The following is a 274,230-nucleotide window of genomic DNA, read 5'->3' as shown; positions in this document are numbered from 1 at the left end:
GAAGAGCACACTGGGGTGGTGGAAGGCTTTTGAAAACTTAAGCCCACCCACAGTGACACAACTCCTCCAACAAGGCTATACCTCTAATCCTCCCCAAACAGCCAAATGGGGACCAAGTATTCAAATACCTGAGATCTATGGGGGCATTCTCATTCAAACTACTGTCCTCTTCTAACTTATTCTTGGTCAGAGTGTTCTATCACAGTGACAGATTGCAACCAGGTTAGAGAGTGACTGTCTTGGTGGGCCCATAACTAAGAAGGTCCCCCTCAAGAAACCAGGATAAAACAGTCACCTTAGTTTAGAAAGCAAAGCAACAGAGTCCCCAAAGCCCATTCATTACCTAACTGGATGTAGTTCAGGGATAGAGAGTATGTTTCCCATGTTTGAGGACTTGGGTTGGGTCCCCAGAACTGAACACTGCCTTCACCATCAGCAGATATACACAAAACAATCCCCAAACCCCAAATCTACTATCTGGAAAGAAAGAATCATAAAAGGATTTCCCAATGATAAAAATGTTCTGGACTGAGTGGTGACAATTGTACATAGTATAATTTTGTGAATATGCTAAAAGCCATTGAATGTGACACTGTAGAGGGATAGATTTTATCATATGCCATTAAAAAATGACTCCAATGAGGATGGACATATAGATCAATGGAACAGAACTGGGAATCCAGAAATGAAGTCATACCTTTATGACCAATTGATTTTTGATACATATCATTGGATTTAGGATCTAATTGATAATCTAGGATGAGCTCATCCTAAGCCCATTAGCCTAATTACATCTGTGAAGACCTCTAATAAAATACTGTTATATTCATAGAGGTTTCTGAGAATTAGCACAAGTTTATATCTTTTGGGAGGCCACCAATCAATCCATTATACCTGTCATTTTATAGATGAGCAAACTGAGTGACTTGCTGAAGCAATAAAGATAATAATAGGAGGTCAGAGGTATGAATCCAAGCAATCTGTCTCCAAAACCATGTTCTTAACCACCAGGAAATGAAGTGATAAGTCTAGATAAGATCTTTCCAGTTGTTTAGTGAGAGATAAGCAGGAATAGAAGAGATATGTGACACACAGACAATCCAGAAGTTTCTAAGAAGGTATTGGAAAGACACTGAGGAAGTGTTGGTCCATGAAGGTCTGGATTACACAGTGACAGGATGAATGGAGAAACAGGTAACACATCTTTCATCCCATGTCAGCCATTTATTCTTGCCCTATCTTCTGTTGGGTTGACCAGATGGTCCTTTCAGACTTTAGCTGACAAAACTTATTCACTTGGGTGCTGGATCATGCCTGTCCAGTCCACCATGATGGATTGAGATATGTCATTAGAGATGCAGCTTGGAAATCTCTTATTCCCTACTATTTCCCTGTACATGTATTTAAGAAAAACTGGTAAAAACAAAGCAAAATATATAGCCGTGATCTGGTTTTCAGTACGTGTCTTAGCTGTGGATGCTATAACAAAATACCACAACAGAATGGCTTAAAGACAACAAAGGTTTATTTCTGACTGTTATGAAGGCTGCAATCAGGATAGCTAGTGATGTAGGCTGTTGTTCAATCTGAGTTCAAAAGCAGGAGACTAATGTCTGCTGAAGACATTAGGAGGAAAGAGTTTCTTCTTACTTGTCCTTTTATTCTTTTTAGACCTTCAGTAGACTGGGTGAACCAACCACACTGGGAGGGAACTTTGTCTTACTTAATCTGCCTATTCAAATGCTACTCACACCCCTTATGTACCCCTCAGAAGAAATAGTATGCAACCATTCTGGGCACCCTGTTGCCCAGGCAAGTTGACACATAAAATTAAGCATACCAAGTCAAAATGCATCTTAGTTGGCTTTAGTTGTCCTAGAAAAACATCTTAGACTGTCTGGTTTACACAAATGAAACTCATTTTTTTTTCACAGATCTGGAAGCTGAAAATCTGTTATCAGGGAGGTGGTATGGTCCGGTTCTGATGAGAGCTCTATTCTAGGCCACATATGGCTACCTTCTCACTGGATGGCAGAGAGAGCACTTTGATGCCACTCTCTCTTTTATTTTCTTTCTTTCCTTTGCTGTACTGGGGATTGACTCTAGTTAACTTATTTGAGACAGGAATGAATTTGAGTAAACACAGGTACTAAAGTGGCATGGATTCCAACAGATTTAAGTTCACGTTGTGGCTTTGCTACTTACTAGCTGTGATACTTTGGCATGTCATTAACCCAGTGAACCCCTGTGTTGTCATCTGTGAAAAGAATTATGAGACATTAAGGGATGAGTTTTTTGGCTTCCTGAGTTCTAGAAACCCCCCTCATCCCTCCAGGAGGAAATTCTTCAATTTGTAGAAAATAGCTTATAGCATAGGTAAAAAAGCTAGACTCAGAATAACTATTGCATGTTTTCTTCATATGTGGAATCTAGGCTAAGGAGTGGGGGAAGGAAATTAATGTCTCAGTGGGTAAAAACAAGCATGCAAACATGAATTCAGAGAAGAATGCCAGGGAAGAGGAGACTCATTGGTGGAGTTGCCTGCAAGTGAGGTAGCATATGTAGATTTCATGAATTGTTGGGGTGTGATGCAGTTGCCAGGCTCCTGTAAACAACCTTGTTGTGATTTGAATGAAAATGGCCCCCATAGACTCATAGGAAGTGGCACTATTAGGAAGTGTGACCTTGTTGGAGGAAGTGTGTCACTGGGGGTGGACTTGGTGCTCAAGCCAGGCCCAGTGTCTCTCTCTTCTTGTTGCCTGCCAATCCAGATGTGGTACTCCCAGCTATCTCTCCTGTACCATGCCTGCCTGCACGCCACCATGCTTACTGCCATGATGATAATGAATTAAACTTCTGAACTGTCAGCCAGCCCCAATTAAATATTTTCCTTTATAATAGTTGCTGTGGTCATGGTATCTCTTCATAGCAATAAAAATTCTAAGACACACACTTTGCTATTCTATATAGTTTTTTTTTTTGTATGTGATCTGTATTGAATAGTGAGAACTGAAATTGTCACAAACAATTGAGCTGCCAGAATATAACATTTTTTTCCAAGATGGCTTAATAAAATGTGATACTTTTTCTTCTTGTTAATTTAAGAATTAATTGTATTATAATGCTGACCAGGTGTGACACACTGATTTCTCTTTAAAAATACTTTCAGGGGAGCTGATTATGAAAACATGAAGAGCATAATTTGCTTCTTTTAATATTCAAACTCAATTAATTTCAGTGACTCAAACATACTGGGGTGAAAAGTTAGAATATTAAAGCTCCATTTGTTTAAGAAAGAAATCTTTTTTCTTCTCATCAGACTTCCCAATTGTTTTGGACATAAAAGTCTCTCTGAGTAGGTTAGATAACCTGGCAAATGAAAGTTTCTTCCCCAAACTTCTCTGCCAAAGTATTACCTATTAGGTGACAGGCTGCTGCCTGGCAAACAGCAGGCCACCCTGAGGCAGGAGGCAGTGGTTATAGCCAGGACTGACTGAACCTTTCCATGCACCGATATCGTGTAAGTTTCTTCAATACTGTGAGGTAGGCATTTATATTTCCTATGATTACAGGTGTAATATGAGGTTTAAAGGGTTGCTGTTAAGGCTTGAATCTGAATTCAATTACCATGTGAAGGAGGCACCACTGGACACTACAATGTTAAGATTATGAGGCACAACATCCAATGCCATGAGCAAAACAAGTACAGATGATTACTGCTCCAGATTGATTCTTGACGGTGATATGATTCATAACGCACCTAGGTGGGTGCTGTTGGAACACAGGACTTTCTCAGACATGCTTTCCCTATGACATGATTGCTGAGGTTGTACTACTAAATAAATATTCATGTCCCAAACACAGGCCACTCTTATCTCCTTGTTAAAATCCAAGGGCTCAATAGTTGTAACGTGGTTACGCATGTCTTCCCAGAAAGCAGGTTTTCAGTGGAGAGAGGACAGGGGCAGGGTAAAATGAGTCTCAATGCCAGAGGAAGAGGCAAAAGGCAAGAGTAGAAAAATGGGGGCTCTGAGTACCTGCTTGACAAATTACCTCTTATCTACCTTGCTGAAGAATTGATTGAGACTAAAATTAGTCCGGCTTTTAAGGTTAATGAAAAGTTTGAATTTAATAGAGAAAATTCCAACATTAAAAGACCAGGTTTTTCCCATAAGATAATCTCCAAAGGACTGGAGAGATGGCTCAGTGGATAAGAGCACTGGTTGCTTTTCCAGTGGACCCAGGTTCAATTCCCAGCACCCACATGACAACTCAAAGCCACTTGTAACTCCATTTCCAGAGGATTCAATGTCATCTTCTGGTCTCTCCAGGCATCAGGCACACAAGTGGTGCGCAGACATGCATGCCGGCAAAATGAAATAAAATGTTAAAAATACTCTACAAATACAAGCCATAAATAACTTGAAGGATAAGACCCAATGCTGTTACTTCCTTGTTTCATGATCCTCATTAAGGTCACACGCACACCATTTGGCTTTAATGTTTGGTCAGATATGACAGGAAAGGCCGAGAGTGAGAGTTAGCTAGGCTGCTGGGCTGATGATATTTTTGAAATGTTTTGAATCTCCTTGGATGATGTCTTCCGGGAGCTTATCTGTGCTGGACATGCTTCAAAGGAGGTTGACATGAAACATCCTTCCAGAGACTCCAACGCCTACCAGTGTCTTTGTTCCTTATCACTTGCTTATGAGTTATTGTAAGATGATGGCTAGTGGAACGGTCTCTGTCCTTCTTAGCGCTTGTGCTCTGCCAGAGAGGTCTGTACAGGCTCCTTCTTCTACCAGGTCCTTCTCACCTCTGGGTGAAGCAGAAGGGGAAGGAAACAGTTTACATAATGGTGTGATCGCACCGATGCCTCAAGCTTATTTTTTCTCCAATTACCACATTTCTTGACAGCTAGTTTAGAAATTGTTACTGTGTTTTTCCCACTGCTTGAGAGCTTTCTGTTATAGATCCAAGTTCATCAGAGCATTGCTTTAAAGGCCACATTTCCACAGGATGCCTCACTACAAAACAGGGTGCCTTTCCACTGGTGACACAGACTCAAAAGACAGAGATGCCTTCTTTGTGAAAGTCAATGTTAGATACTATTGTGTTGGGAAGGTCTCCCAAAACTGGAGGGGCAAAAACCCTTCTTACAGCAGTCAATTTACACTGTGGCTCAGCTTGTGGAACTACAGCAGGCCTATCTGCACAGCTGACCACAGAGGAACACCTAACCACGTGATGACTCAACACTACCCATCAGACCATGGAGACGGCCAACCATCTTGGCAAAGGAAAGCAGAATGGTTCATTGCCAGAGAAAACCATTTTTTTTATTTGAACAGAACATGACTTCAAGGACTAGAAATGCTTGGGTTATACTCCTCACCTTCCTAGTCACTAGCTAAATGAACTTGAGTACAATCGTAGGCTTTTCTGAACTTCCAGGATCACTGTGCAGCTGGTGTACTGGTGATTGGACAAGATGAAATGGAAGGGCTGAAGCAGGGTCTGGTGTAGTGGGGAAGTGGGTTTTAAGATCAATTTCTGACACAGCATGGCGATATAGCACTAGGGAGGCAGAGGCAGACAGATTTCTGTGAGTTCCAGGCTAGCTTGGTCTACATAGTAAGTTCCAGGCCACCCAGGGCTATGTAGCATCTTTAAAAAGTAGGTTATTTCCTTCCTTTCATCTTCCCCATTCTCATCTAGTTCTTGATGGACTTGGTGTCCCCATGCAATGCTACCATGTCATTCAGTCACTTTTTAGTCCATGTATTTTTTTTTTATTTATATTTTCTGAGACAGATTCTCATCAGGCTCAGGTTGGCTATGAACTTGCTATCTAACCAAGGCTAGCTTTGAATATCTAATCCTCCTGCCTCTGCCTCTTGAGTGTTGAGATTGTTATAGGTGTGTGCCACCATGTTTTGTGTGCTACCAGTTTTTTTTTTGTTTTGTTTTGTTTTGTTTTGTTTTACGAGACAGGGTTTCTCTGTGTAGCTTTGGAGCATGTTCTGGAACTCACTCTATAGACCAGGCTGGTCTTGAACTCACAGAAATCCACCTGCATCTGCTTCCGAGTTCTGGGATTAAAGGCGTGCACCACCAAGGCCCAGCATGTGTCACCAGTTTTATATGGTGCTGAGAACAGAACCCAAGACCTTGTTGTGCATGATAGGCAAGCACGCTACCAACTGAGCTACATCTCCAGCCTGTTACTACTTATTTTATTATTTCAAACTAGTTATCACTAGCTGGTTCTAACTTATTTGTTCTTATCTCTCTCCATGCCCCCCATCATACTTTGGCTACTTTGAAATATTATTTCCAAAAGGGTATGAAGTACTCACCGTGTTCTAAGCCTTTACTAAACATTGGATAACCACTAAGGAGCAAGACTGTTTAGGAGACATAGAAGTTTATGGCTCAGCTAATTTCTATTTGCTTATTCCAAAATCCTCACACGTTTATGCTACCATAGCTTTGCCGATGCTTCCCATTGCTTAATGTGACTGGTAATTCATGGGTCCCGAAGGGGACTAAGCCTGAAAATAAATGGGCGAGAAAGAAAGAGCAAGACCAAGCAATGTTTTTGTCAAGGTCTGTTTATTGAATTTAAGCAAGGAGTTTTTAAAGAGAAAGGAGGGAGTAAAGAAAGAGGAAGTAAGGGAGGGGGAGGAATGGGTGTTAAATGCCCTCAGGCCTGGGTAAATGTCCCGGAACTTTCCTGTGGTTTATCTCGGAACACTATCCTAAGGGGTGGGGTGCTTGACTAAATTGGTGGCTTAGCATGGAGGTCGCCAAGCCTCTTGTAAAGGAGACTTTTATATCTGACCAGGGCTGGCTCCTGACATTCTCTTACTAGCACAGTCTTATTTACCTCTTATAGTCCAGCTCAGTTGTGGACTACTTCTTCCTGTGTGTCTATGTGTGCAGTACATACACATGATTGTGAGGGTGTGTGTGCCCACATGTAGTAGGGGCCAGCAAAGGATGTCAGGTATCTTCATCTATGGCTTCCCACCTTATTGCCTTTGAGACAAGGTTTTTCACTAAAACAAAAGTTCACATGTTAGCTAAGCTGGCTGGCCAGCAAGCTACCTACCAATGCTGGAGTCATAGGCATGCTCAGCCATGCCTGGCTTTTTATGTGGGTCCTGGGACTTGAACTCAGGCCCTCATACTTGCACCCAAATCGCTCTTACCCAGAGCTACCTCTTCTGCCGTGGTGTAATATTCGTTGATCTTTTCAGGCATAGTTCAGTGTTCCTCTTTTTGGATTTTTATAGTAGCTTTATATAATTCTACTGTGGCTCTTGCTGCGTTGGGATGTCTGTGTCTATTTCCCTCTAGATTGTGAGCTATGGTCAGGGGAAGAGGAGAGACGCCATCTCATTTGCTCAACTTGTTGAGATTTGTGTTCTGGGAACTGCAACACATGCTGAAGCAATGAGAGCTACAGTGCATGGTGCTGACTCAAAGAATTTATAGTTCTACAGAAATCCAATGCAAACACACCGCTGTTGTGGCAAATACCCACATCATTTCTCATTTGTCTATGTATTCCTACTTTCTAAGGACTTGTTATTTGACTTGATTTTAATTCTCTAACCAAAAATATCTCTCCTAACAGCTGACCACAAATGCCCAGATTTCACCATTCAAGTTAGTTTTCTTTCAGTCTGTATTAATCAAGATTCCTTTGGTTGCAATTCAGCTCAGTGTCAGCAAAAAGAGAACTTTATCAGCTCAGCAAGGCAATTTTGAACAGTGTCATTTTTTTTTTGAAGGCAGAGAAAGCTGGATTTCAGGAAGAAATGGCATCAGGCACTTATGCAGGATTCTTCTTCTCAGTGTAGTGATGTCATGAGTACAGCCAGCTACCTTTCTTTGTATATTTCTTCTGGAATACACCACTCAGATTTCCTTGAGATGTGAGAATGTTCCCAGGAATTGCAGCTTCAGAGAGCTTTGTGCACAATGCTACATAGGTTCATCACCTGTCTTTTTCCTTAGACTGTCTCCTATGTGCTTTGCAAGCCAGTAACCAGTGGGGCCAGGGGTACTAAGGCAAGAACAGTCCTGGAAAGCCTAGCAGGCTCTGATGATTGACGTTGACCTGAAACACCCCAACAGCCTGCCAAACCTTCCTTGTGTCATAGGGTAGCCATTGATGCTACTACTTGCTGTCTTTCACCTGTAATCAGATTTGAATTGTTGTCTAATGATTTCCCCATCTTTCCATGACTCCCTTCCCTACTTTCTTGCACAGGTGATTCATATAATAAAACTTTTCATATCTAGTCCTTAGTGTCTACTTCCTGGAGGACTAGATTGTTAGATACCTCCAAGAGAGATTGTTGGAGGGAGTAGAATGGACTGAAGAGCCTCTGACCCCTCTGAATCCACAATAGTGCTTTGCTGAGGTCAAACTATCCTCATATTGCTTCGATCCAATAAGTTAATATTAATATGTGATTATGTCCATTGCTAGCTCAGTCTTTTAATGGGCATCTTTGATTTGGCAATTACCTGTAGACCTGGTCAACACTTTCTTAGGACTGTGCTGCAGGCTGAGATTCCTCCTGGTCAACCCTCTTTCCTTTGCCCTCCTCTTTCAGAGGTGCCAGTGCTAGACCTTAGCATGAGGCTTTTTCTCTCTGCTCCTCCTCAGTTACCTCTTCATCCTCCTAGGGTGTTTTCCTTAGAAAACTACCTTGTAATCTACACTTCAAAAGACCTAAACTGACAAAGGTGATAAGTATGGTTGTGAATAAGTCTTGGACTCTTTCTTGCATTATAGTTTCTAGCAAGGTATAAAGAAACCTCCCAGGGAAAGCCTGGCTTGACCAAGGCATTAACTAATCATCATCAAGAGAGAGAGTCATTCCCATGACATGTGTGGTACTATTGTATCAGTGGGTGTGTCTTTCTAGGCCAGATGTTATTGTAGTTCTCCGGGTTCAGATCTGGTTAAGACCGATGATTACTTTTCTCCTCTAGTAGAAAGTATAGCATCTTGAATATTTGGGCAGCATTGATTGGTCTTGAAGGGAAATCAGGACACAAAGTTGGGTGGATGGGGAATGAAGGAGGGCTGACTCTGGGAAGAGTTTGGGAGGAGGGTAAATATTATCAAAAACATTGCGCAAAATTCACAAAGAAGAAAGAGAGAGGTGTCCACACAGCAGTCTGCAGTTGACAAAAGATTTTAAATGTTTGCAAATATCTAGCAAAGAGGATTTAGTTTGTTTAGCTGTGTTTTTGTTTGGTTTGGGTACTGGGATTGGCCTCAGGGTATCTTGCATGCTAAATATGAAGTCTACCACTGAGCCATAAGCAGGCTGAAGGGAATTTCTGAGTTTTCTAATCACAAAGAAATAATAAGTTTGTGCACACACATAAAGGTGGCCATAGGAAGATGGACATCTACAAGCTGAGAAGATCAGTGGAAGAAGCCAATTTCACTGATACTTTAATCTCACAGTCTCCAGAGCTGTGAGAAAATAAATTCTTGTCATCTAATCCTTAAATAAGAAAACATGGTAGCTATGTGGATACATTATGAGAGAAACTAACCTAGAAAAGGTTAGAAAAGAAATTGCAAGGTAGGTAATGGAATTAAAAATCTGACAGGGTATGGTTATACACACTTACAACCTCAGTGTGAGTATGGATGTCAAAGGATATTGCCAGTCCTTGCTTTCCACTTTGAGACAGGGTCTCTCCTGTTCATTGTTGTCTTTGTTGGGTTAGCTGGTCTGTGAGCTCCTAGTGATCCTCCTGCCTCCACTCATTATCTTCTTCCTGGCTATAGATTGAGGCACATTACAGATGCTTGCTTGTTCTACTGCATCTGGCTTTTACATTCTCTGAGGAGCTGAACCATAACCATCAGGCTTGTGTTGCAATTGCCTTAAGTACTGATCCATCTCCCCATCCCAAAGACTGTCTATTGAAAACAGGAGCAATGATCATCATTGCCATCATCATCACCCAAAGGGGGCCAGAGCTAGCAAACAAAGAACAGAAAGCCAGGATCTATGAGATAGGATAGACTCAGGTAGCAAAACGAAACCACTAGTCTTGAGGATTGCCCAGGGTATCAGCTACTATTTATAGCTTGCTTTTAAGGTCTGGCAGGAATTCAATGAGTGGGTGGGATGGCTTTGTTGACAGGTCTAGGGGTGAATCAGTCAAGGCAGGGTGCAAAATGTGTATACTGAGCTTTCTAAATGCAAACCAAATTGAGCCACAATTATAGATTAGTATATTTAGAACCGTAACGGAATTTTCCAGAAGCAGTCAGCCTGAGAGCTGTTCAAACCAACAAAAATCTGTTAATTCTTGGGTATCAGAGGCTTTGAGAGAAATAAAGAAAATAATAGCAAAAGGGGATCTGAGGTTTTTCTTTATTACATATCTTCTGAGATAAAGGAGTGGCTTTGTGAGCACAAGGAAGTGCAGATGCAGCCTTACAATGAAGTTGGGAAAGTCAGAGGCCTAGCTCTTTGCTTGCAGGGGGATACAGCTCACTGGCTGAGCGTTTGCCTATGGTTGATAGCCACTAAGCTGTCCCATCTGATTTTTGAGAAGATGCAAGGTATCTTCATGTTCTTGCTTATGCCAGAGATTGCACTAAACACTTTTTTCTGCATCGTCTCTTTTGTGTGTGAGAGCATGAAGAGGCCACTGGTCAATGTTGGGTATCTTCCTTGACTGCTCTCCAAGACCAAAGCAACTCTCTTACAAAAGGAAGCATTTAATTGAGGGCTTACTTACAGTTTCAGAGGCTTAGTCCATTAGCATCACAGTTGGGGGAGTATGGTAGCTCGCAGACAGGAGTTGGAGCAGTATCGGAGCATTTTATATCCTGATCCACAGGCAGAGAGAGGAGGGAGAGGAGGGGAGGAGAAGGAGAGAAGGAGAGATTGGGCAGGGTGTGGACTTTTGAAACCTCTAGACCTACCCCCAGTGACACACTTCCTCCAACAAGGCCACACTTCCTAATCCTCAAATGGTGCCACTACCTGATGACTAGTATTAAAATATATGGACCCCAGACTGATGGCTGGGAAACCATCATAGGACTGATCCAGACCTCCTGAACGTGGGTGTCAGCGAGGAGGCCTCTGCAATCTATGGGGTCTCTGGTAGTGGATCAGTATCTTTGGGAGCCCATTCCACTTGGAGGGATGCTCTCTCAGCCCGGACACATGGAGTAGGGCCTAGGCCCTGCCCCGGATGATATGACCGGACATTGGGGATCCCCCATGGAGGGCCTCACCCTCCCTGGGGAGCAGAGAGGGGATGGAGTGGGGGGTTTGTGGGGGGTGTGGGAGGAGGGGAGGGAGAGGGATCTAGGATTGACATGTGAAGAAGGCTTGTTTCTAATTTAAATAAAAATAAATTAAAAAAAGAAAAAAAATATGAGCCTATAAGGCCATTCTTAATCAAATTACCACAGTGAGCTCTGGTTTATAGTCATGTGCCATACTGCCTGGGTTATATGTGGCTTCTGAGGATCCAAACTCAAGTCTTCATGCTTGCACAACATACGCTTTACCCTCTAGGATTAGGTCCGCTGGCTCTACCCCTCACCTCTTTAATCTCAGAAAAAAAAATAACAATTTCTGAGTTATCATTATGACTATTTTCATTTCACAGATGAATGCAGTGGATGTCACACAAGTGAAGTTAACTCTGATACCTAGTCTAAAATGGACTCTCGGTCTTGAAAAATCAAAGACTACATAATTGCTCACTCCATATATAGGTCCACATTCTGGTTTTCATTCTGAACTCTCTCAGCTACCAACCTTTATTGCTTGTTTTTCCATGTATGTCTTGGGTTCCTCACAGTTGCTTCAACTGGGGCCTTGGATTGAACTATTATTAAAAACTGTCTTTTGTTTCTTTTTGGTTAATAAACTAGGCAATACAGGTAAAGGGTACAAAATTTAGAATTTCACAAAAGAACGCAGACATTTCCTCCAAATATTCAGCAGAACAGTCTGTTCTCTGTTGCTATTAACAAAAGGCCAGAGGCTGGGTATTTATAAAGAAAGGTTTATTTGGCTCAGTTATGGTGGTGGAATGTTCCAGATTGGGCTATCCCACCTGTTTAACTCCTGGTGAGGATCTCATGGTAGATGGGGTCAAGACAAGGCCCTTGGAGAGGTATATTAATCTCTTCTGAAGGTTGAGCTCCATCCATCACCTGAACAGTGTCACACTGGAGACTGAGAGCCACCACAGTGACCTTTGTGGGGGGAGGGAGGGAGGCAAACCACAGCATCTATTTCTCTTATTATGCTGAGGTTTAACAGCCCTTTGTACTCACTTCGTTTCATGTCCATTACCTATTTTGCCTTAGCATTGTTGTTTTTTTCTTAAAATTCTTAAGCAGTTTTATTTTATTATCATCATCATTATTAATATTTATGATGTGTAAGATGTGTTTGGGAGACTTGTATATGCCACAGAGCATGTGTGGAAAGGAGAGGACAACTTTGTGGAGTCTTTCCTCTACTTTTACATTTACATGGTATTCTACTTAGTTCTGCTGTTGTTGACTTAACACAGGCTAGGATCCCCTGAGAAGAGGGAACATAAACTGAGAAAATACCTCTCTAAGATTGGCCCGTAGGCAAGCTTGTGGCATTTTCTTGATTAATGATTGATGCAGGAGGGCCTACTCCACTATGGGTGGTACCATTTCTAACCTGGTAGTCCTGGGGTGCATAAGAATGAGGCTGAACCAACCATGAAGAGCAAGCCAGGAAACAGTACCCCTCCATGGCCTCTGCTTCAGTTCCTGCCTCCAGGTTCCTGCCTTGAGTTCCTGCCTTGACTTTCCTCAGTGATAAGTAAGATCTGAGCCTTATAAGGTGAAATAAACACTTTCCTCTCTAAGTTGTTTTTCATCATGCTGCTTATCTCAGCAATAGAAACCATAATCAAGACATGTGGATTCTGGGAATCAAACCCAGATCCAAAGGCTTGTCGAGCAAGTGCGTTTACCCACTGAGGCATCTCACAGATCCTTTTTCTTTTTATTGAATGTAGAAACCTGTATTAAGAAAATTTGTCCTGTGCCTTTAATGTGGATTAGAAGTATTTTTCCAAACTTGCCTTCTGCTTTTTGTACTTTTGTTTTGTGAGACAGGGCTACACCCTACAGCCCAAGCTGGCCTAGAACTCACAACATAGTCCAAGCTGTCTTCAGACTTGGGGCAACTTTCCCATTTCAGCCTCCTGAGTTCTAGGATCACCAGCATGAGCCATCATGACTGACTGCCTTTTGAATTTATGAACGTTTTTGTTTCCAGGGAGAAATACAATCAGTCAAATTTATCAAATTTTGAATTTATGACTTTTGCAATTTATCACTCTTAAGCAGCTATTTTTTATTCTAAGATTATAAAATAAAATTTCTTATTTTCTTCTGCTATTTTGGTTTTAATCCATCTGGAAATATTCTGGCATAATATGTGAGAAACGGATCTAAGTGTCGTTCTTTCCAAGGAAACTGGCTTCTGAGATAACTATCCACTTATTCCAGTATTTCTTGTTTTTATCATTTTGGCCTCATTGATTTGAAATGCCATGTTTATTTCATACTAGATATCTGGATACACTTGGGCTTGTTTATGAGTTTTCTATTTATTGTTCTGTCTCTTGATATGTAAGCACCACAGTTTGTATTACTACAGCTTAATATCCATTCTAGCTGTGTAGGGACCACCTCTCTTTACTGCCTTTTTTCAGGAACCTTCTTATTCTTATGTCTTATTTCTTTTGTATATGTATTTCAGAGCCGCTTCCCAAGTTATCCCCTCCCCCAACCTGTTGGTTTATTTTATGTTTCACTGATTACATTTCCAAACTGATTTAGACAGGAAGACATCTTTATGATGCTGTCTTCCTACCTAAGACCATGATATACTTTTTGCTATTGTTCAAAGGGTTCTTTGCTGTCCTTTTGTCATATTATTTTTTTCCAAATGGATTAGCAGACATTTTGTTAACTTCACTGGTGGATAATCTATCTTTTAAGCTGCCATTATAAATAATTCTTCTTTCCTTCATATTTCATGAATGAATTTTGTTTTGGCAATGATTTAAAAATTCCTCATTCTGGCTATGTTGTCTTAGGCTGCCTTGGGAGACATCACAACTGATTTGACTTGGGTTTTATTTCCTGTCCCTAGCTTGTTGACAAAGTCCAGATTCCTGAGCCTATCCATACACCAACACATCTGTGAGGTGGATGCCATCTACACTAATACACATGGGTGAATCTCAGGCCTTTTAATCCACTGCAAGGTAATCACAGCAAGGCAGAAAATGTCAACATAAAACTTGTGCTTCAGTCTGAGACTCTGTGGCTAGACTTATCTTTGGTGTTCAGACAATTAGTCACCTTCAGAAAACTGAGGTAGCATTCAGTATAGTACATAAATACAAGGCACTATTTTCTTCTCAAATCACAAAAGCTAAAAAGATGCCTATTGTCCTCCTCCAAGTAGAAGCTGAGCTCTTAGGAAAACCCTTCTAATTGTTCTGTAGCTGGTATTAGGATTAATAAATGTAAGCATGAGAATACATTGCTGATATATAATTCTCTAAATGTTATTAAGATGAAAATTCTTCTTCATATTGAAGAAGTTCAATAAACTTCAAATAGAACACACACAGTAAGACCACACAAAATTAATCACTCTACTTTTCAGGGATAAATACAAGCATGACAAAAACAATAAATAGCAGAAGCAGGTGTCCTGATTAGTTTGTTTTAAAATTATTTATTTGTATTTTATGTACATTGGTGTTTTGCTTGCATATGTCTGTGTGAGGGTGTTGGATCCCCTGGAATAGGAGTTACAGACAGTTGTGAGCTGCCATGTGGGTGCTGGGAATTGAACCCAGGTCCTTTGGAAGAGCAGCCAGTACTCTTAACCATTGAGCCATCTCTCCAGCCCCTCTCCCCTGTTAGTTTTTTGTCAACTCAACACAAGCTAGAGTCAAATGAGAAAAAGAAAAAAAATGAATTGAAAATTGAAAAAAAAAGTCTTCTATTAGTTTGCCTGTAGGGGCATTTTATTGATTGCTAACTGACAGAGAAGGGCCCAGTCTACTGTGGGTGGTGCTACCCCTGGACAGGTGGTCCTGGAGCAACCCAGAGGAGAATTTTCCCATGGGCTCTGCTTCAGTTCCTGCCTTAAGTTCCTTCTCTGATTTCCTTTAGGATGATCTGTGTCATGGAATTGTAAGTCAAATAAACACTCCCCCCACAAAGTTGGTTTTGGTCTGGGTGTTTATCACAGCACTAGAAAGCAAACTAAGATAGCAGGAGGACTTACTAAAATTCTGGAGAGTGGTTACCTCTGGGGAGGACAGAAGACAGTGCTTCAAATGCATTAGCAAGTTCTTAACCAAGTGACCTGGAAAGTGGCTAAGTATTATTCTTTAACTTGTATGTGTACATCATAATAAGTGGAAAATTAATTAAGCTTATCCATTTCTCTGTTATTTGAGACAAAACAGCTATTTCTTTTCAAAGTTACAACCTTTCTGCTTCTACCTCCTGAGTGTAGGGATTACAGGTGTGTGCTAGCATTTTTAGCTAACGCTAGCCATTTCTTTTCTTTTCCTTAAAAATTATTTTTATTTTTAGTTATGTGTATACATGTATGTGTGTCTGTGTGGGATATGTGCACATGGTGCAGGTGTCCACAGAGCCCAGAACATGTTGTCAAATAACTCTGAAGCGGGAGTTACAGGTAGCTGTAAGCTTCCTGATATGGATGCTGGGTTCAGAACTCAGATCCTCTGTAAGAGTAGAATGTGCTCTTAACTTCTGAGTCATCTCTGCAGCCCCAAACAAACCATTCTAATAACATTCCTCCTCTACTAGATTGTGACTTCTACAAGTGGAGGGTCTTGTTTTAGCCACCATTGTCCACTTAGTTTCTCCCCACATCCACTCCTTGGCAAGTGAAGTGTCATCAACCAAACCTCTTGTTTTGTATTCCAACAATGATTTGCTCAACTTCCCCATCTCATACAGTTGTGTTTTAAGATGGAGATCAGAACCTGTCCCAGTGTACCCAAATGCTAATTTTATAAAAATAAAAACAAACAAACAAACAAACAAAAACAAGTTCTTAGCTGGGAATTAAAGAAAATTCTAGCATCCAGACCTCAGTTCCCTGGAGCCAGTGACTGAGTCACATAGGAATCTCTTGGCATTAAAAAATTTTATTTTTCTCTAGCCAGACGTTGGTAGCGCACGCCTTTAATCCCAGCACTTGGGAGGCAGAGGCAGGCGGATCTCTGTGAGTTCGAGGCCAGCCTGGTCTCCAGAGCTAGTGCCAGGATAGGCTCCAAAGCTACACAGAGAAACCCTGTCTCAAAAAACCAAAAAAAAAAAAAAATTTTTTTTAATTTTTCTTCTGTGTGGAGTATTTTGCCTGCAGGTATGCATGTACTCCATGTGTGTGCAGTGCCTGTTAAGGCCTGAAAAGGGCATCAGATTCCTTGAAACTGGAGTTAAAGATAGTTACCAGCTGCTACGTCAGTGCTGGGAACTGAAACCTGGACCTTACGAAGAGCAGCCAGTACTCTTACCATAGAGCCATCTCTCCAGCTCCATTCCCTTTAATTATAATGTTCCCTCAAGAGGGCTTGAGGATACCCACTCCAGTTACCCTGGGGCAATTAGAGCCATGGTCACACAGCCAAGCAGAATTAGGCCAGCATATTCAAGGCTGTGGAGCTTATCCAGAAACCTGTAGTAAGTGAGTCTATAGAGGTCTGGCTCTTCTCCTCGATGGCACCGAGCACATTCAGAACCTTTGTCTACAGCCCTCTGCTCTGGAATGGTTAAGGTGGCTTCACGTGCCTCTGAATTCTAGTGCCCAGAAACAGTTATTTACTGAGCACCTCTTGCAGAGCTGGGAGGTAAGACACAGAAATGAAATCTCTTTCTGTTTTAGAGGAGTCCATGGTCCAGAGAGGAGATATACATACAGAAAGGCACTCCAACACGTTAGGAAAAATACGCTGTAGGAATGTGTTCAGCTTGCTCTGGCAATGCAGAGAACGGAGTTGTGAGATTTGTTTAAGATTGATCTGGGCCTTGAACAATGTGAAGTTGTTAGCGAGACTGGCAAGGACAGCAGATTGTGCCAGTACTCTGCAATTTCCTAGTTCAGTTCTTGCTCTAGTTTGAGGATGTGCCTGGCTGTTCAGGTTAGAGTTGATGATGCCAGGAGTGGCACTTAACCATCTTCAATAGAGTCTGGTGAATATATGACAGATTTTCAAAATCACTTTAGTGAGCTCTCCCCCCAGTGTGTCCTACCATGTCTACCAGGGTCCCTGAGTGGAACTGGTTGCCAGTTGCCCATAGTTGCTCATAATCACACCTTTTCTGTTTCCTTCCATACCCATGTATTTATGAACTCAACTGGGGCTTCTTTGAATGGCACATTTAAGAAATTATCTGCTCTCAAACCGTAGTCTTGGGATCTGCTTCAGGGAAACTGGCCCAGTCACAATGCCTAGAGGATATCTCAAACATAGGGAAACAGCATCAACAAAGGGGCATGACAGACAGGGAGGCCAGACGGTGAGCTAGAAAGGTAGAAGGAGAATCATGAGTTCATTGCTAAGAAGTGGCTTTGCCCTCTATGGAGGAAGGATGGTGGAATTAAAATGGAATTTTAAAAAGCCCCTTAAATGTTTGGTGGCGGGTACAGTCGGTGTCTGGAAGTCTCCTCCTCATCCCTGGCACTTCTGCCTAAGGCTCAGGTCTTCAAGTGCTGGCTCTGTACTGCCTCAGCCAGCCACCTGCCTTCCTTCTGAGTCTGTAGCTGCCTTCATCACCTGCCAGGCTAAGCTGTTGCTGGGGCTGCAGCCACAGTTGCTGGAGGTGGGAGGAGCTCAAGTACCGACAGCCACACGCACACACTGTTACCAGGCCTGGGGCTGCAGTCTGTCCCCATTGGCTAACAGACGGAATTTTCCTCTCTGCAGCTGTGCCTTGCCACTCATCACTTGCCTGTCTGCACTCTGGGTGCAGGACTCCTCTGAGACTTCCTATTCAGGCAGTCATTGGTATTCCTGTCTTGTGGGCTCTTGTCAATGGGGGAATTGGAAAGCATTTGCAAAAGAGACTGGGAGGTGCTTCTCCTGTTTGCCTGGATACAGAGATAGCGTGCATATTTTTGCTGCAGTATTTCATAAACAGTCTTGTGTCTTGTTTTCATTTTCGTTTTCTTCCCTTCCTTTTCCTCCATTCCTTCCTCCCACGTGGCTAAGGGCTAGGCATTATAGAGATAGGCAGAATCTCTGACCTTGGAAATATCCTAGACTAAGGAGGGTAGGAGAGTGGAGAGAACATGACCCATTTATAATAGTGTTGTGTGATGAGTTCTAGGATGACTTATTTATAGATTTTAGATTTTAAATATTAGTCAATTAACATTAAAAATGTCAGGGCATAGGGGAGGTAAGCATAGTCAGGAAGAGACCCCAGAACTGGTGGTAGGTGAACAACAGTTGTTAGGGCTAGTCATAATAGTAAATGCCTATTAGCTGTTAGGGACCACAGACGACCTTTGAACTTGAATCCTCAGTGTAGCACTGTGAGGTAGATACTGAGGATGCTCAAAGGGTCTGGATAAATCACCTGAGATCAGAAATATGCAAGTGACACAGTGAAGATTTCAAAATGTCTGTATCTACCACAACACCTGTGGCTGTTCAACTGTGGCATGCTTCAAGGTGAGGGGAATGGTGTCTTAAGCAAAGACAGCAGCTTGGGCAAAGAATTAGAGACACAGTACAGATTACATGGGGTAGATGCCCTGGACAGCCATGTTCTCTAGTCCACGGAACTTCCAAGCATTCATTATGGCCCATAGGAAAATCAAGGGGTCAGTGAATGTTCAACTCTTCCTTCTGAAGATGGGAATTTGGGCCTGGTACATGGCTTAGAGGGTAAGGTGCTTACCCTCGAAAGCTTGATGACCTGAATTTGATTCCCAGAACCCATGTAAAGGTGGAAGGAGAGAACTGACTCATGCTACCCCCTTTATCATACACACAGAATAAAAAATGATGTTTTACAAGTTTATAAATTTGTAATTTAAATATGAATCTCAGTTTCTTTGTGACAGGCAGAGTGACCTTGGGGAAATCTCTTCCTGAGCCTCCAGTTCTTCATTTGTTTAAGTGAGAATGAGACTCCTACCTTGTAGAACCCATACAAGAATTAAGTTCAGATTAAAACACTCATCACTATTGATCTGCTCAAGGTGACTTTAGGCTACCCAGGTCCAGCTCATGATGAAGAGGTTGGCTGAATCATCAGTCGAGGAGACTTTTAGATAATTGGATGGGGAATGCCTTCTATCCGCCAAGAAATGAGGGTGCTGGCAGACAGCCTATTGCTAGCCTGCTTCAAATGGACCAGATGCTATTTTAGAGATGAGAAAAGACATTCTTTTGACACCAGCAGTGCTGGGAGAAGAGACAAACCAGTAAATAAGAATATTGACTTATTCCTAATTAGGAATAGGGGGCAGGTAAGCCGGTTGGATGTCTTGAGCCCTCTGTTACTTATGCTTGCTGGCAGATAATGTGCAGAGCAAAGGGGAAGAGGTGGGAGAGGAATTGTTGGGCATCATCCTACTCACAAAGACAGCAGTCAAGTGTGAGATCTTGGGATATGACTGTTGTCTCAGATCCCTGGAGCTGGATGTTTTTCAATGAAAGAAATGGGGCCATCTGCTTCAAGATGGTCCTGGCACCAAGGAGTCTTTCTTTCAGGACAGCCTTGTAGGTACTCCTATAATGTGGTGCCATGGCTTGACACTGGAGAAAAAATTCTTTTCAATGTACAGATACAGTAAGGACAAAATTAGAAGTTATTCACGTTTATTGTGCAACTTACTAATAGGTTACCCATATCTTTATATTGCTCATTTGCAAAAATGATGCCTACTTCATAACTGCTATGCCTGGATTAAATGAGATATCTAATGTATAGATAGTATGTCATGCTCAGTACATAGATGGTGCTCAATAAAAGTGGAATTAGCATGAGATGCCATTTCTCCAGTTGCAGGGAGGGTACCTTTTTCTTTTCCTTTTAGTTCAAACTCTTACGTTGCCATCATAGAGACTGTACCATGCCTCCAAACCAAGATCTTCACAGAATCTCATGTTGCTCCCAGGGCTTCAAAAATTGACTGCCTCAAAGTTAGAATATATGGCTCATTAAGTTATTTTCTTTAAAATAATTTCTAAGAATTTCTTTTTTTGGTCAGGGACAGGGTCTCATGTATTCCAGGGAGTCCTTGAACTCAGAATGTCTTGATGGATGACCTTGAACTTTTGATGCTCCTGCTTTATCTTCTGAATATTGGGATTATAGACATTTGCCACCAGGTTTATGTGTGATTTAACCTATGTTTCACACATGTGAGGCAAGCACTCTACTGACTGAGCCACACCCATAGACTTTCTTTAAAATAATTTCTATCATGAATATGTTCTTGCCATCTGCCAGACTTGATATTGGATACTACTTATGTGAAATCTCATTTCATTATTTAACAGTTTTGCAAGTAATAATTAGCTCTATAGATAGAGAGTTTTATTAAAGGAATGGTATTATATTACTTGCTAATAAGTGATTGAAGCAGGTGATAAACCCACATGGGTCTGACTCTGGAGCTCTAATTAGCGTGAAACTGGTGTTAACCAAGACAGTTTAGGAAGCTTGTTGACTCTGTAAACAGCTCGCTCACTCCTTTTCCTACCTGGAAGGTACCTCCATTAAGCAGGAACTGTCCTAGCAGTGGGGGGAGGAGGTTGCTTTAGGCACAGATTAGTCTTGCTTCTGGTGTGGGCTGAATGCTAAATAGAAGGGATGCGCTTTCACTCATCCTTGAAGCAGTGTGAAGATGCCGCTGGAAAGCAACTGCTGATATACCCTCTGAGTTTTCCAGGCAGAGGAAAACCCACTCTGTGCTGCTCGTGTGTGACAGGATGAGATGCTCCTCCGTCACCATGGCAACAGCCAACATACCAGCATCCAGGCAAGGGGCCAGCCAGAGCTGCTCTTTGGGGAGCTGTGGTCTTAGCTGGGTGAAAATAAGAGTGGGGTGTGCTGGGGGAGGGGGAGAAGGAGGGGAGGGGCGTCTCATCAGCTAGAATTTTTGCTTGAATCTAGCTGTTTTCATGGCAATGGTGTTTACATGGGGTCCTTGCTACACTAAACCTCTTATGTTTCCAAGATGCTGGGTAACCAGAGGTGTCAGGGAAGCTTACAAGGAGAGTCCAGGAGGGCATGTTATTTCAGCTCTGGTTTCCAATAAGCACATTTATTTGGAAAGCTGCTGATGGATGGCAGCTTTCTTAGGGGCCTGTCAGAATATCCTAATGGAGAATCTCACGGGCTTTGCATTCAGTCAGACCTGCTGCATTTTAGTTCTAAGAGCTAACATTAGCTGATGTAACCTCTCTGATTCTCAATTGCTTTATCAGCAAAAAGGGGAAATTTAACATTTCCCTTGTGGGGGATGAAATGAGATAGTACATGGGCAGTTTCTGGCATGAAGTCAGTATCTAATCATAGTTATTATTGGGTCCCCAATAAACAGAGACTTGGCAAAGGGACCATCTCTGACTCCTTAAAATCAGAACCAACTGGAAACCAGAACCCATGTCACCTGTGCTTTCTCTTGCTCTCTAAAGCCATCTGTACTGTTTAGTGTTTGCTTCCCAGGCCCCACCCTTGCCTGTATTCCCTGGCTCAGCCTGCTGACATCAGGTTTTGTTTGCCTGGTGAGACTCCACCCAGAGAATCTCACATCATACCTTGGGGATCACCGCACAGCTCCCTCAACCTTATTTTCCACACTAGAGAACAGAAGAGCGTGCAAGAGAGTAAAGAGCCTTGTTCAAGGTCACCCAGAAAGGTAGAAATGATTAGTTGAAGTGGTTGCTGCATTTATTTTAGCAGGTATGACTAAGCCTGAGAGTCACGGATAGAGGGACACCCTCACACCCCACACCTGCCTGAGTTCTCTTGAGTGTTTAACACTGGGATAATTACGTGTGGGAAGAATTTTTTTCTTCCTTTTTTTTTTTTTTTTTGGTAATTTACTTGTGCTGGTAAGCTCTGTGTGATCCACTAGAGTTAGAAATATCAATAGCTAACATTTGCACAGTGCTTTACAGCTTATAAAATGCACTCACTTAATCTTGAACTTCTCAATAGTTGTAACAGTTGTCACATTCTTTCACAGCTGAGGAAACTGAGGCGATTGGTGAATTGGACAGAGATATGCAGTTAACAGAATTTAGGACTTGACTTAGATTTCGGTGGTTCCTAATAATGGCACACTGGCCTAGCTGATGTGGCCACCTTGATTGGATTCTGGGGCATAGCTGTTCTCTGCTGACTATTCAGAAGTAGAAAAGGAGGAAATCCACAGGGCCCAGGGTAGTAGTGGAGATGATGGATCTTTTTCTTCTTTGTTTATTTTTGGTTTTTCTAGACAGGGTTTCCTTGTGTAGCTTTGGAGTCTTCCCTGGAACTCACTCTGTAGATGAAGATGGCCTCCAACTCACAGAGATCCACCTGCCTCTGCCTCCCAAGTGCTGGGATTAAAGGTGTGTGTCACCACCACCCAGCTGAGATGATGGATTCTTAGGAGGTACCCCCAAACACCACAAGACAGTTTGGAAAAAACCCGAACAAAACCATGTCTCTTCTGGTAGAGTTTTGCCATTTTCAAAGTTTCTCTTAGGACATGTCATGAGCGGTACCAGTCAGGTAGATACTACCACTTCTTGTTTGCATAGTAACCAAGAGATCTCAGCAGCCTGTGGAGGACTGCAAAGTCAATAAGTTAGTGAGTGACATGTTAGGACAAGGGTGCCCAACTTCTGAACCCCAAACATTTTCATTTCTCTTTAGAGCAGATTTGTGTGAATGGGCTTCCTGAACTTGGGGAGTGGGCAAGAGCTACAAGTGGTGGTTCAGAAATCAGACAACATTTTGCTCAGTAGCCACTGTAACAGGTCTTCCTTCAAACTAGGTTTCTGTCCTCCCCCTCCCTTCTTACCTTTCTCTTCCATTAAAAAAGTAATAATTTACTGAGGGGGGAGGAAAGGGAGTGAGAGAGGGAGGGAGTGAGGGAGGGAGAGAAGGAAGGAGGAAGGGGGAGAGAGAAGTCAGAGCATGAGCTGGTTTTCTCTTACCTTCATGTAGGTTCTGGGAATTGAACTCAGGTTGCCAGACTTGCACTTTTACCTGCTGGGCTATTTTCCCCACCAACACCCCTTTCTGTTCTTGAAACAGAACAGCACTTGGGAGGCACTTTAATCCCAGCACTTGGGAGGCAGAGGCAGACTGGACTTGAACTTGCAGCCACCTCCTGTCTCTGCTTCCTGAGAGCTGGGATTACAGGTGCTAGCTACTATCTATCCTAAACTAGGCTTTTGAGTTCTGCATATCCAAAGTATTCCCACCGCTGCTCTGATGGGGAGTGTCTTTCTGTATATATGTTTCTCTTATTGGTTGATGAATAAAACATTCATTGGCCAGTAGCCAGGCAGGGGAGAGGAAGGCAGAGAGGAGTGACCAGAGAGAAGCCATGCAGTGGAGGAAGGAGTAGCAGGTCTGGACCCTTCTCTGGTAAGATAAGACCACGTGGAGATGCTTAGAAATGGGTTATAATAAATATATAAATGGGAAATAATACAAGTATGTTAATATTTAAGAAAGAGACAGCCAATAAGAAGCCTAAGCCATCGGCCAAACAGTTTAATAATTAGCATGTCTCAGTGTGCTTATTTGGGGCTAATTGGCAGCGGGACCAGGTGGGAGAGAAGCCTCCATCTTCACTGCTCAGTTACATCCCCAGCTCTTACCCCTCTGAGCTTTCTCCATTGCATTACTGCTCAAAGGAAGAGATATCAGAGAGGTGAGAAAACACTATATATATTTAATTTTAGCAGGATTATTTGATCCACAGTTGCCAGATTACTTGTGCTTACAATTCAGTGAGAAGATAAAGATTACACATGGAAGGAATGCAAGGAATCCTGGGCTTTGACAGGAATACACCTCTGAGACTCTGACAGTTGGCTCAATTGGTCACTGAGGGATTAAGGGAGGCAGGAGGGACACCTCTGCTGATTGCAGATACCTTTTAACAGGAGGTGGGGATGAGGAAGGCTGATTGGTTTCAGAGACAGACAGGAACAAAAGTCCTTAATGTTGCCAGGCTTTTATATTTTGTAGAGTTTCCTAAATCCAAACTCAGCCATCTCTTCAATTCTAAGTAAAAGGTAAGATAGAGTGATAGTGTGGCATTCCACCTGCCCCTCTGGAACCTAGACCCACAGGCAGGGATAAGGGAAGGCTTCCATTACAACAGGGTAGAACCCCAGCTTAGACCAATGCACAGGATGAAAAGGATCCTGGCGAGTACCTCTGGATTATGGAGGACATGGCTTAAACACAAGTGATTCACAGTAGTACCCACTGATGAACCCTTCTGATCACAGGCAACTGGTTAATGGCCACCTACACACAAATATGAGAAAATAGTCTGTTGTTTCTCCATTAGAACATATTTGTCTTAGGGTTTTTATTACTGTGAAGAGATACCATGACCATGGCAATTCTTATAAAGAAAACATTTAATTGGGAAGGCTCGCTTACAGTTTTAGAGGTTCAGTTCATTATCACCATGGTGGGCGCCTGGTGGCAGGCAGGCAGGCATGGTGCTGGAGCGAGAGTACTTACATTTTGGTAGACAGGCAACAGGAAGTCAAGTGACTGTCAATACTGAATGAAGCTTGAGAAAAAGACCTCAAAGCCCACCCCCACAGTGACACATTTCCTCCAACAAGACCACACTTCTTCCAATAAGACCATACCTCCTAATAGTGCCACTCCTTTTTTGGGGGGGGATTTTCTTTCAAACCACCAAAATATTCTTTTTTTCTCTCTCTTGGTTTTTGAAACAGGGTTTCTCTGCGTAGTCCTGGCTGTCTTGGAACTCACTCTGTAGACCAGGCTGACCCAGAATTCAGAAATCTGCCTGCCTCTGCCTTCTGAGTGCTGGGATTAAAGATGTGTGCCACCACCAACCAGTTGGTAAACATATTCTAATTAAAACATACCTTAAGATAAGGAATGAGTTAGTAGAATATTTAATAAACTTTTTTTCAACCAGCCTTGTAAAATGTCTAATTTTTAGACATAATTTTTAATTGATTCTTTAGGAATTTCACATCATGTACCCCCAATCCCATTCATTTCCCAGTCCTTCCATATCCTACCCTCTACCCTTGTAACCTCCACTCCAAAAGAAAATAAAAAATAAGATTTTAAAAAAGCATATCTCACTGACTTCTTTGGGCAACAACCTGTTCCTCTATTAGTCCCAGCTTTCTCTCATACCAATGATAGCTGTGGCTGGAGTTGTACCACCCTGCTCTTCCATCTTGGCTGTCTCTCCATCACATATCCATTTGCTTTAGTGGCATTGAGTGCTGTAGTGTGTCACATAGTATACCCTTTTGTAAAGGGGTCTTTCTCCATCTATCTTAAACCCACTGAACTGGTTTCTCTCCACCCACCGGTCTCAGCAGCTGCTTATGAAATAAACACTCTGAGGTCAACAATTACAATTGTTTGGCCATTGGCTTAGGCTTCTTCTTGGCTAGCTCTCTCTTAATTATTCACCCATTTCTATTAATCTGTGTATCACCGTGTGGCCTTGGCTTACCTAGGTGATGCCTTGGCATCCTGCCTCCCTGGCGGCTACATGGCATCTGTCTCTGTTTTCCTTCTCCCCGCCTCTTTGTTGGGAATTCCTGCCTAGCTAAATTTTGCCTGTCTATTGGTCAAAACAGTTTTATTCATCAACCAATAAGAGAAAAACCTAGTCACAGCATACAGAGGACATCACCCATCATCCTTTTGCTCAAACAGCTATCATTGCAATGAGTTGTTGGCCTGGTTCAGAGCCTCTGGCTTCTGCTACACCATGGATACTGGACCCTAACCAAGTTTCCTCTTAGATATCTTGCTGTTGCCCAGAGTCATGCTGATCCTGTGGCCATGGTTCTGCAGGATTGGCTCCTTCATGTGCTCTAGCAGCTCATTGAGGGTGTAGGAGTTGGGATGGGCCAACTCAGGGCCCTGAATCTGGGCCTGAGTGGTAGCTGAGTTGGTTTCTGATGGGTCTCTCCTACCCGCATGCAGTGGCCAGTGAGGCGTGAGGTCAGCTCTCCCATCTTAGGCAAGGGGCAGGGCAAATTCAGCATGGTACTTGGACATTAACATGGCCTCAGGCTGCAGCCAAGACTATGGACATCCAAATGGCTTTCGTTGGCAATATGGGCCATGGACATCAACACAGACCCCAGCTGCTATAGAGCTCCATGAATGGCCCTTGGTGAAAGCCTGGACTGGGATATCACCATGGTCTCGTGTAGTTGCTCAGGCTCCATATATCCACCTGTTCCTCACCTCTGAGTCTCTAGTCCCACCTCTCTCCACAGTGTACTAACAGCTCTGTTTCACCAAGTACTCCATCTTTCCCTCTCTCCATCACATACTTGCTCATGGTAGTGGCACCCACCATGGACCCAGGGCTTTAATAAACATTTTTGATCTAATAGAAGACTCTAAAGTCAAGTAGTTTTCTGAGAATAGTAGTTCTAACCTTGGTGACAATTATGTCCAATAGCTATTTTACCGGCCTGTGTAGATCACCCTGAAAGAGGCAGAACCAGTTCGTAACCTTGAGGTGGGAAGAATACAATGACATAAGCACATAGAGAAGTGTCCGTTACCTGGGTTGAATACATTCCAAAACCCCCAGTGGCCAGAAACCTCCTATATACACTGATGCATTCTCCTATATAGAAATGTCTATAACAAAGCTTAATTTATAAATTCAACACAGTAAGAAATTAAGAATAATAACTAATAATAAAATGGGATAATTACAATATACTATCATAAAAATTATGGGAATGTGGTCTGTACCCTTATACCTTACTGTACTATAAATGTTAGCAACTAGGCGTATATTTTTTTTCTTTCCATATTAAACTGAGAACTTTTATCTTTTCTTTTAGGGGCACTTTATGGCTTGTCTTTGGCATTTTCTCTCTGGTTAGAACCAGTATTCTTGTGCTTTGAAGTCATTAAGTAGAATTTGGTTTACTTGAACATGGGCACTGAGATACTACTCTGGACGTGATATCAGAGGTAATAACTAAATGACATAATGGGTTAGTAGTGTCCACAACATCGATGTGTTGGCAAAGGAGTGATTCAGATCCCAGAGGTTCCATAACAATCCACAGAGGCATGCAATTTCAAGCTTTAAAAAATTGTATTTTTTTCTATTTTCTGGAATTTTCTTAATCAGGGTGTGTGTATGTGTGTATGTAGTAGTCAAAGGATAACTTGTGGGAGTGGTTTTCTCTTCCACCATGTAAGTCCCAGGAGTTGAACTATGTTTTTAGGATTGGTGGCAATTGCCTTTACCTACTGAGCCATCTCAGTGGCCTCCCTGGAATCTTCTACTTAATGTTTCTGGATCACAGCTGACTTCAGGTAACTGAACTGTGGCAGGCAGAACTGTAGATAATAGGAGAATACTGTGCATGGGAACAGTCTCTCTAAGCCTCCCCTGTAAATACTGCAGGGCACATCACATACTACACAAAGGTCCAGGGGTTAAAATAACATAGCCAGCCGTAGAGCTACACAACCCTCACACTCACCAGCTCACCCTCTCTGACCAACTTCCTGCTCTCCCCTCTATCTCAGTTGCCTTCTCCACTTTTTCTTGTCTATGGGAATTTCCTTAGCACCCTATAAAATCTCCCATCCCTGAAACCGCTTCTTCCTCTGGCTCCTCTAATACTCATCTCCTGCTCCACTTTCTGGTTACTCACAGATAGTTCTGCTACTGCTAATTATGCGCTCACATGTTTATAAACTGTCTTCTTAAGGTGTGGATTTTGGGCCTTATTCATACTTGAATCTCCTTTATCATCAGTAGCATACAATGCCTTATGTGTTTTACATACTCAAAACGTGTTTTTAATAGGCCCGTTTAAAAAACACTATACACATACTACAAACCCGATATTTAAGGGGAACTCCTTAGTGAAATGTATTAGAAAAATAACAAAATCGCCCAAAAAATGGAAGTTACCTTGTGCTGGACAGTTTCATGTCAACTTGATACAAGCTAGAGTTATTTGGACAGAGGAAACCTCAATTGATAAAATGCCTCCCTAAGATCAAATTGTAGGGAATTTTCTCAATTAGTGATTGATGGGGGAGGACCTAGCCTGTTGTGGTGCTATCTCTAGGCTGTTGGTCTTATGTTCTATAAGAAAGCAGACTGAGCAAACCATGAGAAGCAAGCCAGTAAGAGGAGTCTCTCCATGGCCTTTGCATCAGTTGCTGCCTCTAGGTTCCTGCCCTGCTTGAGTTCCTGCCCTGACCTCCACTGATGGTGAACTGTGATGTGGAAGCATAAGCTGAATAAACCCTTTCCTCCCTGAATTGCTTTGATCATGGTGTTTCATCACAGTAATAGTAGCTCTAACTAAGACATACATAGTCTCTGACTTGCTCCCAACAGAGAAACGTGTTCGGGAAAGATTTCTTTGATTTTCTAAACAAACAAACAAAAAACTTTTAGGAAGGAAAATATGTTAAATATGTTTATCTGATTATCAGTGACATCAGTTTTATTCTTTAGTAGAGAAGAACTGAGTTATGTAAGAATATAGTTCAGTTCTAAAACAACTGAGTCCTTACTATATGGCTGATAACATACTTGATATTGGGAAAGATGACTAAGACACAGTTCTACACTTGAAAATCTCATATCCTAGTCCCCAGGAAATTTGACAGTCAGTATAGAAATAGCCCATTCTGGAGGAGCCACGAGCTCACAGACATCCATTTCTTCTCCACTTGAATGCTTCCTTTACTTCTCTATGGATGCACTCTTTAAAAAATTATTTCTATTTATGTGGATGTATGTGTGCATGGTAGTTTGAATGAGAATGGATCTCAATGGCTCATGTGTTTGAATGCCTGGTCTCCAGTTAGTGGAACTGTTTGGAAAAGACTAGGAGATATGGCCTTGTTGGAGGAGGTATGACATTGGGAGTAGGCTTTGAAGTTTCAAAAGCCCATGCTGGGTTCTCTCTCTCTCTCTCTCTCTCTCTCTCTCTCTCTCTCTCTCTCTCTCTCTCTCTCTCTCCTCTTCCTCTCCCTGTCCCTCTCCCTCCCTCCCCTTTTCCCTCTCCTCCCCCTCTCTTCTCTCCCTCTCTCCCTCCTTCCTCCACCTTCCTGCCTGCATGTCTGTATTAAATCAGGATGCAATGTCTCAGCCCCGTGTCCACATGCCTGCCTGCTACCATGATTTCTACCAAGATGATAATGAACTAATCTTGTAAAACTGTAAGTAAGCTCCAAATTAAACGTTTTCTTCTATAAGTTGTCTTGGTCATGATGTCTCTTCACAGCAACAGAACAGTAACTAAGACAGTGTGTCTGTGTGAATGTTATATGCGTGTGTGTGTGTGTGTGTGTGTGTGTGTGTGTACCCTTGGAGGCCAGAAGAAGGTGTCAGATCCCCTGGAGCTGCAGCTACAGGTGGTTATGGGTCACTTGATCTGGGTGTTGGGAACCAAACTTGGTCCTTTGGAGGAGGAACAAATGCTCCAATCTGTGGAGCCATCTTTCCAGTCCTGTTAACTTTTACCAAATGCTTCAAGACCTATCTTAAATATTACTCCCCCCCCCAGAAGCCTTTCATAAGCCTCAGAAGCAAATGATTCCTGTTTCTAAGCCACCTTATTCAGTTGTATTACAGAATTTCTCATATCTCAGCATGGTTAATTGTCCCATTTCTGTATGTCATCCTCCTTGATCTCCTAGCTCTTAGTTTTGAGTTTGCCAGAGACAAGGGGTTGCTTTCCAGTCCTATTGGCTATTTATCTACTTTCAAAATTGGCTGCAGACCTCTGTGATACCATCCGCTCAGAGCTGAGTACCAGCTGGGATGTACAAAGCAAGAACATCCTGCTAACATTAGTGACAAGACACTCACTGATTCCATTCAGCCCAGTTAATACTTCATTGAGAACCAATTCAAATACTAAGGATTGAGGCACTACTACTGAAATATCTACTGTGTACCAGATGCTTTACTGACATGTTATCATTTACTCTAACAGCTTTGAAAAGTGCTATCTCTTTTTATTAGCTGTGGGGAAAAAAAGGTTCAGAGGAGTAATTTGTCCAAAGTCATACATCACTCCAGGTGGCCTGCCTGTCAAGTGTATCTGCTGTATTTTGCCCCAGTGCAGCATAGGGAACGAATGTACTTGAAGAGAGATCAAAACAAAGGTCTGAAGGGCACACAAAATTTAGAGAGTACACGGAGAAGTTGGCAATCAGGTAAACCTTCATGGAGATGGTCAGTTAGAGGACTACATCTCCCTACAGCACTGGAAAACAAAAAACAAAACAAAACAAAAAACCAATGCACATCAGGGAAGCAAAGTGAGGGGTAGTCAGAGGGATCCTGTGGAGACCTTCCCAGCCTTCAAGTGGCATCCTCTCTCTGGTCAGTGAGGTGAGAGAACTGTGAGTGGTTAGGTGGGCCACAGAAATTGCCTCCAAATGCTGTTTCTGGGCAATGTGGAGAGGTCCTGCTTACGTCCCTTCCTCCTCAAGGAAGATGAGAGGGCCCTCTCTTCACTGTGGTCTGGACTCACTCCACCTGGGTTAGGGGAAGGTCTTTCCTACTCAGCACCAAGGGGTAAACAGCCACTCACTCACTCTCACTCTCACTCACTCACTCATTCTGGTCTCAGCATGTGTGTTAGCAGGGACCGATTAGCCTGTTCTTCCACACCTGGGGGTTGGGGCCACTGGCATCTTTCTCCTGAGCTTCAGCAAAGGAGATGCTTCGTTTTGCTCACTGAATGATATGCCTGGGTGTGCGCGCGCGCGTGCACACGCGCCCGAAAAAGAGGGTTGGCTCTTTTCTGTCACCTCAGGCTAGGGAAGCTGACACCTCTCTTCTATCCTGAGGACGTGAGGATGGTGTCTTCGCCTCCAACTGGGACACGACTCTCCTCTCCAAACCACGAAGGTGGTGGTGGTGGTGGTGGTGGTGGTGGGGGACTCTCGGCTTCCCTCCCTTCCACTTGGCGAGGGCGTCTGGTTCCCACACAGTCACGCTCCGGCGGCGGGAGGCGAGGCTCTCCCCTCTCCTCCCCACGCCAGCGCCTGCAGGCGGGGGGCGCGCGCGCGAGTAGGCGGGGGCGGAGCGGGCTCTGCGGCGAGGGGCGGGGACAGCAGTAGCCACGCCCTCAGCGCCGCCCACCGCTTTCTCGTTTTGCAGCCTGACTCCCCAGACCCAGAGCGCCGCGGCTGTCTGCTGGGCTCGCGAGCCGCGCGCGGACCAGCTTCGGTCGCCCCGCGCTGTCCTCCCCGCGCCGCCTGGCCCGCCGTCTCGAGCGCCCTCAGCCCCTCAAGCCAGATGATGAACTTCCTGAGGCGCCGGCTGTCGGACAGCAGCTTCATCGCCAACCTGCCCAATGGCTACATGACTGACCTTCAGCGCCCGGAGCCGCAGCAGCCCCCCGCCCGCCCCTGGCCCGGTGCCGCTTCGGCATCGGCGGCCACCTCAGCCGCCTCGCCCGGCCCCGAGCGCAGGCCGCCGCCGCGCCAGGCGCCCGCGCCGCAGCCGCGCCGCAGCCCGCCCGCCGTCGGTGGGCAGCAGCTTCTTCAGCTCGCTGTCGCAAGCCGTGAAGCAGACGGCCGCCTCCGCCGGCCTGGTGGACGCGCCCGCGCCGGCCGCTGCCAGGAAGGCCAAGGTGCTGCTGGTGGTCGACGAGCCGCACACCGACTGGTAGGCCCCTGCGGGGTCCGCCGGGGGCAGGGTGTGAAGATGGACCCTCGAGGTCACCCGGGAGAACACCCGGGACGAGCAGGTGGCCGTGTGTGGGAGGGGCGAGGGCAGTCACCAACCTCCCAGAGACCCGGGTCCTGAGGTGAATGAAGGACTCGGGCGGGCGGCCTCTGGGCTGGTTGGTGGCAGATCGAGCTACTTCATTAAGCAACGATGGGGCTTAAGAAATAGTGTTAAGTCCACCACGCTCCAGGGGAAGGCCGCACAGCCAAGAATATTTGGGCAGCACAAATTGGCCTTGATGGTGGTGGTGGTGGTGGTGGACACACCACAAAGTTGGGAGGGAAGGGAAGGGGAGGGTAGGGGGGATGGATCTGAGAAGAGTTGGGGGAGGCAGGGTGAGGTGTACAACATTCTCAAAGAAGTAATAAAAAAACAAAAAACACAAAACAAAAAAGAAATACACGAGGAGGGGGCAGACACAACAGTTCAGACACATAAAAGCTAAGGTGAAAACGGCCCCAGATGGCCATTCAAATAAAGCCCCCCCCCCCAAAGATTCTGGTCTGCAAAGCCTGGAGTGAATGGAGAGTGGATATTAGTATTTAAGGTGATATAGTGATAGTGATTTTTTTTTTTTAAACCAGTACCTTTGAAAGCTGGTGTCCTGTATTGACATCAGGGTGGGTTAAATCACAGATGTGCTACCTCAGAGTGTGATTGACATCTGTTTAAAAATAACGAGATTATTGCATATGTGCAGTTGGAAGGGGATATATGTTTTTGAAATTTTGTTCTGTCTCTCTGTCTTTTTCGTGTGTGTGTGTGTGTGTGTGTGTGTGTGTGTGTGTGTGTGTGTGTGTGTGTTTGTGCGTGATGGTGGTTTTTTCCAATGAATGATGAAGACCTAAGTAAAATATTACAGATTGTTTAAGGGCACAAATAAAATGATCACCTGTAATGCAGTAAAGGGAAAACTTCAAGAATGCTTTTGTTGTAAAAGAGATATAGGTTTTTAAATTCATTTATTTATTTTTTATGTAACTTAGAGTGGGGGAAGAATGGGGAAGGTGTTAGGTTCAACGGAGAAAATCATGGATGAGGTCCTCTGAACACTAATTAATAAGGGCTTAAAAATGGTTCCTTTGATGCAGCAGGAAGCTGATGGTGGGCTGACTGGTGGGTCTGGAGACATGAAAGGCCAGGATTCTGGGGTGTTTTTTCTTTAGAAACGTGAGGAAGGGTTTTTATTTGTTTGTTTTCCCTAAGGGTTTGAGGTTGATTGGTGCCTGGACCTGAGGGTTCTTGCCAAGAGGAAGACACAGGGATCCCAGAGCTGTTTATTTCTTTTAGCTGCTTCACTGTTTCCCTTTCTCTGCCATTCCTTCATTGAGAGACTTTGGAGAGGAGAGAGAGGTTGCTGGTATGAGCTTGTAGGAGTGAGATGTATATCTGGAGATGTATGTCCTGCTGGCTGTGGTTATCATGAGGGAATCATTTCCTTTGGGTGATTTATGTGGCTGGCCTTTATTTTTTCAAGATAGCGGAGCAGCAAACACCTTTATCAGGAAATAACAAAGGTACCACCAAGAGGTTAATGGGGGAAAGTATGACAATTGTGTCACTGGTAGTCTCCTAGAAGAATTACTCTCAGTTCAAATCAACAAGTGTTTATTCAGGAGGAAGAGAGGGTAACTAAGCCCTATTTAAGCACATTGTATGTCAGACTCTCCTGTAAGGACTCTTAATGTGATATTCCATTGGGCTGTCACCATGAAACTGAGGCTTAGAAAAGGTAAGTGCTGAGCTTACAGCCATACAGCTTACAAATGGTACAGTAACATTGACTTTAGGACTTTTTGGCTTCACGGCTGCCATCCTGCCGTATTACCTCATTATTAGAATGCTAATATGATCAATAGTAATAATACACTTCCTTTTAGGGGTTGGACAATATTGGGGGCCTTTTGGAAAAATCTTTCATTTGGGTGACAGAACAGGCACATTTAAGAAAGGAATCTAGAGTTATTGGGTAAGATTATTTCAGGAATTAGTGAGGTTGAATTATTGTTATCTTGGTTATTTGTGAACTCATAAAAATGAATCGTAAAGAAATGCTAGTAAACAGGAAGGGATAAGACTGACATCTATGTTTCATTTTTCTGTGCAAGAATCTGATTCTTGTGAGCTTTGTCCTGGTCTCTCTCTTACCCCACTGAAGCTATTTATTGGTTCTAATTGCTAGTTAGATACCCACAGATAGGTAGATCAATGTTTGTATGTGTATGCTGAGGCTCACTGTGAGTATGTTTGGTTAGAAATGGGAGGTTTGAGATTTGAAATTCTCCGTAGATAGGATTATTTTCTAAGAAGAGTGCCTGGTATAAACCAGAGACTCTGCTTTGCCCTAGAGACTAGACTTCTGACGGAAATAATAGGATTCATTTTCCTGTGGGCTGACTCTCAACGACTTTGTGTTTTTCTCCAAACTAATAACATTGATTTATTAAAACTCTTAAGCCCAGTTTGAGTCTGGGACTTGATGGTTGTTCTGGGCATCTGTGTTTTTTGTAGTTAATAACAATTTCCAGAATTTTGTCATCCTCTAACATGCCTAAATTTGTTTAAAACACAAATATCATGTTAATATTAGTTAAATATTGATGAGTGGCTTTATTGAAAGGTCTCTGTGAATTAAGGAGCAGGTGGCTGCATTTGACAAACACAGTAGCTTACAGGGGTGCTTTTTGCTCTAAATGTTAATTTAAATAATTTGTCTCACAGTTTAAGCTACATAACAGACTTGAGTAAGTAGTATTATGTATACCCAATGTCATTTTTATGGTGCTTGAATAGGCAGAATGCAGTATTCCAGCAGAACTTAAGAATATTGGTCCCATCTGAATTAAGAATGCTAACATAAAGAGGGTTTTTAACAAGCATCTATATTATTTTAGCTTTTAAAGAAAGGCTTAAAATAGGTAGCTTCTGAGATCATTGTTAATATACAGAAGATTCCTTTGAATTTCTTATCAGTGTAATTGTGGGCAGTGTAATTTGCAGTCCTGATTTCTGACTTGGAAGGTGTTTCTTTCTTTTTCTTGAAATTCCATTATAGCCTGAGAGCTTTAGATTAATTGCATGCAAAAAGTTTGTTGAAAAATATGTATGTCCTCTAAAAAATGAAATCAAGCTCATTATATACTATTTTAATTATTATTGGCTTTTGTATTGTCCCCAGTACATATATTTCTTAAGGTTCATAGTTAAATTTGAAATGCAATTAAGATTGCACTTTAATGATTTTGTTTTGTTTTGTTTTTGTTTTTCGAGACAGGGTTTCTCTGTGTAGCTTTGGAGCCTATCCTGGTACTCACTCTGGAGACTAGGCTGGCCTCGAACTCAGAGAGAGCCGCCTGCTTCTGCCTCCTGAGTCTGGGATTAAAGGAGTGTGCCACCAACGCCCGGCTAACACTTTAATGATTTTTATGTTTTATCATAGAGCAGGTGACCTTTTGTCACATTATTGCCTCTTCTATTATATTCTCACTGGTGAAGAGGTTAAGTTTTCTACCAGATTTTCCTTTACCTTCATGCAAGCAAGCAACTGTGACTCCAATCATCAAGTAAGCGTTTCATATTGGCATACCTGAGCATTTGATTTGAAAATCAGTATGGCACAGGCATTCTTAATCATCTAGAATATGATGATCACCACAGATATGATTAATCAACAGGTGTTTATTAAGCATGTTTATATGGTACTAAAGGAAATGATAAATAATCTTTGTCCTCTAAGAGCTTACTATCCAGCTGAGCAGATAAGTATACATTTTTAAAAAGCTTACTAAAATCTGCTTCTTGCGTTCAAAGTATGGTCCTTGGATCAACAGCATTGGCATCAACCAGAAACATTTTGAATAACAGAAACTCAGGTCCTACTTTCCACCCACTAACATGTATTTTGCATTTGAACAAGATCTTCATAATCAAATCTGAGACACATTGAACTGAAGGGTATGTGACTGGTACTTTTAGTGGGGCAACATGACAACTACTATCATTTATTGGGCAATTACTATATATGTTATACTAAGCTGTATAAATCTCATTTGTTTTTTGTGATCACAGTGTGATTTAAAAGAATGAGAGGTGGAATTGGGCCATGGCTCATACCTGTCACTCAGCATTCAAGAGGCTGAGGCAAGATGATTGTGCTGAGTTCAAGCCAACAAGATTCTGTGTAAAGAGAGAAAGGAAGGAAGGAAGGAAGGAAGGAAGGAAGGAAGGAAGGAAGGAAGGAAGGAAGGAAGGGACAGACAGACTATAGTGGGAATGAAAGGAAGAAACGAGGCTTGAACTGAGCTTCAAAGAAACTGGATTTAAGAGAAACAGGTTTGGCTTAGTCCATTAACAAAGTAAAAACAATGGGAATAAAGGAGGCCACAAAGAGACTGGATTGATGTGCTATACAGATTTTCCATTTTTAATGGTTAACTTTTGAGAATTTTATTAAGAATAGGGGAATGAAAGATATGAAGTCTGTTTGGATCCCTGTTTGTGAGTGGCTCTAGGGAAATATTGGATTGGAATTTGGGAGGTGAGGAATTCAAAGGAGGTTTAGGGTTTCTTTCTGACAGATATTATGTTTCCTATTCCTAATTAGCAGAAACGTAAAGTTTCCATAAAATTTCATTGTTTATAGCAATAATACTTTACACTTTAAACTTCTAGGATATTGTAGCTGAAATATGGTCATGTGATAGTTATGAACGGAAAAATTTGGTTTGAAGAAGGTAAGTGATTTCCTCAAGATTATTAGGCTAGTACTGACATAACCAGAACCAAAATTTGTAATTTCAGCCTCTAACCTTTCTTATCCTTTCATTTATATTTTCAGTTCTCTCAACTGTTGGTAGAGGCTTTTGATCTTATAACTATAGCACTGAAACTTGAAGGAAACTAGATAATCATTTAGCCTAGAGAAATGAAACAATCTGTTGAAGGTCAGATGAAGGGCTAGAGAGATGGCTCAGCAGTTAAGAGCACCTGCTGCTCTTGTGGAGAGACCTGAGTTAAGATCCCAGCATGTACATCAGGTAGCTCACAACCAACTCCAGGGGATCCAATGCCCTTTTCTGGCCTCCACAGGCACTCCTCCCCAGACACACACACACACACACACACACACACACAAAAAAAAAAAAAAAAAAGATGTTAGCAACAAATCGGGGAATAGAACTCACATCTCTCAAACCCCAATTTTTTTCTTCTAAGGAAATCCTACAATTTAGACTCTTCTTAAAAATACTTAATTTTTTGCATATAAATTGTGTGTCAGAGTGAGGGAGAGAGAGAGAGATTGTGTACTTGCTGTGGTACACACTGGAAGGCCAGAGAACAAATTGTTGGAGTCAGTTCTTGCCATGTGTACTCTGGGGATTGGACTCAGATTGTCAGGCTTGGTGGCAAGTATCTTGACCTGATGAGTTATCTCACCTTCCCTGAAAAATATTTTTTTTGTGTCTCCTTCAGTTCTTTTAAACTTTATTTTTATATTTACTTGATGGCAGATGTCCTTCTGTATATATTTTTCTCTTATTGGTTGATGAATAAAACACTGACCAGTAGAGGCAGGAAGATAGGTGGGACTAAGAGATGAGGAGAATTCTGGGAAAGGTAGGCAGAGAGGCACCAGGGGAGATGCAATGTAGCTGCCAAAGGAATAACAGGTCCGGGCATTCTCCAGTAAGCCAAGACCACGTGGAAATACATAGATTTATAGAAATGGGTTAATAATTAAGACAGTGCTAGCTAATAAGGACTAGCCATTGACCAACAGTTTTATAATGAATATAGCATCTGTGTGTTTATTTTGGGGCTGAAAGGCAGCTGCAGGACCAGGCTGGAAAGAAAACCTCTAGCAAAATTTATTTGCATGTATTTATATATATGTACACACACACACACACACACACACACACATACACACACACACACACACACACACACACACACACACACACACCATATTTGTACATGTGACGGAGGAGGACAGAATGGGGCATCTGATTCTTTGAATCTGGAGTTAAAGGCTTTTGTGAGCTGTAGGGACCTGGCCTTGGGCCTTCTGCAAGAGCAGGAAGTGCTCGAAACAGCTGAACCATCTCTCCAGCCCCCACTTATCTCTCTTTTAAAGAGTCATTGAGTTTTTATGAGAACTTGAGCATATCACATAATACCGGGGGCAGAAATCATACTGTTAGTGGATTGTTGATATTTCAGCATAGGTCATCCTAAAATTATTGAAAGATAATCTTGAAGACCTAGTCATAAAAAATCCAAAATATCTGCTAATATTCTTAGGACTTGTGCTATAAAGATGACCCTCTTTTCAGAAACCCTTTCCAATAGCTTACTGTTTTTGTCTATCCAAGATTAGTTACTGACTTTCTGTACTCAAATTCAATTCTGTAGCAGCATTAGCCTTTTAAAATATTTTGCCAAAATATTTTGCTGGTTAAACAGGAAGATTTCCAGAAGTGTATACTTTTCTCTAAATGTACAAAACAATTTTAACTGGAATATGGTTCATTGCAGTTGATTATCTACATGAACCAAGTGCTGTGACTATAGGATGAATTGGGTATATGTATCTATTGGGATCTTCCAGCACATGAAGAAAGGATAGCACTGAAACAACTTTTTAATATATTATGATAATTAGTATGCATGAGGTGCTACAGCACCATAGGACTAGGTTATTGGGATGATGATACTGTGAGGAAATGTTGCATAAAAATGTACACTATGCATTCTTAGGTAACACTTTGCATCTTTGGACTTTGATTTTCTAAAATCTGTCAACTACAAGAATTGTTAACACACATTCTGTAAGATCCCTCCCATTGCTACGTCATATCTATGGTATAGTTAATTACTAGTTTTCTATCAGACTTTAGCTCTATAACTTTTCAGTGTTGGTAAGACCTGTAAATCTTTGTCAATAAATGGTTAAACATTTCTTTGAATAAAAAATACATTTTTGAGTACTCTATATTTAGTACCTACTTAGAGTTTCTCAAATACATGGTTTCCTAGGGGAAAAAGACCCAATGCTCTAACATTGATTGGTGTGTTTCCTCATTAAGGATAGGACTTTTTAGCTGAATTCTCTCCCCTCAATAGACCAAAAACTTTTTTTATACATGTTAAATTGTTGTTGAACAGAATTTATTTCTTGGTTACTATCATGTATTCTGTGCTTCACAGTTTCCTCAACACATCTGTATTCCTTTTCACATTGTATCTTCACAAAGATCCTGAACAGTAGGTAGAAAATCCATTTGATACATAAACAGACTCAGAAAAATAGCTGGTTGCCAAAGACTGACTAGCTTATACTGAAGAGTTGAGATCTGAACTAGATTTGATGCAAAATTACCAAATTTTCCATCACAAGTTTGTTTTGTTTTGTTTTTGAGACAGACCTTCTATTCTGTTTCTTGGGCTGGCCTGGAACTCACAGTAGTTCTTCTGCTTCAGCCTCCTGAGTTCTAGGATTACAAATGAGAACTACTATACCCCACTTAAATGTTTTTCATATATAAAGATAGTTTATTTTGCAATAACACTTAATAATGAAGATAATTCATCTTTAGTAGTAACTACCCACTAGTTTTGATATGACTGCATTTACAGAAATGTTGGTATACACAGGGCTTTTAGGACCATGCCTACTTTGTGGAGTGAGGACATGTTTAAACACAGTGGTCTCAGGTTGGAGGGTTTTCTATTTATCTCTATCGCCATCTGTTTCACAGCACTCCCACCTCATGTGAATGTCTTTAAATACTGTAAGTGAGGTCCACATGTGTACAGTGGGTTGCATTGTATTTCTTTGTTCTTTCCATATAGTTGCTATTAAGGACCAAAAGGCTATATATAATACTACCACTTTAGAAGACATGATAATCTAGCAGACATTCCTCATGGTATTGCTTTAGTACAGCAGGAAGATGTAGCTGAGAACAGGGCAAGTTATCTATGGAGAGAATAAAATGAATAAATAACACAATCTCCAAACTCTAGGCATTCTATGTGTTTAAGAATAGGTCATACCAATTTTGACATACCAACTCTTATAATCTCTCAACAAGAGACATTTTAACCATTTTACAGATTTTTATAAAATAAATTTATATTATGTTCAGTCCTCCTACCTTCTTTTCTTCATCAGTTTGAGGCAGTGTGAAGATACAGGACAAAGGACCAGAAGACCCAGAATTGAGCACTGACTGTACTATTAGTAAAAAGACTTTATCAGAGTTATATAATCTCTTCAGCTTTTCCTCATTTGACAACTTTTCAGTGTGGGGCTACTGTATGCCAGACACTCTTCTGGGTTCTAGAATAAAACAGACAAAACTAGTCTCTTCATCAGAAGGATGGACACAGCAATGTATATATTTCAAAATGCTGTTGTAAGAAATCATGTCCTAAAAGAGCATTTTGTAAAAGATGAAGAGCCCTACAAAGCAAGTTCCAGAGCAGGCAGAGCTGTTACACAGAGGAAACCTATCTCAAAAAACCCCCCAAAAAAAGGAAAGAAAGAAAGAAAGAAAGACAGAAAAAGAAGAAAGGTGAAGAGCCATCTATGCTATTGCTTCATACACCCCTGTTTTCAGTTGTAAGTATCCAACCTGTTTGGGTACCACTACCCCCTTATTCCCCATTTATATGTGTGTATAGTATATGCCTGTATACATGCTCACACATATATCATGTATGTGCACATGCACCTGAGTGGTAGATGCCTATATACATGTTTAAACATGTTTACGTGTGTGTGTGTGTGTGTGTGTGTGTGTGTGTGTGTGTGTGTGTGTGTGTGTGTGTGTGTGTGTGTGTGTTGGCTGTCTCACCCTATGACTCTTGTTGTTTGAGACAGGGTCTCTCACCGAACCTGGAACTCTCAGATTTTACCAAGACTGTCTGGCCAGGGAGCTCCAGGGTTGCACCTGTTTTTCCTTTCCTAGTGCTGCTGGGTTTACACAAAGCAGATTTGTTTGAATTTAGGAATTTGAGGCCAGCCTGGGCAACACAGCAAGACTTCAGCTAAAATTTTTTTTTTTTTTTATGATTAGTGTTTTTTTTTTTTTTTTTAAGGTGCAGTTTTTCTGGGTAGCCCAGCTTGGGTTTGAATCACTGCTGTAGTTCAGGCAGGCTCAAACTCCTGGTTCTCCTGTCGTAGCCTCTGCACACTGGGGTGATAGGCATATGCCACTGAGCCTGACTAGTTGTTTTAAAAAGTTTGTTTGTTTACTGTGTGTATGTGTGTATGTGTATGTGCTCATGCCATGATAAGCATGTGGAAGTTAGAGAACAATTGTGAGAGTTTTTCCTCCTATGACATTGGTTGCTGGAGATTTAACTCCATTGATCATGCTTGGAGCAAGAGTTGTTTTTACCCAAAGAGTCATTTCACTGGCTGAGCTGTTGTATTTATGTATGTATATATGTATCCATTTATTTAAATTTTAGAAAGAAGTATTACTTATTTGATTCAGTTGTCTTTAACAATTTAGGGAAAGTACTACCTGAATTCTTATTTTAATAACATAAATGCTAAAGTAGCTTCCATTTCACTTGTGACTAATTAAGGCAGGGGTTAAGAGGGATATGAAGGGAGAAGCATGGAGGTGTATTTAAGAGATGTTGCTTATATTCTTCCCCTTATCCAGTCCATTGTTCATACTGCTTTCCAAGTTTTTATGAGCAAAACAACTAAAACCATCCTCAGATCTTGTAATTTACCTCCTTCTCAATGTTCTTCTCTACCACAATGCTAATTATGAATACTTTCTTACTTTATAATCCAGATGTAGTATATATCTTCAGGCTCCTTTTGGTGCTCTCTTGGTCACTTTACCATTCTCTGGATTACCTTCTCCCTGCACTTGTGCTAGACTTGAAGTGTTCTATGATGTTATTGCTCAGTTGCCTTTGTTTGGAATGTTCTTGGTTTGTGTATTTGTGTTCTCAGAGAATGAATGCACTGCTGATTTAAAAAGCTCTATTCCCTTGCTGTAGATTTCTTTCTTTTTTTTTCACTCTCTTCATACTTTCATTTTGTACTGATTGCTTCTTTTATTGGTTGTAAAGAAACAAGAAAAAAACAAAACTGTTCTTTGCCCTTTTAATCAACTCTTTTGGAAGTGAGACTCTCTTGTTTCTAATTCCTTATCCCATAATCATCCTTCTCTACAGATCTTGGGTGTCTGCTTTCTCTGTAATACTGACATTTATTTTTGCTCAGGTACTGAGCTGCTAAAACCTAATGAGAGTGCCATTCATTGATGTTTGACAGTGTTTATCTTCCTTTCAACAGTCCCCTGGCCTCTGAACACTGCATTCTTTGTTGTTTTCTTGAAGTTTCTTTGCTTTTTTCATTAGATGGAGTTGTTCCTTGGGGGACTATTTTCTGGTCCATTTCTTTTTCCATTGGTATTGTTTTACTGGTCCATCTATTCTCAAGATGCCACTTCCTAAATATAATCAGTTCCTCCTGTTCCCCCTTTTAACCTTTTACCAGAAATTTGTCCTAATCTTCATTGGTTTTGTGGGCTGCTTGACATTTCTATCTGGGTGGTTAAAGACTGCTCAAGGTAATTTGATCCAATATTGAATTTCTTTTTTTTTTTCTATCTCAGTTCTTCTCATATTCTGTTTCACTTGGAGATACACAATGATTTATTTTCTTTTCTATTGCTGTAGTGAGATACCATGATAAAGGCAACTTATAAAAGAGATTGTTTCAGAGTGTTAGACTCTATGAGACTCTATGATGATGGAGCAAAGATGTGATGGCAGGATAGCTGAGAGCTCATATCTTTGTTGTTGTTGTTTGTTTGTTTTGAGACAGGGTCTCCTTATGTAGTCCTGGCTGTTCTGGAACTCACTATATAGTTCCAGCACTTAATGCCTTCTAAGTGCTGGCATTAAAGGTATACACCACTACATTCACTTATATCTTGATCCATAAGCAGGAGGTAGAAAGACATACTGGGAATGGTACAGGTCTTTTGAACCACCAAAGCCTGCTTCCTCCAGCAAGGCCACATCTCTTAATCCTTCCCAAAGGGTTCTCTCAACTGGGGGTCAAGTATTCAAACATATGAGCCTATGGGAACCATTGTCATTCAAACCATTGTAACAATGATTACTTACTTCAAGTACTTAACTTTCACTTAGAACTTCTGCAAGTCTCTTCATGATTTCTACTTAATAACTTGAAGAGCTATTTGAATGTAAATTTGACATTTTTAGTCCTTTGCTTAAAGCTTTCAGTAGCTTCTTTTATCTTATAGGTAAAGTTCATGGTCCTCCTGTGTTTTGACCTCTTTGTTCCCCAGCCTCCTCCTAACCATTTCCAAACTTCATTTTCTAGTAATTCTAAAATGTTTGCAAATCTTTACAGAGATTGTGATATTCCTTCTTATTTTTGCTTATCTGTTAACTCCTTTGTAATTGCCTTTTTTCTTTTTTCCTTTTGTCTATTAACCAAATTAACATTTCTGTTCTGAGATTGAGACAGTAACTGCTTTTCTAAACACTCTTTTCCAATTACCTAGACTGTGTTGGGTGTTGGGCATCTTCACATCCTCTTTAAAGCTTGTGGATCTCTCTCTCTTTTCACATTTTCTTTATTTAGAGTGTATATATGCCATAGTTTATATGTGGAGGCCAGAGGACAACTGCTAGAGTTGATTCTCCCCTTCTAACATGTAGGTTCTAAGGATCAAATTCAGGTTGTCAGCATTGGTGGCAAATGCCTCTGTAGCAGGCTTTCTTGGACCACCAGCCCCCAAATCATGACATGGAGACTTATTATTAATTATGAATGCTTGGCCTTATCTTAGGCTTGTTTCTAGCCAGCTTTTTTTAAAAAAAAACTTAATTAATTTATATTATTCTATGTGTGCCCTCAGACTCATTTACCTCATCTATGTACTGTCCATCCTGCTTTCCTGCTTCCTCCATGTCTGTTTGTTTGGCCCCTGGCTGCCTGGCCTTCAGATGTCTGGCTGGCTACCCTTTTCTCTCTGCCCACCAACCCCACCTATCCCTCCTCTGCCTAGTTATTGGTCATTCAGCTTTTTATTAAACCAATCAGGTGCCTTAGGCAAGCAACACATCTTTACATAGTTAAACAAATGCAGCATAAACAAATGCACACAACTTTACATAGTTAAACAATTACTCTGCAACACAAACAAATGCAACACATCTTTCCATATAACTATGGAAAGTTAACAAATATTCCATTACACAACATTTCCCCCATTTTGTCTAAATAAAAGCAAAGGTTTTAACTTTAATCTAGTAAAACTATATACAATAAGAACAATTATCAAGTAAGAATTGCATTTACAATATCCATTCTTTTTGTATTTGGCAAATTCAGAGGAAATACACCATTATTTATCCTACCTTGGTGAGTCCAAAGTTTTATACCCAATTTACCTTCTGTCATAACTGTAACTATAACTGTCTAGTCTTCACCTCCATCAAAGACCCCAGAAGGATAAAATATTACCTGAGTAAATAGGAGTTGTAGTGCAAGTCACTTCCAAACTATAGAAATCACAGAGAGAACTGGCTGCCTGGTCAGTCACCCAAGGTTCCTCTTCAACATTGGGGCATCCATCTTCAGATAGTAGGCATAGACTATCTGGTAGACTTTTTATGAAGCAAGGATTTTGAAGGACTGTCATACCTTGCTTGGCAAAGTTTGGCAATCACTTTCCTTTGTGTCCTGCAGAATATCTGGCAGACTTTTCTATGGAGCAGGAATTTTGAAGAACTATCCCATCTTGTCTGGGCAAAGTTTGTCAGTCACTTTCCTTTGTGTCCTGCATGTCCAGTTTGGATAGTATACTATCAGCTGTTGAGGCAAGGACAGTTGTGTGACCAAATGGTGAGCTTTGCCACAATGAAAGCAAACTCCATATGGAGGTTCTTTGGTGCCCATTATCCTTTTATGAAGTAGATTGGTACCGCCAGGAGCAGACATGTCTCACTGTCATGAAAAGCCTTAGGTTATTAAACATCTTAAATGCCACATTCTGAAGGTCTCTGAAGCACTTGAAGATCACCTATCTTTCTAAAAATATCTGGTTAGCTTTGAAGACATACCTAATATGACTATAAGTTTGATTATTATAGATGACTATCAACCTGCATTTCTTCCTTCCTTCCTTCCTTCTTTTCTTTTCTTTTTTTTTTTTTTTTTGAGACAAGATTTCTCTGTATAGCTTTGAAGCCTGTTCTGGAACTAGCTATTGAAGACCAGGCTTGTCTCAAATTCACAGATAACCACCTGCCTCTGCCTCCCAAGTGCTGTGATTAAAGGCACATGCCACCATCACCCAGCTCAACCTGCATTTCTTTCCTTTTTTTGTTCATTTTGTTTCTTTGTTTTCCAAGACAGGGTTTCTCTTTGTAGCTTTGTAGTCCAGGCTGGCTTCGAACTCACAGAGATATGCATGCCTCTGCCTCCTGAGTTCTGGAACTAAAGGCATGCACCACCATTGCCTGGCCTCCTGCATTTCTAAATTATACATTTTTATTTTTCAGAAATTTTAGATAATGTATTTATTTTTATTAGAAACAAGCTTCTTTTACATGTTAATCCCTGTTCCCTCTCCCTCCCCTCCTGCCCTGCCCCCCATCCCAATCCCTTACTGCTCCCCACAGAGGGTAAGGTTCCATGGAGGATCTTCAAAGTCTGTCATATCATTTGGCCTCCCCTGTATGTCTAAGCTGAGAGAGTATCCCTCCATGTGAAGAAGGCTCCCAAAGTCCATTCATATACTAGGGATAAATACTGATCCACTACCAGAGGCCCCATAGATTGCCCAGACCTCAAAACTAACATCCTTTCTCAGGGGGTCTGGAACAGTTCTATGCTGGTTTCCCAGCTATCAGTCTGGGGTCCATGAGCAATCCCTTGTTCAGGTCAGCTGTTTCTATGGGTTTCTCCAGTCTGGTATTGACCACTTTGCTCACCACTCCTCCCTCTCTGCAACTGGATTCCAGAGTTCATCTTAGTGTTTAGCTATGGGTGTCTGCCTCTGCTTCTATCAGCTACTGGATGAAGGATCTAGGATCTAAGGTAGTTATCAATCTCATTATCAGAGAAGGGCATTTAAGGTTGCCTCTCAACCATTGCTTAGATTGTTAGTTGGGGTCAAACTAGTAGATCTATGGACATTTCCCTACTGCCAGAATTCTCTTTAAACCTATTGTGGCTCCGTCTATTGTGGTATCTCTTTTCTTGCTCTCCTCAGTTCTTCCCCTGACTAAATCTTCCTGCTTTCTCAGTCCTCCTCTCCCCTCCTGTTCTCCCCCTCCTTTTCTTCTAACTCCCTCTCCCCTCCTCCTATGCTCCCAATTAGCTCAGGAGATCTTGTCCCTTTCCCCTTCTCCAGGGGACCATGCATGTCTCTCTTAGGGTCCTCCTTGTTTCCTAGCTTATCTGGAGGTATGGATTGTAGGCTGGTACTCCTTTGCTCTATGTCTAAAATCCATATATGTGTTAGTACATACCATGTTTGTCTTTTTATTGACCAGGTTACCTCACTCAGGATGGTTTCTTCTAGTTCCATCCATTTGCCTGCAAATTTCAAGATTCTATTGTTTTTTTCTGCTGTGTAGCACTCCATTGTGTAAATGTACACATTTTCCCCATCCATTCTTCGGTTGAGTGGCATCTAGGTTGCTTCCAGGTTCTGGCTATTACAAATAATGCTGCTATGAACATGGTTGAGCAGATGTCCTTGTTGTATGAATGTGCATCTTTTGGGTATATGCCTAAGAGTGGAATTGCTGGATCTTGTGGTAGACTGATTCCCATTTTCCTGAGAAACAACCATACTGATTTCCAAAGAACTTTGAGTCTTTAAAGAAAGAAATTAAAGAAGATACCAGAAAATGGAAAGATCTCCCATGTTCTTGGATAGGTAGGACAAGCATAGTAAAAATGGCAATCTTGCCAAAAGCAATCTACAGATTCAATGCAATCCCCATCAAAATCCCAGTACAATTCTTCACAGACCTTGAAAGAACAATTCTCAACTTTATATGGAAAAACAAAAGACCTAGGATAGCCAAAACAACCCTATACAATAAAGAAACTTCCAGAGGCATCACCATCCCTGACTTCAAGCTCTATTATAGAGCTGTAGTCCTGAAAACAGCTTGGTATTGGCACAAAAATAGACAAGAAGACCATGGAATTGAATTGAAAACCCTGATATTAACCCACACACCTATGAACACCTGATTTTTGACAAAGAAGCTAAAATTATACAATGGAAAAAAGGAAGCATCTTCAACAAATGGAGCTGGCATAACTGCATGCTGGCATGTAGAAGACTGAAGATAGATCCATTTCTCTCACTATGCACAAAACTTAAGTCCAAATGGATCAAAGACCTCAACATAAATCCAGTCACACTGAGCCTCTTAGAAGAGAAAGTAGGTGGTACCCTCAAACAAACTGGTACAGGAGACCACTTCCTGAGCATCACACCAGTAGCACAGACACTGAGATCGACAATTAATAAATGGGACCTCCTGAAACTGAGAAGCTTTTGTAAGGCAACGGAGCCAGTCAACAAAACAAAATGGCAGCCCAGAGAATGGGAAAAGATATTCACTATCCTCACATCTGACAGAGGGCTGATCTCCAAAATATACAAAGAACTCAAGAAGCTAGTCACCAAAACACCAACTAATCCAATTAAAAAGTGGGGTACAGAACTAAATAGAGAATTCTTAATGGAGGAATCTAAAATGGCTGAAAGACACATAAGAAAGTGCTCAACATTCTTAGCCATCAGGGAAATGCAAGTCAAAACAACTCTGAGATACCATCTTACTCCTGTCAGATGGCTAAAATAAAAAACCCAATGATATCTTATGCTGGAGAGGATGTAGAGAAAGGAGAAAACTCCTCTACTGCTGGTGGATGTGCCAACTCGTGCAGCCACTTTGAATTATACATTTTAAAATGAGTTACACAATACTCCCAAAAGTGTAGAAATACACATATAGCATAACAAAAATAAATTTGTATCAATATACCAAAATCCATACCAATGTAAAATATTTGAGATTAATAATTGTCTTTTTATCTTATATTCCCAGATCTCCCATAAACAATGACAAACATCCATAACCCACCAAATGACCAAAAATCACCCACTCCATCTCTTAGGAATGTGGGCATTGTGTTCTCTAGACTGCTTCCTGTTGTCTGGGAGTGATGGCATCTTTAGGGGACCCTGAAAAAATTAAGATAATGGCCAAGTCCTGGGAAAACTAGTTGTAACATTTATTGTTATATGTCACACATCTTGTAGTTTTTTCTTGGTTTATTTATGTCTGTAGTCAAAATTTTCAGGGGGTCTCTCACAATCAAACTCGGTCTTTATTAACCTTGAAGAAATCCACAGCTTTTTGTTTCCATAGGAAACATAACCTTTTTCCCAATGCAACACATTTTCTGAATTCCATTTTAAAGTTAAGACATCCATAACGTATCTAGGCTGGTTTAATTCAGCAGTTCTTTTACAATCCTTTGTCTCTCAGCAGCTGTTATTTACTCATCAGCGTTCAAAAAAAATTCATCAAAGTCAGCAAAGCACCATACAGAATCCAGACTCCCTGTGTATTTCCCAGCTTTACTTGGCTTATTCTTTTTACTACTTTACTCTTTCTTTAAAGACTTTATTTAATTATTTTTAAACATTTATATTTTCTTTTCTTTTTTTTTTTTTTTTTTTTTTTTTGGAGACAGGGTTTCTCTGTGGCTTTGGAGGCTGTCCTGGAACTAGCTCTTGTAGACCAGGCTGGTCTCAAACTCACAGAGATCCACTTGCCTCTGCCTCCTGAGTGCTGGGATTAAAGGCGTGAGCCACCAACGCCCGGCTGTCTGACTGCTCTATACCCATTTCCTTTTCTTTCTTAAGTGCCTATGCACATTTTTAAACACACTGTAAACCTGTTTAGGGTTTTGTTTTTGTTTTTGTTTTTTCCTGGTCTGGACCTGCTTTACTGTGCACCTATTCTCTGACTGCTTGAGCCAAACCTTAAATGCACTGCCAGCTGACTTTGTCCTGCTGAAGTCTATGAGATCTGAGCTTTACACCCCTCGGGCCTGGCCAAGATCTATGTTTAACAGGGATCTACATTTAACTGGGAATTGCCTTTAACTTCCCTAGCTCTAGGAATTTGGTGCCTGCACTGTGGAAGGTGTTTTGTACTTACCTTGCTGTTTCTACTTAGTGTGTCAGCTGCTCAAGTGTTCTGCTGCACAGCAGTGCCTCTTAAAGCAGCCATATCTGTTTTTTGTTTGTTTTGTTTTGTTGTTTTTTGCTTTTCAGCTTTCTCCTCTGTGGAAATTCAGGCCTCATGTTGGGTGCCAAACGTAGTAGGCTTTCTTGGACCACCAGCCCCCAAATCATGACATGGAGACATATTAACTATGAACGCTCAGTCTTATTTTAGGATTGTTTCTAGCTAGATTTATAAAAAACTTAATTTAACTAATTTCTGTTAATCTATGTATAACCCCAGGGCTCATTTACCTCATCTATATACTGTTCATCCTGCTTTCCTGCTTCCTGTGTCTGTCTGTCTGACCCTGGCTGCCTGTCCTCTAGGTGGCTGTCTGACTCTCTTTTCTCTCTGACCACCAGTCCCAGTCCCACCTATCCCTTCTCTACCTAGCTATTGGTTGTTCAGCTTTTTATTAGACCAATCAGGTGCTGAGGCAGGCAAGGTAAAACAGCAACACATTTTTACATAGTTAAACAAATGCAGCACAAACAAATATAACACATTTTTGCACAGTTAAGCAATTATTCTGTAACACAAACAAATGCAACAAATGGTTAAATGAATAATCTATTCCACAACATGCCTTCATCTGCTGAGTCATCTGGCTGGCTCAAGTCTGGACATATCTTTATCTCTAGATGCAATATAATGATCTGTTTGTCTGCTTCCACTTGTAGACTGAGTTCTTTTGAGAGTAGGCTTAGTATTTTATTAATTTCTATAACATTACTATAAAACATAATGGCTGCACATAGTTTGAAGTAAATAAGTTGTTGCAATATTGAGTTGAGCAGAAAAATATTGAGAAATTGGAAAAGGGATGGAAGGGAACATTGTCAATAAAGAATTACTCTAGGACTAGACATTGTGTTAGTCACTGTTACAGTGCTGTGAAGAGATACTATGACCATGGCAACTCTTATGAAGGAAGTCACTTAATTGGGGCTTGCTAACAGTTTCAGAGCTTTAGTCCATGTGTCATGACAGAGAGCATTGTGGCCTGCAGGCAGACATGGTGTGGAGAAATAGCTGAGAGTTCTACATCTGGATTTGCAGGCAGAAGGAAGAGAGACACTCTGGGTTTGGAATGGACTTTTTAAAACCTTAAAACCCATCCACAGTGACATAATTTCTCCCATAAAGCCTCACCTCCTAATCATCTCAAATAGTGCCACTCTCTGTTGAATATTGCCATTCAAACCTGTGGACCTATGGGGGGCATTCTCATTCTATCCACCACAGACATATACACTATTATATTGGAAGCCAACCATGTTTTTCCTCTTCAAATATAAGCTTTAGATTGCTTATATGAAAGATAAATGAATTAGCAGTTTTCAAACTCCAGTTTTCAAACTTTAGAAATTTAGCTCTGACTGTGAAAACTATGCCATTCCATGCCAGTGGGACACATTATTTGGTCCATAGCAGTTCTAATTGAGTGAAGGCAAATGGAAGAAAATATAGGATTGATTTTTTCTAACTATGTTGTCACTTGACTTTCGAGGAACTGTTTTATTTATTTTTTTTAATTCTTTCAGAAACCTTTCCCTGAGTTTAAAACTCCAGTCTTGAGCCAGCTTAGCTGCCTATTTTCTTTCTCCAGAGAAGTAGTTATCATGTGTTATTGCTTTGCCTATATTCTTACAAAAGCTTTGTGTGCCTTCTCCAAATAGCTCTTATGAGCTTCCTGCTTACTGGGAGTGTGGGAATGTGTAGAAGACTTTTTCATCAGCTGTCAGCTCACAGCTCACAAGTAATGACATGGAAAATTATTATTAATTATGAAAGTCTGGCCTTTAGCTTAGGCTTGTCTAACCAGCTCTTATAACTTAAATTAACCCATCTATGTTAATCTATGTTCTGCCATGTGGGGTTACCTCTCTTCCATCTTGCACCTCCTATTTTCTCTCCATACCTGGCTGGCGACTCTGCCTTTCTTCCTCCCAGAGTTATCTCTCTGCCCAGAAGTTCTGCCTATACCTCCTGTCTAGCTATTGACCATTTAGCTTTTTATCACACCAATCATAGCAATACATCTTCACACAGTGTACAAATATCCTACAACAGGAATGGTTTAATTTGCTGATCTATAAGGACTCTTCAAAACTACCACAAACAATATGTTTATTTTACCCAAAAGAAACAACGCAGTCATAAACTATATACTGACATATTGCTGGGTCCTAACAGCTCCCTCAGGGGAGGGGGTGAGAAGGAGTGGTATCAACAGCAGAGACACTAGGAGTCAGGTAAAAGGCTAACAGGAATGGGGAGAGCCTTATATACCCTCCTCCCACACCCAGGCTGTGTTCTGATCTTTTGATATTGCATGGTCGCCTCTCATTGGCTGGGCATAATCAGGACCTCTGACAGCGCCTGTTGCTAGGCTCTTAGGCACACTCCAGGTTGGCTCTTCTCTTGGTCTTGTAGGCCTTATCTTCCTACACTGATAGAATAGCATTTTGGAGAACCAAAATATCATTGTTTTTGGCAAATAATAATAATGAAAAAAGATGTCACAGAAAGCCTTCATGCTCTGATTTGACTTTGCTTGTTTCTTCAGTCTTACTTTATTTCTTATCCATTTGATGTAGCATTTCTTACTATGGGTCTTGTCTTTGCTTCTTCTGAAAAAAAAAATGGTATGGGACCATTCTCCCATTCCAGCTATTCCAGAAACAACTGAAATTAATTTAGGATATAACCTCTTATCTGCTTCTCTCTTTAATTGGCCAAAGCATTTTTTACAATAATTGGCCAAAGCATTTTCTACAATAACTCTAGCTTGATTTAATCCTGTATAAAGAGGCTTGGACCTTTTTGGAGGAAATAGAGATCCCCTTTGCTATTATGGACTTAGTCTTTGGAGGACCCCAATAACAAAAACTGTTCTTTTATACTTTATTAGGTTTCGGTGACGTAGTATGAGTCCTTTCTTATTTGGATCTTGTGATGTGACTCTAGAGACACCTATCAATACTGTGGTTTTTAGTCCTATATCCTCCCGATGAATAAATGTTGTTGAGAATCTAATTTATGATGTGCTGTATTCTCCATAATTTTAATTGTTAGAAAAGGAAAAGAGGGTTCCACCAAAAGAGAATGAACAAATAGCTCTTAAATCAAGTGTATTAGGTGCTAGGGAAGCAATAAACTAGTAAAATACTTGGTAAAAATGTGGTGCGTGCGTGCGTGCGTGCGTGCGTGCGAGTGTGTGTGTGTGTGTGTGTGTGTGTGTGTGTGTGTGTGTGTGTGTGTGCTTTCAGTTCTGAGAACTTCTGTGGATTTCAAGGAAAACAAAACCAGTACAGTACAGAGGAAACAGTGTTCAAACATTTGTATGTCTGTGCTGCCAAGTATTTGTGTCACCACCATAGGCAATTGTGGGGCCTCAGTTTCTTTTTAAAAATTAGAAATTTAAGCTCTTCTGTCTTCCAAGGCCCTCGTAAATTAATTTCTAGAAACTGAGTGATTTCTAAAATTTGAATCACTTGGCAGTATGAAGAGTTGTTCATAGAAGAAGAAGACGAAGACGACTGTGGACTGGAGTTTGTAAGATTTTTACAGAAGGGACAGATTTGATCTGAAATTTGAAGGGTGAGTAGGATTTAGATTAGTGAGAAGAGAAGTATTTCAGTTAAAAGAAAGGCAAGAACAAAAGCAAAAGCAAAAGCATATATGATGAGTCTGGTATGTAAAGATTTAGTCTAGTTACCATGAAGGTTTTGTGCAGAGAAAAAAAGGTATGTACATGATAATAATAAATCGTGTATTAGCCATATACAATGTTTTGGGCAGAAACTGCTTTGTAATAGAAGTATTAACTTATTATGTTATAAAATAGATTACTGTTATTAACCTAATTTTACAAACAGAGAAATCCTATGCCATGCTCCTAGCCGTCATACTTCATTCAATACTGTTCCATATTTCTCCTTATGTAGACATGCCCATGTCTGTGGTACAAAAACATGACTGAGGTGGGACAATTTCTCTTTCCATTTCTTTATTTTGTTATTTTTTTATGGTTCTGGGGCCTTGTAAATGTTAGTTAATTCTACCAGATGCCTTGATATTGGATGATATTTTATTCCTTCTCTTTATTCATCTTTTTAAAGAGGAGATAGAATCTATCTCAGAGAGTTCTTAAGAGAATAAGTTGGAATAAACTTTGAAAATGCCTGCCACCATTACTGGTACATGAAAGATTTCAATAACTATTTCGCCATGGCAGGCAGATTTTTATAGCACTCTTAAGAAATAGCTCAGTGTACCAGTGTTTATGGGAGTCTTCAACTCAAGTCACATTGTTTGTAGACAGGTTTGTGTGACACCAAAAACAATTTTGAAAAATGGGACAAACCCAGGTGAATATTTTATTTCTCTTTCAGATCCTTATAAAGAGGAGATACAATATATTTCATAGGGTTCTTATAAGAATCAGTTGATATAAACTTCCTTTTGGTTGATATAGTTTGTTGTGTGTAGTTTGGAAAATACCAACTATGGGTGTTTTAAAACAGTGTCCAAGGAGGATGCTTTTAAATTGGCTAATTTTTAGAATCTTTATACTTATGTTTGAATGCTGTCACATCCATTTATTTAATCCTTTTATTTTCTCTGAGGAGGTTAAGATCATTATCTGATGCCACATAGCTGGGAAGTTATGGCATCAGGTCTAAAATCTAGGTCTTTGATTTTGATTCGGTATGTTTCTACCTTAGGGCTAAGTGATTGGCTACTCCGGTTGGAAACACATGTTATCTAGGCAAAAGTTCAATTCTTCAAGTCACTTCATGGACTTCTTTATTTTCCAAATAATTTAGTTGAATAATTTGGTGTTAACTGAGAATTTTCTTGTAGAATTGCTATATTCTGATATAAAAAATTAGCAAGAAGCTACTTTATTTTCTTTTGGAAGGTGACAATTACAAAGTCCAGAGCAGTTTAAGTTGGGCCATTACAAGGTACTATTCCTACTCTAAACATCCATTTCCTTGCACTTAAACTTCCAGTTATGATACCCAAAGTACTTCTTCATATGATGTCTCAGAGAGCTTTGCATGCTATAGCACACTCAATGGGTTTCAGTATATTATATGGGTGGAGACTGTAGCAACTGGGGAATGTAGAGTAGATATGTAAAAGCATTTTCCACTTAATTTCTTTTTAACCATTATTGCAGGCAGTTTTCCTAGTGATAAGGAGTAAGATTTTTCCCACAATATCAGGGCTACTGATTCTAGTTAGAGCTGTAGGAAATAGTAAATTTTGTTTTTTTAGTTTTGCCTTCTGTCCCCATTGGCCCCTCTCATTCTTTGCCCATGGACATATGTCATAGGAACAGGACCTTATTCCCAAGATGAATATATTTTCTGAGGCAAAATTGATATATGAAGTCTTATTTTCCAGTTTAAGAAATAGTGTGGAATATTTTTCTCCCCAGACATTTTCTTTCACATTAAAAGTACAAAACAAAACACACACTATGCACTTCTCCCTCGTGATATGGACTGTGAAAAGTACCTGATTTTTCAGTCACTGGTGAATTTGGTGCTGGTCCCACAAACCTTGATCTAGCAAAGCAAAAGCCCATCTTTGTCTGCTAGTCATTGTAGTTTTTGGTAGTTTGGACTCCAGAGTTTCATGACAACTTTTTTGGCAATGTTAAGGGCGTGTAGAGTATAAGAAGGGATGACTTTACTGTGAATCCACAAAGCTTTGAAAAGGTTGAATGGGTTTATGGAGACACAGATACAGTTAGAGTGTCCCCAGTGCGTGATAGTAGGAATGTAGCTGGTTGCTCAGTGTGGTTAGGGGATGTTGAAGAAGTTGGGTTCTCACTTCACAGGTAGCAGAAAAAGCTGGATGATTTTCTACTTAACTGTTAGTTACCCTCCTATTCCTCAGGTAATGCTGTGAGGAACACATTACTACTGAAGGTGTCTCATAGCCAGTAAGCTTTTTTTTTTTTCAATGCAACTGAGACTATCATGTTTACAACAGCCGAGACAACCTCCTCAGTGTTGTTAGGCAGCCCAGGCTGATAGGTGGAGCCCATCATTTTGGCTTCAGGCGTTATGTGAGGATAAAAATTCATGTCATCATCTTGGAGCTCATTTGCCACCAACTGCTGAGCTCCAGAATGGGGTCTTGAAACTAGGATCTATGATCAGATTCCCAGGGAACAAAAGACGGGTAGTGTTGTTTTGCCCCTGAGCTTCCCAAGTTTGCCTGCAGAACCCCTCTCAAGGGCAGACATGCCCCCACTAGTGTATAACCTAAAATCTAAAACACTGAGAATAGCCAGGAGGAAATCATTCTGGAAATGGATATCTTCCTGTGAGGAAGTCTAAGCTTTGAGATGAAACTCCTTTCTACTGAATCCCAACTTGAAGTTTACCCAGTATTGTTTCACATTGTTGTCCACCCCTCACTCAAACACTTCCTCTAGCTCACCCGAAAAGACCTCCAATGCACCATGAGGCTTAGGGTTACTGCCACTGGAGTTAGCAACTGGAAAACAACTCTGGAAGATTTTGGGCTGCTAAAGTTTGGAGAAATTTTGGTGATTGGAAATGATGAAATTGAAAACTTGAATTATCAGCTTCTTGGGAAATGTAGGCTAAATTGCTGTTGGTATTTTTATTTTCTATCACTTAATTTCCAGGAGGTGGAGTTAAGCTGAGCTCAACTATGAGTTGTATTGGTTATTGACAATATTCTTTTTTGCATTTCTATAAAAGAGCTATAAAAACAAAAACTTCTGTAAATGGAAATTATGAAAACCAGGAATCATTCTTCCTTGCTAATTTAATAAATGGAAAGTCAACTTTTTGAAAGCAGAAATTATTATTTGATTTGGCAAAGTAGAATGTGAGTGATTTCTTGCAGCATGTAAACTGTGCAGTTGTGGTTGAAAAAATACACTCAGCTGACCCTGAGAGGACATTGTGGTCTGTACTACACATGTGAGTAGAATTTTACAATTTCCTGTATACATTGACTTTTCATACTGTTTTAATTGTCACCCAACCTTGAGAAAAATGAGTATAGTTTCCTTTCTAGGAAGCCAAAGCTCAGAAAGTTTGTGACTTTCTTAATGTTGCTATAATCAAATAGATAATTTGAAATTTAGACCCTGCTTTGTACCCTTTCTCCTTCAACTCCCCTCTTCTCTGCAGCTTAACGCCATGCTGATTTCTGCATCAGTCAATTGATGATGTTCTTGCATGGAAACACCAAGTTAAGATAAAAATTGCTCAAGCTGTAAAGAGCCTGTATGGTTTGTGACAGGTGTTGCGTAGGTTGATTGAAAAATAACTTAAGGACCGTCTCTTTTCCTTGTGTTTTTGTTAATTCTTGTAATACTTTTTAAACTTAGATCTCCTTCTGTTGCCTCTGATATATTTCAGACTGATTTTAAGTAACCAGAGAAGAAATTTTCACTCAAAAATTCAGTTCTTTTAAAGCCTTTTATTTTTCTTATATCATAAATTTACATCTTAGTGTCCAGGGTGGTGTCAGACTTAAGCTTCCACTAACAAGACTATTTTCTGTTGATGTATTTTTTTTCTGCCCTCTTTTTACCCCACATAGTCCCTCTCAATACAGCCTTGTCTCTCTAGTTAATTCCAGCTATGGTTATATGGAAAGTTCTGGGAACCAAAGATGAGTTTTGGAGGAAGGGAAAAGATTTATGAAGCTCCTGCTTCTGCTTTGGAGTCTTCCTTGAAAACCCCAGGGACTCCCTACCATCCTAGACATCTCCCAGACATCACGTTTTTACTTTAGACCTTAGGGACAAAAAACTGGCCAGGAGCTCTGAAAGAAGAAAGAGCCTCCAGACACTCTTTACGTGAGTTGATTTAGTTTTTCTTGTAGTTAAACCTTAGAAACAGACATAAAGAGCCTTTTGTTTGTTTTAACAGGTCCAACTCCTCTCCTCTTCTTAGGGTTGTTTAAGGTTTCCCCTGTATTTTATTCATTCTTCCATAGGAACTGGTGCCATAAGGCTGAGCACAGAAGACATTGCCTTGTCTTCACAAAGCTTATGGTTCAACAGTGGAGACAGAATTAAACAAGCAGTTCAATAAAGTGTTTTTATTGCTGTGCCAACATGATCAGAGGAGCTTTAAATATAAAGTATTTCTCTATATTTTTACCATAGCAAGAGAGTAGAAAGCATTGGCTCTTGCCATAATCTTTGTCAATGTTTATCCAATATAAATTACTTCACATATCTGTGGCAGGAGTTAGGCTATTATTTATTTTTAGCTTGATATTTTAAACATTCTACTATTATACTATTTGTTTATATTTGCTTAAAATATATGAACTGTACAATTTTAAATGATATGTTCATTGTCAATGAAGAGGAATGGATGGTGCTATAGTAACTTTTTGGGTATTTGTTTTAACTTGGTAAAAATAATCTGTGATTTTGAAGTTAAGAAAGGGATTTTGGGGGACATGTTTTGAAATAGGGTCTCACTATGTAGCTCTGGCTGGCCTGGAACTTGCTATGCAGACTAGGCTTGACTCAAACTCATAGAGTTCCAGCTGCCTCCATCTTCCAAGGGCTGGCATTAAAGTGTAGCCCTAGAAAGGGATTCTTTAAGATAAAGTTAATGCTTCGGGTAGGACTGAAATCTATGGAGTATGCTTTGAGTTTTACTGGGTCAAAGGGCTGTTTTTATTTTTAATATTTATTTTATCAATATATTTTATTTATCTATTTTATTGCTATTATTTTTTTGAGACAGGGTTTCTCTGTGAAACACTCTTGGCTGTCCTGGAACTTACTCTGTAGATTAGGCTGGTCTCAGACTCACAGAGATCACCTGCCTCTGCCTCCTGAGTGCTTGGATCAAAGGTGTGTGCCACTACTGCCCAGCTATTTATTTATTTTATATCTTGACCACAGTTTCACCTACTGCCTTTCCTCTCAGTCTCCCCCATACCCTCCTTGTTCCCACCCCCCAATCCACTTCTCTCTATTTCTATTTAGAAAATGGCAGGTCTCCTATGGGTGTCAACAAAACATGGCATATCAAGTAGCAGTAAGACTAAGCACCTCCTCATGTATTAAGGCTGGGCAAGGCAACCCAGTATGAGAAGTAGGGTCTCAAAAGCCAGTAAAAGAGTCAGAGACAGCCCCTGCTCCCTCTGTTAGGAGTCCCACAAGATGACCTGTGGTAATATTTTGTTTGTGCTCTAACAAATAAAGCTTGCCTGGAGATCAGAATATGGAGCTAACCACTAGTTAACCATAGAGGCCAGGCAGTGGTGGCACACATCTTTAATCCTAGCACTTGGGATCTCATGCCTTTGATCCCAGTACGTGGGAGGCACACATCTTTAATCCCAGCACTAGGGAGGAGGAAACAGGAAATGATATGGCTGGGCAGAGAGAGGAATATAAGGTGGACAAAGGATATGGCTGGCCTCCTTTTCAGGCTGAGTAGTTGGTGAGGTAAGAATTGGCTGTGGTTTGATCCTTTCATCTTTCAGCATTTACACCTATAGCTGACTCTGGGTTTTTATTATTAAGACCAATTAGAATTTGAGCTACAAGGACCAAGCTACACAGCCATAATATATATGCAGAGTGCCTAGGCCAGTCCCATACAGGCTCTCTGGTTGTCAGTTCAGTCCCTGCGAGCCCTTGTGAGGCAAGGTTAGTTGATTCTGTGGATTTTCTTGTGGTTTGACAAAGGGCTGTTTTAATATTTCCTTAACATCTTGCAGCTTGGCTAATAGTAAACTTCAAGTAACCGCTGAAGCAATATGAAGTTAGAGCACTGACTAGTTATTTTCTAATATCACTTGTACATCGTCTTATATTGCATACAAAATATTGTATTCTGATATTTGGGGTCTCAGAAATTAATATGTATAGAAGAAGTATAGTACTTCCTTACAGCTTATTGGATATTATAATTACAGTAGGAGAGCAATACCCATGCAGGGGTGGAATAGACACATAATAATAATGAGGTGGAGGTTGGTGGGAAACATGCTCATAAGAGTTGTAAGAGCCTGTCAGGGGCTAGAGAGGTGGCTCAGTAGAGAAAGTGTTTGCTACGTAAGAATTAGATTAGCTCACATGTAAGTGCTGGGTGGGATAGTGTGCATCTGTAACCCCAGCACTAGGTAGGGAGGAGGCAGGAAGAGTCCCAGCACTCACTAGTCTGCCAGTCTGTGAGCTTCGGGTTCCATGAAAAGATCCTGCCTTAAAAAATAAAATGGATATTGATAGAGAATACACTTGATGTTGACCTTCAGCCTCCATATGCATTCGTACACACATGCACACACACGAACATATACATACTTAAATACCATACCCCCACCTACAAAGAACATGTCAGAAATAAACTTACTCTATTGCAGAGAATCCCAGGAATATGAAACTGAAATATACCTTTTTCTTTTTTTAAATCTTAATGTCTTTGTCTGTAAATGTGCATGAGCATGCCATATTCTAAGATTCTCTTAAGATTTAATTGAAATAAAGAAGGTTATGAAAGTGTTCTATATACTCTAAAGTCTACATCAATAAAAAATTACAGTCACTATCACTGTGGTGTAGGGAGCCTGAGAATAGAAGATTAAAATTGCCATTACTTTTTGCTAGGAGGTTGAGTTACTCTTTATGACCCTAACCCTATTTATTTCATTTTATTGAAGCCATTGGTCAAAATGAATTGATCCTAAAGTGAGGCTGGGACTTGGTAGGGATTGCTATTTGTGCTTTATCCTATGGTTAGTGCAAAGCAGTGATGGTTTTGCCAGAGGTTGACTTGAACAGTGCAGTGCTTAGTACAGTATACAAAGTATGGAGATGAAGAATGTGCACACCCATGATGCATTGGAAGCTTGGAATAAACAGAATATGAGCAGTGGAGAAGTGGGGATGGGTTTGTGCTTTCAGGATGCAGTCCTGGTTAAACGAGCTCGTGGACTTCATGATCCTCATTCTTATACTTCTCCAAGAGGTTCTTTTATGAGCTTTAAAAAGATTGTATTATCAAATGACATTTATAAAATACACAAGTAATGATTATATAGCTACATAACTTTTATGAAGTATTCTGATAATTCTGATATTATATGTTACTAGCTCCTACTCAGTCTCTATAATACCAACGCTCACCATTTCTTCTTTAATAGATGGCTACCAATTTTACTTCCTTCACTGCATATTAATTTTGCCTATTTTATAAAAACAGAGTCATACAGTATAACCTCCTTTTTATCTGGTTGTGGTGGTTTGAATAGGAATAGCCTCCATAGATTCATGTGTTTGAATGCTTGGCCCATTGGGAGTGGTACTATTAGGAGTTTGGCCTTGTTGGAGTGGGTGTGGCCTTGCTGAAGGAAGTGTGCCATTGTGGAGGCAGGCTTTGAGGTTTCATATATGCTCAAGCCACATCCATTGTGACAGTTTACTTCCTGTTATCAGTAGATCAAGATGTAGAACTCTTAGCTCTTTCTCCAGCATTATGTCTGCTTGCATGCTGCCATGTCCCACCATGATGATAACGGAGTAAACCTCTGAAACTATAAGCCAGCCCCAATTAAATTTTTTCATTTATCAGAGATGCCATACTTATACTGTGTCTCTTATAAAACCTAACTAAGACACTGGTCTTGTTAATTTGACCATATCTTCATGAGAGTCATCTGTTTTCTTTAGCATTAGTTTATTTCTTTCACTGCTGATTTGTATTGTTATGTGACTACATCACAATTTATCAGTCTATCCTGTTATTGTTGTATATCTAAATTTTACCCAAGAGACTTCACTACTAAATTGTTGATCACCCTGTCTGCACATGTCTTAATTTGTAAATAGAATATGTTGATTAGGTCATTCTTGGGCTCTTTTTAGAGCCTATGGTGAGAAGACCCACATGGGGAATATGTAGTGTCATTCACATTTTATTTTAGCCAGAACAGCTCTTGTTTTGTTGTTACATGTTTTGCTGAGCTTCTTCCTGAGGTTTCAGTTAAAGCAAAGTATTGTGTGCCAAATAATGTGCTTGATTCTCTCTACTAGAAGATAGAAGTTCTCTACTATGAGTCTTGTCACCTTCGTGATAGATTATGAATGGTAATATTGAAATAAGTAACATGTTTGCTCTTAACTTTTTTTTACATATGCACAAAGCCTCATATTGCCCTTTGACTGTCATAGAGGAATAGAGAGGAAATTGATTAATTTTCCAGGAATAGATGCTTAGAAAATGAAACATTTGGGCTGGATTTAAAGGAAGAGAAGTTGACTGAGTGGATTGGGAGACTAAAGGAATCCTGCATTTCAGGGAGAGGAATGAGTCAGGAAAGCATAGAAAGACATTACTATTTTGGAATACTGTGTTTAATGTGGATACTGTTTATTATGGGAAGAACATGACTGAAGAACACTAGGAGTGCTCCTGGGTTCCTTTATAAAATGTCTTGAATATTATAGTGATTATAGCTAATAAAGAATTACAAATATCCTTTGGATGAATATTGAGCTCTACTAAATGAAACCAACTTAGTTTCATATCTTGATGAGTACAAAGTCACAAGGCACAATGAGGAAATAAAAGTGAAGAATGAGTCTGCTTGTAGCAAGTGGAGTGCACTAGGGTTGTTTACAAGGTAATCACTCAACTAAGAAAACATGGATTCATATAGGGAAGCAAAGGTAGGGGTGAGCACATTCCTGAGCATGCTTATTTTTGAGGCAGGCTTTGGGGTACATGCCTTTAATCCCATCACTCGCATGTGGGTATTTGTGAATCCAAGGCCAACCTGGTCTGCATTGAGAATTCCAGAACATCCAGGCCTACATAGAATGATCTTGTCTCAGACAAGCAAACAAAGATAAACATTTCTGAGCATAATTAGTTCAAAATCATAGAGCACATGTTTACAAAAGAAAGATGATAGACTCATTCTGAGCATGTTCAGCTTAAGGTCACAGAGCACATATTCCAAATCGAAAGATGGCACGTACCATGCTAGACAGAGAATGTAATACTGTAATGAGCAAAGTGTACTCTAGATCACAGAAAGAATGAGTTCAGGGTAACTTGATAATCTTAGCTGATTCCTTTTGTGTCTCGAAAGAGGGTTAGCTGAATAAAATGGAAAACTTTGAAGGTACATTTAAAGGGGCAGCAGCTTCCTCACTGTAAGGTTAGAAGAATAGGCACCTGCCTCACTTAGCAGCTAACAGACATAGGACCCTCACACACACAGTATTTGGATGTTAACTCAGGCAGGGGCAGTGTTACACTCAGAAGTGATGCCGATTATAGAAAGGCTTGATGATATAAGGTCTACATTTATTTCTTCTTAGCTCAAGGGTATTGGAAACATGTTTACCACTTGTATCAAACAAAGGGATAAGGAGTTGAAGGCTGTGCTGAGGAGCAGCAAGTCTCACACTGGTAAATTAGCAGTGCCCTGGCTTTTTAAACTCATCAGTAGAGCTGGAGAATTATAATTTAACTTCCTATGTAAAAAATTAAAGTAGGCCTCCTGGCTCATTTTCTAGCTCCTCTCTATAAGGGATAGTTTCATTAATTCCCAAGAAAAATATGTGTATTGTAATGCACTTCATTTGTAGTAATTGGAGCATGCCTTTCCATTTTCCTGTCAAATACTCATGTCCCCTGTCTCTTGATTTTCAGAGCCTCATATAATGAGCCTATGAATTACATTAGGTTGGAAATCAGATCTTTAATTAGATACATATGAAGGATATTTCACTCATTATCTTTTTAAATTTTTTTTAACCATTTGTGGTTTTCAAGTCTCTGGGTCCTTGCAAAGAACTTCAAATTAGGGGACAGTATCTTGCTGGATGGGAGGAAATGCCATTTCATTCACTTACTAATCACCATAGTAAATTGGTAGTTGTTGAGATGTCACTGTTAACAGGCACTGTACATTACCCCTCCGAAAGCTTGCATTTTCAGAGGGATCGGATCGTCTTCACTTTACACACAAGCAGTAAACTAACTTCCCAAAGTACAGCTACAAAGTGGTGAACAAGAAATTGTGTTTAGGTATAAATTCATAATTTGTGTTTGAACTTCATTACTGTGACAGCAGAATAGTTATATTGTTAAGCAAAACTTTCATAGCTCAGTAGAGAAAGTTTGGGAGGAGAACATTAGGTATCAGAAAAGGGTTTTTGAGAATGAGCACTTCCTGAGAATTGCAGCCTTTGTGAAGTATACAGAGTAGAGTTAGGAGCAGTTCCAGTACTTTCTTTACCTTGGGAATGAAGCATCAAGCCAGAACTTCTGTAAGGTAGGTAAGTTCCAGATTCGATGCAGAGCAGGACATAAGAAACTGTGATCTGAAGCTTGGGCATTTTAAAATTGGGACATTATTTACATATTTATAAAATTCTCTACTTACACGTATAATTGATTGGTTGTAGTACATTCATAATGTTGTGTAACTGTCAGCACTATCTAATTCCAAAATCCATTCCTCACCTTTAAAAGAAACTGCATACTTCTGGCAATCATCCCTCAATTCTCCTTACCTAGTCTTAGGCAAACACTAAGTTTGTTTTCTCTCTCTGTAGATTTCTCTCTTCTAGACATTTCACAAAAAATGAATATATATATATATATATATATATATATATATATATATATATATATAGTGGCCTTTTGTGTCTGGATTTTTAAATTTTAGCCTAACATTTCAAGGTTCTTCTACCTTTTAGTATTTCAACCTTTTTTCTCTTTTTTGGATTTTTTAAAAAAATGAGGTAGGGTCTCTCTGCATTGTTTTGGTTGTTCTGGAGCTCTTTATGTAGACCAGCCTGGCCTAGAACTCTGCCTCCTGAGGCATATGCCACTATGTCTGGCTGGAATGTTATTTCTTTTTACACAGTATCCTCTTGTGTACAACATATACAAAATTTACCACATTTTAAAAAGCTAGACATCACTTAATGTACATTTGATTTTATTGTACATTATAACATGATTATTCATGTTATAAATAATGCTACTATGAGCATTTGTTCATAAGTGGACATCTCCTTCCCTTATTCCTTCTTCTCTTCCTTTTCCTCCTCCCCTCTTCATTTTCTACCCCTTTTTTCTTCTTTCTTCTCTCTGTCCCTCCTCTCTTGCCTCCTTTCTTCCTCACTGCCCCCACCCCAACCGATGTACGTGTAAGTGTAAGTGTAAGTAATGTGTAAAGGAATAGAGGTGCTGGGTCTGTGTTTAACACTTTGAGGAACTGCCACACTGTTTTCCAATAATAACTGTATCATTTACATTTTATATGGGTCCCCACCATCAATTTGTTAATCCTTGACACTAGTTATTATCTTTTAAAAACAAATACTGTCATAGACATCCTCATGTGTATGAATTGATGTCTCTGTGACTTGGGTTTACATTTCCTTAATTAGGAATGGTGTTGAACATCTTTTGAAGTGTTTACTGGATATTTATGTATTTTCTTTTTAAAAAATTTTTTGTATTTGAATTAGAAACATTGTTTTGCATGACAATCCCAGTTCCCTTCTCCCTCCCTCCCCCCACAACTAAAACCCTACCTATCACATATCCTTTCTGCTCCTGCTGGATGGTGAGGCCTTCCACAGGGTGTCATCAGAGTCTATTGTATCCTTTGGGATGGGGCATAGGCCCACCCCTGTGTGTCTTGGCTCAAGGAGTATTCCTCTATATGGAATGGGCTCCCAAAGTCCACACCTATGCTAGGGATAAGTACTGAACTACTACAGGAGGTCCCGTAGATGTCCAGGGTTTCCTCATAGAAACCCATGTTCCTGGGGTCTGGATCAGTCCCATGCTATCAGTCTGGGGAGCAAGAGTTCCCTTCAGGGATGTTCAGGTCAGCTGTTTCTTCTTTACTAGCTTCTTTGACAGTGTGGATTGTAGGCTGGTAATCCTTACACTATGTCTAAAATTCGAATATGAATGAGTACATATCATGTTTGTCTTTTTGTTGACTGGGTTATCTCGCTCAGAATGGTTTCTTCTAGATCCATCCATTTTCCTGCAAATTTCAAGATTCCATTGTTTTTTTCCACTGAGTAGTACTCCATTGTGTAAATGTACCACATTTTCTCTATCCATTCTTCGGTTGAGGGGCATCTAGGCTGCTTTCAGTGTCTGGCTATACAAATAGTGCTGCTATGAACATCGTTGAACAGATGTCCTTGTTGTAGGAATGTGCTTCTTTTGGGTATATGCCTAAGAGTGGAATTGCTGGATCTTGTGGTAGACTGATTCCCATTTTTTTTTTTTTAGAGTCACCATATTGATTTCCAAAGTGGCTGCACAAGTTGGCACTCCCACCAGCAGTGGAGAAGTGTTCCCCTTTCTCCACATCCTCTCCAACATGAACTGTCATTGGTGTTTTTGATTTTTGCCATTCTGACAGGAGTAAGATGGTATCTCAGAGCTGTTTTGATTTGCATTTCCCTGATAGCTAGGGATGTTGAACACTTTCTTATGTGTCTTTCAGCCGTTTTAGATTCCTCTATTGAGAATTGTCTATTTAGTTCTATACTAAATAGAACCCACTTTTTAATTGGGTTGTTTGGTGTTTTGGAGACGAGCTTCTTGAGTTCTTTGTATATTTTGGAGATCAGCCCTCTGTCAGATGTGGGGTTGGTGAATATCTTTTCCCAGTCTGTCGGCTGCCGTTTTGTCTTGCTGACTGTAATTTCTTTTCATAGAGTTATATCTATACAGTTCCTATTCTCTAATTTAACCAGGCTATTTGGTTGGTTTAATTAGGTGGATTTTTTATTTCTTTGTAAGAGATTTTTATATGTTATAGGTACAAATTCCTTGCTATATACATGATTTTTGCTGATATTTTCTACCTTTCTTTGAATTGTCCTGGTACTTTTGGTAGGCCTGAAGCACAAATTTATAATTCAATTTGTCATTTTTTAAAAATTATTTTATTGCTTGTTTTGTGTATGTATAGGAAACTATTGTTGGGGCTGGAGAGATGACTCCATGGTTAGGAGTAAGTACTGCTTTGGAAGAGGGCGAAGGGTGAGTCATGTCATAACCACCTGAATTCCAGTTCCAGGATCCAGTGCCCTCTTCTGTTCTTCTCTGGCACTGCACGCACATGCACATACACACACACACACACACACACACACACACACACACACACCACAATCCCCCCACACAATTAAAAGTAAAAATGAAATATTTAAAAAAGAAACTATTATTAAGTGAAAATTCATGTTGATTTATACCTGTATGTTTTTCATGCCCTGAGGGATTCAACCCAAGATCTTGCACAAGTTAGGCAAGTGCTTTACTGATGGGCTACACCTCTGGACCTAACAACTACACTTCAATGCTTTCACGGCTTTATCTCTTCCATTTGGGCCCTGGAATCATCTTACCTAAAGTTTTGTTATAGAGTGAGTTATGAGTTTAGCTTTATTTTAGCTTTGGAGCCTATCCTAGCACTCACCCTGGAGACCAGGCTGGCCTCGAACTCACAGAGATCTGCCTGCCTCTGCCTCCCAAGTGCTGGATTAAAGGTGTGTGCCACCAATGCCCGGCTAGCTTTATTCTTTAAAATGTAAAAGTGTGTGTGTGTGTGTGTGTGTGTGTGTGTGTGTGTGTGTGTGTGTGTGTGTGTGTGTGTTTTCTTGGACCTTTTATATTTCACTCAAAAAAGGGGTGGGGAAAGAAAGATAGATAAAGGAAAAAGATGTTATTGATAGAAAAGCCAGGCATAATTTATCCACTGGGAGATACTAGGGTAACATGTGCTTCTCTGTCTCTTCCATATCCTGCAACCTGGAGGTAATTTCTTAGAACTGGAACACAGGGAAGAGAAAAAAAGATGAAGATCTGAAACAGATTTTGTTTCTGCTCAGAAGAGAAAGGGATGGGTGTGGGTGTGGGAGCTCATGTGTCCAGGCATCAAAACTTGGCAGAGAACTTACTAAGAGCAGATGGAGTGAGGATTTCATTGCCTGTCAGACTGACTCAGACTTGCCTCCCTGCAACCAGCCACCACTGGGGATGGCTTGCAACTCTGGCAAGAGCTATAGGATCATGCTATTACTCCTCCTGCTCTAGTAGTGGGGAACTCACTAGAGAAGATCTGGCCCAGTGTTCTTTAAGGAGCTGATGTGTTTGAACTTGGTCCTGAGTGATGATGACTGGTACAATGGGCATTTCTTTTTTTTAAAATTTTTATTTATTTATTTATTTATTTATTTATTTATTTATTTTTGCAATGGGCATTTCTTAATCTAACATGTGTAAACAGTCTAAAGTGGATCCTACAATCCATATTGCTTTAGAGAGGACTTCTAATTTTATTGGAGCTTGTCTATGCATTCTCCCATCTCTTTCTCTGCCATGCAATTATGAGAAATAGGAAATGGAAGCTTTTGTACAGTCTAGTGATTGGTACAGTCTAGTGGAGTCAGCATAGGACATGCTGTAGGTGGGTGGGGGGACTAGGAAAGGCTTAGAATTATTGTCTAAGAAGTAAGCAGCTTTTTAGAAATTACAGATCTTGCTACCAGTCACGATTTTAGAAACTTGTGAAGATGAGCATGCCTTGGATTAGTTTGTGTCCTTGCTTTTAGCTTCTCCCTTGCTAATCTAGGCTGGAAATGCTGCCAAGCTCCCTCTAACAAATCCTTGCTTTCATCATGGCACACTGTATTCAGGTGCCCCAGTGCCGGCTGATCTGCACCAAGTCCATCATACTGCCTTGCTTTGAAATTTATGTCTAGTCATGTTTCTTATCTTCTTTCCCAGCATTTGTCACTTGCTCCTGGCAGGCTTATCTCCTCTCTGTCCCCCAAGACTCTGTATTAATCTCTTCCTGTACTTCTTTCTCATGACAGTTCTTTCTTCTCTAGCTAAATCCTGTCTGTCCTGTAAGATTTAGCTTAACTTCATCCTCCTTCAAGCTATCATAGATTAATATCTTCTCTACTTATCAGACATATATAGTAATTTCCAAATAATTTAATGGCAAATGGTGCCATATTTTAAAAGTATTAGTGCTGACTATGAACCCTCTGAAGTCACAGAATATGCTTCCTTTTGTTACCTCTGCTGATATGGTTGGAGAGATGGCTCAGCAGTTAAGCTCTGCTCCCACAGAGATCTGAGTTTCTGGTGTCCATATTCCAAGGAACCAGGCACTCTCTTTTGGCCTCCATGGGTACTGCACTCATGTGCTCAAACCCACACACAGATATCATCATTTGAAAAATGAAAGTCTTTAAAAAGATAGTAGGAGTCTAGAGAGACTCAGTGGTTAGGGATGTGTGCTACTCTTCAGAGTAGTTTGTTCCCCAGTGAGACTCCATACCTTGGAGAAAACTAAATTTTCATTTGCAAGTGGTTGTCAATTGGAGCTAACTTCTGGGTTAGGGATGGGGGCATGTGTCCACTTCTTTCAGCTCTAGGTCACCATCTGATGCAGACCCATGCAGGCCCTCCCTCTGCATGCTGCCTTAGTCTTTGTGAGTTCATATGTACACCAGTCCTCTTATATTTAGAAGGTCTTGTTTCTTACCCAGTAGTAGATGGCCAACAGAAAATGAACTTAATATCTTTGAAGGTTCTCTGGTTCATAATTTTGGACGAGGGCCTTTTTTAATTTTAAAATTTCCCTGTCTCAATCTCTCTCTCTCTCTCTCTCTCTCTCTCTCTCTCTCTCTCTCTCTCTCTCTCTCTCTCTCTCTCTTCCTATTAGTCCTTTGCATATATATTATAGTTTCTGGTTTTGTGTTTTTATGGGATTCCTGAGTGTGACCTTTGCATCAATATATGTTTCATTGTACCTTTTTTGGGCTCTTTTCCTTCTTTTTGTTTTGTTTTGTTCTCATGTGTTTTTGTTTTAGCTTATTTTATTTTATTATTATTCCTTAGAAGACTGTCTTCCAATGAGAGACAGGGGGTGGATACAGATGGGAATGAGATGGGAGGATCTAGGAGGAGTGGAGAGAGGAGAGACCATAACCAGGATATATTATATGAAAAAAACCTATTTTCAATAAAAAAAGTTCAATAAAAGAAAAAACAAAAATGAGTGCGTACTACTCTTGCAGAGGACCAGAGTTTGGTTCCCGGATATATCTGGCAACTCATGACTAATTATAATTCTAGTTACAGGTGATCCAGTACTTTTGGACTTCTCAGACACTTCTATACACATACACATACCCCCCCACACACACACAGTATGAAACAAATATTTTTTTAAATATAGTGCCTGACAGCATCAGTACTTTTACTGTTATCCAATTATAAATAATAACCAGTATTTACATAGTATTTTAGAGTTCAGAAATGCCTTTTCATTTATCATCTTTTAATTCTCTTCCAAAATTATATGACACTTTGACTCAAAGATGAAAAAAATGGAATCTTGCAGATTTGAAATAATTTGTTCAATGACTCACAGTTGGTCATTGGTGTAGACAGGACTGAAATCCAAGGTTTGAGTCTATTGGAAATGTTACTTTGCTTTGAAACTTCTAAAAAAAACCCTTAGTTTTCCTTAAGATATCATCTGATGCTTTGGAAATACTCTTGTAGCTCAATGAAGGGTAGCATTTTGTAGACTGGATAGCGCTGAGTATGCAGACAAGAGTGGATCTAAATTGAGGAATGTGCAGACTCTAGAGTGGCAGCAGTGGTTCTCAACCTTCCTAATGCTGTAATTCTTTAATACATTTCCTCATGCTGTAGTTTCCCTAACCATAAAATTAATTTCTTTGCTACGTCATAATGGTACTTTTGCTATTGCTATGAATTGTAATTCAAATATCTGATATGCAGGATATCTGATAGTCAACTCATGTAAAAGGGTTGTTAGATGGAGTTTTGACCCACAGGTTGAGAACTGCTGCTGTAGAGAATTGAATAATTCTCCCCACCCCCAGTTTATGCCCATGCTTACCCAGAACCTCAGAATGTGGCCTTATGTTGAAATAAAGTATTTTCAGAAATAATTGTCTAAGGATCTTGAGATTATCTCATGCTACCTTCAAAATGGAGCATAAATCCAATGGTGTATCCTTGCTAGAGAGGACACAGAAAGGTTGTTTTTCACAGGGAGAGAAGGTCATGTGTTGCATCCTAATCAGGTTGGGTCCTGGTACTCTGACTAGGGTGGCAAAAGAATAAAGAAACGACAGACATTTTTTATGTGAACATAGAAAAGCTGGGATTGGGTGGGATGGATTCTCTGACGAAGAAGCTGCAGCACCTCAGAAGTTCAGTGTGTTTATTTATACAGTTGAAAGGGGAGTAGTTATTGCACATAGATGAACAAGGAGGAAGGATTATTGAATACAGGTGAACAGGGAGGCAGGGTTAGCTCTTTGAAGGGGAACAGTTTCAGTCCGTAAACATGGTGCGTGGGGGGAGCTAAAGTGGAACATTTTCTGTACACATTGTCAACAATCACACTCAGACCAGTGGAAATCTTTGCTGTCTTTCTGAACTTACTCCTGAGAAGACCTATTTCCCATGGTTCTAAGGAATTGGGGTTCTTGACATGGCCACCCCCATGTTAGCAACACATCCACTAAGGACTTTACTCTATTGTGTTAGTCATGCAAAGATGGAGGCTTCACATAGGCAGCTACAAGCCAGGGACCAGCAAGGATTGCTGGCAGTCACCAGAATCTTGAAGGAACAAGTCACAGCTGGTCCCTTATAGCTTTCACAAGTAAAGTGGCATGGACAGAACCTTTATCTCATGTTTCTGGTCTCTGAGACTGTAAGGAGAACAGATTTTTCACATTTCATATTTTGTAATTTACTGAATTGAGATGTTCTGTCAATGCTGGATTGGCTAAAATTGTAAAAGGTGGATTAGCCAAGAAGGGCCAGAGGTCTCATGCACCCCTTTGTTCTTGAGATTGTTCCAGTCTTGTCTCTCCTAGCTCCACCTCCCACAGAGTGACACCTCTTTCGTAGGTCCCTCTTCACCTGTTCTCCTTACCTCTTTGTTGTGATTTCCCTCTCATATGAAAGAAAGAAATTTTTCTCTCATATAGCAGCTTATCTGCTTCACTTCTTTTGCAGTGTGTCTGTTATAGTGTGAATCCTGTCTTGTCTTATTTGCACAGGCATGCTACAGTTGTCTTGGGGTTGGAACTTGTCTTTCCATTCTTGTATCTCCATATCACCTACCATGAACCTCACTCATGAGGCCTGCTACTTGTTGAATCTCTCTTCCTGATTCCACACCTAGAGGTTTTTTTCTAGCCTCTAATTAACTAAACAGTGCTCAATACCCTTCTCTTTATTTTTCTTTTTGAGAGAGTATCTTGTTAAATTGTCTGGGCTGCTCTTGAGTGTGTTCTGTAGCTGAAATCCGTTTTGATCTTGCCATTTTCCTTGACTTAGCCTCCAGCAGGCATCTCCATACCCTGTAAGTTTTCCTTTTAGTAGTGAGGATTAAATCCAGGTCCCAGTGAATTATGGGTAAGCCCTCTGCCTATAAGATGCACCCCTAGACAAAGTATTTTTTGCTTTGACAATTTAACATTGAAAGTTGATTGAAGCCCTCTTTTAATAGTGTGTTCTCCTAGGGAAGGAGAGGTAATAGAACTACCCCTGAAATGGCGGTCCGATGTGAGCTCTGGCCCCGGATCTGACTTATTATTTGTGTGTCTGAGTGTCCTTTCCCCTCTTAGTACTGGGATCAAGGTTTCTCTGGTGAGTAGCACCTCTCTGGCACTCAGGCTTTGGACAGAACCCATTTTATCTCTGACTTCAGGGATGAGCAGGTAAGTCATAATTTGCTAATAAAAACACCAAACTCTCTGGCTACAGAGAGTTTGAATCTGTCATCTGATTTTTGATCCAAATTTTTAAAGCAGAGATTTATCCTTTTTGCACTGGACATGAATCTGGAAGGGTATAAGGCCTTGGGTCAACAAGAAAAGCCAAAATAAACATGATAAGAAACCAGGTCTTTTGAGTTCCTAAAAAACTATTCATCTCAAAATCTATACTTTCAAATATGTGCATTAGTGAATTTTTTCCTCACTTATACTAGTAGGTGTAATTTAGATAAATTTCAGTGAGCTTCTGATTCCTCATCTTTAAAATGAGTACACTGGGTTCTTAAGCAATAGATTTACTTTTTCCGTAATATCTATTTGAAATCATGGGATCTTTTTCTGTTAGAATAATCCAGATTGGTAGTCTAGGTGTTCTTGGTCTCATTGTCCTTAGAGGTTACGTGGGCCAGGAACATGGGTTAGGAACTTTGTAGGATTTATTCCAGGAATCAGAAGCCTGAATATTCAACCCAGCGTTATTTCACTGTTTTACCACCAGGGGGCTGTATGAGTGCTCTATTGTGAAAACGATGTTCATTGTATTGAGTTTATTTTAGTATTTTTATTTTTTAAGTGACAGCAATGACTGAGATGTGATTATAATTTATAATAAGTGAGAACTTTAGACAGATATCTGATGCAGTAAAGGAAGTGGATAAAAGTAAGACTCAAATTCATTGATCTTTTGCTACAGGCAGAAATTTGGTATCTAAAATAAAAAAATCAGTAATGATGAATGTACTTCAGGTTTTCATGTGTTACATAAATGGCTTGATTGCTTCAATTTGAATGATTACTTCTGTCCTTGGGTGATTCTGTTGCTTAGAGAGACCACCACTGTGATTACCATACACATACATGGAGTGTTTTGCATTTTCCAGTTCCAGGACTGTGTCATACCCCAGACAAAATTAAACTCTTGTTTCTTTTACTTACATAGTTCTCAGCATGTTTGCTCATGTTAGGTCAAATCCCTGCCTCACTATGGTCTCCTAAGACAGCAATTCTAAGAAACTGATTTGTGGGCCCTGTGGAGCTGGATTTTTACCGTGTTCAAAGGTACAGAACTCCAGAAGGCCTCCTGGAAGCACGGGGAGAATGTGATGGAATTGCACTGTGGAGAAGTTAAGAAGAAAAGAAGCTAAATTCAGTTATGCTTAGAAAAGAAAAGAAAAGCTTTAGTTTGCACCATATTCCAAGTCTTGGGGTTTGGAGTGGCAGAACAGACACAGGTTTTAATTAGTTCCTTCCTTTTTTCTTTTTCTTTTTTTTTTAAATTCAGACAATCGTTTGTTCTCAGAGTGCTTTACACTTTCACTTTACAGTATTTATTACAACTAAAATTAACTAATTATTTCTTCAGTGATTATTCTATGCTGTAAGTTTCTATGGGGTACAATCAATAAATGTAATATATTTTTCAAAACTGGGAAGCTGGCTCAGTTACTTAAATGCTTGTCTTCCAAGCACAAGGAAGATCCCCAGAACCCATGTTAAAAAAATTTTTAAAAACTGTGTGTGGTGGCATGTGTGTGCAGTCCTGGTGCCAAGAGACAGAGACATATCACTGAGGCTTTCAGGGCAGCTAGCTTTGCGATTTGGTAAGCTCCAACCCAGTGGAGACCTTGTTTAAAAATGAGATTTACCAAAAGAAAACCCACAGAATCAACTAACCTATGCTCATAGCAGAGACTGAACCAACAATTAGGAACCCTGCACGGGTCTGACGTAGGCCTTCTGTATATATAATTGTATACCTTGGTCTTCTTGTGAGACTCCTAACAATTAGAGTGGGGCCTGTCTCTGACTATTTTGACTGCTTTTGGGACCCTTTTCTTCCTATTGGTTGCCTTGTCCAGCCTTAATACAAGGGGTGATGCCTAGCATTACTGCAACTCAATAAGCCATGTTTGACTGATTTCCATGGAAGTCCTGCCCTTTTCTGAAGAGAAATGGAAGAGGAGTGAATGGGGGCTGGGGAAAGGCGGGGGGGGGGGGGATAGAGGGGGAGAATGGAGAGTGGAGAGGTTGGGATGTAATGTATGAGAGAAGAATAAATTTTTAAAAATCTTGAGATTTAAAGTGCCTGAGGAATGATATTGAAGTTATTCTTTGATTTCCACATACGTGTGCACAAATGTATCTGCATACATGTATGCACATATACTCCGATTGTACTGTTGACAGCTATAGTCTCTGCACCTAGAACAGCAACAAGATATGTTGAATGAATAAATGGAAATCGGGTAAGTTGTATGGGTGAGTTAAAATCAGCTCAAGTGACTTTACTAAGGATTTCATACATTCTAAGTGGAATGGGAAGCTGTCCAAGAGTTTGGATAGAAGAGAACCTTTGCCACCCTGGCCCAGTCTACTAGAGAATGGACTCAGAGAGGGAGAGACTAGATGCTGGGAGGTGATTACGAAGGGACTGCAGAAGCTCAGGAGGGGTTGTGCTGTCACACGAAAGTGGAGCTAGAGAGAAGTAACACAGTATAAAAAATAGTTAATAGATAAGGTTGCCAGGGCTTGAGTGATTAAATAAGAGATGAAGCAAAGGAAGATACCAAAGGATGTTAACTGAGGTTCTGGCTGCACAGCTGAGGGTATAGAGGTGATCCTTTCTGAGAGGAGGAGTCTGAAAAGGCAGGTTTTAGGGGGCGATGAGGAGTGGATTAAGCATATGTTTGAATTTCAGGTGAACATACTGTATTCCATGACTGGCCCATATCAGTTTTTTTTTTTTTTGAAAAAAACTACTTCATTATTTTTCTCATGAAGGAGTGATCTTTTATTTAATATACTAAGGCACCAATTATATATCACAGTAAACTTATGGAAAAGGTAAATTTCGTGGAAAAAGAACATTATGATACTGTGAACTTCTTTAGAAGGAAAACGAATGAGGTCTAGATCACAGGTGGTTTTGATATTGAGTAAGAGGAGAGCACCTGGTTTATTATTTTAACAGGAGTGGTGGGAAAAACTGGGTAAAGCTACAGAAAGTTGTGTAGATTGGATGGTGGGAAGTTAAGGGTGCATCCATCTGGTGACTTCTATTTTTCTCTGTTTAGTAGGCGGGTAGGTCAATGCAGAGACGGAGAAGGATGATGGAGGGGAGCTATTTGAAGGAAAAGAAAAATTTGAAATGATTGTCTTTTGACCAGACAAACATGACTTGTCATGTGTTGGGAACTTTCGTGATGTGACGGTCTGTTCTGTTGCACTACATTTTTTTTTCCTGGCATTTTAACAACTTGGAGATACAGAAGGTGAATGAATATGTGAGCTGACCAACATTCATTTTAGGTTTCTAACAGATGAAGAAAGAGAATGAAAATAAATCTAGATTATTGAAATCCTAGATCACAGAGTTTTAAATTGAATATAGAGGCAGGTGAGGTGCTGAGGCAGTGATTATCAAATATCCAAACACATCAGGTTTATTTGATGTTTGCTTTAATTTTTTTTCCAAGACAGGATTTCTCTGTATAGCTTTGTAGACCAGACTGACCTCTAACTCACAGAGATCCATCTGCCTTTGCCTCCTGAGTGCTGGGATTAAAGGTGTGCGCTACCACCACCCAGCATACTTTAATTTTTAAAATTAAAAAAATTATGCCTTTCTCATGTGATTGCTGTCAATATTATGGCAACAGCATATGACTGTTGTTTATTTTGAAGGAAACACTTAACATTCTTTTTACTCTACAGCATTGAGGACTAAAGTATTTAGTAAACACAAGAATCTAGGAACCAAGGAAACCATGCCTTTTTGGAATAAGCCAGTCTTGTGTGCTACATTTTACTTTCCTGAGGATATTTGAGAGTTTTACCTGTTTCCTAAAAGTGTAGCTTTCTTACAATGATACTTGCCACCTATAAAGTCTTAGTTGCAGTTGTAGGACCCTGTGAATTTAAAAAATACAGACCATGGTGGCTGCTAACACTTATTCTGTCACTTACTGTGTACTTTTCATCATGCTAGGGATGTAGTGCTGAAGACAATCTAAGCAGTTCTCAATACTGAGTATATTAGTGTGTTATTCCATCCTCTCATCAGTCTTTTGAAGTTATATGCCATGCCTCTCTTATTTAAAAACACGTGAAGTGAAGTTTTGGAAGGTAAGTAACATGTTCAGGTTGTACAGCTAGTATATAATACATTCCAGTTCTCTACTAGAATTGCAGCACTTAACAGAGTATTGTGCTTTTTGGTCTTTGTATCATTACATCATCTTGTGTGGGAATTTTGCACTCACATGCATATCTAAATCCTGAGAATTCCTGTCAGTCTTTTGGGATCAGAATGATATAAGATTGTCGTAGCTTGTGAATTTGCAGCTTGGGGAGTATATATAGAAAATGACCTGTTGTTTTGCAATCTTTTGATGTTTTCTTCTGTAACAGTCGTCTCTTTTATTCCTTCATATACCCATTGGCAAATACATTATGTTTAGTGTCACATCTTTGCCTAGGTGGTTGATATATTTGGAAACATGCCTGTGTCCAGAGGCATCTAAGGGCAGGCAGAAACCAGTTAGAGCTGGAATCAGATAGAGCTGGAATCAGTACCCTGGAGAGCTCCAAGTATACATGTGAACCTGGCAGTTCTTGGATTGTCAGTGCACATCTTTGCAACGATTTTTACAATCCTATGATATTAAGGTTTATCAGAATAGATTCTTCTTTTTATTTTTTAATTTTTGTTTTTCAAGACAGGGGTTCTCTGTATAGTCCTGGCTGTTCTGGAACTCACTCTATAGACCAGGCTGGTCTCAAACTCAGAGAGCCATCTGTCTCTGCCTTCCAAGTGCTGGGATTAAAGGTGTGTGCTACCACTGCCCAGCAATTCTTCTTTTTAAAAGACAGGATCTCAGTTCATAGTCATGGCTGACTGGGACTTGCTATGTAGACCATTCTGGCTTCTAACTCACAGAGATCTGCCTGCCTCTGCCTTTCCGGTGCTGGGTTTAAAGCTTGGCCTGAGTTCTTTATTTTATATATAGAGGATAAAGACATCCAAAAGAAAAATATCAAGAGATAGATGTCTTGGCAAAAGGAGCATGGTAAGCTATGAGAAAAGAACAGGATCAAAGTCTTTATGTACAATTCAGTATGAGATTATGACAATAGAGCTATTTTTGATTCTGTAATTGTCTCTCAATAAAGGTAGTTTAGACAATGTGTTTTTTTAAAAGTGAAGATTCTTTATAATTTTTTTAATGCTAAAAAATAATTGATTTTTTGTGGGGCTGGAATTGGATTCAGGGCCTCACTCTACGACTGAGCTCCATTCCAGCTTGTGTTGTAGATTAATGGAATTTTAAGATGATAACTGCAGCAAGGGGATGGTGCCTTTTCTTCAGATTCCCATGGTGGCTTTTGGTGGGGGTTCTTCTTTGTTACTGAAACAGAAGCCATTGTTCTCAGTGACAAGCTGCCACATTCTGTATTTCTTGCATAGGCTCAAGAGAATACTTTCATGAGCAGAGGCATGGTAGCACTCTAGTCTTCAAATTTCTGCTACTCCAGTAGATTTTACAGTATAGAAAGATTCCTAAATGTCAGAAATAAAGGTCTTGGGAGTTCCATGGACCTCCTGCTTTGTTTTCTGTGCTGCATGTTCTGAGCTACTTTGCTACCACTCAGTGGCTCCGCATTCTCCGAAACAGGGCACCCAGGCTTGGCCCTGCATCATCCCACTTGGAAATGGATTACTAAGCATCTTTTCTGGACCAGAGGAAATAGTCTTTAAGTAGTACAATTATAAAGACCATCCTTTGGCATATACTCTGGACCTGTATCTACTTTGTGTGTTCTGGAGGTATCAGGATCCTCCCCCTTCAGGCAGCATTTCCTCAGGCATTCATTCAGCTCCTCTAAGAAAGAAGCTTTTCAGAGTTGGCTTCCTGCTTGTTTGTTCTTCATTTTGTTCCTTTGTTTTGTACTTTTCAATGATAATTATGCACCTGTCAAATGCTTCCATTGCTAATATGCTGACACATCCTTATTTAATCCTCACACCAGTCATATGGGATTCGTAGTATTCACAGTTTAGCTTGGAGAGTCAGCAAGCATTTATTGAATGTTGTTTATATGCTGAGCATTGTGCTTGAATCTCTCATTTATACACATTTGTGCAAATGTGGGCACTCGTGTGTGTGCACACATGTAATTTTTAAGGACTCAGTTTTTCTGAAAGGTTATTACCCACATTTTATAGAAAAGAAACTAGAAATTTAAAGAGGTTAAATAGTGTGTGTTCCATTTATGTCTGTTTTTTACCACTTACTACCTCATTAGAACTGTGCTTATCAGTAGAAGGAATGTTTAATGCACACACCACAGTTCATGCAGTTCCTGAGGGAGGCATACTTTTAAAAGGTGGAATAGAACTTAAGCAGCTGTTAAGCTTTCATTCTTGGTTATCTTCTCAGGGCAAGAGTTAAGTTGCAAGAGAGCAAAAAGATGCAAATTGTAATGTGGCTGAAAAGTTAACAGATCTGTAGAGGGGTTGAACCTGAATTGAGGAACCTGGAGCTAGCTGCTGGTCCTATGGCTAGCATAGTAGAGTTGGGTTAAATGGCCTAGGCAAGTAGCTGATCTGTAGGAGGGCAGAGTAGTGGCAGGAAAACAAGTTTAAAGGCTGTTTTAATCAAGATCACCTGTAGCTGCCAGGTCTTTGGAAAAAGATTAATTTTATTCCAAAAAGTTGTAACATATCCCCAATTATTAGTATTGAACTGTAGTTTAGCCTTCCAATAAGTGGTAGGTTAGGGATTTAAACACAACAGCCAGTACACTTACTTTCCTTTGACCCCCAAAGGCAGCTTTGGATTTATTGCTGTTAGATTATGAGCCTGACCCTTTTAGATGCTGGCCATTTCAAAGACCAGAATCCCATATCCCAAAGAACTCAGGCAATAGCTCCCCATCCTCACTCCTAGTCTGTGCAGCTCTCTCTGAGATAGTTTTGGGTCTTAATAGTTGGCCCTAAACTAGATCTCACCACTGAGATGGACCAAAAAGCTATGCTGTGCTGCGATTTTGACAGTTCCCAGTTTATGGTCCTCCACAGTACCTGGATCCTTCATTCTCCTTTGTCATTCAAGCTATTCCAGACTAATTCATGTGGTGTAAAACTTCCCACAAGTCTCCAAAAACTTACTGAAGTCACATATCCCCTTTATTCATGGGGTTTCCCTGAAAGCTGTCCTCTCTGCCTCCTCCATCAGTGTTATCCTATCCATGACAGCTCTTCCTTTCTTACTGTTACTTTATGCTTTTAATAAAGCTCCTCTCTAGGTTTTAAAGGGAGTGCCTCTTTTCCCTTAAGGTCCTTGTATGCTATTTTTTAACACCGTGTTCTATTCTTTTCTAATGTTTTTCCACTGCAAGGCTGGATCATGGTCTTCAAGTGATTTCTCCTAATAAAGCTAATTCCTGAAGGGCAGTTATGTGTCAGCTCCTCTCAGGAACCAACAACGAGGCTTCTTCTTTTTCTTTAACATATGCTCTTTTGAAGATGACTTTTCTGTGTTCAGCAAACTACATGAGTGGTTTCCATCATACTCTACAACAGTCATATATCATTTACATTAGATATATGAAGAGACTGACACAAAGGTAAACAACCATACATGGTTAGACATTGGCTTACATTAGATCTGGGAATTGGGTTCTGGTTGAGCCTTCTTTCTTATTTACTTAGGAAATAGATGACTAAAAACAGAACCAGAGTTCAGATTCCCCAGAGTGAATGTCAGCTCTTCCAGTTATTAACCTTTATGTGTCTGTGGTATAAGATGATAGTAATTTTCTTCTTTTCCTGACAGTGATTGTTCCATCTCAAGAAAACTATTCCTTCCAATGCTGGACAATTTGCCTCATTTAGTCCCACTTAACACCACTCTTAGCCCTTCTGATAACACTGAGCATTATCATGCCAACACCCACTGAATAAATCAAGATAAAAGCACCAGGGAGGGTGGGTGTAAGGACAGTGCTGGGATAGGGGAAGAAAGTTTAAAACTCAGAAAGGAATGGTAGTGCTGGAGACCTCTTTGGCATGGCTATTACCACCTACCCGACTTTCTGAGAGGAGGCTTCTTGTTCCAGTTCACAGTACTTCTGACTACTTTCTCATGTTTCAGAATAACTTAATATTTGGCTCCAAACTAGATCCTGCCATTGAGACAGACCAAAATCTACCTCTTTGGTTACATGTAACACAAAAGTATGTTGCCAAAGTCATTCCTCAAGAGAACTGTGATTAAACCTGAGAGTGAAATACAGGTAACAACTACCAACTCCAACTAAGTAGTTAGAAGCTGTTATTTCTAGTCTTGTGCTATAAACAGTTGAACAACATGAAAATCATTTATTTTTCTTGTACTCATCTAAGAACTGAGATTCCAGGACTAATTGTGATGGCTGACCTTGGTTGTCTACTTGACAAACCCAGGAAGAGATAACCTCAGCTGAAGAGTTGCCTTCATCAGATTGGCCTGTAGGTATGTCTGTGGGGCATTGTCTTGATTGCTAATTGATATAGGAGAGTCCAGCCCACTGTAGGCACTGCCATCCCTAGGCTGATGGGCGTGGGCTATGTAAGAAAGGTAGCTGACCATGAGCCTGGAAGCAAGCCAGTAAATAGCATTCTTCCATGGTCTCTGCTAGTCATAAGCTCAAAGGAACACCTGAATGGACATTTTGGTGAACTGCTGGAGTGTCAGGGTATGGCCAGGGTGAGAAACTCTTGGGGTTGTTGTCTTCAGAAGAGCTTCAAGTTTCATAAGTATTACTCCTGGAAACCCAATCAAAATTAAAAATATGTGTTTCAAGGGTTAACATTAATAAAATAAATATGACTGAGCATACAAGGAACTTGTCGAACTCATCAGCAAACAGCAGCCCAGTCTTTAAAAATGCAGAGGAACTGAATAACCATTTCTCCCCAAGAACATGTAGAAATGATTAGCCATACATAACAAGTTGCTGAACAGTCATAAGGGACCAAAGTTGTGATATACAACTTGGTGGTCACTAGGACAAATGTGATCAAATAGACAATTACAGATAGCTCAGTTTGTAAAGTTCTTGTAGCACAAGGACCTGAGTTTGATCTTCAGTACTGTGTTAAAGAAAAACAGCAGCAATAACAAAACAAACCATCCCCCCAAACCAGAGCATTGTGGCATGATCTTGTAATCCCAGTGCTGGGCAGTAAAGACAGGAGGATCTCTGGTGCTTGTAGAGAAGCTGGTGAACGAGCAAGTTCCAGGTCCTAGTGAGGGACTCTGGAATGACAGTTGAAGTTCACCTCTGGCCTCTACATGCATGTGTATTTGTGAAGGCACACATGCAAACACACAAAAGCCATTAAGAGTGCTGTCAGGGATGTGGGGGATTTGGAACCCTTTATATTTCTGTGGGAAATATACAATAGTGTACTTGGGACCTCTTATGCAACTATGGGGAATATAGAATAGTGTACTTAAGGCCTTTTATTTTACTGTTGAGAATATAAAATAGTGTGCTTGGAAAAATGACAGTTCCTTGAAAGATTGATTATACACAAAATTACTATATTAGTTGACAATTCTACTATTAACTCTACCCAAGAAAATTTAAAACACCTGTTCAAACATAGCTTACAAATGTTCAAAGCAGCATTCTTCTCTTAGCCAAAAAGTAGAAGCAATCCAAATGTCTGTCTAGTGATGAATGGATAAACAGAATTTGATGTAGCTGACATTTTGGTGTCAGTCATCAATAAAAGGGAATGAAATGCTGATACAGGCTATGATGTAAAATCATTAAACTAAGTAAAAGAAGCAAGTAACTAGAAGCCATCTATTACATAAAATTAAATGTCCAAAAGGTAACTCTGTGGTTGCCTATGGCTGGAGGTGGGAATTGGGGGACCTGGAGTGACTATCAGTAGGTACATGTTTTATGTTTTAGGAAGCAAAATTATATAATGATGAATATAGCAAAACCTCCATATTATGTTTACATACTAAGGTCTGTAAACCATATCTCAGTAAAAACAAGAAAACTAAAACAATCTGAATAAACCATGCACTTTAGTTCATAATAAATAAGTATTAGTCATTAATTTGTGACAAATTTACTTAACAGGAATCTGGGTTTAAGGATAATAGAAGCTGTTTGCTATGTTTACATTTTTTCTGTAAATCTAAAACTGTCTTAAATAATAAAATTTAGTTTTCCATTATGAAAGTAGTTGTTTCAATACCAGAAGTAAAAAACAAAATGTTTCTGGGGAAAACATGGAATTAGAGTGTTTTGTTCTAGAAAAATAAAAGGTTAGAATAAAAAATATCTAATCAGATTGTAAAGGATGGACTTAATGTTCACTGAAATCTCTTGGAAGTATTGCTAGGAAATCTAGCCATATCTTATGCCTTCTGGTCTCCTATCATCAGAGAGGTGGCAAGTGTACAGTATGTTGTAACTGATGAGAGGCAAGGTAGAGAGCATTGAATTTGGACTGCTAAGTTCCAGTTCTGATTTTGCCTAAGAATCACCTATTCCCATTCCTCACCCATCTTATTGAGGATTGAATCCAGGGCCTCATACATACTAGATGAATGCTGTATTATTGAGCTACATTCTTGGGCCCTGTTTGCTTTTTGTTTGTTTGTTTGTTTTTGTTTTTTGAGACAGGGTTTCTCTGTGTAGCTTTGGAGCCTATCCTGGCACTTGCTCTGGAGACCAGGCTGGCCTCAAACTCACAGAGATCCTCCTGCTTCTGCCTCCCAAGTGCTGGGATTAAAGGTGTGCACCACCAATGCCCGGCCCCTTTTTGCTTTTTAAATAGCAAAAGAATTGTTATTTTAATCATATTACAATATTATTGGCTTCAAACTATTTTTAATCCTTTAACTTTAGGAAAATCACTGCATCTCAGGTCCTTAGATTCTTCAGTGAGTTTGTTGGACTAAATGATCACTGCAGACCTTCCACAGTTAACATTTGAAGTCTTATGTGGTGTATTAAGTTGAGGCTGATAAACTTTACACAGAGCTCCAGATATATAATAGAAGCATCAAGAATTATAACCATATTCATAGCTTGATCCTAGAGCCCAGAAAAATCAATATTTTCTCCTAGGCAACACTTCTGTGGTGATTGCCTCTTCTCTTAGCTCTTCACACATGGACAGATAGAGTCTTAATCTCCTAGATAGATTCAAGTTATGGTCTTTGAAGCTTTAGACCATCAAAGCTGATATTAAGGCATACAGATGCAACATGAGGAGCTACTGCATTTGTTGCTGGTGGTGTTCTAAAAGTTGTTAGAAATCCAGCAAGTATCTGCTTGGCCTTCATGGTGTTATACATGAAATTCCACAAAGCTAATAGAAGGGATGCTTCTCTACAGCATTTATATTTTATAAGTCCCACTCCTGTGAGAGAGAGAGAGAGAGAGAGAGAGAGAGAGAGAGAGAGAGAGAGAGAGAGGGAAAGGGGGGAGAGAGAGAGGAGGGATAGGGAAAAGATGAATGAATGATTTTTTGACTTCTATTCTTCTGTGTCAAACTCCATCTCTTTATCATACCTGCAACTGTAAAGTTGTCTTTAAATGTTTTGAATGATATATTTGGTTGTACTTAGCATATCCCGTGTGTGTGTGTGTGTGTGTGTGTGTGTGTGTGTGTGTGTGTGTGTGTGTGTGTGTGTGGTTTATGTATGGTGTGTGCTCTTGAGTGTATGGTGCACATGCAGGGGCCTTGAGATAGCATCTCCTATTGCACCATGTTGGCCAGGCTGTGTTGGTCCCTTTGCAAGCTCTTGGGATTAGCCTGTTTTGGGTTCCCAATGCCTAGTTTCCCACTTCAGTGCTAGGGATTTGAACTGCAGTCCTCATGTGCTGAGCAACCTCTTTTATTCACCAAGCCATCTTCCCAGCTTCATGTGTCATATTTATAGGAATGTTTGAAGATCTACCTTTCCTGTCTGAAAGTGTTCTTGTGCCATTCTGGAACTTAACTGACAGGTTTCTGGCAGCACATTTTTAAGCTGGAAATCGTTTTTTCTTAGAACATTGATAGCATAGCTCTGTTTCCTTTTGACATCCAGCTACATTTTATATGCTGTCTGCTATCAAGGCATTATTTTCTTTTGCATTTGGCCAGTGATTTAAACTTTGTTCATTATTTTCATTTCTTAAATTTCATTTGAGCTAAATACAAGCTTTAAAACTATTGGGAGAAGATGATAATGCTATGCCACAAGTAAGCTTTTAAAACAATGTATTAATCACTGATTTTAAAGAACATGTAACTGTAATGTGACCATCCAACCTTCACTGAGTACTTAGTACATACCAGGTTCTATTGTAGCTACTTTAGAGAAAGCATTACTAGTTATCAGACCACGTGTACTAATTTTGATTAGGATAATATAATGACCATTGGAAGTGGAAAAAAATCAGTTTTTAAAGATAAATGCTACTAGGTGCCAACACTATTCCAGATATTTTTATGTGTTTTAATCCTTATAGCAACCCCTTAGGTAAGTATCATTATTCATCTAAGTTAAGAAAGATTAAGTAACTTGTCCAGTATCACGTGGCTGTGTGTTTTGAACACAAGCCTGTGTCTTTGCAAAGCTCTTGAGCTCCCAAACCACTGCTTCTAGAAATGAGTGTGCCTGTAACACCCAGGGATGCTAATTATTGCATGTCAAATACCTCTGAAGTGATGGGTAATCTGAAATAACATTCTTTCCAAGTTAACCTCCACCTGGGAAATTGTATAGTTGTAGATGGTAAGGCAGAGGAGAAAAGAATGCTGAAGGAATTCTGAACCAGCTGCTAGCTGATGGGACAGAACGTGATAAAGCGAGACATGTTATGGAGGAAGGGCTGCAGTTCCCGTCCTGATTTTTTTCTACATTATTTTACCGTTAAGTGAAGTTTGCAAACAGGAGACAGTGGCCATGGTATCTCCTCCTTAATCTAGTCTCCATAGCTAGTTAGGTTAGTAGATACAATTTAGCACTGAACTTCATGCCAGTAATCCAATTAAGGTAGATCCATTGTTAGGAAAATTCATGTAAGAGTAATTTAAGCCTGACAATAGATTTCAACTCAGCTTTGTGTAAGATCTTTAAGGTGACATGTGGTTCTAGTGCTGGTGGAAGATAGGAAAGTTTTAAGAATTTGAGGCCTGAGAATGTAGTTCAAGAGTGAGATACCAGCTTACCATGTAGGTTTGATTCCCAGCATCTGGCTGGAGGATGAGGGTTTGAAGAATGAAGAACAGGGTCCCAGGAAGGCATGACAGGTACCATGTCCACTTGCATAAATGGCAAGGAATAGACTAAGGAGCTGTCCAAGGAAGACAAGACTCCCAAGTAGACACAAAAGGAGGTATAGAAGGGTCCAGGCACAGTGGCAGACACCTTTAATTCTAGTATTTAGGAGGCAGAAACAGGTTAGAGACCAGCCTGCTCTACATATCAAGTTCCAGACCAGCCAGGGCTGTATAACGAGATCCTATCTAAAACAAAACAAAACAAAACAAAACAAAAAGCATGGTGGGGGTGGGACACACACACACACACACACACACACACACACACACACACACACACAAAGAACTAAAAGCAATTAAGTCTCAGAGGAAGCAAGTTTGGAAACTGAGTTACATACACATATAAGAATAAGCATTTGTTAACACAAACAAAAAACACCACCCCCTACCCCCACAAAACAGGACTATCAAGATACTTTAGCTGGCAGCTGCCAAGCCTGACAACCTGAGTTCAAACCCTACAACTCACATAATGGAAGGAGAGAACAGACTCCCACAGATTGTTCTCTGATCTCTGTGCCACTGGTGAGCCCCTCCTGTAAATAATTAACTAAATGGAGGGGGGAAATCTGCCCTTTTGTATGCAAATGCAGTTTCTCCTCAAATACAATGTAAGTGGGTCTATACTATAAAGTCACAGGAGGAGCCACTTTAAAGAACGTGGCATATGTAATAGTTCCTTTTGTTGGTTTCAGAAGAAACGAACTATTGTTCCCAGATATTTTGCATTTCTCCAATAAAAGGGTTGAAAGGATTTGCTTTTTAGAATTCCTTATTTTAGTGCATATTATCATTAGGTTGTTAATTTTAGATGGTTGAGCTTTTAGTTCCTTGTTGTATTTTCTGCTGTTAATGCTAATCATGTGTCTTCTAAAAGAGTGCTCAAAAGGCTATTCAATTGATCAGCCTTGTATTAGATTCGGAGATGGTGTTCTCTGCCTTTCTGCTATGGTTCATTTGGTTCAGCTGAGTTTTTTCTAACTGTGCTTGAAAATCAGAGAATCAGAATCCCAAAAGTATTTTTCTCATAGCCATCTAATCCATCCTCCCACCACCATGTATGTCTCTTCTCCACTATGCCTAGTCATTGTGTTCAGATCTCATCCTCAAGTCTCTAAATGGATTTACTTGTAAATTCTTTCCTACTCGTCTGTGTCATTCTTTTTTTCAAGGCCCTACTCAAGTATTACTTTCTTTCAAGAGCTTTCCTGTATTGTTTATATTGTACGTTCTTCCTGTGTGCATTGGTTTTTCATTGACTTTAGTATCTGTTCTAAATCTGCAGGCATGTTCAACTGGTGGCCTCTGGGCCACGTGTGGTTAATAATAGCTGTGAAAGTTGTCTAACAAAAATATCATAATCTTACTTAGAACATTATGAGTTTGTGTGTGTGATTTCAAAAAATGATTATATAGTTCCTGAGCCCAAATTTTGTAGTTAACAGTATTGTGTCTGAGTTTCTAAAGGTTGGCACTAAAGGTTTACAGGCAGAGACTAATGAAGACTGAATTTGACTCACTGTGCATCCTTACAACCACCCCAGGTTTGGTAACTCAGGTGGACAACAGGCCTCAGGATATGGTCACCAGAACTGAATTCATGACAGTGAAGGAATAAAAAGCAAAGACATCATAAAGAAGAGGCACATGGACAAGGTATAGAGAAAACCACATGCAAGGAGCCACTTATTTCCCCTAAAACTAGTTTAGATGTCAGCTTGAAATGCTATGTGTCAGGGAAGCTCATTAGAGACCCAGTGTGCCAAGTTTTTGCTGTGGCTGGTCATCTAGGTAACTTGTCTCATGTATACCAACATTTCAGACCTTCAGAGAGTAAAGCACATGTTTAGTATCAAATATGTTGTATAAACATCACAGTCAAAGTAAACCACTCTTGTGAATTCTGAGAATGACCTCAACACTCATGAAATCTAAGTTACCACTTGCCAGCCAAGGCCAGCCTTGTTAAGGGTTAGCAATGTCATTCTTGCTAACTCTTTTCTGCAAAGTGTGATGTTATGAAGGTCTTTCTGAAATGCTGTCAAAAGCTGAAATTGATTGACTTAGGAAGTGAATATTACCTTGTTACTAAGAGATAAAAACCCATATGAGAAGTTTAAAATAACTTAAAATGTGCATTGTTGATGTCTGATCTTGTGACTTTCAGAATCTCATGATATAATTTATACTGTATGCCATTTTATGTTTGTTTTTCTCATGTGTTGGTCCTTTATTATATATGAGAAAGTAACTGGGTTAGAAGTTAGATTATGAGTTTTGACTGGGTGATACCACTCTTCACTGCTCTCCTTAGTAGTTCTCATGTGTTTATAAGGATTTGGATTTGTGTATCTCAGAGATTATTTTGTGTGTGTGTGTGGGGGGGGCGGTTTGAGGCAGGGTTTCTCTATTGCTTTTTTTGGAGGCTGTCCTGAAACTAGCTATTGTAGACCAGGCTGGTCTCGAACTCACAGAGATCCGCCTGCCTCTGCCTCCTGAATGCTGGGATTAAAGGCATGTGCCACCACCGCCTGGCATCTCAGGGGTTCTTATCTCTGATATTTCTGTCTCTCAAGAAAGTCTGTTGGCTTACTTTGTTTAAAATTTCACTACTGTGTTTAATGACTCTTACTCTCATTAGTTATATCTTTTGGACAAATCCCCATTTTTGGAGGCAATGCCTTCTAGGATTACTGTCACTAATCCCCCATCACTTAGATTAAAGTTGGAACTCTGCTGTTTTCTGGAGGCTGGTGGAACAAGTCACTGAAGATAGGAAAGGTCAAGGGCAGAACTGAGGGCAGTAATGAGTGTTTTCTCTTTCCTCTCAGAACTTCCCTGGGATTTGGAAAGCCTGTGTGGTTAAGATAATATGTAGAAAAATCCAAAAGTGATCAAATATTTCTAAGTCTTGTATTGTTGTAATGACCATCTTTGTGTGCCGTCATGGTTTAACATAGAAAGCCTAAATAAAGAAAGGCTGCTGCTTTCACTGAATAGCCCTTCATAATCATGTCTACCTTGTGTTTTCAGGTAAGGATGTCTTGTTTAAACTTTCAAGAGAAAGTAATATAATCAAACTCATTTTATGAAGATAGCAAGACTCTAATGTTGCCAAAGCAAGAACAGTTACAAGAAAAGAAAATTATAGGACAATATCTCTACTGAACATAGATAGAAAAATCCTCCCCCCCCCCCCCGCCAAATCCTAGAAGGCCAAATTCAACAGTGTATCAGAATATTTATCCCTTGGATACAAGGAAGTTTTAACATATATAACACAATGAATGTGATACAACATGAAAGCCAAAAACTATAGGGTAATCTCAGTAGGGAAAGCATTTTACGAAATTCAACATTTCCCCATGATACAAACTGTCAGCAATTAAGTTTAGTGTGAAAATATCTCAACACAATCAAGCTTTGTAGGACAAGGTCACTGCTAATATGTTGTAAAATCAGTGATAAAAATTGAAAAATTTTCAGTGTACCTGCCTTTAATCCTAGCACTTGGGAGCCAGAAACAGGTAGATCTCTGTGAGTTTGAGGCCAGCCTGGTCTACAGAGTGAGTTCTAGGACAGCCAGGGTTACACAGAGAAACCCTGTCTTGAAAAACCAAAAAAAAAAAAAAATTGCAAATTTTCATCTAAGATCAGGAATAAGACAAGGATGATTGGTCTTAAAACTTCTGTTCAGCATAGGACTAGAAGTCTTGCTAGGAGCAATTAGGCAAAAATAAGAAATAAATGTATCTAAATAGGAAAGGGAAAAGGGAAATTGTCTCTACTCATGATACCTTCTTATATATTAAAAAGCTTTAATAATTCTACCAAAATGAAAAAAATAGACCTGGTAGACAAATTCAGTAAAGTGTAGGCTGCAAAACCAATAAGGTTTCTATACTCTCTCAGCAAACTACACGCATAAAGAAGATCTTTAAGTAAACAATTCCATATACACTAATATTTATAAAAGCCTATCAGGAAGTTGACAAAGTATGGCAAAGAGGTAAAAGACCTATATAACGAAAACTTGAAAATATTTAAGAAGAGATGACTGAAGGTGGCTTTCTAGGTTCAGGTAGAAACCAGATGCAAGGGAAATTCCCAGGAATCTACAAGGATGACCTCAGCTAAGACTCTGAGTGGATATATAGCCTGAACTGGCTGTTTCCTGTGATCTGGTTGATGACTGCTCCGATTGTCGTCAAAGGCCTTCATCCTGTAATTGATAGAAAGAGATAGAAAGACCCACAGCCAAACATTAGGCTGAGCTTGGGGAATCCTGCTGAAGAGAGGGAGGAAGGATTGTAGGAGCCAGAGGGGTCAAGGACATCACAAGAAAACTCACCGAAATAACTAACCTGGCTCATAGGCGCTCACAGAGACTGAACCAACAACCAGGGGGTCTGCATGGGACTGACCTAAGCCTTCTACATATATGTGACAGTTGTGTAGCTTGGTCTGTTTGTGGGACTCCTAACAATGGGAGCAGGGGCTGTCCCTAAAGCTTTTCCTGACTCTTGGGATTCTATTCCTCATACTGGATTACCTTGCCCATCCTAAATTAGTACAAGGGGAAGTGCTTGATATGCCATGCTTTGCTGATATCCATGGAAGGTCTGCCCCTTTCTGAATAGAAAGACAGTGGATTGAGGGCAGCGGGGGTGGGGGACACAGAGAGGAAGTGGGAGAAGGGAATGGGAGGAAAGGAGGGAGGGGAAACTGGTCAGGATGTAAAATAAATAAAATAAAAAAGAATTTCAAGGTAACAAAAATATTTGAATGTATGTTGTACTCATGGATCAAAAGGATGCTGTTGTATTTTATGCTACCCATAGCAACTTACTGATCTAAATTGAATCCCTTTTAAAATTCCAGTGTCATTGTTCCCAGAAATAAGAAGTTCTATAATAATTACAGATCCACAAAAAGCCTCTGAACAGTCAGTTTTGAGGATAAAAGAACAGATCTGGAGCTATCTTAACTTCTTAACTTCAAAATATAAAAGCTATTGTGATCAAAATAGTATGATACTGACATAAAACATATAGAAACCAAAGGAATAAGACAGAAAATCCAGAAATAAGGCATACATTTATCGTTAATTGGTTTTCCTTGGAGGCACCAAGAACACATGAGGAAAGAACAGTCTCTTCAGCGAATAGGGGATGGGAGAAGTGTATATTCCACAATTCAGGACTGAAGTTGGATGTTTATTGAAGACCATGTACAAAAAGCAACTCAGATTGTATTAAAGACCTAAATGTAAGACCTGAAACTAAAACTTCTAGAATAAAACGTAAGTGGTTATTCTATGATGTTGAGCTGAATGATGAGAGAATCTTGAATAGCTTTGAAGGATAAATAACTTTTCCCTAGACTGACAATGGACTATAATGGTATACACAAGAGATTAATTATTCCAGAATAAGAGAGTAACGTAAAACAGAAAAAGCAGGACGTGTGTTTATAAAGGTAGATGTTATGGTGTGATGATGTGATTATATGCTGTATGGAAAGGAGTCAGCAAAGAATAAATTCAGAAAGTCAGGCAGGGTCAAAGGTGAAAAGGTCCTTGAGAGCCAATCACACCATAAGTTGGTTTTATTTTTGTTTTTATTGTTTTATCAAAAGAGTAACATGATCAGGAGTTTTTAGAAAATTAAGTAATATGACTATGTATCCCCAAACTCCCTGAGTCTTTGAATCCCTGAATTTTAAATATAATACTTCAGACACTCAGATCTTTGTTTGCTGAGAGTAAGAAATCCTTAGGAGTGAAAGGGATCTTAATTGTTATCCAGTCCCCCAGTTATCACATCTGCCTGAGCATAAATAATCCAGGCAGTGTTGTTTACAATAAGGATTTGCAGTTTCTATCTCACATCTCTGTTGAGCCTGATTTTTCTTTTAAGTTTACAGGAAGTTCTTATGAACCAGGTAGAGATAACTACTGGGTATATCAACCCTCTTTCTGTCCAGGTCCTACAAATGCTTCAATCTTTTCTTCAAATATGAAAAATTTTTCTTCCAGTTCTAAGTTTATTATCCTATTTATGCTTTGAACTTAATTCACCTAATTATCATTTCTCCAATTTCTTGACCTAGGACTTTTTTCTTCATACACCTAATTTCAAACAAAAACCAAAACTGTATTAACAGCAAAAATACCCAAGCTATGTGTTGTCCCATCTGCTCTACTGCAGGTCTAAATTTCCTTTAGAATTCTTATAGTAGCCCTGTGTGAGAGAGGTTACAGTTTTCTTTTCAATAGAGTAAATACTTACTGATTGACCATTTAGAACCTTCAGGAGATGGGAGAAGTGTTTATTAAGTCAGAGTTTGAGAGTACTGGAGTGATTCTGCTGTGGAATATTTCTTTAACTATGTAAAGGTGTGTTGTATTTGTTTATGCTGCATTTGTTTAACTATGTAAAGATGTGTTGCATTTGTTTCACCTTGCCTGCCTAAGGCACCTGATTGGTCTAAGTAAAAGCTGAACAGCCAATAGCTAGGCAGGAGAGGGATAGGTAGGACTTGTGGCCAGAGGGAATAAATAGGAGGAGGACTCTAGGCTTGAGAGAGAACACGGGAGAAAGAGAGGGAGATGCCAGCCAGGTAGCCATCAACCAGACAAGGAGGAAGCAGGAAAGTAGGACATACAGAATGAAAGAAAGTTAAATAGCCCCAAGCAAAATGTAGATGAAGAGAAACAGCTTAAATTAAGTTATAAGAGCTAGGGAGACAAGCATAAGATAAAGCCAAGCATTCATAACTAATAATAAGTCTCCGTGCCAGGATTTGGGGGCTGGTGGTGAAACAAAGCCTGCTACATAATTCTCTCTCTCTCTCTCTCTCTCTCTCTCTCTCTCATTGCTTTTTTGACATGGGGTTCTCACTATATAGCTCTGGCTATCCTGAAATTCACTTTGTAGATCAGGCTGGTTTAATTCACTTTGTAGATCAGGCTGGTTTCTGTCTCCCCAGTGTTAGAATTAAAGGCATGTGCCATCACACCCAGCTCGGAATAATTTTTTTTCTCTCTTTAGGTCTTTTTTCTCCCTTTTTAAATTTAAATTAGAAACATGATTGTTTCACATATCAATCCCAGTTCCCTCTCCCTTCCTGCTTGCCACTAAGGCTCTACCTATCCCATACCATTTCTGCTCTCCAGGGAGAGTGAGATCTTCCATGGGGGGTCTTCAGAATCTGTCATATCCTTTGGGATAGGGCCTAGGCCCTCCACTGTGTGTCTAGGCTGAGGGAGTAATCCTCTATGTGAAATGGGCTCCCAAAGTTCATTCCTATGCTAGGGATAAGTACTACTATGCTAGGGATGATCTACTACAAGAAGCCCCATAGATTTCTGAGGCCTTCTCACTGACACCCACAGTCATTGGGGTCTGGCTTCCCAGTGATCAGTCTGGGGGCCAAGAGCTCCCCCTTGTTCAGGTCAGCTGTTTCTGTGGGTTTCACCAGTCTGGTCTTGACCCCTTTGCTCATCACTCCTCCTTCTCTGCAGCTGGATTCCAGTTCAGTTCAGTGTTTAGCTTGGGTATCTGATTCTACTTCCATCAGCTGCTGGATGAAGGCTCTAGGATGGCATATAAGTCAGTCATCAATCTCATTATCAGGGAATCAGTCTACCACAAGATCCAACAATTCCACTCTTAGGCATATACCCAAAAGAAGCACATTCATACAATAGGACATCTGTTCAACTATGTTAATAGCAGCATTATTTGTTAATAGCCAGAACCTGGAAGCAACCTAGATGCCCCTCAACTGAAGAATGGATACAGAAAATGTGGTACATTTACACAATGGAATACTACTCAGCAGAAAAAAAAAATTGAATCTTGAAATTCGAAGGCAAATGAATGGTACTAGAAGAAACCATTCTGAGCCAGGCAACCCAGTCACAAAAAGACAAACATGGTATGCACTCACTCATATATGGATTTTACACATAGAGCAAAAAATTACCAGCCTACAATCCACACCACTAGAGAAGTTAGGCAACAAGGAGGACTCTAAAGAGACATACATGGTCCCCCAGAGAAGGGGAAAGGGACAAGATCTCCTGAGCAAATTGGGAGCATGGTGGGAGGGGAGAGGGAGATAGGAGAATGAGAAGGGGAGAAAAAGAGGGGCAAGGAGGACATAAGGGAGCAGGAAGGTTGTGTAGGGGGAAGAATAGAGGAGAGCAAAATAAGAGATACCATCAGAGAGGGAGCCAGTATAGGTTTGAAGAGAAATCAGGTACTATGGAAATGTCCAGAGATCTACAAGGACACCAACTAAGCATCTAAGCAACAGTGGAGAGGCTACCTTAAATGCCCTCCCCTGATAATGAGATTGATGACTACCTTATATGCCATCCTGGAGTAATTCTTTAAGTTTCCTGAAAGATCATGGTGCCAAAGTGTGTTGGTGACATGAAAGTATCTCTATAAACCTTTTCCCATTTTTCTGACCATCCTCACCAGGAGTATGACAAAATTCTTCCTTTCCAAGGTCTGTTAGCCATCCTTATGACCTTTCCTGTCTTTTGGGATCTCATTGGCCTTGATCACTTCCTTTCTTTTGGTTTCTGTGTCTTCATTAGTAAGTTAACACTAAAATGATCTTGAAGTATATTTTTCCAGCTTGGGTATTCTGTTAGTCTGTTGTCCAGGCTCTACTGACATTTAGGGGCAATGGTATAGCTGGACTCTTTGACATGAAAGCCAACTTCTGGAGAATAACACTTTCACTTAAGCTCCTGACTCAGTGGCATATTGGTATTGGTATTTCCTGTGGGATTTAATCAAAGGAAACTCTGGATATAGGAATGGTTTCATTTTAAGCCTTAGCAGCTGCAGCTGAGAATGTGAGATAGGAAAAGATGATTGATGTCACTGGACCCATTTTGACAACTGGACAGTTTCAAAGCACACCATGGCATCTGAGTTATTTTTGAATCCTGTGGGTCAGAGTGTGTTTAGTTCCCTTTCCTGGGAAGGTAGAGAATCATTAAAGAACATTTGGTCTTCGTAATGGGCTGAATTTTCCTTTGTTCTGTTAGGACCTTCAACTATAACAAGGAAACTAAGTAGTAAGAGTACTTTGATATGGGATAACTAAACACTTTCTGTTGAAATCAGCTTGCTTTTATCATTGACTCTGGATACAGCTTTCTTTTCCACACTGTCTCTTTTTTCCTGATGATCTTAACTGTTCTAACTAGCCATTTTCAAAAGTCCTTTACTTTACCATGTCTGTCAATAACCACCTTTTTACCTTTCTCTAAAATTCTAAGAGGAACCTGCCATGAAATTTAATACGTATTTCTCAGTCTTGCATGATCATCTTATTATTTTATGTGTGTACATTATTTGTTGTTTCAGATACAGGGTCTTGCTATTATCCCAGGCTGGCATTGAGTTTCCTATGGAACCCAGGTTAGCCACAAACTTGCAAGCTTTGAACACCCAGCTGTCTGTTTAGTTGGTTTGTTTCTTTTTTAAAAAAAAATTGTGTTTATTTATTTTTTATGTATGAGTGTTCTGCATGCATACCTGCATGCCAGAAGAGGGCATCAGATCCTGTTATAGATGGTTGTGAGGCACCATGTGGGTGCTGGGAATTGAACTTAAAGACTTTTGGAAGAGTATCCACTGCTCTTAACCAATGAATCATCTCAAAAGCCCCAGGTTTGTTTCTGTAAGTAGACTTATTTGCTTCTAGAAGGCAATAACAGTCTTTGCTCACCCCTATAACACTAATGCAGGGTGTTAAAGGGCTATCACCTCCATTTGGATGTATTTGGTTCTCATTTTTCCATCACCAAACTTGTTCTCTCAGCAACATTCAGCACTGTTAGACATCCCATCCTTCTTTTTCACTGTCTTACTGGTGGCTCTCTTTTAATACCCTTCCCTAGTCAGTCACTCTACCTGATCTCTAAATTTTGAAATTCCTCTGGGTTCAGATCTGAGCCCTGTTTCTTCTTATTCATGAAGGCTTTTCTCAAGTAAAATCTATAACTGGCACAGATTTCTTACCATTTTGATTTTATTTTTTTCTGTTTCTCTCCATTAGGGCTTATCTTATGAATTTCTGTTATCTACTCAACACTTTCTTCTTATATTTCTTTTTTTTTCTTTTTCTCCCTCTATCTTTCTCTTCATCCCTTTTTGGTGTAGTTCTAGGGATGGTGCCCAGGGCCTTGCACATGCAAGATAGACAGTAGGTCTTTGAGTTACATATCTAATGCCCCTTTCTGTTTTATTTTAGAGAAATTCTCACTAGTTGCTCAGGCTGGCCTTGAATTTACTTAGTAGCTCTGACAGGCCTAGATCTTGTGATCCTCCTTCTGTTCCAGTCCTCTTCCCACAAGTAAAGGCTTCACTTAACATTTCTTATATACATGTCACCCAAATTTTCCTTCCTTCAAATTGGGCTCATTCCTACCTGTGATGTTAAGTTCTAATTGTCAATCTAGCACAATCTGGAGACTCCCGGGAAGGAGTCTCAATGAGGGACGTCTAGTTCAAACTGGCCTGTGGAGGTTGTCTTGAATGTGGTAATTGAGGTGGGAAAACTTGCTTACTGTGTATGGCAACATTCTCTGGGTAGAGGGTCCTGGGTTGTTTAAGAGTGGAAAAAGCAAGCTGAACACTAGTATACATGCATTAATTCATTGCTCTCAGATCTTGACTATGAACGCAATGTGACTAGCTGCTTCAAGTTCCTGCCATCTTAACTGCCCCACAACGATGAATGGTTACCCATTCTCCCTTAAGTTGCTTCATCAGAATATTTTATTACAATGACAGAAAAGAAATGAAGACAGAAATTGTAATGGTTGGTTTTAGTTGTCAACTTGACACAATCTAGAGTCGCCTGAGAAGGTCTCTGAGAGTGTCAGTGAGGAATTGTTTCAGTGGCATTGATTGATATGAGAATACCTGCCCACTGTGGATGGCACAATTCCATAGGCAGAGATTTCTGAATTGTATATAATAGAGACAATAAGCTGAGTACTAGCATGCCTGTATTGAGTCATTTCTTTCTGATTTTAAAAACATTTGCTAGTTATGTAATGTATTTACACGTGTACTACAGTGTGTATATGTGTGTGTGCAGGTCAGAGAACAACTAGTAGGAATTGATTCTTTCCTTCCACCACGTGAGTCCCAGGGATTGAACTCAGATGATCAGGCTTGGTGGCAAGAGCTTTGACCAGCCAAGCCATCTTACCTCTCATGATCACGCTCCCGACTGTGGATGTAATATGACAGGCTGCTTCAAATTCCTGCTGCCTTGAGCTCCCTACAGTAATGGATTGTAACCTGAAATTATGAGTTAAATATACTTTTTCTTCCTTAAGTTGCTTTTGTCAAGTATTTTATCACTACAACAGCAAGGAAAACTAAGATAGTAACACCTTTTCTCCATCTTAATTTACAGTATCACCATCCATTCAGCCATAATAGAATTCAGAGGTCAGTTTTTACCCTCATTCTGGCTCATTTCAGCTAGTTTAACATGAACTAAATCTTTTATATTCCTGTATTTGTCCTTCCATTTTCTCTACCCCAAGTCATCATCAATTTTCACATACTTTCTTTTCTTCTTGTTTTCACACTTACCATCCTATAACTCTCCATAAGAGAGAAAAAGAAACCAAAAATGGATTTAAACCCACACAAATGGGTTAAAGATGCAGTTAAGTGTTTTTGTGGTAAAGGACTGACTCTTGTTGACTGTTTTCATAATCCCACAGCAGGTCAGGGGGTGGCTCAGAAGAGCACACAGGTGTCTGAGACCAGTCCAGGGCTGCAGAGGAACATTTTCAGCAATCTGATTCCAAGTGACATTTTCTCAAAATTGAAAGCACATGGATTTCCATTTACTCTGCTAGTTACAAAACTTCTGCTCCTAAATGTACTCTAAGGTTTGTGATCATCACCTTCTGCTGTTTGTGACTTAAACCAGTTATTTAAAATATGTTCTAGTAACTGAATGAATAAAGCAAAATATGAGAATGATTTCCCTTAAGTAGAGACTATCAATGGAAAAATAGAAAGAATATAATTGTGCACATACATGATATATGTAACTGTGTGATTATTAATTATAAATACTTATAATACATATATATATATAAAGTAAAAAATCTGCAGTCTAAAAGTATAATAACTGAAACAAATTTAAGCAAGCCAAAGGAATGAGTAGACCTTAAGATTGGTTAGTTGAGATTATATAGTAGGGGTCAAAATAAATAAAAGCAGAACTACATGGAGCCTCAAGTACCTGTAAGACACCAGCAAGTGTTCCAATAGGAGACACTGTGAGAAAGAAAAGAGAAAAAAGAACATTTGAATACATAATAATACTTCCCTATTTAATAAAATGTATGAACTTATATAGCCATGAAACTTCACAAGGTTCATGTAGGACAGTGGTTCTCAACCTTCCTAATGCTGTGACCCTTTGTGCTGTAGTGACCTCACAAGAAGATTAATTTTATTGGTATTTCAGAAACATAATTTTGATACTGTTATGAATCATAATGTAAATATTTGTATTTTCTGATGGTCTTAGGAGACCTCTGTATAAGGGTTGTTGAATGTCAAACTTAAAGAGCAGAAAAGAGAAAGAATGATTCACCATATACAAGAGAGCCTCAGAGAGAGTAACAGCTTATGTCTCATTAGAACCATATCGGCACAAGGCAATGAATCGACACATTCAAAATACTGGGAAAAAGTAGAATCTCTGCCAAGAATACATATTTATTTTTAATCTGACATTTTTCTTCAAAGGTAGAGGATGGGGACTGGAAAGATGGCTTAATAGATAAATGCCAACCAAGTGTGAGGACTGGAGTTCTCACATAAACCCAGAACCTGCATAAAAGTTGAAGAGCAGGGATCTTCAGGGCAAGCAGACTACCTGGAAGTGGTAAGCTTTGTATTCATCAAGAAACCAACCCTGCCTCAATAAATAATGTGAAGAGTAACTGAGGAAGAAACCTGATGCCAGCTTCTGGCCTCCACATGTACATTCACACATGATCTTTCTCACACATTTGCACACACATACATATTTGCACCCACATACATGTGAACAGGCTTATGTACATGCATGCACACCAAATGCATAGACATGCAAAAAAAAGTATAGCTCATGTGGTAGGTCACAAACTTCTAAATTTTTAAAAATATATATTTTTGTTATTTTTAGGAGTATGTATGTATATATGTATGTATGTATGTGTGTGTGTCTTGGCAAGAGGGTATGTTCATGTGAGTGGAAGTATCCTTGGAAGTCAGAGGCATTGAATTCTCTGAAGCTGTAGTTACAGGTAGTTGTGAACTACCTGACATGGGTGCTGGGAACCAAACTCAGGTTCTCTGGAAGTTAATTCTCTTAACTACTGAGCCATCTCTCCAGTTCCAAGTCTAAATGTTTTTAAAATAGAAATCATACCAAGTATCTTTTCTAATCACAGTGCTATAAAACCGGAAGTCCACTACCACCAAAAATAACAAAAAATCATGAAAATTGAACAGATTAAGAAAAGAGATGACAGAAATTAAAATATTGTTTCCTTAACTATGCAATTCATAAAAAGCAGTATAAAGAATGAAGTATAATTTATAGTGGTCAATACTACTATATTGTATTGTAAGGAAATGTGAAGATTTCAATTAGCACATCTTAAGTAGTTAGAAAAATAAACACAACCAAAGGAAAGAAGCAGTAAATAGCAGAGTGATATAAATGAAATGCAGACTAAAAAAAATGAACAAGAAAAAGAGTTGGACCTTCAAAGGGAAAAAATTGTAAGTCTTTGCTTAGACTAAGGAGAGTGGCTACAAATAAGTCAAATCAGAAATGAAAAAGGAGACATCACAGTTGACACTGTAGAAATACAAAGGATTGTTAGAAATTACAATAAAGTTGATAGTCTGGAAGAAATGGATAAATTCCCAGACATGTGTCCTATCAGGACTGAGTTATGAAGAAATAGAAAACCTGAACAAGTTGATAAGCTATAATAAGATTGAATTCATAAACAATAGCCTGTTAAAGAAAAGTCTAGGACCAGATGGCTTCACTGTTGGGAATTACTAAACATTTAAAGAATTAGCAATCCTAAGTGATTCCAAAAACTTCTTAAGAGAAAGGAATCTCAAAATTCACTTTTTAAGGTCAACATTACTCTGATACCAAACTGAAGAAGGACAAAAAGAAATCCCCCAATGAACAGAGATGTAGTAGACATTCTCATAACTACTACGGAACATAATTCCTTTTTAAGGACACATGAAACACTTTTCAAAAGCAAAGTAAGAAAATGTAAATGAGAAAGGTTGTGGTGCTGTGCCTAAGAATGAACTTGATTCTCCTTTAAAAGCATTTCTTGATTTTGAGTATTACTAGGCAGCAGTGTGCACAGAGTAGGCACCGGCTGTTTCTGAAGCCTGGTCATCCCTTTGAAATGCATCTATTTTGTCCCATTTCCAGACAGTGCCACAATTTGAGAAGTAACTGCTTGTGTCTCTGACAGCATAATTGAATTGTCTGAGCAATCTGGCTTCAGCTATTCAATCTAACCTGAAAATGCTAGCTCATGCAGTGGCTGTCTTATTAGACCAGGAGTTTGCATTCTGTTTTGCAAGAGAAATAAGGATTTTGGTATTCTGAGGCAGAATCTTTCTTTCAGTGTTACTAATCTGAAATGTAGACCTTTCTGTGTGTCCAAAAAGCTGAAGAAAAATTTTCCAAATACTTTTTACTAATATGCCTCACCCCTACCCCTATGTAGTCTGAGTAACTTCCACTTCCTGAGCCACTGCAGTCCTTTATTTATACAACAGTGTTTGGAGTGGTGGACAACTAACAAATGTTTCAGTGATAGATAAGAAGGCCAAGAACAACAAGTAAAGTGTTTTCCAGAGGTGTTTGTCTCTACAAGTCTGGGAATATGAAGGAAAAACAAAACAAAACCTGGCAACAGTAAGATGATTTCCTCTTACCTAGGAAAACAAAACAAAAAACAAACAAACAAACAAACAAAAAACAAGCTAACACAAACTATAATGTGGAAGTTCTTTGCTGCATAATTGGCATAGCTGCATTAGAAAGTTTTCTCTCCTAAGATTTTTGGGAGAATGTAAGGTTTCTCTTGGACTCCTAGGAAAATTCTAGCATGGCTTGAAAGGAGTCCCTAACCTATCCCAGACCAATCTAGCCACCTTGATAAATGCTACAGTTCCTATGGTTTCCAATGTGGACATGGTTCATGTAGTTCTTTTGGTGTGTGACACCTATTTACTAGTAAGTTCACAGCTCTGCAGGTCTGTAGTCAGACATAATGCATGTAGGTTTTGTTTTTAGAGTTGCACAAAGTAAAAATTGAGATGTCAACTGGGTGAGTTCTTTTCTGAAGGTGATAGGAAAATCCGTTTTCTAAGCTCATTCTTATTGGCAGATTCATTTCTTGTGGTTATAGACTGAGATTAACCAGCAACCACATTGGCATCTGGAGGCCACCTACATTTCTTCACATGTGGTCATTTCCATCTTACATCATCTTGTGCTTCAGATCTCTGAGTCTCCTCCCAAGCAGATAAAAACTTCTGTTTTAAAGAGCGTGTTAATTATGGTAGGCCTTCCTGGCTCAGCTTCCTATCTTACCATTGACTTTGTCATATAATAGCCTGCTCATGGGTGTAAAATCCATCACATTTGCTAACCTAGGGTTTGAGCAGGACACCTGGAACTGTTTTAGAATTCTGTCTGCCACATCTGTATTCTGTTTCAATTCTTTTTTTTTTTTTTTTTGATCTATGGGTTTTGAGGCAAGCTAATGGCTAGCACAATATTTCAACTAGTAAGTAAATACCTACATTTTCATCGACTAAAATTTTTTTAAAATTAATTATCAGTGACTAAAATTAATGTTGGGAGTTATATATGAGAATAATGATAGTAAGTGTTTAGGAAGCAAATTTAAAAATGAATAATTATTCATTTTGTAATTCAGGGATGTGGCCACTATTCTGATGCTTATATACAATGACATATTTAAAAATAAACAATTTGTAATTTCTAATTTTAATAAAATGGAATAGTTCAGATGGTAAGATCTTCTAGTGTTTTTTTTTTAAGATTTTATTTATTATGTATACAACATTCTGCTTCCATGTATATATGCACACCAGAAGAGGGCACCAGATCTCATAACGGATGGTTGTGAGCCACCATGTGGTTGCTGGGAATTGAACTCAGGACCTCTGGAAGAGCAGCCAGTGCTCTTAACCTCTGAGCCATCTCTCCAGCCCCTTCTAGTGTTTTTATTGTTGTTTAAAAGCAAAATTCCACTGTTTATTCAAACAAGTGTCCTCTTTACTTTTTTTCTGGCATAAAAAGGTGAACTTTAATAGGTGATAAATATTGGATTCAGGTCTTGGTCTTATCATTACTTTGTGAGGGGTGTGTGTGTGTGTGTGTGTGTGTGTGCATGCGTCTTATGGGGTTAAGTTAGATTAGAGAAGATAAATAGATAAGACAATCATTTACATTTACATTTACATTTTAATATCCTGTGTAACTATTTCAAATACAAGTCAGCTGGTCAAGAGTCCTATGTTATGAACATATGCCTTGCATGTTTGATTCCATGTATCTCATAAAAGCCTTCTTATTTAAAGGAAGTATTAACTATTTCTTAGTGCCCTCATTCTAATAGATATGGACATTAGCTTCTAAGATAAATTAATCTTTGGGATTGAAATGCCATTACCTTGGTATTATCTAATGTCAAATGGTTTTCTTCCTGCTTGAATGTTTTCCTTCTTACAGCTTATTAAACCTGTAGTTTTCTATAATGGATGTTTTTGCAGTATAATGACATTTACTCCACTCTTATTGACAATCTGCTGAAAAAGTAGATTAGCAGATATCTTAACAGAAAGCTTGTCAGTATAATGATGTCACTGTAATCAGGCTGGATAATGTAATTCTCTACTTACTTCAGTTGTGAATGGTCATCCAGAAAGGCCATTCTCATTTGAGATGACTCATGTGGGGTTTCTGGAATATGGCACTGTATATTAAAGGAAGCCATGTAAGAGGAAGCAATTTCTTTTATTCTTCATCTTTGTCCTTTCTGTAGAGTGTGGGCTTTAATTCAACATTTCTTAAAGTGACCTGACTATAGGAACCCTACCATAGAATGCTAAACAAACCATTGAACACAGCGTGGGAAGCACTAGTATCTTTGAAAGTAAGGAAGTCAAATCAACTCATAGGGAGCATCCCTGTGTTTTTATTGCAAGTAGTTTAGTTATCACTCATCATCTGGCTAAATTACCTGCATAACAACTGGAGAATCTGAGACCCCCTCAAGTCTGAAGAGACTTGTCCAAGATATTGTTAGTGGCAGAGTCTGGTTAAGAAGATATCTAGTCTCTCAATTTTAAGTCTTTCCTTATTATAGTTCAGGTCTTAATACAACTAAGAAAAGGACATAGCTATGAGCCTCACCACCCCCCAAAGATGGCAATGTCTTTAGTTTTGGCTAAAGTTACCCTTTGGAAGTAGGGATAGAAGGACCTCCTATTCTAGGGGATCTGGCGCTTCTTCTGGCAACTCAGAGTAATGCACAAATATGGTTTATAGACATACAGGCAAGGCAATCATCCATAGTCATAAATTAAAAAAATGAAGTACTTATTTAAAAAGGGCATCTGATACTTTCATACATATTTCTTTCTAATGTTTATACTTATAAGAATGAGCATTATGAGTGAGGTTCTGCATATTTAGCAATTGAGACTTTCTTTTTTTGCTTGTTTGTTTAAGATACCAATCAATTTAAGAGCCAATTTTCTCAGAATTTCTTGCTTGTCTGCTTAAAAGACAGAGATGGGGGAAATAGAAACTTTGAAGAATGTAAAAAAATATGGTTATAAAGATTAAAGATTAAGTTCAGAATGTCGCTGATAACCTGTACTCCAGACTTGCTTCATCCAACTGGGAAGTATCAGAATTCTTTTTTTTTCTTTTTGTTTTTTGAGACTGGGTTTCTCTGTGTAGCCTTGGATGTCCTGTAATTAGTTCTGTAGACCAGGCTGGCCTCAAATTACAGAGATCCACCCGCCTCTGCATCCCGAGTGTTGGGATTAAAGGCTTGTGCCACAACCACCCAGCCAGAATTCTTTCTGTGGAAGTATCTTGTATCTTACAGGAAATGTAAGTGGCTGGACGTGGGAAATGATCGGGAGTGGGGGGACAGCGAGGTATAAGGTAGGAGACAGGCAGAAAACACAGCAACCAACAGCATGGATTGAGAAAAGCTGCATTTTCATTCTCCTGGTGTCTGCTGGTTTTGAAATTTGTCATCACAGACAAGACCTTAATGTTTCTGGGCTTGTTATCTGATCTCTAAAATAAAAAAATAATATCACTTTTTCCAAGATTATGAAGATTGCATAAATCAAAGTACGGTTGATTTTTATAGGGGTACACCATGTAGTGCAGGTTGGTTGAAGAAAGGCGGCACTCCAAGATGAAATTTTAAGATCTATGTGGCAGCAGGAAGGTCCAACTTCTTCTGATGGACTGAACCCTGAGCAGCCATACAAAGGTGTATTTATTGGTTGTTACACAAAGTATTTCCTCATACCAAGGTCCCTAATCTAATTTACACGTCTTACTAAAGGAGAGCATAACATGCTCTCATGCCCACATGCTTTTATTATGTATCATTTGCAATACACAATAATACAAGAACCTCAGGTGTGCCTGAGGCATCTTGTGACCAAAGTCATGGAGTGGCTACAATGACCCTTCAGCAAAATAATTCCACAGACCTCAGGAAACAATCACTGTTTTCCTCAAGGATTTTTCAAGGTCAAAATATTTCTTTAAAAAATGGTTGTTTATTCTAATATCTACCCCAGTGCTGAATGAATATCTGCTAAATCCCTACAATAAATTTTTATATTACTATGTTGTATTTGTTAAACCAATTATAGTATGCTTTTGAGGAAGCCAATAAATAGTTTTGCTATAATATAAAAATGAAATCTGTGAGACTCCTGATCCTTAGTAAGTGTTCTTTAAAATTTTGGTTCTCTTTTATTTTACCTTCCTTCCCAAACACACCCCATCTTAAAACTTGCTTCTCTCCTCTCGTACTAGCTCTTGCCTCTGTAAGGAAATGAAAAACGGTGGTCTATACAGAAAGCTCTTCTGAATTTGGAGTAAGGCACAAGAGGAAAGAACTCTACCTGTTTAGGCTCTTTGTAACAGACATAGATTAAATACTCCAAATTTGTATCATGATTCGTACTATATATTACATGGCTGGAGAAGGAACTTTGTGACTGGCAAAGTGAATTGGAATCTGAGTCATAACATCATGTTGTCAGGAAGGCTTCTAGGAAGGAAATGTTCAGAAACCACTTAGGACATTGGGAGAGATCCCTGTAGAAGAGCCCAGGGGTGGCTGCTGGTAGAGCTGCTGTAGTATCTCTAAGGCATGTAGAAGCAGTGTCTTAATGTTGAAAAGCATGAGGTTAGTGAGAGTTAACTGGAAGGGAGAGACTTTCCAGGGGGTACTCTGAGCCTAGAATGGTACCTAGCCCTCCTTGAAATCTGAAAACACAGCCACACCCACCTCACTTTCCAGATCAACTCTGCTTTATCTCTGAGGACATTCCCAGGAACTCTGTAGTCAGATCTGATTAATTCATTTCCTCATTCAGCATTGTTTAATTGCCCCTGTCAGCTAAATTGTGGCATGGGCTACTAATATTTGTTTTAATCCTATTCATGATGTTTGTCCTTGTGGCAAATATTCTGTGTCTTCAAAAGGTTTATAGCACAGTTACAAGGCTGTTTATTTCTTTTTTTAAAGATTCACGTGTGTGTGTGTGTGTGTGTGTGTGTGTGTGTGTGTGTGTGTGTGTGTGTGTGAATGCTACTTGTATGGGGGTCTGCATAGGCCAGAAAAGGGCATCAGATGCCTTTGAGCTAGAGTTAGAGATGGTTGTGAGCTGCCTTGACATGGGTGGGTGCTGGGAACTAAACTTGGCTTCTTTGGTAGAGCCACAAGTGCTCTTAACCACTGAGTCATTTCTCCAGCCCCTATTAATCCATTAGTTGATTCAAGATTTTTGCTCATCTTTAAAATGCTTTTTGTTATTATATAAGAAGGGCTTTTAAAATTCTGGATACTAAAGTATTACCAGATATATGATTTGCAAATCTTTTCTCCATTCTCAAGTAACTTGTCCTTTTACTTTCATATGTCAAAGTTTCCTCTTGATGAAGTCCTGGGTTTTTCTTTCCTGTACTTTCTGTGTGTGCCTAAGCATACATGGTCTATTTAAGGTTTCTTTTAAGTTTTATACTTTTTACCTGTAAATGTCAGATCCATTTTGAGTTAATTTTTATATAGTGTTAAAATGTCAATAGTACAATCAATTAAGTTACACTTATGTGGTAAATACTCCATAAAATTCCTTCAGCTCAACTTGATAGATGCTGGGAATTTTCTATAGCAAAATGTTTAAGGAAAAAGAAACTTAAGTTTAGAAAGTTCCTTTTTGGGTACCATCTCCTAGCCACCATAATCATAGCTTTACAATGTGGGTATAGAGCTAATGAAGGCAAGATAAATGTGGCAGACCCCAAGCCATGTGGTGACTTCCTATTTCAGATAGCCAGATATTTCTTCTATAGCATGCCCCAAAGAAACCTGCCTCTCAGCCCTATTTTTTCCCTTGATTACTGTTGTTGGAGATATGCCTTTTGCTCTGAAATGATTTCTTGTTTTTCATTCCAAAGAATGATCTAATTTTAATATGAAAAAAGACATTTTTACAGAAAGAAAACTCAATTGAGAGACAAAATATCTACATTCTAGAAGAAATGGTACAAGATCAAACTGATGATCACTGTAGAATTTGGACCTGGAGCACTTTAATCCAACTTATCAGACAAATGACATTTAAAGATCAATTTTTAAGCATCAAGTTTTGTTTTTATTCATTTATTGTATGTGTATTCATGTTTCGTCTGTGTATGTATTAGTGTACCACACACATGAGCTACAGACAGTTGTGAGACACAATCTGGTGCTGGGAATCAAACCTGGGTCATCTGGAAGAACAGTGCTCTTAACTTCCAAGTCACCGCTCCAATCCCCTCAAGACCAATTCTTTAGAATAACTGGGGTGGGGGGGGAGAAACCCAACAACTATCTATCTCCAATCCAACTCTGCTGCATGGACAGTGACATGCTTTGGAACCTAACCCCAAAAGTAAAATCGACCTTTCTTAGACAAGAGTGCATAGCCCATTTTCAGTGGGAACATGAAACATCAACCTTTGCAGCTGGGGACTATTTTCTGCTTTATCTACAACAAACACCAAGAAAAATTGGATGTTAATAATATGAATTTTTGAGCCACATAGCAGATGAATCATTACAGGTTTCAGGTGTCCCCTTAACCTTTTATTCATCTCATATATTTCATTTATTTATTTATTTACTTACTTACTTTTGGTAACCTATTCTAATATCTTTGTTAAAAATAAAAACAATTCCTGGGAAAATGTGTATAAAGGACATGGTATTGTAATTTATATAGCTGCCTTAGTCCCTAGGGCCCTCACTGGAATTTTTTCCTCTTTAATTTTATAGCAGGCTAAGAGATTTTACTTTTGCAGTGTTGTCTTCTCCTAACCCTCAATATAGTTGATAGCACATAGTAGGCATTCTATGAACTCTTAATGGGTATTAGGTCATTATTGTCCTCCAAAGAGCAGAGGTTTGCCCAGCTCTATATACCCATCTCCTGGAGTACAATATTGATAGCTATATGATAGGCATTCAATAACTGTTTAAAAGAATTCTTTGAATTTGGATTTTTACTACACTTTTAAATGACTGCTTATTTAACAAGGTATTTCTCAGCAGAGAGAGTTAGAACCCTGAATGAGTCACTAAATCAGGATCAGAGGGTTAATGATAGCCAGAAAAGAGACTGCCTATTAGCTGATTCATAGGGCTATAAATCAGCTCTTTTGAGAGAAATGACCTAGATAAATCAAAGACTGGCAATAATGGACTCACAGCCTCCAGGCAGTAAAAAATTGTGGATGTTGTTGAATTCCTGAGAAAAGGCAATGAAAACTCTTTCTTAATCGAATTTCTGAACTTAAAATTGGTGATTTTTTTTTGAGGTTGCTGAGTTTCAGACTGCTAATTAAAAGGGAGCGCATGATCAGAGAAAGGTTGGGAGAGGACAGGAAGAGTTGGGAGAGGGAAGGGAGAAAGGTAACAAATGGACAGGGAGATAGCTCAGCTTGTAAACACTAGCCTTGGGTTCAAATTCCAAGAACCCATGAAATAGGTATGGTGGCAAACACTTGTAATTCCAGCAATGGGAAAATGGAAGACACATTCAGGTGGATCCCTGGAAGTTTGCCAGCCACCTAGCCTGGCCTATGTGCAGAGTTCCCTGTCTCAAACAAAAAGTTGTCCTTGGCCTTCACATTCTGTGTTTGTCCACTTCCACCCTCAATGAACCCATACCCAAATTCATAATAAAGGGAGGGAGGAAGGGATAGAGGAAGAGAGAGACAGAATGGGGAGACACATACACAAGGGGGGCGGGGGATGGATGAGACCATCTGAAAGAACAGTGGCTGTGGCCTCGAATGGTTTTGTGAATGGCAGGTATCTGGTGGCAAATGGACTTTCCCCGCCCTGAGATCCATATCTTTGGAAGTGGAAGAACCACTGTCTCAGATGTGGTGTCCATTGCTTCCATTCTTCCATGGGACCATGGAGCCCAACATGAGCTCTATATGTTTGGTTGGGAAGGAAGGGAAGAGACTTTCAGTAGTTACCTTCCTCTATAGCCATGAGAGGCTTCCTGTTTGTTGATTGCAAATGTTGCTTTAGGCTAGATTCTAGAGCATTCTTGGCAGGAATTTAACCTTGGGGCTAAGCAAAGGACACTTCAGTGTCCATGTTACCCAGCAATTTTCTATAGACACACTGGATGGAATGTATATAAGACCAGTCTTTCTCCACTGTTGCAGATATGTAAGAGACTCACTTAAGTGGCACCATAATTGTGATTTCTCCCTACTCACAACAGCTTAAATGTAAGGCCACTGGACCCAGTTCTTCCTAGAGAAAACTTACCAGTCAGTGTCTCCTAGTGAGATCTGTGGAGTCATTTAGAACATGTTTACTGAGTGACAACTTTGCCAGGTACCTTGGGTTAGATACTGAGCTAGGTAATTTGTTCCCTATGATTGCACCAGAAGCATTATTAGGAAAAGAAGTCTTTTGTTTAAATCTATTCTTAAAATCTCATGGGGATGACTTATTACATCATTCTAGATTTGGGCCCATATAAGATATAACTCATTGCTTAAAAGACCAGAGAGGCAGAGGGCTTACTCAGTACCAGCCTACCATCCTTAATAACATGTGGAAATGTATCCAAGAAAAGTCTGGAACACAGGAGTTGTGGATAAATGTTTCTGTCCTGCCTGGTCTTGTAGCCATTTAGTCCCAAATAAGCACACAGAGGCTTAAATTAATTATAAACTGTTTGACGGATGGCTCAGGCTTCTTATTGGTTAGTTATCTCTTAATTATTAACCTATTTCTATTAAACTATGTATTGCCATGAGGCAATGTTACTCCTTCGGCGGTTACATGATGTCTCTCTTGGTACTCTCTGTGTTTTTTCTTCTTAGCATTCTCCTAGGCTGGTAGCCCGGGCCTATGCTTCCTGCCTGGCTACTGGCAAATCTGCATTTATTCATCAACCGATAAGAGAAACTTACATTCATAGTATACAAAAGGACATCCCCCATCAAGGAGTTCAATGCCAGCATCTATTATATAACCCGTTAAAACATTTGCCTTGAGGCTACACTATAAATTGTCAGGCTCCAAGCCTTCTCTCCTGTGACCATATTTTCTGTTTTTGTGCTGGTCCTACCTTGAGGTTTGTGGCAGCATTTCCAGAAACAGGAGTTAGATCATCTGGAATGAGTTGGAAATTTGCAATTCCTGTACCTTCTTATGTGTCCTCCTGTGCTACTGTCTTGATTCTGAGTTTTGACAACATGAAGAGTGTTAGGCGATATGTTGGCCACTGAGGTGAACATGATGTGTATTGTACTCACAGAGCTTGGTCTGGTTAGGGAGATGGATTGTTTGCAGAAGAAACAAAATAGCAAGATGGCTTCAAATAAGTGATATTTGTGCATAAGAGGTAGCATGAAGTGAGGTAAGAGCAGTGAACCTGCACTTAGAGCAACAGGTTCAAAGGCTCACTTGTGAATGAATCTATTTTTCTTTAGCTCAGTTACCCAAAAAGAAGAAAGAAAAGAAAAAAAAGGTAATGATATTGTAAAGTTCTTAACTTGCCTAAACCCCTAGGTTCAAGTGAGAGACTATATGAGGAGCTTTGAAAAACACAAATTAAAATACAAATAGATGGGAAGTGACAATGTCCCATTTTAACGTGGGGAAGCAAATACAGAAAGATGAACACCTGTGGAATGTTCTCATGCTTATGATCAACAGCTGTTTGTTGTTCAGCCACAGAATTGTAACACAAAAAATAAAAGACCCAGAGACTGCTATTGGTGTTCAAGCTTCAAGCTGAAGATCAGAAAAGCAAAACAGCCAGCCACTAGCTTCCTACCTCTAGCTCAGGCTGAATGGACTGATCATGAGCTCTTCACCAAGCCTCAAACTGCTGCCTCTCTTCAGTGTGGCTGGAGAGAATCCAGAGACTATCTCAGAATGCCCCCCTATCCTCTGTGTGGCTGGAGAATGAATGCCAGCTCCGAGACCCTGTTCCTGTCTTAAATCCTCTCACAAGTCCTGGGATTAAAGGCGTATGATCCCATGTGCTGAGTTCATCTTTGTGTGAGCTGTTTCCTTTTGGATCTGGGTCAATTTTGTGTAGCTTGGTGTGGCCTTGAACTAACAGAGATCCATCTACCTCAGCCTCCCAAGTGGTGGGATTAAAGATATGTACCACCACTGCCTGGCTTCTATAGCTTGTAGCTGAATTTGCTTTCTGAATCCTCAGGCAAACTTTAATAAATCATAAATAATATAACACTACACAGAATAACAGATTTCTCTTGTCCTTTATCACCCTTTAATGTGCTTTGCTTTCCATAGACTGTTAATATAATGGATATATTGTTGGCCCCATATAATTGTATTTTTGCAGAATGTGAGGAAGATTGGGGCTTTTTAATTGCTTATTTATTTTTTTGGCAGGGTTTGCTAAGTAGCACAAGATGGCCACAAATTCACAATCCTCTTGTATTGACCTCTCAAGTATTGGGTTTACAGCCATGTCCTACCACATACAGTTTGTGGATTCATATTTCATATACTATCTTATTTGTTGGGATTGGCAAAGATTTAATGAGGCATCCTCAAATAAAAATTTAATACAAATTGCAAACATAAAATTTTAAATTTTCTAATAACCACAGTAAAAAGAAAACAAGGCAAAATTAATAATATATTTAATGCATTATGTTCAGTTTTTTTACTCTTCTTTCATATAATACATCCCAACTGCACCCTTCCTTCCCTTCCTTCCTCCCAACTCATCTCTGTCCCCTCTCCCTGAGATCCACTGTTCCTCTGTTTCCTTCAGAAAAGAGCAGGCTTCCCAGAGATACCAGCTGAACTAGGCATAACAAGATGCAATAAGATTAGGCACAGACCCTTATATCAAGGCTGGATGAGGCAACCCTGTAAGAGGAAATAGGTCCCATGATCAGGCCAAGAGACAGTCAGAGATAATCCCACTTCCATTGTTAGGAGTTCAACAAAAGCCCCAAGCTAAAGAACCACAGCATGCATGCAGAGGGCCTGATGCAGACCCATGAAAACTTCATGGTTGTCTCTTCCAAGTATTTCTTAACATTTAATTAATACAAAACTTTTTGTACCCCAAACTGGGCTCAAATTCACAATCCTCCTGCTCTGTCTCTTGAATAGTAGTAGTAAGGTTGCAGTCTTCTGCTTTTGTGATGGTTATCAACCTGGCAGGTTTTAGAATCACTATGGAAACAAACTTCTAGGCAAGTCTGTACGGGATTTCTAGATGAGGTTGATTGAGGTGGGTGGCACCATTTCATGGGCTGGAGGTCCAGGGTTGAATAAAAAGGAGAGGGAGCAAAGCATTGGTCTGTGTGGCTGCATTAAGCTCTTCCTGCCATGAAGGACTACCTTGAACTGTGAGCCAAAATAAATCCTTACTTACATTGCTTTCCTCAGGTATTTGTCACAGCAACAAAACAAGTAAAGAACACAGCCACCACATCAGGCTAAGACAGGTTTCTAATGAAATGTTTTACATTCCTTTTGCATGCTCATTCTCCAGAACTGGGCATATGTATTCCTCATTGCACATCATTTACAGTAGCCAACTACATGGTGCTAAGTAGCCACCATGGCTGAAAACTGTTTTGTTAGAGAGTGGAGCCCTCCAGGCTCCATTTACCCCTCTCCAGTTCTGTCTTTCTAACCTTTATTCCTGTCCTCATTATTTTCCTTCAGTGGGTTTGCTTGTTTCCTGTCTTTCTGCCCTAGAAACAGTCTTTTCTTCCCTTTAGTTCAGTCTATGCATGTATGTATTGCTTATCTTCTCTTCCAGCTGTTTGAAATCAGCTGTTGTTCCCTGTGTGCCTCTGTAAGCATTCAGCTCATCTGAACTGAACTCCCATGGCACCTTACTTATACACACACTCTGAAAGGACAGTTTTCTCATTTCTGCAACCTCACTCACTTAGCCTTGGGTCTGACCTCCCACTGAAACCTTAGTAAGTTTTAACAATTGAACAAATGAGTAAGTTATTTTTGAAGACCTCACTGGCTTTGTTTGCCCACCTCTATTTCTCTCTGATGGTGGAATCAGGCAACTTTCATTATTTTTGTTTTCTTTTCATTATTTTCAGTGTGTGTGTGTCGGGGGATTTTGGGCAGAATTTTAAACCTATTATACAGTTTTTCTTTCTTTTTTTCTTTTTTCTTTTTTTCCAGCAGTGCTTCCTTTCTGCAGTGACCTTTCAGGTTGTCTGACTTCACTGACCTTGTGTCCGGAAAGCCTGTGGGATCCTTTTAAAGGCTTGGCTACTCCACTGCCTGATTTGTGCTATCTGGTGTTTTGTCCAAGTGTGTTGCTTCTCTTCTTACCTCATGCCTGCTTCTGTTGTCTGAGCTCCTGTATAGTCAGTCAGGTCTGTTGATCTCACCACAGCCACAAATGACTGATGCTTCGAAGGGTTTCACATTTAAAACAATGTTTTTGTTGTTGCTGTTGCCATTCCCTCAAAGAAACAACCCTGTATATAAAAATGGGACTGCTATGGTTGGAACATGTTATAGATACTCCAGGGCACCATAGAACATGGCTTAAGAGCAACCAGTCTTGTTAACTCCTTCTTAGTCCAAATGGGAAACAGGCCTAGGAAAGTGAGACGGTGTACCCAGTGCAAACATCATGCTAGCGCCATGCAGGATCTGGATCAGAACCCAGGTTTCCTTTCCAGGTCAGTGCTCTCCTAACCACAATTTACTGCTTGGAGCTTCATTTCCCAAGGGGAGGAAGCAGGAACAATGAGTCTTTTATTGTATTCTCCTTGATGAAATCTGACAGGGTCTACCGCTCCTTCCCTTGTAGAAGATCAGGTTGGCCCCCTCTTGTTATTGTTTTTCTCTGGGACCCAGGCCGGGGCTTGCCTCAGCCTTTGTTCTGCTCCCAGTTTTTGTGGTGCCAAGAAGGATAGGGAGAGAGCGGATTCAGGCAGGTCAAGGTGGCACAGATGTTTCCTGTCCCTTGGCCAGTCTGGCTGTGTCTTTCAGAGCAAGCTGAATGCCATGGCCAGGTGTGTTTTTCGGGATCTTCCAAGCCCTTGGAGGTAGTAGGTGTTTATAACCGCAATTTCCTCATTGCCTTCTGTTTTTCATAGGCCCCTAGCCACTCCCTGAGGGAAATAGATTCCAGCCTCTATTCTGAGAATCGGCCATCATTCAGAGCTCTCTGTGGTCTCATTGTTTTTATCCCTAGTGTCTAAGTCCTGCACCCCATGCATCTCCCAGGCACTCTGTACTCTGCCCTTTCCTCCTCATTCCTGCCCATCAAAATCATACACATCTTTCCAGATTATGCTTATATTCCATTTTTTCAGAAAAATCTCAATTTCCAAACTTAAGCAATAAGCCTGTGTTGTTTGGTTAACTTTGTAGCCTTTGTCTTCTACTGTTTCCCTCCTTGTGTTTTATGCACAGCATCTTTATTCATGTCTTCTTGCTTAGTATTTCTAGGCTGTTGGCCCAGAATGTCTCTCTCTACTCTTTTCCTTTACTTTTGTCTGGCTCAGTCCTATTTAAATTTAGGATGGCTTAGGCATCACTTTTCAAATTGTCCTCCCCTACCCAAACTTGGCTAGATTCTTCTTATGATCCAATGTACACCCTGCGTTTTATCTGTGTACCAAACTATTCAGTGCTCCCAGAGAGATAACCTCTGCCTTGTCTTTCAGTTTATACCACCCAGAAACATCTTACTCATAGCTAGTGCTGAGGATATATGTAAGGGATGAATGAATAATTTTTATTACTGCGTTTTGAGTTGTATTCTACATTTTAATAGTTATTTATTTACTAGTAGATTAAAATCCATGTGAGCATAGGGATGTGAAAGATAATGATCTGTTTGTTCCCCTTAAGGAATTGTTCATTGTTAAGTGCTTTAGGATTCCCCACACAGACAGATACAATAGGATGGATGGATAGATAGATAGATAGATAGATAGATAGATAGATAGATAGATAGATATACAAACTGACTGACTCTCTTGGTTGTGGAGGCTGGCAAATCCAATCCTCTGAAGAAAGCTGCAGACTAGAAACTCAAACTTGTGAGGTAGACCAGAAGTCTGGTAATTCAGGTGGGGATTTGTGTTACAGACATACAGTAGAGGTCTCCCTTTCTCTGGGAAACCTGATTTTTTTTTTCAGTAATACCTTCAACTAATTAGATGATCTGTAGCCATGTTTACCAGTTAACTCCTCTACTTACTGTCACCTGATTGTAGATGCTAATCATATCTACAAAATACCTCACCACAACATCTAATGTTTAACAAAGTAATTGTGAACCATAACCTAGACAAATTGAGACATAAAATTTTTATCATCACAGTAAGTGACCAACCAATAAAAACTTCTTGAATTAACCTTATCTGCAGTTCAGAAATTTTTCTATTGCTGACAATCATTTAAACTCAGTAACCTGAAAATCCTCTACTACTGAATTCTAACAACTTAAAATAAAAAAAATATTGTTCTTTGAAATCCATGAATGAGTTTGCAAGAAAGTTAGAGCATATCCAGGGGGCTGGAAATGAAGACAGACTGAGTGGTAAGATTAGACAAAGATATTCTACTTTAGTAACCTCAGGGCTTAGCTTTTAATACTAATTCAAGACATAGGAAATAATGACCTGAGTTGTCACAAGATGGGAGTCTTGGAAACTGAGCCTTTGGAAAAACTGAGACCTTTAATAAAATGGTGGCTCTCATTTATACATGTACATGAGAAACTTGTCTGTATAAGCTCGTGCTCTTAATAGAAATTCATATGCCCAAGTCTATTTTCATTTTTATTTATACAGAATGGGTGATTGGAGGTCCCACAAGTTCAACACTTTTTAACTTAAAATATGCTAAGCCAGTGATAGCTTAGCAGAAAGTTTGGATCCCCAGAACCCACATAAATGTGGAGTGAGCAGGCAGTTTACTTGTAATCCCAGCCTCAGAAGGTAGAGATGAGATCCCCAGAGCAAGCTGGCTATCAAGTAAAGCCATATAGGCAAGCTCTGAGAATGACTGAGAGACCATGCCTCAGGGAATAAGATAGAAAAGCAGACAAGGAAGACTCCCAAAGTAAACCTGGGGCCTCCACATACATCTGTATGATTCATGTGTGCCTTAGCATTTATATACATATACACACCATATACACATGAAAAGAAAAACAGAACTGTAGAGGCTGCCTAAACAAGATTTTTCCTGCTTGTTTTTCTCCTTTGTTGTGATTTTTTGCTGCTTTGGGGACTGAGTCTTGGACCTTGTGGATGCTAGGGTATAGCTCCTATCACTGAGCTATACCCCAGCTCTTCAAAGAGTGAAGTCTAGTGAAGACAAAATTGGTGACCAAGAAGCTAAAGCTAAAATTGTGATGAAATGAAGAGAAAAATAGGAAATCAAGATTAATAAGACATGGAAGATGAATTAGGACTCTCAATGTATGTCCAGTAATAAAAGGAAGGAAAGAGACAGTATTCAGAAGTAAAGGCTCAAGTTTTTCCAAAACCAATAAAAGGCATTAGGATGTACATCTGGTTTCAAGGATTCAACAAGGCCACATTTTGACAAGACACACTGAAACCACAGAATATCAATCATGTAAGTAGGCATTAAGAACATCCAAAGACAGAAGAAACCCCAAATGAAGAATAACAATTAGACTGTGATACAAGGCCAAAATATTGAGAGCAAAAAAATTAGTCAGTCTAAGGCTGTGTGGTGGTGGCGCATGCCTTTAATCCCAGAACTCAGGAGACAGAAGCAGTTGGATCTCTGTGAGTTTGAGGCCAGCCTGGTCTACAAAGCTACACAGAGAAACCCTGTGTTGAAAAGCCAAAATAAAAAAAAATTAGTCAGTCTAGAACTTTCATTCTAGCCCCATTAACTTCGTTCAAAAATGAGAATATAACAGAGACAGGTAAGGATTTCATACTGACATTTCATAGTTAATTTCTGAAATTAATATACAAAAATAATTATCATCAGGAAGTAAATACAAAAGGAAGTAATAGCATGAAATAGCAATAGTTAACATAGAAATTATTAAATATGCATAGATCTAAAACAACAAAACTTAGAAAAATCTTGACTATATAAAGCAATAAAAACAATGAATCTGCAGAGTATAAAAAGATTAAAATGTCAAGCAATAATAGTATGTGACAGAGAAGAAAGAGAAGCAAAGAAGAGTGACTAATCTTATTCTAAGACTAGGGAGGAAAGGAGAACTGCTTAAAGACACCTAGGTAAGCAAGGTATGCATGTATTAGAACTAACGGATAACCATAAAAAATAGAAATAAAATGGTGTAATTGCTAAATCATTAAAAAAAAGCGGAGAAAGATGAACTTAGCATTACTTACCAAAACAAGCTAAGGAGCCTCAATATCTTTCATTGGGAGGAGAGATTGGAATATGCTTAAAACATTAAAAAGAAATGAATCAGGACTTTATGTAATAACATGGATACATCATGTCAGAAAATGTAGCACTAGTGGGAAAGGTAGATACAGAATAACAAATACCACTTATACAAAGTTCCCTAACAAGCAACATACAGTTTGTAGGTTCAGATACTTTTATATAAACACATGTAGGTGAATGACTGCCATTGATTCCTGTGTGAGGAATCCCAACAGTGGGCTTTAATGGTGTATTTCTTTTATAAAAATCTGAAAAGAAAATAAAGAAAAATAGTAAGACTGATAAAGCTGGGTTGTGAATAAACAGGTATGTGTTCCATCATTCTTTAAAAATTTCTCTATGCTTGAAAAACGTACTAGCTTTTGGCAAGTAATGGACTTAAATTTGAAGGAAACTGTGTACCTGGTTGAAAATTCTGTACTAATTAGTTAACTTTCACTCCCCCAACCTTAAGGCCTGCTATAAAATGGTCTCATAAATTTAAAAAGCTTCTGCTGAGTCTGGTTACAATTCAGGACTTCAAAGAAATAAACAGACTTGCATTTCTCCAAGGCCATATTTCCCTAAGTGATAATTTGCCCAGAGGAAGCTACACTGAATAAGAACTCAGGTTTATCCAGCTTCTAATAATTTCTGCCCTATTCAAGTCTGTCCTAACCATCCAGGAAAGTTTCATTAAATTCTAATTATGGTCTGAGAACTTGGCCTAGCATTTCTGAAAAGGAGACTTCAAGCTTAGACCGAAGAACCTTACCATATGAGGAATGTTTGAGAGGAGAACAATAGTATAGCCTAAAGACATGAAGAAGTCTCAAAGGGGCCTGTTTGCTGTTCCCAAATGGTGAGTGTGGATAAGAAAAAAGCTGACAAGTCTTATGTAGATAGGTCCAGAACCAAACAAGTTTCATGTTGGGAAATTTTAGCCCAGTCTGAAAGTGAAACTAGAAACCCCCAGTCCCGTAACTCTCGTGATGGCCATTTTTATGACTGTTGTACAGCAGATTTGATGAGCTGGCTTTAAGTTTCCCACAGAGGAATGTTAGAGATAATTCATTGAGTCCTTTAGATCGTCAAGTGAAGTTGGCCACATGCAAGGATTGATGATATAAAGAACAAACCTACTTTTGACCTCATGTATGTTTTAGGAAAACTTTCAAAGAACAGAATCTGGAGCCTAGGGAATAAATGATATTTTAGAAGATAACTACCTTAATGAGAGTACTGTCAAGATTTCTACTTCACTGTCACCCAAATTTCAACTAACTCACTTTACAATCTATAGACTAACTTACTTTCTAGTCTATAGAAACACATCCTTCGGTCATTGGCAAGTCAAGAAGCGAAGACCTGGCTCCATCTTGCAACTCCCTCTTGGTCTACTGCCCTGCTGCTTCACTGCCACATGCCTGTCCTGCATGCCACCATAACCATACCTGTTTATCAGGGCTTTGAGAATTACACTTTCATATTGCAGTACTTTGTCAATGACACTAAGATGCCTTTTCTGTATCACATATTGAACTATTTTCATTTTGGAAAACTGGATCTATTTATCTATTAAGCAACAGCTCCCCAATGAACATAAGGAGTTTGAAATATTTACCTAAGAAGATTGATAAAATAAAGAAAAAATTAAAGTACTTAATATAGCTGGACATGGTGACATACACCTACGATCCTAGTACTCAAGGCAGAGGAGAAAGATCAGAAGTTCTAGGCTAGCCTAGTATATATACTGAGCACCAGTCCATTCAGGGATGTTAGTGAGACATTTTCATTTTGGAAAAGAAAAATATACATGTGTATGTATGCCTGAGCTATAAAGAAACTGAAAAGTTTAATTTCAAGAGTTTGAGAGTTGTTTATGAGCCTGGTAAAGGAAAGATCTTAAAGCCAGGTGTAGTGACACACACCTATAATCTCAGATTCCCCAATGGTCAAGATGGGAGGATTGAAGGCTTGAGACCAGCCTGGGATACAAAGTGAGATACTCTGCCTTAGAAATAAAGGAAAAAGAGAAAAAGTTTTAAACAACAACCAATACTGGTGAGGATGTGGTGAGGGTCAAGGAAAGAGAGGGAGGATCTCTCTGTACACTCTTGGTGGTAATGTGAAGTAGTCAGCCACTGTGAAAGTCAATAGGCAGGTTCTTCAGGAAAATTGAAAACAGGACTACTATATGATCCAGCTATATCACTCCCGAGTATGCTTGAAGGAAACTAAGTTGTATAATAGAGATATTTCTATATCCAGGTTGATGGCTGTCTTAGTTAGGGTTTCTGTTGCTGTGAAGAGACACCATGACCATGGCAACTCTTATAAAGGAAAACATTTAACTGGGGCTGGCTTACAGGTTCAGCTGTTTAGTCCATTGTCATCATGATGGGAGCATGGGGATGCACAGACAAGGTGCTGGAGAGGTAACTGAGGGTTCTACATTCAGTCCAGCAGGCAGCAGGAAGAGATACACTCGGCCTGGCTTGAGCACTTGAAACCTCAAAGCCCACCCCAGTGACATACTTCCTCAAACAAGGCCACAACTATACCAACCATGCCACACCTCCTAATAATGCCACACCCTGTGAGCCTATAGGGGTCATTTTCATTCAAAACAACACAGTGGCAGTACTATTCACAATAATCAGATCAGCCTAGATGCCCACCAATGGATAAAGAAAATGCCATGTTATATACATAGTGGCATATACAAGTAAGTGTGAAAATGCCATAATGAATCCACTGCTTTGGTCAATTAATATACACTAACGAAAATCTAAAGCTTGGGATATTTTTTTCTATTGAAAGACACTGTAAGAGGAAAAAGAAGATTAATGGTTTTAAAAGTTCCTGTTGGTCAGAAAGGCATCAGACCATACCTAAAGGTGTTGATTCTCTCTACTAGCATGCCTAAGTAACCCTTCATCACGTTTCCTTAGAAATATCTGTTCAAATATTAATGGGAGTTCTTATGCACAATTCTTTATTCTAAAATATTGAATAAATGGAAACATGCATAAACATGAATATTTTAGAAAACACTAGTAAGTTCTGTGACTTTTTAATGGATACCCTTTAAAGGTTCTATTTGTTGATGTTATTGTTGGTTTTATTTATTTATTTTTGGCACAGTCTCCCTACATAGACCAGGCTAGCCTTCCACTAACAGAGATGGTATATGCCACTACACTTGGCTAAAAGTTTTTCTTTTTGAAGCAATGACTTGGGAGGTGCTGCTCTCTCCCCATAAGTTCTCACAGAAAAATTGAGTAAGGTGAATAAAGTACTTAGCATTGAAACCAGCACTAACTACATCATAAATACTATCCATTGTTTGATTTCATTGTGCTTAATGTACTCTACTCTAGTGCATGTGTTCTGTGTAGGTAATCCACTGTGCTTCTGTTGATATCAGTTCATTTTTATTCTTTATGTTAGAGCTAGGTGAGACCTTTCCTTTCTCTTACCCAGTGCCTGGCATACAGCTGAGTCAATAATAAGTGCCTAATCTAATAGATCTTTGTTGAATGAGTGAATTAATGAGAATTATCATATGTAAGGGGTTTATAGAATATATTTCATTATAACAGTACCAAATAGTCCTCTTCAAATAAATATATGCAGATACTAAAAGGGACTATATTTTCAGGATTGAGTTGGTTTTTAAAACTAGTCTTCAGGGCTTGTTGAGTGTGAGGATTATTTCAGATCATTAGTAGTGGTTAGAAGTAAGGACAGGTTGACAAAGAGGAGAGCCAGGACAATAGCTGGCATGAGCTTCCCATTACACCAGCATCCCCACAGGATTCACATGGTGTGATCTTGGCCACTTTCCCCCTCTAAGCTTCAGTTTCTCTGCCCATGAAAACGAGAAGAGAGCATCTAAAACATGTTCTCCTTTTCCTGTTGTTATACTCAGGTGCATCTGGGGAGCTGTGGCATGTGTCTTTTAGGACAGTGCCAGGTCTCATTCCAGAGTGCCACAATAAGTTTTAAGGACCGATTCTGGTCAACAGCATTTCCCCCTGAAGTAGTGCCAGTTGGAAAATTGTGGACTGGAATGTGCCACCTGCACTGGGATTTGGAAATTCAAAACATTTTTTGTCTTGAGATCTGGAGATGTTTCTGCTGAGCTATGCTAGTGAGTGGGCTGACGATGCCAGCTGCTGCAGCTTACACTTGGACTGAGAAAGGAGAGGCTCGAGCCTCCTTTGCTAATGAGAGCAGAGCATGAGGAGAGCGCCCTGATTCTTGCAGTTTTCTCTGTGAATCATGCTCTGGTGATTCAGCAGCCCAAGAGCCAGCTTTATAGCACTCTGCGATGCTCAAACTTTTCTGGTCCTTGTCTCATAGGCACTAGAAACAGGAGTCAGGACTCAGTTTACCCATCATATTATTTCATTTAGGATTTCTGTTCAACTTTGGTGGTTTTGGGGAGAATTGCCATTCTTGCTGTAAAGAGGTAGCATTTAGGGATGTAAGGGGAACATGGTCAGCCTCTGTTAGATTTTTTTCCCCCTAAGGTGGGGATCTAACACAGGGCAAGATGAACAACATCCTGCCTTCTTGGTGGTGGTTTTTGTTTTGTTTTGGGACAGAGATTTTCTGTTTAGTTCCCACTGTCTTCAGATTTGTGATCTTCTAGCCTCTTCTGACTAGTGCTGGGATAACAGGTGTGTGCTATTAGACTTAGATCTATTGTTAGATTTTGAACCAGTCAAACATTTCCTTTCTGTGGGCCTGTTCCTCATAAATAATAAGTAAAAAGCCCCTAAGCAGAATTTTCTCTTAAAAAGATGAGAGGAGATTGTGTTCTTGTTATAATGAGAATAAAGTATGCAAGTTCTTCAATAACTGCCATGTTGATTTGTATTGGAAATAGCACATTGAGGACTGGGGCTGTACCTCAGGACGGGGTGCTAACTTAGCACACAGGCCCTGGGTTTGTTCCAAAGAGCCAAGCCCCACCCCACCAAAAAACCCAAACAAAGCAAAAAAAAAAAAAAACAATTAAAATGGAGCTTGGCTCTGCCATATGTTGAAGTAAATGTTCGTTGTAAATGTTTATTTTTTGCATATGGTTGAGATGGGCATGAGATACATACAACAGTTCCTACAACAGCAAGGTCCTTGCTATAATGTTCTTTATTCTTGTCTGTGTCCCCATCTCTGTTGGTATGTCTATCTCTGTCTCTCTCTTCCTCTTTGTCTGTCTCTGTCTCTCTCTCTCTCCCAAGGTGGGAAATAGAATTGGCTTACACAGGTATGAAGACTAAGAAGTCCTCAGATTTGCAGTTAGCAAACTGAAGACCCAGGTGAGCCAACAGTAGAAGTTTCAGCCTGAGTTTAGAAGCAGTTTGGTGACGGTCTGGCAGAGAGTCATTTTGTGCTTTAAGGTGATTCCAGCCACATTGGGGAAGGCAATGTGCTTTCTGTAGTCTACTGATTCAGATGGTAATCTGATCCAAACCCACTGTCACATGCTAAGAAATAGTGTTTAAATAAATGGCTGGGCACCTAGTGCCCTACTCAAGTTGACACATGAAATTATCTGTCATAGGTGTACTTCACGTAAAGTAGCAGTGAGTGAGGGTGAGTTGTTGAACAATAGGAAGTATAAGCTCTATGATATAGTAGGAAGGAGGAAATTTATCTAGTAACACTAGTCTGTGTCTACTTAAAATGACAAGTTGATGGGTTTCATATTAGGCTTTCTTTAAATAAAAAGATTTATTTTATTTTATGTGTATAGATGTTTGACTTGAATGTATGTCTGTGCACCATGTGCCAAAAGAGGTCAAAAGAAGGTATTGGATCGCCTGGAACTGGAATTACAGACAGTTGTGAGCTACCATGCGGGTGTTGGGAACTGAACCTGGGTTTTCTGTAAGATCAGCCTGTTCTCAGCCACAAGGCCATCTCTCCAGCTTCTCATACTAGGCTTGCAAAGAAAAAAAGAAATGACTGTAGGAAGAAGAAATAGGGACCTTAAAGGATGATGACTTTGCCGAGTACAGGGCACCGTAGTGGTAACTGGGAAATAATAGGTGAGTAACTGTACGTTAAGCAGAGGCTGTTATGTATGCTTATGCAGGCTTTTCACTGTACAACTGTCTGGAATATAGCCTCCAACTCTGCTTTCCAAGTCAAGTGTCCCTAGAAGTGTGTCCTGTACAAACACCCAAAGAAAAGGGTGCCTTTGCCTAATTCACTTATCCAGGCCCAAGTTTGAAATGGAGAAGTGTGTGTCACTGTGAAGAGCATCTGTGTCTAGATTGCTGTTGAGGGATAGAAATGTGACTGATAGAGACAATGACTGTCGGCATGATTTGTGACCCTCCATAGAAGGTAAACCTGAGCTTTCTCAATGCCAATAGTCCTGCTTATCTCACATGAAATACATTCCCTATCATTTGAAAATTGTATTTGCCTGATCTTTTCCCAAAGCAAACTTGATAACAGGCCTACTTTACTTCAATATCAAAGCAGCCTGATTTAATTATGTAAGCCAGTCATGGAAAGAGAATGTGTCCCATGACTCCAAAGCATTCTGTTCTGTAGCTCCACTATAATTACAAACAAATGTATCCAATCTTCCTATCATGTGTTCTCCTGAGTTATAGAATTTTTTCCCTAATTTTGATAATCTTGTTATCTTGTAATACTGCATCATTTAATTATTCCCCAAAATAGATGCCTTCAGAAAAATCTGTTCAGGAAAACTGATTTGTTCCCAACTGAAGTCACAATTGGGTGCTTACTTGGAAATTCATTATTTTCAGAGCTTTGTGGTTGCTGTTTTTCTAAAGGGGTCTCATCTGTTGGCTCAGGCTTGAAGGCCTCCTGAAGAGCACTTGAAGGAATTTAATAAACTTAGGAAAAAGGACTAAGTGTGTGTACTCAGTGGCCTTTAGTCACAGGACTCTGTCAGGTTGAGCCTGGTTGCCCTCTCTGGTATTAATACCCAGATGTGGAGCTGCAGCCAATTCTGTGGCCTTGTAAGCATTTCCTGAGTGTCTGCTTTATGCCAAGCAGTAGAACAAGCATTGGAGATACAAAAATGAGTATTGCACAGCCTGTCGGACAGAGATGTCCAACCTCTAAAATGACCATTAACAAAGCACTTGATTTTAATAGCTTGTGACACCCACTAACTTCTAAGTTTAAACAAGTCAGTGAATTCATTGGACACTCATTCCCCATAAAATCAGTAACATTGGGGTGGCTGTCTAGAGCCCTTACCAGGTTTTGACCTGGGAGGAGTGACAAACTCAGCGAGTTGGTTTTGAGTATAAAAGTTTTACTTCACACTTATGTCAAAGTAACACACAAGCATAAGCAAACAATCCTAAAAACCACAGATGGGGGAGGGGGTACCTTTCCTGCAGTGGCCCACAGGTTGGGGGCTCTTCTGTTCTTCTGAATTCAGGCTGTTGAGTCGCCTGAGGGCCCAGTGGTGTCGGGTTTCAGAATGGGCAGCACTCAGCGTGATGGACTGGTTGTTTCAGGTTAGCAGAGGAGAGCTCCAGGACATAGAGTTCCCAGTTCTGCTGGTCCCTTAAATAGTTTGCTAAATCTTGCTAATCACACTTTGCCACACTCCACACATTCTCACTCTTATCTACAATGGCTGGGTAGTGGGCCTATACTCCCTTTCTTTGAATCTTTCTTTATCCAGGCCTTTGCCTTCCTGGTTGTAAGGTTTTATCTTAATCTCATTCCAGGCAGGCAATGGCCTGGCTGAAGAACCTTTGCCTGCCTGGTTACAAGCTCCTTACAGTGGCTTTGCCATAGGAAGTACTAAATATCATGAGGATGAATTTTGGTTGGGGTGAGTGACATCTAGCCATCCACCATTCTTTCTCCCTCCTTCACACTCGTTCCTTTGGTTTGAAGAAAGATTACTACTGTAGTTTCCTAAAACCAGAGCTGTTGTACTGGTTTCTTTTCTTTTACCATCTCCACCTTCATAGTGTTGTTGGTGTAGAACAGAAGACACAACACTCTGTATCACTGACTACTGCAGCTTGTATAAGATGGAGCTGGCAGGGAGAAGCCCTCTGTGTGTACTTCCCAGTATCCTTGCTGTTGGTAACATTTTTCTTCTCATTTCTCTCTCAGTCTTTTTGTTATTGTGGTGACACCTCTCAGGCATTATCTTGAAGGAATAGTTTTCTGCCATTTGGGCTTCTTTACCAGGTTGTGGTTGAACAATGGTTAATATTCTGAGATTTATTTCCCCCAAATGTGTTTTCTTACACTTAGTCACATTAAAACTCCTCTGCCACTTTTCTGCCCACATGCACATCTTCGTTCAGTTTATCCGTAATCATCTTGGCATTTTAATCCCTGGAAATGCTGAATGCCATCTGCAAACTTGGCAGTTTCCCCATGCACTCTCTTCCAAATCATTTATATGAATGTTGACTAAGCTGTCATGCCACTTGCTCTATCTAAACATCTCCTTCCTTGCAGAGTGTTTGATACAATGACTCAATCACAGAATTAATGATACTAACTCCTGAACATTGCATTCACTCAGGTCTGTGCCAGTGTCTTCTTGTTCTTAATTTCTTATTCCTAAACCAAATGTCCACAACAGGAATTTTCCCATGTACTGAAAGAAACTCATTAGATTCCAATCCAAATTTGAGTTAATAATCTCTTCACCGACATAAGGCCCTGCCTGGCTATATTAAGACTCATTTGATCTCTGTTCCAGGACATCTACAGTGGAGTTCTGTGTCACTTTCTTTCATGTCCCTAACTCCTGTCTTTCAGTGCCAATGTCATACCCCAGGTAGTCTCTTAAGTTCCTAGGCCTCAAACAAATGACTAAGTTGTGAGGTGAGTGCTGTGCAATAACTGTGGGTTTGTTAAGTGTCGATAGCACAGGACATTCTGAGGTCTGGGATAGCAGAAGCTCTCAGCTGCTCTTGAGCCCTGATTCAGTCCCTTCAGTCTCAAAGTGTTTCCTCAGATCTTGGACTCACCTGATCATGTCTACCTCACTGCTAAAAGTCTTTGAGAGTATTTTTGGAAGAAGTTGGGAAAACATGAATGTAGACTCAGTAAAGATGTTAATAAAATTATTCATTTTGTTCATGAGATAACATAATCTTATACCTAAAAATCATTACCATTATCTGAGGCTAGCAAATCCATGAAAACAAAGAATAGATTTGAGATTCCCAGGACAGAAAGAGTAAAGGGATGGTTTCTGGTTGGGATGATGAAAAGTTGTGAAAATGTGTAATGGGGCATTTACACAGCACAGTGAGTATAAGTAATGCTGTTAAATTTTATGGTTGACATGGCAAGTTCATGAATATTATTTTATAATAAAATTAAATCATTTATCAGGTAAAGGTAATACTGAAAAATTGGCAGGAGAAATGATGTTTCTTTCTTTGAAATATTCAACCAAAGCCAGATGTGGTGGTGCACACTGTTAATTCCAGTACCCAGTAGGCAGAGGCAAGAAGATCAAGAGTTCAAGACCAGTCTGAGCTATCTAAGATACTGTCTACAAACAAGCAAATATTAAATCACAGTCCTAGCAACAAAAATGTAAAGGTCTGGCAAATAGTGTTGAGTTCTGAGGCTAAAATTTTCCACAGCAAAAAATTTAATCCTTTATTAGGGGTTGGAGAGATGGCTTAGGGATTAAGAGTAGTTGCTGCTCTTGCAGAGGGTGGAACTTTGGTTCCCAGCACCAACATCAGGCTGTTCACAACTGCCTGTACCTCTAACTCCAGGGGAATCCAACTCCTTTTCTGGCCTCCTTCAGTGCCATGTGTGTAACACACACACAACACACACACACACACACACACACACACACAGAGAGAGAGAGAGAGAGAGAGAGAGAGAGAGAGAGAGAGAGAGAGAGAGAGTGAGTCTTGGCTAGCTCTTAAGTCTCACATACTCAACCTGACATATGAGGGCCCATTTTTCTGCTAAGCCAAAGTGAGCTGTACTACTTTACTTCCTCAAGCCTCCAGGCCTTTGCCTTTGCATTTCAATCTGTGTCTTCCTTACGTGGTATGTTCCTGCTGTCTACCATTCAGGCTCTGTGGAGCCTCTCCCTACTTCTCTAATGAAGGAACTGGAATTGCCTTTTCTTTTGAGTTCCCATGGTGCCTGTTTGTGCTTCTTTATACTTCCTGCACCACCATTTTGTATAGTTGTTTTTGTCTTCTCACTAACCGATGAGAGGAAATGCATTTACCTGCCTTAGAGGTTGAGAAAACTTTCTGAGCTATGGGAACCTTTGTTTTTATGCAGTTGTGATTGTGCATTTTAAATGTTACTTATAAAGAGAAGATTCAAAAGTAGAGATGTGATTGTTAGTCAGAAATCTTAAGACCTGTAAGGAACTTTAGCAATCACTCATGGGTATTGGTCTTCTGTAGACATTTTTATCTGCCTGGCAACTGTTAATATACCACCACTCCCTCCCTTCACGTACCACTAGCTACTCAGCAAATTCTTGCTGAATTTACTGACATACTACAGTCTCTCTCTCTCTCTCTCTCTCTCTCTCTCTCTCTCTCTCTCTCTCTCTGTGTGTGTGTGTGTGTGTGTGTGTGTGTGTGTGTGTGTGTGTGTGTGTTACAAGGTGCGGGATCTCTGCAGATGTGTGTCTTTTAGAAGAAACAAACTTTCAGATGGCTCCGAGTGAAAAGGTGCTCACTATCAAGCTTGATGACACAGGTTGGATCTCCAGAACCCACAAGGTGGAAGGACAGAACTGACTCCACAGGTTCATTTCTGACATACTCATGCAGGCTATAGACAACCCCAACCTCACAATAAATAAAAAAGAAAGAAATATTTAAAACAACAAAATTCCAATACTATTGCTTTGTTGTGCTGGGACTAGAACCCAGGGCCTTGGCTATGCCAGACAACTGCTCCACCCCCAAGCTCTCAAGGCTCATCCTCCACCCCAAACTGGGATCCTGGAGGTACTACTAGTGCTCACCAAACAGTAAGTTATAGTTGCAAGGCACATCTGTCCAGTAGGTGGCAGAAGGAGCTAACAAACTCAGCAGGACAGGCTGCCTTTCCTGTGTGTGTGTGTGTGTGTGTGTGTGTGTGTGTGTGTGTGTGTGTGTGTGTATAGGAATGCTGTATTTCCAGTTTGTCAAACTCTTTGAGGGCTTGAGGTGCTTGTTCAAAAGGACAAGGCTTGGGATAGAGTCACTGAACCAATCACTTTGTTTGAGATAAATTTCTAGACCAGTGCTAGGCATCTACTAGGTCCTTGGCTGTTTCCAAAGCTCTAGGAAAGTCTTCTATGTGCCCACTGGAGCCTACAGTTACGAAATTAGAAATTATTCTCAGCTTGAAGTATGGTCCTTGTGCAAATTTCAGTCATCTGGGGAGGATTTACGTTAGGCTGCTTCCTGGCCTCTGTCTGCCACTGTAGGTAGAGTTTGAAGGCATGTTTTCTTGTGTGGAAGGGTAGGGACAAAAACATGACAGTTTGGAACTGGCACATGTGAAAAGAGATATGTAGGCCTGCAGAGTTAGACAGGGTCCTCTCAGCCCTGAGGATGGCTTCTGGTTTTCTCTGTTGGCCTCTACAAACCATCACTCCTAACATCTTCAGACAGTAAGCAATACCTGATTGTAAGCCTGTTAAGTGCAGAGGCTGATGAAGGATTTGGTCATTTAAGACATGTGATTATAATTTACAAGCCTAAGTTCAGAACATGCACTCACACATCAGAACATAGTAAATATTTTAAATTTGAGAATCCAGGATATACACAAGGGATGGTCTTAAGCGATGGGGGGGTGGTAGGGAGCATCCAATTATTAGACAAGTGACTTTGAAAGGCAATATTAGATGCTGCTGCTATGAACCTAGTGTCATAAGCAGACAATACATATGGTAAAAGTCTGTAAGATGAGGAAATCACATTGGTTATATTAGTAGTAAACAATATTTGCTGTCTTTTCTTACAGTAATTCACATTTCCATAGTATTTCAGAGCTTCTAAACACTTCTGATTTTATTCCCTTTTTAAAATTTATTTTAATGAGTACATATTAATTATATGTAATAATAGTTCGGTTATGAAACTTTCACACATGTATATGTGTTCTGACCATACTCACACATATCCATTAACTTCTCTTATATTACTTCCATAATGCAATCCCTTCATAGCATCTGGAGGTCAGATATTATTAAATATGATAAAATACATAAAACATTTAGTTTTTACTGCTAATTATTAAATTTGTCATTAGCTCCTCCACCCACATTTGTTTCATTTTCTTTTGTTTTGAGATAAAGTCTTAATATGTTGCCCAGGTTGGTCTCAGATTTCTGGGCTCAAGCCATCTTCCCACCCATCATGCATCACTAAAGATATTCTTTTCCTTGAATAACAAGAGTTATATCTAGATGCCTCTGCTCATTTTAGCAATAAGGGGAGATGGTTCATTACCTGGTCTGTTAAGGAAACTGCAAGGCATTAGACTCACATGGATCCTCAGCTGCTAGGAGTATTAAGAAAATGTTACAATAGGGGGAAATTGACAATGCAGGCACCACAGATATTTTTAGACCATGCTGCAAAGGATGTACATCTTGGGTTTTGTTTAGGGTTGAGCACAGCGGGGGATAAGTCTGGATTATTTTATAAGATTGCCAATCAGAAAGTCCATGCTAAGTACCTACTCTGTTGCCATCTTATACAAGGGGCAGTATGGGAAAACCAAGATAGGTGAAGTAGATTTCCCAAACTTTCAAACAGGAGCATGTGTGATATAATCTTTTTCTTGGGTAGGAAGCAGTTTGATAATTCTGTAAGAACTGTGGCTGTGTCTATTTATTGCATCAGAAATTCTACAAAAAGCATTTGTTCCATGTATGTATATTAAAATGTAAACCATGTACCACCAAAGACAAGCACACTGCTGTGTGCTAAAAAGACTATCACTGAGACACACTCTTGGGTGAGAGAAAATTAAGGCTCAAAAGTTTTTGTAGCAAGATGCTATATGTGTATGTTTAGAACATACAGTCGTGTCTATACACCTACCCCACTGGAAGGGCATGCTGGGAATGATAATGGATTGTATATGATAAGAGATGAATGGGAAAATGGAACATTTGCATTTTTACCCTTTTATGTTCTTATGAGTACAGATTGGTTGAATGGTTTAGCCATATAAATAACTTTGTTATTATTTGTTTAAATGTAGGATCTTTCTTAAAGGTCACATAGCCTGGGAAGGCTACAGCCAGCACTGACACCCCAGACTGGGGCTGCGGAGCTTGTCCTCTGGATCCCAGCACACTGCTTCTTGCTAGTGCCCTCTTAAGCTCAGGGAGTCTCTGTCATTTGCTAGCAACTTATGGAACTTATTCCATGTTTTTTTTTTTTTCTAGAAAATGAATCAGAATGTCTAAGGGCCAATTGCTTCATGAATGTGTTTCTCCTCTAGAAGAGGGCTCTGTACTTCATTTGCTGCCATCTTGGCTTTTTTATGAAGATGATACTGTGGCTTAGCCAAGAAAAGTGAATGACCCTGGGCCAGGAAACACAAACTATGATTTCCAACAGGACAAATTACCTTAAGGAAAAGGCATTAGGATAGCTTGCAGCATTGGGGCATGAAAACAGTGCCATTAGCCAATTTGGTCAATGGGCAGGTGCAGGAAATGGCAGATAAACCCAGCCAAGATCTATAAATATACCCCAGTATCACTGTTTAAAACCCACAAAATAAATGAGCAAGTTAGAAAACTTGGCAGCTGTGAGCATCTAGATGCAAACTTTCAGTTCTCAGTTTAACTTATGATGTCTTCTGTGAGTCTGCATGCTGTTGAACTGTTTGAAGTTTCTGTTTCCCCAGAAGTCTGATGGACAGCAAGCATCCTCTCTCTTGGCTCTTTTACAGAGTTGTGAGACACTAATGTGTCAAAGAACATACTTTGAAAATGCTAATCTTCATAAAGAATGAAAGGCTATTGTGGAGGTCTCTGAGGCTAATCTTAAAGAAAAGTTATTTGAGACATGAAGGCAGGAGCAGCATCAGCACTTCAGATAGCAATGTAGGCATACAACCAAAGAAAAGCTGTCTTGTAGGTCATTGATTCTGCTTCTCCCTTGTTAAAATAGTGAGCAAAAGACCGAGAGTCAGTATCTGCAGAACATTGACAGTGCCATGCATAGACAGAAGTGTTAAGAGAGTAACGTGTGCTACAGGGACCCTGACTGAGGGGCTTGCTGGGCTGTGAATGTTGATCAGGGTCCTGGGAGGAAGCTGATGAGAAACTTAGGAAGAAATTAGGGCAGAGGTGGGGGGTTGGACTTCAGTGATCCAACTCCAGGATGGCCCAGTGCCTCAGAGGAGCAATTTCAGGGTGGCCAGGGACTTGGATAGCACAAATGACAACTTCCTAGAACGGTCTGTTCCAGAATCCATAGAGCGAAAGGAAATAGCCTGGCCTCATCCTGAGTAAGTTGACAGGAACCAGGATAGGAAGTATTTGTAGTGGGACAAGTACTCATAGCATCACTAAGTCTCTTTTGAGTGGAAGAAGAAAAATGGAAAAAAAAATCAGTGCACATGGTCAGTCAGTTTCCATAGTGTGGGAGAGTGGGGGGAGCAGATCAGCAGAGGGAGATGGTGCGGTCTGGAATGGGGGCGCTGCACTCATTGTCCTTCGTGGCTGCACTGACCTTGCCAAATGACCTTGGAAATGTCATTTTTTTTCCTGTGAATCCTGAATTCCTTTGTTTTAAAGAATTTTATCCCTGTCTGGTCTGTCATTATGAGAATTAAACAAAAATATTCTTAGCATGCAGCTCCTAGACCGCAATGGCAAATGAAATACCAATTTATTCCTTTATTTTGAAGAGAGATTTAGAAAATCTCCAATGAAATAAGCCAGTTGGAAATGTAGAGCACTGAAAAAAGCAAGCATGATTTAGCCTGTAGGCACAGGTAACTAGGCTTTTTTTTTTTTTTTTTTTTTTTTATAAGCAGAGAACAAAGGCTAAATGAGCAGAGAAGAAAAATCCTACAGACAGAAGAAAAATTAGAGGCCAGGAGAGAAGGAATGTAAATATGTTGCAAAAATGTGATCTCCTCACACAGCTCTAATGCCTTAATGCATCAAGGTGAAGTTCCTCTCAACCCTTGTAGGTTGGGAAGACACTGAGCAGCATGACTCAGCTTGACTCATTTTCCTGAGTGTCTGTGACACAAGATAAGTTTTATGCTCAGTTGCAGTTGCTTGCCTTGGTTGTCAGCTTTCCTGGTGTGTGTATGAAGAAATCAAGAGTTAATAGTGATTTCTTTTTAGTTTTGATTCCAGCTTTTATTATTTTTGGAAAGATTCTTCTCATATGATACATCCTGACCACATTTTTCCCTCCCTCCACTCTTTCTAGCTCCCTCCCCTTCCCCTCACCCCCATTCCCTCCCATCTCCCATCAGAAAAGAGCAGGCCTCAGAGAGACAACAGCCAAATATGACAAAACAAGATACAGTAAGACAAGGCAAAGGCCCTCATACCGAAGCTGGGCAAGGCAACCCACCAGGAGGAAGAGTCACAAAAGCAGGCAGTCAGAGATACACCCACTCCCACAGTTAGCTGTTCCACAAAAACACCAAGCTAACAGTCATAGTATACATGCAGAGGACCTGGTGCAGCCCCGTGCAGGTCCTGTGCTTGCCACGTCAGTCTCTGTGAACCCATATGGACCCTGCTTTGTTGGTTCAGTAGCCCATGTTCTCCTGGTGTTCTCCCCCTCTGACTCATACAATCTTTGTGCCGCCTCATCCGAGGGATTTCCTGAGCTCCAAGGGGAGGGAAGCAATGGAGACCTCCAATTTAGACTCTCTTTCCACAAGTCTGGATGTGAGTCTCTGCATCAACTCCCATCTACTGCTAGAGGGAGCCTCCTTGATGACAACTGGACAAGGCACTGATCTATGAATATAGCAGGATACTATTAGGAATCATTTTACTGATATTTTTTTCTAGACCTATCATATTTGGTTCTACCCTAGGTCTCTGGGCTATCCAGTCTCCAGTTTCTGGTCATTCAGTGTCAGGAATGGGCTGGCTCCCTCTTGTGGATTGAGCCCCAAGTTAAATCAGACATTGGCTGAGCCACCATTTCCTCAACATATCTTGCAAGCAGGACAGACTGTAGGTTGAAGGTTTTGTGGCTGGGTTGGTGTCCATGTTTCTCTTTCAGTGGCCTGCAGAGTACCTTCCTACACCAAAGAGACTAGAACAGAGGGGTAGAGGCTCCATGGAGGCACCAACTCAACCTCTCCATATTTAATGAGATGTGTGGATGTTGTCCCTCCTCCTCCCTCCCCTGTCAGTTTGCATAAAACAATCCTCTGTCCTAACATTGGTCTGGGTTGTTTGGGGACCTCCATGGGACCCCTTCAGCCAACAACTCAACCAAATATAATTCAGTCCAATAGCAATTTCTTTAAATCCTAAAAGTCCACAGGTGAATGACAATTATACGTGGAGTAAAGCACAGGGTTAGAAAGAAGATAAGGAAACCCAAGAGGTATGTCAGATTAACATAGTCTTTACCAAGAACAACACAGAGAATTCCTGTTTCTGGACGAGAGAGAGAGAGAGAGAGAGAGAGAGAGAGAGAGAGAGAGTAATATGGGGGATTAAATCATAACAGGTTGAAAGTGAAAGGGAACTGTGAACTAGTTTGCAGGTGGGTAAACTGAACTAAAAGAAAGGACTTGCTTGAGACAGTAGCAAGTGAAGAGCCAAACCCAAGTTTCCCGACTCTCAGTCTGGGGGTTCATCTGCTATAGAACTCTTACTGGGGAGAGTACTTGTCTGAGTTCAAACACTTGCACAAAACTAATCTGTATGCCCTCCTCCCTTTCTCTAGGGCCAAGTGCTTTCGGGGCAAAAAAGTCCTTGGAGATTATGACATCAAGGTGGAACAGGTAATCAGCCCTCTATCATGTCAGAGTGAACAATCTAGTCCTGGCCAGTGGAGTGCAGTGTCCTCACTGGGCTCTCGACTCTGCACCTCCTGTTATTTGCTTAACTCAACAGTTCAGAAACAGTGTGGTTCTCCATGGTCTCTTGCAATGCAGGGTCCCCAAACCAAGAAGTCTTAAAGCAATATCTTCCTAGGATACTGGCCACACCTCCATGCTGTTGGTGGCAGTGTAATTCTGGTTGGGTACATGTCTTCTGTTCATTGTCTGCCTACTCTGACCCTGAGGCTGTACTTCAGAGGGCATCTAGAAAAGAATATCCCCTTGTTTTTATAGGGAGCTTGAAAGGCTGTTTGTTTGTTTTACTTCCTCTGCCTCTTGCTCCATGGTAATAGAAAATTAGGTCCTTTGTGGGGAGATGTCCTATTTAAATAACATGTTTTCTATGTAATGATAGAAGGTATTCCTTATTCATGTGCTAGGATTTACAGAAGACTATGATACTTTCCTGCCTATCATTACATTGATTAATTGATGGATTGATTGATGGATTGATTGATTGATTGATTGATTTTTGCAAAATGATCTCACTAGGTGGCCCTGGCTAGCCTGGAACTTGATATGCAGACTTAGAGAGATCAGCCTACCTCTGCCTCCAGAGTGCAAAGATTAAAGAGGTACATCATCATGCCCAGTTAATATTTCATTTTTAAAACAACTTGTTTGATATTCTGGATTGATTAAAAACAAAAACAAAAAAACCTACCCCTGTGTTGGAGACAGAGGAAATGGAAACCTGAGCAGGACAGGTACCTTGCTTGACATACTGTGTCAGGGACAGGGAGGAGGAAACCCAGTAGTCTAACCCAGAACCCGGTGCTTTCATGAAGAGACTGAGAAAGGAGATGCTTGTACTGGTCACATTCTGTCCCTGTAGAAAGGCTCAAAGGATGCTGCGCTGGGAGTCTCCTGAAAAGTCCAGAAAAGTCACCTAACTCAGGCAGTTTTCTCCTTGGGTAGGTGGGAATAGTGATCTCTACCAACTGACTCAACAGGTTTCCTAGAGTATTGGGTGAAATCTAATGGAAAATACGTAGAAATTAAATAAATGCTTGATGTTGTGGTGGCTGTTGTGTGGAGGACTGAGGCTCACTGCTGTACTGTTACTCTTCAGGCGGAATTTTCAGAGCTTAACCTGGTGGCCCATGCGGATGGAACCTACGCTGTGGACATGCAGGTGCTCCGGAATGGCACAAAGGTTGTCCGGTAAGGGCCTTTCTGTTCTTGGGGTTGCTGTCACCTCTGACTTGATGGGGGTGGTTTCAAAGTCAACTTGAGATAGTCCCACTGTGTGTTACAATCGTACTCCAGTGTCAGAGAAAACAACCTGAAGTTTCACAGAATCACTTAGAGGTAGTTGAATCCTGTTAGGACTTCTTCCTTCATTCAAGTCAACATGGGTTTGTGCTTCTGTCTTCTCAAATAGTTCCCCTGGAAAACTGGGTGCCTTTTAAAACACCTGACCATCCTATTTATGCCGATTTTCTTAGATTCACTCAGAGTTGGCAGCAAAGCCTTGTGCTAGATGTATGTCCTTTTGACACTCATCCTGTGGCCTCTCTTTATTCCTCATTACCAACAACTAATAGGTCTGACAGGAAAATCAAGTATTGGAATAGACATTTTGATGAAAGAAAATGACCAGGTACTGAGAATTTCCATGCCAGGTGGTGTCCTGGGCACCTAGGTGGTGGTTTCAAAGTCTGGGATATTGATATATGTGCACAGCAGTTCCTTCAGGGAGGGAGTAGGAATTCTAGATGAGAGAAATGGTTTCCATTCTCCCCAGGAACTTAATGTTGCTTTAGGTTTTCAGAAATAAGTCTTGTTACAGGAGGGGTCCTGGGCCTATACCACTCTCTTCCTCACCTCAATCACAGGACCCTGACACTTAGGAGGCTTGTGTCTAACAGGATCTGGGTCAGTGACAGGAAAGGCCAGACTGGGGGTGTCTGGGACCTAACATCAGGAAAGTGGGCTTGCCCTTTCTGGAATATGAGGGACAATGAAAGACAAACAGATGCCCGTTCAGGTGTGAAGTGAGCTTAGGGTGGTCCTACAGCAGGATAGACAGGCTTCTCCATCCATGGGTCAAATGTGTCAGGGAAATGCACACATAGGCAGGCAGTGACAGAAGGTCCAGCAGCAGGGCTCCAGGGCAGGTGCCAATGGGGGAACTTGAATTGTTCCTATAACTGGGATATGAGGTTGGGATTTGATGTCAGGGATACAGGTGGGCTTCAGTGTCCAACAAGAAAGGCCTATTGGGGGTATCTGGATTTCATATCAGGTCCCAGAACTTGGGACAAAGGTCAGAGTACCCTCAGCAGATATCATACCATCTTGGTAATAAAATGTCTGAATGACCGAGGAAAGCGCCTTTAGCCTCACTAGAGCTGATCTCTGAGTTGGGTTGGGCTGGATCTGTAGGTGGGGGTTGGATGGGTGCCTGGGCAGACGACCAGGTAGGTCATTGTACATGGTGTCAAATGCGGAGTCGCAGAGCCTTTGGGGCAGATGCTGCCATAAACTGCCTCTCTGGGAAGGTCTCTGAAGCTAGGGCATGAAGACAGGCAACCTAGTCCTCTAAAGCAGCTATGGCTAGGAGCTTTGCTGGCTAGAGGTGAAAGCAGGGAAGCTTTCCCATGCATGGGAACATTCCGTACTCTAAGTGCTTCCTGCAGCCCCGTTGCTCAACCTCAGTTCTGCGAAAAATATTTGTACCCCTCCCTAGCGTCCGTTTTGGAAGAACAACATTGGGAAGTTCTTTGGCATCTGCCCTCGGCCAGCGTAGTGCCTTGCTCTCCTGAGGCCTGATGAGGGCATTGCCTATTTTAAGGAGCAGCTTTAAGGAAGTGAACAGAATGTTAAGATCGGAAATCTGGTAGTAGTATGGTCTTCCAGGACTTGACTTGAGCATCATCTCTGGAAGCACAGGAGATTCAGGCTTTCACACCACCCCATGAAGACAGAGAAAAGTCTCTCTCACTTAAGGCGTGGGGCTCTAAACCTGTGCTAGAAAAAGATAGCATTTAGTCTGAAGGAATGGGACAGATTCAGAAACACAGTTCTCAGATCTCCATTGGAAAGAGTCATGATACTTTATTACCCCATAAATAATAATGCCAGGAGTAATAACGCCAGGGTCATGGACTGGGTGGTCCTTGACATCTCTGCTGTCTTAGGCTTTGGAAATATGTCACTTGAGGCGCTACTTAATAGAAACCTGCCTCTGTATTCTTACCAGGTCCTTCAGACCAGACTTTGTGCTCATCCGACAGCATGCATTTGGCATGGCGGAGAATGAGGACTTCCGCCACCTGGTCATTGGCATGCAGTACGCAGGCCTCCCTAGCATCAACTCACTGGAGTCCATTTACAACTTCTGTGACAAGCCATGGGTGGTAAGGCACCTCCCCCCAGTTCCCCAGAGTACTTCCAGCACTCCATTAGTAGCATCAACTGAGATCCAGGCTTGGGCGCTGGGAGGCTGGGTAGGGTAGGCCATCACAGTAGCATGTATCAGATGTGCTGGGCTACACAGTTCTGCCGTAGAGTAGACCTCTGACCTCTCTACCATGCTGCACAAAGATCCTGTGACAAAATTCCTTCAAGTCTGTGGGTATTTACTTGATCAGGGGCCACAGTGATAAAAGTGCCTGCCTTTTGCCTCTTAAAATGGGTAAACTATTGGAAGAACCTAAAACCGATAGAGAAATCCAACTCAGAGGGATATTAGAGACAGAGTTCTACCAGCATTTCAACAACCTCAGAGTCAGATTCATCCACACATGTGAACCCAGCAGTTAATGTGAGCTTGTCATTTCCTTTGAGATACTGAAATCTTATTCATTCGTGGGAAGAAGAAAGAAAATGAGGCCCATAACATCTCTTGCTGTTTGGTGCCATCCTCTGAGATTATTCTATGTAATTTCATTTAATCTTCACAATAAGCTTACCAGGGAGCTATTATTTTTTTTCACTTTTGTACAGAGCAATAAGACCCAAGAAGGATTAAGTCACTTGCCAAACTTACAGAGCCAGGATTTCTGTACGTCACACTGTCTCTCCCATGAAGTGAAGAAGAGCTGGCTTGGTTTTCTCTTCCACAGCCAGTCTGGAAACCTTGGAGGGCTGTGCAAAGTATTGAACGAATGAAGCATGGGATCTGGGATGACTGGGGACTCTTCTCTGCTAGTTCTGCTGCCCCAGGATGGACTCATGGAAGGAAATGCTTGCCCCTAATCATGTCCTCTTCATCTTGTCTTTCAAAAATCAAATTTCACACATGCTAGATTGCCAAGGCTCACCAGGCTTATTGTGACATTTCTGAACCTTAAACCTCTCCAGTCTGGGAGTCAGAGGGGCATTCTATAACCACATGGGCCCATTTTTCTCAAATGGACAGCTTTTCCTGGGTACCAGAGAGACATTACAGTGTAGGAGGAAGAGGTGTGGACAAAGAGGAGGAGGCTTGAGAGCTGTTGTGGTTAAGGAGAGGTTGGGTTCCTAAGTTTCACTGTGGCTTTTCCCTGTGTGTGGCCTGTGACATCTGGAATCCTACTGTTCTGCAGAAATTGGCTAAAAGGGTGTTGTGATTTGAGTGTGATGCCTATCTCAGAAAACACATATGAGACATCTATCATCTCTTTTCTAGGAACCTCCCATTTCTCCTCAGTCACATGATCCACCTCCTGAAATGTGTCCTAACCCACCCCATCCCCACTTCCTGTCAGAATTTTGTTCTCATAACTACACAAGCTGATTCCGCTGGTATCAACTTTTACTGAATAATTTAATGACACCGCCCTGTGACTAACCATCTTTTGTGCCCCACTTTTGGTGTCTACAAACTGTAACTAATAGTATATGCTATTACTTTGCCAATGTGGTTATTATAGTTCCCTGATATCTGAGACCTCCTAAAGAGAATGGTCCCATGCTTTCTTTTCCTAAACTGTGGCAGAGGCTAAAGAAAGGAGGAACAGAAAGATCCCTCACGGGATCTGGGATCTGGTGAGGGGTCACATTCTCACCCATTCACAATCCCAGCACATTGCCTTTGGCATTGCATGAGAACAACAGGGCTTTCTGGCCACACACCAAGTTCTCCCTGCAGTCTCACTAAGCTGCTGCCACACAAATGACATTTTACATATTGTTTTCAGCTTGTCAGTAGAAGTGGACACATTTAATGATGGTGAGGGGAGTGTCCCTCTGATATGATAACTTTGATTCATGTTTCCTAAATTTCTTACTGTGGGTGTACTTGATATTAAGAGAGGCATCCAGTGGGCTAGAGAAGGCTATCCCTTGCACCAGAATGACTCTGAGCAAGTCTGCTGTCCTCAGAGCTGGCCAGGGCAGCCATTGGGATTTCAGAAGGAGAAATAGTTCTATCAATGAAAGCAGAAATCCAGAGAAAGCAAGAATGCCACCATCCCAGATTTCTCCATTGTAGCTGAATTCTGGGTTATTTGGAGATTGATAGGCCTGGGTTAAACAAAAGCATTTAATATCTAGGAGAGACAGGGATAACACATTATTTAAATAGGACCCCAATCCCCATTTCTTTAATGAATTATTTCTTGAGTCATTAGATAAGTGGTTTTAATAAGCATCTTTCTGTTCACAGCCAACACCACACCGGCTCTTAGATTCATTTTTGGTCTGAATAGAGGAAATAGTCCTTATCAGATATTACCTTTGTTTAATTGGTAACTGTGTACTTGCAACTTAATCTTAGTTTCCAGGGAGGCAGAGGTTTGATGCCAAGTCCAGTCCATTAATCAGACAGGGAATGGGGTAGGGAGGGTAGAGTGGGCTCTCAGGGACCCAACTGGAGCCTGGGAACTGGCTGTCATTTTAGTCTTGGCTGTCCCAGGGCTCTGGGAGTCTGCCGGAGGCCTTCCTGGCATCCGTGTAGTTGTCTGTGTAACTCACCCACACGTAGGGAAGAAAGGGCCCCACATGTCTTGGTGCCATGCCAGAGTGTGGGCTGCAGCAGGACAGAGGTCTTTAGGCAGAGCTGGCATCAGCTCCCTGGGGATGCTGGAGAGCCTCAGAAGCCTAGGCAGAAGAGGAATCTTGCCAGGTCCAGGTGGGCAGGTAGATCTGAAGATCAGGTGAGGTAGTAGGAAGAATTGGAGAAGGAAGGAAGGAAAGAAGGGGCTGAGGGTCAACCAGAGCAAACTGAAGAATCCAGTGATGAGAAGCAAGCAGAGAACAACAGGGGATGCAGTGGCTCGGAATAAAGAAACCCGGGCACTCTCCCAGAGTACCTTCAATACCAGGTGTGCTCCCAGGCTCCCTAACCCATCTCCTCAGACCTGGTGTGGAGGCTGAAATCTCTCTCAACAATTCTAAAGGAAGTTTTAGACCTCTGAAGTTATCAGTTCCCCACAAAAGGACCACAGTGTGGTGGAGTTTAGGGGAAATGCAATAAAAGATGCTCTTCCTAATGCACTGTGTGAGAAACTGAAAGAACAGACCCTTCTCTGCGCACATCTGAACAGGGAGCCGGGAAGGGAGGGGCCTTTTGTCCAAAAGCAACTAGTATGTTAAGAGGAAACACCAGGAGACTCCACTTTGCTAATAACTGTCCCTGAATAGCTCATACACTAAGATCCCTTACAGAGAATGGGACCTGAACTTTGGGAGAAAAGGTCCTAGCTTTCCTGTCTCTGACAACTGAAGAGCAGGGTTGGTCCTACAACTCTCCTTTGTAGCTGACCATGCTATTGGTGGTTTGGAACCTGAACTGAGCCCACTACAGGGAAGATGCTAGATTTCCCCTGCTGCCCATGCACTGGGGTTGGCATTGTGGGATAAATGTGGACTAGGTGGCAAAGATCTGTTTCCCATGAGAAGTACATTGCCTCTGTAGACCCTGAAAATTAGCTACTCAAAGGATTCAGGAGAAATACAGATTGGGAATGAAGGATCTGGCAGTGATCCTTGCTCAAGAGTGTGACCTCAGGCAGCTAACCTCTCTGTTCTTACTCTTTGTTTTTGAAAGGGCAAGGAGTGCTGGTCATGTACCAGAAGCCTCTCAGCCCCAACACTGTGAATATTTTTGCCACAGATAAAGGCTCTAGCAAGTTCAGTTGTTGTAATTCCAACAAGTCAGTACCAGGAAGATGGATGGATCTGTACGTTTTACCACTGTGACCCTCCAGTCTTCCTGTCACCTCTTGTGCAGACTCTGGTGTCCCTGTATAGCACATGGGAGGGTTGCCATTTATTTGCCTGGTGATAGAACTTCTGAGACTTGTTATGTTACCTCTTCAGCTTTATCTTGCTCCATTACTCAGAAGAGCATGTGTTTGGAGTAGGAGTTCAATTTTCAATCCTAGCTTCACCTCTTTTTACTTCTATTATTGATTTTTTTCCCCTTGAGATAGTATTTTATCATGTAGTCCAACACAATGGCCTGGAGCTCACTCTGTAGTCCAGGCTGTCCTCAGACTCAGCAACCTCCTGCCTCCACTGAGTGCTGAGATTAGAGATGTGCACCACTTTCCCAGCCCCATTTCTGTGATTCAGGTGAAATTCCCTCCCCCTTCTCAGCCTTGTCAATATGAAAAGAAGATTGGATGGAAACCATTAAAATTAAGCAGGCCCTCAATGAATACCAGCTTTCTCTTTGCCTTCCTCTACTAAAGCATATGTCCTTGAAATTGCATGTACCTTTCCTTTCTCAATTTTGTCAGTTTATTTAACACAATGTCTTCTACAGAGAAAAATGCTCTGTTATTTATTTGACAAATCGATGTTTTGTCTGGTCCAGAAGTTGAAGATACAATGAAATTCTTTCTTGTCTTTTGCAGTTTGCCCAGATGGTAGCCATCTTCAAGACCCTGGGAGGGGAGAAATTCCCACTCATTGAACAGACATACTATCCCAACCACCGAGAGATGGTAGGTGGCTATGTGGGGCCTTGACTGTGCTGTTCCTACTCTTGGCCACATGGTGACTCTGGAGGTCTGGCAAGGGCCTCAGCAATTACTCAGGTAGCAGCAGAGCTGCTTAGAGCAACAGAAGTCGCCAGATTCTAGCCAACAGCTTTTTGTTTTCCGATTCTGGGGACAGAGTAGAGAAAAGCAGAAATAAAGGGTGTTTTAATGTGAGAGAGTAACAAATCTGTGAACCAACGATGAGGAGGTTTCACAATTTTGAATATAGCTCTTGCTTTGCCATGTGTCTCTGGGGTCATTACATATTCTCACCATTGTCAATTTCTCAGCCATGCTGAGTGGGCATAGTTGCCCTTGAGCAGGATGTCTGATAGGGCATGCATATGATTTCAAAGAGATTCCTCAAATAATAGCCCTCTTGTGGGTATGAAGCCTCCTGAGATAGAAGCTGTTGCTTTTGTTATTCTCCACTAGACTTCACTACCTCCAAATTGTGACAAAGCAGAATTAATCTTATGCCTTCTCTGAGTTCACCACTGGAAGGAAAAGAAAAATGGTTGGTTGAAAGCTGTGAGGATGTTTCATACACAGCAGCCTGGAGGTTACTGTCCATCTTTCTTCCCACCCCACACCCTCTGCCCAAGGATGGTGTGGATTATTACTGGATGTTCTCACTTGGAGACTCACTGCCAGTGCTGTGTTCTGGGACAGAGATCATGTTTGATCCCCTCCCACTCTCTCCTCCAAAGGGGATCTCTATCATTGCATTTAAATCTAGTGCCTTCTTCCAGCACAGCACACATGGCCCTGTCACCAGCTGACCATATATCAAAATGAAAAACAGTCCTGAGTTGTCAAAAGACCTGATGATCCCAACCATCTTTTCCAGAGCTTTCCCCAGGAAAAGGTTCTGGGATATTGAGCTCTGTGATTTAATAAATTATTGAGGCCGTTATTAGTGTTTCCCCATTTAGACAAACCAAGAAGACTTACAGATGCTGAGGAGCCTTCAGGGGCTGGTAGCTAGAGTCCAAGTCATAGAGGTAAGGGGACTTAGCTGAAGGGTGGAAATATTCAGGTAGCTGCGAAGCAGCTTAGAGCTGCTTTATCATCTGGCAGGGATACCTGCTGAAGAAACTTGAAGCAAGTGCAAGCTGTGTTCCCCATTAACATCTTTTCTCCAGAGGTTTTTTGTTTTTGTTGTTTTTGTTTTTTTTTTCTATCTATCCTCTACTGAAATTTGGCCTTAAAAGAAGACCATGATGCTCTGGGGTCACTTTTATTGTTGTTTTATCTTTCTGTTTTTGCTTAAAAACAAAGTTCTAAGGTAGGAGCAAAGACATTAGCAACCTAAAGGAGGCTGAAGAAAGTCCCTGGACACCATCTGAAGGCAGTAGAGATATTAAACCTGGGGGAGGGGGATGCTTGTTCTTGTGCAGTAAGTCTTTCCTTGTTCAGAGATATATACTAACTGGGCCACACCTTCTGCCAGCAATAGTATCAGGGGACTTGAAGGGCACCAGGAAGAGTGGGCTGTGCAGCTCTCACTATGTTCTTGAAACAGACAAAAATGTGTCAGAGGATTAGGCGAAGTTGAGACAGTGGGAGTAGAGGATATGGAGCTTTAGTGTATTCTTTTCATTTCAGCCAACCAGCCCACTCAGTATACAGTTACCCATTCCATAGCATACATCACAAGGTTGTACCGTCTTACGACACTCACAGCTTCTCCCTTACCTAAGAAAAGGAACATACATTTTCCTAACTAGAGAAAACAAAGCCAGAATAAAAACTTTCAGTAATAGGTATAAACTAGACTACCAAGGCTTAGGAGACAAGGGAGAGGGACTAAGGGCAAGGCAGCTAAGTCATACTACCTTCCCCAGCCCTTAATAAGTTGTAAGCTGGAGATGTGGACACATGCTGTCGAATGTCCCACAACTGCCACGATGCTGGCCAGGCCACCCATTTGTCACTTCCTATCATCTGGCAGCAACATGGCATGTGGTGATGGTCAGAGTACCACAGAGAACTGGCTTGGTCTTCAGGACTCTTCCAAGGATGTGGTGGTCACTGGTCCCTACTAGGGCTGGATGATGTCAACATACTCCTTTCGGAGGTGTAGGTGGCCCCGGTACCAGCTGCAGATGCCATCAACATGCTTCATGCAGACATAGTGCTGGGCCTGGTACCCATAGAGCTTCCGTTCCAGCAGCCAGTCTGTCCAGAGACACTCATTGGGGGCTGAGATGGTACAGGGCACCGCGTAGCATGTGGTGATCTAGTCGTAATCACACAATATCCAAGTAAATAGTGTCCTTTTTCTGTGCTTCCTTTCACATCCTATGTGTCCTCACTGCTATCTCAACTGCCTTTGTCTTTTCCCAGTCCCAAGATCCCTCCCGAGCTCTCCTACCCCATCTCCTCGTGAACAGTATTATCTTGCCAGTGTCACTAGACTCAGCCTTGATGGCTCCATACTGCCATGACTGTAAATACTCTTCAGAGCCTTGATTTCTTTACCTTAAAACTAAAGTCTTATAGACTAAACTAAAATTTGAAAATAAACAATTTATTACATGGTCTGGAAAAGAGTACTCTCTCTTCCCGTGATCCCTTTTCTCATTAAAAACAAAAACAAAAAAACAAAAAAAAAAAAACAAAACAAAAAACCATGTCTCATTATGTTGCCCAGGTTGGCCTCAAACTTGGAATCCTCTTTCCTGCCTTAGCCTCTCACTCTCAAGTACTGCTACTACAGTACAGTTAAGCCACCACACCTGGCTTAGATTTTCTTTAAATGGTGATTTAGTGTCATTTCAGTGTGCCCTGTGTGATTTCAGTGTCCCACCCAAAGTGTAAGTACTTTGAGACGTACTGCAGTCTATGCCTTCCTGCCCCCAACTTCCATGGTACAACTTCAGTGCAGGGAATGAGTAAGCACATGCATGTGAAAGAAAACACGGAAGACGAGACCCAAGGCCCGAAGCTTGTCCCTCACCCACAAAAGACCTTACTTGGCAGCCACAGTTCTGGTGGTAGTGATGATTCAGACTCTCCCTCTGCACCCAGGACAGGTCCTCCCAGGGCTCAATGTAGTTGCATAGGTGGATGAAGACTTTTCCATCACTGAGAATCTGGCCTTCATGGGGAGAGAGAGAGAGAGAGAGAGAGAGAGAGAGAGAGAGAGAGAGAGAGAGAGAGAGAGCAGTCTAGCCAGGAGACTGCTTAGGACCCCCAGGGGTCCCATCATTAAACAGCCCAGAAGTGTAACTTTTATAATGGCCTGCCTACCCTCCCTTCTCTCCTCCCTCCCTTCCTTCTATCCCCTTGCTCCCTTCCTCTCTTTCTTTCTTTCTTTTTGTGCTGAAATCATGTCCTTTGTATGCTAAACACGAGCAAAAGCTCCAGTCTCAAATGGCTTTATGACATCAGTGAAAACTTTGGACTCAATGAAGGGACCAGACAAATCCCTGTATAACCTTTAAAGCACAGATGTCTGTGTAAGGTATCTGTGTAAGGCAGGATTGTGGGATCTTGTAGAGGTCTTTTCCTTTAGCACAAAGCAGAAAGAAGGTGGGATTTAAAATCAGCCTGTAGCCCTCGGGAGACTAAGGCAAGAGGATCAAAAGCTTGAGGTCAGCCTGGGCTCCATAGCAAGACTCTTTCTTAGAGAAACAGACAAACAAACAAAAGGTACAAGTAACAACCAAACAACAAAATGACTGACTGCAGGCTTGGGAATATAGCTCAGTAACAGAGCACATGCTTAGCTTGTATGAGGGCCTGAGCTAGATTCCTATCCCAGGGAGGGAGAAAAAATCCAGACTGTGGGTAGGACTCCTCCTTTTCTATATTAACCATAAAGCAGGTCACAGGAGCTTTTGGGTAGAGGGTAGGAATAATCAAGCTGTTGCTGAGATTAAATAAGGGACTATATATAAAGAGTTCTTGGTATAGCTATTGGCCCATAGGAAATGTCACTCCTTTTCAATATCCACACTGGCCTCTCCCACCCAATTGATATCTGTCTTGATGAGTATTTGCCCATAGTTCATTTCAGGGAGAAATTTTCTCTCAGGGAGAAAGATGCAGGATACTATGTCATTGATAAATGGCACAGAAAAAACTACAATAGTCACAGTGTTCTGGCCACAAAGAACTTTTACCTATCAATGAAGGGACCATTGGCATCTTCTGAAGACATGGCACTACTGATACTTTTTTGTAGAGTTATGTTTTCTCCATCCTTGGTTATTCTTGACCTCTTCAAGGACACCCCCACCCCCGCCACACACCCACCATGTTCACTTTTCCCTGACATACTCAGTGCCTCAGTGAGGGTGAGACCCACAAAGTGGGTGCTCAGCAAAGGGGTGGAGTATCAAGAGATGTAAAGAGACTAGTCTGCTTATGAAGGAACTGGAAGATACAGTGACATGTCCTGTCTCTGTAGAGGCTGCCCAGGGCAGCACAATCCTGCATCCTTAGAGCTGAGGAGCCCCTTTCATTGTGTCCTCTAGTTCCTGTCACTCACTCTTCAAGAGCCGTGTCTAGACTATGAAGTCTTTGAGACTATGACCTATTCCTGAATCTCCACTTTACTGCCCAGGCCTGGCAGTATATAGTAGATAGTCATCCACTGGCTCCCTGGATAGAGTGGAGCTCCTTCCTGTTCTCCCTGTGGTCAGGGACTTTTGTTTTCCTTGATCCTTGACTGATGTTTTCCATCTTGTAGGCCAGCGTAGAGCTTACTCAAACAGTGAAGCTTCCCTACCTGTTCACAACCACACCAGCACCCCTTTCTCAGAATTCCATAATACTTTAGTACTGTGTCTATTTATTCCCCCAAAATATTCTTAGGTATACTGGATGGATGGCTCGTTTACTGTTCTGTCTCAACTAGTTCAGTATGGAGGAGGCTGGTTCGCTGAGGTAGAATTGTAGAGTCAAGCTTGTACACAGGGCAGAAATAGATACACAGGAAACACCTTCAGGAGACGTATTTGGGCTCAAGATGCCAAAAGTCTCTTACCAGTTAATGCTTTCAAAATGGAACTAGCTATCTTAGATTGGTAGAGCAATCTTTCCTTAAAATAGTGGAGCAGTGGCCAAGATTGCTGTAATGGGGACTCCTGTGTTGAAAGGGAGTTTCATTGCTCCCCCCCAACTAAAAGGCCATGGTCACTATCACAACTCTGCTTAGCCCCTTAACTTACCAGTTAAAAGATATTGCTTCTGGCTGTTGGTTTCTAGTTTCACACCACAGAGAGATGAGTCAAATGGTGTGTAGACATACTGAACATCCTTGGCCTTCTCGAACCCTTTAAACATCTGAAAGACAGTTACAGAAGAGCAGCAGTGCATCAGGGCAGGGCAGCAGGTTAAAAGATGCTCATTTCTTTCCAAACGTTAAGCAAAAGTCAAATTCAAGTTGGGTGCACAGATGACCTCACTGGTGTGTTTGTTTATTTTTAAATAAGTCTAAACCTTGATTTATTCCAGGGAGGTGGGGAGGTCCCACGGACAAAGAGCTATAGGACAGGCTAGACAGTGAGTCCCCACCCTGAACAGTCACTTGGTTCCTATGGTTCCTGCCCATACTAGTTCATATAGTTCCCCTTCATCACCTTCCTCAGGAGACCTGAGTCTGTTACCTGACTCTCACCAGGTTCATCCCTCCCATAGCACAAGCCCCACCCCTCCATCAGACCATCATGGCTCAGCCCCAGTCCTGCCCCATGTACCTTTATCTGTTTGATTTCATACCGGATCATTTTTTGAGTGTCAGTAGGGTCTTCACTGGCAGGAACTACCTTCTCACTGGAGATTTTGGCCCGGATTACTGCACAGGGAAAAAAGTGTGGGGGAGAGGGGGACTTCAGCACTGTGGGAGTGTGCAGTCTCAGGTCTGGATGGCCTGGAGTCCTCTGAGTATCCAGAGACTGGCTCACATGTTTTTGGGTTCTTAGCAGTATGATGTATATGAGAGAAGGGGCTTGGAATTTATTCTGCAGTGGTTGCCAGGCTTCAAATCCTTTGGGGTTATTAGGTCCTTAAACTGTGTTTTGTCTGCCTTTTAACCTGTCAGTTTCTAGAGCTCAAGTTCTCCATAGCCCTGGGTGTATCGAGCAGAAAATAGGAGTCCTTTCAAGGCAATTGGTACCAGACCTGTCTATTGATACATCTTAGAACCTCATAACACACCTACAACTGATAGTAGATAATGTTTATGGAATTTGTAAATATCCTCACTCCCCACTGAGGAAGTTCATCTCTTGCTATCTAATCAAGAACTGTTTTTGTTTGTTTGTTTGTTTGTTTTCCTGTATTGAATGGTGAACCTAAAGCCTCACACAGGAGAGTCAAACACTCTGTCACTGAGCTACAGTCCCGGCCCTGGAAATTTTGTTTAAAAAGTTCTTGCTCTCTGTCTGACCTTGCACTAGGCATTAGGCTCATTGACAGCGTCATCGTCCTGCAGAAGATGGAGAACACTTTATAAAAAAAAAATCAGCATCCACTAGAAAGGGGGCAGCAAGGAATCAAAAAGCCTTTAGAAAATGAAGGGTGAATAGTAGTTTGCCAGGAAGTCAAAAGTGTGAAAGAGGGGTATCCACGTAGTGGGAGAGAAAGGACAAAAGGTGTTAAGTCCTGAGGTGGCAACTTCAACTGCAGGCAAGGAGGCAGGTGTTACAGTGCAAATGCCCCACCCGTTAGGAGTTCTGAAACTTATTAGATAGCTCTAGTGACAGCTAGGGTCCATCAAGCTGAGCTGACAGGGACTACTCTGGAGATCTATGATAGAATATTTATTCTCCTACAAATCAGACTTTGTACTTCCAAGGTCAACAAAGCAACAGCATGTCTGACCTATCAGCTGCAGCAGGAGGCACCCGTCCAGGGTCGGAGCTCCACCCCTTCCCTCAGATTCCAGGTCTACAGCTTTGCCCAACACCAGTTTTCCCACAGGCAACCCCTGTTGTGGTCTTCAAGAGCCACGGACTCACCTAGAGCTGAGTGGCAGACGTGCTGCTGGGGGTGCGCAGGAGCGCAGGTGCACGCCTCACCCAGCCCCGGGGGCCGCAGCAATGCCAGCAGCCGCAGCACCAGCGCCCAGCTCAGCGCATCTAGGGAGCTCCAGGGCATGACACTGCAGAGCCCCAGCTGAGCTCGTGGGGTCTGCCTGTCGTAACAAACAGCCCCTCCAGGACTCCTCCAGAAAGCCTAGTGCAGTCCAGTCTTTATGAGGTGGCTTTAGGGCCAATCCCGCCCTTCATGGGCTCCTCCCTCCTTTGGCAGCAGGCCACCCACAGCCGCAGGACCCAAGGCCCTCTTGACCAGACCGACAGACCCAGTAATGCAGAGGGAAGCGGGCAGATTCCGAAAGAGGCAGCAGCCTGAACGGAGATGGAAGACACAGTGTTGAGGGCAGAGAGAGAAAAGCAAAGACCAGCGCAGACACAAGAAGGCTCAAAGATGAGGGACTGAGGCTCCTGCAAGAGGAGCAAGTGAGGGGGAGGCATAGACACAGGAAGACACAAGCCAAGTCAGAGGCAGACAGAATTACAACAGGCAAAAGAGACAGTGACAGAGGAGGACGGACCCCTCGCTGAGCTGCATACTGGGAATGAGACAAGCTACTCAGGGCTTCTTTCAGCCGCAGGAAGTGTTTTCAATGCCCTATTTATGAGGCTCCAAAGCAACAGCAAACAGTCAGGGAACAGGACAGACAAAGTTGGGGTGTGTGTGTGTCTTGGCGCTGTCGGCTAGGGGGTGGGGAAGGATGTCAGAGAAAGTAGCCAGTGCTTTAAAACCCTTTCTCACAGCCGGAGCCTCAGGCTGCAGAGAGTTGAGGGCAGTTCTTTCCATAGAGCTTAAAACCAGGGTGTCCAGTTGGTCAGGGCAAACTTTGGGCTTCTAAGCTCCTACTGCACATCATTGCCCCCTGGAGACGCCATGTTGCAGAAGGTGGAGCCGCTTAGCAAACAAGCCAGGCACTCCGGTCATTGTGACCCAAGCCTTGTCCACTGTTTGTCAGCAAAGCGCTCCAAGAATCTGAATGAAAAGAAATTCGTGGAGTGACTGCCTCAGGGAGAGCTGGAGGCTGGGTCCTGATTCTGGCTGCCACTGGGTCGTTTTGTGATCTTTGCCTCTTTGGGCCCCAACTTTTTCCTCCATAAAATAACACTGAATTACATAATTCCTCCCTTTCTTCATTTTACAGTCCAGAGCATCAAACCCACATTTCTGATCACAACAACACTCCATTTTTTCATTATAAAATCTGACTTTTCCCTTCTAGTGACAGCTATGTCCTTGAGAAGACACCAGTTAGATGGCAATGGCGATGTTTGAAAAGAAGGGAGTTGGGAGAGAACAAAATCAGACAGAGACAGGTGGTAGGTCCAGGTGTCTAGAGTCTTTCTTCACACAATGCTCAGACCAAGATTGAGTTGTCACTCGGGGGAGGGGGGGTCTTAAAAGAATCTGCCCAGTCTTGTCACTTGACAGATGTGAGGGCTAAGAGGTTCAGTGCCATGAGGTGACTGGCAGGTGAGTGGCAGAGAGAGCTAGAATCTTCATCTGACAGTGTGCTGTCTGTTGCTCCCCTTACCCCATCATGTTCCTACTTGGGCCTGCATTTTGTTGCCGCTCAAAATCCTGCCTTTGGAGGGTCCTTCTTCCTTTAAGTCTTATTCCTCCTCTGTTGAAACAAGGCTACTTCAAGGAAGAGTTTAGTGTGTTAAGGATGTCTTCCAAGGGTAAACAGACCAAAATCTTAGGCCGTCTCTCTTCCGAATCCTGAGCAAGGCAGAAATAGACCTCAGCATACTAAGTCTGTGTCTGATACTGAGTCTGTGGTACTGGTCAGCCATGAAGAGTGTGACAGGCGAAGAGGACAGTTAGGATCAGTGCAGGACAGATGGCATGTGACAGGCAGAGGTGGTCAGAGGTGCATGTTTCAGTGGACATCAAGGCGCTCAAAATGCATTCCAAACATTTATGGTTTATTACAGTACAGTTGTTAAATTTACTCCTTCATGAATTAAAAAAATTCTCCTTAGCTGAGAGGAAGTCCTGCCAGGATTGTCTAATGCAGAAAAAAATTAAAGCAGTGAGATGCAGAAAGCATCAGATAGGAGAACAAGGCATAGATAGTCTGCCTCTAGGCTACTGTGTGACCTTGGGAAAGTTGCTGTCATTCTACAGGTCCCACAGGTAAAACAAGTGCTATGCACTAATGATTTTATTTTAATGGTTTCATTATTTATTCAAGAATTTCATGCAACATATTTTGACAATATTCACCAAAGTTTCTTTCCATTATTTATTCATGTGGATGTATGTGAGCCTGCATGAGTTTACGTGAATCATGTGCACGCAGGAGTCTGCAGAGGCCAGAAGGTGCAAAGAGTCCTGGAGCTGCAATTACAGATGGTTCTAGGACACCTGGTGTGGGTACTGAGAATTGAACCCAGGTCCTCTGCAAGAGCAGTGAGCCATCTTAACTGCTGAGCTCTCTCCAGGCCCTACACTGATTCTTTAAAGGATACTTCCAAGGGTCTTCCCAAGGAAAATATTTTAGGATTCCAAGGAGAAAAGGCATACTGACCAGTCCACTTCTTCCTTTTCTGTTCTCAGCTCACACTGCCTACTTTCCCTGTGGTGGTGAAGATTGGTCATGCTCACTCAGGCATGGGCAAGGTAAGGCAGGGAGGCTGGTAGCGGTCTGGGTTGAGTCAAAGCCCATTTGTAGACTATTTTTCCTGTGTCCGTGGATGTCTCCCAGGGATCTGACTAGGTCTCCTGGAAGCCATGGATTTTGCCCAATCATACAATAAAGAGTGCAACCTGGCCCTTTATATCTTTTCCACCAAGTGTATCCTTGGCTCTGTGAAGGGACTAGAGACAAAGGAACTTCTGGGGAGATGGGATACTCATGTTTGCCAGTGTCAGAAACTGTGATTTTCTTGGAAGCTCTAAGCTCTCAGTGTGTGTATGCACATATCCCCCTTCCTGTCTGTCTTACATCAACATTAGGTCAAAGTGGAAAATCACTACGACTTCCAGGACATTGCTAGTGTGGTGGCCCTCACCCAAACCTATGCCACAGCAGAACCCTTCATTGACGCCAAGTATGATATCCGGGTTCAGAAGATTGGCAACAACTACAAGGCTTACATGTGAGTATGTGTGGAGTGTGCATTGGATACTATCCACTTTCCCTCTGCAGCCTCAGTTTAACCTCATCAGCTCTATAAGGCAGGACCAGGGAGAGGATGCCACTGAGTCAGACTTCGTAGCTTGAATTCTTTGTAAGTCAGAGGAGAGATCCGAGAAATAAAAGTATAACTATTTCACTAGTCTCTAAGTGGATTTTACTTTCTCTTCAGACAGGAACAAAGGCTGTAGACTGTGGTAGTGGCAGGATGTGGGCTTTTTCACTAACAGTGGTCACAGGTATTCTTGAATCACAGTCATAAATTATGACAAATGTTGCTAAAACCAACTCTTCTCTCTTCTTCCAAAAACCATGGCAGTCGTTTAACCTGTCGCTACATCATGTTCACAGAAATGCTTATTTTAATATTTTAAAAAAATGAATTGTGTGCCTTGTGACCCTGTGTGCTTTTTTTTCTTACACTGCACACACTACACATTTTGTACTTGAGAGAGATCTGTATGCTTCACCAGAGTGCAAGAGCGCAGAAGCAGCTGAGCCCCTAATGTAAACACCCAGCCTTGGAAATGCTGCTACCTCTTTCCCAAGAGTAGATGGCTGCTCCACCAAGCCACATCCACCTGGAAGAGTGTAGACGTCAGGAAAACAAAAGACTTCAAGATTTGCCTGGCTTTCTGTCATACTCATACAGACAGTGTGTAGCTCCAATTTTGAGAATATTAATCTATGGCTTTTTAAAAGTTGGTTTAGATATAAAGTTTTCTTTACAAATAAAGAACATTATTAATACATGAATTTGCTTTCTGCCACTCAAGACTTCAGCACATGAAGTTGGATGCCTTCCTGTGTCTCAGCCATACTCACCTGTTCCCACTGTCCTCTTCCTCCTCTTTTCATTGTTGGTACCTCTGGAGGTAGGGAGATATTCCTTCCCTGCACTCCTTTCCAGACCTGCTTTAAACTTTAGTCCTTCCCACAAAGATCGCTCTTCTCTAGGGTGAATTTCTTGTGGGGAGAATGATGAAGATCACTGTTTCTTACCTTGTATAGCAGTAGGTACCCACAGAGACTTCAGGGGACACCCTTGAAGAAAGCTGAAACATGATGGTGGGAGTGTCTTTCTGATTTGGGAGTTTGGGGTTTTTAGTCTGGGTTTTGATCCCCCCTCCCTGTGTGTGTGTGTGTGTGTGTGTGTGTGTGTGTGTTGTGTGTGTGTGTGTCTGTCTGTCTGTCTGTCTCTGTCTCTTTGTCTCCGTGTATCTATGTCTCTCTCTCTCTGTTTCCCTGTCTCTGTTGTATCTCTCTGACACTGTCTCTCTCTGTGTTCATGCTCACATACAGACCTGCATGTGTATGGTGTTGGGGAGCTGGGGGTTGAATTCAGGATTGTACATGATAAGCATATACTCTATACTAGGTTTTACTACCAGCTTCAAAACATTCATAGTTGTGTATTTATCATTTCCCTGCTTTCTAAAGAGGAATTAAGCATTGCTTTAAAACTATGGACAATTAAAGACAGTAGGGTTTTTTGTTGACTTGTTTGTTTTTTAATTGGTTGAAAGATGCAAAACTGCATATTTCTGGCTAGGAGAGGAAGTCTTACTCTCTGGAAATCCCCAACAGCACCATTTGGTGGAAAGGTGCCCATCCTGCCCCACTATCAACAGAGGCAGTTAAGCTGTCCCTGGGGCCTTTCAGTGTCCACTTGCCTTACACACCGTGTCCTATTGTTAGGGAAGGTATGAAGTCTTAAGGAATTTTGTAAACTTTGAAGCATAGTACAAATGTAAGGGATTTGCTATTATTATTTACTCACAATTTCTGAGGTCTTTCATATCATGGCTATGTGCTGAGGACGTGAAAATGAGCAAGTTTCCCTGCTTTGAGGAGTCTAGCCATAGGGATACATTTGAAACCACAAATACAAGGAAACTGTGTTGTTACTATGATTTTTATCATTTTCTTCAAGTTTTACAAGTTTTCTTTTTAAATTTTCTTCTTTCTTCCTTCATTCCTCTTTCTTTCCCTCCCTCTCCCTCCCTCCCCCCTCTTTCTCCCTTCTGCTCTCTCTCCCTCCCTCCCTTTCTTTCTATCTTTCTCCCTTCCTTCCTTCCTTTCTTCTTTCTTTCTTTCTTTCTTTCTTTCTTTTTCTCTTTCTTTCTTTCTCAGGGTTTCTCTGTGTAGCCATGGCTGTGTTGGAACTTATTCTGTAAACCAGGCTGTCCTCAAACTCAGAGATCTGCCTGCCTCTAACTTTAAGGGCTGAGATTAAAGGCATGGGCGACCATGCCTGACCTTCATTAATTTTTTTCTTTTCTTTTCTGTTTTTTTCAAGACAGGGTTTCTCTGTGTAGCTTTGGAGCCTATCCTGGCACTTGCTCTGGAGACCAGGCTGGCCTCGAACTCACAGAGATTTGCCTGCCTCTGCCTCCCAAGTGCTGGGATTAAAGGCATGTGCCATCAACACCTGGCTTAATTTTCATAATTACCATTCAAAGTAATAGATTTCATTGTGTCATTTTCATGCACACTTTGTTTTTGTTAGGCTTCCCCAACCCCACTCCAGGTCCCTGCTCCCCCACCCCTCCTCCCAGTGTCTCCTCTCTGCTTTCATGGCACATGTGTTCTGTTACCTCTTCTTTCTCTTTCTCACCCCAGCCCAAGGCCCATGTTCCAGTTCCCATGGTTGTCTTTCTAGTTTTACAACCTAGATCCCCACATATGAAAATTAGAATATAAGCTCTGTCTATTAGAATGTCATATTTGTGTGAATCTGGGTTACTTTGATAATTTCTAGTTCCATCCATTTTTTCTGCAAATGTCATGAATTCAGTTTACTTTGTAGCTGAATAAAATCCCACTGTGTGTTCCATGTTTTCTTTATTAATTCACCTGTTGGTGGACTTCTGGGCTGTTCCATTTCCTGACTGCTGAGTGTAGTAAAGCAGTAACATGAATGCACAAATGTCTCTGTGGTAGGACTAAATACTTAGGGTACATGCCCAGAGGTAGAATAGCTGAGCCATTCAATATTTCTAATTTTAGTTCTGTTTAGGATTTCTTTGGTTATTCAAGGTCTTTTGTGTTTCCTTATGAATAGTAGGATTGCTATTTTCTACTGTGAGGAATGTTATTGGAATTTTGATGGGGTTGTATTGGCTCTATACCTCTTTTAGTAATATAACCATTTTCACAGTATTGTCAATTCATAGCTGTAGGAGGTTTTCAGTAGTCCATCTTGTGTCTTCTTGAACACCTATCTTCAGTGTCTTAACATTTTAGAGATCTCTCATGTCTCTTCCTTAAGTTTATTCCTAGGAATCTTTTTTGATTTACTTAAGCTATTATAAATAAGACATTTTGCCTAATTTCTTCTTAAAATATAGAAAATGTGCTGATTTCTGTATGTTGATTCTGTATTCTATAATTTTACTGACAGTATTTATCAGGTCTAAGAGTTTTCTGGTGGAGCCCATATGGTCTTTTAAGTATAGGGCCATGTGATCTGCAGGTAGAAGTAGACTGACTTCTTCCTTTCTTGTTTAGGTCCATTTTATTTTATTTTTTATTTTAATGTTCTAGTTAAGAATTTGAGCACTTTATTGAATAAGAGTGGGTAGAGTAGGCACTCCTGTCTTACTCCAGATTTTAGGGGAAATGCTCTTAGCTTTCCCTGTGTAGAATAATGCAGCCAAATGACTTGTAGCCTTTATTATGCTGAGGTGTCTTTCTTTTGTTTCTTGTTTCTTTAGAATTTTATCCTGTTGAACTTTATTAAATTCTGTCTCTGTGTCTGTTAAGATAATCATGTGACTTCTGACATTAAATCTATTTATATGGTGCTAGTGTGTGTGTGTGTGTGTGTGTGAGAGAGAGAGAGAGAGAGAGAGAGAGAGAGAGAGAGAGAGAGAGAAAGAGAGAGAGATGAACCAATGTTGCTTCCCTGAATTGAAACCAACTTGACCTTGATGTATCTTTAAAAATTTGTATCACTTTTATTTGTGTGTGTGTGTGTGTGTGTGTGTGTGTGTGTGTGTGTGTGTGTGTATGAGCATGTGTGCTCATGAGCACACCTGTGTGTATGTGTGTGACAGTGCAGGCATGGGGGTCATCGAACAACTTGTGGGAGTTGGTTCTCTCCATATGAAACCTAAGAATCAAACTCAGGGCATTAGTCTTTGTGGTAGGCACTTATATCAGCTAAACCACCTTGCCAGCCTTCTTCATGTATTCTTGAATTTGGTCTGTATTTTTTTTTCTGTGGTCTGTGTTTTTTTTGTTTTTTGTTTTTTGTGTTTTTTTGAGAATTCTTGCATCTATATCCACCAGTGGAATTGGTCTAAAATTTTCCTTTTTTTGTGTTATATTCTTATCTGGTTTGTCCATTTTTGTGAATTTGATAAGTATTAATGTCAAGCCTTTCTTAAAAATCTTTATAGAACTCAGCAATGACTCCATCCTGTCCTTGCTTTTCTTTCTGAGTGGACTTAATTACTGCTTCATTAATGTTGCTTGTTGTGGGTTTAAGATATTTATATCATTTGATTTAATTTTAGTTGGCCATAGGATTTTAGAAATTTCTTCATTTTTCTAGATTCTTTTGCTTTTTGGGATATAAGTTTTCAGAATATTCTCTAATGATCCCTGGCTATTAGTAGAGTCTCTTGTAGCAAAGACTTTTTTTTAACATGGAAAGGAAGTTTTATTGGGGGAAGGGAAGGCAGAGAGGGGAGAGAAAGAGAGAGAGACAGACTCTCACAGACCTTTTCATCTCTACTTTTGTTGTTTTTTTCTATTTCTTCTGCTTAGTTCATTTCAAAAAAAAAAACAACTTCTAAATTCATGGTTCTATGTGTTATTCTCTTAGTCTCTATTTTCTTAATTTCTACCTCATCTATATTTCTTACCAGTTACTACATTTTGGTTTGGCTTCTTGCTTTTATGGGATCTAGAAACATGCTACTGGGTTATTAATTTGGGACCTTTCTGATTGTTTTAACATTAGAACTTTAGCTATGCACTTTCCTCTTAGAGTTGTATCTCAGAGCTTTAATCAATGATGCTCTCATCTTCATTTGATTCTAAGAAGTTTTTAGTTTCCTCTGTGATGGTTTCAGTGGCCCAGTATCCATTCAAAAGTGTTCATTTGTCAAGTAATTGTGTAGTTTCTGTGATTCCTTTTGCTGTTGATTTCTAGTTTTATTCCACTGTAACCTGATAAGACATAGGATTTTTAAATTTTTTGTATTTGTTAAAGCTTGCTTTGTAGCCTCAATCTGCTTGATTTTGGAGGTTTTATGAGTCTCTGAGAAGGAATGTTTCTTATCTGCTGGATGGATTATTCTGAGATAGACCTTTGTTGGGAGAGCAGGGCATCGCAGGTGACAGGTGACTCTAGGCCCAACAGATAGATCCTTTAGTTTCTCAGGAGAAATCTAGTGGGCAGTGTAGCAATGAACTAGAGAGCTGCAGTTCTGGAGTTCTGCACTTTCTTTGCTGGTCTGGCTCACAGTCTGTCCTTTCCTGGTGGGGCTTTGTTTCAGGAGGACATCCATCTCAGGGAACTGGAAGACAAACACTGGCTCTGCAATGCTGGAGCAGATCGCCATGTCAGACCGGTGAGTGAGCAATGTCCTGTCCTCATGTAGAAGAAAGCTGCTGTCAATAAAGAGGTGTTAGACAGAAGCAACACCTGAGGCAAGGGAGGCTCTGTGTAGATTAATAAAATATAGAGGCTCTGGCAGTCAGGGAACAAGATCAGGTAGAGCCAAGTTAAATGCTGTTGCTGTTACAGAGATAAGGACAATGTACCACAGAAGCTCCAATAAAGAAATAGTAGTGTGGGCTGGATGGCCTTCTAGATGAGGTGAGGGCTTGGGCATTTGGTGGTTTCAGGGGGTCAGAAAGGTGAGACACCATAAATAGGCACTGTTCTCGATGATGTAGAGGAAAGGAAAGAAGAGGAGGTTAGCAATGGGAAAGGTGAGGGCAGGAAGACCTTAACAGAATGTAGGCTTGGTGTGAGCTTAATGTCTTAGCCCCAGGACATCTCCCTGTCGCCTCCAGGTACAAGCTCTGGGTAGACGCCTGCTCTGAGATGTTTGGTGGCCTGGACATCTGTGCAGTCAAAGCTGTACATGGCAAAGATGGGAAAGACTACATTTTTGAGGTAAGTCTGGCCCAAGGAACAAATCAGTATGCAGTAACATCCAGACTGGGACCAGACTCTTGGCTCAAAAGTGGTGTGAGAATCCCACATTACATTTATAGTCTTCTAATTATGAAGGTCCAAGATGGCAGGTCTGCATAGTAGCTTCCTTTCCAAGTGGAGAGCTGTTGGCCAAGCCACACAATGAGTAATAGATGGCACATCTAGGTTCCTGGTTCCTGGCCTACTTTGTTATGAGGACATTGTAGTGATTGTATCATTTTTACTCTGAGAAAGCCACCTTTAAGAATTGTTCAAACATAATCAATTACATGAGGAAATGGAACCTCTCTACCATGAATATGTGCTTATGGCCGCAGGATGAATCAGTGTCAACTTGGCACCTGAATGCAGATGGTTCTTTCTAACATCTCTTAGCTTTAGAGATAGTGTACTCTGTCTGGTCTCCTAACCCAGCTTTCAACTCTCCTGTTAACTTCCCTGTTAAAGGGAAAGTCATGGCAGTGGGAATCCAACACTACCCCCTCACTGGGCTCAGTCTTCCTGGGAGTAGAGGAGTTGGTGTTTCCAGACTACTTATGTCAGGAGGCTAAAGTGGGTTTCAGATTCAAAATATACTCTATAGCCTTCTTAGCATGGAACCATCTAGATAACCATACCATTCTCTCTGGGTAAGCCTGTTTATCCTCTGTAAATGAGAGTTGGACCACAGTCTTTGATCCTCCTAAAGCAGGTACTTCCTAAAGGAAGCAAGGATTGCCCTAGATACAGGAAGAGTCAAGATCAGTGGTGAGCAGAGAAGCCGTCCTGATCAGGAGCAATGGCAGGAATCAGGCCTGTTAATGAGCAGAACGAGATTGGGAACAGACTAAAAAGTCAAACGATGACAACTGCCTGCTCTAAGGCATTCTCTTCCATGTCTTCCTGCTCCTGCCTCAGGCCATACCCTCGCCTGCTTTTTTTCCTTTTTCTACTCCCAGTACCCAGCACTCTGCATCTCAGAGCTCTCTGCTCTGGGTAAACTGAAAGGAAAGGGGTCGTGGCAAATGTTTGCAGCAGAAGCAAATGGTTCCTGTCTCTGCTGAGGAACACGGTTCCAGCCAACCAATCCACTTTGCTGGCTTAAACTGTATCAATTCCCAAAAAGTATAGTGGGTCTTTACATTTCCAAACCTTTTCCTTACCTGGGCCACATCTTCCACTAGGTCATGGACTGTAGCATGCCACTGATTGGGGAACACCAAGTGGAGGACAGACAACTCATCACCGATCTAGTCATCAGCAAGATGAACCAGCTACTGTCCAGGACTCCTGCCCTGTCTCCTCAGAGACCCTTAACCACCCAGCAGCCACAGGTAAGAAACTGCAGAGAACCAGCACAGTCATGAACCATTGCTTCAGACACTGTAGCTCTAGGAAGAAGCAGGATCAGATACCTACAGGCTTAGCTGAAATCCAAGGTGTCTTCCCTCTTCCTTTTCTTCCATTCCTTCTTCTCTGGGTTATCTTCAAATACCCCCTTTAGAGGCCTCCTCTTCAGAAATCTAAAGTATCAGCTACAGAACTGTGCAGAGGTAGAGTGCTGGATCTTCACCCTGAACCTGAAGACTCCAGGGAGCTACATCCCACTTCTCCTGTGACCCAGAGTGTCTTGTGAATTAGATCTCTGAGGGAAGTCTGAATTAGATAGTTCATTGGCTCTTCCCTGCCATGTGTGTAGCAGCATCTTTCTGAGAAGGCTACTGGTTTAGAAGGAGGGAAAAGTTAGTCCCCAGTTCTAAGGGAGACTGACATGACAAAATTCAAATTAGAAATCTGCTTTTGTTCCTGTGAGAGAGAAGTGACCTTCCCCAGTTTGCTATGGTACAGGACTCTCATCACAGTGGCAGCATCCCAGATACAAGCCTCCTGGGAAATCCACACAAATTTTTGTAGAACCTTAGACCCAGGAGCTCTACAACAGACCAAAGAATGGATAACACCTTGGGCCTGAAATCCTGAAGGATATATCTCATTTTTCAAAAATATGCCCAGGACTCTCACCTCTGAACTTTTTTGTAATAGAGTGGTAAGAACTTGGACAGCTAATCAATGATACTTAGCAAACTTTCCCCTAAACATTTGTGTACCTTTGTAAGGAATCATTTCTCCTTAATGAAACTCGGGTTTTGACATTTTTGTTAGGATTCTCTTAGAAACCTTCCCTTCAAAATTCAACCTGAAAGAGTTAGGGGAATAGAACAGAATAGTGTAGAGTGTCAGCTGTGAAGTGAACATCACCTTATGACAGACTTTGGAGATTCCCCCATGGAGGGTCTCACCCTCCCTGAGGAGCGGAGGGAGATGGGGGTGGGGGGTTGGGAGGGTTGGTGTGGGGTGGGGGAGGAGGGGAGGGAGAGGGAGCTGGGATTGGCATGTGAAGCAAGCTTGTTTCTAAATTAAATTTTAAAAAGGAAAAAAAAAAGAAATGAATATCACCCAAGTTATGAATTCTAAACCTGCTTCTTTTGGCTTTATGACCTTGGACAATGTCCATAGCAATAGTTAAGAAAAAGGAACCACAGTCCATATCCTTAGAGTTTTATGAGGATTAAAAGAAGAAGAAAACACTCTAAAATAAGGCAGAATAATATGAAGCACCCAGTGATGGCTGATAATGTATGCAAAGGGTGCATTCTGGGTTTGGATCCTATAGTCTGAGGCCTGGAGAAACATCAGCACCTTATCTGGAGAAGAGCAAGTGCCCTTACGCATTAGCAAACCATCAGCCTTCCAGAAATCCTTCAGTGAGAAGGAATAAAGGGTTGACAGTTTATACTGGGCAAGGAGAATCAGACTAGGTTGTTTAGGATATTAATTAATTACCCTAGATACCTGAGCATTGCAGAATCTGTAGATAGAAATGTTGACATTCATGATAATGAGCCTGAATTGCCAAGAGAAGAGATCATATATATCAGGTAGTAATATATATGCCACTGAAGGCAGGTAGAAACATGATGTATAATAAATATTTTCCCCCAAATTGACTAGCTGTCATGGTCATTCCAATGTAGTATCTTTTGTTTTCTAAAATGTTCTTTAGAGCCAGGCCTGGCAGCACACACTTGTAATCACAGCCCTGGAGAGGTAAAGGCAGGCAGATGTCTGTGGGGTCTAGTACTACCTTCCAGTACATAGTACATTGCCTTGGTAGATAGTTAATGATAACCTGTAATCAAATTGCAGATTTAATTTCAGCATAAGAAGCCTAATGGATACATTCAAATCATATCCAAGCCACAATATCCCCTGTATTTTCAATTTAAGCATCTTAGCACACCACACTGGAAACCAGGATTCTGGGGGGAAGGGCAATTCCCTGCTCTGTTATAACACCTGTCCTCTTTGTATACTGTTTCCTCACTTGTGAAGTCGAGTTAAAGTAGGTGATTTCTAGATCTTGTCCGATACCAGGGCTACCTGAAGTTAGCCAGACCACAAAGTCTGAGGTCACTACCATTACTCTGTAAGACTGCTTTTACTTCTTACATCAGCTGAAAGTTCTGGAATCCCAAAAACCACTGGGGCTGACTAGAGCTCTGCAGGAATCAGGGGACTCACTGAAATCTGTTGTACTAGCAGTCACTGTGTGTTATAGAAAACAGTTCAGATCAAAACCAAGCTACATGAAGATGCACAGTGAGAATCTGAGAGGGTTCTGAAAGCAAAGCCTCTACCACTCTTGGGCATGTCTCCCTCCCATCTATGTGTGATAAAACACACAGCAATATCGGCAACCAGAGCAGTCACCTGAACTTCACTGTTCAGCTACTGCTGGAACTTCATTGCCTAACCTTGATTGATTGATCTGATTGAACTGTCTACACATCCCTCCTTCTCTAGATGTCAAACTAACACATGTGGTCTAAGGGGACCACCATGAATGACAAAGACACTTTGATCCTTCAGAAAATTACAGGAGTTCAGAGGTTTCTTCCTGGAGGCCAGATGCAGAAGACAAATACCCTCCCTGACCCCCCCCCACACACACACACAGGGTTTCTCTGTGCAACAGCCATGGTTGTTCTGGAACTCACTCTGTAGACCAGTCTGGCCTCCAACTCACAGAGATCCTCCTGCTTCTGCCTTCTGAGTGCTGGGATTAAAGGCGTGTACCACCACGCCTCTCTCAAGCAAGGCTAAATTCTTTCCTGCACACACAAATGCTTCCTGCTCCTCATGAGCAATGACCAGGCTTGGTCTGTGCTTTTTTCCCTTGACTAGTGAAGAAGGCCTAATAACTGTAAGAATTACACAGTGGATGAGATGCAGTTCTGCCCAAAAGCTGTTTGTGTCCTGACTTGAAGTGGTAGCTGAATTGCCTAAGTGGTATCTTCTGTGCCTTCTGTTAACTTCCTCCTGAGTCTGTGCTTTGACCTCGGGTTGCCCAGCAGCCAGTGGACACACAGCAACAGTCTGATACCTGGCAAGATGCAGTGATGGCCCTTAAGCCACAGCTGTACTGGCCACGTTTCCAGATCCTGTTTGATTCAATTGAGAAGACATCCGTCATCCTAAGCCCAGGCGCACAGACTGGTCACCCCTTCAGACCAGCTGCCTTCTCATTCTTGTTGCCACACACCTCCCTGCCTCCGTCCTGTACTTTACCCACATGAATCTGTTTCTAACGCCCATTCTCCACCTGTAATCTGGATCCCACCTTTGCCTTTAAAATGTCCCCTCTCTTTTCCTTTATTAGTCTGTCCTTTTTCAAATGATCACATCCATATACAAACATTTATCACTAAACAACAAAGAACAATTGGGTGGTGGCGTACACCTTTAGTACCAGTACTTGGAAGGCAGAGAGACAGGCAGATTTCTGTGAGTTGGAGGCCAGCCTGGTCTACAGGATGAGTTCCAAGACAGGTTCCAAAGCTACAGAGAAACTCTGTTTCAAAAAACCAAAACCAAAAACAACAAAACAATAAAATACCCTTCAGTCCCCATTCCCTTCTAGCTACTGCTCAATTTCTCCCCCACTGTTTCACTATCACCTCTTCATCACACCACATTTTCTCCTCAGTCCTCTCCAGTCAGCATTCTACCACCACCATCCCACTGAAATTGCTCTTAGCAGAGTCATCTCCATGTCACCAATCCTGTGTCTTGGTCTCACAAAAACATTTGATACAGCTAACTCATTCAAGACACTCTTTGATGGGCCACTGTGAGTGTACTCTTGCTTGTTTGTCATTCTACCTCAGTGGCTTCTTGTCATGAGAGTGCTCCATCAGAAATAGACGAACATGTTTGTGCATTTCAACAATATATTGAGCAACAATAAATTCACAAGTTGCAATGCTTTTAATGGAGACCATCTACTAGGTTTTCCCATCTTTTCATGGTTACCTAGCTAAGGCCACACAAGCTCTTTCGTTGCAACCTTAATTACAAATACTAACTCTAAGATTGTACATCACACACCACAGTATTTCTCTATGTGTATATGTAGATTAAAGGGTTACCACAACAGGTTAAAAATCAAGAGCTTTTCAGAAGGAGGCTGATAGGAATGTAAATAAAGTCTATATCGATGGAACGAGGAACCCAAGCCTAGCTGTAGGGAAGAAGCTGAAGAAGCAGCTGTCACTTCAGCTACAGGTGTCAGCTGTAGGTTGGAGAGTAGAGTGTGGAGTTGAGTTTGACTGCAGGGGCTAAAGGGCAGGCTAGGTCTAGAGGAAGGAATAAAAAGAGGGATGAATGGCAGGTCTCAGTCTTGTGGGCAGAAGGAAGTTGAATGTGGAGACTGATCTGAAGCCCAAGGATAGTTCTCTGTCTGCCAGTCCTTAGTGCACATACTCTGTTCAGGTGACTGGTTAGTGGGAATATTCCCATTGCAGTTCTGGGTATCTACCTCTGGGCCTAGTGAGAGAGTTAACCCTTTCTTGTCTGGTGTGTCTAATAAGTTCTTAGGCCCAGTTTCCCTGGTGTAATTTAATAGACCCTGATAAATTTATAAGGTGGTACCCCTTTTACTCCAGGAACAAGTCCTTTGTCAGGCTATGCCAAATAGATGGTTCTGGACAGATGTTGTTGTGTGTGTATGCATCCAAAGGCACAGGCTTCCTCCATCTTCAAAATGGAGCCAAAAGCTACTCATGAAATGGAGTCCCTCAGGGCAAGGCACAGTCTTAAAAAAACAAAAAACAAAAAACTGTTTTATACAATGTGGAATAAATTAAAACAGGGCAGCATTATCTTAACATTTCCTTCCCAGCTTTCTTTTCTGACACTCCTCCTTCTGGTAAATCTTGAGATGTACCCTGAACTTGTAAATTCCCTGGTGAGTGTGGCCAGCCTCTGTCTACCCTGCCTTGACCACTCCTTGAAATTCCAAGTCACATGTCTAAGGTCCACTAACACCTTCACTTGCCTGCCTGAGTACAGCATAGCCAAAGCACAGATCTTCCATTTCTACCAACATCTTATCCCTTCACTTTGCCTAAATTTCCCCAGGCTATTTATATATGATCTCACCCACCTTTCACCCATGCTTGAAAGTACTACATTTTGTGCTCTGTGCCATAGCCACACTTGTCCCAAAAACCTATGTTCCTTATTTAGCCTCTCCCTAAAATGTTTTCCCTCCTTTGCTTTTTGTACAGCTCACTGTTTGGTACAGAAACTTTCACGACAGTGTAACTAACATTTCTTCAATCATCCAAAATTGCCACTGTTTAGAAGCTGCTACCTTTCCTTTCCTTTCTTAGGTTTTTTTTTTTTTTTTTCCATTTCCTATCAGCTAAGATTGATTCTTTTATCACTTCTACTAGAATGCAAACTCTTTGAAAGTTGGAATTTGCTCACCATTTCATCTCAAGATCTTAGCAAAGCCTCTGGACTGTACAATCCATAGAAGATACTACTGTGGGGCTCTATAACTTGGGATATTCCTGGAGAGTTTCGATCTCGTGTGAATTCATCAATGCAGTGCAAACCTATACAAACTAAGACGCCATGATTATCATTAGGCAATATAATTCCACGAACCCATCATCATATATGTGGCCAATTATTGAGCTAAATATTGCTGTGCAACACATAAATTTTATCACCAGTGTTCTAAAAGGGTGTTTGAGAGCAGTATAACGAGTGACGATCGTAGTCCGTAAAGTTAAGATATCTTTATTCAGATAAACACCAGCCAAATGCAAGCCACAGTGTGCCAGGGACAGCAAGGCAGGCAGGCCAGAGAGAAGGGCTCCCAAGTGCCTTGTAGCCCCTTAAAAACCTATCACGAGTCATCCTGAACTCACCTTGACCATGTCCTGACAGGCATGGTCAGGCATACCTGTAGTCAGCCCTTAAGAGGCGTGGTTACGGTGTCTCCCTACAGAGCAGTTTGTCTTGGTTGCAGTCCTTTGTCTCTAGAAAATGTAAAGCACAGTAACAAATATAAATCTATTTTTAATATCTCTGCATTTAGTAACAGCTCTTTACAAATGAGAATGGTACAGTGTTCCTCTTATCTGGGCAAATCACTTCCACGACCTAAGTCCCTGTGGTAGACTTCGTAGAACATAATTGATTGTGTGTCCCCATTTGGAAACAATGCCTTTACTGGCCCTATCATCCTGTTTGGGCTTATGTGTCTAGATCCTAAGGAAGCCTTGATAGTGTGCAAGCAGAAGAGATTAAAAACCAAGAAACTGCCTGGGTCCCAGCCTATGTGTCATGTCTCCTGCCAAGCCCCTGCATGTGTCTGTCATGTATGCCATTCCTCAGTCAAGCCACTCTTGTTAGCTTCTTTTATGACCATGGAACACCATGGACTGAAAGAGAAAGAACTGGCTTGCATCATTTGATCTGCTTGTTGCTCAGAAATATCAGTAATATAGAAGAGGACCAGGGCAGACTTGTGACAAGCTTGCCCATCTCTCTTCCTCTGTCCATCCCTGTTCTATCCCTAGAGCATTCCTTCCTATGATTAGAGATTACCTGGAGGAGGCTAGAGGGAGGGAGGAGAGGACGATGAGTAGTGGGTAGACTTTGCCTTTCTGTAATCCTGCCTCTTACCTGGAGTGGATTAGACATGGAAAACATAAACTAGCTAACTGCTGTGCATCCTTCTAGGAATCAGGGAGGTAATGACCACATCATCAAAAGCAGAGAGGTGAATAACAAAACTCAATTTGGCTGTCAATGGCTTAGTCTCACCCTGGCTGGACTGTTAGCCTCCAGGCTGCGCCAGGCAACTGACTCTCTCTACAATGGGTATGCTGTTCTCAGGGTGGCAGTGACACCTGGTGGCCAACAATTGCAGAGCCTCCGTGGGCTCCACTTAAGAGCCTCTTTCCCTGTTACCCTGGCTCTCCCATCCCCCAAACACACTCAGTCTTTGAGAGTAGAAAAATGCTCGCTGCTTCATCTCTAGTGCTTAGGAGAAATCTGGTATTTAGGGCTGCTGAATGTGTCAAGAACAGCTTGACAACTGGGAAATCCCTGAGAAGTTTGGGGTGTGTATGTCTTCGGCATCTGAGACAGGCCTAAAAGTGGGGCTCTGGAGAGAGCTGCTTTCCAGACCCCCCAGAAACAAGGGAGAGACCTTCAGGTGTCGAGAGCTTTCAGATCAAGAGAGGTGGCTTCCTTGTTTTCATGTGGCTGGGTTTGTTTGTTTTCACTTCTCTTTATATTGATCTCACACTTTTTATTTTCCTGTAAAATCTTCCAGAGATAAAAGACCAAATGATAACACAGGGTTTCAGATGCCGATGAGTGAAGCAGGGCCTGGTCTTTCTTCAGTGCCCCTTGGTTGTGCATTTGGCAAGCTCCCTACTTGGCTTGTGGGTAAGACCCATAGAGAACTAGTTTAAGACTAGCCCTTTGGAAACAATGGTTCGCATTTGGTTCCTGGGATAAGGTGAGGCTTTCTTCTCCCTGAACTGATCACATCACACAATTGATGTTGCTTCTTGTCCAAGGGTGGTAGTATAACAGGATGGATTCTGTGTGTGATCAGAGGAGAGACCAGGATGGCGGTGGCTCATCGAAGCTACAGACAAAAGTAAAGGACTGTGGCAGAAGATGTGGTTCATTTGGTAGGGTACTTGCATCACATGCAGGAAACCCTGGATGGATCCCCAGCACAGGTGTAAACCAGGTGTTGGTGGCACACCTGCAATCCCAACATTCTTTTGGTAGAGGCAGAAGAATCAAAAGCTCAAGGCCATCCTTGGCTACACAGCAAGTTTGATGCTAGCTTGGGATACATGGGACCCTGTCTCAGACAAAACAAAACAAAACAAAACAAAACAAAACAAGTTAAAGGGACTGCAGTTGGCTGCCAGCTGTTTCCAGAAGCCAGTGACTCAATGTCTTTAGCTTTCTGATGCCGTCACGGATTAGAAATGGTCCCAGAGGCAAATCTGCTGGAAGACAGGCTTTGACCTTGTATAAGGAATCACCTCACCTATACTGAGAGCAGAAACTGTCACTCTGGTCTGTGTGACTGTCACATTAATACTCAGACCTCAGCAGGATAAGGTACTTATTAGGGAGGTGGTGAAAGGGCCGGTGGGAGCTGATGGAGCAAGTAAGTCTCAGAATCTTCCAGAACTAGAGTATTGTGCTCCAGGCTGCATGCAACCACCAGACCTGGGGGAAGTAGTAGGAAGAGTTCAGCACAAAAGGACCAAGGGGCTAGGGAGGTGGCTCTGTGGTTAAGGGCACTGGCTGCTCTTGCAGAGGACCCAGGTTCAGTTACTAGCTCACATCTCTGTACTGGAAGATAGTGACACTTCTCTCTGACCTCTGTGGGCACCAAGCACACACACACACACACACACACACACACACACACACACACACACACACACTCACATAGTATCCATACATGCATGTAGGCAAACACTCATGCACATAAAATATAATAAATAAAATTTCCTGTGAGCTTTGTAAGTACAAGGAGACCAAGACTGTGAAGGGATCTCTTCACCCTGAGAAGTGTAGCCCACTTAGAAAGGGGCGCAAGTGTCCCTCGGATCCACGTTGGGGCTGTTTCACTTGTTCTAAGAGGTAAAGTTAGGACAAACCAAAGCCTTCCTGCTTCCCACAGCAGGACTGGCTTCAGAGGACATGTTCCCCAGTGAGTAGAAGCTGAGAACTCAAGGAGATTGGGGGCAGGTTCAGATAAAGCCACCAGTGAATAGATCCCTTAACGAACTATTAAGAGAAACCAACTATTTTGGGACTGTCTTTACTTTCAGGGACATCTTTAATCACTTGAAACTGACATTCTGACCCAGGGTGACCTGATCCTCAGTACCCCCATAGGACTCGTGGCCCCTGTGGACCATTTCTGGTGTCCTCAGGTTATGGGAGGGCCACAATCCTGGCAATGGTCTTTGCCCGAAGAGTGGTTCCCCTAGGAGGGGAGGAGCAACAGCTCATCCCTGGCTACCTTTTAAATCCTTGTAGAGGAAGGAAGGGGGGCAGTGGCAACTGAAGGGGTGAGTCCGGAAAGGTCTCAAGGTGCTGAAAACATACCGTCCCCTTTGCTCTACAGCCTCCTGACCACATTCCTTCCTGCTTCTTCATTCTCCCTGGAGTACTGGACCGGGGAAGCTAGGCCTGGGGGAGCTGATCAGAATAGTTCTGTGGCGTGGCCAGTAAGGAGCTTGGCCTGGCCCCTTTCCTGGGGCCAGACCCTGGGACCCTTTCCCAATTTCCTGTCTCAGATATGCTGAGCAAGCATAGGCCTTCCTCCTGGTGGGGGCAGCTGGTGTTAAGCCAACAATTCTCAAAAGTTGAGTCACTCAATGTCTTTCCTTCCTCAGCTTTCCATCCTGTTGGGGCCTCACTCAGATAGGAGCTCCTCTGCCAGAGTATCTAACAAAAGCTACAGGGTGGAAAATTAGAGGTAACTTAGCGAAACCCCATAGATCCCCAGCCATGGGCTTGGTTTCTCTCCCAGGCCATCGAATCCCTCTCTACTCACCTCAGAAACCATCTACTCTTCCTAATCTGACATTTTTACAACTGGGTGTATCTTTCTGAAATTACACAGAGGGAAGGCATGGTCTAACCCAATCCAGAAGCCACCATGTAAGAACTACTGTGCCCAAGATGACAGGAAGCTATCCAGAAATGTCTTCATTGATGCATGACATTCTCACACTTAGTCTTATTTAAATAAAAGCAATTATGTTGACTTATCATTCACTGCCTAGGACTTCACAGTTTATAAAGCTCATCTGTTGTTTTTAAGCCTCCAAACCCTTATGTGAGATATTGGGCTAGTGATTCTGTGTTTGTTCACGTATCAGGAAAGACAACGAAGATGATTACCCTGAGAGTCACCTGGATGCTAAGGAGAGCTGGATCTCACCTCCAGCTCAGGAGGCTCTGTGCAATACTGTGTACCAGGGCTTTTTGATGTGCCTGTGATGGCATGGGGAAAGGAAAGAAAGAGAAACCTGGGCATTTGTGGTACTGTATGAGGAAACTTGCTCTCCTCCCTTGATGGCTAAATGCTCAACCTGTCAACCTGAGAGTCTGCACTTCACCAGCTGCTTCTTGGGGTGTTCATCTGTCCTGCCCCCTGGCTCTCTTGATTGCTAAAGCCCATAGACCCAGCAGCAGAGTAGGATATTAGCCTAGTTAGCCTCTGTGGGCAGCAGCACACTCCTCACCGAGTACCTCCAAGCCTGTGCCTGAAGGATATCTCTGTTCAGGCCCAGCAGCCCTGAGGCTTTTCTTGCCTCAAGACTGTACTGCTAAGAAGGGCTTATCTATTACCTCAGTCGTCCAAAGAGCTGAAAAAAATGCACAAAGAATTAGTGGAAGCCTGGAGCCAGAAGAGCCAGCTGAAGTCATCTGCCTGTGACGACTTGTGTCCCCTGTACAGTATCTCTGGCCAGAGTTTTTCTAGGTGCTGGTTGAAGAGCTCATGGAGGAAAAGTCACCATTACCTAGGCTACCCTTGATGTGATTCACTCTGAACACTGGTACTGCCAGGCTCACACCATTTAATCCTATAACCTGACCATTTGGAGAAACTGAGATTCAGATTTGAAGTAACTTGTCAAAAGTCACATAAAGAAAGATGTTTCCAGTCTCTCAACCTCTTGTCTCTTCACAGACCCTGCCAATTCACCCCTTCAAAGAGGTGCCCAGAAGTGGTGGCAGTGCCTTCTGATGAGGCTTGACCAAGCAAGAAGGCAATGGATCTGTTTCTCTCCCTTACTAAGACACGGATGCATCTTCTGCCTCATTAGTTTTGTCAGTGGCATTAGACTGACACCCTCTAGCAGTCATTCCCTAAGTCCAGGGTTTTATGGGGCTTTGTCCCTGCCGTCCTTTCTATCCACATCTGGTCATGGGGGCTGGACTAAGCATTCTTACCTGTTTGAGTCAACCAGCTTCCTGAGAGCAATCCGGCCGCTCAGGCCGACCATGAGTTCCTGCCTTGGGCTGGCTATAGGCCAATTTTTGACAGTGACGCCAGAGTGGCCAGACTTCTGTGGAATTCAGCATCCCAGGAGGCTCTTGGTGACTGGAGACAGATCCCGTGGTAGCCAAACCCCATAGGGAATAAGCCCTCAGCCTTTAGCAGACAGCAGGCTTGTGGGAGGAGCCAGAGTGTCTCAGCCTGGCAAGGGACAGTCCTAAGGGACTCTCCTCCTAGCCTCCCTCAGTCCCTGAGAAGTCTTCAGTCCACAACCTCAGTGGAACCAGGGACAGAAGAAGCTCTTTAGGCGCCATCAAGGGTGGCCAAGGCACATTCCCAGGCTCTAGCCCTGAGGACTGCCTCTGGGACCTTTTCTCCTAAAGCTTTGGGAAGGGCACTTTGGGTTTCATTTTATCCTCTAATGCCTCACATGTATATTTCTGTGGCAGAGGAGAGCTAGAATCAGCCTGCCTTCTGTGAGTGCCTTCTGTGAGGCCTGAGGAAGAAAACTGGCAAGAACCAGTCTAGAAGCTCCCCAGGCTCGACTTGGGCTGCCCTTTGCCTGAGTAACTGTCTTGGATAATGAGAGGCCATGACACTGAACATATGGCCTGGAAAAGAGACTGAACAATAAGGTTTGGACCAGAAGGCACAGGTACTTTTAGGATAGTAGGGAGCTGAAGGTTACAAAGGTTGATTCCAACAGCAGTGAAGCAATTGGGAATGTTAATAAAGCAATCTCTACTATATACAAGCCATTGTTAGGGGTAAGAGAGAGACTGCATAAAGGGTCCATGTACCCGGCACACAGTAAACACTCAAGAAATTTCATATGAGAGAAACTAAGTGGCACAACTAGGGAGACATTTCAGGGAAGTAACAATGGCCATGAAGAAGAACAATTAAAGAGATGAATTGAAAGGATTAGGAAACTATAGTGTAAGCAAAAGCTGATAAATGCTTGACCAAAGATGGTAAATGGAAGATGGTGCCAGAGGGAAGAACCGAGGGGCCCTGGTGGATGAATGGTTTGGGTGGCTACAAGCTGGTTTAATGGATGTGTGTATGTCTCAGTGTCAGGGCTCAGCACAGGTCTCCGCAACCAGTTAGAGTGCTTGGAAGTACGGAGGCAGGCATGGAAATGCTGGTTTCTGTGGTGGTGTTGAAGGTGGTTGACAGGTAAGATGGGCTTCCTTGCTGAGGGATACTGAGGACACTGCAAAAGCCATGTCTGTTACTGTCTGAAATCCTACACAGTTGGAAATGAAGTCACCTTTGAAAGATTGAGATACTGGGAAGGGAATACTTCTACTTCCAAGATAGGAGCTGGCAACTGGCCATAGGAAGCTGGAAGAGAGAAAGGGCCCAAGGGGAAGTGGGAAGCAAGGGGAAAACTGCACCTATATGGGATAGGGCTTGGGGCCTTATCTCCAGGGGTGAGGGGCACTGAGAGGGAAGTAAGACACAGCTCAAAAGCACATTTAGCCCACTTCTCAGCCCTGGGTGGGGAGGTCCACTCTGACATCACCTCGGCCCACTTGGCACACCTTGGCTTTAGAGAGTGTTTCCGGTGCACTCAAGACAAGCTCCAAACATGCCTGAAACACAAGTGTGAGACAAACTAAGTCACATGCATCTTTGATCCTGTCAGGACATAATCAGAATCACAGCTGGGAGGAGAGGAAGCGTGGGAGTGGAGCCATGTCGTCAGGCAGACTGTAGTTCTGCAGTTCGAGACAGCAAAACAACTTGGCCTTGAGCACTTTACCAGTATTAGCTTCTTACCTTTCTGGGTAAGGAGGTTCTGAGAAACAAACAGCAGTTCCCTCCTTCAGGTCCCTCTCCCAAAGAGTGGATCAGACCCCTGGTTAGCCCCCAGACTGAACCCACGCTACAGTTCATCCCAACTAGACAGGAGTCACATCTAAGCTCACACATCTACTCCACCCTACCCCTGACAGGGCCCCTCCCCTAGAGCCATGTGCAGCCCAGTTGCTTTCCTATCAGAAGCTGGTCCTGTAAATTCATAGTGAACTTGGATGTCAGGCTGTGTGGTGTGAGAAGGAAGCACAAACTTAGAGTAAGTCTATTGTGAGCAAAATGAAAGAGGCTTGAGGAGGTCTTAGGCTTCCGTCAGTAATTCCAAGGCCTACAACTGCCTACTCCTCAACCAGCAACAGCCCAGAGGCTGAGGGTCCTTGGAGATCTGGAGGTCTGAGCAGACCCAGGACTCCAGTGCAGCCTTGCTGCTGCACTTCTCTTTGGCGTTTGCTTGGAACTTTGTTTTTTATCTCTTGTGGCTTTTTTTTGTTTCTGTTTTCCAGAGTGGAGCACTTAAGGAACCGGACTCCAGCAAGACCCCACCTCAGCGGCCACCCCCCCAAGGTTGTTTACAGTATATTCTCGACTGTAATGGCATTGCAGTAGGTCCAAAACAAGTCCAAGCTTCTTAAAGTGATCAGTAGTTAATTTTTCAAAGCAGAAAAATTTAAGCCAAAAACAAAAAGAAGAGGAAAAAAAAAAAAAAAAAGGAAGGTGGGGAGGGGAGCGGCAGACCCTCCGGATGGTGCCGCTGCTGTGTCCTCTCAGTGCTGACTGGACCGTTTCTCCTATGCAGTGTCTGCTCCTTGTCTGGTTGTTTACCTGTCGCTGTTTGTGCTTGTAATGCTTTTACGTTTTCTGTATAACTTGTGGTTCCAGGGCTGTTTGTCAACAGTGTACACAAGAATTGTGCCTCTCAAGTCCAGTGCGACTATCTTCTGGGTGGTTTGATAGTGTTTTTAAAGCATCACATAGCAAGGGGTGACATCTGCGCACAGGGTGGACGGGGAGAAACAGCCACCACCACAGAGAGACAGCCAGGCTTCTCTCCTCCCCCCCCAGGCTCAGACTCACCTCCTCCCACTTACCTCCACAAGTGCTTGGGATCTTCAGTGAACTGTGTCTTACTTCTTCCCTGCATGACTAGGGTAAATAGATAGCACTTCTAAGAGATTTTCAAGGTCTACTTTTCATAGCTCCATCTGTTGAATTTGAAGGCATCCATCTTTTTCTCCATCCGCTACAATCTGGTGCAGTTTGAGTTTGTGTGAATAAGCTGGCTGTGCCTGTAGAGCTCTTGTGTTTTTAGTGATGAAATGCAAAGAACCAGCTGCTTCCAGGAATGTGTTCTGTATTTTATATACCTGTATTCCCTTCATTTTTGATTATTAACTAGATACAAGGTTAAAAAATAATAAGGGGCCGCCAATGTGCAATATCCAAGTGATTTCATTTTTTTCTGTGTGTTGATTCTTAGTGCCTGCAGTTGTTTCTTTGTTGTTGCTGTTTCTAAACTGGTCTCGTGCTTCTGTGGAACTGGGGCTGCCGCGTATTCCCCAAAGCTTGACCTGTGAACAAAACTGATTACCCAGCAGTGTTGAACAGTATACAGGGGATGACTGACAGTCTGAGAAGGGTTGATCCATCCCCAGGCTTCCTAACATGAGACCAAATCAGATATGTCTCCTGTCACCTAAATGGGCACTCTACCTACATAGCTCTGGGCTTGACCATTTTAGTTCTCAGCCTTGGCCTCTTTGGAGAACCAAAGCTTTCTGGAAAAATCTGGCTTAAGTGTCAGTGTGTGTTTGTTGGACAGAGGCTCCATACCTTGGAGAACCATTGCCAGAGTGTCTGTCCTTCTGACAAGGAGCCTTGGCAGACGATGTTCTTGTTAATTAAGCCAGAACTCGAGGGTCAGGGCCTCATCTTGCCATCTGTGAGCAAGGCTGGGAATGGGTTCCAAGTGGCCTTCTCCAGTCCCACAGCCCGTATGGGAGCTCATGGCAGCAGTCTGCCTTTTAGAAGAAATGCTTCTGGCTCTACTTTTACATTCCCCACCTTTGCAGTGGCATGCCAGGTACTGGGCTACCAGGTCTGAGGAGTGAGCAGTGTTGCTTGTATGTAACTGAGTCAAGGGTCACATGCCCTGGCTTCTCTTTGGTTTCTGGAAAATTCTGAGGCTCTATAAAAATGTGTATAGTGTGAATGTTGTCATCTGTGACCCTTCCCTTAGATAAAGATGGTAGTCAATCAGTTGTAAATATATACATATATGCATATAGGCACTTCCAGGTGGGTTAAGAATCAGGCCCTTAAACATCTCCTAGTCTAAAGAGAGTAAAGGAATGTTTCCCAAAATGAAGGGATACATTTTTTGTTTTTTATTTTTATTTTTTATTTTTTGTCCAAGTGGTGAGCTGATGGTGATGTTGCTTCTCTGCATGTTATCAGTGTGTTACATCCAGGTGCTTTCCATGTGACATTTGTGAGCCACAAATACAAAGTTGCCATTTGAATTCAGTCAGTCTACAGGGTGTTGTCAGCCAAGGCCTCTCAGGTGGGGGTTAGATGCTGATTACAGCTCCCACTGCCACACGCAAGCAGACAGCATCACCTGACTATCAAGTGCCCTCAGGCAGCATGCTAAGGGACAACTCTGTGGCCTGGGGGGCACTTCTGTCACAGTGTAGGGTTTCTGTTCAGGTGTCCTGTTCCCATTTCTTTTCCCATGTTGTCCCCCCCCCCCCATTTTGTATGATCTGGCTGATCCTCAGCCGATACTGGAAGTGTGATGAAGCCCCCTCTTTTGTGATTCTCTTGTACAGCTCAATGTGCAATAAAGGAAAAGTTATATCTGTCTTCAGTGTTAAGTTGTAAAGTTTCTGGCTATTCGATTACCTCTGTACAGGTGGGAAAGCACTCAGGTTTGTGATACAAGAGGCTGAGCTATCCACCTGAAAGAAACGCTGATGCAGTAACAATGCTAATGAAGTAATAGTCTTGGCATCAGACTTCAGGGGGCAGAAGCTGGTTAACATGAGATAATTGGCTGGTCGTGTAGTTACCTGATGTGGCTTTGAACTCCTTATACATGCAGAATTCCACATATTTTACATATGTATTTTTTATATGTAACATACCCTGCTATTAATTGGTGACTGATGATAAAGGGAAGCCCATGCCACATAGAAGGGAAATGAGCTGGTAATTCTGGGTGTGCAGTAGTGTAGACACACTTCTGCCTCTGCAGAGGACATAGGAGTGTTCTGATTTCTAGGAAACTAACAGGGCCAGTTTTAGCTGTGGCAAGCCCATGAGTGTAAACTCTGGAATTGAGTTGAGAAACTGGATTTTCCAGGACAACTAGGAATCATTTCCATTAGTCAGTGTGTGCCCATGGGTCATCTTTTGACTTAAAAGATGTGCAGATCCCCTTCTGAAAAGTATGAACTTACTGATTCCACACTTTCTGTCCTTCACCCCTTAGACAAAGGAAGGCTTTTTTCTCAACAGGCCATCTATCTGATGGTTCTGTGTTTCATGTTGGGTAAAAGGTGTACTGTTATTAAGGGGGCTGTTTGCCAGATGGTGCCCACAACATCCCTGGGGGAGCTTGGGGTTTGAATGTCTGAAGAATTTCCCCACACACCTGAGCAGTTTGTCATGCTGGGGCCCCTGAGGATGGCACTCAGGTAAAGAGGGCCTGGGAAGAAAGGATTGATCCTGGTCGTGGGAGTTAATGCGCCAGTGGAGCCCAGGTGGGATGGGTGTGGCAATCAGACACCTGCAGTCTTGGAGCAGGATGAAGGCAGCTCCATGGAAACAATGTCAGTCACGGATGAGCTTAGGCACAGAATCATTTCTAAACAACTTTCTTGTCCGCTATCATCTTTGAAACAACTGCTATCTTTAAAAGATAATTGTAGGACTTTTAAATGATTTATGGTTGGAGAAACTGAGGCCCAGAGAAGCTTGGCATCTTGCTAGGGATAGTGTCACAGGTAGATTTTTTAAGTGTTCTGATTCTAGTGTTTGTCCCCTGCTCTCTCCTGCATCTTCTGTGTGGATCTGGGGGTTTTTAGGAATCCTTAGAGCAAGTGGCTTCTTCCTGGGGACTTCTGGGAAGCAGAACGGAGTCCCTCTAGTCTGGAGGCCTTCTGTAAAGGAGCTTCTCTCTGTGGGGCTTCCCAGTCCTCTGCCTTCTTCCCTGCCCTTGTGCCTTCTGCTGTGACTAAGTTGTCGAAGCTCTGAGGAGCATTGAAGAGTGATGATGTCTTGTCTAAGGACTCCCTTCCCAGCCCTCAGAGCCTTGGGTGGCTTATCCTTTTAGCAATGATCTAACCACACCATTTGAGATATAGATTCTACTAAGGAAACCCTTTGAGATGGTTAAATTATGAAGTTTTTCTTGTACTGAACCTAGGGGGTCCTGGGCAACCCCAAGGAATGCAGCCCCCAGGCAAGGTGCTGCCTCCACGTCGGCTCCCCTCGGGACCATCACTGCCATCTTCTTCCTCTTCCTCCTCCTCCTCTTCTTCCTCTTCCTCGGCTCCTCAGAGGCAGGGCGGCCCCACCGCCACCCACGGAGATGCACCCTCCAGCAGCAACTCCCTGGCAGAGGCCCCACCGCCCCAGGCTGCTGCATCACAGAAGCCTCAGGCTCACCCGCAGCTCAAGTAAGATAACCCAGCAGTTCCTTACCCCTTTTCTGTCCCTATTCCTGGGCTGTGGGCCTCTGACCTGAAACAGAACCACCTTCAGGTTGCCACAGATAGTTGGTGATTCGGGGGAAGGGTTGGTGGTGGTGATAGTTGTGGGTGTTTGGTTTGTTTGTTTTTTGCTGTGTGAGAGGAGAATGCCTAGAGTGACTTGGAAGGGGAGAAAAGAGGGAAATTAAATTTTGCCTCAGGTTGAGCAGGATGCCCACACCCACTGCTTTCTTCAGGAGGAATTGCAGCAGGTACTGATCCACCTCTGTCGAGCCTCTTGCTAACTTGGGGCTCCCACTCTTTTTTCCATGTGCTGTCTACTAAACTTAAAAACAAAGAAACAACAACAACAACAAAAAACCTTAAAGTCTTTCTGACTTCTGACTCAAGGGTATGCAATCAGCAAGGCTGCCCAAAAGTAAAGGGAGAAATAGTTAACTCCATGGCAACTTTTTCCTTCAGCTGTCTGGAGGAAGTGTAGGTAACAAAGGTGGCACCTTGGAGTTCAAAAGAGATCCATCCTCCTTGGTACCCTCATTCTCAAGGGTCAACCTGAGGGCCCCTGCACACTGTTCTGCTGCATAAAGAACTGTACATAGCCCTTAGGAAGCAGTAGTTCTGTCCTTGGGAGGGTGGCGTCAGTGTGGTCGGCTCCACCCACTCCACAGAGCCACACATGCTAGTTTTAATATCCCTATGCAGACTCTGTCATCACTCCTGGCAGAGATAACAGCAGCTCCAGAGATATCAGAGAAGTGATTCTCAACCTGTGGGACACGACCTTATGGGAGTCAAATGACCCTTTCACAGGTGTTGCCTAAGACCATTGGAAAACATAGATATTTTTGCATTATGATTTATAACAGTAGCAAAATTATAGTTATGAAGTAGCAATGAAAATAATTTTATAGTTGGAGGTCACCACAACACAAGGAACTGAATTAAAGAGTCACAGTGTTAGGAAGGTTGAGAAACACTGCTCTAAATGATGGACAATAGTGAATTTCCGGGGGGGGGGGGGGAGGGAGGCTGTGAACTTTCAGAGTCCAGGTGAGCAGCTGGGGATTGTGCACATAGAAGAAAACTTTTCTCAGAGCCACCAATTAGTGGCAGAGTTAGGGTTGGGGCTTGAGTGTCCAGATGCTCACTTCTCTGGGTCTTCTAGTCATACACATTGAAGAGGCATGACTACTTTTGTTCTCCAGCTCAAGGCAGTAGTACTTCTTCTTTTTTTTTTTTTTTTTTTTTGGTTTTTCGAGACAGGGTTTCTCTGTGGCTTTGGAGGCTGTCCTGGAACTAGCTCTTGTAGACCAGGCTGGTCTTGAACTTACAGAGATCCGCCTGCCTCTGTTTTCTGAGTGCTGAGATTAAAGGTGTGCACCACCACCACCCAGCTTTTAGCAGTACTTCTTATATCCAACTTGCTGTGTCACCTCCTCAGTCCAGCAGTTTGTCCTTGCTGATTGGGATCATCACAGCTGCCCTGGCCCCAGTATAAAAGCAAGCCTCTGGTTTGTCATCGCCTCTGGGCTGAAGCTGATGAGCAGAGCCAGCCACTGGTGATAAGCTGGAGGCTTGTACCTAGTGCCCTCTGCTTGTGCATACAGAAGTCTCCTTCCTCAAAGGCCAGCATGCTAGGGCTTGTCACCAGCCCTAATGAAAGGCAGGACACCAGTCCACAGTCCCTGTGGGAGGAGAGAATGACATGCAGGTGGGATTTTCCTGGATGCACCCAGCATTTACAGAGGGATGGAGGTCCTAGAGGAGTCCTAGAGCCAGAAAGACCCAATGGGAGTCAAGAGACAAACCAGGCCACCAGGGAAGCCAAACCTCATGTTTCCTCCTGCATTGTGGTATTGGCTTCCCCCCAGTCCCCAGCCTTCACAGTTTTTCTTTCTGAATCACTTGCTATGAAAAGATAAATTCAGAGAGAGAGAGAGAGAGAGAGAGAGAGAGAGAGAGAGAGAGTGTAGAAGTAGTTGGTTTTTTTATTATAATTTTGCTTAATAATCGTGGCCCAATAAAGTATCTCTTTTACTCCTATATACCCTGAATCCCTCAAACCTCATATCAAGGTTCCTCTGAGGAAGGCAACAGGGGTGACTGTGATCACAGTAAGAACAGGGACATGGTGCTAGAGTTATAGCTCTATCAGTAGAACACTTGCCTAGCATACACAGAGCCCTGGGTTTGATTCCCAGCCCTGCATAAAACATGGTGTGATGGTACATGCCAATCATCAAGCACTTAGGAGATAGAAGCACAGGGGTATACTCAACTATACAGGGAGTTCAAGGTCAGCCTGAGCTACACGAGATCCTATCTTTTAAAAAAATGCAAGACCAGGGAAATGGAGGCATTAGACTTTGTGGGTCAAGCTGAAGCCATTAGACTTTGTGGATCAAGCTGAAATAACAGAGAAATAGGAGGAACCAAGAGGACCCAGAGGTCATCATTCTACCAAAATCTTCATGCCACATATGAAAAGCCAGGGCCAGAGTGACACATGGCTTGCCTGAAGCCAGACATGACTTTGTGGCAGAATCAAGTCTCTGAAGTTGAGTCCATCTTGACAGTTGATGAAAAAGAGAAGCCAGGTGCCCACAAGTGCTGGTGTCTTCTTTCATCAAAGGAAAAGGGTGTGATATGCCTAGATCCATACTTAGAAGTTGGGGACAGAGCCTTTGAGTCACCCACTCTTCCTGTTTTCCCTTGTGCTTTTGCCCTTCTCTCTGGTCCCCAAGCTGTTCCCATCCTTCCTGTTTCAGCAGTACTGAAGGTGGGGAAGTAGCCAAGGACTTCCTAGTGCCTAGCACAGCCCTCTCAGCCACCTCCTGCTACCCTGTTCTACCTGGGGAGGGGGAGGGGAGCTCTTGTTGTGCACTGTCGCATCACAGCCCTTCGCTGCCTTACTAGGAACACCCTCCTCATGTTCTCTCTGGTTTTTATCTTCAAGCAAGTCGCAGTCCCTGACAAATGCGTTCAGCTTCTCTGAGTCCTCCTTCTTCCGGTCTTCAGCCAATGAGGATGAAGCCAAAGCCGAGACCATCCGGAGCTTGAGGAAGTCCTTTGCCAGCCTCTTTTCAGATTAGCTCTTCAGATACACGAGGGCGCCCGGCCCAACCAGGAAAGGCATCTAAGACATTCATCAACAACAGTCTGCCATGTTTGGTGGCAATGTTCCATGACTTGACATGTGTGGTCCCTTCTTCTGTTCCTTTGTGCTCAGTAATTCGTGCAGCCCAGGAATGACCAGGTGATGGTCTCAGGGCAGGTGCCTACCCTGAGAGGGACTGACAGGAGAGGAAAGGGCTGTTTCCCTGTAGTCTTAAGAGCTTTATTCTGAAGTCATTGTTGCTGTGAATTTAGTGGCCTTATTGTGACAGAGCCATTGTGTCTTACCCTTCCCTGTGAAGCCAGGATCTCTGTAATGGAGTACTCCTAGCAGCTTAACCCAGCTCAGATGCAGAGCTAAGCATGTCCTTGTAGTCAGTGCTACCTGTGGGAAGAATGTACTTACCTAGAAGTACCGTTGGCTCTGAGTTTTAGGAACTTTCCCCAAAGCTGGGTGTCCTGTGACACCCGTTGAAAGCACACTCACCAGACCCTCTGCTCCCTAAACTGCTGTGGTAGTGAAGTTCCTGTGTCTGTTGAACCAAGAGAACCAGGACTGCCGTGTCTCCTCTCTCCCCTCCAGAGAGCACTTCTGTTGTGTGAACTGCAGTAACCTTGGCCTCCCAAAGCTGCTCTGTAGAAGAGAATGCATGCCGCTATAACAGCAGTCGCCAGCCTTTGTGTTCCTCACCTAATGAATGTCAAGATCTTGGTGTAATAAAAGCAGCAGCATTAACCGGCATTTGATTCAGCCCTGAGGTTCCCCTATCTAGGTTGAGCACATACATGGGGCATGCAGGTGTGTTTGTGAGTAGGGAGTGAAAAGTCCAGGAGGGTAAAACTGCTGTTGTTGGGTGTGTGTGTGAGACAGCAGGTGTATGTGTCTGTGTTGAGAATGTGTCTATACTTTAAATCACATACTGACACTCCTTACAGCTCCCCAGTGGATCCGCCTCCTCTAGAACGGCTAACTTACCATCAACAGCTTGGCATTTCTACCCATTTGATTCAATCCACAGAGTCTAATCTGCATAGCACCCCTGCTTGCATATCAGCCAAGTTAGACCCACTCTCCCATCTTTCATCAGTATCCTCAGCTAAAGTCCACAAGGTAGAGCAGAAGCAACCGACTCTAGTGAATGTGGTCCCACAGCTGTAGCTCAGCAGGCCTGCTGCTCAGAAGGCCTGCTGCTGGGGCAGGCTCTGAGGGATTTTATTCCGACATCTTCATGATTCTCTGAGGGTGTTTCTAAAGACTACTCATGCTCTGAAGATAAATTCCACATTTACACATGTTTAAGAAAAATCAGTGTGTTAGCATTTTAGCTACATAATTCCCTGGATTGACATGAATTCAACAAGTTAACACTCCTAAAAATGCCACTGTCTGGCCCCTGCTCACAAGCAGGGATTCCAGGAAGTCAGAGAATGGATTTTGGTGGTGCCAGCTCTCCTTTCTGAGTCACATTTATCCCATGTTTTAGGATCTAAGGACCGAGGCAAGTAAGGCAAGAAGTAGAATCCCACCTCACCCATTGAATGGCACTTGATGGGTGATGTCCATCCATCCTTCCTTCCACGGTACACATACTTAGGGTACAGACAGCCAAATGAAAGACAAGGGGAGTCAGAATATATCTCTCTCTCTCTCCCCTCTCTCTCGTGGGGATGGATCCCAGGGCCTCAGGGCCTCACTCATGCTAGGCAAGTGCTGTGCCTCTACCTGCATCCTAGTGAAGGAGAAGGGTCACAAATCTTAGGTTTTGTTTGAAGAAATGACAGCAAGTCAAAATTCAATAACTCGTTTAAGGTCATCCAGTTGGTCAAGTGGTAGAACTAAGATTGAAACCCAAACAACAGGGGCTCTGAATGTGGCTCCTTGGGAACAGCACCTGCTACACAAGTATGAAGATCAAAGTTTGGATCCTCAGAACTCATGGGAATAAAAACCAGGTGGGTGTGGTAGCCTTCCTATAATCCTAGTGTGTGGGAGGCAGGGACAGGGAATCCCTGGAGGAAACTGTTCAAGATTCGGCCAGAAACCCTGTCTCAATATATAAGGTGGAGAACAAAGAAGAAAGACATCTAGAATCAACCTCAGTCCTCCACATGTTCACACATATGCACGTGTCCCTGTATACATGTGATCACATGTAGATGCATACACATATGTACACTGCAAAGAGAAAGCCAAGCAATAGGGTTCATGGTCTTAATCACTTTGCTATATTTTAATCAATCTTGCAGGGTCAATAAGAAATAATTTTATCATTTTTTCATAGGGTAACTATATAATAAAGTGTATACAAACCTAGCCAAGGGTGGGCTTGTCACCAGTGTTGACCCATTGGCCTAAAACTATGAGTAACCTGCACTGTGTGTCTTATTCTGTTCAAATATAATTCTGGTTCTTAAAAAATTACTCATTCTTCCACATGTGATGTCAAAACCAAAACCACAAGTAGCTTATTTAGAAAATGAGTCACCCTGGAAGGACTGTTGGGGTAACAAAAAGGGGAGGCACTTACCACAGTCATGCAGTACCCTAGTCAAGGGATACAGGGATTCTACCCAGCCCCTACTAATAGATCTGGACCAGAGGTGGGGGTGTCCCATTGAGAAGCAGACTTCTTGGTATTTAAAAAGATGATCACAGAGTCTTGGAAAACAGTACCACACAATGGTCAAACATCCAGTGAATAGTGTGAGTCAAATGATCAAAGGTTGGGTCAAATGGTTGATGCTAGTCTGCTGTAGATTCCCAAGCCTTTGGTCTGTAGGCCAACTGGCTGCCATGTAGATTAGATTACCTCTCTGTAGCTTATTGGAATTTTCTCTGACATCCTCAGCACAGATGAGCAAACAAAAAGCTTCATCTCTGCCCTTGTGGGGCTCCCCACCACCCAGATCAAGGTGAATAAATTCTGTTCATTATGTATTTGTTGGTAATTCTTTATTGTGTACTTATTAAGCTCAACAAATTTCATGGAAGAATTTAAAACTGAACTACCCAAAGTTTCCACATTCACAAAATCCACAACTATTAGGGGAGATGATGTAAATAGAAAAGGCAAGTGTACTGTCTTAAGGAATGCAATCATGGTGTCAGCTTGGAAAATAATAAAGCTTGGTAGCGATCGATGAGAATGTGGGAAACTCTACCCTTATACATTGCTGGTGGGAGCATGTGTGGTCACTACATCCAGTGCCCAGCTATGCTTCAGGAATCTCATTTCTGAACACTTCTAGGGACTTGATCAACACAAGGAAGCAAAGGAATCCTGGTTGCAACATGGAAAAACAAACAAACAAACAAACAAACATGGAAACAAACAACTGTCCCTCATGAAGGAATTAAATAATATATTGTGACTCATTCATAAATAAGACTACTTTATGATTTAAAATATGTGAGGAATTCAGATGAGTTCTGATAAGATATGGAAAAAGAATGAGTAAGATGAGTTACGCCAGTGTAAGATGGACAACAAGCTGTACGTGTCTCAGTGGAGCACATGTCTAGCTCCAGGTCAGAAAAACCTACACTGTAGGTAGGAGAGAGCTGGGAAGAGTCCACAAGATTGGGAGGCCTGTTTACTGGGGGAGGAGTGAGTGCAAAGAATTTGGAGTTTTACAGCTGAAAGCAGCAATTAGCCTTACCACCTCTTTACAGACGAGAAAATTGAGGCTCAGGCACTTAGGACATTTACCACAGTTTTGAAGGGTGTTAGTGACATAGACAAATAAATGAACTTTAGTCCTGTCTCCACGGTCATTTAGAACATGTCCTTCCTGAGACAAATGAAATGGAGAGGTGTAACATTTCTAAAGAGAGGTGTATCAAGGCAGGTAACAGGCCAGGAGGAACTGGGAAGACAATGTTAGCTGGTGGCAAGAGCCTGAGTCAAATCTGAGTTTGTACCCAGGCTCTGCTAATTATTGGCTAATTGATTTGACCTTACAAGTGATTAGCTTTTCTGTCTCAAGTTTTCCTTTCCTTTCCTGGGTGAGTTTCAGGATTAAATGAGCTAAATGCCTGCTACCAACAACAGCTATTTCTAAGACCATCATAATAAATTCCACCTCTGTCTATCTCAAAGAACACATTTGTCAGCACCCAGACCCCCTTCATATGACTCCTCTCAAGGTAGCCAAATGCCTTTCTCCAGCTCCCAGATTAGTGAGCCTCTAGGGCAATTTAAACCCAGCTGAAATGACCCGAGGCTGTAGCTGTTGACCACAATTAGAGTTGAGGGTGGACACCTGGAGAAACAGATGCTGTTGCTGCCAGGCTTCCCACTGGCAATGATAAAGTGTGAGTGCACAGATACACACACATCAGTAACCTTGCAGGCATAGAAATAAAAATCTCATTAAAAAGAGGGTCTCACTACATAGCCTTAGTTGGCCTTAGAACTCACTACATAGACCAGGCTAGCCTTAACTCACAGAGACAGACCTGCCTTTGCCTCCCAAGTCCTGGGAGGAAAGGATAGGCACCACTATGCCTGGCTAATAGTTTTTCAGTTTTTTTTTCAGATTTATCTTTTCATTTTTATTATTTTTAATGTGGAAGTATGTGGGGGAGGGCTATATGTGAATGCTGGTGCCGAAAGAAACCAAAGAAATCCCTCTGGGAGACTAAACATGTATTCTATCCAGACTGCTGCTTAGGCACAGAAAATAATTGCCTTCAGATCTGTCGTAAGTACATTATTTGAATTTTCTGTGACTTTTGGAAGATCAGGAATTTTAAACCTAGAAATCCAGAGATTTCCCTCATAAACTCTGTGCATTCTCTGTGTATTTTAGCAGAGTTATGACACACAGGAAATAATGAAGAATTGTCATTTTAGGGATTAAATTAAGATTTAAAGGAAACAGTCTCCCTGGGAATCAAATTGAAGGGTTGATCTGTATTATAATGCGAGGTCCAAAGCATGATATGACCATAAATGTGTGAGAAATTTTTAAGACAGGGTGTCATAATTGAATGCTCTGTTTCCACTCATAAGTCTCCATGGACTTCAAGCCTGTGAACTGTAAATATGTAGAAAAATAATGCAATTAGTCATTCCTCCTGGTTTATCCTCTTACTGAACACCCCAATCAGTTTGATAATTTGCAGTTTCTCTTATGGTCACACATACTATATCCACTAGTCCACAGGGCTGTATTTTCATGTCTCTTCTTACTTTGTTGACCCTATTCCCCATCTATTTTTATCAGGATTATAACCTGATGGACGGGGTGGAAGGGGCTATCAGAGACCTGGTACAGAGGCTTCACCCCATTTGCAGATGAATGATCCCTAAGGAACACTCCTCTGGTCATTTTCAGGCTCTTCCATATCCATACCCATCTCTTCTGATAAGAATTTCCACCCGTCAGCTAACTCCTCCAGGCAGCCCTCAGCAGAAAGTCACAACTACTCTAGCAGATCCAGTTAAGTTCCATGACCCTGGTTTAAAAACAAAAAAACAGAAATTTCTAGTTCTAAATCTAGTTTTCAGGGGAAGGTTGGCGCTGTTGGTTTAGTCCTAGGACAGCAAAGGTTTGAGTTCTTGAATCTCTCTGAAAGTCTGTGGTTATGACAGGAAATCATTAGGCCCATAGACAACTCCAAAAAGGATGAACTACCAAAGAGGAGATCTCAAACCACCCTGGTCCCTGATTAGCTGTGGCAGTGGACTGGAATAAATTTAGGCTGTTCTTAGGCCTTGAAGTTTCACTAAGGCTGATACACCATAACTCTAGAGAGTCTTTGGGTTTGAATAGTTAACATTAATACAAAGGGTACAGCTTGCCTAGCATGCACAGGGCCCTGGGTTTGATCCCCAGCACTGTATATGGGTATGGTGGGGGCGAACTCAAATCCTCAACATTTGTGAGATGAAGGTGGGCTGATTAAAAGCTCAAGGTCATCTTTAGCTACATAGAGTGAGGGTGTCCCAGGCTACATGAGGGACCGTCTCTAAGGCAAAAGAACCAGCATTACAGCAAACAACTATTCAATATAGTCCATATAACGTTAGAAAAACAGCCAGTTATTTCTTCTTAAGGACCATTCTTTTGTTCTGCTGGTTTTCCATATTAGGGCCTCAGTCCATATCTCCACTGTCATAGCTTTTTCATGGGGCTTCCTGCTGAACTCTCCTACCCATTTTTACCAGACACACTCTGTTTAAAATATCTGACCTTGTCATTTCCCTGATCAGAATCTTCTCAGTGAATCCCCAGGCTTAGGAAGCAGAGTTCAAACTCCTGAACTTGGTCTTGAAGGCCCTCTGGAGAGTAATCTCTATTTCCCAGGGAGATAGCATGGCCAGTGGTTAAGTAAGTGGGTTGGTGTTGGTCCTGGGTCTACTGCTCGCCAGCTGTGAAACCTTGGCAGATGACTAAATTCTAAACCTCAGCTTCCTCATTAGCCACACCTGCCTCCTGTGGTTGTTGTAAAGATTAAATGAGATAGTATATCCCAAGTTTCCCAGGGTAGTCCCTGACACAGAAGAGGAAGACCTTGGAGCTGTCTGCCTCTCATCAGTGCTGTTTTACAACTTCAGTCACAACTACATTGATAGAAACTTCAAGATACTTGTTTATGTCTTTTTGCACCACCCAAAGGCTCCCACCACTCTGCCTTTTATCAGCCCCTTGAAATTGAGTGTGTGTGCATTCATTCGTGTGTGCGTGTTCATTCCTGCATGCGTGCACCAGCACGAGTGTGTGTGTGTGTGTGTGTGTGTGTGTGTGTGTGTGTGTGTGTGTGCGCTCATGAGTGCCTGTATGTGCGTGCATGCACAGAATGCATGTGCAAGTCAGAGGACAATTTGCAGAAGTCATTTTTTTCCTTCTACCATGTGAGTGAGTCTTAGGGATCAAACTCTGGTAAGGCTTGGTAGCAAGTGCCTTTACCTGCTGAACATCTCAATGGCCCTGTGTTTTTCTTTTTAATTGGGTCCCTCACTGAGCCTTGGGCTTACCCCTTCAGCTAGGGATCCACCCATCCCCTCCTGCACGGCTACAAATGCACACCCCAGTGCCCAGATTTCACATGGTTGCCAAGGATCTGGATTTGGGTCCTCATGCTGTGTAGAGTCTTAAAGTTTCTATTGCTGTGAAGAGACACCCTGACCACAGAAACTCTCATGAATGAAAACATTTAATTGGGGCTGGCCTGCAGCCCAGAGGGTTAGTCTGGAAGTATGGTGGCACACAGACATAGTGCTGGAGAGGTATCTGAGAGTTCTACATCTGGATCCACAGGCAGCAGGAAGTGACAATGACACACTGGCCAGGCTTGTGCTTCTGAGACCTCAAAGCCAACCCCCTAGAGACACACCTCCAACAAAGCCACTCCTACTCCAAAAAGGCCACACTTCCTAATTGTGCCACTCCCTATGGGCCTAGGGGGGTCATTTTTATTCAGACCACCACATTTAGCAAGCACTTTACTCACTGAGCAGCCTCCCCAGCCCCATTACCCCATTATTATTTATTTTTAGTGTTATATATGCACATGTGCAGGTGTGTGTGTGTGTGTGTGTGTGTGTGTGTGTGTGTGTGTGTGTGTTTATATGAGTGAGGATACATGAGTGTGCTTGCCAGTGAACCTATAGACCAGAGGTCAGCCTAGGGCATTGTTCCTCGGGTATTGTCCACCTTGTTTTTTGAGAAAAAACTGGGGATCATGTCCAACATCTACACTTTGCCACCTGAGTCCCAGTTCTGTTATTGATTTTTAGCATTAAATTGTTTCTTCAGCTTTCTTCAAAGGCCTGGTATACATCTGAACCCCTTGTTTTCCACAGATATTTTTACAAAGATTATCAGAGAGTTAAACTGAACAGTGAACATCTTGTACCCCCTGCCTACATGTACAACTGACACGTCCTTATCCTCGATTCTCCCACATGTATGCTTCACACTGCACCTGACAGGCTGGTTATGTGTGTGTATTCTTTAGCCAGGTGCAGATAACAGTCAGCTTCAGGAATCACCCATACAAAGCAGGTTGAGGAAGACCTGATTCATCCAACTATACACATACAAAAAAGTAACATTCTAAGAGATCAAGCAATTAGTTTAATATTGCTTAACTAATGAATACCAACCGAAAAATCTACTATTCTGCCAGGTCCCAGAAACAAACCAAGTAAAGACTCTCTGCCCTTGTGGACCGTGAAGTTTAGTGGGGAAGACTGATATTGGACACAGCATTATAAAGAAGAAAATAATAATGAAGGAGCCAGCTGAGTTTGGGGTTAGAAAAGGACTCTAGAAATGAGTTATTGAGAAAAAAATACAAAGACATCCCAAAAGGTAAGTGCGGGGCCTTTAGTGCTAATCTCCAAATGCTTTCATGTGTCAGTCATCTCTTTATCTTCCACAAGACCTGGTGATGAGACTGCAAAATTGTTGTAATCACAGCACATGCCTCACACATCGCTCCAGAGGAGAGCATGTGCTCAGTGGTAGACATGAAAGAGCAGCCTGGGCAGGAAGCCGTGGGCCTGTCCTCCTGGCTCAGCAGCTAAAGCAGTGACTAGAAACACCAGCCTCTGGGGAGCCAGGGAAGAGAGGCTGAGAGTAGATCCCAGGAGGGCAAGAGAGACTTTAGACTCAGGGAGTATGACTGGGGCAAGAGCAAAGGATTACAGAGGTAACATTTAACTATGAGGGGCCCCACTGGGCCTTACTTTCCCCATATCCTGAGAACACGAAGGAAACATGGCTTTTCCTTGGAACTGTCATGGGTTTCGCTCCTGGTGAATTGTTTAGCAATTTGTGGTGTTTCTTTCAAGTTTGTATTACTAAGTTTTCTTTTACCTCTATAAGGTAAAGAAATGGATCCATATTTGGTGTGAAGGAAGTCAATCTGGGGCTGTAGATCACTGGCAGAGCACTTGTCTAGTATGTGTGAGGCCCTGGGTTCAACACCTCCCCCCCCCCCCCCCCGCCCCGGCACCAATAAAGCAAGAGGAAGTTAGAGATGTATCACATCCCTAATGCCAGGCTTTATACTTCTGATGTCAGAGCTTAACCATGAAACAAAGCCAAAAAGTTGGCCGAATATATCCTCAGTGGGATCCTTTCTCCTCAGGTTACCATTTCCAAAGGCACTAATGTATCTAGACAGACAAGTTCCTTGTTTCTTTTCTTTTTCTTTTTATTTTTTGTATTTACTAAGCACACCAGTTATAGATAGTGCTCAAATTTTGCCTAATGAATAGATGTGACCAATGGGAAGAGAGAGCCTTGTCTTAGATTCTTCGCCATCCTTTCTTTTAAGTTGTTGATATAGTCCCACCACTGCTAAGTGATTTTGCCTTCCTCTCCCTGACATGGGATTGTGTGATTGGACCTTTGCAGCCAAGTAGCTTGGAAGGCAGCACTATTACTCTACACTTGGAACAACTCACTGAGATCTTCCAGTACCCCAAAGTAGTGGCGCTGGGCCTTAGAATAGATGGGCAGGTGTAACACAGCCACAGCCAGTTCACAGCTGCCAGCATCTGGCTGACAATTGCATGCCTATGTTGTAAGAAATTGGTATTTCTTACCACAGCTGAGTGATAAATATCAGCAAAAATGTATTAAGAATAGGCCTCCCCTGGAGTTTTGCCTTGAGTGGGTGAGATTTCTCAAAAGGCTAGTTTTTGAGCTGGTTATTGCAACATGACATTGCAAGCAGATGGTTTAGAAATGAAAGAAGACTCATTTGAGTAAATGGGTAGCCTAGAAGAGTGAGGCAGATACCCAGGGCGATGGCATTCATGGAAATTTCACATCTTTGTGTTAGTTTGTTGTCTTTGTTTTTTGTTTGTTTGTTTGTTTGTTTATTTGGTTTTTCGAGACAGGGTTTCTCTGTGTAGCTTTGGAGCCTGTCCTGGCACTCACTCTGGAGACCAGGCTGGCCTTAAACTCACAGAGATCCGCCTGCCTCTGCCTCCCGAGTGCTGGGATTAAAGGCATGCGCCACCAATGCCTGGCTGTTGTCTTTGTTTTACCCTAGAAGCTCAGCCTCTCTCAGAACTGTGGACTTTGAAACAACAATTATTGAGAGAGGGGATTGTTTTTTAATATTTGATGTTCTTTCAAGCATCCTACCCCAAAATAAACCCCCAGTACCACAGGCACCAACAGCTTTCTTGTTGGGTTAGTTTTGATTGGTTTTGTGCTGGTGATCCAACCCGGAGCTCTGACCTTCTCAGTACATGCTCCACCACAGAGCTACGCCCCAATAGAGGCTTTCTTGATTTTTGTCTGAAAACTTGATTCTAGATCTTCATGTGATAAAACTGGACGTGGAGCAAACCTAGAGCAACTCTCCATCTGAAAGGGCAGTGTAACCCAGCCATGCCTTCTGCAAGAGCCCCTGAACCTTGAGGGGATGGGCAGGCACCAGGAATGGAATGAGTATATTCTTGCCAAACCAGCCGACCTGCATCTCCAGCTACTCATTAATTAGGCCACCATTTTGGACTTTGATGTTGCAGTTTTCAAAAGCAAACACTGCCTTTGTTCAAAACCCCAAAGTATAGCTTCATAATGTGCTTGCTACTCCCAGAATCAGCTTCCCCCATCCTTTCTGAAATGTTAGACCAGATAAAAAGCCCGGAGCGCCACTTTCGTCATCGTGTATCCCTGACTCACATACCCAGAATAATTCCCCATAGCCTAGAGCGCAAACACCAATCTGCTGCTTATCATCAAGGCCTTCAGCAAACAGAAGCCCTCTCCACTCTGAGCTCGCTGCCCCCAAAGTCCCCTGCTCCACATCAATGGTCTGCAAACTGTCCCCACTATAACTTGTGCTTTCCTGCCGGATCTCCTCTGCTCCTCTACAGAGAGACAGTTTCCTGCTCCTTTCTGCTTGTCCACACATTCCCTACCTTTCGAGCCCCCTCTCACAGTTCACCATGAAGCTATCTTTGATGACTCAGTGACCAGGGATCCAGGCCTATCTCTGCTGTACTGACATGAGGCTTCGGAGACCTTTTGGAGCCCATTGTTTGCCTGAAAGAAGTCAAAGATGAGCTGGAGAGATGGCCTAGCTGCTAAAGCTTAGACTCACAACCAAAAAGAAGTTAAAAAAATAAAATAAAACCCCTGTCGTTTGTTTTTAATCCCTTAGGGGCTATAGCTTGAGATAAATGTAAAGGATACCCATGGCTTTCCAGCCTTTTCTGCAGGGCCAGATTCAGCCCCCTAAGTGCTCATTAAGATGCCATTCATTTATTTAGAATTCGAGATAAATCCAAAGACCCAAATCACCACTTTAAAGCATTGGGCATCTGCTCAAAATCCTTCCAGAGCCTGGACCCCCATTCAAAGTTTTGAGTTCTCAGGACACGTGGAGAGAAAGCCCTGTATGACAGGACATGTACTAGGAAATCCATAAACCATAAATGCCAATTTTAATCCAATAACTGTTAAACTTTCTTTCTTTGGTTCTTGAATATTATTTTTTTTTCAGACAGGGTTTCTCTGTGTAGCCCTGGCTAGCCTGGAAACTCCCTCTGTAGACCAGGCTGGCCTCAAACTCAGAGCTCTGCCAGCCTCTGCCTCCTGACTGCTGGGATTAAAGGCATGAGCCACCACCACCTGACTTTGAATACTTTTCTTAAAAAAGGTTTTGATGCAGAATTTAAATTGCAAAACTGTAATGAATTTCTTCTGATTATTCAGGAGTGGGGGTCAGTCACATCCCCTAATATGGTTAGTCTCTCCATCGTCCACATACCATGCCCTGAGGCGATCCTTATTCCCTGCCCTGGAAAACCAAGTCTTTAAACACAGTTTATTACTGCTCTAGTCCCACTAGAGTCAACCCTGCTACCCAGTGTATATGGTAAGTGATTGTTACCAGCCCATCTCCAAACACCAGGCAGTCAGCATCCCACCTCAGCAGCAGCTAAGAAGAGTGCCATTATCAACGGAAGAGGCAGATGCAGCTCAATACAAACTCCTCCTGGGGTGCACAGGGCCTGGCCCTTCAACAGAGAATAACAGGTGCTTGTATGTGCCCAGTGCTGCGTCTGCAGTGGTGGGAGAGGCCGAGTCGCATCTGGATCAGTGCCCACAGCCTCCAGCCCACAGGAGGCAGGCCAGCAGCAGGAGGTGCATCACAGAGAGCAAACACCTTGGAAAATAGGATTGGGCTCTCTGGCAGTATTTTATCCTTACCACTGCTTCAAGCCTGGGGCTGTTGGCTGATTGAAATATCATTTTAATTAAAACATTTACCCTAAGTGACAGGAGCAATTTAATGAAAGATTACGAAGACTAAGCATAGTATTAAAAACGTGTCTGTATGCTGCTGTGTTCTCACAACAGCACTTGCTAGCCTCCCTTCTTTTAGGAAGGCCAAGATCTCAGTAGATTACATCAGGGGACTCTGTGGTTAACAGCACTGGCTGCTCCTGCAAAGGACCCAGGTTTGATACCTAGAACCCACATGACAGCTCACAACTGTCTGTAACTTCAGTTCTAGGGAATCTGACACCCTCATCTGGCCTCCACTGGCACCTGAATGCATGAATCTAAAAAAAAATTTACATACCCACAATCAGAATGTACATTAATTCTTGCTAAGAAGATGGGGTTTAGACAGCCGGGCATGGTGGCACATACCTTTAATCCCAGCACTGGGGAGGCAGAGGCAGGCAGATCTGTGTGAATTCCAAGCCAGCATGGACTACAGAGTGAGTTCCAGGACAGCCAGAGCTATACAGAGAAACCCTGTCTCAATAAGTAAACAAACAAACAAATGATGGAACAGATGTGCTTGTGAAAGGCATTATGAAGAGAAAGAGTCTTTATACCGAGTTCCACACGCCAGCACTGGGCAAAATTACTGCTTTGACGTGTAGGAAGAGCATGGTAGGGAACTAAGCTCCCTACTAGTGGTTTTCCAGAGCCTCCCAATATAACCCCAGGCAGGGCAAAACCAGAGCCCCTCTCAGCCCTGACATAGGTGCTATTGCCTTCCAAGGAGCCCTGGGCCCTCAGAGGCCTGAGGGCTTGGAGACAGAGGGAAAGAGAAGGCACAACTTTACATGAAGGAAGTGACTTGTTCAAAAAATCCAATTGGCTCTCCTTAACCTTCTTCTGGGTTCCACATCAATGGATCAGACCTACACTGGGCTCTGGCTGGCATATACTGTTAGCCTGGAATGGTGGCAGTGGGACTGAACATGTACAGACTATTGTCATCATTTCCTAAACAATACAGAGCTCCTGTTCCTAGGGTGTTTCCATGGCGTCAGGCACGATGGGAAGTCAGAAACAATCTTAAGAAGGCAGGAGAATGTGCCAGGTCCTATGCAAACACCACACCATGTTGTAGAGGGGACTTGAGCAACCACAGGAATCCTGGAGCCAATCTTTTAGATAATATTATGTTTTAAAGACAGTCTGAAAGTACACTGTATGGTGAGTAAGGTCGTGGCTGCTCGAGCCAAATTATGAAAAAACAAGATGGCCAAGGTTAGATTTTTGTAGGTATGTACTAGTCCATGGGTCAAACGCCACTAAGTGCCAGTTGGGAACATGGATATAAAAAAAACATGACAAAAAACAACATTTCTGAGGGAAAAGGCTTGCAAATCCTCTGAGCATAGAGTTCAAGCCATCATTGCAGAAGCAGGAAGCATACATTTGCACATCAAATGAATTTTGTGTTATCTGCTGAAAATAGTAGCAGTGTCCAGCCACAGATCAATGAGGCACTGGCCAGGGTCCCTCCACAGTGCCAGTGTGGAGTGGGATTGACTGGCAGTCCTTGCTGCATTGTCAGGTAGACTTAGTGTGTGATAGCCACTGCTAACAGACCACACCATGACAAGCCTGGGGTGGGATGAAGTGACATGTTGCAGTAGCCCTGAAACCAGATGGCTATGCTTGGTGGTGGCCAGAGATGGGGTTGGAGCCCCCCAATTTTGCCACCTTATGTTGTCCTGAACTTACCTCCTTTAAGACGTTTTCTACCCAAATGAAGTCACTCCACTCTGCCCCACAGCCAGGCTAGGCATGAGTCACAGTATGAAGACAGAGGTTTCCTCATCGAGCATAAAATCAAAAGTGAGAAGCAATCATTAAAATGAGATTTTTCCCTGATCTGCATAATAGACACTTAGAACTGGAAGGGATGGACATCAAGCCCCAACGTACCCATCGCAAACTTGGCACAGAGCTGCACAAATCAAGTTTGCAAGTACGCACAGATCAGCAGCAAAACTTCATGCTTTCAAATCCTGTTATTTCCAATTTTGCAATATTGCAAAAGGGATGGAGAAAGATAAAAGAAATGGGAAAGCTTATATTCTCAAAATATATTATCAAAGCGTTCTAGGATCAAAGGAGAAACATGAAATGATTCCTTAAATTTTCTAGAAAATGGATATTTTAGCATCTCAGCGTTATGATTAAGCAGTGCCAGAAAGAAATTGATAATAGTAAATACCCGTGTTAATGAACATCAAAATAAATTATGTAATGAAGAAGCAGAGTTATCAATGGGAAGAAAGCAAAAGAAAAATCGGTAAGGATAAAAGCAAAAGATAAAATTAAAAATTGAAATGGAATTTAAAAAGCTGGTTCACTTGAAAGAATTAGCTAACATTTCTTTTAATGAGAAGCACGAAGATACCAAGTAAGAAATGGTAACCTGATGGTCAGAAGAAACAATATCTGAAGCCTACATGATAATTGGATAGAACAGTGGTTCTCAAACTTTGGGCACTCCTAAAATATTATGATGGGGCTTAGGGGTGTAGCACAGTGGTGAAGTGAGAGCCAAGCACACAGGGGCTCTAGGCTCCATCCCAGCACCCAAAAGAGGCCTGAAAGGGGCTTTCGGTATGTCAGTTGCATCCACAAAGATTCACTGTGAACAATAGTAAATTGGAGAATTAAAAGTTATCTATCATACCGATTAGGAAGTGCATTAACTCTCAAGGTCAATTTGAGAAGAACTGGCATGTTTACAGTGCTGAGTGTACTAGTTCATGAATGTCCCATTTACCTCAGTGTTTAATTTTCTAAGTGACTTCCTGTGGTTTTCTCTATGCAGCTCTGACACACCTTCTCCAGATTTCTCTTCTTTGAGATTTCTTTCCTTTTGTGCATGTGTAATTTAAAATTTGTATTGTCTCAGCAGAGTCAATGCAGGCTTGGGAATGAAGGCTGCTATTTGGGAAGCTGAAGCAGGAGGATTGCAGCTTCCTGGCTTTTCTGGCTATGGAGAGATTTGAAGGCCAATCTGGGTAGCTAGTGAGAGTCTCGTCTGAAACCTGGAAGGAAGAAGAGGTCTGGGTTACAACTCAAGGGTCAAAGACTTGCCTAACACACGTGATACCTTAGGTTCAGTCTCTAGTGCTGATAGAAATAAATTGTGTTCACTTATTTATGCCTAGTGTACAGAAATACAGCAGATGCTTTTGTAGATTAATCTGGTATCAAGATCACATACTTTAGTAGTTGAATTATCTTGGATTCTACATATTGCAATCTTATCATATGTGGAACATGACATTTCTATTCCTTTTTTTTTTTTTCTTGTCTGTATGCTTTTTTTTTTTTTTTTCCTCTCTGGACTTGAACTTCTTATATAATTCTACCTGATATAGATATAGCAAATACCTTGTAAGTAGAAAACTTTCCATATTTCACCATTAAATATAATCTGGAGATTTCTTTTTCTTTTCTTCTTTAACACACTATCAGATTAAGGAAGTGTCCCTATAATATTCATTATTTTGTCAAACGATGTTTGTCCATTTGGTAGGCAATCACCTGGGGTTTCACCTTCACACTGTTCTTTTGTGAATTAGATTATTTGACTTTCAAATTGTAAATGAGTTTCTAACTCCTGGGATTAACAAGACAGGAATTGGGGGTGGCGGGAGCTGGAAAGATGGCTCAGTGATAAAGAACTTTTTTGTTAGTGTTACCCCAAGATATTTTTATGTTGTTTGTGGATGTTGTGAAGGGTGATATTTCTCTGATTTCTTTCTCATTGCATTTATCATCTGTATATAGTAGGGCTACTGATTTTTTTTGAGTTAATTTTGTATCCTGCTACTTTACTGAAAGTGTTTATCAGCTGTTGGAGTTCCCTGGTAGAGTTTTTTGGGTCACTGATCTAGACTATCATATCATCTGCAAATAGTGAAAGTTTGACTTCTTCCTTTCCAATTTGTATCTCCTTGATCTCCTTTTCTTGTCTTATTGCTCTAGCTAGAACTTCAAGTACAACATTGAAGAGATATGGAGAGAGTGGACCGCCTTGTCTTGTTCCTGATTTTAGAGGAATCACTTTGAGTTTCTCTGGATTTAGTTTGATATTGGCTATTGGTTTGCTGTATATTGCTTTTATCATGTTTAGATATGTTCTTGTTATTCCTGTTCTCTCCAAGATCTTTATCATGAAGGGATGTTGGATTTTATCAAAAGCTTTTTTAGCATCTAGTGAGAAGATCATGTGGTTTTTCTTTTTCAGTTTGTTTATATGGTGGATTACATTGATGAATTTTCATATGTTGAACCATCCATGCATCCCTGGGATGAAGCCTACTTGATTATGGTGGATGATTTTTCTGATGTGTTCTTGGATTTGATTCGCCAATATTTTGTTGAGTATCTTTGCATTGATGTTCATGAGGGATATTGGTCTGTAGTTCTCTTTTTTAGTTGTATCTTTGTGTGGCTTGGGTATCAAATAATTGTAGCCTCGTAAAAAGAGTTTGGCAATGTCCCTTCTGCTTCTATTCTTGGTTATAATGTATTATTCTTTTAATTGCACACTGGATTTTGTTGGCCAATCTTATTTTTGTTTTCTATGTGAATTTTGGCTTCCTTACCAACTTTTAGTATCATCACTGTGTTGGCTTGATGAAACCAGCTGCAGCAGGATCTCTTCCTCTCTTTTCTCTGAGAAAGACTTTCCTGAGAGTGATTTTTTCCTCCAAATATCTGCAAAACTTACTGTTGAAACAGTCTGTTCCTGGAATCTTTTTTTCAGATTTTTTTTTATTTGAATTAGAAACAAGATTGTTTTACATGACAATCCCAGTTCCCTTCTCCCTCCCGTCCTCCCTTACCACCCCCCCCCAACTAAAACCCTACCTATCACATCCTCTCTGCTTCCCCTGGATGGTGAGGCCTTCCATAGGATGTCATCAGAAGTCTATCATATCCTTTGGGATAGGGCCTAGGCCCACCCCCGTGTGTCTTGGCTCTATATGAAGTATTCCTCTATATGGAATGGGCTCCCAAAGTCCACACCTATGTTACAGATAAGTAATGAACTACTACAGGAGGTCCTGTAGATTTCTGAGGTTTCTTCAATGAAATCCATGTTCCTGGGGTCTGGATCAGTCCCATGCTGGTTTCTCAGCTATCAGTCTGGGGAGCAAGAGTTCCCCGATGTTCAAGTCAGTTGTTTCTGTGGGTTTCACCAGCCTGGTCTGGACCCCTTTGCTCTTCACTTGTCTTTCTCTGCATCTGGATTCCAGTTCAGTTCAGTGATAAGTTGTGGGTGTCGGCTTCTACTTCCACCAGCTACTGGATGAGAGCTATCGGGTGACACATAAGTCAGTCATCAATCTCATTATCAGGGAAGGGGCATTTAAGGTAGCCTCTCCTCTTTTTCTTAGATTGTTAGTTGGTGTCATCTTTGTAGATCTCCAGACATTTCCCTAGTGCCTGATTTCTCTGTAAACCTAAAATGTTTCCCTCTATTATGGTATCTCCATTCTTGTTATCTTCTATTCTTCCCCTGACTCAACCTTTCTGCTCCCTCATGTCCTCTGCATCCCTCCTCTTCTTCCCTTCTCATTCTCCTAGCTCCCTCACCCTCTTCCCGTGCTCTCAATTTGCTTAGGGAATCTTGACCCTTCTTTACAAGAAAGTATTTAATCACAATTCAGTTTTTTAGTCGATATAACATAATGCGCATTTTCTATGCCTTCTTATGTTGATATTGGAAGGATGTGTTTTAGAAGAAAATTTTTCCATTTTTTTAAGATTTCAGTTTTTTTTGAATAAAGATTTTTCACAATGTCGTGCCTCAGATGGCATCTATGTCTGTCTCTTTGTTGCTGGTTATTCTACTCTCTGTGGTATCAAGGATGGCCACAACAGTTCCCATCTATTAGAATTTCTGAGAGCTCTTTTCTACTTTCCTGTGACCCGAGAAAGGTATCTTAGAAGCTACAAATAATTGGATAATAAACTCATTTACTTGGATGATAATCTCTCCTTTACATTCTGGGGGAGGGCATGTGGGCCATGGCACAATGTGGATGTCAAAAGACAATTTGAGGGGGTCCATGCTCTCCTTCCACTGTGTGAGTCCCCATAATTGAAGTCACCCATCTGCTTTGTCTGCTTTGCTCGCTGAGCCACTTTACTGGACAGCAGTCTCTCTTTTAAACAGAGATGCTCATCTAATTGTTGTTCATTGTAATTGGACTAATTACATGATATTTGAGCTCAATTGATCATCTTTTTCTTCTCATTTGTCAAATGGGCCCGTTCCCCCTCTCTTCATGTTTTCTTTTGAGCCACTCAAGAAATGTTTATTGTCCCATTGTATTCTTTCTCTTATATGTTTGATTTTTAATTTTTATGCTCCTGTGCTACTTACAGGATGTGTTCATAACCAGTTTTATTGACATATACAAGTTCTGGACAAGCCACCTGCCTAAAGTGTCTGATTGAGTACTCTTCAATATGTTCACAGGTTTATACATGATTAAAATCTAAGCTTAACCCATTCCTGTCACTCCAGAAGGAAAGCATGTAGCTCCTAATAATTGCTTCCTACTCCTCTTTAGCTTCATATGGCCATTAATCTACCTTATGTCTTTAGGAGTTTGCCTGTGTTAAGCATTCTCTGTAGTGGAGTCAGACAAGATACATTTTTTGTGGGTGTGTGTGCACATATGTGTGTGCATATGAGTGTATGTGAATGTGAAGACCAGGAGCTGACGTTGGGTGTCTTCCCCAATTGCTCTAATTTTTATTTTCCCACTCCCCCTACACCTGAGATGGGGTTTCTCTGTGTAGCTTTGGCTGTCCTGGAACTCACTCTGTAGACCAGGCTGGCCTCGAACTCACAGAGATCTTCCTGCCTCTGCCACCCAAGTGCTGGGATTAAAGGTGTGCCACCATGCCTGGCCTATCTTCATTCTTTTAAGCCAGGGCTTTTGTTGGACTTGGAGGACACTTGCTGCCTAGATTGGCTTGGTGGACAAGACTCCTGTCTCGGCCTCCCAGTCCTGGGATTGTGGGTGCACTTTTCAGGGTTCAGTTTCCATGGCTTTATATCTGGGTGGAGAGGATCTGAACTCAGGTCCCAATGCTTACAGAGCAAGCACCTCCTCAACTGTTCCACCTCTTCAACCAGGGTCTTTTGTTTGTTTGTTTGTTTGTTTTTTGTAATTTGGCAGGTTTTGCTTTGTTGTTTTATTTTGTTTTTTGGAGACAGGCTCCTGCTTTGTAGCCCAAGCCAGCCTTGAAGTCCTAATCCTCCTGCCTTTACCTCTCAAGTCCTGAGATCACAGGTGTGCGCCACCATACCACGTACCAGAATATGTTTTCTTTTGTCATTGACTTCTTTCATTCATCATATTTTTCTTTCAAAATTCATCCATGTGGTAGAATTTACTTCATCCTGTTTGCCCTTATGTACTTTAGGTCTCTCTCCCCATTGCCCCCCCCAACACACAAATTGATCTTCCCTTACTTTTCCTCATTTCTGATGCATTCAATTAGTCTTGCATTCTAAGACTGGTTCTGGGAATCTATACAGATACCCAAATCTGCAGGGACTCAATTCTCTTACACAAAATGACATAGTAATGGCACACACCCTACACATATCATCCTGTGTACTTTAAATTCCCTGTACTACCTAACTCAATATAAATACTTGATTATACTGTATTGTTTAGGGAATAATGGCAAGGAAAGAAGTCTGTGTGTGTCCAATACTGAGAGATTATTTTAAAATGTTTTTTGGTTCATCAGCAGCAGAATGTGAGGACCTGTGGGTGCTGAGAGCAACTGTGTGTGCCCTGATTTCTGGAGAGGAGCCTGGTGAATAAAGGAAAGTTATTTTTTTATTTAAAATCATAAAATGGACATTTATAAAGAAAGGGTTTCCGCAAGACAGGGAGATAATTTAAGATACCACAGGGAATGCCATCAGAATGGTCAGTCTCCAGTTATCCATAACTGTTAGCTCTGATAGCAAAGCATCCATCTTAGGACCTGGTGAGTGAAGTACCTTAAATGGCTGCTGAAGGGTTATGAAAACAAGGGAGTGTCCACAAGGAAGTCGTCCCCAGACTTTGTGGAGCTCTAGACTGTTCTAAATCCTAGGGCTATGGCGCCAGAGATTTTAGACACAGTCAAGTCTATCTGTGACCAAGAAACCTTTGTGTTACAGGTAACTCTACTGAGCAGACGTGTCTGGAAACTAGCTTTTTCCCTTCCTTTTTTTTGATACTGGATCTCAGTATGTAACCTTGGCTCACTATGTAGACCAGGTTGACCTCAAATTCATAGGGATATTGCCTGCCTCTGTCTCCTAAATATTTGGATTAAAGGTGTACACCACCACATCTTAAAATACTAGTATTTTAAACTGTCCTAACAGTTTGGTTTTTTTCATTAATAAATTAATTTCTTTATCTACTGCTGTACTGAGGAGTGAACCCAGGCTTCCTACATGCTGGGGAGGCATGGTACCTCTGAGCTACATCTCTATCTCCAATCAATTTTATATAAAAGCCATCCCTAGCTTCTACTTCATGCTTGCATATATTTATCATAGTCTTCAGAATTAAGCTTTCTTGTTTGGAGGGACTTGGATGTAAGTCTCTCATCTCATCCCCACAAAGTTCTATATTGTGTGCATGTTATTAGGTAAGTCTAAAATAAAAAGGAAAGAGAAACCTAGTATTTATCTTATTATTTCCAAATGCTGTGCTAAGTCGCTTTAGCTTGAATTATCTCATTTCATCTTTATTACAGCCCTCTTTAATTTATTCTTGCCTTCAAGTCTTTTGCTAGAGGCTCTGAGATCTTGTTACTTGCCCAAGGACATGCAGCTGAAAAAATACCGAACTGTAATTTGAAGCAGGAAAATAGTTTAGAAGTAGGGCTCCAGGATCAGTAAATTTGAGCTTAATTCCTGTATTTTTTAGATTATTAACTGTATAAGCATGGTTGAAGGTGCTTACCCTCCAAGTCTTCTGTTCCCTCCTCCCCTGTCATGGGTGATAAGAGAAACAATCCCATTTCACTGACTCACTGTGAAGGGCTGACAATGTAAGGGCAAAGAAGAGTATTTAGTGTCCATTGCCAGGAGCCTGGCTGACCCTCAAAAGCACCAGTGGTTACTGTTATTATAATTATGAGGTCTAGTTGCACATTTGTTCCATCATGTCAGTTTATCTCCAAAATGGAATGTAAGAAGTTGAAGGTACACAACACCATTTGCCCTTCACCACTGGTTGCAGTTAACACCGAAGACCTGAATTACACAGCATCCTCTTGGGACTGAATTTCCTACATGCGCTCTGTTTTTTGTTGCAAATTTACAACCAATGGTTTCAGGCTGGCACATATATGTCTGACCGTTTTGTTGCTCTTGTACACTGATAATTTGACTTTCTGTGCAATCTTAACTTTCTAATTTCACTTTGGGGTTTATGAGGGGCTTGCTGCTGCCCCATTCTCACAGCCACTCGGGATTCTGTCGTTCTGTTCACAGCCATCCCAGTGGCTATGCGTTTCACTGGTGGCTGAAGATGCTGAACATCTTTTTATGTCCTTCCTGACAATGCCAATCAGTTTTCTGTCACTGAAGCAAATTGACCAAGACAAATGAAAGGATAAAGGTTTTGTTTTGTTTTGAGAAGTTTCAGCTGGTGATCGATTGGCTCATCACTTTGGGCTTGTGCATCACAGTGGGGGGGCACACAGAGGGGCTGCTGAGAGGCAAAGAAGAAGAGGCTTGAGTCCCAATATATCTTCACTGAGGTACTTCCTCCAACTGGGCGCCACCTCCTGAACTTTCTCGTAGCTCCCCAAGGTGCCATCAGCTGAGGACCAAGCCTTTAACATATGACCTTTGTGAAGAGGGAGAGATGCAATTAAAACTTAAAACTACATTGTTGATTATTTGGGTTTTTTTTCCCCCTTTGGAGAAGTGTCTAGTCAGACACTTGCCTATTTTACTTGTGTTATTTGTCCTTTATTACTTGCTAGTGTCTCTTTTAATTTTTTGTTACACTTGTTTATCCATATGAGGGGAGTCATGCTTGTGCCATGGGCACAGTTGTGCAAGTCAGAGGACAACTTACAAGAGTTGGCTCTCTCCTTCTACCATGTAGGTCCTACAACTTGGGTTAAGGTCTTTAGGCTTGATAACAGGCATCTTTACTCTGAGCAGTCTTGCCAGCCCAAGTTATTTTTATATGAGTTTGTGTGTGTGTGTGTGTGTGTGTGTGTGTGTGTGTGTGTGTGTGTGGTGAGAGGGAGAGAGAAAGAGAGAGGGGGGGTTGTCTGTGTCCTTCATATTTAAAATGTGCTTTTGGTGAAGAGCATACAGCTGAGGTTTTGTCATTCTTGAATACGTTAATTGCACAGATTAGTGAGATTCCATGAAATGTTTCCATGCGTGTATCCATCTGCCAGTCATTCTTTCTCCATCATTCTCCTACCCTAACCTCCCCTGGCCCCCCTTTCCCCACCACTGTTTCAGTCCATAGATGTTCCATCTTAATAACTTTTTATCCCTCCTTCTTGTTACCTGGATTTTAAAAAAATTGTTGCCCTTTGATTAGAATGCTCCAACCATTTACATTTATTGTAATTAGGTATGGTCAAGTTCAGATCTGTTGTCCTGCTACCTTGTTTCTTTATTGCTGTTGCTGTTGTTTTAATTAATTAATTAATTAAATTAGAAATGTGGTTTCACTAAGCTGCCTAAGGAGCTTGAACTCTCAATCCTCCTGCCTCTGGTTCCTGAGTAGATGAAATTAGTCATACATCACTGTACCCAGCTTCTTGTTTTCATTTCTCCCATCTGTTCTCTGTTCCTTTTTTGGTTCTTTTCATGCCTCCTCTTGGGTCAACTTAACATTTTTAGAACACTAGTTTATGACAAATTGATTGGCACGTGGCCTGCCACTCTGTGTGTTACTTTCTGGTTTGCAGTATGCATCTTTGTGTTAGCTCAGCCCAGTGATGTTTTATCTTCCATACACTATGTGGTGTCTAAACAAGATTATTTTCTGGTAACAGAAAGAAATGAGGTGGGTAGCCCCAGGACTAGCCGACCACATAAACAAACATTAAACTGAAAACCACAGAGATTAGAATGCACTCTTTCAGAGCCTGGAACCTGATCTGACTTTTATATTAGCTATGAGAGCACTCCAGGAGGAAAGAGGCTGCTGGGCCTTGGGAAGAGAATTGGTGTAGATTCAGCCACCCTCTCCTGTTCTCCACACTGCTGTAGGGTTGACATCCTTACCTCAGGGGCACCTTGTTGGAGACAGTGTATCTCCCCCAAATCTCTGGTGGTACACTTTGGCTGACTTGGCGGTTCTCTGAAGGACTGGGCGTAGACACCCTGTTTCAGCCCCCTTAGGCTATATTGTCTTCCCGGTGTCTGTCACGAGGTTTAAGGAAACAAAGCCTTCCTCCCTTTCAGCCTGTGGTCCAGGAACTACAGATGTGCCAGGAGAGCTACAGACAGTTTGGAGATTTCAATGTCATGTTGTACTGTCAAAAGTCTGGACACCTCCACAGTAGTTCCCAGGCTAACCTTATAGATATCAGAAAAGAGATCATGGTCGTTTACAGCTATCCTTATCAATCCCTAAGGAGAGGGTGGGTCTGGCTTCCAAATAACCATATTATGATATTCAAAACAAAGTGATCTAAATAAAAACAGGAAGTCTAGACACTGAATACTGGAACACGTGAAGTCGTCTGTGTAAATACACTTGGCCTGCTCGGAGGAACCATAAACGAAACACTAACAGATATTTGATGGCATATAATAGAACAAAAGTGAATAATGATATAGAATTTGTAAAAATAAAATAAAATTCCAGAACTAAGGCCAGTACCAAAACCAATACCAAACCAAACCAAACCAAAACAAAACAAAGACAAAAATGGAAGGTACAAACGACTAACAAGCAAGCAAATAGCTGAGAAGATGGACAACAGCAATAGCCCAGGGTACAGAAGAGAAATTAAAAAATGAGGAGGAATAAAGTAGGGATGCAGGGGCACATGGGGAGTAACACCCAATGTGTCAACACATAGGAAAGAGAAAAGGGAAAAATAGTAACAAAGAATGGCCCAAACTCCTCCAGTTTGATGAAAGGCATGAACCTGATTATCAAACCCTAAACAGAATAAACTCAAAACCTCAGGAAGGCAGAGAGAAAGAAGCAGTTTGTTCCCAGGGACCTTCAGTAGATCACCTGATCTCTCATCAGAAATTCCAGAGGCCAGGAGGCATGGTGAAGACAGGCAGATGTAAAGTTCTGAGAGGAAAAAAGAAAAAAAAATTAAAGGAAAAAAAACCCCAACCCCAAACCCTGTTTCTAGAAAACCATCCTTTAAAAAGTAGAGGATGTAGCACCCCCAGACTAGCTAAAAACTGGCAGATCCCTAAGAAATGACCAAGAGGTGCCTTCAGGTGGGGAGGAAATGACACCAGACATAACCCAAAGCAACGTGAAAAAAAAACAGGATAAAGGTAACTTCACAGATGAAGATAACATCCCAGTGGTTGTGCTTTTGTTGTGTAACTATTCTTTTTTTTCTACATAGTTTAACAGGTAAATACATGAAGCCACTGTTTAAATCCACCAACAGACGCACCAGGTCTAAAGATATATTGTGTGGCAATAACTATCAGACGGAGTGAGGAATGGAAAAGTGTAGGAGCCAGGTGTGTGTATGCCTGGAAAACCAAGTTGGCTGTTTGCAAATGAGGTTGTTACAAGCATCAGATGTTAACAGCAGATCTCAGTAACTTAAAGATGCACAGAAATGAAAGCTGAGAGATTCAACAGTGCTGTGCTGCCAAGAGCAAACCAGTCTTTCAAAGCTAATTTCAGATGGACAGAAAGCACATGACACACAGACTGCAAGAAAGAGAAGTCTTCCCTCATCTGTGATTGAATTAAGTAAAAGAAACTCGATGTCAAAAGGCAGAGATTGCCATAATGACATTAAAGCATGGCCATCTCTACAGTGTCTGCAGAAAATATAGATAAAAACATTGAGTGCTTCAGAGTAAATGGACTGAAAAACTTAAGCCATGCAGAGATTAGCAGGGGAGGACTGGGTGGCTTTGTCATTACCAGATAATGTAGATTTTGCATAGACCAAAGTTTACAGAATACGTGCTGATGCATTTTGATAAAGGCTCAACCCAAGAAGAAACAAACAGTATATACATATATATATATATATATATATATATATATATATATATATGTGTGTGTGTGTGTGTGTGTGTAATATTGTGCATATGTATACATATATATATATATATATATATATATACAAATATATATATATTATGCATACATGTGTGTATGTGTGCTGATAGTGGAGACCCAAGGTATATAAAGCAAAATTGGAGAGAATAAAAGGCGACAAATAGACGGTGGTGGTAGTCCTTGGAGACGTCAACAACATACTTTCAATAACAGTAAAACAAGATAGAACCAATAAGGAAATGGGGGCCTTGAACAGCCCTATAAACCAATTAACCCTAACAGACAGGCATATAGCATTCCATCCAATGACTGTGGAGTAAGAGACACTGTCAAGGATAGAACATGTTCAAGACTAGAAAACAGGTCTCAATAAATCTAAAAGGAAAGCAGAAAAGATAAGTGGAAATTAGCATGCTCTTCCATAACCAGAGGCCAAAGAGGGGACTGAAGTTTATGGATGTGGTAGAAACTGTACTGAGGCCGGAAATTATAGGGAAAACCTACCCTGAGAAAAAGGAGAGACCTTAGTCAGTAACCTCACTGTATAACTTAAGGGTTTAGGCCAAGAACAAAGAGAAGCCGAGCTAACAGAAGGAAGAGGATACTAAATATCATAATAAATAGAAACAGAATGAGGAGTGAGACAGCAATAGGAAATATTATGGTTCTTGAAAAATGTTGACAAGACCTTTAGGAAGGTGACATGAAAAAAAATGAAATTAGTTACATTGATGACTTTACAGGGGAAAAAAAAGTGTATGGAGGGGATTGTAAGGGAATATGAGAAATACTTTTACACAAACTGGATAACCTAGACACACTACCAAAAGTGATTTAAGATGAAATCAACAATCTAAATAGACATATGTAATAGCAAGGCTGAATCACTAGTGAAAACCCCCTAGACAAAGAAAGGGCCTGATTCACAGTGACTATGGCTCCCTGCACAAAGAAGAGCCCATCAGTAGCCATCCACAGCATCCCACCATGAGTGGTGAGGGAGGGGATCATACCTGAATGGCTATTGTCAGCAAATAGTTGGAGGAGCAGGAATCATTTTCTTCAGTCAAGTAGCCACTGGCAAATTGCCCATGCTCTGGTAACTAAGACCCCCCCACCCCACCACCCCCCGCCACTCATGTTCCTGTAAACATATTGGTCTGTTGGGGATGGATGTTCCATTGTTTATCTCTTGGACCCTATTGTACCTTTATATTTCAGAGACATTTTTGCTAAGCATCTTTTTCTTTCAGCATTAAAACTCATCTGATTTGCATGGTTTCTGAAGACAAGTCAGAAGTCACTCTGTTTTTATTGTACTGTGTGTCTCTTGTCTCTGACTGCTTTGAAATATTCTCTTTATAACTTCTTTTTAGCAAACATATTACAATAGGTCTTGATGCTGCTTCCTTGGTGTTTCTCTCAGTGGCCATTCAGGGAGCCTTCTGGATTTTTCAGTTTGTAGAGGTGTTTTGTTTTGTTTTTAATTTGCTCTCTGTTGCTATAATAAAATATGCTAAGCAAAAACAACTTAGGAAAGGAAAAAGTTTATTTCATCTTATGCTTCCAGGTCCCAATCCATCACTGAAAGAAGTCAGGGCAGAAAACATGGAGGGTTTCTGCTCCCTGGGCTTGTTTTCTCTGGCATGCTCAGCTTGCTTTCTTACATAGCATAGGTCCACCTGCCTAGAGGTGCCTCCCACAGTGGACAGAGCAATTCCATACCAACTATCAATCAAGACAGGCCCCCACAGACATTCCCACAGGTCAATCTGATGGAGGCAGTTCCTCAATTGAGGTTCCCTCTTCTCAGGTGACTCTATTTGTATCATTGATAATTAAAAAAAACCTTTTTATATAAATATAAATATATACATATATATTAAGCAAAATAAAATAAAATAAAATAAAACCTAACCAATACAAAATGCTTGGGTTGGTTTTCCCCTTCTTCCAACTTTTGTGGTAAATTGGCTTTTATTTCTTTTTTTTATTTACTATTGTTTGGTTATTTTTTGTTTTGTGTTTAAGATTGGCCTTGAACTTATGATCCTCCTGCCTTGCCTGTACCTCCTCAGTGCTATGATCTTACAGGTTTATTCCCTGTATCTGTTATCCTTTATTCATATTATTTTTGTCCTGTTTTTCTCTTGGACATTAGACCATATAACATTAGATTTGTCAATATTTATGTTGGGCTACTTAATATTCATGTTAGACTACTTAGTATTTGTGTCAGATGACTTAATATTTGTTTTAGAGTACTTAATATTCATGTAAGGCCACTTCATATTGTCACACAAGCCCCAAAGACCTTCCCTATTTTTTTGTGTTTTTCATATTTGTTTGTTTATATGGGTTTGGAAGAGACAGGCTCCTGCATACTTGGCACGTGCTCTTCTACAGAGGTATATCCCTAGCTCTCTTTGCTGTCCATAACTTCTAGAGTTACAGCTTTGATTTTCCTGGTCATATATTGTATCCTCTAAAATGTTATTAACCCCATCAGGTAGATTTTCCATATCATGTGTTTTTTTTTTCAGCCGTAAAATGCTCATTTCATACTTTAACACATCTTCAGTTTCATCTTAAACCCTTGCATATATTTATAATAACTTAAAGTTCTTGTCTGGTAGTTCCATCTCACGTCCATCACTTTTAGGGCTCTCTCTTCTGACTTTTATTATACTTTTAGGTCATACTTCCTGCTTCTTCGAGTCTGGTAATGTTTTATGGGATAGTAGCTATCAGGACATTTTTGTCTTAAGTGTTTAGATTCTGTATCTTCCTTCAAAGGGTGTTGTGAGGGTTATCGGGAGCTATTAAAATACTTTATGATCAGTTTGATCCTTTTCAGGACTTTAAGATTTTTTTTTTCTTATGTAGCCACGGTTAATTTAATCGTGCCCGAGCACGTGTGTGTGTGTGTGTGTGTGTGTGTGTGTGTGTGTGTGTGTGTGTGTGTGTGTGTGTGTGTGTGTGTGTGTGTGTACACATGCAAGCTCAGCCATGCCACGGCCAGGTGTAGAGGCCAGAACACACCTTTTGGGAATTGGTTCTCCTCTTTCAACTTGAGCATTCTGGGACTCAAACCCAAGTGGTCATGCTTAGCAGCAAGCACCTTTACCCATAGAGCCATCTGGCTGGCCCCAAGCTAGCCCCAGTTTTAAGGCCTTTCTGAAGTCTCTAAATGAATACCCTGGATATTTAAATAAATTCTGAGAAGTAGAGACAGGAGGATCAGGATTCAAAGCCAGCCTCAGCTACACAATGAGTTCAAGACCAGCCTTGGCTATGTGACAACCCATCTCAAAAAACAAACAAATAAGCAAAGACATCTCCTAGCATGTTTGAGCTCTGTGAACTGCCTATCTTAGAACTTCTTAGAGCTGTGTTCTTCCCAGTGGGGTCTGCCTTGGGCAGGGTTATCCTAAGGATGCTCGGTTTACCATTCAACCACAAACTAAAGAACTCAAACAATAATTCTGGAACTTTCCTTCCCCATGAAAAACTCTACCTCACCAGCCTCCCAGAACTCAAATCTCCATCTTCTTGTTCAGGACTTGCACACTCTTCATGAGCCCCCACCCCATTCCCAGACAGCAGTCCTGACATCCAAGGGTGATCATAAAGCTTACTTTGTTTGCTGCTGCCCCTGAAGGTCTGCCCCATGGTTCATATGGTCTCATATCTGTCCAATGTTGTTTCATAGACTTTGCCCAGCTGGGAGTCAGATCTGGTACCAGTAATGCCACCATTCCTGGAAGTAAAACTATAATTCACTCTCTAGTCTCATGAACAATGAATGTTTATGGCTAGGTTCCCACTCTAGGTAAAGTAGAGATGAGTGTGTGAGTGAATAAGTGAATGAATGAATGAATGAGATGTGGTCACATGGATCGCCTCTGGGTCTCCCACGGCTTGGAGAAACTTCAACAGCTTGCCTGAAACACGTCAGGTGGGTAGTCTAAATGAAGAACCATTCTTCCCTGAGGCCAAGCATACTTCAGAAATTATGCCTCCATGATGGACTTTGAATTAATCATTAACACCATCAGAATGCTGACTTCAATGGCATTGCCATATCCCTTCCAGCATTTAAAAGGTTACAAGTGTGGAGTAAGTTCCAATACTGCCTGCTTTACTAAAGATCAGTTTGTGCTGTCTGGGATAGGCACACTCGTTTTTTTTTTTTTTTTTTTTTTTTTTTTTTTTTTTTTAAATCATTTCACAGAGGGGAGAAATTATTTAATTTCCTTATAAAAATCTAAGATTCAGTTGGGGGATTATGGCCAACTGCCTCCTTTGACTTACATTTTGCATTTGGGTTTTGCTAATCCTGGGGACATGGTTACTATTTTGTGTCTCCATGTTTTCTGGTAGATGGCTTCCTCTCTGGGGTCGATCACACATTTTATGCTTTATCTGAGAAAAAAATTAACCATGAAGCTGACTTTTTTAAATTCTCCTGTACTATGTCTGCTGAACACCTGGTGAGAGGCTAAAGCAGTGAGTGAGGCAGACTATCCATTTTCACTGTTCATCTGCCTCAGTGTTCCTCAACCGTCTGAGGACAGCACTGTTGCTGGGACCCTCAGATGGATTTAGTTAGCAGAGGTTGTGCAGGGATCAAGCAGCTCACAGCTGCCTGTAACTCCGGCATCAGGGGGATGGGACGCCTCTGTGGCCTCATGCACATACCTACGTATAGATACGCACACACATACACAGAATTAAAAACATAAAAAACAGATCTTTAAAAAGAAATAGTTGAAAACATTTTAAACTTAAAAACACTAAAGTCCAGTCCTTTAATTTCAGTAGCTCCTAGTTCTTTGACTTTATGAATGGAAAAAGGTGGCATGTATCCACTGGCTTAATCTAAGGTGTCAACAATCCCTCTCTGAAGCTATTGAAGTAAGGGGAGTGCCCACAATTACTAAAGATCTTCCGGAGATAAAAGGGCAATTGCATAAACTTCTGGCTCCGTGCATCACAGTGAGTCAGCGTTTCACAAAAAGCTCAACTCCATTGGCGGTCCTGCTCCATACACTTGGAGGAATAGTTTCTCCTCACATGTGGGTGAGTCACTGGGATGGTGCAGATATACATTCCTGCAGCAGCCAAGGCTGTCCAGAGAGCCTCCTCCACCAGGGTTCCCTTTATCCACTTTCTCTTGGATATTTGCTTTTGACCAGAGAGGATGACTTGGCCAAGACAGAATTCTCTCTTCTGGCAGTAAGTTTGGAGCTCAGCAAGGGAGAGACTGGATGGCTACAGAGGCAACGAGCTGCCTTAAACTCCTTGTCAGTATGCTAAGGCACATAACTTGCTGCCAAGCTTTGACAACCTGGGTTCATTTCCCAGAACCCACATGGTGGACAGAGAGTACTGACTCCACAAAGCTTTCCTCTGAACTCTACCTGCATATGTGGCTAGCACAAACACACACATACTCACTCACATTAAATAAACAAACAAACAAATAAATAAATTTTAAAAAAAAAAATCATGTCTAATTCACCTGGGAGATTATGTACCTGGTCCTATGCTTATCTATCATGCTCTGTAGGGGGCCTGAGTAGGAAGGAAAGAAATAGGATATAGAGGCATTGCTACCAGGCCACCCTGCCAACAGCTTCATACTAAAGCCTTTGCTGAAGCTGTGCCCATTAACCTCTGCCTTCTGTGTTTATACACAGAGCAAAATTTGGCCCCTCAGAACCCTCAGAGGAGGAATACAGTCTGGGTAGCCTGGTTTCCTGGATAGCCATGAAGAAGCAACCAAGCTTATAAAATAGGATCCTTGACTAGGTGTGGCTCCAAGGTAGATCGTGTATTTAGCCTGCTGGAGGTCCTGAGTTCCATCCCCAGCATCATAACATAAACTATCCACGATGGAAATCCTCCTGACATGTTTTCCCTTATAAGTAAAATATATAGAGGACCATTTTCTTGAAGACATACTATAAATTATCAGTTGCAGTGAGCCACAATGCAACAGGACACTTAGCATAGCAAGGCACTTAGACGTATTCCCCAGCACTGAATAGTCCTTTTATTCCCTGTAGTTACGATGTTTTCCTCCTTTGTGCCATTCTCTCTGGTCCTTTCCCTACAAGTACATTGGGAGTGGTCACATTTTCCTACTAGAAAGAGGATATTAAGTTGAACTAACTTTAAATTACAAAAATCCAACTTAAATTGAATGTGTCATAGAAACTGTTATTGTTGAATTTTGTGTATGGCTTTCATAAAAATGAAATCCGTTAGATTGGGAGCACAGACTTCATGGCACCCATTATCTGTTCAACTCTATTGTTTATTCACTCTCTGTGGGAGACAGAGGATAGGTTCCAAATTGGTGGGGTTGTCTCGGAGCTGAACTTTTGTCAGTTATGGTTCCATCACTCTGTCACGTAAAAGAGGTGACTCCCTTACCATCCATAAAAAGGATGTACAGAGCCCCATGTTCCTTGATTATATATAAACACACATATATGCATATATGAAAATGCCATGATGAAACCTATTGCCACGTATAATTAATGTATGCTAATAAAACCTTCTTAAAATTGGTGTTTCCATGGTATTCCCCCAGTATATGCAGAGGGGATACCCTGTAAGAATCCCAATTAATAGCCAAAACATTGGATAGCACTAAACCCTATCTGTAAAGGATTTTTTTTCCTGGACATAAATTAGCACAGAAAGAGACTAACAATGATTGATGAGTAATAAAATCGAAAATTATATACTTTGACAAAAGTTACATGAATATAGCGTCTCTCTCTCCCTTCCTCCTTAGACCCCCCCTTCTGTCTTTCTATTCTTTCTTTGACATAGGACCTCATGTAACCCAGGCTAGCCTCAAACTTACTTGTAAGCTGAGGCTAACCTCAAACTCTCAATCCTCCTGCATCAACCTCCCAAGTGTTGGATTTAAGGGTGTGTACCACCACACATAGCCCTTACAACACTTGACCATTTTACTTAATGGAAGCACTTCTTTAAAATAACATATTTTTATTTTTATGTGCATTGGTGTATATTTGTGTGAGGGTGTCAGATCTTGGATTACAGACAGTTGTGAGCTGCCATGTGGATGCTGGGAAGTGAACCCCAGTCCTCTAGAAGAGCAGTCAGTGCTCTTACCTGCTGAGCCATCTCTCCAGCCCTCAATGGAAGCACTTTCCAGCTTTCCCGTGATGCATCTGAATTGCCAGCCATCAATGCTCTTTGGCTTTGGGGCCCTCTTAAGTAAAGCAAGCACTGTAATAGTGTATAACATCCGTGCTGATAACAGATGACTACTAAGTGACCAACAGGCGGGTAGTATATACAGCATGGATATGGTAGACAAAGAGGTGACTCACGGCTGGGGTGGCACAGGGTGAGACTGGGAGGTTTCTTCATGCCACTCGGAAGAACAATTTAAAACTGCATGATTATTTACTTCTGGAACTTTTGTTTCCAGAAAATCTCTCCCTATGTAACTCAAGTTGGCCTTAGATTCCATATTTGCCTACCTCAGCTCCCATGTGCTGAGATTACAGGTGTCACCTCCACACATGGTCCAATTTAATATTGGGGGGCCACAGATGGCACTACAGGTGTCTGAGATGGGAAAGCAAAACCATGGATAAATCAGATCACTGTGTCAGCTAATGTTTATACAAAGAGCCACCCGTCCCTGACAAGGTTTCTGCCTACTTATGGCCATAAGTATGGAGAGGATTTTTGTGATATACAGCCTTATTTCTTAAGTATTAAAAAATGTTCCTTTTCATTTTCCTATTTTCTTTATTCTTTTTTTAAAAAAAAAACAAAGATTTGTTTTTAAATTATGAATATATATTGTCTCCATTCTTGGCCTCCCAATTCCCTAGCTAGATTGAGCTTATATATTCCTTCTTTTCTTGATTCCAGTATCCGCTATACTGTTTTGACAGTTGGCTCTGATATCCTCCCTCTGGCATTAATTTCAACCAGAGGTTTCTAGTTCGAAACTATTTAAGTAGCCTGGTTAACCGAGTTGAATATAGGGATTAGAAAAGCCACTGAAAAAAAAAATCCCAAGCATTCTAATACAGTGCAAATTTTAATTTAGTTAAATCATTTATAAACAAAAAATGTATCACTGCCACAAACCAACACACCATAGACTACTATAACCTGTTTCACAGATTAGCAGTCACGGAAGGGGTCTTGGACACCAGCCAACCCAGCAGTTCATTCTACAGTACAGAGCCCAGAAGTGAATTCCCTAGGGTTTCACACGCACAGGGTGGGTACAACAGTCACGAGAGCTGGAATGTGCCATCGGATCTCAATAGTCTGTTTTACTACGTAACCACAGAATTCCTTCTCCTTTCTCTCCCAGTCTCTCCATGAACCCGGACCACTTTCTTGACTCCATTCTTCGGTGACCACAGTTATTCTAACTTTGTTGCTCTTTCAGCCTCAAGTGGGTTTCTGGCATTCCTAGTTCCTAATTCAGTTATGCAAGACCTCAGCATAATTTAACCAACATGAGTTAGCGGGGGTGAGAAACTATGTAGACACTTTCATCAATATCAGCTTTTTTTTTTAATAGCCTCATATGACGTTTTTACATGCTCTCCCCAAACTCAGTGTCCTAGGCTAATTATCATTCCTTTTGGAAAGAGCCTCCTGTGCTGAACACACTTCTTCCTCAGAGTTTTCCTGTGGCTCGTGATGGGTTAGAACTCTTTCTGGTCAAAAGCAAGTGCAATCTGGTATTCTTCCCATGAACTGAGTAGGCTCCATCTGAACAAATTGATTCATTAATGGGGAAAGATACAAATATCCAGTTATATATACAGTGACCAAGGAAAAGCATGGGGTGAGCTCTCAACTTGTACTAGGTCTTCGAATTTCTCAAGGAAGACAAGGGTGGTGCCCAGGAGAGGGAGCAGGGACTCTGATTCGCTTTTGCAAATATTTTCCTTTCCTATCTCTACTCTTTGTCAGTCTCTCTGGAGTCACCAGGCCGACAAGAACTGGACAGTTTCTTTGAGCAAATCATTTTTGCCTAGAAATCCTGCAGGACAGGTATTGCCCGACTTAGCTGCAAACGATAATCTAGCAATGTCGTTATGCAAGTTACAGGGGACCTGAAGGAGCACAAAGCTACTTGCTGTGTGGTCATGGTATCTGCCTAGGAGAGTGATAAAGAACCTTAGTGTAATGGAGTGGGGGAGGGGCAAGGAGGGCAGTGTTTCCTTTGACAAGACACAGAAAGCTAGAATTTCCCACAGCTCACCATTTGGGTTAAACTATCCAGAGAAATCCAAATCTTGCCTTGACCTGACATATAACTTCATTCTCTAGCTACATCTCTAACGATATCTCAGACTACAAAGATCTGAATTGCAGCAATGTCTCCCTGGCTTCTTATGAAATCTCTTCCGCTGGCTTCGCAACGGGTACTCATGCCATAAGAGGGCAAATCCACTCTGTTTCTTACACCTACCTGAAGTGGATAGCTTACTCCAGAAATGACCATGTCCCTACCCTGGATTTGCCAGGTGCTGACAGCTGTTAGTCAGACATGTCAGTATCATACTGTTTCCCTGGAACCAGGCAGTCTCATTGAGAAATCCTTGTGCACCCTTCTCTGCCAACCTCCCACCTACCCCAGCATCGCTGCCACCAATGCTAACACCCTGGCATCCTCTTCTTGGGCACCAGCACTCAGGCCGAGACCTGCTTCCTGACAAAGGTGTTTCCTTCCTATCTGGCACATCCCAGGCAGAAATCACGTTTCATAATGTCTCTCTCCTTTTGTTCCCGGATGGCTCCTTGCAGCCCATGTCCCTGTTAGCACACCTGGACCAGAGCTGGCTCCCAGAACAACGGGAGAGACTTGCCAGCAAACTTGCCTAGGATGTCTCTGCAGGAGGAGTCTTGGGACTGGGGCCTGTTTAGAAATACCAGAGATAATGTGGGAAAAGAAATGCCAATGCCTCCTATCCCAACAAGCCAGAAAACCGTGCTGATCCTTATAAAGATGCCAGGCTTAAGGGGGTGGCAGGTGCCCCTTCTTGGTATGGGTACTTTGCTCTGTGTCTCTTGTCCTGATTGAAACAGGTTGTCACTGACCTTCTCAGGACATTCACTACATAGCTGGGGTCCAGCCACCTGAGGGACATGGAAAGGCCGCCATCGAATGCCTGCAGCATGAGAAGTCCCTCCCTCTGCTCTATCTTTGTAATCACTAAGAATGTTGATTCATTAAAGTCCAAACTTCTGCTGGCACCATCTTGGCCTCCCTGCCCTGCTTTGGCCTCTCATGGTCACCTCCATAAAAGCTCTGGGTGAGTCAGCAATATGAGAAAAAAAAGGAAAGAGGTGTGTTTCTGGCTCTCGCACACATGACTCTGAGCAAGGAAGGACTGCAAACAAAGGCTTCGAGCTGAAACTGAAGGGTGTGGGAAGCTTCGCAGTGCCGGGCAAGCAAGGTTGAAGCAGCGTGTTCAGCAGGTCGGACATGTGTACTTTCTTTCCATTTAACAATCAGAAAGGAACTAAGTCCCCACTGAACTGCAGGCAGCTTCTGATGGTTCTTGTGGAAAATGCCAGAGACGGTGCTAGGCATCAAAAAACACTTGTCTTGGCTAGAGATTGGAATTCCTTCTTCCCCTGCACTGAATTTTCCTTTTTGTCCCTCAGTTACTTGTGATCTAAAACATGTATCCCTATGTTAGCCTGCTTCAGTTGATTTTGTAGAAGGTAGTTTTTGAGCTAAAGCAGCTGAACTCCAGAAGTGGAATCTCCCTTCCAGCCAAGGACACACATGGGGGTCAAAGGAACTTGAACCCCATGGTGTGGTTGTGGCCTTGAAGCACCACCCTCCTGGGTGATTCAGGTTGGCCCAAGATGATGTTAGCCTTCTCATGCCTCCATGGAATGCTGCTAGGTAAGAGACAAAACCTCCACCCAAAACCTGGAGTCCCCTGTGTCCCCTCATGGGCCAGCAGATCCTTTGCAAGAATCTTAAATTGTCACCCTCGAAATGAAGCTTAAACATCAAGAGAAACATTATGAAATCTGATCTCTATCTTCCTGGCATAGGGGACAGCATGGTATTCGGCTGCAAACGCACACAAAACAACACCGTAGGGACAGGTCTCAGCCTGTTTCTGCATCTTAGAACCCCTGTTAAATCCCAGGGGACAGAGAGAAGCCCTAAGCAGGCCTGCCCCGGTACAAATCCCAACTCCGTCAGTGATTAAGTATGAGTGCAAGGACAAGTTACTTGATCTCCTTGAGTTTGGCCCCACTCCTGTTCAATGTGAATGATAATAGCCCCTGTCTCTCAGGGCCATTGTAAGGATTAAATTATATTTGTAAATGTTTAGAGGAATGTACATCATAAAGTTGGCCCAAGATGATGTTAGCCTTTCATGCCTCCATGGAATGGAGATAGGTCAGATCTCCTAGCTGTGCAAGCTCCAAGGCCTGAATTCAGGTCCTCAGCCCCCTGTTAAAAGTCAGATGGTAGTGCATATCTGTGATCCAAACACTGAGAAGCAGAGACAGGCAGATAGATCCCAGGAGCTTGCTATCCAGACAGACTAACTGAAATGGGAGCTCCAGGTTCAATGAGAGACCCTGTCTCAAGAAATAAGGTAGAGACACAATTGAGGAAAATGTACATTGTTGGCCTCTGGCCTCCAGTGTCTGCATGGATACATATACACCCCTTCTCAACTAGTGTTGAATAAGAGAAGGTATGCACTGCATGTAACAAAATACAACAGGCTCAAACAGCAGCAATTTGTTTTCTCATAATCTGTAGGCGCGGGCTCCAAGATTAAGATAAGGGCAAGATGGGGTCTACCTAAGATTCTTTTCAGGGCCTGTAGATGGCCCCTCCTCTCAGTGTCATCCCATGGTTTTCCATCTGTGTCTATGTTCAAAGTTTCTCTTTACGTAAGGACACCAGAAATAATGGATTCAAGTTGGCCCTACTGACCTCACTTCACTTTTGAAGATTTAGTTTCATTTATGTATATAGGTCTGTGAGTGTATGCTGTGTGTGTGTGTGTGTGTGTGTGTGTGTGTGTGTGTGTAGACACTGTCACATTCTAAAGTACTGGGGACCAGGACATCAACATATGAATTTGCTTGTTCCTCCAGAAGTAGTCACATGTCACAGTAGTTGCTCAGGCACAAGAGAGGGAGCACCTTGCCTCCTTTATTTCTAGTTCAGTTGCATTATTTTTTGTTTGTTTGAAACAGGGTTTCTCTGTATAACAGCTCTGACTGTCCTGGAACTTACTCTGCAAACCAGGCTGGCCTGGAACTCACAGAGATCCGCCTGCCTCTGCCTCCTGAGTGCTGGGAGTAAAGGCGTGCGCCACCACCCAGTGCCTGGTGCTCAGTTGCATTTTTATCTCACAATCGCCTAAGACTGCCCTCACATGCTTTTTCTTTTTCTTTACTCCTCATTATATAAAATTTACATAAAACCACCATTTTTATCCTTCTCAGATGTACAGTTCCCAGGGCAGTGAGTGCGTTATTACCGTCACCACCCGTCTCTAGAGCCTTCCTGCCACCCCCAGCAGAGACTCTGTGCACTCATTAAACACTAGCCATAAAAAAGAGTGAGGTTCTGACACACACTGCACCTCGGGTGAACCTGGAAAACATTGTGCTAATGTCACCAGAGGGCAGGTGCTGGATAGGTCCGCTCACATGAGGTTCCTAGAATTGTCAAGTCAGGTCTATAGAGACACAGATTCAATGGGCTGAGGACCGGGCCAGGAGAGAGGGGAAGTTACTATTTCATAGGGAAATAGTTTCAGTTTTGTAACATGTTACCAAAAGTGAAAAATAATGGGAAGATCGAGTTTCATGCAGGAGGCTTCTTCCCCTTTCTTGTTGCAGGCATCCTGGCATAGCTCTGACAGCCCAGAGGCATTCACAGCCCTGAAAGCAGAGACACACATCTCCTGCCTTCACTTTGCAGAACATTCTCTGCTTGGTATTTCCCACCATCCTTGTGCCGTTCAACCTTCCTTACGTGTGCCACTGTCACTCCTATATTCTGTTCAAATGAACTCTTAGGCAACTGCTGTGCCAAAAACTAGAACCAGCAGACACATGTTCTACTATAGGGGTGGGAATGTGACCCTACTCAAAGAATATCTGCATTTTAGCAGGTGACAACTCAGTCTCAGCCATGGGGTGGGGTGGAGGGGAGGGGAGGCCTTGGGAAAGTGAGTCCAGAACAGTAGAGGGCTGAAAGGGTCCCTGCTCCAAAGATACCATTCTGCGTCTTCTTTATTTTCCCCTTCCAAGCCAGGTCCACAGATGGTCTTGTAGTCTGAGCATCCCTGACTGAACATCCCCGACAGTGGCCTCAGTCTCTGTGGCAGTATAGCTGTAGCGGAAGAGAGCACTTGAGATGTTCTGATGTGTGGTCTCATGTCAGAGTTCAAGTGACAAAGTCCCTGCTTTTATAGTTTATAGTCCCTGTTTACAGATATGCTGAGCTCAGAATGGCTGTTTCTTCATGTGCCAACTCTGAAACCATTTACACACACACACACACACACACACACACACACACACACACACACAGACCTATTTTACTGGTAGTGCTAAATAACTATTTTACTGAAAGTGAGTTAGCAGAACCTTCCTTTTAAAACAACCCTTTGCGTTTCTAACATGAATTCTCAAGGCAGACCTTTAGAAGTCAGTGTCCACCAAAAAGCATCTCAATCGACAGCACATAGATCCTTCAATATAGGCAGAGTTCAAGCCCTGGTTTAGCTCCTGGCTGGCATTAGAGCTGAGGAGATTTAGTAGATTCTCTGGATTCAAGGATATAAACATGTCAGCTCCCCATAAGCCTTCTTAATGATAGCTCTTCTATTGTTCTCAAGGAAGACAATCAGAGAACCGAGTGGCAGTCTTTACCCTAATGAATGGGCTTTCTGTTCTCCCACACCTTGAATTATGTGAAGAAAAGATCAGATCTGTTAATATACTGTTTTTAATTGCACTTGGCCTAAGGGATCTGCCAACCCCCATCTTTCTTCTTATTGCTCTTTCCTTGAAGTGTGAAGCCAAGGATAGCAAGACTTTCCTTTTGCATACTTAAAGCCCCCCCAGTTATAGCACTGACATGCATCAGGAGAAAGTTGAAAATGAGAATTTGTTGTCTTAGTAAAAACAGCACAGAGAAATCTCAGACTACAATCAGCAAGTAAAAGCCGTGCAAACACCAATAAAACAACGGCCCATCTGGCTACACCAGCTATCTCGGTGATAGATGACTAGAGTTCCTCCAAATGGCAAATCCAACCTTACAGCAGACAGAGCCAAACTAACACTCCTGAGGGGACCGACAATGTATCCAGGATTCTGTTTTTTTCTCTATTCTCGGGCATTTTTTCCCCTTTGCTTGTCATTTGTAGTAGTGACGATATTTGTTGTTAGATGAGTCACCTTCAGCCATTCAACTTACATTTTAAATGTAAAATGCACAGCACATTTTGAATACTCGTGAACTCTTTTTGGCAAATCCCAGAGCCATAAGCCCAAATAAGATTCATTTTTGGTTTTTGAAACAAGGGCTTGTTGTAGCCCTGGCTAGCCTGGAACTTGATTTGTACTTCAGGCTGCTCTGGAATTAAGGCAATCCTCCTGCCTCTGGCTCTCAAATTGTTGGAATGACAAGCATGCATCACTATGCCAACTTCTACCTAAGGAAGTTTTATAAACAGTGTTCTTTTATTCCTTTTAAAGTTTGATTTGTGTGTTGGTGCTCATTAAGAGGCCAGAGGACAACTTTATGAAGTGGGTTCTCTCCTTCCACCTTTGTATGGGTTGTGGGGACCAAACTCGGGCCATCAGACTTTTGAAGCAAGCATTTTCGCCCAGGGAGCCATCTTGCTGGCCCATTGTTTTGGGGGGGGGAGGTTTGTTGTTGTTTGTTTTGAACACACCAAAATAAATAAAATATTCTTTTTTTCAGGGTGCTAAAACCCTAGCCTCTATTTCAAGTCTTTCTTAACTTAAATTTCAGTGTATTTAGATAGATAAACATAACCTGGACATGAGGGTGCTTTTTCTAGGATTCCCTTAACTCTCATTAATTAACACTTTTACTATCGATCAGTCCTGATGAGATTTAATCTACCTTCTTTTGCCAGATCCGACATTTTAACCATGATGCTGAGAACGACAACATCTCCGAGGGTCAGGTGTCAGGGAATCTGCATCTGTGGTACATTTTATTAGTGTTGCTGTCATCACATTGAAAAGTCCTTATTAAGCCAGTACGTCTGTCTCAGTGGTGCTGTGGTAAGCAGTGTGTAAGGAGAACTACACGAAGGCAATTCCCATTTCGATGGGCACAAAAGGGAAGCTGGAGGGAGACACAGCATGACAAATACTGACCTGCCCCAGTGAGAGGGGATTAGGAGCTGAAGAAGAATGGGGGTGTGGGGAGTCATTCAGTGGTAGAGAGGGCTCAGTCGCTAGCACCAAAGGAAGAGGAATTGGGGCGATTCTTGTTTGTTTTCACAGACAAAAACTTTTACAGACAAAAGAGTCAGCTAGGCCAGGTGGCCATGCCTTTATTCCCAGAATGAAGGAGGCAGAGACAGGAAGCTCTCTGTGGGTTTGCAGCCAGCCAGGTCTACATAGGGAATTCTTGGCCAGCCAGTGCTGCCTAGTGAAACCCTGCCTGAATCAATAACAAAAACCTAAAAACAAGACAGTCAGTCATAGAACTATGAAAGCAGAATAGGCTGTGAGGGTTGCCCAGGCTAACCCTCTTATTTTATAGTTCAGAAGAATGACACTAGACAGACAAAAGGTTAAACCAAAGTTACAGAAAATTGGGCATACCCAGGCTTATAGACTGGCCCTCCCAGCTCTGACTAGAACGTTCCACCTATCGCACTATTTTGCCTTCAGGTTTTCTAAACACAGTTATAGTTGTATATTGATGCTCTCTTATAGTCAGGGGCTTCTAGCCAGCCCAGTCCTGCAGCCATTTAGTCCCAAATAAACACACAGAGACTTATATTGATTATAAACTGTTTGGCCTATAGCTCAGGCTTCTTATTAGCTAGCTCTCTTTTAATTATTAACCCATCTCTATGAATCTGGGTATTTCCACGTGGTCTTGTCTTACTGGCAATGCCCCAGCCTCTTGCTTCCTCTGTAGCTACATGGCATCTCCTGACTCTGCCTACTGCCTTTCTCTATCCCTGTTTGGATTTCCCACCTGGCTAAATCCTGCCTGTCCATTGGCTGAAACAGCTTTATTTATCAACCAATAAGAAAAACATATATTCACAGCATACAGAAGGACATTCCCCCATCACTCTCTCAGCCAAGTTTCAAACTTTTCAAGTTAGCAACTGAAAGATGTTAAACTGGCTGGTGGTAGTGGTGGCAAGGTTAGCAGCACACACCTTTAATCCCAGGTAGCAGCAGGTGGATCTCTGAGTTCAAGATCAGCCTCAGAGTGAGTCCCAGGACAGGAAGGGCCACACAGAGAAACCCTGTCTTGAAAAAACAAAGCAAACAAACAAAAAGATTTATTTAAGAAGACAAAAGTTAAAAAACGAGAGACAAGAGGAAAATAAACCTGAGAAAAAAGCAAACCTAAGAAGAGGAAACAAGAGCAGGGCAGGCTGCTGTCCTCCAGAGAGAAGCAGCAACATCTGCAGAGAGCAGGGAATTGGGCCCTCAGGCCAAGAGGCCTGCTGAGTGTCTCTGGCTGTAGGACCATAGGCTGGTTATATCAGGCCTCCATGTTTGCTTCCTCTGTGGATCCAGCTACAGTCTCCTGCCCTGCTCTTCTTTGTTCTCCATCTATTTCTCCAGCACAGAAAAGCTGGGCAGTTCCTGAAGAGAAACCAGGGTGTCATGGAAGAATGAACAAGCTTCCCACAGGGTCACGGGCCCAGGGCCCAGAAGGCTCCTCTGTTAAAGCCTTAGTAGCCTGAGAGAGCAGGAAGGGCTGTTTCAGTCTTGGTGACTTCTTGACTCTGGTGTTAGAACTGTGAGAGGCAAAGCCAGAGGCAAAGACTTTGCTATTCGGCTCTAGGGCACCCACAGGTATGTAAGAGTATATGTTAATAAAGCCATTGGAAATAGACTCCCTCCTCCTTCCTTCACACACCTTCCCCCCCCCCTTTTCCTCATGTCTATCTTTTTCTATTCCTCTCTTCCTTTTCCTCCACCCTTTGCCTTCCCTCCTTCCGTCCTTCCTCCCCTCCTGAGTTTTACATATGGGATAATAACTGAGCTATGAGAATGGCTCTCTCATCTCAACAGACAAAGTTGCCTTTTCAGAACAGTGCTATGGTTCCAGAGGACACTCAACCTTGCATTGGTCTCAGATTTATTTTTATTTTTATTTTTAATGGCAACTGGGGCACCCTGATTGGCTGCTTTCTACTGCATTAAAAACAAACAAAAACTTCTTCCAGGTGTCCACTAGAGACAAAGATGACTACTAAAATAAACTGAACAAATTCCTGTTCTGGAGTGGAAAAAATCTTTCTGTGTTTCATCTGTGCAAAACACAATGAACTGATACATGCATATGACCATGAAGGCAAGAGACCCAGTCATAACTGAAAGAGCCCCAGCCTAACTTGAGACAAATTAAAACAAAGCCCCAAGCTCCACACAGCCTGATTCTCAGGGCCTTAGATAAGCTGGGTGAGCATCCTGCCAAACCATCCTGAATATGTAGAAATATCTGCAAGGCTCTTGTGTGTTTGGGGGTTGCCATGTGGGTGTTTTGTCTACCTGCCATGGAACAGGTAGATGTTTAAACATACAGATGACAGCCTTAAGGTTTTTTTTGTTTTGATGTGCTATTTCCCAATATAATCAAGAAATATTCCCAACTGGTGATTGACACTAACAACCTTCAAGAAAGCACCTGCCTTCGTTGACTCCAAGTGGACACCAGAGGAAAGAGCAGCACAGTGGTGTGGAGTTGAGTGTTCACTTCCTGTTTACAGGCATGAAAAGCCATAAGCCAGGGAGGCCGTCTGGGACCCTAAAGCTTTGCTTATTGTTTTTTAGAACATTCTTCCTTGGTGCTTATCTTCCGTCTTTTCTTTTTCATTTTATTTTTTAACATTAAAATTTGTTCTTTGACATATTGGAATAATGGAGAAAGCTAAAAAACTGAATGGCCTGTTTTTCTCATACTCAGTCCCTGCATGTACAAAAGTGGACTGAGACATCACTGCTAGTCTTACAGGTGGCTGGTTTTGGTTTTTGTTTGTTTTTCTTGACTAAGACAATTCAGGGTATTTCTACTTAGCTTTCAGATTTCTACCAGGGTGGGGGCCGTAGTGGGGAAGCAGGGGACAACTGTATACCACCCATACTCTTCTCTTTGATGGTCTCCAATTCTCCAGGGGAATCTCAGCCCAAGAGAGAACTGAAAGAAGATGTCTTGCTTGGCAGTACCTGCCCTGCTGTGTTTTCCCCTCCACACCCTATGTTCAAAGACAGAGATAGCTTTTTATTTATTTATTTTTTTTAATTCACATACCTGTCTTTGGTCCGCTCCCTATACACCCATGTCTTCTTTTCAGATGTCTCACTGTGTTGGGGTCATGCCATTCTTTCACATGAGTGTATTTTTGAAGCATGCCCTGGATACAGATTTCTTGCTTTAGCTCTGTAAGCAACAGTTGTCTCCAACCCCCAAACCTCCCTTTTCCTCTCATTCCCAAAACCAGTTTGCACACGACTCACCACTCACAGGCATATAGACCTGTTATTAGTCTGTTGATTCTACTTCTCAAGGTGTGAATCACAGAACGGGTCAGAACCCTCAAGACCTAATCACTTCCTAAAGGCCTCACTTTGCACTGGGGAGTAAGATTTTCAACACAGGAATTTTCTTGGGTCACATGAAAACCACATGAATCTAAACTTTATCTTGAATATAATCAACTTTTCTATGGGGCTGTCATCTCTACTTAAGTTGTGTCTTGGTAGCATCTAAAACAATGGAAACACAGGATGGAGATATACAGAGCTCAGTAGTAGGTGTTTGTCCAGCATGCATGAGGCCCTGGGTTCTATCCTCTGCACCCCAAAATACCACTAATAATAACCGAAATACAAAATGAAAATAGCGTGTTGCTAGTAATCATAGCATGCAGAATTGGCAGTTTTAAAATATCTATCCAAACAATGTACACATATATACAAGGTTAACAAAATGACCCTAAGGAACCAGGATTCAAGAGGAGCCAGAAGGGTTTTAAGATCCAGAGGCCAGGGAAGAGCTGGGCAAAGGTGTCTCCTAAACACAACGGGACCAATGCACTCATGAGCTCAGAGCAGCTGTGGCTGCCTGCACAAGACTTATATAAGATCAAGCCAGTCACCATTCCAGCATGGAGGGAGGAGGGGCTCACGAGCTCCCACCCTTCGGAATGGTTGTAGACAGTTGACAGCTTCTGGAGGGGGAAGTCAGCTTTCTTTAAGGGTGTATCCCCTGGTAAATCAACCATACTCCAGTGGGTGGCACCATGCCCAGGAGTATATATGGACAACCCAAACTCAGATGGGGAAGTAGGAGTGGATCTGGGGGAGTTAGGCTTGAATATGATCAAAATATATTATATTCTCAAAGAATTAATAAAAAAATTTAAAGAATTCCAAGAAACCATAATTCACTTCCCTACACCACCAACCCCAAAATTCTGCTTCTTAGCCCTTGTCCCAGACCTTCACGTTTTCTTGCTTCATCTGCCTTCTCTCCTGATATTTCCCTTGGTATTTCTAGCCGATATGCTCACAAAGCTTTTTCTTTAACAATCAACTTGGGTGCCATCCAACTTGAAATTGTGGAAGGAGTAAATCAACACTCTTACCCCCTTATTCTTCCTCCTTCCCATGCACAGTCTTCTCCTTTCTTTCAGTCTCTCAGTGTGATGTTATAATTTGGAGGGGGGCTGAATGTTTATTTGCATTATTATACTGTGTAAACATATCACAATTGAGCCGTGAGTCAACCATGAGTATGGCCTGCCCCTTTCCTACAGATTTGCTTTTCCCTAGGGTTGATCACCACCTCCTCCTTTAGTTTGTCTTGAGTACCAACTCTGCTTCCCACCTTCTTCAAAAGAAATGTCAATTTCCTTCCAACATAGACTCATTAGGCAATTGATCTGCAGGTATCTTTAAAAAATGTTGGAGAGACATCTCTCTGGCAGTTCCTCCAACACCACCCCAGGCAAGATTAGCTATTCTTGCTGGCTGGCTGTCTGCTCAGTGTCAGCCTGGCCTTCAGTCATCCTGAGAACGGCCCTTCCTTTCTCCAGGGCTGATTCTTCTGTTTCCTGGATTCTTGTCTCCTGTGTAATTAGTCCGTCCCATTCTTTTGTTAGAGCACATCCTCCAGTATTGACTTGAGAAAAGGTGAGCAGAAGGCAATTCAAGAAAATCTCTTTGTAAATACCTTTAATTTTGCAGAAAAGCTACAAGAAGAATACTACATCAAATATTCATCTCTCTTCTGTTCCAAACACTTTGCCCATTTGTTATTATTTGCTTTTGTGCATACAAACAGAAGAGAAGGAAAGGAAAGGGAGAGGGAAAGAGGTTAGGAGAGGAGGGGAAAGAGAGTACATTTATATTAAGTAAAAAAAAAAAAAAATCTGAGCAGTTTGGGCCTAGCTTCTGTGCATATGATCCTTTATCCCTAATTGTTTATATAGTCCATATGACTAAAAGTATCATTTTACCTATCAGCAACTTTGATAAATATAATGTTGATAGAATACTCTTATCAAATCTTCCCCTCCTCATTCTAACCTCAACTGATCAGAAATGTATAATGAGTCTTTCTCTGTCCCACCAGCCAGTTCACAAATAATGACATGGAGACTTCTAATTAATTATAAAAGCTTGGCCTATAGCTTAGGCTTGTTCCTAACTAGCTCTTATAACTTAAATTAACCCATTTATATTAATCTATGCTCTATCATGTGGCATTACCTCTCCTCCATCTGTACCTCCTGTTTCCTCTCTGTGTCTCCTGGCTTCTGTGCACCTAGATTCTCCTCCTCTTCCTTTGTCTGCCCAGAAATCCCATCTATACTTCCTGCCTATCTATTGGCCATTCAGCTTTTTTTACACCAATCACAGTAACTACATCTTCAAACAGTGTACAATATCCCACAACATTTCCCCCTTTTGTCTAAATAAAAAAGAAAGGTTTTTATAACATAGTAAAACTATATACAATATGAACAATTAATCAAGTAAGATTACATTTATAATATCCAGTCCATTTATATTTGGCAAATTCAAAGAAAGTACTATATTATCTATCCTGTCTTAATGAGTTCAAAGTTTTGTGCCTAATTTACTTTCCATCCTAACTCATATTAACCAACCCAAAACTATCTTTTTATACTTCAAAACATTTTCTTAGATAAAAAATTTAAGCTTTTATGTCTCTCAATCTTATACACTTTATAACTCTTGTATAATTAAAACATTTCCTTTTTACCAAAGGAAAACTATAACTATAACTATCTAGTCTTCAACCCTGCCAAAGACCCAAGAAGGATATTATATTACCTGAATAAACAGGAATTACATAGCAAGCAACTTCCAAAGCTATAAAATGACAGAAACAACTGGATGCTTAGACAGTTACCCAAGGTTCCTCTGTAATGTTGAGGCATCCATCTTTAGCCTACAAGCTTAGAATATTTGATAGACTTTTCTGTGAAGCAGGAATTTTGAAGGACTGACCAAGTCCTTATCTTGGCCAAATTCAGCAGTTGCCTTCTTTTGTGGCCTGCTTGTCCAGTTTGGACAGTATACTATCAGCAGTTGAGGCAAGATAAGCTGGATCACCTGGGCTACTTGTCTTTATTGGTGTCTGGTCCTTTTTTTTTTCCCTGAAAACACAAACTTTTAAAGGTAACATATATCTGTATTAACACAGTGTGGAACATGCAGTGTGCACAAGTCAGTTAAAGATGATTTTTTGTTTTATGTTTTAGCAGGTAAAAGGCATCTATTAACTTTATGAGTTTGTTTGGACTGTATAACAAAACCTCTATCCATGCCATATGAAAGGAGGGCACAAAATAATAAGTCATGAGGACTCCGTAGCCAACAAGATTTATCATGTCTCACCCAGTCAGAGTTGTTCCCATGTAGAAGGATCAGCCTGTAGTCTTTCTTGGTTTCTTTTCTTCATGTCCATATCCAAGATTCTCAGGTTTCCCCCAATCAAATCCGATTTTCATTAATTTTGAAGAGAACCATGACTTTTTGTTTTCTGTGGAAACAAAGTCATAACTTCTCCCCCAACACAACATATTTCCTTACTTCCATTTTGAAGTTAAGACATTCTTAAGATACATAGATAGGTTTAATTTAGCAGTTTCCATAATCCAATGTCTCTCAGCAGCTATTGTTTTTTATATACATTAGCAGTTAAAGAATTCAAAGTCAACAAAACACCATACAGGATTCAGACACCCTGTGTATTTCCCATCTTTATGTGACTTTTTAAAATATTACTTTACTCTCTCCTTTAAGACTTTACTTGCTATTTTTAAACTATTTTTTTTCTATGACTGTCTATACTCATTTTCTTTTCTTCAGCATCTAAGCACATCTTAAAACATACTGTACCTTTTTAGAGGTTTTCTGTGTCTAGACCTGTCTTTACTAAGCACCTGTAGTATTCTCTCACAGCATGAGACAAATCTTAAATTGCCATGTCAGCTGCTGTGTGACTCAGCTTAGCACATGGTGCTGGCTGCTGGCTCCATCCTGCAGTGGCTGGGAGCTGTATCTCTGTAGGCTGTTGAGCACAGATCCACCTGACAAATGCAGGATTAAGAATCCATGTTGGCTCCTTGTCAAGAACTTTTCTTAGCTTTCTCAGTCCTTGTTTGGATATTTGAGTCTCCATGTTGGATGCCATATGTAGGCAGATTTTCCTTTGGACCACCAGCTCACAAAAAAAAAATGACATGGAGACTTATTATTAATTATGAAAGGTCTGCCTATAGCTTAGGCTTATTCCTAACTGACTCTTATAACTTAAATTAACCCACTTATATTAATCTATGTTCTATCACATGGCATTGCCTCTCTTCTGTCTTGCACCTCCTGTTTCTACTCCATGTCTCCTGACTTCTGTATGCCTACACTGTCCTCCTCTTCCTTTCTCTCCCTGGTAATTCCACCTATGCCTTCTGCCTATCTATTGGCCATTTATCTTTTTATTACACCAATCACAGCAAATGCATCTTCACACAGTATATAAATATCCCACAACAGAATGTATTATGTATATTTCTTAGAACCTCCTCTAGGTTCCCATGTTGCATTTAGCTACCATAGGTCTTCAGTCTCCTTTCATTTGAAATATTGCCACAGCCTAACTTTACCATTTATGAACTTAAAAATAATCCAAAAAGCCCTGCCCTTATATTTAATATGTCTCCTCCTTTTTATGTCTTCATATTTTCTAGAGGTTACATTCAGGTGATATATTCCTGCTCAAAATATCACATCAATGATCCTGTGTCCTTCCTAGGACATCAGATTTGAGTGCCTCTCAAGGCCCATCTGCCCCTTTGGTCATCTGGTTAAGATGCTGTTCATTTTTGTTTTGTATAGTTATTTTTAACTCTTGCACTAAGTGATATGGGAAAACCTTTCAAAACCATGTTGATATCCTCTTAACCATCTAAGTTTCTCCTGACTTTGCATCCATTAATGATTCCTGCTGGAACCAATATTTACTAATACAGTAAATGATATGTGGCTGCCCACCCTTTGCCTGGACCAGTAAATCCTCTGCATGCTGCCAAAAGCAAGAGCTCACAGCTTGCTACATGGGCATGTTACCTTAATACCAACCTGGTGCCCCAACTTTTAAGCAGTGGGGCCTCCTAGGGACTATAGACCCTGGGCTCTTGTTCTCTATTACTTTGCCAACATAAGATGAACAGTTTTGCTCTCCTACCCTATCCTGTCTTGATATAACTGGCCCACACCAGAGGCAGTTACTCTAGAGTTACTAAAAGCAGGTACTCCAGTCATCCATGGACTGAAACATCTAAAAGTTGGAACCCTAATAATACCATTTGGCATTTGTTCACTGTCCATCCTTGGTATGGATTCTTAGATTTCCCTCAGTGGTTTTCAATTTCCTTCTTTAATTTTAGAATTCGTGTTTCCCAAACACTCAACCCCCCCAACCCCCCCACCCCCGCAGTATGTCTGTCTGTATGTATGTCTGTATGTCTGTCTCCTTTGTGAGACCTTCACTTTGGCAATGTTATTCAAAGGGGCCAGTGGTCTTTGGCAGATTGTCTCAGACCAGGCACAGGCAGGATCTGCTAAGCATCGTTGAAGAACACAGGATGTTTAGATGTTTGTCATGTGGTAGTTCTCCAGGGGAGAACTATCTGATCCTGTAATTGGGAAGAGTGGGGGAAGGGAAGAGAAGGAATGGTTAAGGGAAATAAGAAGGGATACCGGACCCAAAGGCAGGGCTTTTGTCAGCCTGCTCAAGTATACCCTCATCATGCATACATTCTCCATGTCTCTTCCAGCCTCTGCCAAGAATAAGTCTCCTTTCTTCTACAGGGCATCAAAGAGCACTGCTTAGCTAGGCGGACTAGTGGAGGAGTCAGAGGAACTTAAGTGTTCTGGAAACAGAGTTTAACCAATCTTCAATTCTCCTGTTCCAGCCAGTTTCACTTCTGTTGCTGTGAGAGAAAAAATAAAAACCCTGACAAAAAGCAACATAGGAGAGGAAAGGTTTGTTTGGCTTACAATTCCAAGCTACAACACATCATTTTGGGGAAGTCAAGGCAGGAACTCAAGAAGTTTGTCACAACACATCCACAAGCAAGAACAGAGAGGGAGCAAACAGATCCTTCCTTGCTCTTGGCTGGTCCTCTCCAGTCTTCTGCTTCTCCGGAACTCTGGGTGGGGAATGGTACTGCTCACAATTGCCTGAGTCTTCCTATAACACTTAGCAATCAAGACCCCCCCTCACATATAGACATGCCTGCAGGCTAACCTGACCTAAATAATTCCTCATTAAAACCCTCTTCCCAGGTGTCTCTAGGTTGCATCTAACTGGCACACTGTCCTTCCCAAGGTCACCTGATGTCCCAATTCCTGAACTTTCAGGGACTCTGCAGAATGAGTTGTCACCTTCTGCCACTTGAAGACTTCAGTCTTCACCTTCTGTCCTTTACTGTCAGTCACCACAGGCCACTCTTGTCATTTCTACAATCTTTTGTCATCTCCTTTCAAATTGCCTTTATTCTGGTGTTTTTCTATGAATATGAAGTCCTTATTCTGTCACTTCAATGGTGTCTCAAAGGGGAACATAGTGTTTGAGCTGCTGTGTTTCTCTGGATTGTGAATGCAAACATGGATCCAGACAAAGGAAGCAAAGTAGAAAGTCACTGACAGCAATGGTGGCCTAGAACACTCCTCTCAGAACAGCTCTTGAACTGCAGTGTTGTTAAGTTGGTTTTGTGGTCACAAGGAAATACATGGACCTAAAAGTCTCATTTGTGGTAAGGTGTGATACAGCTGCTTAGGGAAGGATGTGAGATTATATTTCCCTATAAGACACCCCCCCCAATACACACACACACACACACACACACACACACACACACACACGCACGCACGCACGCACGCACGCACGCACGCACGCACGCACGCACGCACATCTCATCTATACCACTCCATACAACTTGGCAAGACAAACCTAGAAAAGTAGAGAAACTTAGAAGTCCCTGGATGGGAGACCTCATGTCAGCATTATACAGAAGACCAACATGTCACCATCTTCAACAATAATCAGAGGCTAAGGAGATGGCTCTGTGGGTAAAGGGCATTGCTGAACACATATGGATACCTGAGTGTCTGTTGTAAAATGCCAGGGGTGGTGGTGCACACCTGCAATCCTAGCACTGAAAGGCAGAGACAGGAGGTTCAGGGACCCACAGGCCAGCCAGTCTGGCCAGTCAGTAGGTTTCAGGTTCAATCTGAAGTTCTGTCTCAAAACATAAGGTGGAGGACCAGAGGAACGGCTCAACAGGTAAGGTTTGCTGCTGATCCTAAGGACTCGAGTTTGATCCCTGGAACCCACATGGTAGAAGGAAAGAACAAACTCCCACAGATTTGTTCTCTGACCTCCATACAGGTTCCACGGCACAGGTTAAATAAGTAAATGTTAAACGTTTTTTGGTTTTTGTTGTTGTTGTTGTTGTTTTAATAATAAGGTAAAGTACCATAGAGGGAGGTGCCAACCTCTGGCCTTGACTTGCACATGGATAAGCACATGTGTCTGCACACAAACCTGCAAACTCCCCCCCCCATATTGCAAATATAAAACTAGAACATAGGAAGAGAGCTTGTAGGAAATTTCACCAAAAAAGAGGCCAAGGAACATGCACTGCATGCCTCTTATATTCAATCATTGCTAGAAGCTCATTTCCTGAGCTTTTTCTGCTATGTTACCATTAACATCTGCAGCAAGAGGAAACTAGTGTTTGACAGTGGCCAGGCAAACTCAAGTCACTGTGTGGCCCTAGGTTGTGGAGCAATTAGGAAAACTCCCTGGGGTGCAGTGTGACTTGCTCACAGGACTCGAGAGTTAGGACATAAAATACAACCTAGGTGGCTTTTTAATGATTCCATAACTTACTAGAAACTCCACAACTTGACTGAATTAATGGCAGATTTGTAAATGTTGACTGATGTGTGTGAAATCACAGCCAGTACATAGTTGTGTTTATTTCTCTAGTGGGTGAAACCAAGCAGCAAAGGGAAAGCCCATTACATGACTCATCAAATGGTAACAGGGAGAATCCATGTATCATCTGGTACTCCAGTAAAACTTAGCTAAATCTGAGTTCATGCATACCACCAAGGAAGAAAGGATAGTGTCCTTGACAATCCCTTCCCCGGGTTTAAGGGCCTTGGTGTAATGTTCAACTCTTGAGACAAGGAGTTGCTGTTTAGGTTCGTGAAAAGCATTGTCTTAAAGGAGAACTGCCCATTTACTTGACTTACACAGCAGTAAACAGAGCATAAGCAGAGAGGAGGAGAGAGAGATGTACAAATCCCTCAGAAAATACCAGCAGAGAAGTACAGCTATACTGGAAATCACAGTTCAGCGACGGAAAACTTGCCTGACAGGTTCCATCCATGATCAGGTAAGATTTACCCCTCAGGAGCTAGAGAGATGGCTCAGCACCTAAAAGTACCTATTGTTCTTGTAAAGGACCCAGGTTCGGTTCCCAACCCATGTGGGCAGCTTACAATCATCTGTAATTACAGTTCAAGAGGATCTGATGTCCTCTTTGACCTCCTGTGACACACTGCATCCCACACATGGAGGCAAACACTACACATAAAATAAAAGCAAACACAACTTCCTTTAAAGTGTGCTGCTGGAATGCAGGGATGTTTGGCAGATGCTAATCACTGAATATGATAAGCCATATTAGCAAAATGAAATATAATAGCTCACAAACATGTCAATAGTGGTAAGAGCATTTGACCAAATTTACATGGAGCTAAAAAGCTTCCACCTAGAGCAGAGGCAGAAACTTTCAGTAGACAGGAGTTAAGGCCAATGAAATGAGAGGTGATATTTACAAACCATAGCTCTGAGGAAGGCTTAATATCCAAATATTTGAGGAACCAGTACCACTCAATAGCAAAACACAAACAAATACAATCTGACTGAAAAGCAGGCATAAGACCTAAGGAAGATGTGCAAACAGCCATCGGGTTCATAAGAAAAATGCTCAATGTCACAAATCACCATAGAAACACAAGTCAAGATCACCACATCACCTCATCCCCTTCAGAGAGGCTACAATGACAAAAAGGACAAACGTAGAGAAAGGGGACATCCACACACTCCATGAAAATGGAAGATTTGTGGAAGAATAAAGATTCCTAGGAAACTAAAGTTAGAGCTACATATGATCCAGCGTCTAGTCTATACTTAAAGGGTTTGAAATCAGTATGTCTAAGACACGTGTGCATGCTCATGTATACAACAGCCAGGCAAGAAGCAGGCACATGTGCACTAGTGGATGGATGAAGCAAATGAGGCGTCTGTATACCATGGAATACTATACATTCCCTACAAAGAAGGAATTCTATCATTTTGATGATGAATCTAGTATACTGAAAAATACACTGGGGGTTGGGGAGTGGGGAACCAGACAAAGCATCCAGTATGATCTCACTTATGCAAAGAACCCAAAATAGTCAAGTTATAGGCATAAAATGCAGAATAGTGGCTTCCATGGGCTGCAGGGGAGTTTGATGGGGTAGATGCTGGTTGAAGGAGTCCAGATAAAAAAGAATTAAGTTAGTAATCTGTTGCACTGCGTGTTAACTGTGGCTAATGGTATGTTGTGAGTTTTGAGATTGGTGTAGTCTTTAGCCTTCTCCACACAAAAAAAACAAAACCAAAACATTGTCCTGGGTGTGGTAGCATATGCCTTTAACCCCAGCACTTGAGAGGCAGAGGTAGGCAGATCTCTGTGAGTTTAAGGTTAACCCTGTCTACATAGTGAGATCCAGGACAGCCAGAGCTACACAGTGAGACTGTCTCAAAATTAAAAAAAAAAAAAAAAAGTTTTGAGGTGATGTACTTGTTAATTAGCTTCATTTTCTCTTCTTAGACTCCATGCACCAACCAAAGTTTGTATTGTGCTCTAAATATACACTTATTTTTCAGTGAAAAGTTAAATAAAATAGAACCAAAAAATAGTGTTTGCTTGCCAGAGTGGCAGAGGTAAAGCGAGCTTAATTCTAAAAACTGAGGAGAGCACAGTGAGCGACTCCCGTGTAAGACAGAGGCAGCCTCTACAGGAGGAACTTGAGGAGCCAGAAGGTTTCTCTTCTTGAGCTGACATTCTACTGTCAGGACACTACCCACAAGGGGCAATCAGAGCAGAATGTAAGCAATAAACACGAGAACATCCATTGCACTTCTAGAATTTGAAAACTTCAAAGAACCTTGCGTCACTGTACCAAAGGAATTACCTCCAAACACTGTGCAACTGGGACCTGAATGCTATGCAGTGTTAGCACTGTGTCCTGAAGGAACTGTATGAGCATGAGAAGAATATATGATGGGAAAGTTCAGTGGTCAGAGCAGATTCCTCTACTCACTTTAAATAATGGCCTGTCAGACACTGAAAATAATCTGAGGACTGGTATAGTGTGGCTCTATAGTAGAATGCTTGCCTAGCATGTCTGAGGCCCTCAGACCCCTCTCTGCCACCAGACTAATCATGGCAATAAATAGGTAAATTTCTTTTTCTGCTTAAAATATTCCATAATAAACATGCAGCCTGTTTACTTACTTATAGACAAGATTTCATCGTGTGGCTCTGGCTGGCCTAGAACTCTCTCTATGTATGTAGACCAGGCCTCAAACTCACAGAGATCTGATGGCTCTACCTCTGACTCTGGAGTGCTGGGAATAAGGGATAAAGGTGTCCACTGTCACTCCCAGCTTGTTTTATTTTTAAATTGTATGGATTGTTTGTTTCTACAGACAGGCAAGAGCTTACCCTACACCCTTCTGGTGACACACAGGCCACTTAGGATGTATCATAAGTTTTGTATCATATGTATCATAAGCTTTCTAGTTGTATCATATACTTTTCTTGTGTTTTTTCATTTCAGTCCCACTGAGGTCACAGTCTCCCCAGACCTGTCATGTTTGTTCTTGCCACAATATCTCTCCTCAAGTTGAGTGTTTTGTTTTGTTTTGTTCCCAGAAAGCCCTAGAAAGAGTCCTAAAAACAAAACAGGGCCTCCGTTCTTGGAAGCTGGGGTATTGCTCAAAGCAGGAATCAGGAAGGTGGCCCAGGGAAGAGCCCCTCTTAGAGGAATCCAAGTAACACATTGAAATGAGAGGCGGAGCTTCTTGATGCAGAGTCCCCAGTGCTGGGCTGACCACCCCATGGTCACTCCCTAAAGCTATCAGAGATGTCCCAATTAATCTGAAAACTAACTCAGATTCAGAATCTTAATTTTGTTTTTTTTAAAGAATGGTTTGCAATGATTTTATGGGTGAATTTGTCAAATTCTCTATCCTCAGTGAATGAAACCACACTTAGGTCCCCTCTCTGTCAAGCATGATACAAATATGAGCTCCCCAGTCTTTTTTACATCATGAAGTTAATGAAAGCTGACTTTCTTCTATGGTGCACAGGGGTTTATCTCCCAGGCCTGTGTAGACAAAGATGATGAGCCCTGGGTGTCTGTGGGCCCCAGTCCTGGCTGGCTTCCCTTGGGGCTGAAGCGATCAGCGATCCTTATCACAGCCCACCTGGTCTGCTATCCCAGGCAGCAGAAAATCTAATCTGCTCCTAAATGTCCTCAGGGGAAAAAACCAAACATCTTGCCTCTCCTCCTCAGGTACATTTTCTCTTTAGCTCTTCCTCCTGAACCGTCAGAACAGCAGCCAGAGTCTCTCTTTTGAACCACACATTCAAATGTCTAGGCTACCACAGACCTTTTATTACTTCTCTGGCACTATGCACAGGGCCCAGGGCTTCAGGCACATGGGGCAGGTGATCTGCCACTGAGCTATAGCCCCAGCCCCATGACTCCATTCTTAAAAGAAGCAATTTCCTGACTTATTTTTGTTGCTGTGACATCCCTAATGTGACACAGACCTTACCTACAGTGACCTGACTCCAGCTACCATCTGCAGAGATCTGTTGGTAAATGTGTCTCTCCCTCAGGAGTCAGCTAAGCTCTAAGCAGCTCCAGTGTGTGTGTGTGTGTGTGTGTGTGTGTGTGTGTGTGTGTGTGTGTTTTGGGGTGGTAGAGCTGCAACAGAACTTTCAGAAGAGCAAATGGCAAACAAAATGGAAGTGATGACAAGGATACCCCACCACAACTTCCTGGTGTTTTTTTTGTTCAGAGCAGACCAAGGTCCTCCATTCTTATTCTCTGCTAAACATCTAGTCCTAAAATTGCCCTGCTTGATTTTGGTCATTATATTTCCAAGGAATAAAGGGCATGAGAAAAATTATATGCAGAAATACACAATCTAGAGCTGGCCTTAAAGTTTTATTATTTATTTCTATGTGTGTGAGTCTACATGAGTTTGTGCATACCATGTGAATACAGGAGCCCATGGAGGCCAGATTTTCTTTTCTCTCTCTCCTTTGTGTGTGTGTGTGTGTGTGTGTGTGTGAGAGAGAGAGAGAGAGAGAGAGAGAGAGAGAGACAGAGAGACAGACAGACAGAGACAGAGAGAGACAGAGAGAGACAAAGACAGAGACAGAAATAGAGAGAGTTTCCTTGTGTAGCCCTGGTTGTCCTGGAACACCAAGCTGGCTTCAGACTCATAGAGACCCAACTTCCTCTGTCTCTTGAGGGCTGGTATTAAAGGCCCGGGCCACCACCTAGAGCTAGTAATTTTGTGTTTGTCTGGTTGGTTGGTTGGTTGATTGGTTTTTCAAGACACAGGGTTTCTCTGTGTAGCCCTGGCTATCCTAGAACTAGGTCTGTAGACCAGGCTAGCCTCGAGAGCTCTCGCAGAAAACTCACAGAGATCTGCCTGCTTCTGCTTCCTGGATACTGGATTAAAGATGTATACCACTACCACCCAACACTAATACTTGTTTTTAAGGGAATAATTTAAATGCTATCCACAAACCACATGATTTTAATTTCTTTTCACCAAATATAGGAAAGGCTCAAATACTAAATTTTTAAAATTAAATTTTATTTATGTACCTGTGTGGGTATGCAGGTAAGTCGGTACACACACTCACACATACACACACACAAACACACACACACACACACACACACACACACACACACACACACACACACATCTGTGAAGGTCAGAGGACAACTTTCAGGAGTAGGTTTCTCCTACAGCATGAGTCCTGGAGACCAAACTCAGGTCTTCAGGCCTGGCAGCATGTGCCTTTATCCAAGGAGCCATCAAATATTTTTTTTGGCTCTCTGCATAAAGTGCTACATGTCTGCAGTCCCAGAGATTTTAGATGTGGAGACAAATGATCCCAAGTTTGAGGCCAGTACAAGGAACAAATATAACAAGAGCCTGTCTCAAACAAACAGGCAAATGGAGACAAAGGTGTTCAGTTCTTTAAACTTGCTGATTACATGAACTGTCCTGAGTGGTTAAAGGGAAGAGCTGGTATTCTAGACATTAGACTCCTTGTTGTCTTTCTGCTCCCCACTTTACCCAGTGCACATAGGTTAGTGCTAAAGATTCTGTGTCACTACATAGTGCTGAAGACTACACAACTCATGATGCTTTTACTCTAGAGCTTTAGACACACACACACACACACACACACACACACACACACACACTCACACACCCGACATACACACATTAGAAAGCAATAGTTTCTGGCCTTCCTACCTCCTGATTTCTTTGTAAATAGTCCCAGTAGTGAGTGCAACAGCCTCAGAAGCTGCTCGGGAAGGGGACTTGGGCTCTAAAAAGAATTTGTCAAAGGAAGACTGAGAACATTCCAAGTGTACAGTATGGTGATTTTGCGTGTGTCTGCTTTGTGTAATGGTTACCTCAATGAAATTAATTAACAGGCTATCTGACAACACACCCACAAGCCCAGTGCTTCTGGAGACTGAGACAACAGAATTTGGAGTTTAAGGCCAGCCTGGCCATAAACTGGTGAGTCCTAATCACAAACAAAGCAAAACCCACACAGTGCAGTGTCCCTATCACCAGTTCTTGCTGTACATTAGAGTTCCTGAACTTATTTTACAACCAAAGTTTGTATTCACACATCCTTATAACCTTGCCACCTCTGTCAGTCATCTTAACCTTTGCCTCGTGGCTCCTTCCTTTCCTCTTAGATCCTTCAGACGTATACATGAGGTCAGATAATACTTTCTTTCTGTGTTTATTTTGTGTAACATCACCTCCTCTACATTATATCTTTGTCCAAAAGTGGGCTTTTTTTCTCTTTTAATGGCTGTATAATATTCCATTGTTCATGTTCACTGAAGGAAGTCAGTGTGCTTGTCGTTTGGGTGCTTTCCAGCAGATGAAGAGTAGGACCCATGTTATGGTTTTATGTAGGGCAATAATCTCATTTGTGGATAACTGAAGAGAGGGACGGCCCACAGCCCAGTCAGACAAGTTTTTTCTTACTGTGAAATAGCTCCATTATGTCTACGAAGGCCACACCTAGATATTTAGAAATGAAAACACATCTTCACATAAAAACCGATGCAGTAAAGTTCATGCCATTCATGGAAGCTCAACAGTGGAAACAACCCAAAATGTCCATCAGCTGAGTTATGGTGTGTCACCCAACTTTTCACTACTGTTGATTGATTGATTGATTGATTGATCATTCAAAAACATGAAAAACAAGGGACTGGAGTAGCAAAGTGTACACTTGGCACATGTGGGACCACTGGTTTAGTCTTCAATATATAGATATAGATATAGATATAGATATAGATACAGATACAGATACAGATACAGATATAGATATAGATATAGATATATCCCAAATCTTAAAAGTGAGTAAAGAAATAAGCAAAAATATGACATTTTACTGATTAATTTCTGTTTCATGTATCTATTTTTTAAATGTGTTTGCCTGTGTGTGTGTTTGTTTGTGTGTGTGTGTGTGTGTGTGTGTGTGTGTGTGTGTGTGTGTGTGTGTGTGTGTGTGAGTGATGTGTGTACAGTGTCTGAAGAGGCCAGAAGAGGGCGTCAGATCACCTGGGACTATAGTTACAGACAGTTATGAATTGTCATGTGGTGCTGAAAGTTGAACCTGAGTCCTCTGCAAGTACTCTTAACCACTGAGCCACTCCTCCAGTTCCTCGTGTATCTATTTTTGAACACATGATTATAGACATTTCAGAGGACAAATTCCTTATGTAGTAGCAAAAATAAATTCTAAATGTTGTCTTAAGTGAGGTGTATATGTATTCGAATTCCATCTTCATGTGCCAGATTATATGAGAAGTGCCTCAAATTATGAAACAAGAATGGGAGAAGCCTGTGGGCTTGTTTAATTTAGAAAGAAGGATGGAAAGGAGCCAATAAATTTCTTGGCTTTAAATAAGACCCTGGTGACATGTTTCATTTTGATTTCTGAGATTAATTAATTATGGGAAAAATCGTAGCATTTATTTAAAGGGTCACATGGGAAAAGTCATACACCAGGAAAGGCCTGGACTGAGACTGAGGGGCATTTCCAGGATGGGATGATTGGCTTGTGGAAAATTATTAGGAAAGAAATAATGCCTAATGTTCATGGTTTCCAAATTAGAAAGGAAATTTTATTTTTTGATGCCACTGTTGTTTTGAACCTTTATAAACTTCTGGGGGCAAGATTATGGAGTATTTTGCAAATGAAAACTTCCTGAATTGTTTGTTGTTATCTAGCACAATGCTGGATTTATGAATGCCCTTGGATTTATTATGCATTATAATGCATGTGGAAAGGTAATAAGTTATACCAAAAAACATGTAAATGGAAGAGAATATATAAAGGGCACATTGAAATGGAGAGGTCGAAAATAAGGCTGAATGAAGAAAGAAATGCAGATGTTTTACCAAGTGGGAACCGGCTGCAACAAGGCCCCTCGAAGCATTTGCTAAGATCCCTACTAACTAAAGGGGCAACACCCTACTTGCTGCTTTTACAGAAGATGGAATTCAGGTCCCAGAACCCGTGTAGCCTCAGACCCTGTATATGTGTAGTGGACATATATTCATACTGGCACACATACAAAAAAAAACAATAAAATGGTTTTTATTATTTTTAATTATGTGTATGTGTTTGAGTATTTACCTCTGAATGAGGTATCCATGGAGGCCTGAAGCTGGGGTTATAGGCAGTTGTGAGTTGCCTGATGTGGGTGCTGGGACTGAACTCTGCAAGAGCAGCACATTCTCTTAATGGGTGAGCCATTGCTCCATCTTTGGATGTTTTTTTTAAAAATCCCTGAAAAAAAAAAAAAAAAACAGTGTTGTTTGGTTGTTTGTTCTTTTGAGATAGGGTTCCACCATGCAGCCTGGTACGGCCTCAGAGCCATCATCCTCCTGCCTCAGCTGCTTGAGTGTTACATGAGACTTTTAAAGAAACCTACAATGCTTCTGTTAGGATTAAGATGTGTCAACAAAATTTATTTATTAGCACACATTTACTATGTCTAATAAAAAAATTTAAGGCCTAGCTGTGTGTTCATTATCTCACTAAATCCCACATATATTTAATTTGTAACAAGGCAACAATTATAATTTTTACTTATAAAAATTATAATTTGGGGGGGGTTTCAAGACAGGGGTTTTCTTTAGCTTTGGAACCTGTCCTGGATTCGCTCTGTAGACCAAGCTGGCCTCGAAGTCACAGAGATCTGCCTGCCTCGGCCTCCTGAGTGCTGGGATTAAAGGGGTGTGCCACCACCGACTGGCTATAATTTTTAAAAAGAAATTTAAATTACAAGTCTTCTTCCTATGTGCCTGAAAATAGTTTTATATACTGAATTCTCCCCCCTGCCCTTTTTCCAAGCTGAAGAATATTTGAGGAATTTTTCTACCATAAAATACAACTAACAAATTACCCTAGGGGTGGGGGATCCACAAGCAAAAGCTCTCTTTAGGAAGCTAAATTTTAACTTGTCTTCCTCTCAGTTCTCCTCCCCTTTCATCAGAGGGTTGAAGAAAATAAACATAATGGCCAAGTCACATGTCTGTCACATACCCGGATTCTCTGTCAGCTTCCCTTTTCATCTCTTGCCTTTTCTCCCTGTCAGAGCTCTTTTACAACTCCTGAAACATTTGTGAAAGTCACAATCACAGTTTGTCCCACATTAACAACTTTTACTAAAAATACTTTAGTCATAATTTGGCTTTTTTCCCCCCATCAAATATCTCTTTGCACATCTGCCTGCAACTTCAGATTTTGCAGTTCTCCTTGGAGACTGCCTCACACTTTCCTATGAAAAAGATTTTTCCTCGTGTTGTCAGACATAGCCCTCAGTTATGGTCTGCAAAACTTTCTCCCTGCTTGGTTGGCATTGTAATAAAAGCTGTGAAGAATACCTCCTAGATAGTGACTGTCCTACAAATTCTAGCAATTGGTGCCAAGGACAAAACTTTCACTTTTCTGCACAGTGGCCGAGTGGGAGGGAGAGTTAGCTAATTATTTTTCCTAATTTCTGGTGAGTATTTATTCAGTGGCTACATTTTGTTGGCGATGCATGGGGATACAGGTGCAGTTCCTTTCTAGATTTTTGCATTGTCTGAAATGTTCCATGTTTTGGTCCAAAATATACTTTATGTTCCACAAATGAGAGGAAGAGCTTGGAGGTAGGTCTCGGGGATTTTTTAAAAACACTGCTGCTAGGTTCTGGAATTCTCTAGCACTGTTCAGTGCCTGGTGCATAACCAGCATGGTGTGCTTGTCTAGGTTTGACCTTTGCTGTTGTACCAACTCTAGGACTAAAAGCTGAATTTTTACAAAATTCAAAAAACTATCAAGGAAAAATATCAGGAGTTGGTGCCTCATTGTTTGTATTCTCAGTCCATTGAAAAATCTATACAAGTTCCCTGTGCTGCTTGTGAATATTGTCCTACAGGACCTCTGTTTCTGACAACCAGGTTGAGAAGATGGTGGAGGGGTTGTTTTTGTGAGCTACTATTTCCCCTCACAAGCAGCCCAGGATTTGATTATGCAAAATCGAGAAGACGGGAGACACTTCAGGGATAAATAGATGGAGTTAATATGACAACAGTTTGTGAAGATTGACAGTACACTTGCTGACAGCATGCCAAGTTGCTTGAGCAGATCTTTGAAGGGCATTAATCTCACCCCCACTTGCCCCTGTGAGTCCTCACAAGTCATTTTTAAATTTTAATCTGAAAGGTTAGTTATTGGTGTACGAGCATTCAGAGAAGTGTTCGGATGTTGAGAAATGTTCCTTGGTGCATTTAAATCACAAGCACTGTCTCTTATTTTTCCAGTACCCGTTTGGTTTCAGTAAAATCATAACAGATAAATCCTTTCCCTCAACATGTACCCATGGAACGTAGTGACCAAGTGACCAATGCCAGAGGTATCACAAGTACTCCGCCTTTCTTCAGACAATGCACTCTGCTTCCAGGCTGTCAAGTTTCCATGCTTCAATATCCGTCATTCCAGGAGAGAGCACATCTGCTCATATCTCCCATGACACAGCTTATTTTGTGGAGATATTGTTCATGACCTCCACTGAAGTAGAAATTGGTTTGTGTTTTTAGCCTATTTATTGATTGACTGATTGATTTGTATTTGATGCTCTAGCCCCTGCCTGCATTAATGGTCTGAGTGACTTCCTTCAACTTGGATACTTTTTTCATGATTTTCAATCAAATTTATCAAAATGACACCACATGTTGCCCTTTGCTCTTTATCCCCCCACCCTGAACACATTAGCTAATTATTTAATCTGGGAATTTTTTGCAAAGGTCTAGAAAAAGAACACAAGGGCACTGTTGCCAAATATCAGAGAGTAAATGGGGATTGTATTTCTGAAAGCCCCATGTAGATGCGGCGAGGGGCAGTTTCCCCAAAAGTATCTCTTGGTTTCTCAGGCATTTCACAGCAAAAATTAACACGGTCTCCCATAATAATAAAAAAAAATGTCACAAAGGTGAATCTAAGATACATATTGACAATAAAGAGCTGAAAAGACACAGTGGGCAAAAGTCCTAACTAACTTGAAAAATATTTAACTGAACAATAATGGAGCCATGCCAGATGCTAAAAGTCACCAGAGATAATTTTAATTGTTGTAGGTATAATGGTGTTCAATGACAGCTGTTTTGGAACAAAAAGGTTACTTCCTGCAAATTTCAGTAGGTTTTCTCCTAAAATAAACTCTCATTGATTGTTAAAAATTACCAATTGTCCTTAATGGCAATGAACACTGACGTCGGCTTCAAACATGGAGTCACTTCTCCATGTTCATTTGTAAACATTATCTGGAGGAAAAATTAAAGGCTTAATGTGGCCCTGGGTTATTTCTCCCTATGGAGAGATTACAGGGCTCTTATGTAAGAGAAGTCATTGAAAAAAAAAAAAAAAAAAAACTAAGGCAAAAAACTCCTTACAAGCTGTTGCAACTTCCCTACTGAGCCCAGCTTCCCTGATGTTTTCCCTTTAAAATTTTTTTGAAATGACAAAAAGCATTTTAGAATTATAATTGAAAAAGTATTATTCAACAAATTAGTAAATAAGTGAGTATTAGCAGTAATTTAACAAATTAGTAAGCAAATGCATTTGTTGTATGTTGGCCCAGTGCCACTAAAGAAAACTGCTTTAGATGTTGTATTTTTCTACATGTTTAAAGGTTTGCCTTTATTTTTTTTTTAACCTAAGACTATAATTGTATGCACTGTTCTTAAATGACCAGAGGAATTTATTTCGTTTTTTCTTTTGGAACAGGGCATGGTGCCCAGGGCCTTGCATTGATGTGTGTGGCAAGCACTGAGCACTGAACTGTACGTCTACCCTGCTCTGTGTTCTTAGAAATGTTAGAGATATGACTTGATAATTATTTAAATAAAAGTAGTTTGGGGAAATGCCAACATAAAGAGGTTCCATTTTCAAGTTTTTGGTTTGAGACAGAACATCTCAAATTTTCGGCGTAGCTAAGGATTATAGACTTCTGCCACCATGCCTGGCGTGCTGGGCAACTACCCTACTGGAGCTACACATGCGACCCTTAGTTTGCTTCAAGTCAAGAGGCACAATCTTCCATGTATTTGCTATTAACTCACTTTAATGCTTCCTTTTTGTTTTAAGTAGGAAAACAAGTACGAATTTATTGTTTGTTTTTAAATTGGGAAACTCACAAAAAGAAAAGAGAGTGACCTAAGTGCACACAGCCCCCAGAGAAAGCCACCATTCACACAGGAACTTATGTTCCCTAAGCCTTCCCGTGGGTATGTGCAAATCCCTCTTTAAGTGGGAACTGGCAAAGTTTTAGTTTAGTTTGAGAGGCAGGGTCTCACTGTGTACCCCTTCCTAGCCTGAAGCTTAATTTGTAGGCCAGGTGGGTCTCAAACTCACAGATGCTTCTGCTTCTTAAGTGCTAGGATTAAGGACATGGGGCACCATGCCTAACTAAGTTTTATTTTTTTGAAAAATATTTTAGATACCAGTTGAAGAACAATAACTAACAAATTTGAAAAGAACAATCATTGTCCTTGGATACTGTAAGAATTCCCATTATCCTAAAATATTTAGTGTTTCCCTTTTTTATTTCTGCCTTATGAGATCCACAGTATTGAATTATACATGCTCATTAAATAGAATTCTGTGATTTTCTACTGAAACATTTCTTTTAGGAACACTTGGTTTTAAGCAAAAATGTTTACATAAGACCTTTTGTATATCACAACAACACATTAAAACCTATGTTTTTAAAAGAGTAATATAAAAAATTATGAGTGTATCTTCTCAAATAAGTAATTAAACATGGAAATAGTTTGATATAAGTCCTGGCATTTGTTAACCAAGGCCTTTGGAGCACAATTATATTTTCTGTTCTCTTACATAGAATAAGTTCTAAACTTTATTCTGTGCTGCCCTGGGCACAAGAAAACAAATGTTCTCACTCATATATGGAAGCCAGAAACACTGGTCTCCTAAGAAGATAATAGAGTGTTGGTCAGCAGTCCCTTGGAAGGATGAGTGGGGCAGAGAGCGAGCAGATAATAACATTGAAAATACACTTAAGAGGAATAAATGTTCAGGAGGGTGAGTATGGTTTATAACAATTAATTTTCATTTTATTTTATCTCACCCTGGGAATTGAACTAGGGTTCTGAGGATGCTAAGCACATACTGTAGAATTTAGCCACATCTGTATACCAATTACATATTTGTAAAGAACTCTGAGAAAGTTGAACACTTTCAACACAGAGAAACAAGAAAATTTTAAGTAAATAAAAATATCAGTTCTCTGATGTGTGTGTGTGTGTGTGTGTGTGTGTGTGTGTGTGTGTGTGTGTGTGTGTGTGTGTGTGTGTGTGTGTAAGCACATACACAGACAAGAGTCTTATAAAAGATGTCTCATTTAGGCAATGAAGTAGATAGATGTGGTGGTAGCAGGGAAGCGAGAACAGTCGTTCTAGGGATTTCTGTCGTCCTTTCAACAAAGATGGCCATACAACAGAGAATAATCATTTTGAGGTGGAAGAAATAAAGTAACCCAACACGGTTAGTGGTAGGTACTCTGATTCTGGGTTCGCTTTGCTCTTCCGTTCTGAGAACCGAACGAGGACTATACGCATGCTCAGTGAGCACTTTCCTGCTGCACCGTGTCCCAGCCCTCCAGTCATTTCTGAAACAATTTAATCTCCTCCGAGAGGGTCAAAATTTCCTGAACTGAGAAAAACCATCACAGGGAGGAAAAATAGCTCTGAGTATGGATTGGTTATACATCCTTGTGGTCAAATTACAAACAAAAACTGTAATGAATATTCCTTTTCAAGTGTAATTATGAGACATTGATGTAAATAACGCTTAAGCATGTTTGGCATCATAGGGATAAATTCGGAGGGTGCGGGGGGGGGGGTGGGATGCTAGTCACTTTCAGGAGCACAGCAGGGTCTGCAGAAAGCACCTCACTGAGCACCAAGGAGCTCTGGGTAACTCAGTTGCGCATGAGAATAGCCAGGGGTGGAAAGGGGAAGCAGGGAGGCGTTCTTCTTCTGGGAGCCCAGAGGCGACCAGCTCACCGTTCTGAGTCCAAGTAGAATAGGCCTGGTATGTACAGCAAATAAGTCCTGAGATAGGAACATGAATGAGGTCTACTTCACCCTAAATTACAGTCATTAGGTCAGTCAATTCCAAATCCCGTTGTTTGCTGCTGGTGACTTCTTTCTTTTTGTTTGTTCTGAGACAGGATCTCACTGTCTGCCTGGGTGATTTTTAAGCTTTGTTTTGAAGTTTGGGATTTGAACCCAGGGCTTTATACTTGCCCTGACACCGAGCTCCGCCCATCATCAGTTTCTCCCGGATTGGACTTTCTCTGCTCTTTCTCCTTAGTGAATGACATGTGCAGGTCTCCTTCCTATTAAAGACAAAAATAAGACATCTATGAGAATTAGTGTCCCCGCTGTTATCTGCCCTCCTTACTCCACTGACAGGCCTCAGAACAGTTCCTATTCTCTATCTGTGCTTTCTCAAGACTGTGGTTAACCAGCAAAAGTCAAAGAGCTGCACTCAAAAATTAGATGAATTCACAGAGATCCTCCTGCATCCACCTCTTGAGTGTGAGATTAAAGGCTTGTGTGTCACTATTCTAAAAAACAACAATAATTAACCCATTTTTAAAAAAGAAAACAAACAAACCCAAAACAATAACAAAAACACACAAAGAAAGCCAGGTGGATCCACAAGGATGAGGCCAACTAAGAATCTAAGCAATAGTGGAGAGGCTACCTTAAATGCCCTTCCCCTATAATGAGATTGACGACTACCTTAAATGCCATTGTAGAGCCTTCATCCAGTAGCTGATGGAAGCAGAAGCAGACATCCATAGCTAAGCACTGAGCTGAACTCCTGGAATCCAGTTGTAGAGAGGGAGGAGTGATTTGAAAAGGGGTCAAGACCATGCTGGGGAAACCCACAGAAACAGCTGACCTGAGCAAGTCAGAGCACACAGACCCCAGTCAGACAACTGGGGAACCAATATAGGACTGAATGTGGGTGTCAGTTAGGAGGCTGGGGCAGCCTATGGGACCTCTGACAGTGGAACCAGTATTTATCCCTAGTGCACAAATGGACTTTGGGAGCCCATTCCCCATGGAGAGATACTCTCTCAGTCTAGATACACAGGGGAGGGCCTATGCCCTGCCCGAAAAGATGTGACAGACTTTGATGATCCTCCATGGAAGGCCTCACCCTCCCTGGGGAGTGGGATTGGGGGGGTGGGATAGGGGTGTGCGTGGGGGGTATGGAAGGATGGGAGGCAGAGGGAACTGTAAAATATATAAATGAGAGGGAACTGTAAAATATATATGATATTTTACATATGATATGTAAAATAAGATCATTTCTAAATTAAATTAAAAAAGAAAAGAAAGAAAACCAGGCAGCCAGGTGTGGTCCAGCCATGGTGGCTGAGGCTGTAATCCCACCAACTGAGATACTGAAGCTAGGGTATTGCTAAGAGTTTGATACCAGCCCAAACTACAAAGTGAAACCCTATCTCAGAAACAAAATACAAGAGTGTAGTTGTACACGGCCTTTATCCTAGCACTTAGGAAGCAGAAGCAGGTGGATCTCTGAGTTCAAGGCCAGCCTGGTCCACAGAGGGGGTTCCAGGACCATCATCGCTTAAAGTGAGGCCCTGTCTTAGAAACAAAAACAACCAACCAAAACAACACCAAGGGCAGGGGCTATAACCTTAAACCTGTTCCCAACGAGTTCTACATCTGTAGTTGAGGTCTTTCTGTGCCTCAGTTTCCTCATCTGTAATTTTAGGGTGATGATTTTAATACTAATAAAGACTAAAGTTCAAAAACGACAGTCGAACGGCACATCTGATGGTGTGTCTGTAGCAGTTCAGTAAGCTGTTCAGTAAGCTGCCCTGACAGTTTCCATCTTGCCTCTCACTAAAGCCACAAGGCCTGCCCTAGTTGACCGCATTGTGTCACATGACAGTATTATCCACAAGAGTTCTCTCTTAGTGTCTCTACTCCTCACTCCCTTCTCTCCCCTCCCCTCCCTCCTCCCCTCTCTCCCCACCCCACCCCTACAACTGCCTTCCCGCCTCTCATTCTCCCACTTCCCCTGGAGACAGATCTCCTTAAATCACCCAGGCTAGCATTGAACTTGACAGCCTCCTCCTGTGGCCTTATAAATGAGATTACAAGTCTTCACCACAGTGCCTGGACCTTGCCCTTTTTTCTTTCTATTTCTTCTTTCTAAAACTTGTCTTCCTTTTACATTGGACTCTTTGAAAGTAGTAATTCTGTCTTTCATGCAAACAGAATACAGGGCAGAAGGACATACCCTGTAGGGTTGGAAAGTGAGCCTTGGCCCAGCCCACCATTTAGCACGAGTGTCTTAGTCATAATCCTATGAGCCGAGAATTTAGCCAGATGATGGTGAGATGGCTCAATAACATTCCAAAGAATTTACCAAATAGTCAATCTGTTCTTAGGTAATTAAGAGTTAACTATATACTAGAGTCCAAGGGAATCTTGCCAAGTCAATAAATTACTTGCTGTTTACTGAATACCAACTGTTTCCTCCACACAGTGAATATGTTTACGGTTTCCACAGCTTGCCTTTCTTACCGAGAGCTATTGGGATTACACATTTTTTTTTTTTTCCATGAGAAAGGAAAGAGTCTTTCTGTGAGATAGCATCATAAGTGATGGCTCTCAGATGGTTGGAAAGGCAATTCTCTGCCTTCACTGGGGCTCAGACTCAGCAATTCACACAATAAAACACAACGATGAATATCCGGCCTGTGCCTGGAACTCTAGGATGTTTTTGGCTTTTCCATCACAGAAATGACTGTCCAGTTTTCTTGTGTATAAGAAGCACTGAGTCATGGAAGGAGGAATAGCACCTGGATTGCAAATGAGAGTTTGACTGCCTCCCCATTCAGGAAGGCTGGAGGAGTTAAGAATACTCCTTGCAGTTGTTAGAAGACATGAGTTCAATTCCCAGAACCCATATTGGGTGACTCATGACATCTCTGGCCTCTGCTGATGTCTGCACAACCCACACACATACACCTTATTTTTAAAAAGTCAAAATAAATCTTAAAAATACTTTCAGATTTAAAAAATTACTATGTTTTATTTATTTGTTTATTGTGTGTATGTGTGTACTCATGTGTGCCACCACCCAGGTGTAGAGGTCAGAGGACAACGCACTTGAGGTCATTCTCTCCCACCAGGCAAGTCCTTGGGTTCGAACTTAGATCATCAGACTTGGTAGCCTTTACCTGTTGAGCCACATAGCAGTCCCCCTTCCAATATTTCAATAAGAAAAAAATATTTATTAGTATTTGTGTTGTTAAATTCACACCTCACAGAGTAAGCTCAGATGTTTAGCTGTTGGGTTCCTGAATTTAACTGAGTGTCTCTAGTGAGCCCCTGAGTCCCAGGCTCCATCTCTTAATATTAGAAACAAAACAAAAACACTATAAACACTGCGTGCTCAGCAAGCCAGCCATTTTTGCAAAACACTGATGCTTGATTGTTAAATTTTTTAGGATCTCAAATGTCAGTGGTTCTGGAGTAAGTGGATAAAGCAGCAAGAATTATTGAAGAAAACTATCAGTTCAGAACACTACAGTTAACACTAAGCCAAACAGTCGCTGATGTGCCAGAATTCTTAGATTTATTTCTGTAGTCCAAACTACATCACTTTTTTCTTTCCTCCAGAAAGTTTCTATTCTCCAATGTTAGGTGAGTAAAGGAGGACCTTTTAAGTTTGGTGCATATTAGCTATAGTAATCTTTAGACCCCACAAACAAACAACATTGGTCTCTATTTGTTCATATTTATTCACCTACAAACATACCAAGTACTAGGATTTGAGGCTCTTTCTGTTTGGAGGAGAGTGTAACTTTCAATGTAACAGTAATTTAATAAATGTGTGCTGAGTCACTGATTAGATTTAGTGTAGAAAATACAATTATTTGAGCTCTTTTGAAATTGACAGAGGAATGTTTTCAGAATAGTCTCCCAGAGCAGTGACTTCAGAGATCCGCTGGGTCTCAGCATGCATCAGGTCAAACCCTAGACCTGGCTTAGAGGGGCCACAAGGCAAGTTCCTGAATGCCTTTTGAGCAAAAGAAAAAGTCAGTAAGAAGAAGCTAAACACACAAGTCAGAAGCCTGTTCTTTAGATTAATCAGAGAGCTGGGCAGTGACCTTTGATCCCAGTACTGGGGAGGCAATGGCAGGCAGATCTCTGTGAGCTTAGGGCCTGGGCTACAGAGAATGTTCCAAAAGAAAACCAAAGGCTAAGCCAGATAATTTTCAACCCAATTTGCTAAAAGAAGGCTAAGGGGTGCTCCACTCAGGGGAATGATTTAGACTGTGAATCATGATGCTGTCATAGTCATTTGAAGCTCAGATTCAAGATGGGAGACTTGAGTAAGGGCAGACACACGAATGCTCCTGAAAAGATCAAGGCCGCTGCTGGACACTGTTCTGTGAACTAAAGAGAGGCAGGCTCTTCTATCAGGAGGATAAACAAAGGTCTTAGGTTTCAGCCCATTGTATACCTGGTTGCTAGCTTTCTGCAAAATCACAGTCTACCAATACAGGCTGGTGCAACAGGGCAGGCAAGTGGTGAAGGCTAAAGCAAAAACAAGCTAGCTTGCCGGGCGTTGGTGGCCCACGCCTTTAATCCCAGCACTCGGGAGGCAGAGGCAGAGGCAGAGGCAGGAGGATCTCTGGGAGTTCAAGGCCAGCTAGGTCTACAGAGTGAGTGCCAGGATAGGCTCCAAAGCTACACAGAGAAATCCTGTATCAAAAAACTAAAAACAAAAACAAAAACAAAAGAGCAAGCTAGCTTCTACCTGGTAAGGGGAGGGTGTAGAGACACACTGTTTCTCAACTTTATTGTTTAAATAGATTTTTATTGAGATACAATCCATGTCAAATAAAACCATCCTTTCAGTTAATTAGTTTATATATTTATTTTTATCTTACTATGTAGCCATAACTAGCCTTGATTTCACAGTCGTACTGTCCCAAGGCTCCCCAGGGCTGTCATCCACCATGCCCAAGTTAAATGCATGGTTTAAGTAGTTTTCAGATAAATCACTACTGTCTCATTCTAGAGCAGTGGTTCTCAACCTACCTAATGTTGCGACCCTTTGATACAGTTCTTTGTGATGTGGTGACCCCCAACCATAAAATTATTTTCATTGCTATTTCATGACTGTAATTTTGCTATGGTTATGAATCATAATATGAATGTCTGTGTTTTCTGATTGTCTTAGATGACTCCTGTGAAAGAGTTATTCAACACCCAAGGGTTGAGAACCACAGGTTGAGGATCACTGTTCTAGAGTATTCTGTCATCCTGAAGGACATTCTATACCTGTTATCTGTCATTTGGTTTCCTTCCACTATCCCAGGAACCACTCCCCTACTTCCATCTTGGGAATTTGCCTGTCATGGTCACTGCACTGTAAAAGGAATCTTCTGCTCTCGAGGGTTTTCTGTCTGGCTTCTAACACTAGATTGTTGGGGGATCATCCATTTTGTAGCACCTGTTGGTACTTCATTCCATGGTGGGGCCATGCAGGGACCTGGGGCTCTGCGCATTCCAGGCTAGTGTTTCACCACCACCCTTTCCCCCTTTTCTGACTGAATAATGACCCGTCATGAGTTAGCTGTTTAGTCATCTGCCCACCTGCTAACAGCCGTCTGTGGTCGGTATCCACATCCACACTCTGTGATGCTCATAATGCTGCTGTGAACCGCACTTACAAGCTGGCTAGCTTTCACTGAGAAGTGTGTGTGACCTCTGGCATCCCAAGGCATCTGCTCACACAGTGCACGTAGACTCATGAATGCACACACAGACACATTTTTATAAAATATAAATAAGTATATGCATTTACATGCACTAGGAGACTGTAAAAGCAATTTTACTAAGAGAATAAATGGATTCTATAAGAGACTAATACCAAAAGAATTACTTTGGGAAGAGAAAAAATATATCTACGCAAGAAAAGACCCTGCCAAAATGTTTTGTCAATAAGCAAACTCTCACCCACCCCCAGTACATCCTTCACCTCCCTCCTCTCCCCCACTTCACACTACTTTACAAATTTGTCTAAATATATAAATATGATGCATGACGAACCTACTAGTCCCCCTGAACATCAAAAACTCCAGCAAAAATGCAAAACAGAGCTCTAGTGTGTGCCAAATCATGACACCACCCAAAAAAACGAATTCCAAATTCCACATCCTAAATGTACGGAAAATGCTTCGTTGGGTGTAGGTGCCAGGACTGGCACCCCGGAGACTGGAAGGGAAACATCCCAATGGTCGCTGTAGCAGTAGTTAAGTATAGAAGCCACCTGACTCACATGGCTCTGGTGTAAGAAGCAGGCACCCAACTGCGGGGGGGGGGGAGGGGGGGACTCTTCTGGAAAGGAGGGACAGGATTCTGAAGCCACACCCTGAGAAAGCCCAGGTCTGGAACCATGCAAAATTGAGGCCAGGCGTCTCCAAGAGCAAAGTGGGGAGTTGGGTCTAAATGTTCTTAAGAAAAAATATCTCTAAAAACAGAGGTTCAAGGCTACCCAGATCAGTTGGTGAGCCTGGGAATTTGGATATATAAATGCTACCAGTTTAATAAATAGGAAGGATAAGCATATGCCTTTTAAAGATGTTTTTAATTCTTTGGAAACTTCAGTTATGTGCACAATATATTTTGACTTTATCCATCCACCACAAACTCCCTTCAACTCTCCCTAGTGTCCTCACCCTGTCTTCCTCCCAAATTCATGTCTTTTTATTATTATCATCATTGTTATCATCATCATTAATTTGAGACAGAGTTTCTCTATGTAGCCCTGACTGCCCTTGAACTCAGATCCTCCTGCCTCTGCCTCCTAAATTCTGGGATTAGAGGAATGTGCCACCATTCCTGTCCCTCCTTTTACCCCCCCCCCAAATCTAATTACTCCTGCCTATATGTACGGAGGTGTGGGGGCATCCATTGAGGCTTGGGCAACCTACAAGTGGCTGTGTGCCTGGAGGAGTGTGACAAGTCCCCAGAAGCCATCAGCTGCCTATAGATCCTCTGCTAGGGACAAGGCCTCAAGGCATAAAACTTCTGTTAGTGATTGAATTGATGACTTTACTACTATTTTAGTAAAATAGGAGGATGTGGCTCAGTTGGTATGGGCTCCAGCTGCATGCCAGGCTGAGATTTACATGTTGAATATTCAGTCTGTCATAGATTACCTACTTGTTTGGTTGGAGTCACAGCAGGTGCAATGGGTCTGGATATAAAAAGATGAATAAAGTCTGATTTCTGCTCTCCAGATGCCAGTGTACAACCTATACCAAACTGACATGTATCAGAAGCATGTTCAGATCCCTACATCTTCTGGAAGGCACAGCACATGTACAGCATTCTTCAAGGTAATGAGCACAGTTGCAGCATGCAATAATAGACATCAGCCCTGAACTACTTTACTAAAGAAAATGAGAAACCCAAAATTTTCCAGAAAAAAGGATGCTTCCAATATTTTTCTTTCTTTTCTCTTCCCTTCCTCCATCCATCTGTTCCTTCCTTCCTTCCTTTCTTCCATTCTTTCTTTTTAGTAGACAGAGCTGGCCTCAAACTCTTACAGAGATCCCTTTGCCTCTGCCTCCTGTGTGCTGGTTTTAAAGGTGTGTACCACCCACTCCACCCCCACACTTCTCAACTTAAAACAAAGACCAAAACTTTAAGTTAAGATTGGAAGTCCTATAATGAAATTTATCATCTAGGATTTGTTTCATAATTATGTTTGAAGAGGGATGAGGATAAGAGTTTTGATAAAGCAAGACTGACACGGGGCTCATTAATATTCTATGTTTATGCATGCCTTGTATTTTCATAAAGATTTATTTATTTGTATTTATGTGTATTGGTGTTTGTGCATGTGTGTGTGAGCACTAGCAAGAGAATTTTATGTGCACTATGTGTACATAGTCCCCAAGGAGACCAAAAGAAGGTATTGGATTCCCTGAAACTTGGAAGCTGCTTGATTTGGGTGCTCAAACCCTGGTCCTCTGCAAGAACCTTAAGCACTCTTAACTGCTGAGCCATCTCTCCAGCCCAGACAAGTATATTCTATTTTACATATAACAGATAGTTATAGTATATTATAAATATATTACATATCATTTAGAAATATATGTTAGAAAATATGCATATGTGTATATTTAGTTTTACAGTATAAGGTCAAGGATTTAAACTCTCTGTCTCTCTTTCTCTTACACACACACACACACACACACACACACACACACACACACACACACACATAGTAGAGAACCATTCCCATAAGGAAATCTTGAATTTGTAGCTTTTTCAAGATTTATTCGTCAGATGTGATTTTTTTTTTTTTTTGCTTTTTATATATGAGATACAGAAGTCGAATGCCCATGCAGAATTTATACTGTAGATGGAAAGCTAGAAGGGAAACAGCATGTGAAAACCATTACATGGTGCTCTGACATTCATGAGTAACTATCAGTAAAAGATTTGCAATGCTTTTGCACGCTTGATGAGTAACAGTTTTTGAGATCCTGCTGGGAGCCTGCTCATGGTATATTCTTAAGTCATTTCACCGATGGAATTTTGAGAATATATTATAATTCTATTGTATAAGTGAGGAGACTAAACTTCAAGAAGACAAATCAGGGTAACAACCAGCAAAATTAAAGGTCAGGCACGTAAAACAAAATTCTTGTGCTGAGTTCAACACTATATATATATATGGAGTGGAGGAGGCAGATCTTGTGTGTTTAAGATCAGGTCTCACGGTGAAGCACACCCTGACACAGAACTCATAGTCTTCCTGCCTTAGCCTCCTGAGTGCTGGGAGTGCAGACGTGACCTGATGGACAGCAGACAGTGGACAGTGGACAGTGGAGCCTGGGGGTGGGAGAACACAGGGGCAGGGACACAATTTTTCTTCTTTACCGCTTTTCCTACCCCACAGTCCTGATGAACCACAGGGAAAAGCGGTAAAGAAGAAAACAGAGAAAATAAGAAGGCTTGGCAAGTGGCTTTCTTTTTTAATCTCCTGAAAACTGAAAGTATTATTGAATTGTTACCATGTTTTCAAACCATTAGAACCTTAAAACCTAGTCTAACTCAAAATAGTTAAAATTACCAAATGGAATTTCCTTAAAATTAAATTTCTTTGACGATATCATAGGTGTTTACAAATCATGAAAAATGAAAAATAATGTTTTAAAAAGCAAATGAGTACAAGAAAAAGAAGGTATGATTTCATTCTTTATAAAGAGTATCTTTAAAGAAATGGTTTTAATATTATTATTTCTTTCAGCTTTAACCTAGAAGCTCTAAGTTGAGACACTAAGAAAAAAAATACTAACTTAACTAAATTCTCCATGTTTTTTTGTTTGTTAGTTTTGTTTTGTTTTGAGATGGGGGGTCAATGTATACCAGGCTAGTCCCAAACTGAAGCCCTCCTGCATCCCGAGGGCTGGATTACAGGAGCCATTTTGACCATTGAGTTGATACACTCCTGACTATTTTTTTCTTATTCTTTTTTTGTTTGTTTGTTTGTTTTTTTGTTTTTTTGTTTTTTGAGACAGGGTTTCTCTGTGGCTTTGGAGGCTGTCCTGGAACTAGCTCTTGTAGACCAGACTGGTCTCAAACTCACAGAGATCCACCTGCCTCTGCCTCCCGAGTGCTGGGATTAAAGGTGTGTGCCACCAACGCCCAGCCTTATTCTTTTTTTTAATTCAGCCTTTGATCAAACCCAGGCCCTGTAACTGCTAGGCAACTGCCTTACTACTAAGTAGATAAATAAACCACCCAGACTTACAGATTCTTTAGTTAAAATGTTCCAAAGGGGTTTTTTTTTTTTAATTTATTTATAGGCAACCACTCAAAACAAAAAATACAATGTTCAGCTAAGCAGAGGTGACAAAAATATCAAATACTCTGAATTTAGAAGAAAGGTTCCAAGCTTGGCTTTGAGACATAAGAACTTTTAACAGAACTCATTTGATGACAGAAAAAGGACCCTAATAAAATTAAAAGTCAAATCGGGGAGTGGCCGGTAAAATTTCATAAATGAATTAAAAAAAAAAAACCCTCACATATGGGAATATATTGAGAATTACTCAAATGGTAGACATGCTTATGGAAGTGTGAGTGTGTGTGTGTGTGTGTGTGTGTGTGTGTGTGTGTGTGTGTGTGTGTGTGTGTAACTTGTTCATTGTGGGTTGAACTGGTTTTGATTTTTAATTTTGAATGAAGATCTTCTAAGTCTCCCTGGAATTTATAGTAGCTGGAGGTTGATCATGGTTGTCTGGGATACAGAGGAAGGACAAATGTCAAGTTGTGCCCAGAAGCTGTAAAGAGCAGAGAAATTATCTCTAGAAAGATGTCCCCTCACCTTCCATGCAGTGATATATCATCACCAATGCTCAAGCCATTTATAGGACCCTTGAATAAGAGAGAAAAATATTTTTGTTCTTTTAAATGCCCTTCTGTAAAAAGTAATATAACCCTGTTTTAAAATTCTTGGGGAATATCCAGTTTAAAAATAATTGAAGTAAATGGAAATCAAGTAACTTATAGCCATCTCTTACTCCTTGATTGGACTCCCTTCCCAACATAATAAACTCGACGTGCAAGTGTTGACCTGCAGACAAAGCACCACTCTTTAACAAAAGTTAATATGTTGAAAATGTCAGGTGAAAAAAAATAAAAACAAAAACCTGAGCATCTTCTCGACTGTTATAGGAAATCAGCACCAATATTTGGAAGAAGTTCTTGTGGTTGGGGAAACTGAATGGGGTACAAGTTCTTGTCTCTAGAAACTGCATAGGGACCAGTCTCCCAGTGTGCTGCTTATCATTTTATCCCCTGCACTTAGTAGAGGGCCTAGCACAACATAAGCGCTCAATAAATGTTTGTGGAACATAAGAATCCTGCAAGAAGAGTTTCTACAGTGTTTTCCCACCTCTTAAAAATGTCATCTGTGGTTAAGAAAACCATGTTATACCAACTCCTGGAACACATAAACACATGCATATAAAACTCCAAAGCCACATTTTCCTTCATACAGAATCCACATTCTGAAAGTTTGTGTTTTCTATTCTGTCCTTTTTATTTGATTTGAAAAGTATGGGCTTTAAACCACTAAGGAGATTTCATAACCCACTAATGGCAAGGCCTCAGGTTTGAAAGCTTAGACTATTTCTTTTCTATTGTTTACTCACTTGTATTATAGGTCTCACTAGCCACAGACTCTTTGAAAATAAAAGAAGTTTTGATCCAGGAGACAAATTGTTTAGAAATAGTTCCGATCAACTCTAAACTTTTGCGCCATTTATGAATTCTCTGTGGTGGAATTTCCCCTTCGTGGCTGTTGATGAATTATGAAAATTTCCCCCACTAAAAGCTGATTGTCCCTAATCTCACACCATATACAAAATTTATCTGAGAATGGATTACAGGCCTTTATTTAAGAATCAAGTCAATAAAATTCTCAGAATTAAACCAAATAATACTTTTAGCATTGGACTTATCTTTGATATGACTCCAAAATAAAACAAAATGAAAGCTAAAATAGATCAAAATTTTTTAAATCTGTGCTTTTAACAGTGTCATTAAGAAAGTAAAAGGACAAGCTGGGGTGGTGATGCGCAGAAGTGATCTCAGGGAACTGAGGCAGGAGGATCTCCAGTTGGAGGCTAGGGTGGGCTACATAGCAAGCTCTTGGCTAAAATCAAACAAACCAACCAACAAGACAGGTTACAGGTGGGAGAAAATATTTGCAAATTATATATCTGAAAAGAGATTTTTATACATAATGTGTAAATAACTGTTCCGTATAAAACTAAAAAAAAGAGAATGATTTTAAAATGAGCAAACGATTTGAATAGCCTTTTCTTCAAGAAAGTACACAAATGGCCAGTAACTACATGAAAAGATGTTCACTGTGATTAGTCATTAGGGAAATACAAATCAAAACAGTAAGATGCCATTCATGCCTATTAGACCAGCTAAAATTTTTAGTAAGTGCTAACAAGGATGTGGAGAAAATGGGCCTCTCATGCATTGCTGGTGGAAACATAAAATGCTATTTCTCATTCCTACAGGCAATGTCTAAATTCCTTTAAAACATATTGTTACCATAGATATGAAATGCAATGAAAACACCACAAATAACATTATCCATCACTGCTTAGAGCAGCATAGTTCATGATACCCCAAAAGTAGGAGCAGGGCTAGAGTTATGGCTGAGTTAGTAGAGTGTTTGCTTTGGAAGTGTGATTCCCCAGAGCCTACATAAAAAGCTATGGTGAGGGGTACACAGGCTTTTAATTCTGTATTGGGAAGGCAGAGATGGGAGGATTCCAGAGGCTTGCTGCCAGATAGTCTAAACAAGGAGCTCCAGGTTCAGTGAGAGGCCCTGTCTCAAAAAACATGATGAGGAATCAAGAGACGAATCAACTGTTAAGAACACTTCATGCTTTTGCAGAGGACCCAGGCTTAGTTCCTAGCATCTATATGGGCAGCTCACAGAAGCCCATAAGTCCAATTACAAAGAAGCAGATACCCTCTTCTAACATGTGCAGACTCAAGCATGCATATAGTGCACATGCATACATGTACAATGAAATAAACAAATTAAAAAATAAGGTGGACAACAGTTGAAGAAGATACCTAGTATCAACCTCTGGTCTCTACTTGCACCTGCTCATTCATACACATGTGCACGTGCGCGCGCACACGAGCGCGAGCGCGCGCGCGTGCGCGCGCACACACACACACATACACACACACACACACACACACACACACACACACACACACGTCTACACATGAACACGGGCACATGAGAATGACTGTTCATGAGAAGGAATTTTCTCTATAGAGTGGTAAATATGTTCTAAAATTAGGTTATGGTGATAATGACACAATTTTGTAATTAGGCCAAAACTCAGTGTGTGAATTTTGAATGTATAGTATTTGCATTTTAGATTATCTCAATTAAGATATTAAAATCCCACAAGGGGTGAAACAAGCCACAAGAGAATAGCAGTGAGTTCAAGGCCAGCCAGGGCTATATAGCAAGACCTTCTCAAAAGTTTAATCAACACAAAACCAAAACCAAACAAAACAAATAGACTGGAACTCTTGGATGAGCAAGGAGTTGGCCACATAATTGCTACATACATACTGCATATGTGCATACTTCCCTCTGGGTGGAGGATGCTGAGCCAAGTCAACATGGCTACTTAATGACCAGCAGAGAAATGGAGTCTTTCTATGGTTAGTAAAATGTTCTTTAGAGTCCCTACGGGCCTGACCTGTGTCTTATTATTTTAGGGCTTGAGGGTGGAAGGACATGAGTCTATTGATTCAAACTCTGAACTTACTCCATAGTGTTATCCTCACAAACACTTGCTGGAAAACACCAATGAGAACTTTTTGTACCAGAATAAAGAATTTCATATTCCCCAACAAATAAAGATGCTAAGAGTGGAGGAACATCCTGAGCAAGAAGCAGGATTAAGATTATAAACTCCCAGAAGTCAGTGCCTCCCAAAGGAGAGCCAGACATAGAATAAGATTTTCAATCAGTAAGATTGGAACAGGATAAAGAAAGGCCTCTGGTGTCCTGAACGGCACAGGCTTTCTGAATGTGCCCCTTTGGGATAGACCATGACAGAGAGAGCTGAGATAAAAGGAACTGTCTATTGTGTGTGCTTCATGCTCCTGAGACAACAAGCCCCAATATTTTCTCTAACTTAAAACAAGAGATTCTCAAGTCCTCCCCACTCTGTGTGTAAGGTCCCCAGTGCAAGAAATACTGCTAAAGAATTTAAAAAATCGATTGAACAAGTTTTTAAAAATAGAGGGCTGGAGAGATGGCTCAGTTAGGAACAGTTAGTGTTTGTGTCCTGAGGACCCATGTTCGGTTCCAGTCACCAACCACCTGTAGCTCCAGTTCCAGAGGAGCCAATGCCTCTCCATTCACATGTACACACACACACACACACACACACACACACACACACACACACACACACACACCCTCACTCACACGCACACACACACCACCACCACCACCACAATCTTTTTAAAAGGACGTTGTCTGATGATTAACACTAAGGTTGTCACTTTTCACCTTCATAGAGTTCAAAGATTTAAAATAAAAAACCCAAGAGATCCTAAATACGCTTAAATTCGTATAGATTTTTTTTTTTTATGTTACTGAAAAGAACATCTAGAGAAAACCAAACTTCCACGCTATGGTCAAGACACCAGGCCTGGCCCTGGGTCCGGGTCTAAGGGCCACGGGACCTTCTTGGGTCGCCTCCCAGCGGCTGTGAGGAGCAAGGCGGCCAGGTAGCCTGAGTGGGGCCCTGGGCGCGGGGCGTGGGTCGGGGGTCCTGAGGGCCACGCAGGACTCGAGGGCGCCGGCCTCCGGTCGTGAGCACGGGGCCTCCGGCCGCTCCCTGAGCGCCGCCCCCGGCCCGGACCGGCCCGGCCTGGCCCGGTCTCTGGCTCCGCTCGTCCGCCGCGGCCAGGCGGAGCTCATCGCACTCGGAGCGGCAGCTGCCTGGGGCGCTCCGGTCGAGTCCGCCGCGGGGACGCTCAGCGCCCGCCAAGCCGCCGCCGCCTTGGGTCAGAGTCGCCTGGGGCCACGCGGCGGGCAGGAGGGACGCGGAAGGAGAAACCTGAGGCGCTGCGCTGGGGTGCGGGGTCGTGCGCGGCCTGAGGGGACCGAGTGTGACGACAAGGTGACCGGCTGAGAAGTCACACTCTGACAGGACCCTGGGAGACTGACAGCCTGACGGCGGGAGTCCTGGCTGAAGGGAACCCGGCTGAGGAGTCGTCGCACTGACAGGACCGTGTGACACACAAGGTGAGGGGGTCTCGGCCTGAGGGGACGGGATCTGACTGACAAAGTGGCCGGGTCCGAGCTGAGGGGACACGAGCTGAGAAGTCACACTCTGACAGGACTATGTGACTGACAGACAGCCTAGCCCGGGTCCGACCAGAGGGGACGCGCGGGTTGGAAAGTCAAACTCTGACAGGACCGTGAGTGTGACAAAGTGACAGAATCTTAACTGGGGGGGGGGACACGGCTAAAAAGTCACACTCTGTGAGGACCAAATATGACAAACGAGGTGCCGAGAGTCTGGGTCTGAGAGGAACACCGGCTGAGGAAAAGTCACTAGAAGAGCGAGCGAGCGAGCGAGCATGATAGCCGGGCGGGATTGGGGACTGAGACGGAGTGCGGGGGGGGGGGTCTCGGCTGAGGACCCGTCTCACACCGAGGGGGCCGAGTGTGCTGACAGGGGTGACAGTCCCTCGGGCTGAGGGGCACGGGTGCGGCGTGGAGGGTCACAGCGGAGCCACCTCAGGCTCCCTGTGAGGGTGCGCCGGCAAGCGCGAGCTGGGAGCGGGGTGGCTGCGCCGCCAGACCCTGACAGGAAAGCCTGGACTCGGCAGGGTCCAGAACTCCCTCGGGGAATGCGTTGTGCGGATCTCGGTGACAATTTTCAGAGTGGGGCTCAACTGCAGCAGCTCAGAGCCCGGAGGCGCTGGAGGGGGAGGGGTGTGCCGGTGATCAGCCTGGCGACTTGGCCCGCGGCCCCCGCCCGGAGCTGGCCCAGGTGTGGGGAAAGCAGGCTTCGCTGTCACGGAGGCCCCGCCCCGTCAGCGCCCACCTACAGTCCCACCGAGGGGGCGAGCACAGGGACAGGCCGCCAGAGTCTGCAGTCCTCCTGGTGGGGGTGGAAGGTGGGTGTGTAGCTCCGGTGCTTTATGGCTTGGGATTGGGGAGGAGCCTAAGGTGAGGAGGCTGTAACTGGGAGTAGCCAGGGCTGCTTTTATATAAGGGACGCGGGGAGGTCAAGAAGGGGCCTGGACCTCTGCTGGGGATCAGAAGGCAGCAGCTCTAAATTCTTCTTAACTCCCATTGCTTAGGTGAGTGGCCCCACCGTCATCGCGTTTCGTTGGAGCGTGTTGTGAGGTGGCCAAACTGCCCCCAAGTTCGTACGTATCAGGATGGTTTTACTGTGTTCTTGTTGTACAGTAAGAAATCTGCTTCCCTTCTGAAGCTAACGGTAGGGAGAGTAGTGTCACTTACATCAGGAGTAAAAAAAAAAAAAAAGAGTTCAGTCTTCTGTCAAGACTAAGCTGAAGTTTTTTCTTCTTAGAAGGATGAAGGACAAAACTGTAAAATTAAATGATCATTTGAGGGAGAGAAAAAAAAAAAAACAACGATGAACCAAGTTGTAGGATAGCTAACAGTTGGAAAGCCTCTTGATTTTGAAGTTCATTATTGTAATGTCAACTCTTTATTATCAGGCACGAAGCAAATTGTTAACCGGAGTTATTAAATGAGTAACTTAAGTCTTGGACTTGGGCAGATCTTCCACAGATACCAGGTATTCTGTAGAGTCTTCCTGTACATGCTGAGTGATCAATTACTGACTGAAACCATAACTCCGGGTGCTATATGATTTAGAAAACCTGGCTAGTGTAGGAACTGACATTTTCTATGGCTTCTCAAAGAGATAGCTCTCGAAAGTTTCATAGAAACACTCATAGATACTTAGAACATTTGGAGAGATGTTCCAAAAGATTCAGCTTCAACTTTAAAATAAGATCTCTGCTGTCTTTCTTCAACCAGATTTGCTCTAAAATTAAATACATCTGTAATATTTTAATATACGAAATTCGATATCAGTCTCATACATTAGCTCGAGTGATGAATATTATAAAGCCATCCGTTTTTATCTCATCGTGTGTTTTGTGTAAATTTGCTCCTTGTTATGTGTTATTTCTTAGTTAATTTGCTGAAATTTATATCTTCAATGAGAAGAACTAAGAAGCAACTGGTGGTCATCTCAATCTTTTGCAGCTCACTAGAAGAAAAAAAAGACAGTTTTATTTTTAAGAAAAAAAAGTTTTTTAAGTGTAAAAGTTTCGTATTCTTATCACTGCGGTAGGACGATGGCTGCAGTGAAGGCTAAAGTTCTGCAGAACTCCAGGCCAAAGAATTTTTAGATATCGGTCCCTCATTCTTTTATATTTTAAAAAAATATAAGTTCTTTAAAAAATAGAACTAAAATGTCCAGAAACTTCATATTTTTTATTGAATTTAAGACTACTTTAACACTTTGGTGATAACTATTTTTAATAATTAAATATAATATTTCCTCTAGAGGGACTGGTTTCCTTCATGTTCATGATGCTACATTTTTCAGAATCACTTTTATTTTTAAAAAATCCCAAATTACATTTAAAAAGTATTAATTTCAAAATCCCTTTGACATTTAAAATTCATATGTGAGAAGAACGTGTGACTTTAAATTTTTGATGTAGAAATGCATCACTGAGTATGTGACTGTTTTCAGTTAGTAAGTTTTACATATTTCAACAAATAATAGTTTTTTTTTTTTACCTGTAACTCTCAGAAAATAAGGATATTTTGTCATCGGCCTTGTTACGATCCTCCTGTGCAGAGAAGCTATGTAAAGGCACCACTGTGAAAACATATATAAGTGTCAGTGATTCCATTTCCTTTTCAGATAATGAAGCAGTTGCTAATAGCAGAAGACATTCATAAAAATTTTGTTAAAATAATTTCCCCAGATGTTTCCATTTTTTCACAGCTTTCATAGGATCTGTAGCCTGGTGCATATGGCAGAACGTGTTGGTCATTCTAATTTGTGATCTTTTTGCTGGATTTATTGTCATTTGAACTTGGAAATATTCTCTGTGTCATAAAGTGAGACAAATATACTGGAAGAAATTTTTGCTTTCATAGGATTCCACTAAGTAAATATTAGTAGAAGATTTAAAAAATCAGTTAAGACAATTTGATTTAAGTCAATAGCATGTAATTTTAATCATATGCTCAGCCCACAAATTGTCAAGCTGAGTTTCTTTCTTGCCTTTCTTATTTTTGTGGCAAATTTCCATGTTATCTATTACTTAACTTTGCTTTCTTTCTTAATGCCTAAAAGCAGCGAAAAGAGCAGCAGGGTGATTGCCTACAAAGGTCATTAGAAACTGAACTAAGTTGACCAAAACCCAGTAAGATTGGTTAATATGTCTCACCACCACAGAGGCCTCATATATTATACATGAGTTAATTTCATGCATATGAGGTTTTTAAAATTAATTTTAATTTTTAAAAATCTTCCTGAGCTTTCTTTGTGCATTGCTGGTAGTGTTCTCACAATACAGAAGTAGATTTTGGAGAGTTATATAGTTTATGTTAAAAAGATAATATTCAATAGACTGACATATTGTCAATCTTATTTATCCAACATATTTAACTGCATTTAGGCGATCTTAAGCACAGTAGGCCGTATTTTGGGGAAATGTCTGATTCATTTTATGATGATATCCACCACTGGTGTAGCAGATCCTTAAATCATTGTCTTAAGACCTAGGTTTATGTGTTTTTACTATCTCGTTCAATTACACACACACACACACACACACACACACACACACACACACACACACGTCAGTATTTTAATCTCAAATATTCTGTTTAAGAGTATGAGTGTTTATTTCAATCATTGGGTTCTTTCAAACTTTCTGTACTTGGAAAGTTGGGAGTTTTAAAGTTATTAATCTTTGTTTTTGCTTGTTTGTTTTTGGTATGGCTTTAAGACTTTTATCAGCAAGCCTGGATCTCTTAAATGATAAGAGTTTGGCCCTGAATTTAACTGAGCTGTTATCCTAAAGACGGCCCACACGCCTGCCTATCTAGGTCAGCGCTAACTCGATCACAAATCTGACTAGTTTGCGCTCTTACTACTTCTGAGATAACTGTTAAGAAAGGCAATAATGCCTGTTATATCATAGCCAATTCAAAAAAAATGTATAGAAATAGTCTTGTTTTCAGCTGCCAAGTATATTGCCATCTCCTTGATGATTTTGGACAAAAACAAGCATAAAGTCTTTTATTCTGTCTTTGTGAGTCCTTCATAGACAAATAGTCTTTGTGCTAGCACTAAGTTCCCAGGGAGGCAGGCTTGTGTATTTATTTGATAAACCCTGCTCTTTATGGATTTTTATGGCACACTTGGAAAGAGTTGAATATATGTTATCCAGGGCAAGTTTATTTTGCCAAGCATAGTAGTATCCTTCAGCTCCAAACACAGTTTGCTACCAAAATCTAAAAAGCCAAATAATGCCTTGTGCTAGTCATTAAAAGTGTTTTCAATTGTTTGTTTTTGCAACAAACAATATCCGAAATTAGCTTTCTAAAAAGCTTGATAAGTTACTTATGCCTGCTAACAGGCCACTCACTCATTGGCAGGGAGCAACTGGACAAGCACATAAATGGCCATGCATTTGAAGCTCTCCGTGGATTAACTAATACATATTACTTTAAGAGGCTTTCATATGCAAGAAACGGACTTGGACTGGATTCGGCAGCATAGGCCGATCCCAATTAGTACCTTCGTGAACTGAACTGCGCTTGCTGAACGGACGAAGGAGGCTTGTGTGCTTCACTGGGAGTGCTAGAGAATTGCTGTGGGGCTTGAACTGCAAGCATGTATAGGATTGCTGTGGGGCTTGAATTGCACATTGCTAGGGAAAAAAAAAAAAAAAAAACCACCTCCCAAGACCTGGAATTACCAGGTAGTGACAGACCTGCAAGGTTAGGGCTATGGAGGCAGAGAACGGCTCAAGCTAATGGTTGTAAGTGGGGGGTGAGTGTCTTTGTGAATTTCTCCTTGGGAGTGGGAGCCCAGATTCTCATGAACTTCTACCCTCTTAATAGCAAGTACTGTTGGGGTCCCCTAAGAGTCTTGGCTCCCCTTTCAAGCACGCCAGTGACCAGGACAGTGACTGAGAAATCTTTTTTGATCGAGCAGAATGGATTTTACCCACTACACGGTTTCAGGCACAAAAGAAAAATACCATAGTTCCTTGAAACGTGCATTGGTTACAATAAATTTAAACCTTTCAGGCAGAATTTAAACTAGATAATAGAATGAGGCTTTGTTTTATTTAATCATTTATTTTCCTTATTTATTTAGATATTGAAAGTCAAACCCTGGTCTCCTCCCATGCAAAGTAGTACTCTGCTACAGTCATACCCCTCAGGCCCCACTTTTTTGTGCTGTATGTTTTGCTTTGAGATGCTGATAATTGAACTCATGGCCTTGCATATGTTAGGCAAGTGTTTTTACTCTCCAGCTATAGGTTTTATGTGGATGGTTGTTTTGCCTACATATATGTCTGTGTACCACTTGTGTGCCTGGTACCTGTAGAGGTTAGAAGAAGGTGTCTAATCCCTTGGAACTGGCATTATAGATAACTGTGAGCTCCGGTGTGGATACTGGGAATCAAACCTGGGTTCTCTAAAAGAGCAGCCAGTGCTCCTAACTGCTGAACCATCTCTCCAGTCCCACAATATTTTTAGAAAATAAGTTCAATTCTAGGTTTACTTTAAAAAACTTAATCTATGGACTTATCTAGAATTATAATATGGAGTTAAATGTATCTGACCCCTGGGAAGAGTTCATATTGGCATGGGCCTGGAGTGAGGAGTCCTTCTCCGTGTGCTGCAGATAAGGACAAGGGCAATATGAGGGAAGTGGAGAACAGGGGAATTCCCTAAGAAGGAGAGCGTAGGAGTAGAACATACAGATCCTGGTCTTCTCTGCACTCAGGCACAAGTTGGAGTGCTTACCATGCCCTAGAATGTAAGTTTAGGCTGAAAGAATCCCCCACTGCTCCATGGTGAATCTCAGGCTTCTAGAATCACTGAAATCTAAGGTTGCCTCTTGCTGTTTGTTACTCTTTCTGGCTCCCAAGTAACTTGTGGAGAGAATCTAGCTATTTTATCCTGTGTGTTTAAGCGATACATTCTCTTTTATAGTGAGGGCAATTGAGAAACATAGGCTGTGAGACTGAGTGCTGGGATGAAGTTCTGGAAAGAACTCCTTAACATTGACCCCACCCACTGCAGCTGTCATTCCACCACTAAAAGTGCTGTTGTCATATGAAGGTCTGGAGTCCACTCTAAAGAGTCAATACTCCAAGCAGTATGTCACTATCAGCAAAAAGAAAGGTTGCTTCCTTGATTTCTTGTTGACTGAAAACACAGGTAACAGTCATGTGGAATTGCAAAGAGAGTGGAAATCATGTTTGCTGAATGCCTAGAATCACTGCACGTAGGAGGAGGAAGAAAGATAGGATTGTGGAGGGGAGACTCGCCCACAAGTGGGACTGGATGAAGGGGGCTAAAAGAGGGGGAATAAGGTAATAAATACATCGTCCTTGGCAGCAAAATATGCATGAGACCATCTATGTGGAATAGCAGTGGTAAGAAAAGATAAATGATTTATTTGCCTTGCATACATAGCTTTTCTTTTAAAAATCAAGATATATCTCTAAGAGATGGCTCAGTGGGTAAAGGTACTTGATGCCAAGCCTGACAACCTGAGTTTGATATTCAGGACCCACATGGTAGGAGGAAAGAACGGACTCTCAAAGGTTGTCTTCTGAACACAATGCAATAAATAAATGTAATCTAAAAAGTTTAAACCAAGACAGATTGCAGGTGTTCCTCATACTATTTTCAACTCAAAAGAAAACAAACAGTTATTGCGCAATAGCATTTTACCTAGGAAATGGCCTCAAAGTTCAGAGCTGTGATCTGGCAGTTGGATAATGTAATTAAGCACTATACTATCACCCCTTCATTATGCCCGAGATTTCTTCCATGACGTCACACTAATTCCCTGCTGTCTGCATGAGTTACTTCTACCAGACGTTTAAAGTACCTTACTAATAGATTGCAGGGAAAGGGGTTTCCCAATCACTTCAGTGGGAAAAATTAGCCTAAGAAGAAGAAATGGTGTTTAATGCTTTGGCAGATCTGCTTCACACATACTCTGTTTTCTTTGCTTCTGGCTTGAAATAGTTACAGCAACTCAATGAAACTGTTAGAAACCAAAGCTTGGTAGCCACTTCCAAATCAGCCATATTAGTTCTGTGAGTCAGCTGATTGGCTGGATAGAAGTTAAAAATGGCTGCCATCATACCCAGTCATAAGCCATTAGTGTTTTACAGAACCTTTCCAGTTTATGAGCCTAAAACAGAGAAATCCCAAAGCCTCACCTGACTACGTATTGTCTCTTTCTTGTAGTTGATAATTACCCATGTAAACAAGCTTTTGAGTGTGTGGAAAAGTATATCCATATAAGTTCTTTCTCTTGTTTTACGTACTGGTTAAGGTTAATAAGAGAGAAAACAAACACTCGAATGGTATAAATATAAGTAAAGTTGAAACTTTAAAAAAATTATTTGCATATGCCAGAATAATTCAGTAGAGAGTGCACCCAGTCAAGCGTTTGGCAATGGACAATTGCTACATGTTTCCTTGAAGCATTTGGAACGACTTAGTAACATCCTGATTTTATTTAAAGGCAACATAATATTTCAAATTTTGTGTTCAACAGTTTTTAAAATCACTGGCTTTTAGGAATGCACAAGTAAAAGGTGAGAAGTTTCTTAATGGGGTTTTATTCGCCTCTCCATCTCTAGCATATAGCATAGTGGTTAGTAGGTGCTCAGTAAACTTTTTCTAAAAGAGGAAGGAAGGCTAGGGATGCAGTCAAGTTGATGGAGTGCTTGCCTAGCATGCAGAACACTCTAGATTCTATCCCCAGCACCACATTAAAAACAAACAAACCAACAAACAACTTGGATTCTTAGCACTTAGGAGGTAGAAGATAAAAGATCAGAGGTTCAGCACTACACAGTGAATTTGGGCCAGCCTGGATTTATTAGGCTGTATTCTTATCCATAGCTTATGTGAAGTTAGTTCTTTCCCATATTTCACTTCATTCAAAGGATCTCTGGGAACTATCCTGTAAAAATCACCCTCGCTGGCTTGCTAGATTACTTAGAAACAGTGCTGTTTTCTCTAAGTTCCTGTCAAAGTAGACCGATTGATTGTTCATAGCTCCTGTCACTGTAGGCTAACTGGATCTCTGAGACAGGGTCTCCCTGATTCTTTTTGTCTTTGAGTGGCAGTTAGGAATCCCGAGTTTCAGAGATTAAATTTTATCCTATCACGGGAAAGGATCTAGCCCTGGAGGACTGGTCTATGTTAAGTACGTAAAGCAATTTTCAATTCCAATTTAATAAAGGTTGACAATGAGCCTTTTGTAGAGATTTTTAGAAAGTTTTGTTTCTTACTCTAAAAATTCTATGATTTGGGGACTGCAGCCATGGGTGTGGCTCAGTGCTAGAGGGGTTGTCTAGCATGCAAGGTCCTGTGTACAACAAACTATGATTTAGGAGCTGGAGAAATTTGTATTTACGTATCTCTGATGTCACCATAATTTAGTTCAGGCTGCTTAGAAAGTGGTTGAGCAATGTGTTGCGCACTGTGATGCTATACCTCCACTTCTGAGGCTTTTGCCAGCGTGCTAGAGGATACAGGAAGCCAGATACAAGGACTTTGTAAAGAGCCCATATTTGAACCAGTCATGGGGGTATACACCTGTAATCCCAGCATTTGAGAGGCTGCAGCAGGAGGGTTACATGTTTGAAGCTAGCCTAGGCCACGTAGTAAGATCCTATCAAAAACAAACAAACAAACAAACAAAAAACAAAAACCATACTTGTAAGTGACCCAGATGTTCAGCAACAAAGAAAATAGTTAACTTTTTAGTTTCTCTGTGATCCTAATCAGCAAAGATCAAGGCAAAGCATAAGAATCCTCTAGCTAGATAAATGTAAAGGCACTATATGAGTTTTAACTGTTACACCCAAAATATTTCACACTTAGCTTTGTTTCCACATTGGATTTACCTATACTCTTTTTTGTTTTCATGGTTTATTTATCTGGGAAGGAAGAAAAAAATCTTAAAATTCATCTTTTTTTAACAGCCTCATAATGTTCACAGCCATACATACAGTTCAATTTTATAGATTTCTTATGGCCTGTGATCTGTTTTATCTTTATTGTGTGCTGACAAATAGGATTTTAAAAATAGTTTCAGAATTACTTTCTTTTAAAGCCCTCCTCTTTTAATTTTTCTTAAAAATTTGCATATATACATATATATATATTATGCTCTCTTTGGTTTTTTTTCTTCTCTATCTATCCAAACTGAATGGCTCTGTGAAAGAATTATTTGGATTTCCAAACTCCTGGCAGAATATTGAACATGTAATTTTAAATAGCCACTGAAGAAGCTTGTTAAAGTAAACTTCCCTTAACAATGAGACCTTGATACAAAATGTGGTAGAAATAATGAAAATAATGTCTTCAGAATAGCAAGGAGTAGGTTTTTCCAAAATACCTGTGAGCAGTGTGAAAGTCACATATATTTATTTACACAGATATGCACACATAATAGAGTGCAGCAATAGACCTTGGGCTTTTCTTTCTTTCTTTTTCCGATGTATTCTAGAAATTCCAGAAGGAAAAATTAACTGCTTTTGCCTTTGACCCAGGTTATTTATGTTCTTATCACATTCTTTGGGAATTATATATATATCTTGCATCAGTCTTATGGCTCAGAATACTTTTCCATCTTAAAATGTTAAAAGTCTTCTAGACGTTTCATATCCATGATACCAAATATTTTCTTTCTTTGGCTCCCAAGTTCCTACTGATTTAGTCCCTAATGTCAGCCACTGTGAACTGCAGCTAACAAGACTTCAATCTCTAGATCTTAGAATCTATTGGCAGAACAGACTCAATGTGGTGATACTTCAAAGTAAATCACCAAAGCTTTTCTGTGCACAGATGCAGTACAAAGCACCAAATCCTGATCCTTGAACATTCCAAGTAAACTGTTCACCACTGAGCTACCTCCTTAGCACCCCATATCCTGTATAGAATGATCATTCCCTAATCTAGTTATTATAACTTTCATATTTATGAATTCATAAATTTCCTTATTACCATTTATGTTTGGCATTTTAAATGACAGAAAATGTCTTGTTGACCACTTAAAAATAAATTCTGAATATGAATGAGTGCAGTACACAAAGAAAATACATTTTGAAGGAATTTATGTGAAACCAAATAGAATTTCCCATACACAGTGCTGTGGAATATTGAGCGAACCTCAATGTAGGCATAACCAAAACTTTCAGATATGGCAAATGTTGCCAGTGTGTTTGTTGTATCCCACAAACTCCATCTTTACTAAATGATCATTGACTTTAGTAACCATATCTCTTTACATCAGGATCAAAACCTGTTTTCTGAAAACACAGTCACATAAATCTGGAGCTTGGGAGCTTGGGAGTTGACTACAAAGCTGCTTCTAGCATGGAGCACCTAAAGACCTGGTTCAGTCAGAGAAGAGAAAATGAAAGTGATTGGACATATAGCATATTGGCATCACCAGCCATACAACCCATTCCATATGTTGACTGTTTCTCAGAACGTTCTCTGGCCCTGACAAATATGTATAGGTGATTCGTTTGGTTTTGAAATGAATAAAAATATCGGCATGTACAGAGTATTCAAATTGCTCTTAATCTTCACCTAAATGAAACATAAGTGGAAGATAGACTTACTCTGATAAGTAGTCTTATACAGCCTGCCTTCTGTATCCCATTACATTTGCTTATTTCTTTTCATGTTTATGTTCCTGTCATACATTATTAGAGTATAGGAAATGTGTACCATAGTTCTTGTCATTCTTTTTACCAATCTGTACACTATAGACCTTCCTAGTTCTGGTCTGCAACAAGGGACAGGGCATCCTAATTCCTTTATATGTACTTTTCAACTTGATTTTTAAGAACAAGTACATGCCTTTCCAGTATCATTTATACATGATTCTTGATATTACTGCTCCCCAGATTTTTAGAAAAATCCCAGAATTTCTCTTTTTAATGTTAATTCACTCTGTGTAACATTTTTAGGACATGTGCAGTTAACGTCAGAAGAAACTCTCATTCTGCTCACTCTGATACTCTAGAGCAGGTAAAGTAAGACATGAAAAAGGGAAAAATGTTAATTATAGACCTCAACCTTCTCCATTGGCTCTTTTTGTTGTCCTGGTCAGAAGAACAGGTTTCATAATGGCCTAGGGGCCTGAGCACTGTTTTTACATTCCTGTTTTTAGACTTGCAACTGTGACAAATTCTGTTTAGTGCTACAACTGGGGAAAGTTTATAATAATGCACAGCATAAATGTTGCTGAACCATGTAATACTGCTTACCTTTTATACTTTGTGTCAGCGTAGATAAAACACCTTCAAATTTTGACCTATCCATTGACTTATAGTAGACAATTATTTTTCTAACAGGGTTTCTCTGTGTGGCCCTGGCTGTCTTGAAACTCATTCTGTCAACCATACTGGCCTCAAACTCAGAGATCTGCCTTCCTTTGCCTTCTGATGAGGAGATTAAAGGTGTGTGCCACCAAGCTCAGCTTTTAATAGATAATAATTTAATTGCTCAGCTATTTCATATGAACCACAAGCACTACTGTTATAGTTATTTAATAGTTAACTTTTTCAAGGAAGAGCTGTATTAATGAGCAACTTCAAAGTATAAGGCTGAGAAACTTATTTACATATAAAAACAAAACCAAAAAATGAGCCTCTCTCAAATATTGCCTTGTGAAACATCTCTGGACACCCAATTCTTCCTTGTAGGACTTCATCTGTAGATGTGGAATGAAGGTAGGAGTCTATTTGCTAACCCTGAATGCAGAGAGCATGCACCCTCTCCACCCTTGGGCAACCTGCCATTTTCCTCCTGATCTCACACCTGTTCAGCTGCTAGGGCAAATAAACACTGACTAGATACACGTAGACCCTTCTCTTCCCAAGAGGAGACCCTCAGGAAGGATAAAGAGACAAAGGGGGTTGAAATGCTCTCTCATTTAATTATCCAAACTTCTGTTTCATTTTAGTACTCTTTCATGTCTTGCTGCACACAAAGGAATTAAACACCTGTTTAGTAGGTTATCGTTGATATAGAGAAAGACACAGAGTATCCACCTAAGTCCTAAAGGGTACAGTTGAAATGGTTAACCAACAACCCACAGCAACATGATGTTTCAGGGCTAAAAATGAATGTGACTGAAATTCAAAGGAGAGAGCAGATAGCCAGGAAAAGGCCTGCAGAGAATAGTTCAGAAGTTCAAGAGGGTAGCCTTAAGAAAACCAATACAAAAATGTACAGAGAAAGAAACAACAAGCCGAATAGAGCAGGTCATTGCATAAAGAACATAGGCAGATCAGTGGTGGAGTCACTGCTTCACAAATGCAGGTTTTCTTTGGGGATGAAGATGCTTTGAAACTATATACAAGGAGACTTAGAGCTGCCTTTCTTTTCTTTTTTAATGCAGTACTGAGAATCAAACCCAGGCTCATGTGCATGCTAGACAAGCAGCTAACTGCCAAGCCACATGGCTAGTTCCTGGTTGCATGGCTTTTCCAGTGTTCTAG

The 274,230-nt window shown here is 41.5% G+C and overlaps 2 protein-coding genes and 1 long non-coding RNA gene across 4 annotated transcripts; 1 reads left to right on the top strand and 2 right to left on the bottom strand.

The window, feature by feature from the left end:
- The first annotated feature begins 31,640 nt into the window (after positions 1 to 31,640).
- On the top strand, positions 31,641 to 183,322 carry Syn2 (synapsin II). Its single transcript, XM_035448559.1, has 14 exons — positions 31,641 to 31,827; positions 31,859 to 32,012; positions 133,916 to 133,973; positions 135,145 to 135,236; positions 137,278 to 137,434; positions 141,860 to 141,949; positions 151,592 to 151,654; positions 151,991 to 152,133; positions 157,679 to 157,753; positions 158,202 to 158,304; positions 159,510 to 159,659; positions 173,062 to 173,122; positions 176,985 to 177,237; positions 180,227 to 183,322. The coding sequence occupies exons 1-14, from the start codon at positions 31,641 to 31,643 to the stop codon at positions 180,360 to 180,362; spliced, it is 1,722 nt and encodes a 573-aa protein (XP_035304450.1). The 3' UTR covers positions 180,363 to 183,322.
- Positions 143,659 to 149,095, bottom strand: Timp4 (TIMP metallopeptidase inhibitor 4). 2 transcript variants are annotated; one of them, XM_027429145.2, is made up of 5 exons: positions 148,957 to 149,095; positions 147,694 to 147,791; positions 147,166 to 147,280; positions 144,964 to 145,088; positions 143,659 to 144,227 (listed from the first exon to the last, which is right to left on the bottom strand). In XM_027429145.2, exons 1-5 carry the CDS (start codon positions 149,093 to 149,095, stop codon positions 144,030 to 144,032), a joined length of 675 nt encoding a protein of 224 aa, XP_027284946.1. In that variant the 3' UTR covers positions 143,659 to 144,029. The 2 variants fall into 2 exon arrangements, with proteins under 2 accessions (XP_027284946.1, XP_027284947.1); XM_027429146.2 differs by having other exon boundaries at positions 144,035 to 144,227; positions 144,959 to 145,088.
- Positions 163,635 to 170,831, bottom strand: LOC107978804. Its single transcript, XR_004770986.1, has 4 exons — positions 170,692 to 170,831; positions 165,606 to 165,716; positions 165,157 to 165,296; positions 163,635 to 164,479 (listed from the first exon to the last, which is right to left on the bottom strand). It is a non-coding gene; the product is annotated as an uncharacterized LOC107978804 (long non-coding RNA).
- Positions 183,323 to 274,230: the final 90,908 nt, after the last annotated feature.

This window comes from Cricetulus griseus, chromosome 8 (genome assembly GCF_003668045.3).
Source record: "Cricetulus griseus strain 17A/GY chromosome 8, alternate assembly CriGri-PICRH-1.0, whole genome shotgun sequence".
Classification (NCBI taxonomy): domain Eukaryota; kingdom Metazoa; phylum Chordata; class Mammalia; order Rodentia; family Cricetidae; genus Cricetulus; species Cricetulus griseus.
Note: the sequence above shows the minus strand (reverse complement) of the source record. Positions and strands in the feature narration are given on the sequence as shown.

Bases quoted from the DNA above. Each gene is read 5' to 3' on its own strand.
- Syn2 (XM_035448559.1), top strand. From the start codon at position 31,641: ATGATGAACTTCCTGAGGCGCCGGCTGTCGGACAGCAGCTTCATCGCC. The intron at 135,237-137,277 runs GTAAGGGCCTTT...TATTCTTACCAG, and splicing joins AATGGCACAAAGGTTGTCCG to GTCCTTCAGACCAGACTTTG. The intron at 177,238-180,226 runs GTAAGATAACCC...TTTATCTTCAAG, and splicing joins CAGGCTCACCCGCAGCTCAA to CAAGTCGCAGTCCCTGACAA.
- Timp4 (XM_027429145.2), bottom strand. From the start codon at position 149,095: ATGCCCTGGAGCTCCCTAGATGCGCTGAGCTGGGCGCTGGTGCTGCGG. The intron at 147,792-148,956 runs GTGAGTCCGTGG...TTCCCTGTGCAG, and splicing joins CGTCTGCCACTCAGCTCTAG to TAATCCGGGCCAAAATCTCC. The intron at 145,089-147,165 runs GTAAGTTAAGGG...CTCCCCATGAAG, and splicing joins GAAGCAATATCTTTTAACTG to GCCAGATTCTCAGTGATGGA.